The 288,358-nt window shown below is 41.8% G+C and overlaps 7 protein-coding genes, 2 long non-coding RNA genes and 1 pseudogene across 19 annotated transcripts; 8 read left to right on the top strand and 2 right to left on the bottom strand.

Moving 5' to 3' along the window:
- The first annotated feature begins 38,966 nt into the window (after positions 1-38,966).
- samsn1b (SAM domain, SH3 domain and nuclear localisation signals 1b) lies at positions 38,967-62,358 on the top strand. 4 transcript variants are annotated; one of them, XM_021618121.2, is made up of 16 exons: positions 38,967-39,093; positions 41,391-41,549; positions 43,581-43,627; positions 44,936-44,979; positions 45,259-45,339; positions 46,069-46,166; positions 47,436-47,498; positions 48,873-48,993; positions 49,209-49,618; positions 51,624-51,704; positions 55,491-55,622; positions 59,151-59,286; positions 59,913-60,070; positions 60,233-60,439; positions 60,689-60,839; positions 61,964-62,358. In XM_021618121.2, exons 1-16 carry the CDS (start codon positions 39,070-39,072, stop codon positions 62,152-62,154), a joined length of 2,103 nt encoding a protein of 700 aa, XP_021473796.1. In that variant the 5' UTR covers positions 38,967-39,069; the 3' UTR covers positions 62,155-62,358. The 4 variants fall into 4 exon arrangements, with proteins under 4 accessions (XP_021473796.1, XP_021473797.1, XP_021473798.1 ...); XM_021618123.2 differs by lacking the exon at positions 38,967-39,093 and adding an exon at positions 43,331-43,465 and having other exon boundaries at positions 41,425-41,549; XM_021618122.2 differs by lacking the exon at positions 51,624-51,704.
- Positions 62,359-64,935: 2,577 nt separating this feature from the next.
- On the bottom strand, positions 64,936-116,115 carry LOC110533678 (glycerophosphodiester phosphodiesterase domain-containing protein 5). Of its 3 annotated transcripts, none has more exons than XM_036990086.1 (16): positions 115,768-116,115; positions 78,867-79,044; positions 70,540-70,643; positions 70,245-70,338; positions 70,081-70,140; positions 69,867-69,965; positions 69,682-69,775; positions 69,344-69,489; positions 69,014-69,096; positions 68,481-68,631; positions 68,069-68,290; positions 67,802-67,947; positions 67,459-67,606; positions 66,988-67,070; positions 66,136-66,248; positions 64,936-65,883 (listed from the first exon to the last, which is right to left on the bottom strand). In XM_036990086.1, the coding sequence occupies exons 2-16, from the start codon at positions 78,984-78,986 to the stop codon at positions 65,807-65,809; spliced, it is 1,740 nt and encodes a 579-aa protein (XP_036845981.1). In that variant the 5' UTR covers positions 78,987-79,044; positions 115,768-116,115; the 3' UTR covers positions 64,936-65,806. The 3 variants fall into 3 exon arrangements, with proteins under 3 accessions (XP_036845981.1, XP_021473802.2, XP_036845982.1); XM_021618127.2 differs by having other exon boundaries at positions 115,424-115,778; XM_036990087.1 differs by lacking the exon at positions 115,768-116,115 and adding an exon at positions 79,216-79,300.
- A 7,795-nt stretch (positions 116,116-123,910) lies between these two features.
- Positions 123,911-128,517, top strand: serpinh1a (serpin peptidase inhibitor, clade H (heat shock protein 47), member 1a). Its single transcript, XM_021618128.2, has 5 exons — positions 123,911-124,169; positions 125,543-126,164; positions 126,289-126,387; positions 126,536-126,768; positions 127,076-128,517. Exons 2-5 carry the CDS (start codon positions 125,567-125,569, stop codon positions 127,376-127,378), a joined length of 1,233 nt encoding a protein of 410 aa, XP_021473803.1. The 5' UTR covers positions 123,911-124,169; positions 125,543-125,566; the 3' UTR covers positions 127,379-128,517.
- LOC110533683 lies at positions 126,036-147,057 on the bottom strand. Of its 2 annotated transcripts, none has more exons than XR_002475014.2 (3): positions 146,565-147,057; positions 141,151-141,235; positions 126,036-127,346 (listed from the first exon to the last, which is right to left on the bottom strand). It is a non-coding gene; the product is annotated as an uncharacterized LOC110533683 (long non-coding RNA). The 2 variants fall into 2 exon arrangements; XR_002475015.2 differs by having other exon boundaries at positions 141,177-141,235; positions 146,565-147,012.
- Positions 139,040-139,833, top strand: LOC110533682 (annotated as a pseudogene).
- Positions 146,012-163,695, top strand: acer3 (alkaline ceramidase 3). 3 transcript variants are annotated; one of them, XM_021618129.2, is made up of 11 exons: positions 146,012-146,336; positions 151,531-151,641; positions 154,976-155,028; positions 155,292-155,344; positions 155,724-155,805; positions 156,865-156,900; positions 157,665-157,723; positions 158,150-158,251; positions 158,620-158,724; positions 158,941-158,986; positions 161,215-163,695. In XM_021618129.2, the coding sequence occupies exons 1-11, from the start codon at positions 146,234-146,236 to the stop codon at positions 161,266-161,268; spliced, it is 804 nt and encodes a 267-aa protein (XP_021473804.2). In that variant the 5' UTR covers positions 146,012-146,233; the 3' UTR covers positions 161,269-163,695. The 3 variants fall into 3 exon arrangements, with proteins under 3 accessions (XP_021473804.2, XP_036845984.1, XP_036845985.1); XM_036990089.1 differs by lacking the exon at positions 146,012-146,336 and adding an exon at positions 149,171-149,256; XM_036990090.1 differs by lacking the exon at positions 146,012-146,336 and adding an exon at positions 154,757-154,832.
- A 23,291-nt stretch (positions 163,696-186,986) lies between these two features.
- On the top strand, positions 186,987-191,725 carry LOC100136017 (collagenase 3). The gene is made up of 10 exons (XM_021618131.2): positions 186,987-187,138; positions 187,501-187,745; positions 188,009-188,157; positions 189,499-189,627; positions 189,767-189,928; positions 190,107-190,242; positions 190,402-190,535; positions 190,828-190,987; positions 191,091-191,194; positions 191,331-191,725. The coding sequence occupies exons 1-10, from the start codon at positions 187,037-187,039 to the stop codon at positions 191,429-191,431; spliced, it is 1,422 nt and encodes a 473-aa protein (XP_021473806.1). The 5' UTR covers positions 186,987-187,036; the 3' UTR covers positions 191,432-191,725.
- A 9,361-nt stretch (positions 191,726-201,086) lies between these two features.
- Positions 201,087-217,915, top strand: acat1 (acetyl-CoA acetyltransferase 1). Its single transcript, XM_021618132.2, has 12 exons — positions 201,087-201,246; positions 201,626-201,673; positions 201,821-201,938; positions 208,951-209,046; positions 209,145-209,245; positions 209,657-209,800; positions 209,995-210,145; positions 210,325-210,420; positions 210,745-210,858; positions 216,544-216,608; positions 217,203-217,360; positions 217,491-217,915. Exons 1-12 carry the CDS (start codon positions 201,196-201,198, stop codon positions 217,609-217,611), a joined length of 1,263 nt encoding a protein of 420 aa, XP_021473807.2. The 5' UTR covers positions 201,087-201,195; the 3' UTR covers positions 217,612-217,915.
- A 17,806-nt stretch (positions 217,916-235,721) lies between these two features.
- On the top strand, positions 235,722-249,453 carry tmprss2 (transmembrane serine protease 2). Of its 3 annotated transcripts, none has more exons than XM_021618133.2 (14): positions 235,722-236,181; positions 236,332-236,382; positions 236,620-236,815; positions 237,031-237,123; positions 237,407-237,523; positions 240,472-240,601; positions 242,285-242,398; positions 242,552-242,592; positions 244,709-244,877; positions 245,208-245,380; positions 245,809-245,904; positions 246,061-246,203; positions 248,705-248,857; positions 249,066-249,453. In XM_021618133.2, exons 2-14 carry the CDS (start codon positions 236,368-236,370, stop codon positions 249,072-249,074), a joined length of 1,449 nt encoding a protein of 482 aa, XP_021473808.1. In that variant the 5' UTR covers positions 235,722-236,181; positions 236,332-236,367; the 3' UTR covers positions 249,075-249,453. The 3 variants fall into 3 exon arrangements, with proteins under 3 accessions (XP_021473808.1, XP_021473809.1, XP_036845986.1); XM_036990091.1 differs by having other exon boundaries at positions 235,957-236,181; positions 236,310-236,382; positions 249,066-249,148; XM_021618134.2 differs by lacking the exons at positions 240,472-240,601; positions 242,285-242,398; positions 242,552-242,592 and having other exon boundaries at positions 249,066-249,148.
- A 21,721-nt stretch (positions 249,454-271,174) lies between these two features.
- LOC118936922 lies at positions 271,175-273,314 on the top strand. The gene is made up of 3 exons (XR_005034352.1): positions 271,175-271,261; positions 271,888-271,909; positions 272,803-273,314. It is a non-coding gene; the product is annotated as an uncharacterized LOC118936922 (long non-coding RNA).
- Positions 273,315-288,358: the final 15,044 nt, after the last annotated feature.

Below are 288,358 nucleotides of genomic sequence, written 5' to 3' on the forward strand. Positions count from 1 at the left end.
TCTTTTGATTTTCCCATGATGTCAAGCAAAGAGGCACTGAGTTTGAAGGTAGGCCTTGAAATACATCCACAGGTACAAATCCAATTTACTCAAATTATGTCAATTAGCCTATCAGAAGCTTCTAAAGCCATGACATCATTTTCTAGAACTGTTTAAAAGCACAGTCAACTTAGTGTATGTAAACTTCTGGCCCACTGGAATTGTGATACAGTGAAATATAAGTTAAATAATCGGTCTGTAAACAATTGTTGGAAAAATGACTTGTGTCATGCACAAAGTAGATGTCCTAACCGACTTGCCAAAACTATAGTTTGTTAACAAGAAATTTGTGGAGTGGTTGAAAAACAAGTTTTAATGACTCCAACCTAAGTGTCCGTAAACTTCCGACTTCAACTGTACATACATACATAACATAACATATACAGATAAATAAATACAGAAAAAAACAGAAGTCATTTGAACCCAGTCTGGCACAAAGAGAAGATTCCTATGGGGAGACAAGCCAACACAATCTATATACACACATGCCATTTACCACATAGAAGATTCATATGGGGAGACAAGCCAACACAATCTATATACACACATGCCATTTACCACATAGAAGATTCATATGGAGAGACAAGCCTATACACAATCTATATACACACATGCCATTTACCACATAGAAGATTCATATGGGGAGACAAGCCTATACACAATCTATAGACACACATGCCATTTACCACATAGAAGATTCATATGGGGAGACAAGCCTATACACAATCTATATACACACATGCCATTTACCACATAGAAGATTCATATGGGGAGACAAGCCTATACACAATCTATATACACACATGCCATTTACCACATAGAAGATTCATATGGGGAGACAAGCCAACACAATCTATATACACACATGCCATTTACCACATAGAAGATTCATATGGGGAGACAAGCCTATACACAATCTATATACACACATGCCATTTACCACATAGAAGATTCATATGGGGAGACAAGCCAACACAATCTATATACACACATGCCATTTACCACATAGAAGATTCATATGGGGAGACAAGCCTATACACAATCTATATACACACATGCCATTTACCACATAGAAGATTCATATGGGGAGACAAGCCTATACACAATCTATATACACACATGCCATTTACCACATAGAAGATTCATATGGGGAGACAAGCCTATAGACAATCTATATACACACATGCCATTTACCACATAGAAGATTCATATGGGGAGACAAGCCTATACACAATCTATAGACACACATGCCATTTACCACATAGAAGATTCATATGGGGAGACAAGCCAACACAATCTATATACACACATGCCATTTACCACATAGAAGATTCATATGGGAGACAAGCCAATACACAATCTATATACACACATGCCATTTACCACATAGAAGATTCATATGGGGAGACAAGCCAACACAATCTATATACACACATGCCATTTACCACATAGAAGATTCATATGGGAGACAAGCCAATACACAATCTATATACACACATGCCATTTACCACATAGAAGCTACATATTTTTACAATTTAATTATAGGTAGCCCTTTTTCTTTTATTCCAGGCTTTATCTAAATATTACACAAACGGAAATACACAATGAACCAAAAAAAAATGGATTTCTCCTCATCACTCAGCTACATAATGCCAGGGTATATCGGGTATGCTTTCTGGAATAAGCGCAAGCGTATATAGTGGTATAAAGGGCAATAGAAGATACAATTAGTTTTGTTCTCTATTTCTTTGAGGTCACAATAGTTACATAATCTTTCCTCTAACAAATGCTAATCAAAATAGTGGTAACACTTTATTTGACCCTGGCTGGCATTAGAACAAAGTTGCCTAGTATTACATGGAAAACTAGTATTATTACTATGGGTATGCATGCATAGCCCAACTACTGCATGGATTGTGCCATTCATATTATTATGATTATTATGAAAGGGCAATATGACTGACCACCTACAATAAGAGTTACCATCATTTTTTACTTGAATAATAACATGTTGTCTGACCAACACAGAGGAAGGCTGGGGGCATGTCTGTAGTCTGTAGTCAAGCCATAGGTCCTCTCTCCTCTGGGTAACCCCAGCATCATAGCAAGGATAAAGGCTACCAGTGAAGCAGTATAGTGGGGCTAGTGAGGCTAGAGATGCTATAGAGGCTGGAGAGGCCACCAGTGCAGACAATCATTGACCTCTTCATTAAAGTGGACTGGGGCAGACCTCTAGGGTAAGGGCTACACTTCCAAAGTAACTCTGCGGCTCTGACCTCATTTGCAACCAGACAAGCCTATTGTAACAGCAAATATAACAATATTGATTTTGCAAGTCGCAACAGTGCTGTGCGTCTTATTGATCAGGATCAAGCACTTATCACTCTAGAGACCCAGAGTGTGCCAGTGTTAAGCGCAGGTCTCAGGTCTTAATTACGACAGTGGCCTTCGCTGGGTTCCTGCCCTAATGATGGACCAATAATACTACTGCGTTTGACCTTAGCTATTGGCTGCATGACCAATGCATGGGATCAGATTAATATCACCCTACATGCCTGACAGCTTATAGTTCAATATTTGAGTTGATATGTGTTTCTCTGTAACATTGAACTACATCTACAATTGATATACTTTGTCCATGTAGTGTGATTTAGATTGTGAGTGCTAGTGGTCAATGGTGAGAAGTTCCCTTGGCCTTGGTGTATTATCCACATACCATATACAGTAACACTATCTTACTATGGAAGCTCTATGGCACAGTCATGATTTTCTCTTCTATAATCAGGGCTCTAGACTAACTCTGTCCACTACTTTTTCAGTTGATGGCACCAACATATGATTTGGTCGCACCAATTTTTCACCGCTGTGCGACAATAATGACCTGACCTATGTCCCCATAATGTACCTGCATTCCATACAGAAACAGGCTAATAACCATATTTTAAATTAGCATGCCCTTGCAGGGCTTGACATTCATATACATTTGCCAGTGGCACATCGGACCAGTGTCAACTGAAAACTTCAATTCTTTGTTGATGGGGTGGTCCAAAATAGGAGAGAGTTGTCAAACTTTTTTTTTGCTTTGGGGAGTCTTGTGTAGTTTTTTGTTGGGCACAGAGGAGGGTAGTGCGTTTTTTCCCTGGTTTCCATTTGCTCTTTTGCATGTTTTTCTATATACCTTTTTTCATCCTAGACACATTTCCTCATCTGCTTGCATGCGCTTCCCCATTATCAAGGTTGTTTTGGTACTTCCCTTATGCGCTACACTTTTTTCGCAAGCTAACTTTTACTATACAATAGGTCAATATAGTCTACCAGTCTAACTGTCTATCCTGCCCTGTATCAAGTGGTGCAGTAGAGTGTATAAGAAGGTATATGCCGTATACCCACTTATTTTTCAGTGGGCAATGCGTATACTCCCTTCTTAATATGCGTATCAAAGTAGTGTAGTGGAGGTATTCGCCCTATCAATTAATGAGGTTGATGCAACAGATTAGAATGTTTAGCTTAAAATGTTGATAAACTATTCATGATTCACATTTTAGCCACAGCAATGTGCACACAGTGGTTGGCCTACCCTTGAATGTTCCAAAGTGCAATTTGCAGGAAAACACTGTTCTAAAATGCGCACCGCACATGCGAACAGGAGATGGGAAATATCACTTAAAAATGTAGAAAGTGTGTGTGTGTGTGTGTGTGGGGGGGGGGGGGGGGGGGGGGGGGGGTGAAGATGCACCAGCTATCATGGGTTGCTAATATGACTAAGATAATACCTTTGGCTACTAGACAATGAAAATCAGGATAAAGAAAACCAATAGAACAGGAGAACGCAGACAAGGACGTCTTTGCCACTATGTTTATATGGTGGGATTTTGGCTATAGGCTACTTTGAAGCAAGGTAAGACATGCCTCATAATATGAAGTAAAACGTCCAGGTTTTAAACAATTAAGGAACAATTAAGGAACAGGAAAAATATAGCGATGCTAATAACTGTCTTCTGGTAGATTAACTGCTTTCTCAAATACCTTCTCAATTAAATGTTAACTAGCTACAAAATAGCCCATGCCTACCTGGCAGAATGATATCATGATTATTTTCAACAATCCAGTGGCCATTTGTTTTGTAAACTCCATCTCATGTGCTACAGAAATACCACTAACCAAACAACAGTGCAAGGTGCCTGCATACCTGAATTAAATGGTAACTACACTAAGAAATATACATTTCCTATATTTTTTCCGTGGTGGTCTATTAAAGTGGTTTAAGCATAGTTATGGACTTAGAAAATCCAATTTGTTATCCAATTGGTTTATTAATACATTTTCAAATTCATAATTGGGGGGGGGGGGGGGGTCCCATAGATGTTAAACACAGGGCACCTTTCCTTTGCTGGGCGGGCCGTTTGGGCCATTTTTGGCAAGAATTGATTCACTGCCTCCACTGTCCAACATTCAGAATGACAATAGCGGTAGGTCGATCGTTTGTCCAGATCTGCAAAAGACTAACTAGCAATCATACCACACATAAAAGCATTCACAACTGCATCAATTTCCAATATGAATCCACAATAACAAATAGGAATAGCTGACAGGCAGCGTAGAGGCCTGGTGCAACATTGTGCATGAAAGAACAGCGAAGACGAGATATGCAGCTCAAAAAGCTCCCCTATTGAGCTTGTTTGGGGACAATAACACTATCCTACCTAGACTAGCCTACAACACCACAATGCTGTGCATAATTGCGTTATTGTTTTAAAGTGAGTACAAAATCCTACAATAGGCTGCAGTGAAAATGTAATTTGAATACTGGCACAAAAGCCCTGTTATTTGAATGTTTCATCACATTTGGATCAGTTGTGGGTCTAGACTAGAGTGTTGGGCCAGGAACCTAAAGGTCGCTGGTTTGAATCCCTGAGCCGGCAAGATGGAAAAATGAGCTGTTCTGTCACTGAATAAGGCAGTTAACCCCGAACAACAACTGCTCCCTGGGGGCCGATGGTGTCGATTAAGGCAGCCCCTTGCATCGCTCTGATTTAGAGGGGTTGCGTTAAATGTAAAAGACACATTGCATTCAACTGACTAGGTATCCCTTTTCCATCAACAGTTTATAAAGTCAGTCTGGCTGTATTTTTACTTATGATACTGAAGTGGCAAAGTCGATTTAGATTTTTTTAATAAACACAGGGTCACTACAGTTATTGTTATTTGTGGTCATAAACATTATTTTGAGTTCCTTCTATGAAGAGGAGGGTGTGCAAAAACATTTTAAGTACAAAGGGATTGTGATTGTGAAAATATATTTTTATGTGGGGAGGGGAGTGGATACATTTTTTAAGGCACCTTTTTATTTCACCTTTATTTAACCAGGTAGGCCAGTTGAGCACAAGTTCTCATTTACAACTGCGACCTGGCCAAGATAAAGCAAAGCAGTGCAACACAAACAACACATGGAATAAACAAACGTACAGTAAATAACACAATAGAAAGGTGTGTACCGTGTGTACAAATTAAGTAAGATTAGGCAGGTAAGGCAATAAATAGGCCATAGTGGCGAAAATAATTACAATTTAGCAATTAAACACTGGAGTGATAGATGTGCAGAAGATGAATGTGCATGGACTGGGGTGCAAAGGAGAAGAAATAAAAAAATATGGGGATGAGGTAGTTGGGTGGGCTATTTACAGATTGGCTATGTACAGGCGCAATGATCTGTAAGCTGCTCTGACAGCTGATGCTTAAAGTTAGTGAGGGAGATATGAGTCTCCAGCTTCAGTAGTTTTTGCAATTTGTTCCAGTCAGCAGAGAACTGTAAGGAAAGGCGGCTAAAGAAGGAGTTGGCTTTGGGGATGACCAGTGAAATACACCTGCTGGAGCGCGTGCTACGCGTGGGCGTTGCTATGGTGACCAGTGAGCTGAGATAAGGCGGGGCTTTACCTAGCAAAGACTTATAGATGACCTGGAGCCAGTGGGTTTGGCAACAAATATGAAGTGAGGGCCAGCCAACGAGAGCATACAGGTCGCAGTGGTGGGTAGTATATGGGGCTTTGGTGACAAAACGGATGGCATTGTGATAGACTGCATCCAATAGTTTAACCTTGAGTTGGACCAGCCCAAATAATAGTGAATCAGCAATTCAAAACGTTTGAGTTGATTTTCTGACCGATGCATGTTACATTTGGATTGGTATGGGGTCTGCCGACCGATGCAGTCATATCTTAAACATTTGAATCAGGGGCCAATGCGTATATTGGTATTGCTGTCTAATATAGTACTGTGTTACAGCGGGGGGAAATCAAATAATTTTTCTGTTTGCTAACTTAGCAAGCTATGTAACTAGCTAGGCAGCGAGCTAAACAACTACCAACCACTAACAACCATTTCTATTACTAAAAGTAGAAGAGGTTTTACCATTGGATATCTTTTGTATCTTGATTGTAAAGCCTATTAATTTTATGTCCTAGATAGGGTTGGCTACTAAACAGCAACCCTTACAAAAATGTACTGTACCATGGTACTACTATGGTACTTTCACTTATACCATGGTAGAGTTTGAATCATGGAAATGTACCATGGCTTTAGCTTTGAAGTATGATGGTACTACCATGTTACTGCCATTGCACCTAAATATTACCATGGTATTGCATCATTTATACCATGGTATAGATGTGAATCATGGAAATGTACCATGGTTTTAGCTTTGAAGTATGATGATACTGCCATGCACCTAAATAATACCATGGTATAGCTTAATTTACACTATGGTAAGTGTGGATCATGGAAATACCATGGTTTTAACCTGAATTATACATTCTACCATGGTAACGCACAATTATGATAAATGGTCAAATTATCATGTGGTAGCATCTTTATCAATTGTGCGTTACCATAGTACAATGGCGGTATAATGCATTAAATAAATAAACCCCCCAAGGTCAAAAGAGGTTGGTTGGTATTATATTGATGAATTTACAGTTGAAGTCGGAAGTTTACATACACTTAGGTTGGAGTCATTAAAAATTGTTTTGGGTCAGAAGTTTACATACACTAAGTTGACTGTTCCTTTAAACAGCTTGGAAAATTCCAGAAAATGATGTCATAGCTTTAGAAGCTTCTGATAGGCTAATTGACATAATTTGAGTCAATTGGAGGTGTACCTGTGGATGTATTTCAAAGCCTACCTTCAATCTTTGCTTGATATCATGGGGGAAATCGAAAGAAATCAGCCAATACCTCAGAAAATAAATTGTAGACCTCCACAAGTCTGGTTCATCCTTGGGAGCAATTTCCAAATGGCTGAAGGTACCACGTTCATCTGTACAAACAATAATACGCAAGTATAAACACCAGGGGACCAATGTTTGACTCCCCGTACCTGCTTCTCATCCCCGGCGTCGATCCTTACAAAATGCAGAAGCCATCATATGAAGCATCGGGGAGTGCTGACGTTCCGGTTGGTGGTGACGTCGGTTCCGGGGCCCGACACCAATGAAACCGGTGGTGCCTAAGCCAGCTCGTCGAGCTGTCACGCCCTAGCTGGCTCGAGAGGTTTCTTGCCCCATTTGGCTCGGAAGGCTGTTAGGCCTCAGCCAGATCATCAGGTTTTTATGCTCAGCCAGCTCGTCACGCCTCCGCCGGATCATTGGGCTCCCACGACTCAGCGGGATCAACAGGCCTTCATGCCTCAGCCGGCTCGCCAGGCTCTCAGGCCTCTGCCGGCTTGTTGGGGGTTCACGCCCAGCCGGCTTGTCCAGCACCCGTGCCTCGGCCGGCCCGTCAAGCTTGCCCAGGTGGGACGCCAGGTTGCACCCATAGAGGGGGGAAGGGGTACTGTCATACCTGCTCCTGCTCTTCCGAGTGCCAGGCTCCCCAGCATTGCACACTCCTGCCATCATCATTACGCACACCTGCCTTCTCGCTGTCACGAGCATCAGCAATTATCGGACTCACCTGGACTCAATCACCTCTGTCATTACCTCCCCAATATCTGTATGTTTCCCCGCTCTGTTCCCTACTTCAGCATTGATTGTCATATGTCCTTGTATACCCGTGTGCTGACGCTGTTTCTGTCCTGTTACCTGTCTGATCCTATTAAATGTTTGACTCCCCGTACCTGCTTCTCATCCCCGGCATAGGTCCTTACACAATTGTACAGGTTAAAATCTTATTTCCTGCATTTCTATACATTTTGCCATGAGATGGTTACTTTTTGTTGCCATTTTAAAGCACATTTTCTGCAATTCTACACATTTTGTCATGGGTTGCAGAGAACATTTTCCAGTTTTAAAGCTAATTTCCTGCAATTCTACACATTTTGCCATGTCTCATGTGTGTTCATGTGATATTTTAGTGACTCGAACATTACAACAAAATCAATGGGCTAAAAAAACGAGCTAAAAAATGTTAGCTGACATGGGCTAGTTGATCTGTAAATTTATGACGTGTTATAAATAAATCAAATCAAATCGTATTTGTCACATGCACCGAATACAACAGGTGTAGACCTTACAGTGAAATGCTTACTTACAAGCCCTTAACCAACATTGCAGTTTTATTAAAATTACCAAAAAAATAAAAAATTAAAGTAACAAATAATTAAAGAGCTGTAGTAAAATAACAATAGCTATACAGGGGGTACCGGTTAGTCTAGGTAATTGAGGTAATATGTACATGTAGGTAGAGTTATTAAAGTGACTACGCATAGATAATAACAGAGAGTAGCAGCAGCGTAAAGGGGGGGGGGGGGGGGGGGGGGCAGTGCAAATAGTCTGGGCAGCCATTTGATTAGCTGTTCAGGAGTCTTATGGCTTGGGGGTAGAAGCTGTTTAGAAGCCTCTTGGACCTAGATTTGGCGCTTCGGTACCGGTTGCTGTGCTGTAGCAGAGATAGCTCTCTAAGGTCTGCAATGACTGACATGACAAGAGGAAAACTGCTGATGCACTATCCAATTTTGAAACTGCACCTAGTGCATTCTACTATTACAATTTTCAGCAGTAAGTTTAAAGACAGACTGAGTTTGGGAACCACTGGTTTGGAGTCCATGAACCTTTAGCTCCCACCTCCCTATTGTGAGATGGTTATTTGCAAAGGCTGTCAATGATTTTACCAGTGGTGATTTTAGTATGTAAATCTTGGAGGGGCAAAAATAAATTAACAATACTTTAATTATTCTATAATGGTGACAAACGGTGCCCACAAACTGTTAGGGCAGACATGAAGGTGTCCCAAAAGCAGAGCTTTCATTTCAGCACCATGGAGTGAATCCGTACCACCACTACACATGGCTATCAGCAAAGCCTTGTCTGGCAGCGAAACAGTTCATTCAGCCTCATTTACTGCCTTTTTTAAAAACATAGCTGATATGACTGACTTACTTAAACACATGTGGTTACTACTGACAATTGAGATGTACAAACCATGGCATAAGGGAATGACGAGCAGATAAGAGGCAATCAGTAAATTTCAATTAAGACAATGAGCGAGCTAGGACGGACATAGTCAATATAAGCCTGAGTTCCTGACTTGGAATTCTGAGTTGGATGACTTTTCAAAATGTATTTTCCCAGCCGGGGCTAGTTTTTTTCAGAGTTCCCAGTTGTCTTGAACTCACTGAAGTCTGAGATTTCCCAGTTCCGAGTTTCCACGTGTTTTGAATGCGGCAGAAATCATGCTGGATTGACAGCAAGGCCAATGTATTCAAACTTTTCTGGCCCATGGTGTTGCATGTGAATGTTTATCCTTTTAAGCCTGGAAAGGAGACCCTTAAACCCAGACTTGGACCACACACCCACTCCACTGAATAGCAGGCTAGTTATTGCAGCGCTTGCAGTTAGCTACTGATTCCTTCCAAACCACACATTGTTGAATTTGCGATTTCCAACTTGTTTCGTAATGTTTATGTTCAATGGCCAATGAACACCGAGACGTTTTATTTATATTTTCTCTTCATATGACAAGGATTGAAAAGGATTTGCCAATAGATTGTCAACTTGATTCATGATGATGACTGCTTGTCTAGCTTGCTAGCTAAGATTTTGAAAGTATGATGTTGACATGATCAGTCCAATCAAATATGATGTGATGTAATTTTATCTGTGGCCAATGACCTTGAGCCTTCTTAAATGGGCACTAATGTAAATCTATAGCAAATATTTGTTTTGGATGACAATGAATGTAAAGAGATGTCTCAGTACCAGATGAACCGTATTATGAGAAGAGACCATCCAAATCTCATGAATACAGTATATTTATCTACATTTGAAGCCGGAAGTTTACATACACCTTAGCCAAATACATTTAAACTCAGTTTTTCACAATTCCTGACATTTAATCCTAGTAAAGCTTCCCACATTCCTCCTGACAGAGCTGGTGGAACTGAGTCAGGTTTGTAGGCCTCCTTGCTCGCACACACTTTTTCAGTTCTGCCCACAAAATTTCTACAGGATTGAGGTCAGGGCTTTGTGATGGCCACTCCAATACCTTGGCTTTGTTGTCCTTAAGCCATTTTGCCACAACTTTGGAAGTATGCTTGGGGTCATTGTCCATTTGGAAGACCCATTTGAGACCAAGCTTTAACTTTAACTGATGTCTTGAGATGTTGCTTCAATATATCCACATCATTTTCTGTCCTCATGATGCCATCTATTTTGTGAAGTGCACCAGTCCCTCCTGCAGCAAAGCACTCCTACAACATGATGCTGCCACCCCTGTGCTTCACAGTTGGGATGGTGTTCTTGGGCTTGCAAGCATCCCCCTTTTTCCTCCAAACATAACAATGGTCATTATGGCCAAAAAGTTATATTTTTGTTTCATCAGACCAGAGGACATTTCTCCAAAAAGTACAATCTTTGTCCCCATGTGCAGTTGCAAACCGTAGTCTGGCTTTTTTATGGCGGTTTAGGAGCAGTGGCTTCTTCCTTTTTGAGCAGCCTTTCAGGTTATGTCGATATAGGACTCGAATAACTGTGGATATAGATACTTAAGTACCGGTTTCCTCCAGCATCTTCACAAGGTCATTTGCTGTTGTTCTGGGATTGATTTGCACTTTTCACACCAAAGTACGTTCATCTCTAGGAACAGAACGCGCCTCCTTCCTGAGCGGTTTGATGGCTGCGTGGTCCCATGATGTTTATACTCGTGTACTATTTGTACAGATGATCGTGGTACCTTCAGGTGTTTTGATATTGCTCCCAAGGATGAATCAGACTTGTGGAGGTCTACAATTTTTTTATGAGATTTTGGCTGAATTCTTTTGATTTTCCCATGATGTCAAGCAAAGAGGCACTGAGTTTGAAGGTAGGCCTTAAAATACATCCACAGGTACACCTCCAATTGACTCAACTGATGTCAGTTACCCTATCAGGAGCTTCTAAAACCATTACATCGTTTTCTGGAATTTTCCAAGCTGTTTAAAGGCACAGTCAACTTCTGACCCACTGGAATTGTGATACAGTGAAATATAAGTGAAATAATCTGTCTGTAAACAATTGTTGGAAAAATTACTTGTGTCATGCACAAAGTAGATGTCCTAACCGACTTGCCAAAACTATAGTTTGTTAACAAGACATTTTTGGAATGGTTGAAAAACAAGTTTTAATGACTCCAACCTAAGTGTCCGTAAACTTCCGACTTCAACTGTACATACATACATAACATAACATATACAGATAAATAAATACAGAAAAAAAACAGAAGTCATTTGAACCCAGTCTGGCACAAAAAAATGATACCTATGGGTAATCTCCCATTTTACAAGCATCTCAATTTGTTTGTCTAGGAACACATCATTTGAGGTCATTTTGTGAAACAAAGCTACTGGTAGAAGCAGGATGTTGGTCATAAAGTCTAGCTGTCACACTAAGAGGGAGCATATGTAGCTCAAGGTTCTGCTGTCAATCGTTAAACCTCAGAACCATGCAGGTCAATCAATCTCTCTCTCTGCACCCCTCTCCCCCCTCTCTCTCCTCTGTCCCAGATCACTGGAGGAGAGGAGAAAAGAAATCTATGGAGTAAAGTAATCAGTGGACGGAAGAAAAAGGGAAGGCCTCAGGCCCGCTTGGCTACCTGAGTTCCATTTCACGCATCAGCAGTTGCAACACAAACACACAAAACTCTACTTGCCTGTCCTTCCATCCTAAACAACACAAGCAGCCCTGCGCAACACACCCCTGTGACCTACTCCTCCCCAGAGGAAACTCCCAGAGCACACTGCAGCACACAAGTCTACTTGCTCCACTGCCTGGTGACTGTTATTGATCTCCAGTCGAACACATCAAACACCCCGATACGACAGGCTTCTCTATAGTATACTTGTACAACGATCTCCTATAATGTCAAGAGGCTGTGGTGCTAGACAACTGCCCCTATCCTCTCCTTTCCCACTCCCCTACTGACATCATCAGCTAATGTACATGAGACAATCTATGCTGCATCTGGTCCGTGCGTACTGTTCAATAGTGAAACGTTTTTTTATGGCCCTACCGTCTGCAAAATGGTTCAGCGAGCCATTTGACGAATTAAACAAAATGGCTCCACATAAAATGTCTCATCACACTCAGTTCAATGGTCCCTGGTACATCCATGATACTATGGAGGAGTGATCTGTGTTCATTCAGTACTTTAGCGGTATATTTCTCCTCTTAGACCAGGGATGTCAAACTTATTCCATGGAGGGCCTAGTGTCTGCAGGTTTTTGTTTTTCCTTTCAATTAAGACCTAGACTACTAGGTAAGGGGAGTTCTTTACTAATTAGTGACCTTAATTAATCAATCAAGTACAAGGGAGGAGCGAAAACCCACAGACACTTGGCCCTCCGTGGAAAGAGTTTGACACGTGCCATAGAATATATCTAATTAAATCCTTTGGCTATTTAAAGTAACATTTTTGGTTTTGAGTGTATTCCTTCTTGTAGTATGTCTTACAGTACCACCATGTGACTGGTTTTATCTTTAGGTGACATGGATGGCTAGTAATGCGTGCAGGGTCACAGTGGGTGGTAGAAGGGTGACTCATGGGTGGGTATTTGTTTAACAACTGTAAAATGCAAATGACTGTATACCCTGAACCACTGTTGTACTAACAAAGGACTTGAGGGAGACGTCAGCAGTGTTTACAAGGGGCCAAGGGAGGAGGGAGGACAGATGGCTTTGGCATTAAATCTCAATTAGATGGATTTAAACACTAGATGGGTTGGGACTATCCATGGATACAACAACAACAACAACAACACACATGATCTCACCGTTAATCTTGTTTTCATATATAGTATCTAAACAGACAGTGCCAATAAAATAACATCAACTGAGTGGATACAATGCAAGAGCTGATATGACATCGAATTTGGAATGAACTTCAAAGCGACCAATGGAAACCAGGGTTAGGGTCAATTCCCTTCTAATTCAGTTAATTCAGGAAGTAGGCAAAAATATCAATGTTCCTCACTGAAGTGGAATTGACCCCAACCCTGGTGTAAACATCACATGGTAGCTTAGTCATCTAGTGACCCTCTAAACCAGCCTGTCATCACAGGTGTGACAGACAGTGCGTCTTTGATCGGGGTTGTCCGAATGTTCCTTCCTGCCTCTCTTCACATGGTCCTAATGGGGTCTATATGAGAGGGCAGGTGGACATCACAGGAAGCCCTGTCTCTCTAATCCCATGGACTGCTGTCAGGTCAGGATGGAGCTGCTGCTGCTGCTTTGATGAGCGTTTTGACCACATGGTTCCTCAGAGTCAGAGTCATCCCATTCTTCTGTGTTGTGGGACTGGGAGAGCAACGTGTTCTGTGGAGAGAGGTCGGTCGGCATCAAGGCCAACTCCCAGGGTTTGTGACGGTGGTGGTGAGATTACTCATTGGCGTCGTTTTGTTAAGGCTTTTCTCCAGCTTCAGCAGAACATGTTCCCGAGTGGCTTGCGCAGGGTCACCCTGATCCCTACTTGCCCATTCTCTCCTCCTCCTCCCTCGTTCTCCTCCTCTTCCTTCGTTCTCCTCCTCCTCGTCTCTGTGTTTTTTTGTGATGTTATCTTTTCACTCTCCTCCCACTCACTGCTGTTCCCTGAAGCTGTCTCGGGATGAACAGCTCATTGTTTTTGTCCTTGTGCTGGTTTCCAACACAGCATGCCTAGTCAGGGTGTTTAGCTGTTTCCTACACAGCCCCCTTTGAAAGGAGGACAGGTCAGCAGCAGGCCAATGCCAACTTAAAGACAATTTATCCTCTCCCAGCAACACGCAGGCTGGAGCCTAAATGTCAGTGTTCATTGTCATGCAGCCCTGTTAGCATGTGATGTATAGATCTATGCACTATGCATGATTCATCTTCTTACTGTAAATAACATCTACAAAACACCCTCCTGTTTATAGGCGAGACGTAACATAATGAAATATATGAACGCCTGAACACAGAAGGGTGTACAGCAGTTCAATTGCTTTGCTTTTCTTGTATTACTAACACAGGCAGGCAGTGAGCACAGGGTCATGACAAGATAAAACAAGTCCTCTTTTCAGCTTCATCTGTTCACATAAGTTGTGTCACATAAATTGTGTCTCCTTTTGTCTTCATTTCATTTTCATTCTTTACACAAATCAAGAAGGAATGCTTTGCAGATGGGTTGATGAAAGCAGCTCTCTCTGCTCAGTGGGGGGTGGAGGGGGGCTGAGTGATTGAGGAGAAGACATGTTGATCCTCACGAGGGCCCTAAAATGTATGTGCCCTTTTGGCGCTGCCAGGGGTGACCTTAAAAATCAGGAACTCTCGACGAAAGGCACGGCCACTGTCTCAGCACTGATCAATCTCCATCCTCAGCTCCCCCTCTGTACCATTCACACACAGATACCGCTACTCAAATAATACAATCTGTTGGTAAAGCTGGTGGCATGTCATTAATAACAGGTCATAGCAACAGTCATGGAATCTTTTGATTCAGGTTAGCAAACCTGCTGTTAGCTTGTTGGGAGCTATCTATCTAGGCTGAATTCTCCAATATCATTATGTCACCTTTGTGTGAAGGTACAGTACCAGTCAAAAGTTTGGACACACTTACTCATTCAAGGATTTTTCTTTATTTGTACATTGTAGAATGATGGTGAAGATATCAAATATCACATATGGAATCATGTAGTAACCCAAAAAGTGTTAAACAAATCAAAATAGATTTTAGATTATTCAAAGTAGCCACCCTTTGCCTTGATGACAGCTTTGCACACTCTTGGCATTCTCTCAACCAGCTTCATGAGGAATGCTTTTCCAACTGTCTTGAAGGAGTTCCCACATATGCCGAGCTGCTTTTCCTTCACTCTGCGGTCCAAATCATCCCAAACCTTCACAATTGGATTGAGGTTGGGTGATTGTGGAGGCCAGGTCATCTGATGCAGCACTCCATCACTCTCCTTCTTGGTCAAATAGCCCTTACACAGCCTGCAGGTGTGCTGTTGAAAAACAAATGATAGTCCCACTAAGCGCAAACCAGATGGGATAGTGGTTTCTTTGCAGCAATTCAACCATGAAGGCCTGATTCACATAGTCTCCTCTGAACATTTGATAATTGAGATGTGTCTGTTACTGTCTGTTACGACACGAAAGTAAGAAATCGCGATATAAAAAATGCCTTTACCTTTGATGATCTTCTTCTGTTGGCATTCCAAAAGGTCCCAGTTATATCACAAATGGTCCTTTTGTTCGATGATGTCCTTTATATCCATAAAAACTCAGTTTAGCTGGCGCGCTTCAGGCAATAATCCACCCAGGTTCCCTCCATCAAAATGCACACAAAATGAATCCCAAACGTTACTAATAAACTTTTCCAAACAAGTCAAACAACGTTTATAATCAAACCTTAGGTACCCTAATATGCAAATAAACGCTAACATTTAAGACAGAGAATTGTTATTGTCTTTACCAGAGAAAAATACCAAAGATCGCACTCTTTTCCACGTGCTTGGAAACACTACAGCCAAAATGGGAGCCACCTAAAAAAAACTACAATTTCTGGCTCATTTTTCCAAAGACCAGCCTGAAACTCTTTCTAAAGACTGCTGACATATAGTGGAAACCCTAGGAACTGCAATCTTGGAGGACTTGGCCTTATAATTAAAGTGATAGACTTGGAAAATAGAGGTAGGCTGATATGTTTTTTTTGGGATGGTTTGTCCTTGGGGTTTCGCCTACCATATCAGTTCTGTGATACTCACAGACATCACTGTAACAGTTTTAGACACTTTGGAGTGTTTTCTATCCAAATCTACCAATTATATGCATATCTTAGCTTCTGGGCCTGAGTAACAAGCAGTTTACATGGGACATGCTTTTCATCCCGACGTCAAAATACAGCCCCCTACCCCAGAGAGGTTAATACAGGACCAAGATCAAATCCTACTACACCGGCTCTGACACTCGTCGGATGTGGCAGGGCTTGCAAACTATCACGGATTACAAAGGGAAAACCAGCTGAGAGCTATCCAGTGATGGGAGCATTCTAGACGAGCTAAATACCTTCTATGCACGCATCGAGGCTAGTAACACTGAACCATGCATGAAATCACCAGTTGTTCCTGACGACTGTGTGATCACGCTTTCCGTAGACAATGTGAGTAAGATCTTTAAACAGATGAACATTCACAAGGCCGCAGGGCCAGACTGATTACCACGGCGCGTACTCGGAGTATGCGCTGACTAGCTGGCAAGTGTTTTCACTGACATTTTCAACCTCTCCCTGATCCAGTCTGTAATATCTACATGTTTCAAGCAGACCACAATAAACCCTGTGCCCAAGGAAGCCAAGGTAGCCTGTCTAAATGACTATCATCTGTAGCCATGAAATGCTTTGAAAGGCTCGTCATGGCTCACATCAACACAATCATCCCATTCACCTTGGACCCACTCCAATTCACATACCGCCCCAACAGATCCACAGATGACACAATTTATATTGCACTCCACACTGCCCTTTCCCACCTGGACAAAAGGAACACTTATGTGAAAATGCTGTTCATACTACTCAGCGTTCAACACCATAGTGCTCTCAAGCCGTCAGGAAGGCAACAACACCTCTGCCACGCTGACACTAAACATGGGTGTACCTCAGGGGTGCTTGCTTAATCCCCTCCTGTACTCCTTTTTCACCCACAACTGCTTGGCTACACACAAGTCCAACACCATCATTAAGTTTGCAGAGGGCAAGACGGTGGTAGGCCTGATCACCGACGACGATGAGACAGCCTACAGGGAGGAGGTCAGAGACCTGGCAGTGTGGTGCCAGGACAACAACCTCTCCTTCAACTTCAGCAATACATAGGAGCTGATCATGGACTACAGAAAACAGAGGGCCGAGCACGCCCCCATCCACATTGATGGGGCGTAGTGGAGCAGGTCAAGAGCTTCAAGTTTCTCTGTGTCTACATCACTAAGGAATTATCATGGTCCACACACACCAACACATTTGTGAAGAGGTCATGGCAATGCCTCTTCCGCCTCAGAATGCTGAAAAGATTCAGCATGGGCCCTCAGATCCTCAAAAAAGTTATACAGCTGCACCATTGAGAGTATCTTGACTGGCTGCATCACCGCTAGGTATGGCAACTGCTTGGCATTCGACCATAAAGCGCTAAAGAGGGGCCAAGCTCCGTGCCATCCAGGACCTCTATACCCAGCGGTGTCAGAGGAAGGCTCTAAAAATTGCACCAAGTCTGGAACCAACAGGACCCAGAACAGCTTCTTCCCCCAAGCCATAAGATTGCTAAATAGTTAGTTAACCAATTGCTACAGTATGTCACATGTCTAGTTTGTCTAGTTCTATGTTTGGCCTGATATTGTTCTCAATCAGAGGCAGGTGTTATTCATTGTCTCTGATTGGGAACCATATTTAGGTAGCCTGTTTGGTGTTGGGTTTTGTGGGTGATTGATCCTGTCTCCGTGTTTGCACCAGATAGGGCTGTTTTAGGTTTTCACGTTTCTTGTTAGTCTGTTCATGTGAAGTGCTTTATTAAAGAACCATGAATAGAAACCACGCTGCGTTTTGGTCCGCCTCTCCTTCAACTCAAGAGAACCGTTACAAGCTATCCAGACTATCTGCATTGACCCTCTTTTGAAATCATCATATGCGCTGCTGTTACTGTTTATTGTCTATCCTGTTACCTAGTCACTTTGTCCCTACCTATATGTACATATCTACATCAATTACTTCATACCCCTGCACATTGACTCAGTACTGGTACCCCGTGTAGACACTGAGTGTACAAAACATTAAGAACAAATCAAATCAAATGTTATTTGTCACATGCGCCGAATACAACAGGTGTAGTCCTTACAGTGAAATGCTTACTTACATGCCCTTAACCAACAATGCAGTTTTAAGAGAATACTAACAAAAATAGTATGAGATAAGAATAACAAATAGTTAAAGAGCAGCAGTAAATAACAATAGCGGGACTATATACAGGGGGTACCGGTACAGAGTCAATGTGCGGGGGCACTGGTGTCAAGGTAATTGAGGTAATATGTACATGTAGGTAGAGTTAGTAAAGTGACTATGAATAGATAATAACAGAGAGTAGCAGCAGCGTAGAAGAGGGGGGAGGGTTGCAATGCAGCCTGGGTATCCATTTGATTAGCTGTTCAGGAGTCTTATGGCATGGGGGTAGAAGCTGTTTAGAAGCCTCTTGGATCTAGACTTGGCGCTCCGGTACCGCTTGCCGTGCGGTAGCAGAGAGAACAATCTATGACTAGGGTGGCTGGAGCCTGACAATTTTTAGAGCCTTCCTCTGACACCGCCTGGTATAGGAGGTCCTGGATGGCAGGAAGCTTGGTGCCGGTGATGTACTGGGCCGTTCGCATTACCCTCTGTAGTGCCTTGCAGTCAGAGGCTGAGCAGTTGCCATACCAGGCAGTGATGCAGCCGTCAGGATGCTCTCGATGGTGCAGCTGTAAAACCATTAGAAGATCTGAGGACCCATGCCAAATATTTTCAGTCTCCTGAGGGGGAATAGGTTTTGTCGTGCCCTCTTCACAACTGTCTTGGTATGCTTGGACCATGTTAGTTTGTTGGTGATGTGGACGCCAAGGAACTTGAAGCTCTCAACTTGCTCCACTGCAGCCCCGTCGATGAGAATGGGGGCGTGCTCGGTCCTCCTTCTCCTGTAGTCCACAATAATCTCCTTTGTCTTGGTCACGTTGAGGGAGAGGTTGTTGTCCTGGCACCACACGGTCAGATCTCTGACCTCCTCCCTATAGGCTGTCTCATCGTTGTCGGTGATCAGATACTGTTGTGTCATTGGCAAACTTAATGATGGTGTTGGAGTTATGCCTGGCCGTGCAGTCATGAGTGAACAGGGAGTACAGTAGGGGACTGAGCACGCACCCCTGAACACCTGCTCCTTCTATGACATAGACCAGGGATCATCAACTAGATTCAGCCACGGGACAATTTTTTAGCTGAGCGATGGTCAGGGGCCCAGAACATAATTACAAATAATTTGTAGACTGCATTTGACCGCAAGAATCCCAAACAAATATAATATTTGACTAAAGCATAATAATTTCAAGCCTTGTTATATTTGAATACGATCCCGTGTCTCTCTATTATGTGTGGGAATACTTGGGAACAGATTTCCAAAATTAAAATCACTTGGAGCTGATTTCCTGGTGATTTTACAGTCTTTTACGTCCAACAATAAAATGGCCCGTGGGCCGCCAGTTGGGGAACCCTAACATAGACTGACCAGGTGAATCCAGGTGAAAGCTATGATTCCTTTTTTGATGTCACTTGTTAAATCAGTGTAGATGAAGAGAAGGAGACAGGTTAAAGAAGGTTTTTTAAGCCTTGGGATAATGGATTGGATTGTATATGTGTGCCATTCAAAGGGTGAATGGGAAAGACAACACATTTAAGTGCCTTTGAATGGGGTATGGTAGTAGGTGCCAGGTGCACCAGTTTGGTTCAAGAACTGCAACGCTGCTGTGTTTTTCATGCTCAACAGTCTCTCCTGTGTATCAAGAATGGGGCGGCAGGTAGCCTAGTGGTTAGACTTGTAACCGAAAGGCATGATCAAATCCCCGAGCTGACAAGGTAAAAATCTGTCGTTCTACCCCTGAACAAGGCAGTTAAGTCACTGTTCCTAGGCCATCATTGAAAATAAGAATTTGTTCTTAATTGACTTGCCTAGTTAAATAAAGGTGAAATAAAAAATAAGATAAAAAATGGTCCACCACTCAAGGGACATCCAGCCAACTTGACACAACTGTGGGAATCATTGGCAGGGGGGTGTCCTCAATGTTTTGTACACTCAGTGTATAAAAAACATTTATATTATATACATATTTTTCTCTCTGCATTGTTAGGTAAGTAAGCATTCACTGTTGGTCTACACCTGTAGTGTACACAAAATGTATGTGACAAATACAATTTGATTTGATTCGAATAATCATATTTTTTTCTCCCTGGCCTTGCGTTGCATTGTTACTCGATAATTACTGTGGTCCCTGGAGGATTCTCATTAGGGTGTTGACCTTGAGGAGGTTCATGCACAATTGACATTTTAACTAAAGACCGGAACACTCTTCATTCCATTCCCCAATGCACAGCTCAGGCAGGCAGGGACACACTGATCACATTGTCTGCTGTGAGCCAACTGAAGCGGAAAAGCCAGTGGAAGTCCAGGAAGCATGGATAAAAAAATCTCTGAATGTGATGAGGTGCTGCAAGGGCAAGATGTCTTAAATTACCCCCCCCCTTCCCCTCTCTTTTCCCTCAGCCCCCCTTTTACCCTGACAGTCCCAAGCACCCATCCCCTACTCATTACTCTCTCACCCCCCATATTTATAGATTTTTTAAATCTCTCAACCTGTTCCAACCCCCACCTCTATTTCTCCCCTCCTTCCACAAGTTTGTTTTTCTGTTATTGGCTTGGTGAGGAGGAACACAGTAGGTTGAGTAATTCTCCCGGTGATAATGCCTTCTGACCTTTCATTAAACCTTAAGCAAAATAAGGACTTTACCGCTCCTTATCCGCCATGACTGCCATTGGTGCATTGTGGGTCTGTGGCTGAGTGAGCCCCTGGAGTCAGGAGGGTCTGGAAGGGGGTGGCTCAGTGCTGTCACAGTGTGAAGCGTCAGGTGGTGGGGTCAGAGGCTGGGGCAAGGGCCCTGGGTGGCATACAGGCTGACAGCAGACAGACCTGCTATTTGTTGGCTGTAATACCTCTGAGCTGAGGAAGATGTCAGCCATCATCCCAACCGACGGGGCCATCACCTTTCCCCTCACTTCCACCCCCTGCGGCCTTTGGATGTGCTCTGCCTATAATGCAATAAAGATCCTCACCCTTCTATAGCAATAAAAACAAGTGACGCTTTGCACCTTATAATACAATGACCATGGCCCTTTGGATAGCAAACATGATTGGTTCACTGTACTACACCAACGTGATAAATAAACATTGGAGATGATACATACCACATCCATTGTGAATTCAAAGTCCAGAGAGCAATGAACTAACCAGTGATATTATTTCATAATCCGATTGTACAGTATGAATAGTTTGGTCAGTCAGTGCTGTGACAACTAAGATCATTAAGAGTTTCCTGTGTCATGTGGTTCCGATGGAGTGGATAGGAAGGGCTTGTCAAGTCATGACAACCAACCATATAGGCTCCACATAGAAAACAGTCAAGCAGCCAATTCATTAGACCCAACAGAACATATACAGAATATACTCTTTCACTAGCTCAGATAACTGAAAGGAGATGGTGCTGGTTGTAGAGGCTTTTCAGAGAAACCCACAGGGAAGTGATTGGTAGTAGGACTGACTGGCAAGATAGAAAGTGGCTAGCTAAAAGCATTGCTGCCTGCTCTGGAAGAGTGAGTGGCCCATGGGGGTTGGGGTAATCGACAGAGCCCGAGCAGAGGCAAGGCTGTATATACTGTATGTCACAGTCATACAAGGGAAGCAACCCCTTAATTTGAGACCCTGTTTACAAAGCCTCTTTTATGCAGCTTTTCCTAATTTACACCAGGCCAGAAGAATGAGTAATTGCTAACCAGAAAACAGGTTTATTTTGCTATCCTATTAAAACATACATGGTGACAATGACGATGTTCCTCTTCTGGAGAGAGATAAGCAGGGAGGCAGCACTACGACGACAAAGACACACATGGGTGGGACTCTCAAAATTAGAACAGGGATCACATCCGTGGCACAACAAACATCACTTTTGGAGGGAATTGGGTGCCGTACACTTGTGCCTTGTGCTCCTAATTTCCTCCCGGTCCCATAATAACAAACCCCTTTGTCAGTGATTGAGGCTTTGTAGATATTTACACGCCGGGGGAAATATGTTATTTTATTATACCAAACAATGGGGCTTAAATGGGTCACAAACCGATTATAAATCGTTTATGTTTGTTTTTTTGACTTCTTTCATTCTCTATTTTTAGACATAGTAAGGAGTTTTTAAAAAAAAACACTTATTTTATTTTATCTATGACAGAAGATACAGTGGTGAGCAATCAATAAACACTGTTTTTTAAAAATTATTCTCTAGGAACATCTCATAATATGCCATTAAAACAAAAATGTCTGCTGATCCCAAACCATTCATGGACATTCTGTGTGTGAAAGTGAGGACATTGACAGAGCATTATACACTGCTTAAAAAAATAAAGGGAACACTTAAACAACACAATTTAACTCCAAGTCAACCACACTTCTGTGAAATCAAACTGTCCACTTAGGAAGCAACACTGATTGACAATAAATTCCACATGCTGTTGTGCAAATGGAATAGACAACAGGTGGAAATCATCGGCAATTATCAAGACACCCCCAATAAAGGTGTGGTTTTGCAGGTGGTGACCACAGACCACTTCTCAGTTCCTATGCTTCCTGGCTGATGTTTTGGTCACTTTTGAATGCTGGCGGTTATTTCACTCTAGTGGTGACATGAGACGGAGTCTACAACCCACACAAGTGGCTCAGGTAGTGCAGCTCATCCAGGATGGCACATCAATGCGAGCTGTGGCAAGAAGGTTTGCTGTGTCTGTCAGCGTAGTGTCCAGAGCATGGAGGCGCTACCAGGTGACAGGCCAGTACATCAGGAGACGTGGAGGAGGCCGTAGGAGGGCAACAACCCAGCAGCAGGACCGCTACCTCCACCTTTGTGCAAGGAGGAGCAGGAAGAGCACTGCCAGAGCCCTGCAAAATGACCTCCAGCAGGCCACAAATGTGCATGTGTCTGCTCAAACGGTCAGAAACAGACTCCATGAGGGTGGTATGAGGGCCAGACGTCCACAGGTGGGGGTTGTGCTTACAGCCCAACACCGTGCAGGACGTTTGGCATTTGCCAGAGAACATCAAGATTGGCAAATTCGCCACTGGCGTCCTGTGCTCTTCACAGATGAAAGCAGGTTCACACTGAGCACATGTGACAGACGTGACAGAGTCTGGAGACGCCATGGAGAACGTTCTGCTGTCTGCAACATCCTCCAGCATGACCGGTTTGGCGGTGGGTCAGTCATGGTGTGGGGTGGCATTTCTTTGGGGGGCTGCACAGCCCTCCATGTGCTCGCCAGAGGTAGCCTGATTGCCATTAGGTACTGAGATGAGATCCTCAGACCCCTTGTGAGACCATATGCTGGTGCGGTTGGCCCTGGGTTCCTCCTAATGCAAGACAATGCTAGATGTGGCTCATGTGGCTGGAGTGTGTCAGCAGTTCCTGCAAGAGGAAGGCATTGATGCTATGGACTGGCCCGCCCGTTCCCCAGACCTGAATCCAATTGAGCACATCTGGGACATCATGTCTCGCTCCGTTGCACCACAGACCACAGAGTTGGCGGATGCTTTTGTCCAGGTCTGGGAGGAGATCCCTCAGGAGACCATCCGCCACCTCATCAGGAGCATGCCCAGGCGTTGTAGGGAGGTCATACAGGCACGTGGAGGCCACACACACTACTGAGCCTCATTTTGACTTGTTTTAAGGACATTACATCAAAGTTGGATCAGCCTGTAGTGTGGTTTTCCACTTTAATTTTGAGTGTGACTCCAAATCCAGACCTCCATGGGTTGATAAATTTGATTTCCATTGTTAATTTTTGTGTGATTTTGTTGTCAGCACATTCAACTATGTAAAGAAAAAAGTATTTAATAAGAATATTTCATTCATTCAGATCTAGGATGTGTTATTTTAGTGTTCCCTTTATTTTTTTGAGCAGTGTATTTAGCCTGGCTTACAGTGATAATTAGAAAAACATCAATACCCAGCCATTCCCCCTCCTACATGGTGATCCCAAAACAAATCCAACTTGACAGCTTGTGATAACTTTCTAGTGAGTTATAATGATGGATTTTAACGTGTCATTTTTATAAATATTAGATGTTATGCTTTTAGTTACGCACACACACACACAGAGGTATTCATTAATAAATAATGAAGGCAACAAGAACACCACTAACAGAACACTAGACACTAAGGTGCTTTGTCATCCTGAGACATTAGTAGTTTTACAGTCCTCCCAGGCCCACTGTGTGTAATTAGCCTGGCTGTCGCCACATCTCTGGGAATGAAAGGGCACCTCACGGCCCCAGGGTCATGCGGGATCAAAGGTCACAGTGGAGCCATCATGAAAACTGGTGAGCACACATCAACATGCACACACACTCAGGCATGTACACACACTGAAGCAGGCAGGCACACATTGGCACACACAAATGCAGGCATGCATTTATCTTAAATGCATGCAATGTCTTTAATGTCCTTAGGTGTCACAGTAAAATATGCAAAGCAAATAAAATAAAACGCAACACTGAACTATTTCAAAGATTTTACCGAGTTACAGTTCATATAAGGAAATCAGTCAATTTAAATAAATTCATTAGGCCCTAATCTATGGATTTCACATAACTGGGCAGGGGTGCAGCCACCCACTTAGCAGCCAGGCCCACCCACTGGGGAGCTAGGCCCAGCCAATCAGAATAAGTTTTCCCCCACAAAAGGGCTTTATTACAGACAGAAATACTCCTCAGCATCCCACCACCCCATCTCAGACAATCTCGCAGGTGAAGAAGCCGGATTTGGAGGTCCTGGGCTGGCGTGGTTACACGTGGTCTGCAGTGAGGCCGGTTGGACATACTGCCCAATTCTCTAAAACAACGTTGGAGGCAGCTTATGGTACAGAAATAAACATTCAATTCTCTGGCAATAGCTCTGGTGGACATTCCTGCAGTCAGCGTGCCAATTGCACGCTCCCTCAAAACTTGAGACATCTGAGCCATTGTGTTGAGGGACAAAACACCATTTGAAGTGGCCATTTATTGTCCCCAGCACAAGGTACACCTATGTAACGATCATACTGTTTAATCAGCTTCTTGATATACCACACCTGTCAGGTGGATGGATTATCTTGGCAAAGGAGAAATGCTCACTAACAGGTATGTAAACAAATAATAATATTTTTGTGCATATGGAAAATGTCTGGGAGTTTTTATTTCAGCTCATGAAACATTGGACCAACACTTTACATGTTGCATTTATATTTTTGTTCAGCGTACATGTAGTGAGCAGAGATATTGTGGATTTATGTCCATTTGAATGTGTTAAAATGAATTACATTTTTATGATGGTAGTAGGATAAATGTACATCAAGTTTCTGACATTTACATTTTTAGATACTAATAATAAAGGACCAAAATACCTGCAAAAAAATCTAAATTGATAAGTTGATGCAAAAATGTCATTTCAGCCTGTGGTGCCTCGCCTTAATGAAGCTAAGTATGGCTGTCCTCTCTTTTACTTCATTACTGTAAGGTTGAAGGGTGAATGTGGCCCTTAGGACAGGGTCAAGGAAATGGTAACGGGTCGACTGTGAGTGACATTTCAGATGGAAATGACATAGATTGTGCCACCCACATGCCCCGTGGCATGGCATTGAATGGAGGCAATGTCAGCCTGATCTTATTTAGCTACAAAAGCTGCTGATAAACACCCCACCCCCAATGACACACACACATACACACGCATGCATGCTTGTGTATATGCTTTAACACTTACACGCATGTACACGTGTGCACATACACACACATCTCTGACACACGTGATTGTCAACCTTATCTCACGTCAAGTGACAATTAACAAGACACGCCACCTTCCAGATGTGAATGCGCCATCCAAGCCACAGATCAGGTTCAGCTGCGAGAGGTTTTAGTGAAATACATTCAGTTGTCTCGTCGCGCTCGATGTCGCAGTACTGTTTGACATGGTAATGGCTGAAGGTCAAGCTGTCCTTGTTTGTGTAAAAAAATAGAGAACAGAAATGTGTTTGTAGAACTAGAAAGTCGAAGAAAACTGTGATCACAATGTTCAGAACAAGTGAAGGTGCTTCTTAGTGGTGCTGTCATAGTGAATATAACTATATTTCTAACAAAATGGGAACAAAACAAGCAAAACACTGAATAACAACTGTTGGGGAAGGAATTCACATCCACCTATAACCTCATAATAACAAAAGAGTACAACATCCAATTACCTTATTCATACATGGAGCAACGACCTTTAGCTGTAACATTCAAATGGTCAACTCCAATATCACTCATACCGTAAAAAGTCACCATAAATAGTTTTCCCCCTCTAACAAAAGCTTATCTTGAACTGGGGCTATGTTTGATATGGGATCTGTTCTACATAAGTCATCTGAACTACAACTCCCAAGGAGAACGGAGATCAGATATGGAGGTCAAGCATCAAGGACAGTGAAGCTATTTAAAGGTAACGTTCTCAGTCAACGCAAAACAGAACGCCAATCTATCTTCCCTGTTTGCTATATCTTCGTGCTTCTTGTTTCATCCCTCTCTCTCCTTATCCTGCTATTTTAGGCTTTCCCCTGCTCTCTCTCCCTCTACCCCCCCCCCCCCCCCCCCCCCCCCCCCCACATGCTGAAGAGGCAGCTGTGAGGAAGCAGGGTAATAAAAAGAAGAGCTAATGAAAGGTCGTAAGGGGTCAGCGTGCTCACATACCTTCACCGGACAAGGGGATGAGAGGTCAGCCATTCCAGGGAGACAAACTGTTTAACTTTTTGACTAGAGTGCGTCAAATGTTCGAAAGGTCGCAAGTAAGGGTACAGGGTCATAACCCCTGGGTTAAGATTCCGAGTGCCCTGCGGGTCAGAGATCAGAGAAGGAATGCTGTGTAATGGGGGGTTGGAAGTTTGGTCTCCATCCTCCTTTTCGACGAATGATCGAAGGCTGCAGTGTAAATGAACAGTTGTCTATCCTTGTTTTACCTCAGTCTCACCAACATCACCATTTGGGATATGATGAATTTGTAATTCGAATGAAATATTTCAATAATGTAGACAGTTCATGGGTATATTGCGAGTATCAATATACTGAAATATTTCCAAATCATAAGGAATTTTTCATTGAATTTTAAATTGAAAGGGGAATAGTAAGAAAACTCATTAAAGCTATTTTAGTTTTACATTTCAATAGCGATTTAGTTATCCCCTGAGACGTTAGTTGAAAGCTTAGTTGAGCCTGACAAAATAAAACAATATTCAAAATTCCTCCACTTAACGTCGCAACAAAAATCACACCCGACAGCTTAAAATAATTTTTATTGTGAAATGATTGACATAAACTGTTGATTTGATTCCAAACAAAAATACTTCTCTCAATACCACACGCACCAAAGTGTTTTGCAAGTGACAAGATGTGTATTACATCAGTCATAGTGAAGGTGGATTATTGCCAACAATAAGACATTAAACCCATTTCCCCCTGTGTTCTCTTGTGTTTTAACTATATCTGAGACATGTGACAGTTCAGATCTGCTGAAAAGCAGTAGGGGTAACACTGCCATCTTGAGGAGAACATTAAAAACAGACACCAACATGCAGTGTGGTGCAGAGGTACAACTCCCAGTAGAGGGCACTGCAATGGCACCTACCCAGTCCAATTCAACATGATTTCAACCCACTGCTAACAACAGCATTTAAAAATCTATTTGAAATGTAAAGTCCTTTTAGGAAATCATGCTGTATAAGAGGTGACAGCACACACACAAGTTAAGTGTGTAAGTAAAGTTACTTGGGGTAATTGATATACTTGATACACGGTTGAATTCCTAACATCATTTGCTAATTCTCCTGGCCTGCTTATTGGATCTCAACTGTAGTGAATAACTGGATAAAGCTGAAGAGACATGATACATCTGTGTGTTTCCAGTGGACTAGCCACCTCCTCCTCCTCATCCCAGCTGTCCCATTAGATTCATGAATCAAATTAGCTGCAGCAGATGAGTAACACCGATATGATCATTGGCAAAACATCAGATCAGGATTTGACCATGTACTCTAGCAAGTCTATCCATGTCAAACATACTGTACCAGGGATTAGTCTGTTTGAACCAATGGCAGCTAACTGCCGGACAGCAGCACACTGTCAGTCTGCAATGCTCAGAGTGTGGCATTATAGTAATGAATGGGTTTTAATAACTAACCTACCATATGAACTGCACTCCTCAGCTGTATACTAGCCTAATCAGTAGTCACAACAGAAAACATAGTTAATATTGGGTTTATAAATTGGATTTTCATTGCAGTACTGTTCGCTGACCAATTGATGGGTGTATTTTCTTTGTATCTGACATACTACAGTGCATTTGGAAAGTATTCAGACCCCTTAATGACAAAGCAAAAACAGGTTTTTAGAAAGTTTTGCAAATGTATTGAAAAAAAACTGAAAAATAACATTTACATAAGTATTCAGACCCTTTACTCTGTACTTTGTTGAAGGCCCTTTGGCAGCGATTACAGCCTTGAGACTTTTTGGGTATGACACTACAAGCTTGGTACATCTGTATTTGATGAGTTTCTCCCATTCTTCTGCAGATCCTCTCAAGCTCTGTCAGGTTGCATGTAGAGCGTTGCTGCAGAGCTGTTTTCAGGTCTCTCCAGAGATGTTAGATCGGGTTCAAGTCCGGGCTCTGGCTGGGCCACTCAAGGACATTCCGAGACTTACCAAAACCACTCCTGCATTGTCTTGGTTGTGTGCTTAGGGTCGTTGTCCTGTTGGAAGGTGAACCTTCGCCCCAAGTCTGAAGTCCTGAGAGCTCTGAAGCAGTTTTGTTTCATGCTCTGTTCATCTTTTCCTCAACCCTGTCTAGTCCCTGCCGCTGAAAAACATCCCCACAGCATGATGCTGCCACCACCATGCTTCACCGTAGAGATTGTGCCAGGTTTCCTCCAGATTTGACGCTTGGCATTCAGGCCAAAGTATTCAACCTTGGTTTTATCAGACCAGAGAATCCTTTAGGTGCCTTTTGGCAAACTCCAGGCGGGCTGTCATATGCCTATTACTGAGGGGTGTCTTCTGTCTAGCCACTCTACCAGAAAGACCTGATTGGTGGAGTGCTGCAGAGTTGGTTGTCCTGGAAAGTTCTCCCATTTCTACAGAGGAACTCTGGAGCTCTGTCAGAGTGATCATCGGATTTTTGGTCACCTCCCTGAAAAGGCCCTTCTCCACCGATTGCTCAGTTTGGCTGGGCGGCCAGCTCTAGGAAGAGTCTTGGTTCCAAACTTCTTCCATTTAAGAATGATGGATGCAACTATGTTCTTGGGGAGCTTCAAAGCTGCATACATTTTTTTGTACCCTTCCCCAGGTCTGTGCCTCAACACAATCCTGTCTCGGGAGCTCTACGGACAATTCTTTCAATCTCATGGCTTGGTTTTTGCTCTGACATGCACTGTCAACTGTGTGACCTTATATAGACAGGAGTGTGCCTTTCCAAAATCATGTCCAACCAATTGAATTTACCATAGGTGGACTCCAATCAAGTTGTAGAAACATCTCAAGGATGATCAATGGAAACAGGATGCAGGTGAGCTCAATTTTGAGTCTCAAAACAAAGGTTCTGAATACTTATGTAAATAAGGTATCTGTTTTTTATTTTTTATATATTTGCTAATAAAAAACTGAAATACCTTATTTACATAAGTATTCAGACCCTTTGCTATGAGACTCGAAATTGAGCTCAGCTGCATGCTGTTTCCATTGATCATCCTTGAGATGTTTCTACAACTTGTTTGGAGTCCACCTGTGGTGAATTCAGTTGATTGAAAATGATTTGGAAAGGCGCACACCTGTCTAAAAAAACTGTTTTTGCTTTTGCATTATGGGGTATTGTGTGTAGTTTTAGAATCAGGCTGTAACGTAACGTGGAAAAAGTTAAGGGTCTGAATACTTTCCGAATGCACTGTATGTACACTGAGTTAACAAAAACATTAAGAACACCTGCTCTTTCCATGACAGACTGACCAGTTGAATCCAGGTGAAAGCTATGATCCCTTATTTATGTAAATTGTTAAATCCACTTAAACCAGTGTAGATGAAGGGGAAGAGACAGGTTAAAGAAATGTTTTTAAGCCTTGACACAATTGAGAAATGGATTGTGTATGTGTGCCACTCAGAGGGTGAATGGGAAAGACAAAATACTTAAGTGCGTTTGAACGGGGTGTGGTAGTATTTGCCTGGAGCACCAGTGTGTGTTAAGAACTGCTAGGTTTTTTATGCTCAACAGTTTCTCGTGTGTATCAAGAATGGTCCACTACCCAAATCACATTCAGACAACTTGACACAACTGTGGGAAGCATTGGAGTCAACATGAGCCAGCATCACTGTGCAACGCTTTCGACATCTTGTAGAAATGTTACGATTAATCCAATAACATGATCATGTTATTATTAACATTATCATGTACCACGCAATAGACAGCATATCTTACAGTATCTTGCCGTGCAGTGAGCAAAGCTGCTGCTATGTGTGTCGGAGTGAGAGTGATGACAACGGAGTTTGAGTCTTGCTCCAGCACACTAATCTAAATCCTGCCCCCCCAGGCAGAAGGAGCCTAGCGTGAAGGCCACAACACACAGACAGACATGCAACGCTCAGCTGAAGGAGTCATACACAGCTCCAATGGATTTACAAGCGATACGGCTATCTCTCTGAACCCTGACAAATGCATGCATTTTACATGAGTGGAAAAAGGTGACATAAGGTATATAACTGCTACATCACACATTACATTAGCCCGCTTAGCTTAAGACTAGGTACTAGTTCGGTGAGCTACTGCAAGTCTCCAGGTCTCAAGCGACTTCCCAGCAAACCAAAAGTGGTTCTGTGAAAGTACTCGTTCTTTAGATGATATAAAACATTCACCTGATGTTGCAAAACTGTTTTCAAGAACACGTTTAATCTGTTCTATATTAAAACAATTTCATGATATCCAATTGGTAGTTACAGTCTTGTCCAATTGCTGAAACACCCGTACGGACTCGGGCTTCTTGACACATGCTTGCTTATCCTGGAAGCCAGCCGCAGCAATGTGTCGGAGGAAACACCATACAGCTGGTGAACGAAGTCAGCGTGCATGCGCCCAGCGCCACAAGGTAGCTAGGGCGCGATGGGACAAGAACATCCCAGCCAGCCAAACCGTCCCCTAACCAGGACGACGCTGGGCCAATTGTGCGCCGCGTCATGGGTCTCCCGGTCACGGGTGGCTGCGACAGCCCGGGATCAAACCTGGATCTGTAGTGACGCCTCTAGCACTTCAATGTAGTAGACTGCTGCGCCACTCGGGAGGCCCCTAATCTGTTATTTAAAGACTCCCAGAATGTTTCATTAGGTTGTGGGAATAATCTGGTGGGAAAATCGTGGGAACATCACAAAATAAACTGCCAAGTTGTGCAGACAATTCTACAATGTTTATTTTAGGGTGCACAAAACAGTAGCCTGATGTTACAAGAACACTTGTCATCTGTTCTTTAAAAGGTTCCAGTATGTTTCATTAAGTTGTGAGATCCGTCTGGTGAGAACATTGTGAGATATCACAAACGATATGTTCCCAGAACACAAAAACTGTCAAGTTGTGCAGATGATTCTACAATGTTTCTTTTAGGGTGCAAAAACATTCACCTGATGTTTCAAGAACGTTCCCAGAACCCATTGTGTCTGTTCTTTAAAGTTTCCCAGAACATTTAATTAGGTTGTGGGAACAGTGTGGGTACATGACAAGTGATAGTTTCCCAAAATACAAAATATGCTCAGTTTTGATGACATTCACGCAATGTTTAAGTTAGTTTGCAAAGGACATTCATATAATGTCATCCCCCTCTTCAAAGGGGGAGACACTCTAGACCCAAACTGTTATAGATCTATATCCATCCTGCCCTGCCTTTCTAAAATCTTCAAAAGCCAAGTTAATAAACAGATCACCGACCATTTCGAATCCCACCGTACCTTCTCTACTATGCAATCTGGTTTCCGAGCTGGTCATGGCTCAGCAATGCTCAAGGTCCTAAACGATATCATAACCGCCATCGATAAAAAACAGTACTGTGCAGCCATCTTCATCGACCTGGCTAAGGCTTTCGACTCTGTCAATCACTGCATTCTTATCGGCAGACTAAATAGCCTTGGCTTCTCAAATGACTGCCTCGCCTGGTTCACCAACTACTTCTCAGACAGAGTTCAGTGTGTCAAATCGGAGGACATGTTGTCCGGACCTCTGTCAGTCTCTATGGGGACGACACAGGGTTCAATTCTCGGGCCGACTCTTTTCTCTGTATAGATCAATGATGTCCCTCTTGCTGCTGGTGATTCTCTGATCCACCTCTACGCAGACGACACCATTCTGTACACATCTGGCCCTTCTTTTGACATTGTGCTAACAAACCTCCAAACGAGCTTCAACGCCACACAACACTTCTTCCGTGGCCTGCAACTGCTTTTAAATGCTAGTAAAACTAAGTGCATGCTCTTCAACCGATTGCTGACCGCACCCTCCAGTCCGACTAGCATCACTACTCTGGACGGTTCTGACTTAGAATATGTGGACAACTACAAATACCTAGGTGTCTGGCTGGACTGTAAACTCTCCTTCCAGACTTAAGCATCTCCAATCCAAAATTACATCTAGAATTGGCTTCCTACTTCGCAACAAAGGTTCCTTCACTCATGCTGCCAAACATACCCTCGTAAAACTGATTATACTACCGATCCTCTACTCAGCAAGCTGGATGTAGTCTATCATAGTGTCATCCGTTTTATCACCAAAGCCCCATATACGACCCACCACTGCAACCTGTCTGCTCTCGTTGGCTGGCCCTCACTACATATCCGTTGCCAAACCCACTGGCTCCAGGTCATCTGTATGTCTTTGCTAAGAAAAGCTCTGCCTTATCTCAGCTCAGTGGTCACCATAGCAACACCCACCCATAGCATGCGCTCCAGCAGGTATATTTCACTGGTCATCCCCAAAGCCAACACTTCCTTTGGCCGCCTTTCCTTCCAGTTCTCTGCTGCCAATGACTGGAACGAATTGCAAAAATCTCTGAAGCTGGAGTCTTATACAGTATCTCCCTCTCTTATTTTAAGCATCAGCTGTCAGAGCAGCTTACCTATCACTGTACCTATACACAGCCAATCTGTTAATAGCACACCCAACTACCTCATCCCCATATTATTACTTACCCTCTTGCTCTTTTGCACCCCAGTATCTATACTTGCACATCATTGTCTGCACATCTATCACTCAAGTATTAATGCTAAATTGAAATTATTTTCACCTCTATGGCCTATTTATTGCCTACCTCCTTACTCTTCTACATTTGCACACACTTGTTCTCAACTGGCCTACCTGGTTAAATAAAGGTGAAATAAAAAAAATACTAAATGTTGTAAAAATGTTGACAGAACACCTGGTCTAAGTTCTTTAAAGGTTCCCATAACATTTAGTTATGTTATGGGAGTTTAGGATGTTACAATAATATTATTATGATATTCACATAGGTTGCACAGAACATTCCCACAATGTTGCACAATGTTCCACAATATCCCAAATAGTCTGTATTTATGTTGTAGATAGCCTGCATTCATGTTCACGCAATATACAATTAACCTTGTCTTGGAGATCCTCAGAACATCTCAAAAACATTTAGTTAATGTTATATTTAAGTTTGACAGACTGTTACTACAACATTCTCAGCATAGAAATGTGTATCTCCATAAAGCATACTCTACCAAAAGAGAAGATGTCTTTATTTCATCCAGATTTATACATCCAGTCAGAAATGCAAATTTAGACTAACTGTAAAATGTTTTAACATTGTGTAAAAGATAGACTGTTAAAAAACACACCTAATATAATTCCAACTTTGAGACACTTGATATGGTCGCCCGTCTTATTTTTCATTATCTGAAAAGTACCTTGTAAATACAGGCCCAGAAGTATGCAGCGTATAAAGACGATGGTTGAGTGATGGTGAATAACCCACTTACCAGTATTTCCCTGGGTTAGTTATGTAGAAGGCTAAAAAAGAAGCATGGAATTCCTGATGTTACAGCCTGAATTTAAAATTGATTAAAATGTGATTTTGTGTCAAACCGCAGAACATGTGGCAAGGAAATTAACTTTTTGTCCGAAATACAAATCTTTATGCTTCGGGCAAATCCAACACAACACATCACTGAATGCCACTCTTCATATTTTCAAGCATGGTGGTGGCCGCATCATGTTATGGGTATGCTTGTGTCGTGACGTTGTATTAGTTAATGTGATGACAGTTGTTCATCGAATGATTAAAGTTGCTATTTGCGTGATTAACTGAATCAAGCAATTATTAACTCATTAACCTGGGGCACCATGGGAAAACTAGTTTTTATTGAGTTTCTATTTCCCAAATTAACTAAAGAATATCAGAATATCGATTTTACAACAGCCTCTAATTAACCAGTTGCCTCTACCAATCTCGTTCTGAACGTCGTATAGCCCGTGAATCTGCACGGACCCGGGTCTCACCAATGAGTTCGTACCACACCAATCTTAGTTGAATATTTATTTACTCAAAAGCTAAAATGATGATAAAAGATACACATAGACAAAACACATGATAGGCTATTGATTAGAACTTAGTATAACGGGCCAACACACTATGGCGCGTTACCCACAATGGGGATTTCAAAAGAGAGAGGAAAAAGAAAGTACACAAGAGAAATATACATTTGGGTGAATTTGTCAGCTATGCTATGCTAACCCTAGCCTCGCCCCAAACTGCCACTCTTATGGGTCAGAACAATAATGATGTAATTACGTGGGGATGATCTCCGAGGATTCTCTGCGTAGGCCTTCAGGCTGCTCGATGACGCACTACTCCGGCGCACCTCTCTGGTCGTCCTCCCGATGTCAGTGTCCTTTTGGCTTAAGAGTCTGTTCCCTCACCCTTTGCTCTGGAAGGGGTCTTCTGAAGACAGACAGCTCTGTACCTCAGAGCTCACAGCATAGGAATGAAACCCTTTAGATACCACGATTCGATGCGAGATAAAGGCTAGATGGTTCGACTTGAATTCACCCGCTTAGACACAGCTACTCATCCATAGCTTGGGTAGAAAAGGATTTCTTTGTCTTCAAACTTGCGGTGCATTCTGGGTTCGTTGACTTTTTAGACCTTGCTGCAGCTTGGGTCACGTAGTCTCCGCCTTTAGGGAAATTCTCTGGGCGTACCAAGTTAATGAGGCAAGGTCTAGATTTGATTCAAATCCAATTTTAGACAACTAACTTAACATTTCATCTTCCCCAAAACATTCTCTTTGATTTTGATATTTTCCATACAACGTACAATGTATAAACATCAAACATATACTAGGAAAACTCTTCACATTACAATGTTTTTGTAATAATGTAATCTATTAACCTTTAATAACAAAACAAAAATGACATACATTTTCATATTCCATCTATCGTCATGACCACCATTGTGGCTGACGGAAACCATTGTTCCAAAGTCCCTTTATTTCATGTTTAATGTTCTGAGGCTGGTTCTCCATAGTAACAGGGCAAAGGAATTTGTCTGAGGCCAAGGATTCACCAGCGGACCGAGGGGTCATAAAACCCCCCACATCTTCAGACCCTTAGATCTCTCCTCCTCTGTTGGGGTTGAGAGATAATCTGTAGGGTTGTGGTCTCCTGTAACCTGACCTGGTCAGGACAGTCATGACACTTGTCATCGGCAAGGGAGTTTTTTTAAGGATAGAAATAAACAGAATAGAGCTAAGCACAGGCAAAATCAGACAGAAAAATTCACCTTTCAGCAGGACAATAACATAAAACACAAGGCCAAATATACACTGAAGTTGCTTACCAAGACGAAATGTAATGTTCCTGAATGGCCTAGTTACAGTTTTGACTTAAATAGGCTTGAAAATCTATGGAGAAACTTGAAAATGGCTGTCTAGCAATGATTAGCAAACAACTTGACATAGCTTGAAGAATTTTTTCAAGAATAATGTGAAAATATTGTAAAATCCAGGTGTGCAAAGCTCTTAGAGACTTACTGTACCCAGAAAGACTCACAGCTGTAATCACTGCCAAAGGTGATTCTAACATGTATTGACTCAGGGGTGTTAATACCAATGTAGATGAGATATTTCTGTATTTCATTTTCAATACGTTTGCAAAAATGTATAAAAACATGTTTTCACTTTGTCATTATCGGGTATTGTGTGGAGATGGGTGAGAGAGAAAAACATATTTAATCCATTTCTAATTCAGGCTGTAACACAACAATATCTGGAAAAGGTCAACGGGTATGAATACTTTCTGAAGGCACTGTAGTTTAATGTGCTGGGAACCTTTAAAGAACTCAGAAAGGCTGTTCTATCAAAATTATTGCAACATCAAAGGAATGTTTTGTGCATCCTGATTGTGAATGTTTCTGAATGTCATTCCAAGGATATTTCATTTAAGAGATAAAACAAATCAAATAAAAATGTTCATTATCAAACACATTATTGGTATGTTTTTGTGATGTTATCATCCAAATGTTAGAACAAAACCCTATCTAGAACTTAATGGGAATCTTAGCTAATGTTCTGGGAATGTTCCCGTTTTGCTGGGTTATCATACATATACAGTGAGTGTACAAAATATTAAGGACACCATCCTAATATTGAGTTGCACCCCCCTTTTTTCCATCAGGACAGCCTCAATTCGTTGGGGCATGAACTCTACTAGGTGTTGAAAGCATTCTACAGGGAAGCTGGCCTACAGTATGTTGACTCCGTTGCTTCCCACAGTTGTGTCAAGTTGGCTGAATGTCCTTTGGATGGTGGACCATTCTTGATACACACGGGAAACTGTTGAGCTTGAAAAATGCAGCAGCGCTGCAGTTCTTGACACAAACCGGGGAGCCTGGAGCCTACTACCTCACCCTGTTCAAAGGCTCTTAAATCTTTTGTCTTGCCCATTCACCTTCTGAATGGCACATATACACAATCCATGTCTCAAGGCTTAGAAATCCTTCTTTAACCCATCTCTTCCCCTTCATCTACACTGATTGAAGCGGATTTAACAAGTGACATCAATAAGGGATCATAGCTTTCACCTGGATTCACCTGGTCAGCCTATGTCAAGGAAATAGCAGGTGTCCTTAATGTTTGGTACACTCAGTGTATGTGTTATCAGTGCTGACAGCAAGACATGTTGTTTTAAATATTTCAGACCTAATTCTGTTGCAGTGACCCTGTCATAGCCAGATGGAAAATGGTGTTAATGTCTGGATTAAAGACAAAGGGGTGAGTGATGAGTAGATGAGAGTAGATGCCCTGTAAACAAATACAGCAGACAACATATACTGTACACCAATTCCCTTGCCTGAGAAGACAGTGACTTGAGGCAGATATGGACAAGAGAATAGGAGGGACGCGGAACAGAAATTCAATACACATGTGCCCAAGAATAGAGAAATGTGCTGAAGTTGTTAGTGATGGAGTAGAAGTACAGTAGAGGACAGGGAGAGGAAGGATTCACAGAGGATTAACCCTGCGCCTCACATCAATAATAATAAAAATAATGTTATTTTTCTGAGGGCAATCCTCTACGGAACCTCTGCTTAGAGTAAATGGGCCATACAGCCTAGTGAAAACAGATATATATATATATATATATATATGTGTCATATCTGTCCTTGGAATGGAGAAATAATATCACTTTAATGCTGACAATTCTATTTAGAGATTGACAGGATTTGTTTAAGAAAGATGTGGACAGTTTATCTGTTTATCTGGGTGGATTGAAAATGGTGGTATCATATCTTATGTGTTTAGTCTTTTGTGTTGTCGTTTCGTTTTATATTCAGAGTAGTGCATGACATGTCTGCTGTGTGTGTCTGCTAACATTGTCCACTATAACTATTGAACAACTGAAATCTAAACATGAAGAATTAACATCAGGGTTTATAAGAGATTATACAAAAGATGGTTTTAATGTCTGGGTTTGCCCAGTCGCATACACATACCAATTAACTTTACATGTAAAAAATGTTTAGCATGTTTAGCAGGCCTGCAATGTTTGGGTGGGGAAAATATTTTCTTGATTATTTAAATGTTTTGTGCCCTCAAGAAGTGTATAATATTGCAACAAATGTAAATACTGTATTTTTTCTATAAATTGTAAAATGTAATTTATGAATAAAATACCTTTGCTAAGTGTTCACTCAGGAATATTAGAATTGTTTTAATTGGCAAAAGTAACCATCTTAACACCTTCACTTATATCACTAAAGCCTGACTAAAAGATCACAACCCCCCTCAAGTCAAAATCCCAGTAATGACAAAAACATCCCATAACAAAAGCGGCGTGAGCTGCAGCACTGTTTGTTGTGTGCAGTTAGCCAGCCTGAGCCAGCGCCTGCCTGCTGAGAGTGTGATTATGGGTGGCCTGCCTGGTCCAGGCCGGCCTGCCTGTTTGTGAGGGCTGTCTTGGACAGTAATGGTTCACTGCTTCTATTGGATTATGAGAGGGATTTTAAACTGGTACTAAGCCGCAGGGCTGTAGACAGCCTGCGGAGCGCAGGAGCTGTGTGTTTGGGCATGTGTATATAGGGGTGTGTGTTTGTGGGTGTGTGTGTGCATGTGTGTGTTCTGGATTCCCCAGCAGTCAGCTTGTCTCTACTGTTTTCCATTGTCTGTGGCCAGAGGTGGAGAGAGGCACAGCATCTGAAATATGAACCTATTCTGCTTCTCTCTGGTAAGACACACGCTTGCTTTAATGAACCTTCTCTTCCTTGTATTTTGTATGATTTTTTTGGTGTCTCAAAAACTCTTACATCTCAGACAGGGTTGTGGATGTTTACTTCCTGAATTGAATGAATTCAAATGGAATTGACCACATCGCCAGGACAGACTGTCTTGTCTCAGCGTTCCCTGTCCAGTCCCTCTCATAATCTGGCAGATTGCTCAGTCAGGGAAAGGATAGGTAGCACAGAGATGTTATTGCTGTTGACAGGGATCTGACATGGACTCTCTCAGAAGGAGACATAAAGGAGATTGAGCTTTCAGTTGTACTATGCTTTAGAAAGTTATCAAAAGACATTTGTGTATTGTAGTTGTTGGTCACGTCTGGTTTTAGAGCTGACAGATCATTTTAATAGGAGGATTAAATGTTCTGAATTGATGAAGCGGCAAATGTTTTATTAATTGGTCCTAAAATACAATGTTTCTTTGACAAAGTAGGTTTCTCTTCAAATACATACTTTTATAGAGGTTGACAAAGAGTCAAGAACTTAACATTTCCTTTGTAATGTAACTTGAACTTTGAAGAAAAGTTTAAAATAGTATTATTTGAATACTGTTGACATAGGGGGGTTATGAAAGTGGTTAGGACACAGTTAGAGAGTCCATTTCCCCCATACACATCCTGGATGAGTCTCCAAAAACTGGTTAGCAACCTGTGACAATAGCCCACATTTAAGAAAAAGAAAAAAGCGTGACTTGTTTTTATAGAATGGACATTAGATGTCAAATTTAAAATACCTTTAAAAATAAGAAAAAGTTCATGTTTTTTGCATAAATATTTTTAGCCTGTTTGGGATTACTGGGTGAATGTGGTCGACATGGAGCTCCATAGAACAGATCGCGGCTCACTAGGTTATGTAGAGAGGAACATGTCCTATTCATGGATTAGGCCAAAGTAATCACCCCAGAGTCAACATTTAATCCCCCATGCTCACTGTGTAAAGTGTCAATGCAGCTACTTCATTTGTTGTTGGCATGTTATGTACACTTCAGGTCTGACTGTAACCTAAGGTAGGATTTAAGACACAGGTAACTAGGTTGGTTTAGCACACCATAGGGATTCATAACAGACTTTAGGGGTTTCCGAGACTAACCAACCCCGAATATGAATACAAAAATTATAGTACTAGAGCAGTGCTCAAACACACTCAAGGGTCAAAGGTCAGAAGGACCGTGTCTTACTGTGTGTCATACTATAATCAGATGTATTTTATCAAGTCTCCTAACCTGACCTGGCTAACCGCATTCCCCCTGATTGGAAGAATCCAGCATGTCATTCCTATCTAAATAACACGTATAGAACTTGCAACTAGACAGTGAACTTGGCGAAATGGTGTGTTAAGATCAGAACTAAAAAGTGTGGCACTGCAACTTAAAGATTTGACTGTTTTCGTCATCATCATGCTTATGACAACCACAGTAACAAGTCACGGAACTTGGCAACGCGTGAATTTTGACCATTGAGTATATAAACAATACCCTATGGAATAGTCTACTGAGAACATAAAGCAGGGGTTCTCAAACTGGGGTCCGCCGAGGTACTGCAGGGGGTCTGCGGCCAGATCTCAAAATATACAAAATATAAAAATAAATAAAATAATGAACATTATATATTTTTTTACATTAATATCACTAACAACAGATATAACGAATTCTGGGCAAGGGATCTGTGGAAAAAAAATTAGAGGGTGTAAGACAATACAATACAATACAACATAATGAAATATAATTAATCTATAATGTATCTTCGTAACCCTGTGCAACATGGGCCTGGGAGGCTCACAGGGATATTGGTATCCATAGTACTCCATTATACATTTTTCAACTTAATACTTCTTGTGTTACCCCAAACAGTTTAATTTACTTTCTGTTTTACATAAATACACTGTAATTTAAGCTTTAAAATGGCAAAATGATCTCCCTGTCTCATGGCAAAATGTGTAGAATCGCAGGATATAATCTTTAAATATGAAACAACAAAAAGTCTCTCTGCAAAATCTCTCTCTGATGCAAAGAGGTGGGCCTTTAAAATATTACTTCCCAAGGCCCGAATCTTGGTTTGTTCGGTCATGCACTGCCGAAGTCAAGGTAAACCTATGAGGGGGTCCATGATGAATTTGCTATCACAAAAGACGTCCTCGACTCCCAAAAGTTTAAGAATCCCTGCTGTAAACCACAGCATTCAGTGTGTTTATACTGTTTTATGTCTTTCCTGTCCCTGATCATGTTGCTCTCTTTCCTCTGGTCTAGGAGGGCTCGACGGACAGCCTGTATGAGCCTGCTCTCAACAAACACCCAGTCATCCAAGAACACAGTTGTAGAGTTCCCAGTCGACACAACAGCCGACATAGCAGCCCTGCTCTGAGGGACAGGGCTAAGTGGAGAGGCTCAGATCCATGTATACCCACAGTGAGTTCTACCAAATATTTAACAAAATATCAATACACTAACTAATGTACTCCCTAACCCTAGAAAATTGTTGCACATCAACACTGTTGCAGTTTCTAGATTGAGCATATATACAGTGCCTTGCGAAAGTATTCGGCACCCTTGAACTTTGCGACCTTTTGCCAGATATAAAGATATAAAACTGTATTTTTTTGTGAAGAATCAACAACAAGTGGGACACAATCATGAAGTGGAACGACATTTATTGGATATTTCAAACTTTTTTAACAAATCAAAAACTGAAAAATTGGGCGTGCAAAATTATTCAGCCCCTTTACTTTCAGTGCAGCAAACTCTCTCCAGAAGTTCAGTGAGGATCTCTGAATGATCCAATGTTGACCTAAATGACTAATGATGATAAATACAATCCACCTGTGTGTAATCAAGTCTCCATATAAATGCACCTGCACTGTGATAGTCTCAGAGGTCCGTCAAAAGCGCAGAGAGCATCATGAAGAACAAGGAACACACCAGGCAGGCCCGAGATACTGTTGTGAAGAAGTTTAAAGCCGGATTTGGATACAAAAAGATTTCCCAAGCTTTAAACATCCCAAGGAGCACTGTGCAAGCGATAATGTTGAAATGGAAGGAGTATCAGACCACTGCAAATCTACCAAGACCTGGCCGTCCCTCTAAACTTTCAGCTCATACAAGGAGAAGACTGATCAGAGATGCAGCCAAGAGGCCCATGATCACTCTGGATGAACTGCAGAGATCTACAGCTGAGGTGGGAGACTCTGTCCATAGGACAACAATCAGTCGTATATTGCACAAATCTGGCCTTTATGGAAGAGTGGCAAGAAAAAAGATATCCATTCTTAAAGATATCCATAAAAAGTGCCGTTTAAAGTTTGCCACAAGCCACCTGGGAGACACACCAAACATGTGGAAGAAGGTGCTCTGGTCAGATGAAACCAAAATTGAACTTTTTGGCAATAATGCAAAACGTTATGTTTGGCGTAAAAGCAACACAGCTCATCACCCTGAACATACCATCCACCCTGTCAAACATGGTGGTGGCATCATGGTTTGGGCCTGCTTTTCTTCAGCAGGGACAGGGAAGATGGTTAAAATTGATGGGAAGATGGATGGAGCCAAATACAGGACCATTCTGGAAGAAAACCTGATGGAGTCTGCAAAAGACCTGAGACTGGGACGGAGATTTGTCTTCCAACAAGACAATGATCCAAAACATAAAGCAAAATCTACAATGGAATGGTTCAAAAATAAACATATCCAGGTGTTAGAATGGCCAAGTCAAAGTCCAGACCCGAATCCAATCGAGAATCTGTGGAAAGAACTGAAAACTGCTGTTCACAAATGCTCTCCATCCAACCTCACTGAGCTCGAGCTGTTTTGCAAGGAGGAATGGGAAAAAATTTCAGTCTCTCAATGTGCAATCTGATAGAGACATACCCCAAGCGACTTACAGCTGTAATCGCAGCAAAAGGTACAAAGTATTAACTTGAGGGGGCTGAATAATTTTGCACGCCCAATTTTTCAGTTTTTGATTTGTTAAAAAAGTTTGAAATATCCAATAAATGTCGTTCCACTTCATGATTGTGTCCCACTTGTTGTTGATTCTTCACAAAAAAATACAGTTTTATATCTTTATGTTTGAAGCCTGAAATGTGGCAAAAGGTCGCAAAGTTCAAGGGGGCCGAATACTTTCGCAAGGCACTGTAGATAATCTATAGGTGACTATCCAGATAAAGCAGGACCTAAAGTAGACCTCATATCAGGCCAACAGCTTCCAACACACTGACGTTAGTCTCCAACAATAACAAACCAGTCAGACATTGCTGGTGACCTGTGACTGCAATCTGCTGCTGAAACTTCAGGTCATTGGATGGGTGCCTGAAGACCAACTTTTCTGTGTAAGCCTATATCAATCTCTAAGTTTAATCAGGGTATTTGGAGATGGCCTACTTGTGCAATACATTATGTGTGCCAGTTCAATGCAGTGTTACATTACATTTATTTTCTTCCCAGGAGCTGTCCGAGGCTCACAAATCCCATTTGAAAAAGAAGAAGAGAAGGTATGGAAGTTTGTATTGTTTACGGCTTTCAGTCAATAAATGCTTTGGTTAAAGAACGAGTGAGGGGTTTAGTTAACCCCTGAAATGGATACTAAGGGGTGCTGCTTACTGTATACCTCCAGGAGATGATGAGTTAATCAGGAGTTCTCAGCAGGTCCACCGTTAATGTTCCTGTCCTTTCATGGTGGCCTTCACTCTCTAAGCCTCCAGGGAGCTGTCTGTTTGGACCTTGGTCCATTGCTCAAGTCCATTAGAGGGCACCTATTCCATAATTTTCTCATCGGAACAAGGCCATAGTTCATAGTCTGGTTTGACCGAGGATTGGATTTTTTTTAAATGACCCAATAGAGGTTGAAGTTCAAGGGTGTTCCTAGGGATGTAATGTAATGTTAATTCAAGCAGAAACGCACTGAAAGCTGAAGACTTTTTCTATATATTTGACAAATTACAAGCAGTCTACCTGATCTCCTTCACTTAATTCTACTGTAGTAAACAATTAAAGATTGAACTCTTTTCTTAAAGATGTACTTCTCTCCAAAGATCCACAAACAAATTGGCAAGCCCAGTCCATTTACTGACGTAGGTGGAACATAAAACATGTTTACAGTTGTAAACATGGAGCCTATAGCTAGCCTGTGGTTGTGTTTAACTCTGATATTAGATCAATGGTGTGTATTAGGTGTTAAGGTGCAATTTCACGAGAGTTGGGTGGGATTAGGATTAGATTAATTGGGATAAGAGTTGGGATATATAATATTCTTTCTCGTTTACATTTATTGCATGTACTCACCTATTGTAAGTCTAAAATGTAAGATAAAATATTTCACAGAATGTTGTTGGAAATACAGTACCTTGGATTTGGATTTCCCAGAATTTTTATTTAGGCTAGTGGTTTACAGAATGACACAGACCCAAACTGTTAAAAAAAAATGCTATTGCATGCAAGGAGATGGGTCAAAATGTAGAATTGTACTGTGGAAATGACTTGTGTAATTTTTGATTGCGAGTGAATCAAACAGTTGTGTTATGACAAATCTTATCAAGCACTTCATTGTTGTTGAAAGATAAAATCCAGTTAGTATTGTGTGTTTCATGTGTTCATATTGCAACCACAGCACCAGACTTCTCCTGAGGTGTTGTTAGAGCCATAATATGTCATCATCATAGACCGTTAGTGACATTTAACTAATATGGTTAAACAACAACATTCTGACAAAATGTCTGCGTATTGAGTGAATGCTCTGCTGGAGACAACTTGTAGAGACAACCTCAACATTGACCAGAATCTATTTTCATTTGTCATTTCAGATCACATGTACCAACAACGTCAACATCGGACAATGAAGCCATAGGTTAGTACAACAAAAATGATTGCAATACACTGACGTACTCAGACATGTTTGAGTGAGCGTAAAATCACAGGCTTCTTACTAACTTTGCTTTGATCCTGCTCTCCAATTTATTTGGAGCTGTGTAGTGTGCACCCAATGCTGCACTCAGTATTAGTAACCTACTTGGCCGTAGTAACCTACTGGCTTCTGTACTCTATTTGATTTCACTTGGCTCCCTCTTAGCCTTGCAGCCACTAATATAGTGGCCTCTGTTTTCTTCCCCTGACCCCTCTATTGCAGATAAGACAGACACTAATGTCTACTGGCAGTCACTCAGAGAGAAGCAAGATTTTGTTCACATCAAGAATAATCACAAAGAAGGTAAACGGCCAGAAACATATGTCAGCCAAAGAACATAAACCCCATGTTTCATTTAGGGTATGCTTGCTAAGGCCCGAGAAAGACACTATGTGTGTGAGACAGACTTGTAGGATTTAGTTAATGATGACAGATACAGACAGACCTACTGATGCTCCCCATGCTTTTCCAAAGTCAGTGAGGAAGGAAAAAACCTATCGCAGTGTTTTATGATGAGGGATTATGTTGAATGGGACAGCTGAATGAGAGCAATGAGAGGGTGTCTGTTGGCTGTAAAAAAACTAACTGAGGCTGAGACAAATGGCCCAGACGGTTTCCTTTGGATTCTGGTTCATGAGGCATAGTTACAGTAGGTAACCCTACACCTGCAAATCTCCAACCAAACAAGTCAAGATTGTGGTGTGTGTGTGTGTGTGTGTGTGTGTGTGTGTGTGTGTGTGTGTGTGTGTGTGTGTGTGTGTGGGGGGGGGGGTGTGTGTGGGTGTCTGTTGGCTGTAAAAAACTAACTGAGGCTGAGACAAATGGCCCAGACGGTTTCCTTTGGATTCTGGTTCATGAGGCATAGTTACAGTAGGTAACCCTACACCTGCAAATCTACAACCAAACAAGTCAAGATTGTGGTGTGTGTGTGTGTGTGCGTGTGTGTGTGTGTGTGTGTGTGTGGTACTGACAACAACCTACTGAGTACCAGAAAAGTGGTCTAACCTTGCATTCTTGCCTGTGGTTCCTCAGAGATGGGTCAAGGTCCTTGTCAGAGAAGCGTGCTGGCGGTAGAGGACAGAGTGGAACAGCTGAACTCTGAAAGAAGAGAAAAAGAGCCCACAACTCAGGTAATACTATACATATCATCATCATCATCATCCTCATCATCATCATCATCAACCTCATCAACTGTTTGACAAAAGATCAATTGTAGGCTAGCACGATACCACAAATTCGATTAGAGATATTGGATTTTACTTTTCAAATGACAAAGGCAACTGGATAAACACTTTTCCCCTGAAATGAGCAGCATTGGCTTAATTTACCCAAACAGGTGAGCTCAAATCACCTGGCCTTGCTCATTTCATCAGTGAGGGATATATGGTACACATGCAATATTCTCTAAAAGTCACATTTTGAATTTCCGACAGGCTTTTTCTTCCCTCTAATGCCCTCCCAATCACACATAAATCTCTAAAACATATTGGCCTTGTTTTTCACTTTCTGTTTGAGATATAATCACTTCCTGATTGAAATGCTCGATCATTTTACTAATGAATTCCCCAGACACAGCTTTTTGGTTGTGTAAACATTTTGAGTAATCTTGAAATACAGAGAAAGCAACCTACAGTCCCTCGATAATTAGCACCGTAGCCTACATTAGGCCTACTACAGCTGCAAATATTTAAGGACTTGGTGATGGTTGTGGTGAAGTCCACCCTAGGCTCCTATCCTCTTACCACAAATGTGTTCTTTGTCTCCCGCCAATTCGGGTGCATTAATTGTTTTATTAAAGGTGAATTATCTGTTTATCAATTCCTGCGATTGCCGCTAAATTTACCGTTAATCCCCGCCATTTCTCAATAATCTAGAACGATAGTGTTCGGATAACTTATTATTATTCACGGAATGTATTATCAGTAGGCCCATCACATTCATTTATTTATTCTCATTCTTGGAGCGGACCCGTTTCCAGAGCTCACAAACCACGATACACTTGTGAGAAATACGTTTTGGAATATTTCATTTCATTTAAGACTTTTCTGTCAATTTCCAATTTTATTTGGAGAGCTCCTTGTTTGTTTGCATGTGTCTGGTTCCTCCATCCTGCCAAAATGTTCAGTGATCACACATAGAAATACACACGCATGTCACGTTTGGGAGTCAGTAGGTCTATTGTGAGTTGAGATACATTTGGGAATAGAGATCAATTTGTGAACAGTCATGAAATAGTATGATTAAGTCTGATTTAGATGAATTTACCAACGTAATGCATGATATATAAATAGCCTTTTATGTAGTGCCATGTTGAACATTAGGCCTAACCCTGGTTTTCACTAAAAGCATTGAGGATATAAGTAACTCATTAAACTTGTATTGTTATTTTGTTTGTGCAGGGGGTGAACTTCGAGGCCTGGAACCCAAACTATGAGCCCCCTGACAGCCATCAGCAGAACATGGTGAGTGTTATTGTCAGCAGGGGCAGCCAGAGACCTCGTGCCCATTGAATGGTGTATGGTGGTGTACTGATGGTGTACCTTAATACATTTTCAGTATTTATCTGAAAGATATACACAATAAATACAATAAATACTCTCTTGTTTCATGCAGTGCTAAATACTGACCGTATGCTACAATAGACGACACAGTAATTGTAGATTGAGAGAAGAACAATGCACTATGGCATTAGCACAATCTCCTGTGGGACAAGCAGGCAGCAATCACTTTAGCAGCACAGTGATAATTATTAGTAATGCAGTGCAGATGGCAGAGCATGGATATGGTAATCCCTCACCCACATGGCCCCTGAGCTGCACACAGATCGGTCTCTCTGTGTTAGTGTGTTTGTCTGGATGTGGCACGCGGATCGGTCTGTGTGTGTTAGTGTGTTAGTCTGGATGTGGCACGCGGATCCTTGTCTGTGTCAGGACATGTGCCTTTATGTTTGTTTGTGAGACCAGAAAGGATGTAGCAAGCCCTCTCTGTGCTTCTTTCTCTACATATAGTATACCCAGCAAACCGGCAAGGGGAATGTGAGCACACATGGGTTATTACATGTTGTGTCCGTTTATATGGTTCTTCTGTATTTGGTTCTATCTATTTGAGATTTTGGCACAAAAACCATTGCTGTAGCTGGCATATGTGTATTTATTGGGCTCCCGAGTGGCGCAGCGGTCTAAGGCATTGCGTCTCAGTGCTAGAGGCGTCACTACAGACACCCTGGTTCGAATCCAGGCTGTATCACAACCGGCTGTGATTGGGAGTCCCATTGGGTTGCGCACAATTGGCCCAGCGTCGTCAGGGTTTGGTCGGTGTAGGCTGTCATTGTAAATAAGAATTTGTTCTTAAAACTGACTTGCCTAGTTAAATAAAGGTTACATTTAAAAAAAATATTGAGTGAAATGTACCTTTGCATTTTATTTTGGTGAGGTTTAAAAATGTCCGGTCCATCCATTCCCTCATCCCGCCAGTTGAATTACAACTAATAGATCAACCAACGTCCTCAGGTCTCTGGGAAGGCACCATGTGGTACAGTTAGACCTACTGCTCTGCTGGCCAGGATTGTCAGGGTGGTTGGGGTGAGGAAGAGGTAGGCTGTGAACTGAGGGTAGGAGACGTCAGGTGTGTGTCTGTGGCGGCGGCCATATCACAGACACTCTTCCACTTTAATCTTCATGCTGACTCTATAACCAGTGCAAAACTAAAGACAAATACAAATAAGACAACTTGACATGCCATGTTTTTTTCACTTGACAACTTGAGAGTACTAGGCATTACATAATGCACACTGATATTATGGACACTGATAGCCTACTCATATTATTCTGCTGCAGACTGGGGATGCTGAGGCTGACATGGCTGAATCTAAGGGAAAGCTGAAGAGGTTCCAGAGGCTAGTGAAAGTGAAGAAGGGAAGCCAGATGGGACTAGATGATGGAAAGACTGACAGCAATTGTGAGTTCTAATGGATGCACCTTGGCTCCAAATTCAAAGACAGAGCTGCCTGCCTGCTTGAAACACAACAAATCCTATGAATACAAAACCCTAGAATAATAGGGGCAATTCTCATTAACAATTGAAAGCTGATGATTTTATTGTTCTTTAAAGAATAAATGACGTATCTATGAATGAATAGGACTAAAAAGTCCTTTATTTCTCTTCTTGTCCAGGTCACTTGGCAGACTCTGTGTTCAGTAACGACAGTCCCGTCATCACCTGCATCGGGCTGGGGAAGAAGACAGAGAAGAAGTCCTCGAAGGCTGACCCACCATCGCCACAGAAGCAGCAGACTAAGGAGGCCAATGGGAAAGCTGTGGAAGGACCTTGGAGCACTGGGGTTCACGACCACCACTGGGGCCTCACAGAATTCCCTCCACCCTGGGATGTCCCCTACCACACCTGTCACCGGCCCCCAGGCGAGCCCCGGAACTATGGCTTTGACTTCACCCTGCCCCGAGCAACAGCTTGGGACCACTTTGAGAGTCTGGTCCAGGAACTGGACAGCAAACAGGCGCCGCCAGTGTTCTCACACCAACGGGTCATCCGCTCGATCACAGATCTGGACATCTCAGAATCCACGGTAAGATACGGTTCACTTAAAGGAGCTTACATACAGGTCTGACAGAGGTATTGTGGGAAGCTGTGGGACTGGTGTTTCCCAAATGATTGCTTTGTAGGGAACACTTCCCCCTACACAGGCAAATTTCTATTTGGTATTCATTTAACAATGAACAAGCTTATTAAGGTAATAGAACGGAAACTGCAATATACAGGCTTTGTGGTAATTCACCCCTTCCTGTGCTCACCAGTCGCTTGGTCACTTCCTCATAATTCATTTTACTGGTTACAGTGAACTATCAAAACAACTATAAAGACAACAGTTTGTGACATAGTCTGAAAAGTCTTTCAACCTTAAAAAAATTGCAATTATGGCAAAAAAATGAATTACTCACATTATTACAACCCCAATCAAGCAGTCATCAATGAGGCTTTCTGGGTGCACTGAGGATTATTCAGTGTCTGTAGCTTGTTGACCAGACTTTCCACCTCCCACCTAAAAGTACAACACATGCATGTCTTTCATCACAGATAAACAGACTGTGTAGAGACAGTCACATCCTGGCTGCCTTAGAGGAAATGTAGCTGCTCTGCACAACTGTTGCAGTACAGTAGGTTGTTGATATGATGATTGGTTAAATAAGCAACAGCACAGTTGTTTTTTATCAACAACAAAAAAACTGACCAGCAGTTATTCAGATTCAGCACTATGCTTCAGAGGAAACCGTCAAATGTCTCAAACAACGACACGAAGAGCAAGACAAAACCTAAGGTGAGATGATTTAAAAGTCCGTTTTTTTTTTGTATAAAATGTGCTTTTCGATTTGCTGTTGTAATAACAAAAAACAACGTTTTATATGGCTGAGCATTTTGTTTAAACATTTTTGAACTTAAAGTACTTGTTGTAATTTAAAAGGAAAAGTTTTAAAACATATTTGCCAAACATTAGGCTGTATTACAGCGGTAACTCAGGATATTGAAAATTAAGATTCACTCAAAAGTTTGAGTTCATTATAAAAGCAATACTAGCATTTGTTGCTCTTGCTATTTGACCATTATTTCTGTTAGAAATCATTAGCTTTCCCCAGTAGGTGACAGTGACTGCAGCCGGCCAAGGTTCACGGTTCACTAACGGTCAGATGATCATTGCGGGGCCACGAGCCAGGGTTTAATGTAACAGATGTTGGATGAGAGCCTCAGAATGACCACAAAAACTAATCTAATGGGCCGCCAGTGAACAACGGACCATTGCTTTTCACACAGTCACATTTTTTATGACGTTTATGCAGATTATTATCTTTCAATTAGCATAGTGCAGATGAGCAGATGACAGGTTTAAGGGCGAACAGCAGGATGTACTAGAATAATAAAATCCATAACAATAACGCTATTATATAACAGGAATACAACACACACAAAAAATTGTAGCACAAGAATGACATGAAATATTATAATATTCAATGTATTACATTGGATTTAGTATAAGAGATTTACATTACATCACTTTACGGCAAACAGCCGACCATAACTGATACAAACTCCATTAGCTGTAGTGAAGCTGAACACCACTCAATACTCATCCATTACCATACAGAAGTACTCATAATACTCATGATATCAATAGTAGTAGTAGTACAAAACAACAATACTACAAAGACAAGGTTTGGTTCGGTAGCTTTAGAAAATACATCTGTAGAGTTCAAACTGAACCTGCAGTTATATCATCAAATCCAATCTTAGTCAAATGCAACATAAGACACAATAAGTACAAAAAAGATTAAGAGAAATCTCATAAAATGCCTTAATGGAGCCTGGTGGTAATACAGACAGTACTATGTAAATACATGACCAGAGGAAAAGCCAGGTTAGATGTATGGTTTACAAGGTATAGGCCTACTACAGACATTACTTGTTTGTATTGTGCTGCTTTGAGTTCAACATAAACACGACAGCCAGACAACATGTGTCCTGCTGTTACCATCTCAAACACGTTTTAATCTGTAAAGTTAATCTCTCATCTCACCCAGCGCTCCACCAGCTTTGGCCGATTTGACTCACTCAGACACCAACCAGCCCCAGTGAAGCCAGAGGAAAATGGAGGTGCTTTGGTATGTGAAGCATCTGTCTGATTTTGTCAGCTACTTCAACAAGTAATTCCTTATAAGTGATACTGTAAACTTTCTTCATTGTTTCTAGGGATGTGACGGTCATGGAATTTTGGATGACGGTTATTTGTCAGCCAAATGACCGTGGTCACCGTTATAGCCGTTTGAATAGCAAAAAAAATGAACAAATACATTTTCTCCTCTCCTCCACTCATGACCTATCTATGGCATGTGCTGCCATAGAAATAGAATGACTAGAACGGTCATCCCCATTCAAGTCAATGATGGCATAATGGATGGACTGGGGGCCATTGCAAGCGTACCCATAGCAGAGATAATTTTGAGAAGAGGGGAATCTCACTCGAATCGTATTAACACCCATTGTGTACGTTTCCCATATGTCGTCAATGGGCCACACAGTGTATTATGGGTGATTCTGGGACAGGGAGATCACTCCTTCAAGAATGGGAGTCAATTGGACGCTAAACTAAAAAAAACAGCATTAGCATGAATTACTTGAACAAGAAGTACAACATTACAAATCTTTTCCAAGATGTGAGATAATTAACTTATTCTCTGTAATATCGTACAGCTTTGAAATCATGACATTGCGTACTTTCGAAGAAAATAGGCAGGTTTCTCAACTCATTCCCACAACATGAACGCGATTGGTCGACAGTCTGTTGGGTGGGGCGTTTATACGTGTCTACATTCATTGGCCACTGGGATTCATATCTTCGCCTTTCTAAGTATCTCTGCCCATAGGAACAAAGCAGTAAGTCATAGCAGGAAGTGAACCCATCAATATGTGCAATGACTTTTTTTTATTAAACTCAACTGACATTACTTAGGTGATAATGCCCGAAAAGCCGGTGTTTGGTGGATATATTGGCACGGGTGTTGGCAAACCGTGCCAATATATCCATCAAACACCGGCTACAATGAGTTATATCAACATATCCAAATAATGATTCACATATTTTCATAAAAAACATTATTTTGATTAATTTATTCATACTATTTCATCCTCCCACAAGACATAGTCCCGACATAAATCTAAGGTTGCTACCCAAGCCGACTGGTCGTTCGTTCTATTGGTTCGGTTGACAGAGTAGATAAGTATTTTTGTTCTGTATCTATGGACGCGACCCAGTTGTTCAGTCTTTTTGTTTTGTAGATATAGACGTGACCCAGTCGTTCAGTCTTTTTGTTTTGTATATATAAACGTGACCCAGTCTTCAGTCTTTTTGTTTTGTATATATAGACGTGACCCAGTTGTTCAGTCTTTTTGTTTTGTATATATAGACGTGACCCAGTCGTTCAGTCTTTTTGTTTTGTATATATAGACGTGACCCAGTTGTTCAGTCTTTTTGTTTTGTATATATAGACGTGACCCAGTCGTTCAGTCTTTTTGTTTTGTATATATAGACGTGACCCAGTCGTTCAGTCTTTTTGTTTTGTATATATAAACGTGACCCAGTCTTCAGTCTTTTTGTTTTGTATATATAGACGTGACCCAGTCGTTCAGTCTTTTTGTTTTGTATATATAGACGTGACCCAGTCTTCAGTCTTTTTGTTTTGTATATATAGACGTGACCCAGGACGTGACCCAGTCGTTCAGTCTTTTTGTTTTGTATATATAGACGTGACCCAGGACGTGACCCAGTCGTTCAGTCTTTTTGTTTTGTATATATAGACGTGACCCAGTCGTTCAGTCTTTTTGTTTTGTATATATAGACGTGACCCAGGACGTGACCCAGTCGTTCAGTCTTTTTGTTTTGTATATATAGACGTGACCCAGGACGTGACCCAGTCGTTCAGTCTTTTTGTTTTGTATATATAGACGTGACCCAGGACGTGACCCAGTCGTTCAGTCTTTTTGTTTTGTATATATAGACGTGACCCAGGACGTGACCCAGTCGTTCAGTCTTTTTGTTTTGTATATATAGACGTGACCCAGTCGTTCAGTCTTTTTGTTTTGTATATATAGACGTGACCCAGGACGTGACCCAGTCGTTCAGTCTTTTTGTTTTGTATATATAGACGTGACCCAGTCGTTCAGTCTTTTTGTTTTGTATATATAGACGTGACCCAGTCGTTCGTTCTGAATGTTCCATTGCCACACTGGCTGGTAACATTCTTATCCCTTGCTAGCTAGGTAGCCAACTACGGCTAACTTACAGTCATGTCAAAAAGTGCATCCAGAATAACAGCAAAGTAGCTGCATTTGTGTTTGTTTAAACTGTTTTCTAGTGACATTTATTTGGATACAGCCACAAAAATGAGGTAATAATGCGCGATTTCGCCTGCATAGAAAATGTGCTCTCTCATCAAGACACTGTTGTTCAGAAGAGCTAGCCAACAAACACAGCTAACACAATCACTTCAAACTGAAGCTGGAAAGACTGCAAACCAGCTGCATTTCATTTAGTTTCACCTGTTTTCTATTGACATTTATTTTTATATATCCATAAAAATTATGCCAGCTGATTCATGAGTTCGACTAGCTGAGAAAAGCTGTCCTACTGTCTGTCTCGTCCCAAACTCCCTACACCTTCATTACTATGGGACAGCTGAAGATCGAATTTCAAAATGTAAACAATGTTGCATGTTGAGGCATACAGCAAGGTTAATACAAATCTCCCTGTTGAAAACCAAATGCTAGTCTAAAATAAATGGGAGATAATGTCTAGATGCTTTTTATAGTGGAGATCGAGTTTATAAATTGCCTGGCAGGGTTGATGAGACAGTGAATTGCGCAGTGAGATGGAACAGAGTAAATGGGCATTTTAATGTCATAGCTGGTGGTAAGTTGTGGAATATTTTTTTAAACAATCATCATCCAGGATTAGATCCACCCGTTGTATAATAAAAATACATTCCATTGCATGAGCCACATAAATTAATTGAACATTCCAGTTGTTGTTACATGTGGTCAGCCACTGCGAGGACGATCAGCTGTCCATCCTGTCTCCCTGTAGCGCTGTTTTAGGCGCCTCACAGTACGAAACATTGCAATTTATTGCCCTGGCCACATCTGCAGTCGTCATGCCTCCTTGCAGCATGCCTAAGGTACGTTCACGCAAATGAGCAGGGACCCTGGGCATCTTTCTATTGGTGTTTTTCAGAGTCAGTAGAAAGGCCTCTTTAGTGTCCTAAGTTTTCATAACTGTGACAATGAAGATCTGTAAAGTTATTTGGATTTTTCCAAATTATCTTTGAGAGACAGGGTCCTGAAAAATGGGCATTTCTTTTTTTTGCTGAGTTTACATTACCATGGAAATTATAGCATCACAATACCAGGCAGCCATTGCGAATGTAACCATGAGTTTACCAGTCAAATTCCAATCCCATTCTATTCATTCTATTTCCATGGGTGCTGCTGCTGAAGTGAAGGGGGCTTTGCCTAGGCAACCAAAGACTTGTTTGCTACAACACCTTGCTTTTGTCAGCAAGGAGCAACAAAGTTTTATCGCATTGTAAAGAGTTCATGTTACCGCAGAAACAGATTCAACCACATGAATGCCTGGCCGTCCTGTCTTCAGATTGTTCCACAAAAAAAACTATGGTTTCAAATGGTTATGACATCTGTTTTTGGAGGGGGGGTTGATTGGTCTTCATCCATAATCGGCGGTTACACAGTACGGTTATTGTCCCAGCCCTAATTGTTTCAACATTAGTAGATTTGTATTTATTTTTCCTTTATTTCATCTTTTTAAATTATGTTGCTGTATCGTAGTTTAAGCATTTCAACTATGTAACAACAAGTGTATGTTGATATGTGTGCAGTCTGCAGAGGGGGAGCAGGTTAATAGTGACCAGACCAGATCAGGAGGTATAGGCAAGAAGATGAAGGCCATCTCACTGACGATGAGGAAGAGGATGGGCAGGCAGTACGCTAAAGCCCTGTCAGAGGAAATGGTGAGTGAGACGAAGCACGTTGTGGCAAACAGATCAACTGTGTTTTCTTTTCTTTATTTTTTAGTTTGAATAATTTTAAGCAGAATAGGTACCTTCTGTAGAAAACAACCCCAGAGCCCCTCTCTTGTTATTTTCAGTTTTTTACCTGTTGTTTCTTGGTGACGGGGGGAAGTATTGAGTAGCTTGGATGAATAAGGTGCCCAGAGTAAACTGCCTGCTACTCTGTCCCAGATGCTAATATATGCATATTATTAGTAGTATTGGATAGAAAACACTCTGAAGATTCTAAAACTGTTTGAATGATGTCTGTGAGTATAACAGAACTCATATGGCAGGCAAAAACCTGAGAAAAATCCAACCAGGAAGTATAGGTTTCTGTAAAAATGGCTGTATGTTTTTCTGTGACTTGGTGGTGACCTAACATAATCGTTTGTGGTGCTTTCGCTGTAAAGCCTTTTTGAAATCAGACACTGTGGCTGGATTAACGAGAATTGTATCTTTAAAATGGTGGAAAATACTTGTATGCTTGAGGAATGGTAATTCTGAGATTGTTGTTTTGAATTTGGCGCCATGCACTTTCACTGGCTGTTGGTGAGGTGGGACGCTACCGTCCCACAAATCCCAGAGAGGTTAAATCACTGCTTTCACCCAAACTATAGAATTGATTAAAAATAATTGGAAATGGTCAAAAACGTCTCTTATTCAAATATTTGTACCTCTGTCCCAAATGTCCCAATATGTTGCTTACAGCCTGTTTGAATTCAGTGAGTACCTGTCACGTTCTGACCTTAGTTCCTTTGTTTTGTCTTTGTTTTAGTATGGTCAGTGCGTGAGTTGGGGTGGGCAGTCTGTTCTTTTTTCTATAATTTGTGATTTCTGTGTTTGATTAAGAACCATACCAGGCAAGAGGCAGCTGTCAATCGTTGTCCCTGATTGAGAACCATACTTAGGTAGCCTGGTTTCACCTTTGAGTTGTGAGTGATTATTTTCTGTTCAGTGTTTTTTATATTCACCGTCCAGGACTGTTTCGTTTCTTACTCGTTAATTTGTTTTGTGTTCATGATAATAAATGATCAATATGGACACTTACCACGCTGCGCATTAGTCCTCCTCTTCTTCCACCAACAATGGCCGTTACAGTACTACTTATTTTCACCGGTGGCTTACCTATTTGTCCACAGGAAGCTTTTCTCTAACCAAAACACCAGATGACAGCCTCTAATATAATATTAGTCCCAAGGCTCAATCCCTCTGTTCGTCATGTGACCTTGTATTGAAACATTTACTTTTTTAAAGATATTGCATTATTAGAGTGCGATCTGAATGCCACTAATATTACCATTCACTTTGTACTTTCACTAGTCTCCATATCTGTTTCCTTCAACTAGGATCCTTTCTTCCCAATAGGAAGACCATCCCAATCACTACTGCTAATACACACAGATCTCAGAAATATTTATATTTTACCCCTATTGTAAGGTTTAAAAACAAAACAAACTTTACAATTTCTCCAAAATTATAAAATACATTGGCCAATAGAGAAGGAGAGAAGAGAACTGGGCTGGCACTGTCTATCAGTCCACCGTAGATAGCATACTCTGTCCATAATATGTCTGGCACCTGAGACAGGATAGACTGGGCCTTAAATTTAGTTAAGGTAACATCTATTAAAACAAAATCAATATTGCACTTCAATTTTTACATTGCAATTATCATTGTACAGTTTTTCTATACATTGCAAACAAAACCGACAACCCCCCCAACCTCAACTGTATTTTTTGACATTCAGTGTACCACAGACCTCTGATAAAAGCCAAACAAGTGAAATGAAAGTTTAACTAAAAGAAAGCTGATGTTTTAACATCTTGAAACTAGAGGGCACTATTTTTATTTTTGGAAAAATAACGTTCCCAAAGTAAACCGCCTATTTCTCAGGACCAGATGCTAGAATATGCATAAAGCTTAGGATAGAAAACACTCTGTTTCCAAAACTGTCAAAATATTGTCAATTAAAAGTAAAAAATAAAGCCTAAGAAAAATCCAATCAGGAAGTGACTCATGTTTTGAAACCGTTGTGTTCCTATGCACCCCTATTGGCCACTGAAAGGGATATCAACCAGATTCCCTTTTCTACGTATTCCCTGAGGTGTCTACAGCATTGTGACGTAGTTTCACGCCTTTATGTTGAAGAATGAGCGTAAACGACTACATTGCGTAAGTGGCCAGCTGAGGGCTCTCAGAGTGATTATTGCGTAAAAGACAGAGTCAGTCATTTTTCCTCTCGCTCCTACTGAAAGCCAATTGTCCCGGTTGATATATTATCAATAGATATTTGAAAAACACCTTGAGGATTGATTATAAAAAACGTTTGCCATGTTTCTGTCGATATTATGGATATAATTTGTCGTGACCGCTATTTCCGGTGGATTTCTGAACATAACGTGACAAACAAATGGAGTAATTTTGGGTATAAAAATAATCTTTATGGAACAAAAGGAACATTTGCTGTCTAACTGGGAGTCTCGTCATTGAAAACATCCGAAGATCATCAAAGGTAAACGGTTAATTTGATTGCTTTTCTGATTTTCGTGACCAAGCTTCCTGCTGCTAGCTGGACATAATGCTATGCTAGGCTATCGATAAACTTACACAAACGCTGGTCTTGCTTTGGCTGTAAAGCATAATTTCAAAATCTGAGATGACAAGGTGATTAACAAAAGGCTAAGCTGTGTTTCACTATATTTCACTTGTGATTTCATGAATATGAATATTTTCTAGTAATATTTTTTGACCATTGCGCTATGCTAATTAGTGTGTGTAGTTGATGACAATTCTCCCAGATCCGGGATGGGTAGTTCCAATTAATGCAGAGGTATAGGCTGGTATGTAGGAAATGTACAGTAAGACCAAGTCCACATAAATTAACAATATAAAACCAACAGAACAGGAACCTTGGAAGTGAATAGTATAGAATGATAATACAGTGATCACAGAGTGGTAATAGAATACAGTGCATGGCTCCTCAGGAAGTAAAGAAAGGAGGACTATAAATTATGACGAACAAGTTAGGCTTTTAGTCCAGTGACCAACATGTCCAAACACTGGTCAGTACAGGACAAAGACTCATTAACACGTCACCTGGTAACCAACGAAGCTAAAAAGACACAACCCTTCTCTCACAAAGAGAACAAGGGAGGTACAGTCAGAGTAGGTATAGGGGGATTACACACAGCTCCTGCCTATGTCAAGTCTCAGTTATAAATGGCAAGGCAGCTCTGTGTGGATTAAGGACTCAGAGAGAGAGGAGAGAAGCTCCTCTGTGTTCTTGCACAAACTGCCTGGGATACTGAGCCGTTTTGGCACACGGAAGATCTTAGAACCCTGCCCCCACCCAGCCCTCTGATTAGTTTAGCTTTCTCCTTTCCTTCCTCCTCAACCGCCATGCTGTGAGAGGAGATGAGGAGTGGCGAAGGAGGGCAAGAAGAAAATTAAAAAACATGACCTGTTCTGTTGCTTTTTTACTGGTAGTGCGACGAGACGGAGAGAGATGAAGAAGGAGAAGGGGATGTTGTTTACGGCGTCCATTCATTTCCAAAAGGACACAGAAAGTCCAGTCACTCTCTGGAAAGCCTCTACAGTCTCAATAGTGGACAAAGCTCCTCCAGTAAGCACACAGCCAACACCTTACTGGATTAAACAAGTTCTCTCTTTACTAATGCAATTTTAGTTTAATCTGCAGTTGATTAAAATCAAGTGTGTAGTCTCATCTGCTAAGGCATGTTGTTGGACCTTGATTTACCCAACAAAGGATGCCTGACAAACATAATCACAGTCAGAAGTCTAAACTGTCCATATTTAATTCACCGCCATAACCATCATACTGTAACTTAATATTATAATTGTTAAGTAGACTACTGTTAGACCAGCATCAATCATAGGAGGCTGCTGAGGGGAGGACGGCTCATAATAATGGCCGGAACGGTGCGAATGGAATGGCATCAAACAACTGACAAACATGTGTTTAATGGATTTGATACCATTCCCCTAATTCCGCTCCAGCTATTACCACAGGCCTGTCCTCCACAATTAAGGTGCCACCAACCTCCTGTGGCATCAACACTCATGAATAGACATCGCATTAAGGAGTAAAAAAACTACCTCACTCTGTAGCATGATGTATGACAACACCTACAATGCTCACCGTAACACATTCGGCCCTGTGTTTGTAAAGGTTGTTTTGAAGCTAACATGATGTCTGTCTCCTACCAATCCAACTGTGCTGCGCCCTAGGTGGGGTTACCAGTGGATCAGACGGCTCCAGTAACAGAGACAGTCTGAGGCTGGATGAGGAGCTGCCCCTTTCCTACACAGGCCAGTTCTGTGGCAGAGCCCGGGTCCACACTGACTTTGTCCCCAGTCCCTACGATACTGAATCACTCAAACTTAAGGTAACCTACCTGACTGAACCACCTGACTGAATTGTCAAACATGTCCTTCAGCACATCCTCGTGGATTTTTAAGCAGTTGAGATAGAGCCAATGTCTTGCAAAGTAGCTTGTGTAGACCTAATACATGCTTTGCTCATGTAAAATGCCAATTTCTTCTTTCAGGTAGGGGATGTGATTGAGATCATCAGCAAGCCTCCTATGGGGATATGGACAGGCATGCTGAACAACAAGGTGGGAAACTTTAAGTTCATCTACGTAGACCTCATAGTAGAGAAGGTTCCTGAACCGCCTCAGAAGATGACACACAGGAGGAGCAGGAGACCCCGCCCCAAAACGCTACAGGAACTCCTAGAGCGCCTCAATTTGGAGGTAAACTGTCTCTCTCGCTCTCTCCTTGTCTCTCTCACACTCTTCTCTGTCTCTTTCCTCAAACCTGCTGTCACAAACAATCGCTCTCAAAAAAACTTGTTTCCTGCATTCTTAAAAAAAACTATAAATTGCATCTTTAGAGAACCATACATTTCTGATGTCAACACAGTGATGACAGACAGGATTGAGATGTTTTTATTGTAACATGATGGCTTGCTTACCCATTGGTATTGTTTCTCTGTGTTGTAGGAGTATGCCTCCTCCCTGCTCCTTAATGGGTACCAGACAGTAGATGACCTGAGAGAGCTGAAGGAGCAGCATCTGGTGGAACTCAATGTGACTGATTCTGAACACAGACATCGTCTGATGGCTGCCGTCGAGTGCCTCCAAGAACCCCAAAGTGAGTCAGGGCAGTCTTTTCCCTACTTTGATTTCCAGATGGGATGCAAAGGCACTCAAGACAACACCTGGGCCTTCTGGCATCAACATTGCCAATTTAAACAGATAACAATCCATACTCTTAGGTGAGGTGCTCCAGAGCTGCTAGTTCTGACAAAAACTGTAGGTGGGGAGGAGATCATAATTCCCTCTAAGCATATGTTCTGTATTTAGATTGCCAAAGGTCTGGTTTTAGATATCAAGCAGATAAGGAAGGGTATACCGTCAGCGGAGGAAGTGCTGTATCAGGGCCGTGGTATCAGGGACACAGATAAAGAGGCTAATGATAACTGGATAGCCAGCACTTACAGCACAGAGAACACAATAGGACAGTTACCACACATAGTTCAATACAGTCACAACCAATCATTCAGGACAGTTACCACACACGGTTCAAAAGAGTTACAATAAACAATTCAGGACAGTTACAGCAAACAGCTCACAAAAGTTACCAATCACAGTTTAAAACCATTATAACAATACTGATAAATTGGCAAACTGTCTATTATAACAAAGTAATATCACCGCAAGAAGTGAACTTGCAAGAAGTGTGAACTTACACACAGTGTGTGTGTAAATTACAGGATATCAGCCATCTTGTCCTGGCCATAGCTAGATAAAGAAGATGTCTTACACTGCTAATACCTTTAGAGTCAGTTGCTAGAAGGACATGAAAGGAAAGGCTGAGTGGTAGTCAAGAAACATAACATTGAGTGATGCAAGACAAGACAAGCTACTAACAGGAAATGTAATTTTCAGAAGCAACTGTGGTTTGGGTGTTGCACCAGCCCATATATCTTGTTTTTCATTCTTATGCGAATACTTTGGATCTTTTGAACTTAATAACCTTTAGCTGCAGTAACCAAAAGTAACAAGGTCTCAGACTCAGAGATTCAACAGCCTACATTCAAATTAAAACATACCAGCTGCAATAGGCATAATATTTCAGTGCTTGAGAGAAAAAGGAAACTATGAAAAAAGTTATTTCTGCAACTCTGATATTGTGGGAACATGTCAGATTTGTGGACATAAAATTTAAATAGACCACTATAAGCTCTCTAAGCGCCCATGTCTGTTCCATTCCAGGTGATGGTCAGAAGGAGGGAGAGTCAAACAAGGAAGCCAAGTCCCCAACTGAGAGTATTAAAGCTGACCTGAACTGCCCCAGAGACTCTGGCTGCTACATGCCTTCTGACTGCTCAGACAACAGCAAGGAGGAGACAGACATCCACGTGCCAGCAGCACTGAACCATCATCCTCCCATGGCTCAGACCTAACCGCCACCAGCAGATACACACTCCTCAGGGCCTTTCAGAAAAATGATCGATGTGGATCCATGCAACAATTGTCTCATGCGAAATGCCCTTTACGTAGGACAAGAGCACTCCTCTTTGCTTTCACACTGCATTCAATATCAGTAGCCTATGTGGCTGGCATTGCAGTTATGCATTAACCCACTATTTGCACATAATTTCAACCCCAAAAAATCTGTGATGATGGTGAATCAACCTTTAACATACATCCAATGACAATGTTGATTTCACGTTAAATTCACATTAGTTGACAACTCAACCAAATGTAAATCAAAACTAGATGTTGAACTGATGTCTGTGCCCAGTGGCTATCTACTGTACACCAAAGGCAGAACAGTCATTTCCTGAGTTGGCTTGGGTGCTGGTTTGTAATTGTTGATGATGTATCCCAAGCCTTTACAGTTATTCCTCAAGTCTCGTGAGTCATCCTGTCATAGGACCTGTGAAATCATTGCAGTAGGCTAGGCTTTGTTTTTAGCACAATGTGCAATGTCAACATTACGGTGTGTGGGTGTACAGTACATTTTCAGAGGTGCATGTGGAAGAGGGAGATATTAAATGAGGGTTTAAAGCATTTTTCTACTGTATCTCAGATTTATGGTATTATTAAACATTTTGTTAAAGTTTTGAGAGTTAGCAGCTTACTGACAGTTTGTTGAAAGCTCTCCTTTATTCTAGCAATTGTTTTACCAATGTACCAATGAAACGCAATATTTTTCCAAAAATAAAGTATTATAATTTTCTGCAGCTGTTAAATCATTTCTGGTGAGAATGGCACATGGGGATACATTGTTTTTCTTCTGAATTTTCATCAGGAAGAACAACCAGCAGAGGTACGGCCTACAATTGGTTGGTAAAAATGATTCATAATACAGTAATTTATTAACATTTGCATAGGCATGAAATAAGCACACTGGATACATTTACATTCTTTATTTAAGCAAGTCGCTGATTTCAGATGGAAATCTGAGAGGAACATCACTCCACCCTTACTTCAGAGCAGGAGTCCACATGGTGGAAGTGTTGTCCAAATCCTTCATTAACACCATATATCCTGGATTGGGCCTAATCCAACACAGGCCTATTTATTCCTAAATGTATAATCCTAAACTGAACAGATTTGACCATTCTGTTGTTAGCAGTGTGCCATTTATAATGAATGGAGAAATGTTTATAATAGCACAATCAGGACTATTAAGGAACAGCTCTGTGAAACACTGCAATTTAAAAATATACTTGTTTTGCCAACTCACACAACTATGGGGTTTAATATCGACTAGAAACACTTTAAAAATGACAGTAAGTACATTTGCACAGAGGTAAAAAAAAAATATATATATATCCATAGTGTATGATGTACAACTACACAGTCATGTTTCCCCAAGATAAGGGGACATCTATTGCTTTATTTCCACATATGATCCACATATACTGTAGTTCAAGTCAAAAGATCTGAAACACCTACTCATTCAAGGGTTTTTCTTTATTTTGACTATTTTCTACATTGTAGAATAGTGAAGTCATCAAAACTATGAAATAACACACATGGAAACATGTAGTAACCAAAAAAAGTGTTAAATAAACATTTTATATTATAGATTCTTCAAAGTAGCCACCCTTTGCCTTGATGACAGCTTTGCACACGCTTGGCATTCTCTCAACCAGCTTCACCTGGAATGCTTTTCCAACAGTCTTGAAGGAGTTCCCACATATGCTGAGCACTTTTGCTTCACTCTGGAGTCCAACTCTTCCCAAACCATCTCAATTGGGTCGAGGTCGGGGGATTGTGGAGGCCAGATCATCTGATGTAGCACTCCATCACTCTCCTTCTTGGTCAAATAGCCCTTACACAACTTGGAGGTGTGTTTGGTCATTGTCCTGTTGAAAAACAAATAATAGTCCCACTAAGTGCAAACCAGATGGGATAGTGTATCACTGCAGAATGCTGTGGTAGCCATGCTGGTTAAGTGTGCCTTGAAGTCTAAATAAATCATTGACAGCGTCACCAGCAAAGCACCATCCCACCTCCTCCTCAATGCTTTACGGTGGGAACCACACATGCAGAGATTATCCGTTCACCTACTTTGCGTCTCACAAAGACAGAGCAAGTCTCTTCTTATTGGTGTCCTTTAGTTGTGATTTCTTTGCAGCAATTCGACCATGAATGCCTATTTCACGCAGTCTCCTCTGAACAGTTGATGTTGAGATGTGTCTGTTACTTTAAATCTGTGAAGCACTCATTTGGTCTGCAATTTTTGAGACTGGTAACTCTAATGAACTTATCCTCTGCAGCAGATGTCATGATGGGAGCCAGTCATCATAGCGCTTGATGGTTTTTGAGACTGCACTTGAAGAAACTTTCAAAGTTCTTGAAATTTTCCGGATTGACTGACGTTCATGTCTTACAGTAATAATGGATTGTCATTTCTCTTTGCTTATTTGAGCTGTTCTTGGTATAATATGGACTTGGTCTTTTACCAAATAGGGCTGGCTATCTTACGTATACCACCCCTACCTTGTCACAACACAACTGATTGGCTAAAACCCATTAAGGAAAGAAAGAAATTCCACAAATTAATTTTTAACCAGGCACACCTGTTAATTGAAATGCATTCTAATTGACTACCTCAGGAAGCTGGTTGAGAGAATGCCAAGAGTGTGCAAAGCGGTCAAGGAAAAGGGTGGTTACTTTGAAGAATCTCAAATGTATAATATATTTGATCTGTTTAACACTTTTTTGGTTACTACATGATTCCATATGTGTTATTTAATAGTTTTGATTATTCTACAATGTAGAAAATAGTAAAAATAAAGAAAAAACCTGGAATGAGTACTGTAGGTGTGTCCAAACTTTTGACTGGTACTATTCCTGAAATACTATTTATAGGAGTTGTGTCATATAACAATATAAGTACTGAAACACACTGCCGCTGCAACAGACTCTTCTTGTAACATAGCAGGAAACTAGTTTACAAAAAGGCAGCCACGTGAAGAGATAAGGATATAATAACTTCAACCTAAAGCAAACCAATCATGGCATGACAAAATAGGCAGAGAAAATATGATTGCAACATGGACTATGTTGACTATTGAATTCCCTTCATGTTCATACCTGTAAAACCACAATGCAAGAACAGTGTACATTCCCAATGATGCTAAATGTCCTTCACACATCGATAGGAGAGGACACACACTACTCCTCATGAGAGTGAATTCAGTCTTATAATAGCATACTATTTAGAACACCAAACCATGACAATCCTCTCAGAGGGAAAAGAAAATCATTGAAAAACAGTCATATTTTTAAAAAATGTACAGTTGAGAAGAAAAAACATCCCATGATCCTGCTTGAAATACAACTTTTAAAAAGGTCACTCCAGCAAGTAGATCAACAGTCTTCAAAACATTGAACATTCACAACTTTTAGAAGTTCAAAGTTCTAACATGTTGGCGGAAACATCTACGTTTAAAGTAGCAGCCATTGTGATTCTGTCTGTTGCAGTCTCCGTGTGATGCCGTCATAAGTGTAGTTAGCACAACCAGCTCAAACAGGTACAGAGACAATTCATCTGTAGTGTGTATTGTCCTGGCCATTCTCCAGGTATACAGACACAGCTCACTTGTACTGCCCAATGTCATAGCCATTCTCTGGATATAAATGTTCATCTGTATTGGTTACTCCATTGCTTACCTCTAAAAAAGGAGAAAAAAAAAAAGAAGAGTTCAACTTTGACCCTCACTCTTTTCCATTCTTGATTTGGTTCAGTGGGTTAGTTAGTTAGTTGAAGAATAGTGCTGGCAACATCAGGGTTGTGGGGTTGATACATGAATGGACTACATACTGATTATACTGTATGTTTCCGTGTCAACTTCCAACAGTTCTGTCAGTTGCTTTGGATAAAAGTGTCTGCTAAATGCCTATATTATATTTGATTTATTACGGACCTGAGAATATGAGTTTCTCCTTCATGATGTTGACGTCTCGGCTGGGCCGGCGTGTCACAGCACTCAGCATGATCTGCTCTGGGTTGTAGTTCTGCATGCCACTCATCCTCCATCTGACAGGGCGACACCGCACAGTCAGAGACACATTTAGAGTCAATATAAGCATAGTCAAATGATGAATCCATATTGATGAATACATATCTAAAAGAAACAGTGTACACTGAGTACAACCGTTAGAGCTTCAGGCACAATTAAAGCACAAGGACAGAAAACAACAAAGCAACATGGGAGTCACCCCAGTTACCTGATCAAGTGATAGCTGACAGACGCCAGAGTGCAGCAGAGAAACGTAGCATGCAGATCAGGCAGAACAAAATCAGTCAGAACAGATCAGGCAGAACAGAGGACAAATAGGGAAGAACAAGAGAGAGGAGGGAATGAAAGAGGACATAAGAAAAAAATATGATATGGACAAACAGAAGGAGAGAAATTGCCAGATGAGGAGGAGAAGAGAGAGACAGGGCAGTGAAAGGGAAAGAGCAGAAGCGTCAGTTCAGAAGCAGAAGGCTACGCAACACAAAGTTCAGAACACACAGACCTTTACATTTACACAACAGTCCTAAGAAACACTTAGTACATCAGACTAGACAATGGAGCAGAGCAGACATATCACCGAAGTGTGTACATCCAGCTTTCATCAGGGATCAGTGTAGTAGAGAACTCTGCATTGTTATTGCAATACTCTGGAAATACTCAAAAGTGTGAGGGTGAGGGCTATGCTGCAAATACACAACCATTCACAGCTAAATGAAAGGAGATTCAGTTTGATCGTAATGGAAAATGGGTACTTACTTTTGAAAGATGAATATTCCTGTAACTATGGCGATGGAGACAAGATCTGAGGTGATCCAGACTAAGCAGTATTCATACGGGCTCTGGAAACAAGAACAGCTGTTCAGAACCAACATCCACCACTAGATCGCAGCATCACCACAAATATACTGTACCTCTCATCATGATGAACATGCGATGACGATCAGAACATGAATGAAACTACTTGAGTTTTAAGTCCTAGTCTCGAGCTGTGTCGTTGGGTCTGCTGCTGTGTCCCCATACCTCACTTCGCTCTTACCCAGCTATTCTGCTGTTCCCTAGTCACTATCTGTACTCTCCCCTGCGGTCCCCAGCCTCTGTACTGTAGCAGTTAAAAGGGGTACCCAGTCATAGAAAATTGACTGTTACACTCATGGGTATCTTCCATACGTCTATACTGTACCAAAAGTGTAGTTAATGCAATGAAGTGGTGTAGACGGAGATTCTTACCATGAGCCAGATGGGGTAGGGCACCTTGCGGAGGACCTGGGGGGCGTCGGAGGAGACAGAAGGCACTCCGCTGCACCACAGCACTGAATAGAGCCACGGCTCATTCACCGGGTACACCATCACACTCATGTTGTTCACCAGGAAGTCCCTACAAAGATAAATAGTTATTGGACATGCTAGCCTGTGAGTAACCGTAACGCAGGGTGAGGTTAGGGTTAGGGATTAAGATAAGATTCTAGGACTTTTTAGATTACATGTTTGGACCTCCCAGATAACATTTTGGACAATCCCAGCAGGTGAATGGTTAGGGTTAGAGTTTGAGAGTAACAGTAGTATGTCTTACTGAATGTCCTTGTTACTGGCCTGTGAGTAGCGCAGGGTGAGGCTGCTGATGCCCCTGTGTCTGACCTCCTCCCCTGACAGTTTCTCTAAGGAGGTCTGCTGCAGCCCCCTGACACGGCCCCTGTCTGTGTCCGGAGTCCACGTCACCTAAAAAACCACAGGGCACAAGACACAGGGTAAGAGTCTGGACCTGCTTTTTGATTTACACATCTCTACCAATGTTGCTAAGGACTCAGTGACAGATAGATACACAGAAAGTCCTCCTCACCCTCTTCTGTGATATCCCAGACCTCTGGACGGCCCACAGGGTGTCCATGATCCAGGTCTTGTAGTGTGGGTGTTCTGGGGGAGGTCTCTGGAGGTTTAACAGGGCTGAGCGGTTGGCTCTGGCTGTCAGGCGGAGCATCTCTACCAGGCTACACACTGTCAGGTTCCCCATTCGGTTCCGTTCCCTCCCTGTCAGAGACCCAACCGTCCAGTAGGGGTCGCTCTGGAGAGAGAGGGAAGAGAGGTGTTTTATTTGATGAAGTGATGCAAAGTGGAGTGAAAAAATATACTTGGTGTGGGGAGAGGGAAGGGTAGACTAGAGAAGGGGAGAGACTGAGAAAGAGCAATACAAGGAGGGAGAGAGACATATACCCAGTGAGAGGGAGAGAGAGACAGATGGGGGAGAGAGGTACCTCCAAAAACCACTGCCCCGCATTTAGAGAGCGAATCTCTGTCCAATTGAAGAGAGAGGCGTCCTCGTGCTGTTTGTCTGGAAAGACCTTGGCGATGTTAGTGGTCCTTCTCAGGGTGCGGTCTCGCATCAGGAAGGGCACCCCGTCCAGACTGTAGAGGACAGTTGGGACCACAGACTGACATCACTGAACCAGTAACATTTATGTCACTGCTTTCATAAATAAAATAAAGAGGTTCTGTGGCAATGGGAGTACTAAAATGGGCCTGTAATAACAGGCTATAATGCACTAGTGAAAAGGAATGGATGTGAGATTAAAATTGTCTTAAAACAAGTTGACTATGTCAAAGGCAGGGTCAGAACGGGGGTGTTTAGATTTTCTCCATAACCTTTTACACGCTGTGAATGTTGCTATGGCTTCATTACAGAAAGGCCCACCTGCCGTTACCGGTCTACTGTAGAGAACTCATTACTCCTAACATTAAGGTGGTAGGGTGGGGTTAGGTTATAGGCTGGTAGAGTATGGTTGGGTACCTGACGGAGACGTCGGCCTCCAGGGAGCTGACCCCCTGTTGCAGGGCCTTGTTGAAGGACATCAGGGTGTTCTCTGGAGCCAGCTACAGCACAGGACACACACACACAGGGGGACAGACAGAGAGACAGGAGGTACAATGGGTTATCATGGGTTGTTAGAATTTGATGGCAGTCATTTGAGCTAGAGGTGGAAAGGCAAATTATTTCAGCTTTAAAGAAATAGGAAATAGGTTAGCAGCCGACTGACTACATGTGGAGATTCCTTAGGATCTACATGAAGCGGCTAGAGAGTAGGAGGCAAGAAGATTCTGTAGGGAGACACAGACTCACCATTGGAGCCCCCCGTCTTCCAATGACATCAGGTCGAGGTTTGAGGCTGTTCCTGTCCATGATACAGGGTGAGGTGATGGCAAGGGGAACCATGTAGAGGACCAGCAGGACACTTAGGTAGACAAGCAACACAATCATGTGGAACTCTGGGAAGGAGGAAGACCATAGAGTGAGGACATTAGGTCCCAGATTTCTGACTGCTGCTGCAATCATTGTTCATTATCAAAAATCTTTATGGTTATAATGATAATAATCATGAAGTAATGTAATAATGTATACTATTGGTATCCTGATTAGAGTTACAGTGAAAGCCAATCAAAATCCAACCCAATACTTACTGGTTCTCCCTGCACGGATCACATGTCCAGCGACCAGCCAACCCAGCGCTGTGACAGCAGCCAGAGCTCCTATGTGCAGGAAAGGACCTGTGAACTGAATTACAACACAGAAAGACAGGAGTTTTATAACCTTGTTCACCCACACACACACACGCACAGAGAAACCAACAAAGAGAGATGTAGACCTGTAGCGATATAAGAATGATGTCCCATTCGTCCCCCCACACATCACTGATGGAGACCACACCACTGACAGTGGTGATCAAGGCAGCCAACACACCAATCTGTGGGGACCAACATATCAACAGTTTGATTTGTTCTACACATTCCTATGCAGGGCTAACAGTAACATGGTATTCATTTCCTCATCAGTAGGTCAGAGTTCATTTAAAGGCCTACCTTGTGGATCCAGTAGAGGTTCAGCTGCTGTCCCAGTGAAATATGACAGAGTGCTAAAACCTGGATATGAACAGAGCCACAATCAGGTTAGATCTTACTGAACCTGCAGCAACAACATGTGTTTTACTGTGTGTACAGGCATTTAACCAAAACATGAAACTTACCATTAAAAATGTTATGTAACTAAAGCCAACTGCGGTGGTTGCAAGAATGGGGACAGTGCCGTCCTTCCATTCCCCAGAACGGTTGTATAGTAACCTGAGAAAGAGAGACAGAGGGTGGGGAAGTTGAGCCAGTGTCTTGATAAGAGGACCAGCCCTGATAGGACATATTGAAATACGCACACATTAAATTACTAATTGAAAGCTGCTCAAAAAGACAGAGACTGCTTCTGGGGGACAGAAACAATGGTGCAAACTCAGCTCACAGCCACTCTGGTAAGGACTAACTTGCACTCACCAGTTGAATTGGTTGTAGTCATTGTGGGCCTCCAACCAGAAGTAAGCCCAGAAGAGGAGCAGGGAGAAGGTGCTGCACAAGATGATGAACCATGCACATTCCCACTGGTGAACACACAACAGAATTAAGAAGACATGTACTTTCTATAACACTTTTAACATAACGTTCCACAACTTTCAGCTTAAACAATCACACAATGAGTAAAACAAGCCTAAAACAAATCACATCTTAAAACGAAACTGTATAAAAATATTTTTTTTATGAATTTCCCCTTGGTAACCCCTGATTGGTAACATAACTTCCACCTTTCATCTGTCCTCTGGCATGACTGGCTTGAAAGTTTGGTCAGATTACCAGGCACTTCCCCCATAGTAATTGACTGGATTGAGGGGGGTAAAACAGGTCAGGGGCGCATGCAGAAAGGGAACAAGGTTGCGAAAGAGAAAATTTCCCAATTATAATTATTTTATTGAGGGGAAATGTGGTTCTCTCACCTAGCTATCTTAAGATGAATGCACTAACTGTAAGTCACAAATGACTAAAATGTAAATAAGTAATTCTAAAGAATATGGAATAATGTCAGCTGTATTCATGACATCTCTATCTGCCACGTTTTACAACGTTTGCGTACTGAATGTGGCCCAGGTCAGACCACAGCCAGGTGTAGTTGACCAGTAGTCAGCTTTACATCTCATGATGGCCAGACTAGTGCTGCACCTCATCCACATCTCCTACAGTCTATTATTAGAGGCCTGGCGATAATGTGTAGACGCGTGGTAGTTAAGAGGGGAATACCACATTAACACTTACACTGCACTCAGAGGAAAGGCTAGGAATCTCAGAGGCCTCACCTTTTTTTAAATTTATTTTTATTTCACCTTTATTTAACCAGGTAGGCTAGTTGAGAACAAGTTCTCATTTACAACTGCGACCTGGCCAATATAAAGCATAGCAGTTTGAACAGACAACAGAGTTACACATGGAGTAAACAATTAACAAGTCAATAACACAGTAGAAAAAAAAGAAAGAAAAATAGAGTCTATATACATTGTGTGCAAAAGGCATTAGGAGGTAGGCAAATAATTACAATTTAGCAGATTAACACTGGAGTGATAAATGATCAGATGGTCATGTGCAGGTAGAGATACTGGTGTGCAAAAGAGCAGAAAAGTAAATAAATAAAAACAGTATGAGACGAGGTAGGTAAATTGGGTGGGCTATTTACCAATGGACTATGTACAGCTGCAGCGATTGGTTAGCTGCTCAGATAGCAGATGTTTAAAGTTGGTGAGGGAGATAAGTCTCCAACTTCAGCGATTTTTGCATTTCGTTCCAGTCACAGGCAGCAGAGAACTGGAAGGAAAGGCGGCCAAATGGGGTGTTGGCTTTAGGGATGATCAGTGAGATACACCTGCTGGAGCGCGTGCTACGGGTGGGTGTTGCCATCGTGACCAGTGAACTGAGATAAGGCGGAGCTTTACTTAGCATGGACTTGTAGATGACCTGGAGCCAGTGGGTCTGGCGACGAATATGTAGCGAAGGCCAGCCGACTAGAGCATACAGGTCGCAGTGGTGGGTGGTATAAGGTGCTTTAGTAACATACCACATTAACACTTACACTGCACTCAGAGGAAAGGCTAGGAATCTCATCAGTGAGGCCTCACCTTCTATGGTTAGAGTTAATGCACAGGGGAGAATGGGAGAGTAGAGTGCTGGTGTTTAAATGATGTCTGGTTTCTGAGGTAACCGCCACACTACTTCTGTTGAGACAGTCAATTACCTGGTCTCACACAATACTTCACAGCCGTGACAAGTGTGTGTGTGTGTGTGTGTGTGTGTGTACAGTGCTGTGAAAAAGTATTTGCCCACTACATAGGTTTCTCTACTGTTGTATATTTTTTATATTGAACATTATCAGATCTCCAACCAAAACCTAATATTAGATAAAGGGAACCTGAGTGAACAAATAACAATGATTATACTTATTTAATTTATTTCATAAATAAAGTTACCCAATGCCCCTGTGTGAAAAAGTAATTGCCACCTGACACACCTGTTTGTTGTGCCACCTTTAACAGCAATGACTCCAATCAAACGCTTCCCGTAGTTGTGGATCAGTCTCTCACATCGCTGTGGAGGAATTTTGGCCCACTCTTGCATGCAGAACTTCTTTAACTCAGCAACATTTGTGGGTTTTCAAGCATGAACTGCTGGTTTCAAGTCCTGCCACAACATCTCCATTGGGATTAGGTCTGGACTTTGACTAGGTTATTCCAAAACTTCACATTATTGCTTTTTAACCATGTTCATGTTGACTTGATTGTGTGTTTTGGATCATTGTCTTGCTGCATGACCCAGCTGCGCTTCAGCTTCAGCTCACAGACAGATGGCCTGACATTCTCCTGCACAATTCTCTGATACAGAGCGTAATACACGATTTCTTCTATTAAGTTTAGATCATCCAGGTGCTTACAGGTGCTTTTTTGGCAAACTTCAGTCAACGTTTGGATGAGATGGGTCCAATTATGTCTAGCGAAAACCAAACATTGGATTCCAAAGTAAGAAACTCATACCAACGGTGAAGCATGGTGGTGATAGTGTGATGGTTTGCTACCTCAGGACCTGGGTGACTTGCCTTAATAGAAGGAACCGTCTGTGAGCTGAAGCGCAGCTGGGTCATGCGGCAAGACAATGATCCAAATCACACAATCAAGTCTACATGAAAATGGCTAAAAAGCATCACATTTGAAGTTTTGGAATGACCTAGTCAAAGTCCAGATATAATCCCAATTGAGATGTTGCAGTTCATGCATGCAAGTGGGCCAACATTTCTCCACAGTGATGAGAGACTGATCAACAACTACAGGAAACATTTGGTTGCAGTCATTGCAGCTTAAGGTGGCAGAACCCGTTATTGAGTTGTCGTGTCTTTACTATCATTAAATTGAAGACTTAGTTTTTTATCTAAGATTCCTGTAATTAGTATTATGCGATTAAACTGAATAATCATGTAACTGTAATTAACTAGGAAGTCGGGGCACCAAGGAAAGTATTCAGATTACAAAGTTATAATTTCCCAATATAACCTTTCAGATATTTTCATATCTGATCAGTAGTCTTCTGATTAATTATTTATTTGTTTTACCTCACGTTAGTCTCATTCCAAACGCCGTACATTTTTGGTTATCTGCACGAACCCAGTCTTCACTATGAGTCATCCATACATCAATTGTCTTAAGTCATTTATTTATTACTAAGTAATTCACAGAAATGCATAAACAAACAAACACTGTAAATGTGGTTACATGAAATGATAGGAAAATGTGCCCTAGTGGGCTGAACCGGCATGGCGGCTTGTTAGACAAAAGGGGAAATGGAGGAGGGGGGGGGGGGTCCAAAAAGTCACTACAGAGTGAGAATTATAACAATTAAAATACTAATCCTTTACATATGAACGCTTACTCATTCGGGAACAATTGCAATCAATATATATATATTTACGCTCAGTGTGTTATCTTGATCGCTGGTGAAAAGTTTGTGTCTTTCGTAGAATTGTCCGTCTCTCTCCCTCTCGGTCTTGGTTAGACGGGGTAGTTCAAAGTGACATTCGTTATAGAATGGATGTTTCGGCGGTTGTCGTTCTTTGCATTCAATGATACCGAATTCCTAGCTGCAGACTAGTAATGAATATCAAAGACTTGTTCTCATTCTGTCGGTATCGACAGTCTAAGAGTTTAACCACGTGGTATGGTTAAAATATTCAGCAATGGTCTACAACCTTTGTCCTCCCCTAATGGAGAAAAACATGGTCTGCTGATAATTTCTCAAAGTTGGGTTTTATTCGGAATGGCAGAAAAGGGCTGTCCCAGGATGTCTGACCCTAACTGGGCTCAGGGGCAGTCCTCTGATTTAGTTAACTCCAATTCCCTTTTTGAGTTTTCCTTTATTAAACAGTCCAAAATCATATTACACAATTTTACAAACAGTATCATACTCACTCATTCATCTTATACAACAATTAGATGTAAACCTTATATCTGGGGCTATTATATAAACATGATATAATATATATATACATAAGCGTTATGGTAAAGTGGCCACACCGTCTCCCATGGGCTTCCCAAGTTGTGACAAACGGACCAGTTTGTAGCTGGATTCTTCACCGATCTTTTACACTTTCTCCGGAACATGAAATTTGTTCGTACCTCAAGTTCTGTGAGGTGGAAGGATTTCCTTTGTCTCCATGAAAAACGACTCTATAACTGTGTGTCCATGAGGTCTTCTCAGGAATTCACGACCTCTGACCACAGCAGCCTAGCTGAAGGAGGCAGGGGGGGGGGGGGGCAGGGAGAGGGGGATGGGGTTGCTATACTCAAAGAGGCCAACGTCATGACAGAGTGTAAGGGGGCAATTCATTTTTCACATAGGGGAATTGGGTGTTGCATAACTTTGTTAATTAAATAAATAAAATCAGTACAGTTGTTATTTGTAAACTCAGGTTCCCTTTATCTAATATTTTGGTGGAAGATCTGATAACATTCAGCATAAGTAAAAATATGCAAAAATGTAGAAAATCAGTAAGGGGGCAAACACTTTTTCATGGCACTAAAAGGAGTAAAGTTAGACTCTGGACCTAATGTGACAAATAGAAGTAATAGAAAAGTGACATGGGGAAGGGGCTCTGACAATGTCAGGTTTTATTTAATTGATTTAAGGTCGACTTACGCTGAGGTGAAAGTGCATAGGTGTTTTATTTTCGATTCCTTTAATTCAGGAAGTTAGCTAGTGCTGGGAGACAACCAAGGATAATAATATTTTCTGCACCTTTTCCAGACAACACATTACAGTGGGTGATCATACCTCTCACACCTTTAAAACCCAAGGGAGTAGAAATATCCACACAGTAGTTCCTGAAAACAATGAAGTCCAGTCAGTGACCCCAGCCTGGTTCTTCTCCCTGAGCTCCATAGACCATCTGTGGTTACTGGTTTATCAATAGAGGGATGATGGGGCTCAGAGATAACTCTTTATTTTTACTGAAAACACTCCCCCACTGGACAAACACTAAGTGCACATTAGCACATTTTACAGTTTCTCAACTCTGGTCCGTAGGTACCCCCAGTCATATTGGGCAAACAGGTAGCATCCCTATGCAGAGTCGAAATGAATCATTTTGCAGGCATCTTTTCACCTTTCCAGGTGTAGTCTTTTTTTGCCAATATGTGAGATACACCAACCAGCCCAGTGCACAGCCAGTCACAGTGGAAGTCATTTTACAGTATAGTAGGGCCATTTCAGACACAACCATAACCAACCACACTATCGATGATACAGTAAGTCAGTCTTTAGCACAGTGTCATTGTCACCAAGCTGATGACGTCTAATCCTGACGTCCTTCTAATCCCATCACTTCCTCCTCCAGACTGTGCCTTGGCTTCATTCTCCTTCCCTCTCTAACGTCTTCACAGCCTGCTAATTATAACCCTGATAGACAGTGCTGCCCTACCACACTGTTTCATCTATTGAGAAGGACATTGATTCATCACAATGAAGTAGCTAAATCAGAGAAACCTTATGACTGCCTACCATTTCCGGCAAACCTCCTCAGACAGACGTGTACATCTCACTTCTGTATGATACAGTACTATGCACACTTATTATCCTATGGATTTTGCCATATCAGGTGCATGGTACTACATGAAAATACGCACATAAAAACAGGACAAATATAATTTGTGTCTCAATGACAACTGATGGAGCTATGAATTCAACTCCAGCTAGAAATGTAACTTGTTCAGCATGGGCTGCTTTATGGTTTGCTAATCTTGAGCGAAAGCGTTTCTAGGTCATTAATTACAAAGTTCTCTATGAGCTTGAAGAGCAGGACAGAGGTAACCTGTTTCTGAGAAATAACAACCTACTACTCAAAGTAATACCACTAAGTAACAGAAGAAAAAGCGATGATATACAAACACAGGAGGGTCAACTCAGGCCTGGGAATCACAGTAGCACTCTCTCAATGGTCAAGAATTAACTCTAATAATAAGAGTCGGAGAGATAGGTATTGTAAGAGAGTTGCATTTAGTATGTGTAGGGATGAACATGTGATTCTCATTGATGTGTATTTGGATGATATGAATGTCTGTGTGCATGAGTATGCATCGTGTGTGCGTGTGAGTGAGTGCTTTGTAAATGGAGAGAGGGAAAGCAGGTGTGCAGCTGTGTGTTTGTATTTTTCCTCTTGGTCAGCAGCTCATTACTGCCCCGCTCACACATTCCCTACTAACTGGCCTAATTTATGGACAACATACTGGGTTTTTGTAGTCCAATGACAAGTTAAGAACAGCAGGAGCGGCTCTGATACTCCAGTCTGCATCACACACAGCTGGGAGTCTGGGTAGAAGCATTATATTAAAAACACCCCCATTTACTTCTACAACAAGCTTATGGCTACCAAGGCCTGCCACAAACCTAATACTTTACAATGAGCAAAGTGTTACATACCACTATTTACAGAAAATGTCATTTGAGTTACATTTAATAATATTACATTTTTTAAAGTATGCTATTGGATAAATTTAACAATTTAACAAGGACGGTAGCTATAATAAATCTTTCCTGAAAGGTTGAATGCATTGAACTCAGACTTTTGCTTTTGGTAAATACTTACTTGCTTGCTTGCCTGCCTGTCTGTCACTTTTTTCGTGTATGTAGAGGTTTTAGAAAATTTCTGGGCCTCCAGAACAGAATCAGACAAATAGAAAACGTTTAAATTATTCCTGAGGTGTGATAAGGTTTCAATGCAGGATGGGCAGAATTATGTTCTGCTAGCCCTTTAAAATGAGTTGAGTTATATAGTACACACTGACCTCTATAGCAATGCACACTACTCACTCTACACTCTGCCCCTTTCTAGACAAGAAAATACAGTACATGCTAACATTTTACAGAAAGCTGACAGGTATAACACTTTATTACTTGTTATAAGCACCTATGAACTATAATGTCTTATTATAAGGCTTATAATATGTTATTTCTCTCCAGGAAGCATATATCTAAGGTAGGGTTCATTCAGGCAGGTTCTTGCCTGGCAGGCTGACTGATATTGTTGTGCTCCATCTCACACGTGTCAGGCTACTGTATCTAAGTCCCCAAAACAATTTCACTGTTCTTTCCCTGCAGGTGATATGGCTCCTGGCTTTGTTTTGCTTACAAACAAGCCTCACTATCAGTTTTGGAAATTCATCTGTCACCCGTGGTCTGGACAAGGCAGTTCTTCAATTAACAGACTTCTGTTGTGTAGTGACATTTTTACTACTGTTGCCAAAGCCCCTCACTGTTCCTAGCCCTACACTGCCCAAATACCTACTTTCATGCCAGTGGCCTAAAATAAAAGCTAAGCAAAGTTTTGTAAAACTGTTCACTGAGAGCAAGGCTAGTTTCATCATTTAGGTCAACACAGCTGCTGACGTTTGCCAAGCTTTTCATTGCTTACACTAAAATCTCTAAGTAGCCGGACCATAACAACACAACGTCAGACGGTAACCAGTTCATGAAAGATCGTTCTGGTTTAAACAGTGATTCCACTTTGGTACTTGGAGCTAAATCAGGTGCTGCAGTAGTGCTAATGACAGCCTAATAAACAGGCTAGCCGACTTTTGTTCTACATCCTGTACAGGGTCACACACACACACAAACTGTGGTTGTGAAGGTGTATCAATCCCTATATCGGTAACTCATCATTATCATTGATGATTTGCGGTCTCATGCTGCTCAGTAAATGTCCGATGAGGAGATCCAAAGCGTTTTCCTATTGAGCTCAAGCCTAGTTATTAACGCAAGCTATATTAACGCAGGCTTTCCAGCCATACATCATTAGCACAGATCCCCTGTTTTGGCCTCAGTCCATGTGGGTAAATAGATATTATGTCTTACAGTCATTCAGTACGGGTTATAGATGTTTTACTCCTTAAAGGGGCATCAGTTTGTCTCAGTTTGATTAGGTGAGTGAAAGGGCATCAGTTCCTTTGGAATTTGATACTGAGGCCTATCTTTCCCCAGTCTGTGTCACACGGCGATGAGAGGAGACAAGACGACAGGTCTCTCTGTACATCACTCCCTTTAATAATAAGTCATTTGACTGATTGAGAACAAGAGTGGTCTTCCGTAACAAGTCCAGGCATGTTGTCAGCATGTGCAATTAAAGGTCAGGACAATCTAACTCTCAGATATTCCATTGATTGGTATGAGAAGAGGACATACCAATACACCCATAATTTGTCCACAACAGAACATCTTGTGACATTTGCAAAAGTCTTCTCGCTCACCTTGGAGCTGTTGTCATGGGAACGCTGGTAGCGTTTCCAGCGGCAGCCATAGATCCCAGTGAGGAAGGACAAACACAGCTGCTTCTCATAGACCTGCTGCAAGGGTTGGTGCTTCACCATGCTCCTTCAGCCTCGGCTCGCCACCGGTCCGCTAGCATCCCACACTGAACAGGGAACACTGCAGGGAAAAAAAGACAGGAGTCAGAAACATATTGAAGATAATTCAAGACTGGATAAATAATTTTTAGAGGAGAAAGTAGAAGGAAAATGTGAAAATATTATAACTTGAAGGAAGATAGGCCAAAAGGAATTTGTTGTCAGAGTGTTTATGTAGAAGACCATTTATTACCATTTATTACATTTTCCAGTTACTCAACATGGTGCTTTTCATTAACTGAACTCCATGGTGATCGTTGTGAGGAACAACAGGAACCCTATAAAACCTGCATGAATACTGTGACTTAGTCATGTAAGGGGTAGTCGGGTTGTGGATCAGTGGATTGGTTGCGCTCTGCTAGGGTTGGGCGGTATCCTGATTTTCATACCGTTCCTGTACCATACTGGGTATACAGTATATATCGCCCCTTGTGTGCACTGACGGTAATACTGTATACCCATTATGGTACAGGAACGAGACATATACATACACACACACACACACACACACACACACAGCATATGGAAAGTACTCAGATCCTTCATGTTTTCCACATTTGTTTTCCACATTACAGCCTTCTAAAATGTATTAAATAATTTTTTCCCTCATCAATCTAGACACAATACCCCATAATGATGATGCAAAAACTGTTTAAAATATTTTTGCAAATGTATTAAAAATAAAAAAGGGAAATATCACATTTACATAAGTATTCAGACCCTCTACTCAGTACTTTGTTGAAGCACCTTTGGCAGAGTTTACAGCCTCGAGTATTCTTGGATATGACGCTACAAGCTTGGAACACCTGTATTTGGAGAGTTCCTCCCATTCTTCTCTGCAGATCCTCTCAAGCCTTTTCAGGTTGGATGGGGAGTGTCGCTGGACAGCTATTTTCAGGTCTCTCCAGAGATGTTTGATCGGGTTGAAGTCCAGGCTCTGGCTGGGCCACTCAAGGACGTTCAGAAACTTGTCCCAAAGCCACTCCTGCATTGTCTTGGCTGTTTGTTAAGGGTCATTGTCCTGTAATCTCCCAGTCCCTGCCTCTGAAAAACATCCCCACAGCATGATGATGCCACCCCCATGCTTCACTCTAGGGATGGTGCCAGGTTTCCTCCAGGTGTGACGGTTGGCATTCAGGCCAAAGAGTTCAATCACTGTGTTCTTGGGGACCTTTAATGCTGCAGAAATGCTTTGGTACCCTTCCCCAGATCTGTGCCTCGACACAATCCTGTCTCGGAGCTCTATGGACCATTCCGTCGATGGCTTGGTTTTTGCTCCTTATAGAGACAGGTGTGTGCCTTTCAAAATCATGTCCAAATAAATTGGATTTACCACAGGTGGACTACAAGTTGTAGAGACATCAAGGATAATCAACGCAAACAGGATGCACCTGAGCTCAATTTCGAGTCTGATAGCAAAGGGTCTGCCTACTTATTTAGGTATTAGGTAGGCAAATATTTCTATTTGCAAAAATGTCTGAAAACATATTTTCGCTTTGTCATTATGGAGTATTGTGTGTAGATTAATTAGAAAAATGTTTAGGGGTCTGAATACTTTCCGAATGCACTGTATATATATTTATCACTCTAATTTTGGGGGTTGGGGTCCCAACAAATGCAAAAAAATTACTAGAAAATTCCCATAGCGGACACTAGCTAAATGGTAAGAAGCGCAAGCAAACATAAACAAATTGCAAGGACAGACAACCCAGCTCAAAGTTATACAAATATCTTGAAAGGCTACTCACAGTTTGCTGCACGCACAAAACAAATATTAGACAGCAGGGATGTTGATCCAGGAGGGGATTGATTGTATGTTATAACCAAGAAGCTTAATATTGCCATCTAGCCACTTAGCTAGCAAGTTAGAAAACCAAATACCTAGCTGAAATACACCGGTATAGGGCATATACGGTATATCGCCCAAGACTTCACTTGGCAACCAAGCACACATCAGCACATTTCACAACAGCCTGTTAAAATAACAGTATACCCGAGAAAGAGGACCAGCAGGTCCAGCTCCCAATCACTTCATCCTTCCCAAAATATTGGTTGTCTTGGTTGTGTTTAAAACGGTCCTCTTGGAAAGCTGTCGCGGTCATCCCCCTCTTCAAAAAGGGGGAGACACTCTCGACCCAAACTGCTACAGACCTATATCTATTCTACCCTGCCTTTCTAAGGTCTTTGAAAGCCAAGATAAAAAAAAAAAACAGATCAGCGACCATTTCGATTGCCACCGTACCTTCTCCGCTATGCAATCTGGTTTCCGAGCTGGTCATGGGTGCACCTCAGCCACGCTCAAGGCCTGAAACAATATCATAACCGCCATCGATAAGAGACAATACTGTGCAGCTGTATTCAACCTGGCCAAGGCTTTCGACTCTGTCAATCGCCACATTTTTATAGGCAGACTCAACAGCCTTGGTTTCTCAAATGACTGCCTCGTCTGGTTCACCAACTACTTCTCAGACAGAGCTTAGTGTGTCAAATCCGGACCTCTGGCAGTCTCTATGGGGGTGCCACATGGTTCAATTCTCGGGCCGACTCTTTTCTCTGTATATATCAATGATGTTGCTCTTGCCGCTGCTGATTCTCTTATCCACCTCTACGCAGACAACACCATTCTGTATACTTCTAGCCCTTTTTGGACACTGTGTTAACTAACCTCCAGACGAGCTTCAATGCCATACAACTCTCCTTACGTGGCCTCCAACTGCTCTTAAATGCAAGTAAAACTAAATGCATTCTATTCAACCGATCGCTGCCCGCACCTGCCTGTCCATCCACCATCACTACTCTGGACGGTTCTGACTATGTGGACAACTACCTAGGTGTCTGGTTAGACTGTAAATTCTCCTTCCAGACTAACATTAAACATCTCCAATCCAAAATGAAATCTAGAATCGGCTTTCTATTTCGCAACAAAGCATCCTTCACTCATGCTGCCACACATACCCTCGTAAAACTGACCATACTATTGATCCTCGACTTCGGCGATGCCATTTACAAAATAGCCTCCAACACCCTACTCAAAAAATTGGAGGCAGTCTAACACAGTGCCATCCGTTTTGTCACCAAAGCCCCATATACTACCGACCACTGCGACCTGTACACTCGTTGGCTGGCCCTCGCTTCATACTCATCGCCAAACCCACTGGCTCCAGGTCTACAAGTCTCTGCTAGGTAAAGCCCCGACTTATCTCAGCTCATTGGTCACCATAGCAGCACGCGCTACAGCAGGTATCTCTCACTGGTCACCCCCAAAGCCAATTCTTCCTTTGGCCGCCTCTCCTTCCAGTTCTCTGCTGCCAATGACTGGAACAAACTGCAAAAATCACTAAAGCTGGAGACTCATCTCCCTCACTAGCTTTAAGCACCAGATGTCAGAGCAGCTCATACATCACTGCACCTGTACATAGCACATCTGTAAATAGCCCATCCAACTACCTCATCCCCATACTGTATTTATTTATCCTTTGCACCCCAGTATCTGTACTTGCACATTCATCTTCTGCACATTCTACCATTCCAGTGTTTAATTGCTATATTGTAATTACTTCGCCACTATTGACCTATTTATTGCGTGACCTCCCTTATCCTACCTCATTTGCACATGCTGTATATAGACTTTTCTACTGTATTATTGATTGTATGTTTGTGTTAATTCAATGTATACCTCTGTGTCGACTGCTTTGCTTTATCTAGGCCAGGTCGCAGTTGCAAATGAGAACTTGTTCTCAACTAGCCTACCTGGTTAAATAAAGGTGCAATAAAATGAAAAAATGAAGAGTTCTTTCACACCCCTCTGGAGAAGATGGAAACATTTCTTCAAATTTTAAACACTTCTGTTCTGGAGTCAATGACTGTCCTTCGTTTGTTGTATTACTCTTTGGTTCAACATTTTCATCTTGACAGTCATTTAAACAGCAGTATACAACATTACCTTTGAAAGTGGCTCAATGCAACTACTGTAGTATGAACCTTTCTCATGGCTTCATATTACATACACACAACAAAAAAGGGTCAATTGTCTGAGTCGATTTTGTGAACTAGTGACCTTTAGTTATCTTTCTAGCTGCAGTTGGACGCACAGCCAAATTAGCCTAGAAGCCACAGACTAGAAGTATTAAACTGTAACCAGAGCACACCTCCAGGAGTTAGTAGTTACAGTACACAAACACCACTCAAACATTTATGAGCAACAAACAAATAAGAAACTGGAGAGGTCCCCTGACATAGCAGAGATGGCAGGTAAAACATACTCACACGATGAATATAAAGCTGGGTAAAGCAGCCTAGTCCCATAGTAAATGAGTGAACAATTTCAAGTTTCAGCCTTCCCATCAATTATTATTAACTCGGCACCCAGAACCAAATTAGCTGAGGCTGTCACAAGAGGCTACGCCAAACCCCATGTGATACACTTTCCAACACTCAATAAAAGTATTGATTACTTCTAAAACAGAACATGATTGCACTTTTGGTCCATTATATCTTCTAGGTGGTGAAATAAAACCAGTCTCACAGCTGGAGATTGCATGTGGCTGGCTAACACAGATACAATTTGTGTGTGACCATCTGGTTGTCTGGGAACCCTAACAACAAACTACAGTATGAACACTTCCAACATTAGTGATATCATCCACACAACGTATTAAATCAAATCAAATCAAATTTTATTTGTCACATACACATGGTTAGCAGATGTTAATGCGAGTGTAGCGAAATGCTTGTGCTTCTAGTTCCGACAATGCAGTAATAACAAGTAATCTAACTAACAATTCCAAAACTACTGTCTTGTACACAGTGTAAGGGGATAAAGAATATGTACATAAGGATATATGAATGAGTGATGGTACAGAGCAGTATAGGCAAGATACAGTAGATGGTATCAGGTACAGTATGTACAAATGAGATGAGTATGTAAACAAAGTGGCATAGTATAGCATAAAGTGGCTAGTGATACATGTATTACATAAGGATACCGTCGATGATATAGAGTACAGTATATACGTATGCATATGAGATGAATAATGTAGGGTAAGTAACATTTATATAAGGTAGCATTGTTTAAAGTGGCTAGTGATATATTTACATCATTTCCCATCAATTCCCATTATTAAAGTGGCTGGAGTTGAGTCAGTGTCAGTGTGTTGGCAGCAGCCACTCAGTGTTAGTGGTGGCTGTTTAACAGTCTGATGGCCTTGAGATAGAAGCTGTTTTTCAGTCTCTCGGTCCCAGCTTTGATGCACCTGTACTGACCTCGCCTTCTGGATGATAGCGGGGTGAACAGGCAGTGGCTCGGGTGGTTGATGTCCTTGATGATCTTTATGGCCTTCCTGTGACATCGGGTGGTGTAGGTGTCCTGGAGGGCAGGTAGTTTGCCCCCGGTGATGCGTTGTGCAGACCTCACTACCCTCTGGAGAGCCTTACGGTTGAGGGCGGTGCAGTTGCCATACCAGGCGGTGATACAGCCCGCCAGGATGCTCTCGATTGTGCATCTGTAGAAGTTTGTGAGTGCTTTTGGTGACAAGCCGAATTTCTTCAGCCTCCTGAGGTTGAAGAGGCGCTGCTGCGCCTTCTTCACGATGCTGTCTGTGTGAGTGGACCAATTCAGTTTGTCTGTGATGTGTATGCCGAGGAACTTAAAACTTGCTACCCTCTCCACTACTGTTCCATCGATGTGGATAGGGGGGTGTTCCCTCTGCTGTTTCCTGAAGTCCACAATCATCTCCTTAGTTTTGTTGACGTTGAGTGTGAGGTTGTTTTCCTGACACCACACTCCGAGGGCCCTCACCTCCTCCCTGTAGGCCGTCTCATCGTTGTTGGTAATCAAGCCTACCACTGTTGTGTCGTCCGCAAACTTGATGATTGAGTTGGAGGCGTGCGTGGCCACGCAGTCGTGGGTGAACAGGGAGTACAGGAGAGGGCTCAGAACGCAACCTTGTGGGGCCCCAGTGTTGAGGATCAGCGGGGAGGAGATGTTGTTGCCTACCCTCACCACCTGGGGGCGGCCCGTCAGGAAGTCCAGTACCCAGTTGCACAGGGCGGGGTCGAGACCCAGGGTCTCGAGCTTGATGACGAGCTTGGAGGGTACTATGGTGTTGAATGCCGAGCTGTAGTCGATGAACAGCATTCTCACATAGGTATTCCTCTTGTCCAGATGGGTTAGGGCAGTGTGCAGTGTGGTTGAGATTGCATCGTCTGTGGACCTATTTGGGCGGTAAGCAAATTGGAGTGGGTCTAGGGTGTCAGGTAGGGTGGAGGTGATATGGTCCTTGACTAGTCTCTCAAAGCACTTCATGATGACGGATGTGAGTGCTACGGGGCGGTAGTCATTTAGCTCAGTTACCTTAGCTTTCTTGGGAACAGGAACAATGGTGGCCCTCTTGAAGCATGTGGGAACAGCAGACTGGTATAGGGATTGATTGAATATGTCCGTAAACACACCGGCCAGCTGGTCTGCGCATGCTCTGAGGGCGCGGCTGGGGATGCCATCTGGGCCTGCAGCCTTGCGAGGGTTAACACGTTTAAATGTCTTACTCACCTCGGCTGCAGTGAAGGAGAGACCGCATGTTTTCGTTGCAGGCCGTGTCAGTGGCACTGTATTGTCCTCAAAGCGGGCAAAAAAGTTATTTAGTCTGCCTGGGAGCAAGACATCCTGGTCCGTGACTGGGCTGGGTTTCTTCCTGTAGTCCGTGATTGACTGTAGACCCTGCCACATGCCTCTTGTGTCTGAGCCGTTGAATTGAGATTCTACTTTGTCTCTGTACTGGCGCTTAGCTTGTTTGATAGCCTTGCGGAGGGAATAGCTGCACTGTTTGTATTCGGTCATGTTACCAGACACCTTGCCCTGATTAAAAGCAGTGGTTCGCGCTTTCAGTTTCACACGAATGCTGCCATCAATCCACGGTTTCTGGTTAGGGAATGTTTTAATCGTTGCTATGGGAACGACATCTTCAACGCACGTTCTAATGAACTCGCACACCGAATCAGCGTATTCGTCAATGTTGTTATCTGACGCAATACGAAACATCTCCCAGTCCACGTGATGGAAGCAGTCTTGGAGTGTGGAGTCAGCTTGGTCGGACCAGCGTTGGACAGACCTCAGCGTGGGGGTCTCTTGTTTTAGTTTCTGTCTGTAGGCAGGGATCAACAAAATGGAGTCGTGGTCAGCTTTTCCGAAAGGGGGGCGGGGCAGGGCCTTATATGCGTCGCGGAAGTTAGAGTAACAATGGTCCAAGGTCTTTCCTCCCCTGGTTGCGCAATCGATATGCTGATAAAATTTGGGGAGTCTTGTTTTCAGATTAGCCTTGTTAAAATCCCCAGCTACAATGAATGCAGCCTCCGGATAAATTGTTTCCAGTTTGCAGAGAGTTAAATAAAGTTCGTTCAGAGCCATCGATGTGTCTGCTTGGGGGGGGATATATACGGCTGTGATTATAATCGAAGAGAATTCTCTTGGTAGATAATGCGGTCTACATTTGATTGTGAGGAATTCTAAATCAGGTGAACAGAAGGATTTGAGTTCCTGTATGTTTCTTTCATCGCACCATGTCACGTTAGTCATAAGGCATACGCCCCCGCCCCTCTTTTTACCAGAAAGATGTTTTTTCCTGTCTGCGCGATGCGTGGAGAAACCTGTTGGCTGCACCGCTTCGGAAAGCGTCTCTCCAGTAAGCCACGTTTCCGTGAAGCAAAGGACGTTACAGTCTCTGATGTCCCTCTGGAATGCTACCCTTGCTCGGATTTCATCAACCTTGTTGTCAAGAGACTGGACATTGGCAAGAAGAATGCTAGGGAGTGGTGCGCGCTGTGCCCGTCTCCGGAGTCTGACCAGAAGACCGCCTCGTTTCCCTCTCTTTCGGAGTCGTTTTTTTGGGTCGCTGCATAGGATCCACTCCGTTGTCCTGTTTGTAAGGCAGAACACAGGATCCGCGTCGCGAAAAACATATTCTTGGTCGTACTGATGGTGAGTTGATGCTGATCTTATATTCAGTAGTTCTTCTCGACTGTATGTAATGAAACCTAAGATGACCTGGGGTACTAATGTAAGAAATAACACGTAAAAAAAAATAATAAAAAAAAAATAAAAAAAAAATAAATAAAATAAAGGCAGAGAAGCTACATTGTCGAGTTGTCACATCATTCAATAAGAAAAAAAAACTATAGTGAAACTAAAATGTTAAATGAGTGGTTCACTATTTTACATATTTCCTCACCCTGAAAGTAGTCTATGGGCCAGGGGAAACTGCAATCCATGGTTCAGTTGTCTTTAAAACAGCCATTAGAAAACATTAGCTAACTTTAGCCACTGCTAGCTAAAAATCTGGTGATCGGGTCATGTGATCATGTTACAAAAAAATGAAAAATGAAGTCCAAATTGCCTCAAATCAGTCCAAACCAACTCCATATTTGGTTTGATAGTACTTAAGTGATTCAGAAATAAATAAATAAAATGTGCTCACATGCCCCCATCACTTCCATAGATTTTTAGCAAACAGTGGCTAAAGTTAGTTAACCCGAGGTTTTGTGTTGAAGTCAATATACCCAGAAGAGGATGGAAAATAGCTGTCCTCTAGATACACCATGGTGCTACCCCAGAGATTGCTGTTGAGGCTACTGTAGACCTTCATTGCAAAACTGTGTTTTAAGCAGTTATTTGGTCACATCTGAATATAGTTTTATCTAAAACCTTAATGTTTCAATATTTTTTTTAAATGAAATTCACTGAGTAGGATGGTCCTTCCCTTCCTCCTCTGAGGAGCCTGGTATGGTCGGTGTCGATACTTTTCTGGTTATCGCCGCAACTCTAAACATCAGCGACATCCTCTTAGTTTCTCGACCTCAAGCTGAAAATCAATCCTACATGAGAACTAACGTTATCAATCATTGCCAACAGCTACATTTCCACTATCTCCTCTACTCTGTTGATTTACCATGCCAGCCTAAAATGAGATAAGCACGGAAATATTGATTGGTCTTTTTAATCACACCAGCGGACCGGGTGAGCGTCAGTGAATGGCTGTCACATGAGGACATAGAACAGTGACAAGAGCCCATTTCCTGGGAAATCTTCCCAGACAAAGAGAGCAGTACATTTTCCCCTGATCCTTATCTCCTAACAGACAGTTTCTCAGAACGGAGAAACAGAGAGAGCGTGAGATTGAAGATGTGAGAGGCTGGAAGGTGCACGCGCTTAGAAAAGGTGCTATCTAGAACCTAAAAGACTTCTTCAGCTGTCCCCATAGGTCCTGTGTTGCTCAAATGGAAGAGCATGGCACTTGCAATGCCAGGGTTGTGGATTTGATTCCCACGGAGGACCAGCACAAACTAATACTGTAAGATAATCTGAAAAAGATAAATGACTAAATGACTAGAATGTAAAATGAGAAACCTTTTTGGTTCCAGGTAGAACCTTTTTGGGTTACATGTAGAAACCTTTCCACAGAGGACAGCCAAAATACCCTTTTGTAACCTTTTTTTTCTTTCGATGAGTGTAGCTGTATGGTCTGTTCTCAGCTCAGTGAAGTTTGATTACAGCTACTGTACCAGGTCCACTGTTTCCATTTTATTTATTTTCTGGCTGTTTTAGATGTTACTTTGGAATGAATACATGTCACATACCAGTTAAAAATATATATAAATATACAGTGGGGCAAAAAAGTATTTAGTCAGCCACCAATTGTGCAAGTTCTCCCACTTAAAAAGATGAGAGAGGCCTGTAATTTTCATCATAGGTACACTTCAACTATGACAGACAAAATGAGAAAAAAAATCCAGAAAATAACATTGTACGATTTTCAATTAATTTATTTGCAAATTATGGTGGAAAATAAGTATTTGGTCAATAACAAAAGTTTATCTCAATACTTTGTTATATACCCTTTGTTGGCAATGACAGAGGTCAAACGTTTTCTGTAAGTCTTCACAAGGTTTTCACACACTGTTGCTGGTATTTTGGCCCATTCCTCCATGCAGATCTCCTCTAGAGCAGTGGTGTTTTGGGGCTGTTGCTGGGCAACACGGACTTTCAACTCCCTCCAAAGATTTTCTATGGGGTTGAGATCTGGAGACTGGCCAGGCCACTCCAGGACCTTGAAATGCTTCTTACGAAGCCACTCCTTCGTTGCCCGGGCGGTGTGTTTGGGATCATTGTCATGCTGAAAGACCCAGCCACGTTTCATCTTCAATGCCCTTGCTGATGGAAGGAGGTTTTCACTCAAAATCTCACGATACATGGCCCCATTCATTATTTCCTTTACACGGATCAGTCGTCCTGGTCCCTTTGCAGAAAAACAGCCCCAAAGCACCTCCATGGTTGGTTGCTGATAATGGGCCTCTGTACGCCTATGTAGATATTCCATAAAGAAATGGTCGTTTCCAGCTACAATAGTCATTTACAACATTAACAATGTCTACACTGTATTTCTGATCAATATGATGTTATTTTAAATGGACAAAGTGAATTCTTTTTTCAAACAAGGACATTTCTAAGTGACCCCAAACTTTTAAACCATAGTGTCGTTAGAAAAAAGGCACATTTAGAGAGCCTCCAAAGAGGATGAAAATGTTGATCTAAAAAAAATATTAAAACAGAACACCTGGAGATTATTATTCCCAACTACAAAACACTATTCCTTTTTTTAGAATTAGAAAAGTTATTCAATAATTATTTCCAAAAATGCACTCAACAATTTACTGGATTCAGTAAAGTGATATGGGATTTTTTTCTGGTATCATGTTTTAACCTGTTAGAGCTCTAGGGGCGCTATTTCATTTTTGGATAAAAAACGTTCCCGTTTTAAGCGCGATATTTTGTCACGAAAAGATGCTCGACTATGCATATTCTTGACAGTTTTGGAAAGAAAACACTCTGAAGTTTCAGAATCTGCAAAGATTTTGTCTGTAAGTGCCCCAGAACTCATTCTACAGGCGAAACCAAGATGATGCATCAACCAGGAATTGGCAGAATTTCTGAAGCTCTGTTTTCCATTGTCTCCTTATATGGCTGTGATTGCGCAAGGAATGAGCCTACACTTTCTGTCGTTCGCCCAAGGTCTTAGCAGCATTGTGACGTATTTGTAGGCATATCATTGGAAGATTGACCATAAGAGACTACATTTTCCAAGTGTCCGCCTGGTGTCCTGCGTCGAATTCGGTGCGCAATTGCCAGCTGCTTCTACTTTACCATTTGATTCAGGGGAGAAAGCATGTGTCCAAGAACGATGTATCAATGAAGAGATATGTGAAAAACACCTTGATGATTGATTCTAAACAACGTTTGCCATGTTTTCAGTCGATATTATGGAGTTAATTTGGAAAAAAGTTCGCGTTTTGAGGACTGAATTTTCGGATTTTTTTTGGTAGCCAAATGTGATGTATAAAACAGAGCTATTTCTAATACACAAGGAATCTTTTTGGAAAAACTGAGCATCTGCTATCTAACTGAGAGTATCCTCATTGAAAACATCAGAAGTTCTTCAAAGGTAAATGATTTTATTTGAAGGCTTTTATGTTTTTGTTAATGTTGCGTGCTGGATGCTAACGCTAATGCTAACGCTAAATGCTAACGCGAAATGCTAACGCTAGCTAGCTACTTTTACACAAATGATTGTTTTCCTATGGTTGAGAAGCATATTTTGAAAATCTGAGATGACAGTGTTGTTTACAAAAGGCTAAGCTTGAGAGATGGCATATTTATTTCATTTCATTTGCGATTTTCATAAATAGTTAACGTTGTGTTATGCTAATGAGCTTGCTGATAGATTTACACAATCCTGGATACAGGGGTTTTTTCATAGCTAAACGTGACGCAGAAAACGGAGCGATTTGTCCTAAACAAATAATCTTTCAGGAAAAACTGAACATTTGCTATCTGAGAGTCTCCTCATTGAAAACATCTGAAGTTCTTCAAAGGTAAATGATTTTATTTGAATGCTTTTCTGTTTTTTTGTGTAAATGTTGCCAGCTGAATGCTAATGCTAAATGCTACGTTAGCCATCAATACTGTTACACAAATGCTTGTTTTGCAATGGTTGAGAAGCATATTTTGAAAATCTGAGATGACAGTGTTGTTAACAAAAGGCTAAGCTTGAGAGCTAGCATATTTATTTCATTTCATTTGCGATTTTCATGAATAGTTAACGTTGCGTTATGGTAATGAGCTTGAGTCTGTATTCACGATCCCGGATCCGGGATGGGGAGATCAGAAAGGTTAATACACCAATAAAAAAATACACTTAGCGATAGAGTTTAGAGAATGAACAGAGTGCATCTTCTGGACATGAAATGTATTATACGTAAAAACATTTTTAAAAACCTTTACCATTACAAATGTATACATACAGGACAGAGAAAAGCAGAGTCCTGATATCATTTGGGACAACTTTAAGGCGTACATTAGAGGGATGATAATATCATACTCTGCACAAATTTAATCTGATTTAGTGATTTCTTTTTCTTTCATTTTAAAATCTCTTAGAAAAAGCACAGAAAAAATCTTTACAAGGTAAAAAGAACATTCGGGAACTTAACAGTACGATCTTACAATATTTTACTTTTGAAGAAAGCCTACAACTACAGGTTAACTCAAATAAAGCATACTACTTAATGGCATTCACCTCGTAAACATCTCACAGCTCTCACAAAACAAATATGCTAAACCAGTTATAATTTCTTAAGTTAAAGATACAAGTGGTAATTAGAAACAATAATGTGATTAATGACCATTTTAAAAGCTTCTATGAAAATGTATATAAATCAGAATTAAAAACAGTTGAATGGATCCTATAGCCTTCTTAGACTCAACAACCGAAGCACTTAACAACGGACAACAAAACATTCACTAAAAACAGATCATCCAAGAAAAAAATATTAGATACTGTTAAAACATTAGCACAGAGAAAAGCACCAGGAATGGATGGCTTTCCCATAGAATTTTATTCAACATTCTGGGCCAAAGTAACCCCCTATTTACACACATATCACGCAATTCAGTACTTCCTAGTACCACGTATCAAACAATTATTTCAGTTAAATTAAAATCAGGAATGTCTGGAGAGGCCCTGCTGATTATAGACCCATAAGTTGAATACATTCTGACAATAAAATAATAACAAAGCTTATAAGCAATAGAAATGACAAAAGTTTGACTAGACTTGATACATATCAAACAGGGTTTATTAAAAATAGACACTTACAAACAAATACAAGAGCATGTTTCAGTTTAATACAATACACAACAAAAACAAGATATAGATTTATCAATAATAGCTGTTGATGACGAAAAGGGTTTTGACCGTCTTGAATGGCCTTTCCTATTCAAAACTTTGAACTTTCCAGCTGAAATAATAAAAGTAATAAAAAATATTGTATAAAGCAAAAATATACACAAATAATACTTTATCTGATTGATTTGCTTTGGAAAGGGGCAGAAGAAAGGGATGTCCTCGTTCCCCCCACCTGTTTGTACTAGCAATTGAACCGCTTGCAGAAAGAATTAGACAGGACCCAAACGTAACACGTATCAGTATTGGTAAACATGAATATAAACTAAACGTATTTGCAGAGGAACTCCTGATATACCTGACCAATATTGAAAACTCAATGACTCCTTAGCTAAAGATATTTTCAGAATTAAAAAAAAATCTCAGGATATAAAAGTAATGTGAAAAAAAGAAAGTAATAACTCACTATCTACAGCAATCCTTTAATGGGACCACAAAAATATTAAATACTTAAGATGCTAAATAAGTAACAACAAATATATAAAGAAAACTGAATTCCATTACGCAACAATTTTATAGCAGATCTAATTCAATTCAATAATCTTCCCATAAACCTTACAAGTAGAATAAACCTCTTTATAAATGGCATGGCGGCCAAAGTTTTAATTTTCGGTAATACCAATTACCTCTCCGAAGACATTATTTTAAAAAGTATACTCGGTCATAACAGACTTTATATGGGGAAATAAAATTACTAGAATAAAAATGAAAGTTATACATCTTCCTAAGACTGAGGGTGGTTTTAAACTTCCAGAATTGGAATTGCATCAACTCGCTACCTAAGGCTTTTACTTGCGACATACACTGATTATACAAAACATTAAGGACACATCTTTCCATGACATAGCCTGACCAGCTGAATCCAGCTGTCAAAACTACTTCAATCAGTGTAGATGAATGGGAGGAGACAGGTTAAAGGATGTTTAAGCCTTGAAACAATTGATACATGGATTATTTGTGTGTGAAATTCCGACTGTGAATGGGCAAGACGAAATATTGAAGTGCATTTGAACGGGGTATTGTTGTAGGTGCCAGGCGCAACATTTTGTGTCAAGTACTGCAACACTTCTGGGTTTTTCACGTTAAACAGTTTTCCGTGTGCATCAAGAATGGTCCACCAGCCAACTTCACACAACTGTGGGAAGCATTAGAGTCAACATATGCCAGCACCCCTGTGGAACACTTGACACCTTGTAGCATTCATGCCTGAACTAATTGATGCTGTCTGAAGGCAAAAGCGGGGGTGCAACTCAATATTAGGAAAGTCCTAATGTTTGATATACTTAGTGTATAGTTAAATGCACTAAAGAGGAACAATGGGTACATATTGAAGATTCTTTAGCTCATTCCCAGAATCTTTTCATGTGTATTTTCAAAGGATAAATCGAAAAACATTAACAACTGCATAGTTAAGAACACTATAACAATATGGAAGAAAATGAAACAAATTCAACAAGAACCAATATCACTTCCTAAAAACACAACCTTATCGAACAATCCTAGGATAGCTTTTCAGAATTCACTGATAAATTGGTCCACATGGAAAACTAAAGGCATAGAAACCATAAATTACTTGGCAACCGGAAATACACTTCTGGGCCCTTTATAACACTTGCCTGGTTGTTTGTCAGTAACCCAGACAGCTTTTAGGTCCATTGCTTAGATGTAGATAATAAGCTTATTCTAAACCCGTCTTCCCCATAGAAACCCCATGCAACATCAAAGTTCATCATAAATACCTCCCAAACACACATCTCTGGCCTACCATAACCACAATAGTCCTTGTAATTACTTTCCTCGGCACAATTTTTCAGCTAACATATTTAGTAGGCACATTTTTACTAACGTATTTTGTTATTTTCATATTGAATTCCAGGAAGTTGATTAATGCGTGCCGCGAGTCAAGACCTAGGTCGGGACTTCCGAGGTGGGCGTGGTTGAAGGATGTAAACAATCCTTTTCTGTTCTCACTCCCTGACAGTATTTGCTGCCATCATCTAATTTAATTAGAGTAAAGAATGTCAGATCGAGAACAGAGGAAATTGGAGACGTGCCTTATTTTCAGAATAGTACTCGTGCCATATCGGTTTGTGACGGATTATACTGGAGGCTGAGTTATTCCATTTGCAGCTGACCAAGAGAAATTAGCTAGAGAGAGACCAGAAGAAGAAATGAGCCAGAAAGACAGGAGCGAGCAGATGTTGAGGAAACAGGCTTTTCCCAGAACGCACGGTGACTGGTGGTGCAGTTGCGGGAGATGCCTACCTCTACCAACAGACAGAGAATGTCTCAGCTGTCAATAATGGAGGAGGTAGAAAATCAGACTGACAATGCAGTAGAAGATGGCATGTGTGTAATTAAACACTCCGAGTTCTTGTCTCACATCAATCCTGGTGTTCTGGAACCTTTCTTTAGAATGCCCAGGATCAACTGGAAACATTGTGCCACACCTGACAGTCTAAATGGAAAGCTCTCTGAAGCATAAGTGTTTGGGCTAATATTACTCACAGGCAATATTACCTCTAAGATGGGTGCGTGTGGGCGCCACCCAGAAGAACTATCAGCACGCGCAGAGAAGCACGAGACTGAACTTCACTCAACTTTCTAGTTTTCCCCTTAACACTATTTTTTTCCATCTACTGTGGGAATTGTGATCGAATCAACACAATATCAGCCACTTTTAGTGCAACATAATTTAAAAAATGAACTATGCAAGAAATGTTATTGTGGGCAGGGCGCAATGGAGTAGGATTCTATTGCATTGACAGGCATGACTCAGGCCCATACTCTACACAAACATAACCAATCAGAGCTGCAGTATCGCTATCGGCAAATAGACCATTGTCATGTATGGATCTGTGCCAATCACTTTGAACTGGACTGTGTTTACAGCATGAGTGGTCGCGAGTAGATGCGCTTGTTTTGAGATCAAAGCAAGAAGGACAAGTGGATTAAAAGGTTAATGTCAATCCCTACAAGTTTTTGTTAAAAGTCTCATGGAATGTAGGCCTACATTGAACCCCACACATTTGCAGCTACTGTAGGCTGAATTATAGAACAGCTATTTCAATGTTATAATGTTATGGGATACATTTTCTCCATTGTTTTTTATGGTAGACCACTTACACTATGATCAAATAACTGGAACTTAAAGTGGGTACAGCCTCAGTGTTCACAAGTAAACACGCACCAGTAGTTGCACAGAATTTTCACAACATTCAAGTTTGCGCTCAGCAGACCTGAAATTTTCTCAGTGCAGAAACATTTTTGGGGGAACATTGCTCAGAGGATATTTATATCAAATCAAATTTTATTTGTCACATACACATGGTTAGCAGATGTTAATGCGAGTGTAGCGAAATGCTTGTGCTTCTAGTTCCGACAATGCAGTAATAACCAACAAGTAATCTAACTAACAATTCCAAAACTACTGTCTTGTACACAGTGTAAGGGGATAAAGAATATGTACATAAGGATATATGAATGAGTGATGGTACAGAGCAGCATAGGCAAGATACAGTAGATGGTATCGGGTACAGTATGTACAAATGAGATGAGTATGTAAACAAAGTGGCATAGTATAGTATAAAGTGGCTAGTGATACATGTATTACATAAGGATACCGTCGATGATATAGAGTACAGTATATACGTATGCATATGAGATGAATAATGTAGGGTAAGTAACATTTATATAAGGTAGCATTGTTTAAAGTGGCTAGTGATATATTTACATCATTTCCCATCAATTCCCATTATTAAAGTGGCTGGAGTTGAGTCAGTGTCAGTGTGTTGGCAGCAGCCACTCAGTGTTAGTGGTGGCTGTTTAACAGTCTGATGGCCTTGAGATAGAAGCTGTTTTTCAGTCTCTCGGTCCCAGCTTTGATGCACCTGTACTGACCTCGCCTTCTGGATGATAGCGGGGTGAACAGGCAGTGGCTCGGGTGGTTGATGTCCTTGATGATCTTTATGGCCTTCCTGTGACATCGGGTGGTGTAGGTGTCCTGGAGGGCAGGTAGTTTGCCCCCGGTGATGCGTTGTGCAGACCTCACTACCCTCTGGAGAGCCTTACGGTTGAGGGCGGTGCAGTTGCCATACCAGGCGGTGATACAGCCCGCCAGGATGCTCTCGATTGTGCATCTGTAGAAGTTTGTGAGTGCTTTTGGTGACAAGCCGAATTTCTTCAGCCTCCTGAGGTTGAAGAGGCGCTGCTGCGCCTTCTTCACGATGCTGTCTGTGTGAGTGGACCAATTCAGTTTGTCTGTGATGTGTATGCCGAGGAACTTAAAACTTGCTACCCTCTCCACTACTGTTCCATCGATGTGGATAGGGGGGTGTTCCCTCTGCTGTTTCCTGAAGTCCACAATCATCTCCTTAGTTTTGTTGACGGTGAGTGTGAGGTTATTTTCCTGACACCACACTCCGAGGGCCCTCACCTCCTCCCTGTAGGCCGTCTCATCGTTGTTGGTAATCAAGCCTACCACTGTTGTGTCGTCCGCAAACTTGATGATTGAGTTGGAGGCGTGCGTGGCCACGCAGTCGTGGGTGAACAGGGAGTACAGGAGAGGGCTCAGAACGCACCCTTGTGGGGCCCCAGTGTTGAGGATCAGCGGGGAGGAGATGTTGTTGCCTACCCTCACCACCTGGGGGCGGCCCGTCAGGAAGTCCAGTACCCAGTTGCACAGGGCGGGGTCGAGACCCAGGGTCTCGAGCTTGATGACGAGCTTGGAGGGTACTATGGTATTGAATGCCGAGCTGTAGTCGATGAACAGCATTCTCACATAGGTATTCCTCTTGTCCAGATGGGTTAGGGCAGTGTGCAGTGTGGTTGAGATTGCATCGTCTGTGGACCTATTTGGGCGGTAAGCAAATTGGAGTGGGTCTAGGGTGTCAGGTAGGGTGGAGGTGATATGGTCCTTGACTAGTCTCTCAAAGCACTTCATGATGACGGATGTGAGTGCTACGGGGCGGTAGTCATTTAGCTCAGTTACCTTAGCTTTCTTGGGAACAGGAACAATGGTGGCCCTCTTGAAGCATGTGGGAACAGCAGACTGGTATAGGGATTGATTGAATATGTCCGTAAACACACCGGCCAGCTGGTCTGCGCATGCTCTGAGGGCGCGGCTGGGGATGCCATCTGGGCCTGCAGCCTTGCGAGGGTTAACACGTTTAAATGTCTTACTCACCTCGGCTGCAGTGAAGGAGAGACCGCATGTTTTCGTTGCAGGCCGTGTCAGTGGCACTGTATTGTCCTCAAAGCGGGCAAAAAAAGTTATTTAGTCTGCCTGGGAGCAAGACATCCTGGTCCGTGACTGGGCTGGATTTCTTCCTGTAGTCCGTGATTGACTGTAGACCCTGCCACATGCCTCTTGTGTCTGAGCCGTTGAATTGAGATTCTACTTTGTCTCTGTACTGGCGCTTAGCTTGTTTGATAGCCTTGCGGAGGGAATAGCTGCACTGTTTGTATTCGGTCATGTTACCAGACACCTTGCCCTGATTAAAAGCAGTGGTTCGCGCTTTCAGTTTCACACGAATGCTGCCATCAATCCACGGTTTCTGGTTAGGGAATGTTTTAATCGTTGCTATGGGAACGACATCTTCAACGCACGTTCTAATGAACTCGCACACCGAATCAGCGTATTCGTCAATGTTGTTATCTGACGCAATACGAAACATCTCCCAGTCCACGTGATGGAAGCAGTCTTGGAGTGTGGAGTCAGCTTGGTCGGACCAGCGTTGGACAGACCTCAGCGTGGGGGTCTCTTGTTTTAGTTTCTGTCTGTAGGCAGGGATCAACAAAATGGAGTCGTGGTCAGCTTTTCCGAAAGGGGGGCGGGGCAGGGCCTTATATGCGTCGCGGAAGTTAGAGTAACAATGGTCCAAGGTCTTTCCTCCCCTGGTTGCGCAATCGATATGCTGATAAAATTTGGGGAGTCTTGTTTTCAGATTAGCCTTGTTAAAATCCCCAGCTACAATGAATGCAGCCTCCGGATAAATTGTTTCCAGTTTGCAGAGAGTTAAATAAAGTTCGTTCAGAGCCATCGATGTGTCTGCTTGGGGGGGGATATATACGGCTGTGATTATAATCGAAGAGAATTCTCTTGGTAGATAATGCGGTCTACATTTGATTGTGAGGAATTCTAAATCAGGTGAACAGAAGGATTTGAGTTCCTGTATGTTTCTTTCATCACACCATGTCACGTTGGCCATGAGGCATACGCCCCCGCCCCTCTTCTTACCAGAAAGATGTTTGTTTCTGTCTGCGCGATGTGTGGAGAAACCCGTTGGCTGCACCGCTTCGGATAGCGTCTCTCCAGTGAGCCATGTTTCAGTGAAGCAAAGGACGTTACAGTCTCTGATGTCCCTCTGGAATGCTACCCTTGCTCGGATTTCATCAACCTTGTTGTCAAGAGACTGGACATTGGCAAGAAGAATGCTAGGGAGTGGTGCGCGCTGTGCCCGTCTCCGGAGTCTGACCAGAAGACCGCCTCGTTTCCCTCTCTTTCGGAGTCGTTTTTTTGGGTCGCTGCATAGGATCCACTCCGTTGTCCTGTTTGTAAGGCAGAACACAGGATCCGCGTCGCGAAAAACATATTCTTGGTCGTACTGATGGTGAGTTGATGCTGATCTTATATTCAGTAGTTCTTCTCGACTGTATGTAATGAAACCTAAGATGACCTGGGGTACTAATGTAAGAAATAACACGTAAAAAAACAAAAAACTGCATAGTTTCCTAGGAACGCGAAGCGAGGCGGCCATCTGTCGGCGCCGGAAGTCAGTACTCTAATAAAAATAATAAAAAATAGCCTACCTAATGACACTCTTCCAACTGTATTTTTGATTATCCTGCCTACACCCCATAATTTATCTGGCTACTGTAGTCCCCTTCAAGTTTGTCTGACAATGATGACATGCTGGTTTGATGCGCATCATAGAAATAGAATGTATAGGATGCACACTTCACAATATGGGTCTACATAAACAATAATTTATATTACCAAACAGTGTAAGAAGTATAAAGTCATGTGTGCTTGTAGAGAAGAAAATGTTACTTGCAATTGCCAGTCTAGCTTTTATACCAATAATATCCTAATTAGCCTGTAAACCCAAACAAAAGAGAAAGAAAAACAGCTGACCACTAAAACCCTTTGAACAATGAGTTGGCTATACTGTACATTCTGTACAGACAAAGAGAGACAGCAATAGTATTGTGGCATGTAGCCTATCAGTTAGAATTTTGGGCCAGTACCTGTATGATTGCTGGTTCAAATTTCTAGCCGATATAGGCAGATTTTTCACTATGTGCCCATGAGCAAGGCATTTAATCCTAACTGTTCCTGTTAGTTGCTCTGGATAAGAGCATCTGCTAAATTACCTAAATGTATGTGCCATCATCAATACGGCTTATAAATGAACATGATTAATGATCCCTGAGCCTGTTATATTTTATGTTGTAGGCCTAGGCCTATTTATTTTCTTGATTGTTGTACATAACATTGTCATGTATTTATTTTCTGTCTCTCTAGAGACAATACAGACCGGTCTCTTATCGGATCACCCTGGAGTGGATGCTGAGGGGAGAACATCTAGGTCAAGGTCAACGACGGATACTCCCAGCCTCTGTGGTGGCATCCAATGAATTACATCCAACCACCCTGACCCCAACAGCCTCTTCATTGGATTCCAGGAAGTTGAGGAATTTTTCAAGAAATAACATTGTAGTTCAATAATTATTTATAAACAATTTAATGTTAATATAAAACAACAATTACAGTTACTATGCCATTCACGCCGTCACTCAGACGAGGGATTTACAAACATGTTCCTGGGGAGCAGCCGTCTTGTAGGTTTTCACTCCAACAGGTGATGTTGATTAGGGTTGGGTTGAAAAACTATAGGACAGTAGCACTCTAGCTAGAAAGTTTGAGAACCGTGGGGTTATGTAAAACAAAGGGAGGATCCCAATTTGCATCCTCTCTCCTTCTCAAAACACATTGAATGAGAAAGCCAGAGGACCTCTGGCTTTCTCATCCAATGTGTTTTGAGAAAGAGATGAGGAGAGGACGTGAGGATTATGCAGTTGAGAACTTCAAACAGAATCCTACTCATGACTCCATGTGCTGGCTCATGCCTGGGAGGCAGCTCGGTTCCAAATGGAGTAAAACACACCTATCTGGGCGCCCAAGCCAGATTAGTTGAATCCTTTCATTGAATAGAACGGGTGTTCTCATTCAAGACAATGATGGCATAATGGGTGGACTGCTGACCTTTGCGACTGTACCCATATGAGCAAACCAGGAAGTAAAAGCAGAACATGTACAGTGGGGCAAAAAAGTATTTAGTCAGCCACCAATTGTGAAAGTTCTCCCACTTAAAAAGATGAGGCCTGTAATTTTCATCATAGGTACACTTCAACTATGACAGACAAAATGAGGAAAAAAAAAATCCAGAAATTCACATTGTAGGATTTTTTATGAATTTGTTTGCAAATTATGGTGGAAAATAAGTATTTGGTCACCTACAAACAAGCAAGATTTCTGGCTCTCACAGACCTGTAACTTCTTCTTTAAGAGGCTCCTCTGTCCTCCACTCATTACCTGTATTAATGGCACCTGTTTGAACTTATCAGTATAAACGACACCTGTCCACAACCTCAAACAGTCACACTCCAAACTCCACTATGGCCAAGACCAAAGAGTTGTCAAAGGACACCAGAAGCAAAATTGTAGACCTGCACCAGGCTGGGAAGACTGAATCTGCAATAGGTAAGCAGCTTGGTTTGAAGAAATCAACTGTGGGAGCAATTATTAGGAAATGGAAGACATACAAGACCACTGATAATCTCCCTCGATCTGGGGCTCCATGCAAGATCTCACCCCGTGGGGTCAAAATGATCACAAGAACGGTGAGCAAAAATCCCAGAACCACACGAGGGGACCTAGTGAATGACCAGCAGAGAGCTGGGACCAAAGTAACAAAGCCTACCACCAGTAACACACTACGCCGCCAGGGACTCAAATCCTGCAGTGCCAGACGTGTCCCCCTGCTTAAGCCAGTACATGTCCAGGCCCGTCTGAAGTTTGCTAGGGAGCATTTGGATGATCCAGAAGAAGATTGGGAGAATGTCATATGGTCAGATGAAACCAAAATATAACTTTTTGGTAAACAAACACAACGAGTTGAGGACAAAGAACACCATACCTACTCTGAAGCATGGGGGTGGAAACATCATGCTTTGGGGCTGTTTTTCTGCAAAGGAACCAGGACGACTGATCCGTGTAAAGGAAAGAATGAATGGGGCCATGTATCGTGAGATTTTGAGTGAAAACCTCCTTCCATCAGCAAGGGCATTGAAGATGAAACGTGGCTGGGTCTTTCAGCATGACAATGATCCCAAACACACCGCCCGGGCAACGAAGGAGTGGCTTCGTAAGAAGCATTTTAAGGTCCTGGAGTGGCCTAGCCAGTCTCCAGATCTCAACCCCATAGAAAATCTTTGGAGGGAGTTGAAAGCATGTTGCCCAGCAATAGCCCCAAAACATCACTGCTCTAGAGGAGATCTGCATGGAGGAATGGGCCAAAATACCAGCAACAGTGTGTGAAAACCTTGTGAAGACTTACAGAAAACGTTTGACCTCTGTCATTGCCAACAAAGGGTATATAACAAAGTATTGAGAAACTTTTGTTATTGACCAAATACTTATTTTCCACCATATTTGCAAATAAATTAATTGAAAATCCTACAATGTGATTTTCTGGATTTTTTTTCTCATTTTGTCTGTCATAGTTGAAGAGTACCTATGATGAAATTTACAGGCCTCATCTTTTTAAGTGGGAGAACTTTCACAGTTGGTGGCGGATAAAGCACTAAATAAACTTCAGTTAGTGCTATAAAATTTGATCATATTACTCCAGTGCTAGCCTCCCTACACTGGCTTCCTGTCAAGGCAAGGGCTGATTTCAAGGTTTTACTGCTAACCTACAATCACTTGTGAATGATATATTACCACTTTTGAGTGACCTTTTGAAATCATAGTCGCACACCTCATGTAGCCTAGCCCATAGGCCTATATGTTTTGATAAGGTTTGCAATCACAACTAAAATGGCCAAAAGAAATCTTGAAAATCACATAAATCCGCTTTTCGTCACACCCTGATCGGTTTCATCTGTCTTGTGCTTGTCTCCACCCCCTACAAGGAGTCTCCTATTCTTCCCCATTATCACCTGTGTATTTATACCTGCATTTTCTCTTTGTCTTTTGCCAGTTCATCTTGTTTTGTGAGGTCTTACAAGCGTATTTCTCATTTATCCAGTTATTGTTTTCTAGTCTTCCCGGTTCTGACTTTTCTGCCTGTCCTGACCCTGAGCCTGCCTGCCATTCTGTCCCTGATTGACTCTGCCATGGATTACAAACTTTTGCCTGCCCTCGACCTGCCCTTTGTATAATAAATATTCTAAGAACCGAACTACCCGTCTCCAGTGTCTGCATCTGGTTCATATCCTGAGTTGTTATAGTACGAACTGGCCATGACTGACCCAGCAGACTCGGACAAGCTCCACAACACTGTCTCCCTCCAAGGAGCCACCATTGGAAGACACGAGGAGTTACGGCATAACCTTGTGGAGGGACTCCATATCTTGGCGGAACGCCATGACCATGCCTTCCATGCATTTGTGGAACAATTCTGCGGACTATCTACTAGGCAGCAAGCCACAACGGTAACCTTCCAGACTCCCAGTAACCCCTCTACCAGCGGTGCTTCTCTCCAGCCTACCCCAGTTTGCCGAGAATCCCGCTTACCTCCTCCAGGAGCACTATGCTGGGGATCCTGGAACCTGCTGGTCGTTTCTCTCCCAGTGCTGCCTCATCTTCGAGCTATAGCAATCTTTTTTTGCTTTGGATCATTCGAAGATAGCGTATCTTATAACGCTGATGCCCGGGAGGGTGCTCGCCTGGGCTAGGGTGGTGTGGGAGCAACAATTCACCGTTTGCCTTAGTCTGGAGGATTTCATGACAGAGGTAAGCTGTGGGCCATACAGGGAGTCTCCCATCTCCTATTACTCGCATTCCTCTCTAAACCTCTCCTTGTGTCTTTGTGGAGAAGAAGGACAAGAAGAAGAAGGACTCTGCGCCCGTGTATTGACTACAGGGGGCTTAATGACGTCACGGTAAAGAAACATTACCCTTTTACCACTCTTCTCCTCGGCTTTCGAGCCTCTCCAGGGGGTGACCAGTGACCATTTTCTCGAAGTTGGACCTTCGGAACGCCTACCATCTGGTTCGGATACGGGAAGGAGACGATTGGAAGACAGTCTAACACGGCTAGTGGGCACTATGAGTACCTAGTTATGCCATTCGGACTGACCAATGCTCCCGCAGTGTTCCATGACCTGGTCAATGATGTGCTCCATGACATGTTGAAACGGTTTGTGTACGTCTACCTCGATGACATCCTTATCTTTTCCAGTTCGGCTCAAGAGCATGTTCTCCACATCCGACAAGTCCTCCAGCGCCTCCTGGAGAACCAGCTGTTTGTTAAAGCTGAAAATGTGAATTCCATCGCTCCACTCTCTTTTCTGGGATACATCATCGCTGCAGGGGATATTCAGATGGATCTTAACAAGGTGAGCGCGGTGGTGGAGTGACCCCAAGCCACCTCCAGAGTGTAGCTTCAAAGCTTCTTGGGGTTTGCTCTTTACTGCCGCTACAGCACCCTGGCTTCCCCCCCTCTCTGCACTCACCTCACTCAAGGTTTTGTTCACGTGGTCCGCAGCTGCTGATCAAGCGTTTTCAGATCTCAAGCATCGATTCACCACAGTCCTCATCTTAATCCATCCGGACCCGTCCCGTCAGTTCGTGGTGCAGGTCGACACCTCGGACGTTGGAGTGGGGGCCGTCCTTTCCCAGCGTTCTGTCCAGGATCAAAAGCTGCATCCCTGACCCTTCCTCTCCCATTGTCTTAATCCCGCTGAGAAGAAGAACTACGACGTGGGAAATTGGGAACTTCTTGAGGTCAAGATGGGGCTGGAGGAGTGGAGACACTGGCTAGAAGGGGCAGAACATCCATTCTTAGTGTGGACCGACCAAAAGAATCTGGAATATCCCCGCACCACCAAGCGCCTCCACTCAAGGCAGGCTCATTGGGCTCGGTTATTCACTCATTTTAATTTGACCATCTCCTACTGCCCTGGGCTCATTCCTCTAACCTCACCTGCCATCTCGGCTACCAACCCCGGACCCTGGCTTTCCTCCAACAATGGTTTTGGTGCCCCACCAAGTTACCCTCAGCCAAGGAGACGGCTTAGCTCATGGTCCAGCACATTTTCCAGATCCATGGACTTCCGGGTGAAATGGTCCTCAGTTCTCATTCCGATTCTGGGAGGCGCTCTGCACCCTCATTGGGTCATCGGCCAGCCTGTCCTCCGGGTTTCATCCCCAATCTAACGGCCAGTCGGGGCAAGCCAATCAAGACGACTCTTTGTTGCCTCGTCTCAAATTGTATTATAAACCAATAGGAGAATGGTTAAATTAGCATCAGTTTGACTTTGTTGCATTTAGGCGGTCTCATGTCTCATTCGGGGATCTGAGACCCCCCTGGGCTCCCCGTAATTCGCACTCTGGTGACCATGGTCATTTGGCTGACCAATAACTGTCATGTGTGTCATCATCATAACCAGATGTTATGCGTGTCATCATCATGCGTGTCATCATCATAACCAGATGTGACTGACCTAGCGGACTATGCTAATAAGACTAACCTAGCAATGAGGACTAGCAGATAGTAGTTCTTTGGACTGCATGTTAATAAGAGTTATTAAACATAACAAAACCGGATAACTCACTGCCTCGTCTCCATCCTGATACATGACCTTTACATTCCTACTATCATGTCCTCTTTAGAGGTTACATCTCTATCCCAGGCCATATACCATATTCCACCTCTCTCTGGGGACATATTGTTTGTAAATCACTGGCGACCTAAATTCATATAACAAGACTCAGAGAAAGAAATGCTTGAGCATCAGATTATGCAGATCCGCATCAGTCCAATCGCTGTTCATTCATTGTTTGACTTGTATGGGAACACCCCAGCCCAGGGGAAATACTTCCTGGAGACCTAGCCCAGAGTGGCCCACTATGCTGGGGGGAGCTGGGCCGTGGGCAACCTGCCAGAGTCCACATCCCGGGACGGGACCTCAGGAGAGGGTCACGCAGGGCTGCTCAGCATTCCATCACAAGGGAAAGATTTTACCCAGGTCAGGTCACCCCCCTATTGACACACTGTGGCTTTTCAGAACAAGAAATCTGATGACAGGCTAAATATTTGACTCTGTTAGGCTGTTCCATTCAAATGAATAGTTGAACACAAAAGTAAAGGCCTTACTTTTTCTTCTGAATAGGAGTCAAATAGACAGAAGGACATAGAGGGATGAAGTGTCAGCTGAAAAACACTCATACCCTACAATCAATCAAACTGCCTTAAACAGAAACTAAAGTTATTTTTAGCATCAAGTACAAGCACTCCTTAGGGTTTAACATATCAAACTGCCAATGGTTGATGCAGTTAACTGGGAAAAAAACCTATAACAAAGCCTTTCAAGCTATTTGGAATGTAACATTGACCCTGGGCAGGAAAAAATCTCTGCTAGTAAGACTTTGGATGCCTTTAAAGGATCGCTGCTGGGAGTTTCATAACTGGCACCTTTCTGTAGCTACCCACTGGGCACACACTCGTTGAATCAACGTTGTTTCCACGACATTTCCACAACTACCTAAGAAGACTCTGGTTCTCTCTCTGGGTGTTTCTCTTCCTTTACAATCGGTTTTAGAATTAGCTTCTCAGACAATGTTTTAGAACCATCCCCTCAAACGATATCAGTATTTTATAAACGGCCTCTAAAACGATAGCGGTTTGCTAGAATTGGCCTCAAGCAATAGTACCAGTCGGTATTCACGCAATAATTCCCCCCCCATTGTAAAAAAAGAGGTAACTTCGTCATTAATTTTACACAGAAATAACAAAAAAAAATGCAGAAAAGCTGCTGTGTACATGTAGCCAGGTAAATAATCCCGACCTACGGTTTGCAATGCTCCCACTTAGGGAAATAGAGCTTGCAAGAAGAGCCCTTAGGCTTCAGGCTATTCGATGTGGGAGAGTGGGAAATGTGGGGACTCGGTGTCCAAGTAGGCTACACGAAGCTGCGTGTGTGGAAAACATTTCATCACAGGTAAGATATTTAACTTGTTTAGTACAGTCTGTTTGTAACTCCACTCACTACTTGTAGCTGTATAGTCTGTTTGTTGGTGTTGTTGGTCTTGGCCCACTTAAAGTGGAACTGGCAGCATTTTAGCAACATGAAATCTTATAAAACCTGTTCATATACACCCCCAGGAAGAATATTACACTTTTTAACCTTTTCATATGTGAGTTCCAAATATCTCTAACGATCGCCCCAGCGGGAGTTGTTTTATGTACGTGATGTCAGAATGCATTCACTGTTCCAAAATGTGATTGTTACGCAACAGGACAGTTAATTAGCAGGCAGTGCGTGTTACCTATAGGCTGTTTCAACATGTCAATTTCAAATTATTTTCTAACAAGTTGTATTTTCTAACAACAGTTTGAATTGAGGTGTGTTTTGCCTCATTAATTCACATACAAGTAGCCAATTTCAGTGTTGCGGACAATTTATGTTTGAGGCTTTCCCTCTTCGAGGACAGCCCTTACCGATTTTGTCCACACATCAAGTATGCAGACTTGCACGAACTGGCACATTTTCTGGCTGGTGCTCACTTTGCCACCATTGTTGTTTTCCTTACAAATAATAACTGTGTGCTTTTCTATCGAAGTGCCTTATTTTCTCTATATCATGCGGTCTGTAGCATGAATTATGTATGTATGTATGCATGTATGTATGATAATATATTTAGTTTTATTCACGTTTTCAATTACTTGTGACAATTATTACATAGATTGTAACGGACACCTATGATGTATGTAAAATACTTTTTTGAAGGTTGTACTGATCATAATGAGCTAATGCTAAGCTATTTGCCAGCTATGTGTGGCGCCATGTTTGCTGACATTATACAATGGATTTTGGGTGTCACGTAAAAGTCTGTCAGACCAAAGATGTTATAATGATGTGAAGGACTGGTTCACTCATCTTTCAGGTAAACTTCCCGGAAATGAATTAAGGGAAGTGAATGATTGTAGACGACACAGCCCCTTCGACACACGTACTGCAAACAGACAACTCATCTCGTGTCCTCTTATTATCTTTGGTTAACGCAAAAAACAAGCGTGCACAAACCCATTGTTGGATTACTTTCGATTTCAAGAAAGTGTTTTACTCAATTATTTAGATCAATGTTGAGCTCAACCGTAATGTGACGAATTATAAATAGTAATTGCCATTAACTAATTCATATTGTGTTTTCTGTCAGCTAAGCGTTATCTAAATATCACCGCTAGTGTTATGTCAATATTTCTTCAGTTAGCGCTAGGACTAATGTAGCTTACATTTTCCGGTTTGGATGACTGTGTATGCTGTTGGTACTTCTGTGAATGTCTGAACATGGCATCCAAAAATAAACTTCTCATATTCAGGACATAATTTTATAAAAGGACTGTGTTTGTGCAAAATGTTTCTGTGAAAAAAACAGTGTGGCTAGCTCAAAAGCTGACTGTCCAGTTTCGATTGACGCAATAATCTAAATAAGTGTTCTAATGCTGCAGGGACCACTGTAGAATGATCACTCTTTTGTTGGGATTTACAACCTGATAGCAATATTTTTTGGACTACCAAGAAATGTATTGGTGAATTATATTAATCATGCATTGAACTGCATCCCTCTATTCTACCAACAATGCCTTAGTGTACACCATGGAATGTTGAGTCAAATATAACCTATTTTTAAAACCTTTTATAAAGTTGTATTTTTTTTAGCATAAACTGGGATTTTTATCTTTTTGACTGATATTATGATTGCCAATATGAAACAGACAAAGTAATTAAAACGCTGGCAGTTCCACTTTAATGTTCTGGTCTAGCATTTTCTTAAACAGGGGCACGAGGGAAGCCCTACAATATTACATTTTTCTAAGTAGTGAGAATGCTAGGCAGCAGCCGATGTTGAAAATAATCTTTAGACATGTTGTACTTTTCTTCAATGTAGTTTTGCAACTGACTAAAACTAGCAGAAAACACAAAAATTGCGCTTGAAAAAGGTCAAGCTTTTGCAGTGAGCCACCTGGGTAACCTAGGTAACCACATATTGTTTTCCCCACAGCTGGGCAGTGTCACTATGCTCTAATACAGACGGGGTCTATAGCAGTTTTCTAGAATGGGCCTCTGACGACAGCAGTGTTCTAGAATTGTCCTCTCAGACGACAGCACATTACAAAGTTGCCTGTGTCATTAGAATCATCAGCCCATAGTTATTCATAGAATAATCCACTGAGTTTCAGCCATGGATATGTCTAAAATTAGCCCTTTATATCGGTCAGTGTCACTTATTTCCAAGCTCCTCCATTATTCATTCATTCCCTCATGAAAAATATATCACACATGAATTATTCATCCCTGGATCTCTCATTCAGTATATTCACTGCCCCACAATAGGGTTTGAGCAATGTTCTCATTAGCTACTCATCAAAGGGATGGTAGGACATAACACATTTACTATTGCCCTCATCGTGAAAACAAGGCTTCAGACATGACCCATACATGTCAAATCAATCATCACCGAGGTGGCTGGTGCCAGAAATAGCCTTTGCTGACACCGTGTTATGTACCTGACTTTATCAGATGGTGGGAGGATGTGACTTTTAATGGCTTAATGAGATGTTCCTCAGTAGCAAAGCTGTATAACCTCTTGGCCAGCATTTGATAATTTATGCAGTCTCCCAAGTAGCGGCCTAATCATTCATTCATTAATGATGATTCAGACCTGACAGATGACGTATGTTGGGAAAAGCAGAACACAACAGAGTCTGGAAAGTGTTGTTACAAATGCAGTGACTATATAATATCTCTACCAGAATATCAAATGCAAAAAGACTGACAATTTCATTTAACAGAGACCTTAGAGTTACTATGACTGAGATGTTACAACTGCCCTGGTGCATTTGGCTGCTGTGATAACTTAAGAGCTCATCCCAACCTTCTCTCTAAACTTGAATATATTACTGACCAACACACAAGACAAAGATAGGAAGAGATCCACATCACAATATTGTTGGCCAACACCTGCTCAAAAGATTTCAGACAGTGTATAACCTTCTAGAAGGTAAAACTGTCAAAACAGGCCTATATTTTTATTGTATTCAAATACCAAGCTAGATGGTTGCATTCATGTCTTTACTGGCTATTTCTTCATTTGGCCTTTCATTTATATATTTGGTTATAGATCAGGAGACGGGGAACATTTTGCATGAAGTTGCCCTTCTGCAATCTGTAACTATATTGCACAGTGAGTCACATGATTCTAGCTTATCCCGGATTAAACATATTGAGAGTGTTACAACTATCCTGTGTTAGAACCACATCAGCTGTAAATACTCAGCTGTAGGCCTAAACTGTACTTTCAGACAAGGTGTATAAAACTAAACTAGATTTGAAGCAACTGGGCCAGTCCTTTTTGCATTAGTTACTAGTACAGTTACTGTGTGGTTATTTGGTAATTATGCAAGTGAATACAATTTAACTAGGTATCAGTGCAACTTCATGTATAGTGAGACATTAGGTAGGTACAGTATGATGATGGTGATGAAATATTGTGAATTCTTATACATTTCAAATCATTTTTAAACAGTGCAGGTCTGGTCAGCCACTGTGGGCTAGCTGACCTAGGACAATTAACATGTTTTAAATAAATTAGGGGACATCGGGATGGTTCTAACACAGGATAGTTGTAACACTCAATATGTTTAATCAGGGACAAGCTAGAATCATATGACTCACTGTGCACATGGTCAGTTTAGTCCTCAACGCTCATCTGAAGAAGCAAGACCCTGTGATAAACTGCAGATTTTAATGACATTAATCTGATTGAGGTAAGAAATACATTTTTTTTCACCAAATTTGTTTTTGCGCTGGCATCACCTGCTTTGTCGTTAGATTCACCAAACTGTGATCAGGTTTATAACCAGCGTGTGTAGACGTAGTTGATGTAAGTTAACAATGCTAAAGTTTGAACATGTAAATAAATTGAAGATAGCTAATGGCTGCAAGGGTCAGCATTAGTTGTGATGCGCCTAAGGAGGTCTGGATGCTGGGAATTAAATTGATGGACCCACCAAGCCCGTACCCAGGGACTACCATACCACTGTCACAACAGTGAGTCTGATTGAGTGAACATGTCCAACATTTCCTCTCACAGACACAAAAAACACGTGTTTTTGGAACACTTCACATGTGACACAGTGCTTTTAACAGTGTTTTCATCTTACATATTTGACTACATTGTGTATGTACAGTTTAAGTCGGAAGTTTACATAAACCTTGGCCAAAAACGTTTAAACTCACTTTTCACAATTGCTGACATTTATTCCTAGTACAAAAATGCCTGTCTTAGGTCAGTTAGGATCACCACTTTCTTCAACTTGCAAGCCTCCCCCTTTTTCCTCCAAACATATCGTTATGGCAAAACAGTTCTATTTTTGTTTCATCAGACCAGAGGATATTTCTCCAAAAAGTATGATCTTTGTTCCCAATGTGCAGTTGCAAACCGTAGTCTGGCTTTTTTTTAATGGCGGTTTTGTAGCAGTGGCTTCTTCCTTGCTGAGCGGCCTTTCAGGTTATGTCGATACAGGACTCGTTTTACTGTGGATATAGATACATTTGTACCCGTTTCCTCCAGCATCTTCACAAGGTCCTTTGCTGTTGTTCTGGGATTGATTTGCACTTTTCGCACCAAAGTACGTTCATCTCTAGGAGACAGAACGCGTCTCCTTCCTGAGCGGTATGACGGCTGTGTGGTCCCATGGTGTTCATACTTGCGTGCTATTGTTTGTACAGATGAAGATGGTACCTTCAGGCGTTTGGAAATTGCTCCCAAGGATGAACCAGGTCTTGACTAATTTCTTTTGATTTCCCCATGATGTCAAGCAAGGTTTGAAGGTAGGCCTTGAAATACATCCACCGGTACACCTCCAATTGACTAAAATTATGTAATTTAGCCTATCAGAAGCTTCTAAAGCCATGGCAATTTTCTGGATTTTCAAAGCTGTTTAAAACGTCTTAGAGCTGCAATCCCGTTAATGGGATGATATGACAACAGCCAGTGAAAGTGCAGGGTGCCAAATTCAAACAGAAATCTCATAATTAAAATTCCTCAAACATACATGTATTGTATACCTTTTTAAAAGGTAATCTTGTTGTTAATCCCACCACAGTGTCCGATTTCAAATAGGCTTTACAGCGTAAGCACCACAAACGATTATGTTAGGTGACCACCAACTCACAGAAAAACCCAGCCATTTTTCCAGCCAAAGAGAGTAGTCACAAAAAGCACAAATAGAGATAAAATGAATCACTAACCTTTGATGATCTTCATCAGATGACACTCATAGGACTTCATGTTACACAATACATGTATGTTTTGTTTGATAAAGTTCCTATTTACATAAAAAAAACTGAGTTTACATTGGCGCGTACGTTCACTAGTTCCAAAAACATCCAGTGATTTTGTATAGCCACATCAATTCAACAGAAATACTCATCATAAATGTAGATGAAAATACAAGTTATACACATGGAATTATAGGTATACATCTCCTTAATGCAACCGCTGTGTCAGATTTCCAAAAAACTTTACGGAAAAAGCAAACCATGCAAAAATCTGAGACAGCGCTCAGAAAATAAATATAATTATCCGCCATGTTGGAGTCAACAGAAATCACATTATAAATATTCCCTTACCTTTGATGATCTTCATCAGAATTTACTCCCAGGAATCCTAGTTCCACAATAAATGCTTGATTTATTTGATAATGTCCATTATTTATGTCCAAGTAACTACTTTTGTTAGCACGTTTAGTACACAAATCCAAACGCTCGTGCAGGTCCAGCCGAACATCGGACGAAAACTTCAAAAAGTTATATTACAGGTCGAAGAAACTTTTCAAACTAAGTATAGAATCCATCTTTAGGGTGTTGTTATCATAAATCTTCAATAAAGTTCCAACCGGATAATTATTTTGTGTGTAGAGAAGCCATGGAACGCAGGTCGCTATCATGTGAATTGCGCGTGACCAACCCTTGGCTCTCTGCCAGACACCTGGCTCATTCAGCTCCCATTCAGTCCCACAACACAGTAGAAGCCTCATTCAAGTTTCTAAAGACGGTTGACATCGAGTGGAAGGCCTAGGAAGTGCAACTTCATCCATATCCCACTGTGAATTCAATAGGGGCTGGGTTGGAAGTCGACCAACCTCAGATTTCTTACTTCCTGTTTGGATTTCTTCTCAGGTTTTTGCCTGCCATATGAGTTCTGTTATACTCACATCATTCAAACAGTTTTAGAAACTTCAGAGTGTTTTCTATCCAATACTACTAATAATATGCATATATTAGCAACTGGGACTGAGGAGCAGGCCGTTGACTCTGGACACCTCTGGGCACCTTTCATTCAAGCTACTCAATACTGCCCCTGCAGCCATAAGAGGTTTTAAAGGAACAGTTAACAGTGTATGTAAACTTCTGACCCACTGGCATTGTGATACAGTGAATTAAGTGAAATAATCTGTCTAAACAATTGTTGGAAAAATGACTTGTGTCATGCACACAGTAGATGTCCTAACAGACTTGCCAAAACTATAGACCCGATGCCAAATTAACTGTAAGTTACTGAAGAGTTGTCCAGTGTTTTCTGTTTTTCTATATTTTGTAGAGCGGTTAAAAAACAAGTTAACGACTCCAACCTAAGTGTATGTAAACTTCCGACTTCAACTGTATATTTATACAGTAATTATTATTTAATGTGTCATCATCTGGGATTTGAACTCACAACTTCTTGGTTGCCGGCATTATGATATTTCTGCTATGCCACCACACCTGTATTCCTGCACTTGTTAAATATACGCTTTAAGAAAAACTATGATATTGTATTTCTCATAATGATTCAGGAGTAACATTGAAACAACATACAGAATACCCTCAAATTGCTGAAATATGTCAATTAAATCAACGATGAGAGAAAAGTCAGATTAACTGATAACTAAAAGAGCACTGCAGATGGCACTCTCAATGCCTATAATAAATCTATGCACAGAATGTGTAGGGGAATGCTACAGACATTATTGCTCAGCAGAAAGATCAGCACACCTAAAATCCAGAAAGTGGGAGTCCAAATCCCAGGTGGGGTTATATTTGAGATGGAACAGCATACCACTTACTTTAAAACCACCATACCATTACTTTACTTATAATGGTTTGGGACTATCTGGGACCATTACATAACATTTGTGTGCTTAATCTACGTCACTTTTGTTTTCAGCAGACTTCGCAATGGGCTTTGAACGGGGCACCTGGCTCACTTCCGGGAGGCAGCCCAGTTCCAAAATGAATGCAATCACTTTTTACCTGGTGTAACAATGTCTCTTCCGTCCCTCTCCTCGCCCCAACCTGGGCTCGAACCAAGGACCCTCTGAACACATCAACAACTGCCTCCCACAAAGCATTGTTACCCATCACTCCACCCATCACTCCACAAAAGCTGCAGCCCTTGCAGAGCAAGGGAAACAACTACTTCAAGGTCTCAGAGTGAGTGATGTCACCAATTGAAACGCTATTAGCGCGCACCCCGCTAACTAACTAGCCATTTCACCCCCCTTTCATGCAGCACCCAGTGATCCGAGTCAACAGCATCAATGTAACAGTTCTGCTTCTGTCCCTCTCCAACCTGGGCTCGAACCAGGGACCCTCTGAACACATCAGCAAAACCACTGGGCAGATAGGATAGTGGTTAGAGCGTTGGGCCAGTAACAGAAAGGTTGCTGAATCGAATCCCTGAACTGACGAGGTGAAAATCTGTTGTTCTGCCCCTGAGCAAGGCAGTTACCCCACTGTCCCCTGAGTGCCAAAGACATGGATGTCAATTAAGGCAGCCCCCCATACTTCTTTGATTCAGAGGGGTTGGGTTAAATGTGGAAGACACATTTCAGTTGAATGCATTCAGTTATACAACTGACTAGGTATCCCACAAAGCATTGTTATCTATTGCTCCACAAAAGCCACGGCCCTTGCAGAGCAAGGGAAACAATTACGTCAAGATCTCAGAGGGAATGACGTCACCGATTGAAAAACTATTAGCGTGCACTCCGCTAACTAGCTAGCCATTTCACACCTGTTACACTGGGGCAACCTGTGTCAGATAATCAAATCCCTTCAATATCTAATGTGAAGTGTTCCAAAAACACATTTTCATATGTGAAATGTTACATGAAGTGTTCCAAAAACATGTTTTCATATGTGAAACGTTACATGAACTGTTCGAAAAACATGTTTTCACGTGATCACATTAACTTCACATAAAATCACATGTCATCACACAAGATCACACGTGTTCACATGTGGAATTCATTTGTTTTTTTCCCATAAGGGACACCACAAACATTCAATTGTTTAGTCCAGATGTTGTAGTTTAGAAGGGCCAGTTAATGGAACGTAAAAATAATAAACATTTTATTAATTCGGCTGTTCTCATGTTCTCAATAAAAGCTATCAATATGTCGTTGAATGTCGTGATTTATGCATTTATTCAAACTGTTACATTTCCCCAAGCTCTGTTTCAACTGACCCGAAGGCGGGGTAATGTTTCCACAGAGCCACAATTTATCTGTTTTATTTAGAGAGATAATACCTATACCCATGTGTGGCAGACAGATGGAAGCTGTTCCTATCACGTTGAATGCAGTAGCTCAAACAATCTATGAGAAATTGACAAAAATGTCAGAAGTGTTACAGCCATCACCGGGTCTCCCCCACAGTACAGTCTGACCAGTCTACAGTCTGGTCATCAATGTCTCATTAGGACTCATGAAATGATCGCTGGTAAACAAGGCAAGCCACACAGTAGGCTGTGATATTGGTCGGTTTAACACTCACCTTCCCTCCACGACTGCGTATCTTCTCCAAAGCAAAAGTTATAAAACTAGGTAGCCTATTAGATATATCGGTCATAGCCATATTCCCGTGATAGTACACCGATACTTGTCCCCTCGTTGAAGTTATTGCGGGTTCGTCCGAATTCAAATAATTCGCTAAACTTTGTGGTTGCGCGAGAATTAGGTTTCGGGTTTTGTCGGCAAACCATCGAATGACAAAATATGACATTTAGGGTACATAAACTACAGTCGTGGGCGCACCGAGAATGCTCATTTCCAATGACAATGTCCGAAGTGAATTTTCATTGGAATTCTAACAAAATAACTCACAGGATTGTGACTCACCGAAGGTTTACACACTTCTCAGAAAAGGATAGAACCTTAATCCGTCCTACACGGTGTGGGTGGAGCTGCAGTGAACACACTTTGCTCTGAGAGACCTGTTACGAAAAGGCTATGTATCCTCTGCCCGGCACTAATTCAGGGTATGGGCTTTAGAAACTAGCAGCCTGGTATCATAGGTTAGACGTAACATAGTACACATAAACCAGGGACTGTCAAATTATACTGGACAAAAATATAAATGCAACATGTAAAGTGTGGTCCCATGTTTCATGGGCTTAAAGAAAATATCCCAGACATTTCCATACACACAAAAAGCTTATTTATCTCAAAGGTTGTGCAAAAATGTGTGTACATCCCTGTTAGTGGGCATTTCTTCTTTGCCAAGATAATCCATCAACCTGACAGGTGTGGCATATCAAGAAGCTGATTAAACAGCATGATCATTACATAGGTGCACCTTGTGATGAGGACAATAAAAGGCCACTCTAAAATGTGCAGTTTCGTCACACAACATAATGCCACAGTTGTCTCAAGTTTAGAGGGAGCGTGCAATTGGCATGATGACTGCAGAAATGTCAACCATTGAATATTCATTTCTCTACCATAAGCTGCCTCTAATGTAATTTTAGAGAATTTGGCAGTATGTCCAATCAGCCTCACAACTGCAGACCACGTGTAACCACGCCAGTCTAGGACCTCCACATCCGGCTTCTTTACCTGCGGGAACATGCGACCAGCCACCCAGACAGCTGATGAAACTGAGGAGTATTTCTGTCTGTAATAAAGCATTTTTGTGGGGAAAAACATATTCTTATTGGCTGGGTCAGGCTTCCAAGTGGTGGGCCTATGCCCTCCCAGGCCCACCCCTGTCTGCGCCCCTGCCCAGTCATGTGAAATCCATATATTATGGCCTAATGAATTTATTTCAATTGACTGATTTCCTTATATGAACTGTACCTCAGCCAAATCTTTGAAATTGTTGCATGTTGCGTTCATATGTATGTTCAATATAGTATGATATGTTATGTTAGGTATGGTTATATAAGACAGTAGGTTACTTACTTCAGGATAAAAACGAAAGTAGGGCCTAAAGGTTGTGTGTTCGAATCTCATCATGGAATTTAGCATTTTAGCTAATTAGCAATTAATTAATTACAATTAATTACTACTTGTTAGCTAACCCTTCCCCTAACCTTAACCCTTTAACCTAACGCCTAACCTTAACCCAAAACCCTTAGCCTAGCTAGCCACCTAGCCACCTGGCTAACGTTAGCCTCAACAAATTGGAATTCATAAAATATGATACATTTAGCTAAATCATAACATCTTGTATGATTGTAATTTGTAACATATTTTTAAGAATTGCAATTCACAACATACCATACAAATTGGAATGCATACCATATCATACACAATATGGACATCCAGAAATTAATACATATCAAATTAAAATGTAACTTATCATACTAATTGGAGTGTAATGGATTTACATTCACTATGTTATGTCTACCCCTGATCTAGGTTGCAGCTAGTGACTGACAATGAGCATCTGATATATGATCAGATTAATCAGAATAAGGCCCACACATTGGATAGGTAAATAAAAGTGCACAATGTATAGGACATTTTCCATTTTCCAAAGGACTCAATTACTGAATGATCAATTATTTTCCATAGGTTCCCTGGATAATCGTCCTAAATCATTACGGCTGGTCATTTTTACAGGGTGAATTTGGTATTGATGCTTGAATTAATTTTTTATTTAACTAGGCAAGTTATTTAAGAACTATTTTTTATTTACAATGATGGCCTACCCCGGCCAAACTCGGATGACGCTGGCCCAATTGTGTGTCACCCTATGGGACTCGCAATCATGGCTGGACGTGTGATAGTTTGGATTTGAACTAGGGACTGTAGTGACACCTCTTGCACTAAGATGCAGTGCCTTAGTGCTGCGATACTCGGGAGCCCTAATTGACATGTCCTGCACTATTTCATAATTTCCATCACTTAACATTTCAACTGTTCTCCTTGATGATGTCTATGGTACCTCCAAGAATCAGGATGGCTGCCCTTCGCAGGTGCCATCTAGCACCAACCCCTGTTACAGCTCTGAGGCAGTGAGCCAACACCAGGCACAGGGAGGGAGTGACATCCAGCAGGAGATTTATTCCAGGCCTAACGGCCACAGATTAAACCCCTGGTTTGGGAGATGTTTGTGTCAGGTACCTCTAAACTTGTGTAACTGACAAGTGGAGTAAATTTACTTAATCTTGTAACAGAAGTTGGTGAGCAAAGAAGGTTAGGTGGGTCTACACACTTTCTGTGTCTCTCTGTTTCTGAGAGCACTATTCTGTAGATTAACTGCACTGATTTATAAGGGGGTTTAGAAGGAGTTTATACTGTTAATACATTTATTGATTGTTTTCTAACTGTTTATTACAGATTTATAAACTATGGTTGAAATTGTGTGACTGTCACTGGAAAAAAACAACATATATCTCAATCCTAGTCAAGAGAGTTACAGAGCTTGTGGCTGCATGAATAATTCCCCAGCACTTGGCAGACCCTGGTGGTGAATCATCATCATCTCCTGTATTCATTTGATGATTTTCATCCACCAGAGGAAGCTATTGCCTTCTGTATCTCACACAGCTAACTTGAGGGCCTCTCTTTACATTTGTCCAGTTCCAAATGTAAACTAGTCCCTAATAGACACACCGTCTGAAAGGACTGTCTACGTGAGTAAGCAATATGATGAAAATTACACCTATAATTTATGTCTGATACTAATTGTCTACACAAACTCCATTCGTCAGTGTAGTGGTCTTCAATCATCATTCAAAATACCTACTGTGTGTGCAGGATTTTGCTGTAGCCCAGCAATAACACACCTGATTCCTCTAATAATATCAACTAACCCCTTGATTAGAATCAGATATGTTAGTACTGGGATGGAACAAAATCCTGCTCAGTGGGTCTTCAGGGACATGATTGAAGAACACTGCATAAATGGGATCGGAATGAACTATATCAAAATATCTCTAAACCCTTTCACGCCTTCCAGACAGGCACTAAACTACTGTACCAGAGTTTGTACAGTAAATCACATATTTGAGTAGGTTTGGCCATAGTTGGTGATATTAAAACAGCTGAAGGTTGCATCAGCATGCAGGGCAACCTTACTGAGGTCTTACATCATAAGAAGATCAGGCAACATTCCATTACTAACAGAAGAATACCCCCACACTGTGACCTGCTTCCTCACAGCAGAGAGCTCAGATTTGAGACAAAAGTTAAGGTTTGCTGAAAAATAGTTTACAGCTGAAGAATAAGGTGTCTCTTGGGGATGCTCTTCTGCTTCAATACATGAGAACTGTGAGCTATATTAACATATGGAAGTTGCCATTCTCAAAATAGAGGATTTACAAAAAAATGTTTTACTCATCCTCTAAACCAGAGTATCCAAAACTTGGTCTCTTGGGCAAAAGGCTAAATGTGCACCCAGGTGGGGCCCCAGGACAGAGTTTTGGATACTCTGGTTTAGAGCATGAGTAAAAAAATGTTTGTCAATTCTCTGATTCAAATAACCAACTCATCATCAAGCTTTGATTATTTTAATCAGCGCGGTAGCATTAGGGCAAAAACCCAAACATGCACCCCTGTGAGGCCCCAGGACCGAGTTTGGGAAACCCTGCTCTAAACTGATGGTTCTTTTAAAGATAAAATAACTGATGGTTCTCTCAAACAAAAAAGTACTTTATTTGATACACAAAACATGAAAAAAAACCTCCCTTATTAATGAGTTAATTTAATTTAGTAAGTGCAGCTAAGGTGCTGAAACCTGTTTTCGCTTGAATGCTTATTTTCCCCCCTCCATGATCTGTGTCTCCACTCCTATGCTACGTGTTATTTCTGGATGTGGAAACAAGGCAGGCCATCACAGGAAGCTGTACAACATGGAGACGGATGCACATCCTGTTCCCCTGCCCCTTTTCCCTACTGTATGTTGATGGGATTCCCATGCTGCTATTGTTGCTATTTTTACATGCATCTTGCAATAATTTGCAGGCAGTAACCAAAGTGAGCTATGAAGTTCTATGTGAAGGTTTATTCAATCCAGTCATCCAATAATGATAGAGAACATTGTGTTTGCCTTTGTCTATAAGATCTTAGTTGGAGACTGCACTTTATAGCCCTTTATATACTGTACACAGCCTTACCACAATGAAAGCAATAACGGACTGGTCTGTAAGAATGTGTAGAAATGTGTGCAAAAACCACAAGATGTTATCAACCATTACAGTATGTAAAGAGGGTCTCTTCCATCAAGTTCAACAACTGAGACATAAACTGAACAAGTTCCACAGACATGTGACTAACAGAAATTGAATAATGTGTCCCTGAATAAAGGAGGGGGTCCAAATCAAAAGTAAGTCAGTATCTGGAGTGGACACCAGCTGCATTAAGTACTGCAGTGCAACTTCTCCTCATGGACTGCACCAGATTTGCCAGTTCTTTCTGTGAGATGTTACCCCACTCTTCCACCAAGGCACCTGCAAGTTCCCAGACATTTCTGGGGGGAATGGCCCAAGCCCTCACCCTCCGATTCAACAGGTCCCAGGCGTGCTCAATGGGATTGAGATCCGGGCTCTTCGCTGGCCATGGCAGAACACTGACATTCCTGTCTTGCAAGAAATCACGCACAGAACGAGCAGTATGGCTGGTGGCATTGTCATGCTGGAGGGTCATGTCAGGATGAGCCTGCAGGAAGGGTACCACATGAGGGAGGAGGATGTCTTCCCTGTAACGCACAGCGTTGAGATTGTCTGCAATAACAACAAGCTCAGTCCGATGATGCTGTGACACACCACCTCAGACCATGACGAACCCTCCACCTCCAAATGGATCCCGCTCCAGAGTACAGGCCTCGGTGTAACGCTCTTTCTTTCGACGATAAATGCGAATCCGACCATTACCCCTGATGAGACAAAACCGCGACTCGTCAATGAAGAGCACTTTTTGTCAGTCCTGTCTGATCCAGCGATGGTGGGTTTGTGCCAATAGGCAACGTTGTTTCCGGTGATGTCTGGTGAGGACTTGCCTTACAACAGGCCTACAAGCCCTCAGTCCAGCCTCTCTCAGCCTATTGCGGACAGTCTGAGCACTGATGGAGGGATTGTGCGTTCCTGGTGTAACTCGAGCAGTTGTTGTTGCCATCCTGTACCTGCCCAACAGGTGTGAGGTTTGGATGCACCGATCCTATGCAGGTGTTGTTACATGTGGTCTGCCACTGCGAGGATGATCAGCTGTCCGTCCTGTCTCCCTGTAGCGCTGTCTTAGATGTCTCACAGTACGGACATTGCAATTAATTGCCCTGGTCACATCTGCAGTCCTCATGCGTCCTTTCAGCATGGCTAAGGCACGTTCACGTAGATGAGCAGGGACCCTGGGTATCTTTCTTTTGGTGTTTTTCATAGTCAGTAGAAAGGCCTCTTTAGTGTCCTAAATTTTCATAACTGTGACCTTAATTGCTTACCGTCTGTAAGCTGTTAGTGTTTTAACGACCGTCCCACAGGTACAGTGCCTTGCGAAAGTATTCGGCCCCCTTGAACTTTGCGACCTTTTGCCACATTTCAGGCTTCAAACAAAGATATAAAACTGTATTTTTTTGTGAAGAATCAACAACAAGTGGAACACAATCATGAAGTGGAACGACATTTATTGGATATTTCAAACTTTTTTAACAAATCAAAAACTGAAAAATTGTCCGTGCAAAATTATTCAGCCCCTTTACTTTCAGTGCAGCAAACTCTCTCCAGAAGTTCAGTGAGGATCTCTGAATGATCCAATGTTGACCTAAATGACTAATGATGATAAATACAATCCACCTGTGTGTAATCAAGTCTCCATATAAATGCATCTGCACTGTGATAGTCTCAGAGGTCCGTTAAAAGCGCAGAGAGCATCATGAAGAACAAGGAACACACCAGGCAGGTCCGAGATACTGTTGTGAAGAAGTTTAAAGCCGGATTTGGATACAAAAAGATTTCCCTAGCTTTAAACATCCCAAGGAGCACTGTGCAAGCGATAATATTGAAATGGAAGGAGTATCAGACCACTGCAAATCTACCAAGACCTGGCCGTCCCTCTAAACTTTCAGCTCATACAAGGAGAAGACTGATCAGAGATGCAGCCAAGAGGCCCATGATCACTCTGGATGAACTGCAGAGATCTACAGCTGAGGTGGGAGACTCTGTCCATAGGACAACCATCAGTCGTATATTGCACAAATCTGGCCTTTATGGAAGAGTGGCAAGAAGAAAGCCATTTCTTAAAGATATCCATAAAAAGTGTTGTTTAAAGTTTGCCACAAGCCACCTGGGAGACACACCAAACATGTGGAAGAAGGTGCTCTGGTCAGATGAAACCAAAATTGAACTTTTTGGCAACAATGCAAAACGTTATGTTTGGCGTAAAAGCAACACAGCTGAACACACCATCCCCACTGTCAAACATGGTGGTGGCAGCATCATGGTTTGGGCCTGCTTTTCTTCAGCAGGGACAGGGAAGATGGTTAAAATTGATGGGAAGATGGATGGAGCCAAATACAGGACCATTCTGGAAGAAAACCTGATGGTGTCTGCAAAAGACCTGAGACTGGGACGGAGATTTGTCTTCCAACAAGACAATGATCCAAAACATAAAGCAAAATCTACAATGGAATGGTTCAAAAATAAACATATCCAGGTGTTAGAATGGCCAAGTCAAAGTCCAGACCTGAATCCAATTGAGAATGTGTATAAAGAACTGAAAACTGCTGTTCACAAATGCTCTCCATCCAACCTCACTGAGCTCGAGCTGTTTTCCAAGGAGGAATGGGAAAAAATGTCAGTCTCTCGATGTGCAAAACTGATAGAGACATACCCCCAGCGACTTACAGCTGTAATCGCAGCAAAAGGTGGCGCTACAAAGTATTAACTTAAGGGGGCTGAATAATTTTGCACGCCCAATTTTTCAGTTTTTGATTTGTTAAAAAAGTTTGAAATATCCAATAAATGTCGTTCCACTTCATGATTGTGTCCCACTTGTTGATGATTCTTCACAAAAAAATACAGTTTTATATCTTTATGTTTGAAGCCTGAAATCTGGCAAAAGGTCGCAAAGTTCAAGGGGGCCGAATACTTTCGCAAGGCACTGTACATGTTCACTAATTGTTTATGGTTCATTGAACAAGCATGGGAAACCGTGTTTAAACCCTTTACAATGAAGATCTGTGAAGATATTTGGACTTTTACGAATGATCTTTGAAAGACAGGGTCCTGAAAAAGGGACGTTTCTTTGTTTGCTGAGTTTAGTACAAAAGCACTAAACATGTAGCTGAAAGCTATGCTTTTCATGTTGAGGTTGAAGATATGGTGTGGGGTTACTTTTTTCATCCTCAAACCAATGTTGGCTCTATGTAAGTAGTTCAGTAATCTAAACATCAACAGAACATGCTTCTTATACATAGCCTTTTCACTCTAGCAGTGCTGAGGCGTAGCCAATGTAATATGACCTAATTTCTAATATGATGTCACAAATTCCTTGGCACCAAACACTGGGCTACTGTGGCATGTTGAGTGATTTCCTAAACTTTATTGCTGCTCAGTAGAAACACTACTATGTTTGAGAGTACCTAAATGGGTGCTTTTTAGACAAGGAATAATTGGATATACTGCATGTCCACAGAGGAAAAAATTGTGCCCATTTTTGGGAAAAGAGAATCAAACTATGTGCCGTTAGACACCAGGGCATTTTAACAATTTGGCATGGCCCAGCATTGAATGGACACATCCCCCTCCTGCATCCCACGCTACAAGCCTCGCAAATCAGACAGACACAGCCGCAAACGTGGCACTGGGAGGAAGAGGTGGACAGTAAAACCTTCGCAACTAGAAAGTAAACTTTACTAAATCATAACAATTATAATACCGAAGTACTTTCTACACCCTAAAAATGATTATTCTTCAGCCTTCAGCCTTGCAGTAGGGCTATGGTAAATCATGTTGCATGGTCTAAAACTGTGTACAGTATATTAAATAAGTATAATTTCAGAATACAGAACTATGAACTTTACAGAAACTCTGCCAGATGTCTGTCGACAGTGTGAATGAGCACTCAGTGTGTCTCAGGCTTTAGGACCTGGAGGGGGAAAGTCCCTCTGCATAGCTGCTCCACAGTAATGGATACAGTGGGAGGGTCCAGCTCAGCTCACTGTGCATGGAAAATCACTGCACCTCATTGAAATACTTATTTTCCCAACTTCCAGAAATTCATTTCCCACGGTTTATAGACCAGCTGAAGATCTGTCCGTGTGGAAGCTGAGAGAGATACTAGAGTAAAACTGCTGAAAGAGCCTGGTAAGTTAAAGGGGGATGAGATGAGAGTGAGAGTGGGGGAGGGATATTCACTGAACTGTGTTAACTGAAGGAAAATGTCTGACCAGGAATGTGAAAAGTCCCTCCATTTTGGGCTTAGGGTTATAAAATGCCTTTAGAGAATGTAGTGCTGCATTAGAATACAGCTTCACGTTGAGCATGTTGTAGGCCAGTTGAATGGAAAAGATGCATGTGAAAAGTTGACAGGCTAAAACATACTTCTTCCTCCATCTTCAGTGTTCACGCTTAGTTAATGGATCACATAACAGTGAAAATGTTGTGATGATCAATTAAAAGTGATTATCATTTGAGTGGCAATGCTGCTTTGAATTGTGCCTTGTCTGTAGAGTAGGCCTATCTTATTAGTAACGGCCCCACCCAGCAACAGACTATCTGTGCTCTGATCTAACGCACAGTTTGCTCTGCCATGGGGCATCTCTCTTTACATGGTGGTAGAGAGTGTCGAGACTCGAGAAAGCATCCGATCGATTACGCAGAGGTAAATGAGCTGTGTAATTTATAAACATACTGTATGTTCAGACAGATATTAATGATGATGATGATGTAAACTTGAATATCCCTCCTCCTATAGACTCTCTCACACTGTGGCAGTGCTGATTGGTCTGTTTTTTGAAATGATAGATATAATGCAAATTGAGAATGTATTGAAATCATCTGTACTTCCAACAAAACTTTGAAAACATCACATCCCTATAGCACAGACATGACAGCCTGAGTAAGCTGAAAGATCCAACCTTCTGTTAAGACAGTGAAACATTTGAAACCTCGCACCTACTTAAAAGGTCACTCATTCCAGGCCTCAGAGGATGCATACAATCCTTTTGTTTAGATTCTGCAGTTAAATCTGACCCTGTTGAGCACTTGTCTGTGTAGTCTTCCTGTAGGGCAACACTCCTTCGAGTAGCAAGATAACAAAAAAGTGATTGGTCCACCAGATGAAGCGAGAGCTTGATTGAAACAGCTGCAGTATAAACGTGGCTCTTGAGTCTTGCCTTGAACTTGGCATGGGCAAACCTGCTCTCAGATTCTCCACCAATGAATTACATTACAGACCGCATACTGAAAGCTTAGTATACCACACAGCATGTCTATTCTGCATCATTCAGGATGAATAAAGGACGAGTGGTATTCCACGTGAATCTCAGCAACAGGTTGGAGAAGTGGGTTATCTCCTTAACTCGTGCTATGACTGGCGAGAGTAAGGAGAGAAGTCCTACAAAGGTTTTCTGTTCTCAAAATCCAGGGCAAATTTCATTTAATTTTCCTCTGACACTAAAGATTTGAGACTCTGTTGCTCTGTAATTGCTCTGATGCTCTATCATGTCCCCTCTCAGGTCTTTAATGATCGTTCTGACACTATGTGTGTGACTAACCTGGTAGCCATGGCCCTACTGGCCACCGCAGCCTCCGCTGCTACTGCCACCTTGGCAGACAAGGTCCTAAGTAACCACGCCACCCTGCTGGCCAACAACAGCGCCAGCCTGGCCTTTAGCCTCTACCAGAACATGGTCAAGGAGAAGGACCTGGAGAACATCCTCATCTCCCCCGTGGTTGTGGCCTCTTCCCTGGGCCTGGTGGCCCTCGGGGGCAAGGCCTCCACCGCCTCCCAGGTAAAGACCGTGCTGAGTGCCGACAAGGTGAAGGACGAGCAGCTTCACGCCGGCCTGGCCGAGCTCCTAGAGGAGGTCAGCAACTCCAAGACCCGCAACGTCACCTGGAAGATCAGCAACCGCATCTACAGCCCCAGCTCGGTCAACTTCGCAGATGCCTTTGTCAAGAGCAGCAAGAAGCACTACAACTATGACCACACTAAGATCAACTTTAAGGACAAGAAGAGCGCTGTGAAGTCCATCAACGATTGGGCGGCCAAGTCCACCGACGGCAAGCTGCCCGAGGTCACCAAGGATGTGGAGAGGACCGATGGGGCCATGATCATCAACGCCATGTTCTTCAAACGTGAGTTTGATCTTACAAAGCACCAGCACTTAGGAGATACTCTTCTCTCTTTTGCCTTGTTTTTTCATCCATTCACATATTTACTAATTTACAGTCAATTGTATTTTACTTTCAATCTGAACAGCCCATTGGGATGAACAGTTCCACCAAAAGATGGTGGACAACCGTGGCTTCCTGGTGTCCCGCTCTCACACTGTTGGTGTACCCATGATGCACCGCACAGGTTAATCAATTACAACATGTCCCTCAACATAATATTAAACAGTATATTTAAACTGAACTGGGGTGTTTTAATTTCAGTTTGAAGGAAGATGTAAAGAAAAGCTCTAGAAATGTCTCTGAGTCTGTACTCATACTGGTTGTACCTGCAGGTCTCTATGGTTTCCACGAGGATACAGTGAATAAGCTTTTAATCCTGAGCATACCCCTGGCCCATAAAAAATCCAGCCTGGTGTTCTTCATGCCCTACCACGTGGAGTCCCTGGAGAGGCTGGAGAAGCTGCTGACCTGCAAGCAGCTGGATGACTGGATGGGCAAGCTGAAGGAGACGGCTGTGGCTGTGTCTCTGCCCAAAGTCAGCATGGAAGTCAGCCACAACATCCAGGTACTGGAAAAACCTAGACATGGCACAAGTCATTGGTGAAAACCACATTTATTAAATGTTTATGAGATGCAAGTTTGAATAACATGTTAGTATACACTAACTATACAGTACACATCCCCGATGCTCTTAGGTGGCTGAACTCCTTTACAACTCTCTCTCTCTCTCTCTCTCTCTCTCACACACACACACACACACACACACACACACACACACACACACACACACACACACACACACACACACACACACACACACACACACACACACACACACACACACACACACACACACACACACACACACACAGAAACACCTTGGGGAGCTGGGTCTGACAGAGGCTGTGGATAAGACCAAGGCGGACCTGTCCAACATCTCTGGGAAGAAGGACCTGTACCTATCCAACGTCTTCCATGCCTCTGCCATGGAGTGGGACACTGATGGGAACCCCATCAATACCAGCATCTTTGGCACCGATAAACTGAAAAACCCTAAGTTGTTCTACGCTGACCACCCCTTCATTTTCCTTGTGAAGGACACCAAGACCAACTCCATCCTCTTCCTCGGTAGACTGGTCCGACCTAAGGGCGAGAAGATGAGAGATGAATTATAACAACTTTGAGTCTTAGGTGAAGTGTTTTTGTATGCACAGGCATTTGTGTGTGTGTGTATGTGTTTGTATTTTCCTATGCAAAAGAGAGGAGGGAGAAAATGAATTGTACATTTTATAACTCAAGAGTACATTCCCATTTCATCATCTATGTGCCAACATTCATGCCTGTTTTTCACAATGCATGATTCAGAAATATATTTTTGTGTATTTTGTCCTGTGTTGTAAGAAACAAAGCATCATGTACTCCAAAAAAACATTAACTTCACCTTAACATGGTATCATCATCAAGCCTGCAATCCAAACTGAATAGAAAGCGATATTCGGTTTGGATTCCAGGCTAGTTAGTAATCACCATCACCACGTGGCATGTTTGAGTATTTTAATTAAGGGCAGATCACAGGATGGATACTTACATTAAGTATGATCTCCCAGACTATCGCCTTAAATATAAAATCAGTGTTACTCTCAGGGTTTCCTCTCCTGTCTGTCTGTCAGTCTGGGATCCCAACTGAATGCACGCTCTGTTTCACTATTGTTTCACTTTACTTTGAATTCCAGACTATTTGTTTCTACCAGTTTACTTGAGATTAAGTCAACATCAAATGACTATTGTCGGGGTATTCATACTCTTTATTAAAAATAACTAATTGTGTGATAATCTCATTCAAATGTGCTGAGCAAGTAAACTGTTTCTGTTTTCTTTACAGGTTTTGCTATGATTACCGTGTACCCGTCACCAAATATCACATTTTTAGTTTGTGAAATTCGTGTGGGTTCCAATATCTTTAATGTAAAAAAAATGTTTTTTAATTCACAAGCCTTTTCACAATCTTACTACATGGTGCTAGCCTATTGTTCACTCCCCCAAAGCACATGAATCTATGACCCAGGGGACGCGCCTCTATTTGGCTTTTTACTGATCCGCACTGAAAGCACTGCTCTGTACTCTTTAGCTAACTAACCTCTGAGTGAAAGAAAGAAAGGTGATATCTGTGGAAGACTTTTGATTAATCAGCCTAGCCCTGTCTCAACACTGTCACGTTTTGCCACAAAAAAAATATGCTTTTTTGGAACAATGGAATGGTATGAGATAGTTAGAAGTTTTCTCTTTTTTCCAATAAAATGGTAAAACAAAAGAATGTTGTAATGTGACTTGGTTCGAGGGCGAACTTATGGTGACAACTAGGATGGAATGGCAGGGTTTGTGAGGTCAAGTGCAGGAGCTAATAGGAGTTTCCAACTGATCGGCCAAAAGGAATTACAGCTATACGACTTTAGAAAATTCACAAGGTTCTGCTACCAAAGGAAATTAATATCTTTCAAAAATGTTATGCTGAAACACCATCTACTGTATGTATTGTGAGTGGCTTTGCATAACAGTGCATGTCATACTCTCCAGTGCCACATCTCCAAACCGTGACAACCTATGCAGATGTCTATAGCAGCTACTATGTCCAGATCATAGCCTTATATAATTATTGGTCAGATGGAGTGGGATGCCATAGGCAAAGAAGCCCACAGGATTCCCACCCTGGGCCGATTGAGTGTTATGGGACCATTCACATATCCAAGTTAGGTTTGCATCCCAGCAGCATACCACCCTGCATCCCACTGCTGGCTTGCTTCTGAAGCTAAGCAGGGTTGGTCCTGGTCAGTCCCTGGATGGGAGACCAGATGCTGCTGGAAGTGGTGTTGGAGGGCCAGTAGGAAGCACTCTTTTGCTCGTCTAAAAAATATCCCAATGCCACAGGGCAGTGATTGGGGACACTGCCCTGTGTATGGTGCTGTCTTTCAGATGGGATGTTAAACAGGTTTCCTGACTCTCTGAGGTCATTAAAGATCCCATGGCACTTATTGTAAGAGTAGGGGTGTTAACCCTGGTGTCCTGGCTAAATTCCCAAGCTGTCCTTTATTCCATCATGGTCACCTAATCATCCCCAGCTTACAATTGGCTTATTCATCCCTGTAACTATTCCCCAGGTTGTTGCTGAGAATGTGTTCTCAGTCAACTTACCTTGTGAAATAAAACATCCTGTGGCTCTCTTTAAGATGATCAGGTCAGACAGTTGTTGGGATTCAATGATTTGCTCCTACACCTGTGTATTAACTTGAAATATGTTGCTACTGTAGTAATTCATTACTGAGTTATTAAATAGGTATAAGAGCAAGTGTTTTCTAGTTGGTCAAAGGAGTAAACTGAAATCTACAGTAAGTCTAAGTGTTTTATAATTCTAATAGGCTCCATGCATGCCTATCTGTAATCATGTGGCACTGGGGATCATTTAGGCATCTCTCTCCATCTATTGGCTTACAATGTAGGCAAACAAAATGTAACATCCCATGGGCTCAATGGGCTTACTATTTCTCCCTTAGATCAAGAATAAGTATTGTTTTGCTTACATTTATATATTTTTAAATGCGGATAAAATGTATCCAGCTTGCATTTTTTTCATACAAATTCAAATGATGAAAAATACTTTTGACATCTTCACTTATTAAATAGTTGGTTCTCATATGAAAACATATAACATATAAATAGCTATAATGCAATTACGATCACACATCAATCTCATGATTTTCAGGGCCTGGACTTATTTATAGTTCATTTCTGTGTGTTGTAGAGCGTTGGTCCCACAGGCTGGCTTTTGCATTAATGCACCATGGCACAAGGCCACGAAACTCTGCTCCAAAGTAATATGACAAAAAAAGATCTGAAAAGACAGAGGGTTGAAGCTAGACAGTACGGGTACACTGCTTGAGTCACAGTGGTTACACGGAAGGGACTGGAGAAATGTTATGGAAGGGGGATACTTAGTCAGTTGCACAACTGAATGCATTCAACCGAAATGTGTCTTCTGGATTTAACCCAACCCCTCTGAATCAGAGAGGTGCGGAGAGGGGGCTGCCTTAATCGGCATTCAAGTTATTGGCGCCCAGGGAGAAGTTGTTGACGTTTAATCAATCATATTCAATCAAATTTATTTATTTATTTTTACATCAGCAGATGTCACAAAGTGCTATACAGAAAAACAGCCTAAAACCCAAAAGAGCAAGCAATGCAGATGTAGAAGCACGGTGGCTAGGAAAAACTCCCAAGAAAGGCAGGAAACTAAGAAGAAAACTAGAGAGGAACCAGGCTCTGAGGGGTGGCCAGTCGTCTTCTGGGTGGAGATTATAAGAGTACATGGCCATTAAGGCCAGATTGTTCTTCAAGATGTTCAAACATTCATAGATGACCAGCAGGGTCAAATAATAATTGCAGTGGTTGTAGAGGGTGAAACAGGTCAGTACCTCAGGAGTAAATGTCCCTTTTCATTTCCGAGCATTCAGAGAGAGTCAAAAACAGCAGGTCCGGCACAAGGTAGCACTTCCGGTGAACAGGTGTGGGTTCCATAGCCGCAGGCAGAAGAGTTGAAACTGGAGCAGCAGCACGATAAGGTGGACTGGGGACAGCCAGGAGTCATCAGGCCAGGTAGTTCTGAGGCATGGTCCTAGGGCCCACAAAGATCTCCTCCACCACACGAGCCCGAGGGGGCGCAAAACAGGACAGGAAGATCACGTCAGTGACTCAACCCACTCAAGGGACCTACCCTTCCTAGGAAAGCATGGAAGACCACTAGTAAGCCAGTGACTCAGTCCCCGTAATAGGGTCAGAGGTAGAGAAGCCCAATGGAGAGAGGGGAGCCGGCCAGGCAGAGACAGCAAGGGCGGTTCGTATCTCCAGTGCCTTGCCGTTGACCTTCGCACCCCTGGGCCAGACTACACTCAATCATACTGAAGAGATGAGTCTTCAGTAAAGACTTAAAAGGTCTCTCACATAGATAGGCAGACCATTCCATAAAAATGTAGCTCTATAGGAGAAAGCCCTGCCTCCAGCTGTTTGCTTAGAAATTCTAGGGACAATTAGGAGGCCTGGGTCTTGTATGTGTTGGTATGTATGGTAGGTCCAAATTGGAAAGAAAGGTAAGAGCAAGCCCATGCTTTGTAGGTTAGCAGTAAAACATTGAAATCAGCCCTAGCCTTAAAAGGAAGCCAGTATAGCGAGGCTAGCACTGGAGTAATATGATAAAAAATGTTTGGTTCTAGTCAAGATTCTAGCAGCCGTGTTTAGCACTAACTGAAGTTTATTTTGTGCTTTATCCGGGTAGCCGGAAAGTAGAGCATTGCAGTAATCAACAAGTGACAAAAGCAAGGATGAGCTTTCCTGCAACATTTTTGGACAAAAAGCTTCAGATTTTTGCAATGTTACGAAGATGGAAAAAAACTGTCCTTGAAATATTCCTGATATGTTCGTCAAAAGAGAGATCAGGGTCCAGAGTAACGCCAAGGTCCTTCACAGTTTTATTTGAGATGACTGTACCACCATCAAGATTAATTGTCAGATGCAACAGCAGATTTCTTTGTTTCTTGGGACCTAGAACTAGCATCTCTATTTAGTCCGAGTTTAAAAGTAAAACATTTGCCGCCATCCACTTCCTTATCTGGAACACAGGCTTCCAGGGTAGGCAATTTTGGGGCTTCACCATGTCGAAATGTACAGCTGTGTGTCATCCGCATAGCAGTGAAAGTTGACATTGTGTTTCTGGATGACATCACCAAGAGGTAGAATATATAGTGAAAACAATAGTGGTACTAAAACAGAACCTTGAGGAACACTGACACTTACTATTGATTTGTCAGAGGACAAACCATCCACAGATCTAAACCAGGCAAGAATGTGTCCATGTAGACCAATTAGGGTTTCCAATCTCTCCAAAAGAAAGTGAGGATCGATGGTGTAAAAAGCAGCACTAAGATCTAGGATCACGAGGACAGATGCAGAGCCTTGGTCTGACAACATTAAAACGTCATTAACCACCTTCACGAGTGCAGTGTTATGATGGGGTCTAAAACTAGACTGAAGCATTTCGTATACATTATTTGTCTTCAGGAAGGCAGTGAGTTGCTGCGCAAAAACTTTTTAAATACATTTGTAGAGGATATAGGATCAAGGTTTGGCTTTTTCAAAAGAGGCCTTATTACTGCCACTTTTAGTGAGTTTGGTACACACCAGGAGGACAGGGAGCCATTTATTATTTTCAACATACAGTGGGGAGAACAAGTATTTGATACACTGCCGATTTTGCAGGTTTTCCTACTTACAAAGCATGTAGAGGTCTGTAATTTTTTATCATAGGTACACTTCAACTGTGAGTGACGGAATCTACAACAAAAATCCAGAAAATCGCATTGTATGATTTTTAAGTAATTAATGTGCATTTTATTGCATGACATAAGTACTTGGTCACCTACCTACCAGTAAGAATTCCAGCTCTCACAGACCTGTTAGATTTTCTTTAAGAAGCCCTCCTGTTCTCCACTCATTACCTGTATAAACTGCACCTGTTTGAACTCGTTACCTGTATAAAAGACACCTGTCCACACACTCAATCAAACAGACTCCAACCTCTCCACAATGGCCAAGACCAGAGAGCTGTGTAAGGACATCAGAGCTAAAATTGTAGACCTGCACAAGGCTGGGATGGGCTACAGGACAATAGGCAAGCAGCTTGGTGAGAAGGCAACAACTGTTGGCGCAATTATTAGAAAATGGAAGAAGTTCAAGATGACGTCAATCACCCTCGGTCTGGGGCTCCATGCAAGATCTCACCTCGTGGGGCATCAATGATCATGAGGAAGGTGAGGGATCAGCCCAGAACTACACGGCAGGACCTGGACAATGACCTGAAGAGAGCTGGGACCACAGTCTCAAAGAAAACCATTAGTAACACACTACGCCGTCATGGATTAAAATCCTGCAGCGCACGCAAGGTCCCCCTGCTCAAGCCAGCGCATGTCCAGGCCCGTCTGAAGTTTGCCAATGACCATCTGGATGATCCAGAGGAGGAATGGGAGAAGGTCATGTGGTCTGATGAGACAAAAATAGAGCTTTTTGGTCTAAACTCCACTCGCCGTGTTTGGAGGAAGAAGAAGGATGAGTAAAAACCCCAAGAACACCATCCCAACCGTGAAGCATGGAGGTGGAAACATTCTTTGGGGATGCTTTTCTGCAAAGGGGACAGGACAACTGCACCGTATTGAGGGGAGGATGGTTGGGGCCATGTATCGCGAGATCTTGGCCAACAACCTCCTTCCCTCAGTAAGAGCATTGAAGATGGGTCGTGGCTGGGTCTTCCAGCATGACAACGACCCGAAACACACAGCCAGGGCAACTAAGGAGTGGCTCCTTAAGAAGCATCTCAAGGTCCTGGAGTGGCCTAGGCAGTCTCCAGACCTGAACCCAATAGAAAATCTTTGGAGGGAGCTGAAAGTCCGTATTGCCCAAAATTCCTGCTGCAGTGTGTGCAAACCTGGTCAAGAACTACAGGAAACGTATGATCTCTGTAATTGCAAACAAAGGTTTCTGTACCAAATATTAAGTTCTGCATTTCTGATGTATCAAATACTTATGTCATGCAATAAAATGCAAATTAATTACTTAAAAATCATACAATGTGATTTTCTGGATTTTTGTTTTAGATTCCGTCTCTCACAGTTGAAGTGTACCTATGATAAAAATGACAGACCTCTACATGCTTTGTAAATAGGAAAACCTGCAAAATCAGCAGTGTATCAAATACTTGTTCTCCCCATTGTAGGAGGGCCAAGCACAGGAAGTAGGCCATGACTATTTTCATAAATGAATGTGTCAAGAGATACAGCATTTAAAAACTTCAGTGTCTCCATCAATCCTAGGTCCTGGCAGTTCTGTTCAGACTCTGAGCTTTGGAGAAATATGCAGATTCATAGAGGAGTCTGTAATTTGCTTTCTAATGATAGTGATCTTTTCGTCAAAGAAGTTCATGAATTCATCACTGCTTAAGTGAAAGCCATCCTTTCTCGGGGAATGCCTATTTTTAGTTAGCTTTACGATAGTATCAAAAATAAAATGTGGATTGTTCTTGTTCTCCTCAATTAGGTTGGAAAAATAGGATGATCGAGCAGCATTCGGAAGATTTCCAAGCTAGTCGGAAGATTTCCAGTTTGGTGGAGTGCCCTTTCCGTTACAATTTTCTGGAAGCTTGCTTCAGGTCTTGGGTATTTTCTGTATACCAGGGAACTAATTTCTTGTGAAATGTTTTTTGTTTTTAGGGGTGCAACTGCATCTAGGGTATTACACAAGGTTAAATTGATCCTCAGTTAGGTGGTTAACAGATTTTTTTACTCTGACATACTTGGGTAGGCAGAGGGAGTCTGGAAGGGCATCTAGGAATCTTTGGGTTGTCCAAGACTTTATAGCACTGCTTTTGATGATCCTTGTTTGGGGTCTGAGAAGATTATTTGTTGCGATTGCAAACATAATAAAATGGTGGTCCGATAGCCCAGGATTATGAGGAAAAACATTTAGATCGACAATATGTATTCCATGGGACAAAACTAGATCCAGCAGACTGTGGCAATGAGTAGGTCCGGAGACATGTTGGATAAAACCTCCTTAGTCGATGATGGCTTCGTTAACTGCCTTGCTCAAGGGCTGAACTGCAGATTTATTTCCACCTTGCCGGCTAAGGAATTCGAACCAGTGACCTTTCGATTACTGACCCAATGCTCACCTGTCATTTTCGTGCAGATGGGGGAAGCAGACAAAGTAGCAAACTGTTAGCAATAGTTTTTAAAACTGCGATTGCAACGGGATTTATCAAAAGCTATCGGCTGAAAAAGTGCAACAAACGTTGTACAATTTGGCAAATAACCCAGAGAATGTGTCCAGAACTTGTCAAAAGTCAGTTAACATGTAGCACTTCTAACTCTATGTTCGGTCTATGGAGTTACATTTTTGTTATGTCTTTTTGTTGGCTTTTGAAACATTGTTAACGCAGCATTCCTTAAAGTATGGGTTGCGACCCAAAGTGGGTGAGGGACCTGTTAATGGTGGGTCGCGACGTAAATGTCTAATTACTTCATTAATTACTGTAATTGATTTGGCCAAGTGCAACTGCGCTCTCCGTTCAGTGCGCTCTCTGCTTATCAGCGGTCTCTGCTCAGTTTGGCAGCTGCGTGAGTGGGAGAGGTAGAGGGAGATAGATGCCCGTGGTGCTTCGCCGTTCACCGGATCATTTTTCTGTAGTTTTCTTGAAGATCACTCCGCGACCCACACGTTGCAGCGCTATCGTTCAAGCCACTGACTTGTTATTACCACTCGCCATCACTAACTGCTGTCATCAAAAGGCCTCAAGCTAGCCACAAGTTCTGACTGAGCTCAATCGTGATGAAAAGCAAATAGAACGATTACTCTCTCTCTTGGTTTCATACAAACTTCGAGAAATAACGATGAGCGCCCACAATATGTTTTGTGTGGGGAAGTGCTTAGTAGGGTAGTGCATAGTAATGAGTCTCTCAAAACTAACAAATTAATAAAACGACACGTCCTGACCACACATCCAGGCACAACATGACGGTAAACCCAGGGAGTTCTTTAAGAACAGGGCAGAATGCTTCAGGAAACAGTGCTACGAAAGTAGAAAAGTCAACTAGCAATGCATTGTTGTCATTTTAGAACAGATGATGATAAGCAGAAATAAGGGAGTACTATCTCTCATAGTAGTAGATGTGAGTTTCTCTTTCAAACAATTCCCTGGCCTTGTAACGTTACACAGCAAATAGCTAACATTAGCCAAAGCAACCCCAAGAAACAGTACAGATGAAGATGAAAAATGATCAGGCCTACTATAAATTTTACTGTAGAAATTATTGTTGAAAACAAGTCTAGGTTGGAACTGTTGTTGTTACAACTAATATGTTTTATTCTGAACTGGAATAAACTGATTGAAGCAAGATGATTTTTGAGACAAACACAGTTTGTCAGTTCTAGGTTGCTAATCTGCAGCTTTAAGGGGTCTCCTGCCTGACTGAGAAAGCAGTAGATGTTCTGATCCAGTTTGCACCACATACCTAATGCAAATCAGGGTTCTCAAGTACAGTGTTAATGCTGACCATGACCTCAGTGTTGCACTGTCAGAAACTGAGTCCAGAATAGACATGCTTGTTGAAAACTTCAACCAGTTACACACCTCTCATTAGGACTATGTATGTGTGTTTTCTGGTCTGTGATGTGATCAATCACTTTATTCCAGTTCAGAATAAAAAAGGTATTTTAAGAGCCACAGTTCCAACCTAGACGTTCAACAATAATTTATACAGTAAGATGTACAGTAGGCCAGATTTTTTTTAATCTGTATTGTTACTTTTTTAGTTATTTTTTTTATTTCACCTTTATTTAACCAGGTAGGCCAGTTGAGAGCAAGTTCTCATTTACAATTGCGACCTGGCCAAGATAAAGCTAAGCAGTGTGACAAAAACAACACAGAGTTACACATGAGATAAACAATCATACAGTCAATAACACAATAGAATTAAGAAAGGAGGTTGTTGGGTGTTGCTATGGTGACCAGTGAGCTGCGATAAGGCTGAGCGTTACCTAGCAAGGACTTACAGATGACCTGGAGCCAGTGGGTTTGGCGACGAATATGAAGCGAGGGCCAGCCAACGAGAGCATACAGGTCGCAGTGGTGGGTAGTATATGGGTCTTTGGTTACAAAACAGGTGACACTGATAGATTGCATCCAATTTGCTGGAGGCTATTTTGTAAATGACATCACCGAAGTCAAGGATCGGTAGGATAGTCAGTTTTACGAGGGTATGTTTGGCAGCATGAGTGAAGGAGGCTTTGTTGGGAAATAGGAAGCTGATTCTAGATTTAATTTGGGATTGGAGATGCTTAATGTGAGTCTGGAAGGAGAGTTTACAGTTTAACCAGACACCTAGGTATTTATAGTTGTCCACATATTCTAAGTCAGAACCGTCCAGAGTAGTGATGCTGGGCGGGCAAGCGGGTGCAGGCAGCGATCGGTTGAAGAGCATGCATTTCGTTTTACTAGCATTTAAGCAGTTGGAGGCCACGGAAGGAGTGTTGTATGGCTTTGAAGCTCGTTTGGAGGTTTGTTAACACAGAAGGGCCAGATGTATACAGAATACTTTGGGTTGCACGATCAAAAAGCCTGTGCGTGTGTGTTCTGTTATACATCTGTGTGATGTGATTAATCCTTTATTCCAGTTCAGAATGAAATTATTTATTGAATTTTAACAGCAACAGTTCCAACCGAGCCAGATATGTAAGAGTGTTTTTAATGGGGAAAAATAAACATGAAAATAAATTCATGGGTATTTCATTGTTATTTGTTTTTGTCTATATTGCATTTTTTTTTAAGGTATAATGGCAATGAAATGTATTTTCAAATAATTTATACCCTTCAAAGTCAAAGATAAGGTTGCGCTTAAAATTAGTGAACAAAGATACTGTGTCCATTTCCTAAATAAAACCAAAATGCAGTTATTGTCTTAGTCATGCTGGCAACAAATCTGTCCCCCCAACATTTAGAACAACACCCTCCTGTTTTATGTTCTCTCTAGCAATTTCACTGCCAAGTGTGGTTTAAGGTTTCCAAGTAGGAATATTCTATTGAAAGAGAAAAGGAAAAAGGCATTTAGACCTATGTGTGTACTACTACAATAGTTTGAGTGTACCAACTTTTTTGATCTAATATGTCACCAAATAATACACAAAATAATGCTAATGCAAAAGTAATGCTAATGCAAAAATACTAGGTGAATTTAGGAACAGCTCATTCATGTTCCAGAGTTCAGATAGCTTCCAGAGTTCAGTTGGCTTATAGTATATGGAAGATTTCAGTGAATAAGCTGTGCTTTGTACAGCCACACCTGGTGCCCCATGCTGCCCCATGGGCAGGTATTTCACCATGACGCCACAGAGCTTGCACACACACACACACACTGCACAGCTGATCCCTTCCAGGAACAGAGACTGGGACAGGTGTGACCTCTCCGGTTGACATGATGAGACATCTGAGCAGTGTGATGTTCTCTAGAGCACAGGGCCACAAGAATGACACATGTCTAATGTGCTTTGTATTCACACTGCCCTTGCCTTTGAATGAGGACTCAACTCTTTTGCCAGTTCACTGGGTTTTTACAAAGTGCAGGACAAGCGATTCAATTAGAATGCGTTATCGGACAGCTAGATATACCTATGTTAAAATATGAGACACAATACTTGTAATCAGAAGATACTATTAACATTTACATTTGATTGTTAACAGAATACATAGAAACATAATAACTTCAGAATAAATAATGCTGTAATTGAAAATTGTACACCCAAAAGTAGGCTACTGCCCCTTTAAGAGCTAGAATAGATTTTGTACCCTATGTTGTAAATCTCTCCAAATATGTTTTCTTCTCACACTATCAATAAACCGTTTATGAAGCTCTCTTAAGCTATAGATCACATATGGCAAACAAATAATCTGAACTAAAAACTCCATACATTTTGGAATTTCTGTGTATCCTTGACAATCGCTAATCAATATCTAGAAACAGCACGCATTTTTTTCAGGGAACCTGCACATCATCAACTTCTCTCTTTTGTAGCATCAATGTGAGGGTTTATGGCAGGGGAAATGGTGTTGCGGTAGTCAAGTGTGGTACGGGAATAATAACAAGCGAACCTGGGGAGCTAAAAAAGGGAACCGACCGTGGAATTCAAGCGAACTGAACTCAGACCACATCTTTGAGATTGTCTCAGTTTGTTTTTTTCCTCTTTTGAGGGGTCTGAGTTCCATTTGGAGTGTTCACACTGCACAAAAAAGTAAGCGAACTGGACTGAGTTCAAACAATTAACTGAAACGCTTGAAAACAACCTAAGATACATTGACAGCCAATTGTGCGTCGCCCCATGAACCTTACGACAGAGCCTGGGCGCGAACCCAGAGTCTCTGATGGCACAGCTGGCGCTGCAGTACAGCGCCCTTAACCACTGCGCCACCCGGGAGGCCAGGGTTTGGTTCTTGCTCATCCTTCACTACGTGGCTGCAGCGACAGACTGCCACCCGGGCTGTCTCTGTGAAGTGGAGAGCTTCAGTCTGTTCGACAGCTTCAGCCTAACCAGGGTGGACCGTAGTGGGGTGGGCCGAGGTCATGGTCTGGTGGTCCCCATTTCCATCCCTCTGGATTCCTTCCCTGGACCTGTCCTCCAGCGCCATCCACACGTCTCTGGGCCAGGGTACACCACCCTGGTCAGCCTGGACCTCAGCAACAACCTCCTCTCCAGACTCAACAGCAGCACCTTCTTTAGGCTGCGCTACCTGGAGACCATGGACCTGAGCCACAACACCCTGGAGGAGCTGGCCCCGGGCTGCTTCTCTGGCCTGCCCCTGGCTGATGTGGACCTGAGCAGCAACCAAGATCTCAGCTTGTCCAACAACCTGCTGACCACGGTCATGACTAGGGATCCACAGGTGCTGAGCCCTCCTAACATCCAGATCCTCAATCTGGCAAAGAACCTTTTGAGGGCCATGCCCAAGCTGTAGGGCCTTCCACTGAGGATTATGAGCCTATGATTATGGCCCAGATTCACAAAACACTTCTTATGCAAAAAGTTAAGCAACTTCTTAAGAAAAAAAAAAAGTTCATAAGATAGTTAGTAAGTGCAATTCCTCAACAATCTTAAGATTTCATAATTTTCTTTGGAACTTTTTAAATATCTTCTTACAAATCTTCTTAAAATGTTTGTTGCTAGGCAACCGTTTTAGCTAGTTATCTAGCAAGCAATGGCAATCATGCTACCATATTTCTTACTGAGATTACTGTAAATAATCAATACTAAAACTTTCAGATTAAGTTTGTGTGAATTAAACATAAACTAACACAATAAAATAACGATGCTATATACAGGGGGTGCCAATGCCAAGTCAATGTGTAGGGGAACTGGTTTGTTGAGGTCATTTGTACATGTAGGTAGGGGTAAAGTGACTATGCATAGATAATAAACAGCGAGTAGCAGCAGTGCAAAAATAAAGGGGGGGCTGTGGTGTCAATGTAAATAGGCCTGATGGCCATTTGATTAATTGTTCAGTAGTCTTATGGCTTGGGGGTAAAAGCTGTTGAGGAGACTTTTGGGCCTAGACTTGGCGCTCTGGTACTGCTTGCCGTGCGGGAGCAGAGAGAACAGTCTATGAATTGGGTGACTGGAGTCTTTGACTATTTTTTGGGCCTTCCTCTGACACCACCTAGTATATAGGTCCTGGATAGCACAAAGCTTGGCTCTAGTGATGTACTGGGCCGTACGCACTACCCTCTGTAGCGCCTTACGGTCAGAGGCAGAGAATGTTGCCATACCAGGTTGGTGATGCAACCGGTCAGGATGCTTTTGATGGTGCAGCTGAATAACTTTTTGAGGATTTGGGGACCCATGCCAAATCTTTTCAGTCTCCTGAGGGGGAAAATGTGTTGTTGTGCTTCATGATTGTCTTGGTGTGTTTGGACCATGATAGTTTGTTGGTGATGTGGACACCAAGGAACTTGAAACTCTCGACCCGCTCCACTACAGCCCCGTCGTTGTTAATGGGGGTGTGTTCGGCCCTCCTTTCCCTGTAGCCCACGATCATCTCCTTTGCCTTGCTCACGTTGAGGGAGAGGTTGTTGTCCTGGCTCCACACTGCCAGGCCTCTTACGTCCTCCCATCATTGTTGGTGATCAGGCCTACCACTGTTGTGTCATCAAACTTAATGATGGTGTTGGAGTCGTGCTTGGCCACGCAGTCGTGGGTGAACAGGGAGTACAGGAGGGGACTAAGCATGCACCCCTGAGTGTCCCCAGTGTTGAGAACTGAACTAAACTTGCAGAGAGTTATGTCAAGAATGCTGTAGAAGGCTTACCATTCATCAGATGTTGGTTGACTTACTTTTCTCAAGTTCAAGATGGTCCATCTTAATACCATCTTGTTAACATCATGATGAAGATCTAGAAGGACAAGACAGAAATTATTACCTGCATTTTATGCAGATGAGTTGTACCAAGTTTTCAATCCCTCTCCTATTTTTCAGTGTACCTATAAACTGGTATTTCTGGCTAGTATGTCACAGCTTCCTGAGTCCTCTATTTGTACTGGTCATCTAAACCTTTGTAAGGAACAAAGCAGTATAGGCTATATTTCCCAATAAATGAATAGAATACACTTAAAGGGGCAATCTGCAGTTCAATCAATAACAAATCATCGCCCAGCCACTGTTTTGGTAAAAGGATACGTGATGGGGCTGGAGAAATGTAACCATTTTCAAATTCATAGACAGAGCTATGGATGCAAGGACTGACCATCGATGATATCAAAATGATAGTTTGAACCATGTTTTAAGACTATATAGTGTTTGTTTACAATTAGGCCTGTATTGTTAACGAACAATAGAGTAAAACATGCCTATATTTTCGGTTCTGATGGGGAACGACAGTTGAACTAAGCTCATGGGGCACTTTAAAGTGTCAAAAATGATTATGGTATATAAATCACCCGTTTTTTAAAAATGTATTTAATTACATGGTTTAAAGTTAATTACACAGTAATAACATGAATGAATTAAAAGCACAATCATTGTTGTACCATTTGCCAGGATGAGAACCCGAAAGTGGCCTATACCACTGATACATTTAAGAAAACACTGTTGTGAATATCGGTATGCTTCTGCGGTAACCTGCCCAAGCAAACCTCACCTGTACCAGGTTGGTTGTAAACCAATGATGTGTATAAACCCTAGAGTGCTTATGCTATGTAATGGCCAATGAGAGACTTCATAGCCACCGGCCACCATATTGGTACTCCTCAGTAGGAGCAGTCCGCCATAGGAATGAATGGAATTCTACAGTATTTCAATCAAATGTATTTAGGTGTTTTTGTTGTTGTTGTAGTGGGGACAGTAAGGTATTCTTACTATTCCCCAAAAATATATACAGTACCAGTCAAAAGTTTGGACACACCTACTCGTTCAAGGGTTTTTCTTTATTTTTACTATTTTCTAAATTGTAGAATAATAGTGAAGGTATCAAAACTATGAAATAACACATATGGAATCATGTAGTAACAAAAACAAGTGTTACACAAACAAAAATAAATTTTAGACTCTTCAAAATAGCCATCCTTTGCCTTGATGACAGCTTTGCACACTCATGGCATTCTCTCAACCAGTTTCACCTGGAATGATTTTCCAACAGTCTTGAAGGAGTTCCCACATATGCTGGATGGCTGCTTTTCTATCAATCTGCGGTCCAACTCATCCCAAACCATCACAATTGGGTTGAGGTCGGATGATTGTGGAGGCCAGGTCATCTGATGCAGCACTCCATCACTCTCCTTCTTGGTCAAATAGCCCTTACACAGTCTGGAGGTGTCTTTTTGGTCATTGTCCCGCAAAAAAAAAAAAATGATAGTCCCGCTAAGCTTAAACCAGATGGGAGGGCATATCACTGCAGAATGCTGTGGTAGCCATACTGGTTAAGTATGCCTTGAATTCTAAATAAATCACAAACAGTATCAACAGCAAAGCACCCCCACACCATCACAACCCTCCTCCATGCTTCACGGTGGAAACCACGCATGGAGATCATCCGTTCACATGCTCTGCATCTCACAAAGACACGTCGGTTGGAACTGAAAATCTCAAATTTGGACTCATCAGACCAAAGGAAAGATTTCCACCAGTCTAATGTCCATTGCTTGTGTTTATTGGCCCAAGCAAGTCTCTTCTTATTGGTATCCTTTAGTATTGGTTTCTTTGTAGCAATTCGACCATGAAGGCCTGATTCACGCAGTCTCCTCTGAACACTTGATGTTGAGATGTCTGTCGGTTTTCCTTTCCTGTGACGGTCCTCATGAGAGCCAGTTTCAATATAGCGTTAGAAGGTTTTTGCGACTGCACTTGACTAAACATTCAAAGTTCTTGAAATGTTCCATATTGAGTGACCTCCATGTCTTTAAGTAATGATGGACTGTCATTTCTCTTTGCTTATTTGAGCTGTTCTTGCCATAATATGGACTTGGTATTTTACCAAATAGGGCTATCTACTGTACACCACTCCTATAGACTGAGGCCTATACCCGGAAGTGAGGCTGACCGTGACCCTAAACTTCCCCATGAAGGCTCTCCATACCCGTGATGTGACTTGGGGGCCTCGAAGCAGACTCTGTCCTTCGAAAGACCAGAATGTCCGAAGCCCTGCTGGAACAGTGCTTCAGCGACCTAGAGTGCAGTCGGGAGACCAGAGAGAGGGATCCCTTATCACCGTGGGAACGTAGATGCGCTCAGGAGGACAGGTAGTGGGTGCGGGTTCCCTCTCCAGAGCCTGGCGAATGTCCACATCTACGTCCTAGACCACAGGGGCTAAGACTCTAGGGGATGGGAAAGCAGGTTCTCCCGGCATTCAGGTGACCAGTCCGTGATACTCATCCTTGACCAAGAGATGTTGGGGTTGTGGCGTTGGAACCTTGGGAGGCTGATCTTGTGAGCTGGTGCACTAATGATGAAGACGGGAATGTTTTCCTGATGAATGGACTCCACGGTTAGGGTGAGTGGTGTGGTGATGTGTGTGATGATTCCTGATCCTAGTGGCCAATTATCAAGGCCTTGAAACAGAGAGCAGAGCGGGTATGAGGTGATGTTCAGAGAGGAGGCAAGGGTCTGATCAATAACGTTCCCCGCCACACCGGAATCCACTGCTTGTAGGTAAGCATTTCACTGTAAGGTGCATGTCACAAATAACATTTGATTTGATGTATTAACCAAAAAATTGTTAAACAAATCAAAATGTATTTTATATTTGAGACTTTTCAAAGTAGCCACCCAATGCCTTGATGACAACTTTGCACACTCTTGGCCAATCAGAGTGGATCCCAAGTTGGGACGTACCGGACAATGCTGAAGCTGGTGCCCCCCTTGACCACAATAGGGACAGAGCCCCAGCTGTTTCCGTCTGCGTCACTCAGGCGCGGGGAGGCGTGTGACCCCAACCTCCATGGGTTCAGGGTCTGATACAGAGTGGTCACTGAGGGAGGGAGAGAAGCGATGAGGGTACCGATGTTCCCGAAGTAGGTTATCCAGGCGGATGGCCATCACGTTCAAGGAGAGGTTGACGTCTCTACATGCCAGTTCCGTCTGGACCTCCTCGTACAGTCCTCTACTGAATAGCATATGGAGCCCCGGCTCATTCCATCCGCTGGATGCTGCTATTGTCCGGAAGGTGAGCGTGAACTCGGCAGCGGCCTGGTAATCCTGCCGCAGTTGGAATAGGCGCTCACCCCCCTCTCTGCCCTCCGGTGGATGATCGAAGATACCTCTGAACAGAGCCATGAACTCTTAATACGAAGCCAGTTCCTCCTCTCCTCTCTCCCAGACGGTCGTAGAGTCAGCAGAGAAATAACCGTGGCAACTTTGGACCTCTCGTGGTGGGGAGTAGGAATCCACGGCATTTCGATGGGGTTCTGTCATATTTATCCGGGAGGGATAAACGGGCATCGCTGACCTGGGCGGACTGCTGAATGGACTGGTGTGCTGGCTCGCTGGGTCTGCCGGTTGGCAGAGTATCCTCCACTAGTTGAAGGCAACGCCTCTCGGATATGTTCGAGATGTTGAAGACTGCGAAGAACCTCTTCCATAGCCTTCTCCAGTTGTGCCAGCTGGTCATGGTGTTGACAAAGTAGGTATCCCTGTTCGTCGACTGTCTGGGAGATATCCTGATTTCCTGCTGCTTCCATTTGTCAAGGCAGTATTTTGTAAAGGAGATGCTGGGAGTCAAAAAGTGCAGGGGGTGAGTTTAATAATACAATAAACATAGATCGATACAAAACAAGAGTAGCGTCTGGACATGAAACACATAACTAATACTGCCAGGGAATGAAAGGGATTGACAGATATAGGGGAGGTATTCAGTGAAGTGATATAGTCCAGGTGAGTCTCATAATGAGGCGCAGGTGCGCATAACGATGGTGCCAGGTGTGCGTAATGATGGTAGTCAGAGCCAGGGATTAGTAAACCTGCGACATTGAGTGCTGGAGAGGGGGAGCGGGAGTAGACGTGACACCTACCTTATGACAACACAACTGATTGGCTCAAATGCATTAAGAAGGAAAGTAATTCCACAAATTAACTTTTAACAAGGCACACCTGTTAAATTAAATGCATTCCAGGTGACTACCTCATGAAGCTGGTTGAGAGAATGCCAAGAGTGTGCAAAGTTGTCATCAAGGCAAAGGGTGGCTACTTTGAAAAGTCTCAAATATAAAATACATTTTGATTTGTTTAACAATTTTTGGGTTACTACATCAAATCAAATGTTATTTGTGACATGCACCTTATAGTGAAATGCTTACTTACAAGCCCTTAACCAACAATGCAGTTTTAAGAAAAATGCCTCCTAAGTAAAAAATAAAGTAGATAAGTAAAAAATAAGAAATAAAATAATTAAAGAGCAGCAATAAAATAACAATAGCGAGGCTATATACAGGGGGTACCGGTATATGATTCCATGTGTTATTTCATAGTTTATGTCTTCACTATTATTCTACAATGTAGAAAATAGTAAAAATAAAGAAAAACACTGGAAAGGGTAGGTGTGTCCAAACTTTTGACTTACTGTATATATTTTACTATAGTGTACCAAAATGGCGGCGCAGTGGCTTCAAAACAGCGCCCCCTGTCAGTCATCTAGGGTTAATACATACAATTGGTTGTAACTGAGGGGATGGAGGGCGCCTTTCGGTCATAATTAGTTAGTACTAAAGATGCTGCACTCCTCCTTAACTCACACACACACAAAAACCATTCCTTCCTCCCTCGCTCTGTAAGTGTATACTTGTCAGACGTCATGATACGTCATCAGAAGTGTCCACTTCATTTGAGGGCTGAGGGGATAGGGTGTGTCTTTTAAGTGTTTGGACTGCAAGCCACACAAAACTGCCCGATCGTTTTTTCCATCATGGCTCCATCCGCAGACAGGCTGGGATACTGGGGGCGGCCAACCTCAACGCTAGATTGGTGTGAGGATAATTATGTCGTCTCTTTCTACATCGCAGAATTCTGTAAGTACAGCTGACACCATGCTTATTGCAAAACTAGTAATAGAAAACAAAAATGAATGCAATAAATACGGATGTGGCTCGGTGCGGAAAGCCGTCTCAGAAATAGCGTAAACATTATGCCTGGTGGTGCCATTCCCGTACGCTCGCGCCAGAAGGCTAGATCATGCCTGTTATTTCTACATTTAAATACAGCTTTGATGTTTTTAATACCGGTAAGGTAGAAGTTACCATTAGTGTCGTCACCTCGACCGTGCTTCTTGCCTAGGCGGATGCCAGACCCGCCAATGAGTCACAACTTCACTTGCACCTGCAGCAGCACCGCGCTCTTTCAAGTAGGCCTAACTGTTTACAAGTATGCTACTGTAATAGGCTATCTACACCGCACATTAAAAAGTCGCTTTGCGCATGTGTACAATGAAATGCGCCACAAGATGGCTTCAGCATATAGGCTCTCTCGGCGGCAGGTAGCCGAGTGGGCCAGTATCCGAAAGTTTGCTGGATCGAATCCCAGAGCTGACAGAGCTACCACTTCACCAAATCTTTCCCAAACATGACTTTTCTGGCCCTCTTATTTTCAACTCTTCAGCTTTTCTCTTATTGAATTAAACTCCGACATTTTCCCTTTTGCCTCTGTGGAGTGACGTAAACTTGTTCTGCCCGCTCCCAAAAACATTTGGCGATAGGCGTGAAGACTATTTGGCCTGCATACAGTTTGACCCTAAACCTTAGGCTTACGCACTAATGCCAGACAGCCTAAAATAATGAAAGAAAAACCTCAATGTAGCCAATAGATATAAATTGCACAAGAAATGTACATTTCTGGATTTTTTTAATGTACCTTTTTCTCTTTATTCAACCTGACCGCCGCAACACACGCTCTTCATCCAAACAATTTTGAATGACACTAAACCCGTCAGCCCAACGGATATAACTGGGGGGGACTGCGGGTTATGAGTCAACCCACGCATCACTAATTCACACCCCTAGACTTTTTCCGTATTTTGTTGTTACAGCCTGAATTTAAAATTGATTAAATGAGGTTGTTTTTTCACTGGCCTACACACAATAATCCACAATGTCAAAGTAGAGTTATGTTTTTTGATTTTGTTCTACAAATGCAACAAAAAAAATGAAAAGCTGAAATGTCTTGAATCAAAACAAAAAAAAGTACTGTATTCAACCCCTTTGTTATGGCAAGCTTAAACAAGTTCAGGAGTAAAAATGTGCTTAACAAGTCACATAATACGTTGCATGGACACAATAATAGTGTTTAACATGATTTTTGACTGACTACCTCATGTCTGTACCCCACACATACAAGTATCTGTAAGGTCCCTCAGTCGAGCAGTGAATTTCAAACACAGATTCAACCACAATGAACAGGGAGGTTTTCCAATGTCTTTCAAAGTAGGACACCTATTGGTAGATGTGTGAACATGAAAAAGCAGACATTGCATATCCCTTTGCGCATGGTGAAGGTTGGAGGGTGTATCAATACACCCAGTCACTACAAAGATACAGGCGTCCTTCCTAACACAGTCACCAGAGAGGAAGGAAACTGCTCAGGGATTTCCCCATGAGGCCAATGGTGACTTTAAAACAGTTAGTGTTTAATGGCTGTGATAGGAAAAAAATGTGGATGGATAAACAACATTGTAGTTACTCCACAATACTAACCTAATTGACAGAGTGTAAAGGACAGAATACAAATATTCCAAAACATGCATCCTGCAAGAAAGAAATAAAGTAATACTGCAAAAGATGTGGAAAAGCAATTCACTTTTAGTCCTGAATACAAAGTGCTATGTTTGGGGAAAATACAACACATTATTGAGTACCACTCTCCATATTTTCAAGCAGAGTGGTGGCTGCATCAAGTTATTGGTATGCTTGTAATCGTTAAGGACTGGTGAGTTTTTCAGGATAACAAAGGAATGGAGCTAAGCACAGGCAAAACCCTAGAGGAAAACCTGGTTCAGTCTGCTTTCCACCAGACGCTGGGATATTAATTCACCTTTCAGCACGACAATAACCTAAAACAAGGCCAAAATCTACACTGGATTTGCTTACCAAGAAGACAGTGACATTTCCTGAGTGGCTATGTTACGGTTTTGACTTTAATCGACTTGAAAATATATGGCAAGACCTGAAAAATGTTTGTCTAGTAATGATCAACAACCAATTTGACAAAGCTTGAAGAGTTTTGAAAAGAACAATGGGTAAATGTTGCGCAATCCAAGTATGGAAAGCAAGACTTAGAGACAACCAGAGACTTATAGCTGTAATCACTGCCAATTGTGATTCTAACATGTATTGACTCAAGAGGTTTGAATACTTATTTAATGAAGAAATATTAGTGTTTTGTACAAATTAAAATCAAACTTTAGAATTTTTCTTCCACTTTGACAGAGTAGTTTGTGTAGATTGTTGACAAATAAAGACAATTAAATACATTTTAATCCTACTTTGTAACACAACAAAATGTGAAAAAAAGTCAAGCTATGTGAATACTTTCTGAAGGCACTGTAGGAATGATTGGAATTCTACAATATTTAAGTAAAATGTTTCAAGGACAAAAGTACATGTATTTAAGCATTTTTGTTGTAGTGTGGACATTAGCAATAGTACTTCAAAAATATATATACTTTAAGGAAAATGTTTTTGTATATTTCAAAAATGCATTTTTATAGCTTCTAAAATATGTTTTACAATTGGTGGGGGAGTACCAAGATGGAGGCCCTATAGCTTCAAAACAGCGTCCCCTGCTAGTCATCTAGTGTTAATATAAACCATTGTTTCAACCACACCACACAACCACACTCGCATGTTGAACGAGCATCTGCGTAGCCAATCGCTAAAATAAACTCTGGGTGAAAATTCTACAAAGAACTAGCTAAAAAGAGGACCATATGCATGTCAGGTAAAATAACACCCCAATGTTCATCTCCCAGGACAAACTAGCTAGAAACAGCTAGCTAGCTAATGTCTATAAATGTTTCATGTGCGTTTCGACCTGCCCCCAAATTGATGTAGTTGGTTCACAATTGATTTTGATATTTTAATCTGCGTATCATGATCGCGTCTGGTGTGGATGGACAAAATCAACATCCATGCGATGGCGCACACGGACTCACGTGCGGGGCTGGTTTAGTCAGCATGTTACACAGGCACCGCAACATTTTTCTATTCATGATAATTATCTTTAACACTAAGAGCTTCATTCCATTGCAAGATAAAAACCTGCAACTCAGCATTCGTAATTTGCTTTTGGATACCCTTTTGAATGATATGAGTGATAAATGATTGTGAGTGCAGCGGTAAAACTCCTTCTATGCTAGTTCTATCTCACTCGATTTACGAGGGGGTCCTTGGTGAATTTGCTATTACAAAAGAGATCCCTGGCCCCAAAAAGTTTGAGAAACTCTGCCCTACAGGCTTTCTGAGAATCCAACGCCCACTGTCCTGTTATGGCAAAACTCCATGATAATACAGTTAGTTGGCTTTATTATGTTTTTAATGATGACAATTTTCAAACTGCCAAGTGGGTCAGAATTAGCTGTGTTTAACTACTGCTCTTTTAGTTTTCTCTCGCTATCTCTGACTCACCCATGACCCACATTACTCTGACCCAACACTCGTCTTCTCTCCTTGACCTTGGAAAGGTGAAAACACTAGATTAAATGACTATTCACATGCATAATATGAAGGAAACATTTTTTTAAATTAAAAAGCATCTAACCTAGAACTAATACTCTAACAGAACACTTGCTCTTACGTAGCTTTTATAAATGTGTCACTGATACTCCACACGACCAGTAGAGTTTGAAGCAATGGTTGGTTTGACTCTTAAATTGGGTCCCAAGTTGTAGAATAAAAGGCCTGGAATGTGCAACGTCCAATACATCTAATGTGGAATACAGACCAAGAGGTAACCACCATTTTTTTTACCCTCATTGTGTGGCATACATGTGCTATATCTCAGTTTTCAGAACCTCAGCAGAGCTGAATAATAGTAGCGCTGCTTGCAGCATCGAGGGAGGTCAGAATACATTCAACAGGAGATTCTCCTCACGTTTGCTTAAAGTTAAACTAATGAAAACGTTAAACAGGAAAGTTCTTGGCATTGTACTGACTACAGCACCTTGGGGAATGGCTAATGCTATTTGACCTGAAGTCAGTCAGCCTAATGTACAACACAACTTACTAATGTAGGGCACCAGCCTAATGTTAAACATAAATATTGTGCAACAGACATCAAATATTCCTTAGTCTTGTACATATATTTGTAAGAATATGATTTCAAGAATCCTTTACTTTTGTATCCAGCAGCTAAGCAAGCAACAAATACAGTACAGCAGTGTAGCAGTGTTAACTGAACAACGAACTGAGTTAGCCCTCAGAGCTCTTGCCTCTTGCATATAAGCCCCAACTTGAAACAACATTCTAATCATTAGCATCGTTAATCATCAACCATCACTTGGTGTTGTGAAATCTTCAAATTAAATATGTTACCTTTATTTAACCGGGCAAGTGAATTTAAGAACCAATTCTTATTTACAATGATGGCAAGAGGCAAAATGCCTCCTGTGGGGACGGAGGCTGGGATAGAAAAAAACTATGGAAGACAAAACGGGCAACACAGACAGAAGACACTGGCGACTGCACAAATACAACAGCAAACAAACCGTGGATGTGTGTGTGTGCAGGCATGTTTGTTTGTGGTGCGTGTGAAGTAAAACAACATGCTTCGTTACATAAGCAACTAGTGACATCTAGTAACATCTAGTAACAACTACATGTCTTAACAACCTGTTCATCTATTTGTCCTTTGACCTCATCCAGGGACACCAGGTCCTATATTTTTAGGTTGGCTTGGAGGAGATTCCAAGACCAGGGGGCTGAGAAATTAAAGGACCATGCTTTTATGCATTTTCCTTTCGAGCCAGAAGACAGCATAGATAAAATGGCAGTTTTCCTAAAATGGCCTTATAAATAAAAACTCATTTCACCAGTCTAAATCTTACTGATTTTATAAATTTATAAACACTATTCTTTCTCTAGTTTTCCATCTGCTAAGAGACACACTATTAGAAATTCTATCAGACATCAAATGATTGTGGTTGTTTGCTATCATACACTACACGTTGTCTTGTCTTCCTCTGACAGTTGCTCAGTTTGTTATCTTGTTGTACAGGGAACACTGTCAGCAACCTCATTATGATCCTGCCTCCCATCTACGGTGCCATCCAGACGTATAAAGACGGCCTAGAGTTCCGCTACGTCTACTCTTTTCTGGGACTGGCAGGTAGGTGCTCCATACACATCAGGAACTATTAGTATGATTTACTAATATTTTATAATACAAATGAGTTTATTTCCTAAATGCTATACCCATTTTTCCCCATGTGTTTTTTCATCAGAAATCGTTGCCTATGGGTACATTTTAAATATGTATTTTTATTTTTACGCTATACATTATATCCATTGTTTAGCTGGAATGGAATGCTCGATCCGGTATGCTGAGTATACAAAACATTAAGATCACCTGCTCTCTCCATGACATAGACTGACCAGGTGAATCCAGGTGAAAGCTATGATCCCTTATTAATGTCACTTATTAAATCCACGTCAATCAGTGTAGAGGAAGGGGAGGAGACGGGTTGAATAATTATATTTAAAGCTTGAGACAACTGAGACATGGATTGTGTATGTGTGCCATTCAGAGTGTGAATGGACAAGACAAAAAAATGCAAGTGCCTTTGAATGGGATATGGTAGTAGGTACCAGATACACCGGTTTTATTAAGAACTGCAACGCTGCTGGGTTTGAAACGCTCAAAAGTTTCCCGTGTCTATCAAGAATGGTCCACCACCCAAAGAACATCCAGCCAACTTGACACAACTGTGGGAAGCGTTTGAGTCAACATGGGCAAGCATCCTTGTGGAACGATTTCGACACCTTGTAGAGTCAATGCCCTGATGAATTTAGGCTGTTCTGAGGGCAAAAATGTACAGTACTAGTCAAAAGTTTGGAAACATACTCATTACAGGGTTTTTCTTTATTTTTACTGTTTTCTACATTGCAGAATACTAGTGAAGACCTTAACTATGAAATAACACATATGGAATCATGTAGTAACCAAAAAAGTGTTAAACAAAAATATATTTGAGATTCTTCAAAGCCACCTTTCGCCTTGACAGCTTTGCACACTCTTGACATTTTCTCAACCAGCTTCATGAGGTAGTCACCTGGAATCCATTTCAATTAACAGGTGTGCGTTGTTAAAAGTAAAATAGTGGAATGTCTTTCCTTAATGCGTTTGAGATAGCCCTATTTGGTAAAATAGTCCATATTATGGCAAAAACAGCTCAAATAAGAAAAGAGAAATGACAGTCCATCATTACTTTAAGACATGAAGGTCAGTCAATACAGAACATTTCAAGAACGTTAAGTTTCTTCAAGTGCAGTCGCAAAACCCATCAAGTGCTATGATGAAACTTTCTCTCATGAGGACTGCCACAGGAAAGGAAGACCCAGAGTTACCTCTGCTGCAGAGGATAAGTTCATTAGAGTTAACTGCACCTCAGATTGCAGCCCAAATAAATTCTTCACAGAGTTTTTAAGTAACAGACATATTTCAACATCAACTGTTCAGAGGAGACTGCATGAGAGAGACATCTCCCTCAACGTCAACAAAACGAAAGAGCTGATCGTGGACTACTGGAGACAGCAGAGAGAACACTCCTCCATCCACATCGATGGAACTGCAGTGGAGTGGGTCAAAAGCTTCAAGTTATTCCGCGTGCACATCACTGAGGACCTAAAATAGTCCCTCCACACCGACAGAGTGGTGAAGAAAGCACAACAACAGGGCTCTACGCTGACCTTTTTTACAAGGAGCATATGTGTGCATAAGTTGGAAAATGTAGGCGCACACAAAGAAATGTAGGATTTCAATGAAAAATATGAGGTAATAAAGCTAGAATCCTTCATTCTTCTAGGGGCACTGGTGCGCCTAAATAAAAATTCCAGTTCGCACAGAAAAATATTTAGGCCATTTGCGAGTAATATGGTTGCCCTGTAGAGCCCCGAACAGACCCTTTTCGACCTCAGAAATGTTTCAGCCCCTAAGACCCTCACAAATGTCTACAGATTCACTTTTGAGAGCATTCGGTCTGACTGTATTACTGCCTGGTACGGCAACTGCACTGTCCACAACCGCAAGACTCTCCAGAGGGTGGTGCGGTCAGCCCAACGCATCACTGGGGGCACACTGCCTGTCCTCCAGGACATCTATAGCACCCGGTGTCACAGGAAGGCCAAGAAGATCAAGGACCTCAGCCACCCGTGCCACGGCCTATTCACCCCGCTACCAGGCATAGACAGTACATGTGCATCAAAGCTGGGACCGAGAGACTGATCGAAGCTGTTTATCTCCAGGCCATCACACTGTTAAACAGTCATCACTAGTCGGCCTCCGCCTGGTAACCTGCCCTGAACCTTACACTGTCACTAGTTTGTTACCACCTGGTACTCTACCCTGCACCATAGACTTGCTGCCCTATGCACCTAGAGTCATTGAACACTGGTCTACTTGAATGTTTTCATACTATTTTACCCACTGAGTGTACCAAACATAAGGAACACCTTCCTAATATTGAGTTGCACCTCCCCCTCTTCCCTCAGAACAACCTCAATTTGCCTGGGCATAGACTCTACAAGGTGTCCACAGGGATGCTGGCCAATGTTGACTCCACTGCTTCCCACAGTTGGCTGGATGTCCTTTGGGTGATTGACCATTCTTGATACAAGCGGGAAACTGTTGAGTGTGAAAAACCCAGCAGAGTTGCAGCTCTTGACACAAACCTGTGCACCTATTTCCATACCCCATTAAAAGGCACTTAAATGTTTTGTCTTGCCCATTCACCATCTGAATGGCACATATACACAATCCATGTTTCCATTGTCTCAATGTTTAAAAATCCTTTAACCTGTCTCCTCCCCTTCATCTACACTGATTGAAGTGGATTTAACAAGTGACATAAATTAGGGATGATAGCTTTCACCTGGATTCATCTGGTCAGCCTATGTCATGGAAAAAGCAGGTGTTCTTAATTTTTTGTATACTAAGTGTTCAGTATGTATATACTGTATTCTAGTCATGGCTCATCTTATATAACTACTGTTGTATACACATGTTCTATTAATATACTGTCTATACATTCCATTTATTTTATATATTGCTCGCTCTGATAATATTATTTTCCTTAATTTTTTGATTGTGTGTATTGTTATTGTATTGGTAGATATTAATGTACTGTTGGTGCTAGAAACATAAGCATTTCGCTGCACCTGCAATAAAATCTGCAAATCTGTGCAAACGACCAATACATTTTTATTTGATTTACTTGTACATTAAGCTGCCTCATACTCCAGAAACAGGAGATGGGCTCCTGCTCCTATGAGCCGTTCCTGCTCGTACAAGCCAAGGCTTGTGTAAGGCTACTTACAGTACTTACTCCTACTTAATAGTATTTTAAAAGGACATCATCAAGATGCCTTTCTGTTTATTTGAGTGAATGGTTTGAATGTCTGTGCTTCCTGCTGCTTGTTTGATGTGATCTCTTCTTCTGTTCCAGCTGTTGGCATCGGTTCCTGGTGCTTCCATATGACGCTGCAATATGAGATGCAGGTGAGCTGACTTTTAGTATCTAAAAATAAATTGTGATTCGTCAGCACACTGTATGCATCCACCATTGAAGAGTTGTGTTCTCATAATCACATGGACCTTTTCAGCTGTTAAGGACATAAAAAATTATACCTCATCATTTCCTGAAGAATGCACATGCGGTTCGGTCAGACACTGGAGTCAACAGAAAACAATAGTCCTGTCTTGGCTCGTGCCGACCATCCCATTATACATCACTCTCTGTCTCTGCTGTCTGACCCCCACAGTTGCTGGATGAGCTGCCAATGATCTACAGCACCTGTGTCTTTGTCTACTGTCTGTAAGTACCCAACATAATGGATTTACACTCTTCAGCTTTCACAGTGCCAATGCCATTGAGCAGGTCAGGTCAAAAGCTCACTGAAAGTAATTTGAGGGCAATATAAAATGTAATGTGATACATGAAAAGTGAATCCAACCCTCCAATTGATCCACCCTAAGAAAGCACATATTATGTCTCTCTCGTGGTTGTAGATGCCATGTAACTGAGCTGATGTCTATGGATTCAGCGGCACTTAGAGTTCCTCCATTTCAACTGGGGCATCTTTCATCATCTTGCTCTCCATCCTTCTCAAAAGCCTTACTGTATACAGTATGTCTATAATTACAAATATGTGTTTCATGAGAGGAATGATAATTTAATTCATTTTTTGTTACAGATATGAATGCTTCAAGCAAGAAAACACTCTGAGTTTATTTCCTATCACATTGTTATTGTTCTTCAGTGTCTCAGTCAGTGTGGTGAGTGTCTCATAAATCCCACAGTCAGGTCAAAAATTATTGGTGCCCTTGATACAAATTATATTATTCTAATGCATTTGCTCAGACATATATATATATATATATATATATATATATATATACCACTACAGCTGTAGGATCTTAATTTGATCACTATTTTATTGCTGAGAATTTTCGTGCACCGCAGGAAATGCAAAAGTGTAGTGGATTCAAGGTTTAAAAAGGCTTCTAAAGTTTGTAATTTCCACTTTAAAATGGCAGACTTGATTTGCCCTACTGAAAGATGTATCAACCCCTCCAACATTTTTTCATTAGTTATAATCCACATAATAATTCATATTTCCTGTTGCTGCAGTATTATTTTCCTACTGTACCAAACTGGCTCATATTTAAGATCCTACATCTATACCACTATTAGGGCAACAATTCAGTTTAAAACCACTGGAACAGTGGTAAACTTTCCTGGTATTGGATGAAAGTGTATCTTGTCCCCACGTACAGTAAGGAAGACGGTTCGGGAGGCAAAGGGCCAAAGCTGGAGAATTACAGATTTTTTTTTTCATGTATCTTCCGGTGACCAAGTTTACTCCACCTCCATGCTCTCTGGAAGGGGTGCCAGAAAAAATACTTTATTGAGAGCGAACAACAAATGTAAGCGCCTGGAGTTTGCTAAAATGCATTGGCACTTGGATTGGAACTGGTGTTGTGGTCAAATAACATGAAAATAGAGCTCTTTGGCCACGCACACCAGTGGTGGGTTTAGCATCGAAAGAAAGATGCAAATGCAGATTATTTTCGATTTTTATTTTTTGCTTGTTGAACAAAATCTTTCTCTGAGCAATTGTATTAGTATTAAATAATAGAATTTAAAAAATGTGCATACAAAATACTGAGCTATTTGTATTATTTATTTTATAAAGTTTTTTTCCCTCTTCTTTACCAAGGGTGCCAATAATTTTGGACCTGACTGTAACTGTTGTGTCCATTTTCATTCCATTACTGTATGTCAATAATTAATGTCACTATCTGCATTCTCTTTTTTCTCTTTTTTTTCCCCAGGTGTATTTACAATGGAAAGAGCCAGTATTTCACCAGGTAAGAGAGAGTACATTTGCACTCTTCAGTGAGCATGCTCTTTGTTTGGTATTAGGTTTCACTGTTTCATTAGTAAATATTGCCCCTGGCTAAAAGTGGAAACAGCCAGACATGAGGTCCTGTTAGATTGCTATTGTGGCATGTCACTTCAGATGTCTCTGTGCAGTTTTATTCAGCAATGCAATATATTTCAGCGTTGTCACTTGTCGTACAACATGTCATACACCACCTATTTGACTAATCTTATATGCCCAGGTTACACTTATATAAACTCCTCCCTAGCATACCACCACAATAGCCAGTGTTGCTGTGGATATTGAGAGTCTAGAGAAGTGTCTGTGTTGCTCGACAACAACGGAAACAAAGTGACAAAGCAGCCTTTGTTTACACTTCAGAGCCCCCTCTGCTTAACCTACTGCTCCATGGTGGCACACGTTTAGTCATAAACATGCCCTCGAAGGTCTGTTTTGGAGGACGTTATAGTGTCAGCATATTGTTTCAACTAGTTAGTGTTTCACACCAAGCTGATGCATGTAGTTTGATTTGCTACTCATTTAGATACAACACACGAACTGTGACCATCCATTTATACGTCTCATCAACCATCACAAAAGAGCAGTCTGAAAACGTGTGCATTATACACCTCATACTTAATTGCACCTTTGTTCTAGTGAAAACACCAGAATTTGGCTACTTTAAAATATGACACAGATCTGAATTTGGTTGCTTTTCAAAACTAAAGATTCTTCTTTTTGTGTTCTTAGGTCATGTATGGTGCGCTTGTAGCCTGCTTGGTGATGCGTTCTCTCTTCATAGTTACATGGTATGTGGCAATGTCGTAGCATCATGGCTCAGTAGTTTGGGAAACTAACTGATAACTAAGAGGTCAACAGTACATTTGTTGTCCTTACAAAGTTTGAATTGTATAATAGCCCCTCACCATTGGATACTGCTATTATGCTGATATTTGTGGTTCTGGATGACAACGTTTTCAGAAACCACAGTACGAAGTAGGGCAGAGGAGGCTGGTGGGAGGAGCTCATTGTAATGCTCATTGTAATGGCTGAAATAGAACGGAGTCAAACGTGGTTTCCATATGTTTGATGCGTTTGATACCGTTCCATTGATTCCATTCCACCCATCACAATGAACCTGTCCTCCCATAGCTCATCCCACCAGCCTCCTCTGAAGTAGGGCTATGTTATAACATTGTTTATACATCTCATATGATTTTGTATTTTAACTGCAGGGTCTACCCCTGGCTCAAACCTATGTGTTACATCTCCCTGAGTGTCTTCCTGCTGGGGTTCCTGTTGTGGAACATTGATAATCTGGCATGTGACTCACTCAGGTAAATATACAAACAATTTGCACATGCTGACATCAGAATATGGTCATCCATTTCCCTAGATGTAGGATCTCAATGTTGAAGGAGAACTTTCCTGCAATGCAATTTTTTTTTTTAACTTGGCCTGTATTTGAGGTTTAAAAAGACTTCTGAAGTTTGTAATTTCCACTTTAAAATTTCAGACTTGAATTTCCTTTAACATTTTTAATCAATCTCTACAAAAAATGGCCAATATTTATAATCCACATAATAACGACTATTTCCTGTTGCTGCAGGATTATTTAGCTGCTGTAGCAAACTGTCTCAAATTAAGATTCTACGTTTGTAGACAGAATCAAATGTAAAACTCTCTACTCCTCACTCTCCTTTAGATCCACCAGACAGAGATTGCCCCCTGTTGTTGGGGCGGTGACACAGTTCCATGCCTGGTGGCACATCCTCACAGGCCTGGGCTCCTACCTACACATACTCTTCAGGTAAACTATCCACTGAACCGTCTATATTCTATAGGTCTTATAAAGCTTCTACTATGTTTGTTTGCTCATTGTATTTGTTCCCACTAAAATTGATTTATTCTGCATGAAGAACATAATTAGATTAAGAACAGACTGGTATCTTGAGTAGGGATATGGTCAGATGATTTCTACAAGAATGTGTTACTGAAAAATGTAGTATGTTCTGTTGTCATGTAGCCTCCAGATACGGTCAATCTACCTCAAACACAGACCAAAAGTAAAGGTAAGCGTGCTCTCATCCTCCCAGTTCTTCAACACATCCCAGTTCTATGCTTGTGTATACAGATGTAGGCTCTACAAGTTTTACTTGCGACAGGGTGACCAAATCAAGACCCCACACCTAGAGAGCGTGAGGTTTTGAGCAGAAGATGACTCTGCTATCTCCCCTCTTCAGTGTGTTGTTGTTAAGTTGTCCTGTACAGTCCAACAATATTTATACTGAACATTCCTCTTTAAGTAGATTATTGGTGTTGGGAATAGAAAATATAGTTGAGTATGTGTAGTGTGACATTCAATCAGTCATAACTAAGTTCTATGGTATGCATTTATGGACTGAGGGTAATGATAAGGACATTTTTGGGGATGCAATTTCTATACAATAGCTATCTTCATATACATAACGGCTGCATGCAGGGATGTACAGTGCCTTGCGAAAGTATTCGGCCCCCTTGAACTTTGCGACCTTTTGCCACATTTCAGGCTTCAAACATAAAGATATAAAACTGTATTTTTTTGTGAAGAATCAACAAGTGGGACACAATCATGAAGTGGAACGACATTTATTGGATATTTCAAACTTTTTTAACAAATCAAAAACTGAAAAATTGTCCGTGCAAAATTATTCAGCCCCTTTACTTTCAGTGCAGCAAACTCTCTCCAGAAGTTCAGTGAGGATCTCTGAATGATCCAATGTTGACCTAAATGACTAATGATGATAAATACAATCCACCTGTGTGTAATCAAGTCTCCGTATAAATGCACCTGCACTGTGATAGTCTCAGAGGTCCGTTAAAAGCGCAGAGAGCATCATGAAGAACAAGGAACACACCAGGCAGGTCCGAGATACTGTTGTGAAGAAGTTTAAAGCCGGATTTGGATACAAAAAGATTTCCCAAGCTTTAAACATCCCAAGGAGCACTGTGCAAGCGATAATATTGAAATGGAAGGAGTATCAGACCACTGCAAATCTACCAAGACCTGGCCGTCCCTCTAAACTTTCAGCTCATACAAGGAGAAGACTGATCAGAGATGCAGCCAAGAGGACCATGATCACTCTGGATGAACTGCAGAGATCTACAGCTGAGGTGGGAGACTCTGTCCATAGGACAACAATCAGTCGTATATTGCACAAATCTGGCCTTTATGGAAGAGTGGCAAGAAGAAAGCCATTTCTTAAAGATATCCACAAAAGTGTCGTTTAAAGTTTGCCACAAGCCACCTGGGAGACACACCAAACATGTGGAAGAAGGTGCTCTGGTCAGATGAAACCAAAATTGAACTTTTTGGCAACAATGCAAAACGTTATGTTTGGCGTAAAAGCAACACAGCTCATCACCCTGAACACACCATCCCCACTGTCAAACATGGTGGTGGCAGCATCATGGTTTGGGCCTGCTTTTCTTCAGCAGGGACAGGGAAGATGGTTAAAATTGATGGGAAGATGGATGGAGCCAAATACAGGACCATTCTGGAAAAAAACCTGATGGAGTCTGCAAAAGACCTGAGACTGGGACGGAGATTTGTCTTCCAACAAGACAATGATCCAAAACATAAAGCAAAATCTACAATGGAATGGTTAAAAAATAAACATATCCAGGTGTTAGAATGGCCAAGTGAAAGTCCAGACCTGAATCCAATCGAGAATCTGTGGAAATAACTGAAAACTGCTGTTCACAAATGCTCTCCATCCAACCTCACTGCGCTCGAGCTGTTTTGCAAGGAGGAATGGGAAAAAATGTCAGTCTCTCGATGTGCAAAACTGATAGAGACATACCCCAAGCGACTTACAGCTGTAATCGCAGCAAAAGGTGGCGCTACAAAGTATTAACTTAAGGGGGCTGAATAATTTTGCACGCCCAATTTTTCAGTTTTTGATTTGTTAAAAAAGTTTGAAATATCCAATAAATGTCGTTCCACTTCATGATTGTGTCCCACTTGTTGTTGATTCTTCACAAAGAAATACAGTTTTATATCTTTATGTTTGAAGCCTGAAATGTCGCAAAGTTCAAGGGGGCCAAATACTTTCGCAAGGCACTGTATGTATGCCTGCCCACTGTTGGGCAGAGGCCCCCTCCATCCTTCTCTAATACTCATCATACCTGAAGATCATTCAGAATCAGAACTGCCTTCAGGTTATGATACACAAGAGGTTTTTCAAATTAAGATCCTACATCTGTATGGCACCATAATATCAACAATAACCTAACACTTGTCCACAATGTGTTCAATCAGTTTATATGTGGAGTGTGGCCCATGTTGCACATGGAGGCTCAGAAGACAAGCTGAGTGGCTGGAGACCATGAAGGAGGGTGACTACCATACAACAGGCATCAGCAAAGGGACCTGACCTGCTAGTCTGCCAACTCCCCCTCTGCTGTCTCTGGGACACATACTGTACACCCCACTACCAGAGGTCTGGCAGGTCACCCCCCAACCTACCACTCCAGGGACCCTTTTGTTTCACACTGTGTGGATTTGCCAAGTACAGCATAGCGTTGAGAGTTGATATGGAATGATTTTTCTCTTTCATCGATCACAATCGGATTTTCATGGTGATGTTGTAGTGTTTTTGTTTTTAAGTTCTCAAACATTTTGAATGCATTAATGTACATACTTTCCTGTATGTCGATGCATATATGATATGTAGCTGCCCTGCCCGAACATGGATATTTTCTGGAATAAGATTAGGAAAAAAGACAAAAGTCATAAGAACACATCTAAATTATATTAGTGTATGTATTATAACATTCAATATGATACTTTAGCATATTCACAAACCATAATAATGTCAGATGGTCAGGTTGAGCTGGCTGTATTTTTCATTGGTTATGTTTAGACCCGGGAACTGGTTTATACTACCCTATTTTTTTCAATATAAATGAGCAGGCGCTCTTATCCAGAGAGACTTAAGCCTTCCGCATGCTTTGGTTCGGCTGATGCTTAGCCGAACAAGTGTTCATATACTCCCTTAAAAGACCTTCGCTTGAGCCTCCCGAGTGGCGCAGAGGTCTAAGGCAGTGCTAGCTGTGCCACTAGAGATCCTGTTTTGAGTACAGGCTCTGTCGCTGCTGGCCACGACCGGGAGACCCATGGGGCGGTGCACAATTGGCCCAGCGTTGTCTGGGTTAGGGGAGGGTTTGGCCGGCTGGGATGTCCTTGTCCCATCACGCTCTAGCGACTCCTGTGGTGGGCCGGGCACATGCACGCTGACACGGTTGCCAGGTGTACAGTGTTTCCTCCGACACATTGGTGCGGCTGGCTTCCGGGTTAAGTGGGCATTGTGTCAAGAAACAGAGCGGCTTGGCTGGGTCGTGTTTCGGAGGACACACTGCTCTCGACCTTCGCCTCTCCCGAGTCTGTATGGGAGTTGCAGTGATGAGACAAGACTGTAACTATCAATTGGGGAGAAAAAGAGATTTGAAAAAAATGAAGATCTTTAAAAAAATAAATGCCCTTCGCTTGAAAAAAGCAGCAATTACTACTGTTTGTCCATATTGAAACTCCGTAGCCAGTAAACACATTCTCAAAATAGTCCAAAATTAATGATAACTCAAGAAATGTTTCATTAATTTTGACATTTTTTCTGAGGAGATCTTAGTTGCTCAACTTTACATCTAAAATGTTTGGTGCAGTATTTCTCAAGTGAAATAATTAGCATGAAAACGATTAATCTCTAGTTGAGTGACAGCAAACATGAAGCATTAACAATGACAGCATTGTAGAATCCCTACTGTTGACCAATCACCGACGAAGAAGCGTAAAGTTTGGTTACCAACTTTGGCTACCGACTTTGGCTTCCATCTAAAAATGTTTGTGTGCACGAACAGCCCAAAAAAACCTTGCCAAAGACCAAAACAAAGAAAAAAATCATAACTGTTTCGGATGGGAAGCCTGCAGACACCGTTACAGTTAGTGCATTCATCTTGAGATACCTAGGTCAGACAACCGCATATCACAGTCATAGTAAGTACATTTTTCCTCAAAGAAGTTATCAGCAAATGTCAGTGCTAGTAGGAAAACACAAGTGCATAAGCATGAATTAAATGTCTTATTTAAGATACTTTTTGAAGAGGTAGTGTTTCAGACATTTTGGGAAAATTGGCAGGGACTCTGCTGTCCTGACATTAGGGGGAAGCTTGTTCCATCATTGGGGTGCCAGAACAGAAGAGTTTTAGGGGTGGGAGGCCCAAGACACCAGAGGTGGCAGAGGTTCCCTTCTCTAAGGGAATCTGGTCTAGATGATACAGTGTGTGCTGGTTACAGACAGGACTGAAACAGAGATGGCAGGGAAAGGTATAATAAATCAGTTATATTGACTACAGTCATATGTCCTTTGCAACGTCTTGGTAACACAGGAACACTCTTTGACTTCAATGACATGTAATGTATGCCAAGACTGCAGCTGCATTATACTTGTTGTTTAGATATTTTTACATTTACATGTCCATGTGTTTTATGATTTACTTCATTAATATTAACAAATCGACAGGAGATTATACAAGTTAAGGATTGTTCCATTTCAAAAAATACAGTCACGTTGTCATAGTGGAAATTTCAAGGATACAGGGTAATTATTTTCATGTGTATGTATTTTTATTTGCCAACGCAAAAGATCATGAAGAAAGTTTACCTGAAATAAAGATATCTGCACAAGCCTTGGTGTTGCTGCCAAAAGGAGGAATGAGAAAATAGTGTTTTGACTGACCACTGAAACATTTCTGACCACTGTTCTACAGACTGGATCATCTGGACATGTATGTTTTCAGATGGATTTGCCATTTAATATCCATTATTTAACTATCTAGGAATGAATACAGGTGTCTGCATGTCTGCAATTAAATAATTATCATTGTCCTGTATTACCACACACACATATTTGCTTCAAGGATGAGACCTCTGAACCTGTTTGTATCTACTGTACCAGTCTGTTCGTGCACTGCAGTTCTAGTGATGGATTCCAACACGCTCTCATTCCTTATGGCCACTAGATGGCAAGGATTGCCATATTTCAGTTTGAGGCTAGATGTACATTTACCAAAGGATCCTGTTCTGTGAAACCCTGGATAAATGCTGTAATTTACAATGCCGTATTCTGGGGATTTGTCTATGTGAAACTTTGTGTGAATTTGATCTTAAATGTAATGTACTTACAGTACCAGTCAAACGTTTGGACACTTACTCATTCAAGGGATTTTTCTTTATTTTTACTGTTTTCTACATTGTACAATCACAGTGAAGACAAAACTATGAAATAACACAGAATCATGTACTGTAGTAAACAAAGACGTGTTAAACAAAAATGTATGAGATTCTTCAAAGTAGCCACCCATGCCTTGATGACAGCTTTGCACACTCTCTCCAGCTTCATGAGGAATGCTTTTCCAACTTGAAGGAGTTCCCACACACGCCGAACACTTGTTGGCTGCTTTTCCTTCACTCTGCAGTCCGACTCTTCCCAAACCATCTCAATTGGGTCGAGGTCGGGGGATTGTGGAGGCCAGATCATCTGATGTAGCACTCCATCATTCTCCTTCTAGGTCAAATATCCCTTACACAGCCTGGAGGTGTGTTTTGGGTCATTGTCCTGTTGAAAAACAAATGATCGTCCCTCTAAGCCTAAAACAGTTGAGATGGTGTATCGCTTCAGAATGCTGTGGTAGCCATGCTGGTTAAGTGTGCCTTGAATTCTAAATAAATCCCTGACAGTGTCACCAGCAAAGCAACCCATACCATGCTTGTGTTTCTTGGCCCAAGCAAATCTCTTCTTCTTATTGGTGTCCTTTAGTAATGATTTCTTTGAGGTAATTCAACCATGAAGGCATGATTCACGCAGTCTCCTCTGAACAGTTGATGTTGAGATGTGTTTGTTACTCTGTGAAGTGCAGCCAATTTCTGAGTCTGGTAACTGTAATGAACTTATCCTCTGCAGCAGAGGTAACTGGGTCTTTCCAACTTGCGGAATTTCCTATGATTCAGTGCCCTCGAAATAATAATGCTCACCGCGCGCACGACTTTCTGCATCACATTCTGTAAGTCTAGCCACAAGTGCTTCCTGATGAATGATAAATTGAAAAGTAACAAATTCGGGAATATGCTGTCTTCCTCATCAGGCCTATAAGTACCTTCTCCTTCCCTCACGTGTTTGGGGTCGCGTCAGTGCACAGAGATGCCAGATTTAACTAGTCAATATTATTATCAGCAAAAAATGTAACAAGGGCTTTCAGAATATCCTCTCCTCATGTTTGTCTCTGAAGGGGCAGTAAACATAAAAGTTCCTCTCTGAACAACTCGTTTTGAGGGAAGTGGACCCAAACACATCATTAGGCAATGTCACTTACATCAGTGCTTTCGTCAAGCACGATGCTAAAACACAGCGCTACAGATACAGTGGGGCAAAAAAGTATTTAGTCAGCCACCAATTGTGCAAGTTCTCCCACTTAAAAAGATGAGAGGCCTGTAATTTTCATAATGGGTACACTTCAACTATGACAGACTAAATGAGAAAAAAAATCCAGAAAATCACATTGTAGGATTTTTAATTTATTTAATTTGTAAATTATGGTGGAAAATAAGTATTTGGTCAATAACAAAAGTTTATCTCAATACTTTGTTATATACCTTTTGTTTGCAATGACAGAGGTCAAACGTTTTCTGTAAGTCTTCACAAGGTTTTCACACACTTGCTGGTATTTTGGGCCATTCCTCCATGCAGATCTCCTCTAGAGCAGTAATGTCTATGGGGTTGAGATCTGGAGACTGGCTAGGCCACTCCAGGACCTTGAAATGCTACTTACGAAGCCACTCCTTCGTTGCCCGGGCAGTGTGTTTGGGATCATTGTCATGCTGAAAGACCCACAGGCCTCTCTCATCTTTTTAAGTGGGAGAACTTGCACAATTGGTGGCTGACTAAATACTTTTTCTCCCCATTGTATCTCTGCTGCAGAGGATACGTTCATTAGACTTAATTACACCTCAGATTACAGCCCAAATAAATGCTTCACATAGTTCAAGTAACAGACACATCTCAACATCAACTATTCAGAGGAGACTGCGTGAATCAGGCCTTCATGGTCGAATTGCTGCAAAGAAACCACCATTAAAGGACACCAATAAAAAGAAGATACTTGCTTGGGCCAAGAAACACGAGCAATGGACATTAGACCGGTGGAAATCTGTCCTTTGGTCTGTTGAGTCCAAATGTTATATTTTTGGTTCCAACCGCCTTGTCTTTGTGAGACGCAAAGTAGGTGAACGGATGATCTCCGCATGTGTGGTTCCTACCGTTAAGAATGGAAAAGAGGTGTGATTGTGTGGGGGTGCTTTGCTGGTGACACTGTCGGTGATTTTTTAGAATTCAAGGCACATTTAACCAGCATGGCTACCACAGCATTCTGCAGCGATACACCATCCCATCTGGTTTGCACTTAGTGGGACTATCATTACGAGAGGACATCAATGCATTATGTGCTAGTCTCGAATTCAGCCAACAGGAAAAGGAAAGAGAGCACGGCGCTGAAAGGTACTGTAGACTCTATTCATAGCAAGGTGGAGGTGGTGCAAAGGGAGAACAAACAACTTAAAGAAACATTGCTTGATGTACAGTGTCGATCAATGCGGGAACAATCTAATATTCTCAGGGATACTGGAGAATGACAACAGCAGAGGCTGTGAGGACACAGTCCGAGACTTTATGTCAACTCAACTAAAACTGCCCACTGATGTTGTGCGTAATGCCACTTTCTCCAGAGTCCATAGAATAGGTAAGGCCTCTGAAAATAGACCACGGGATATTATTTCATGTTTTGATAAATTTAAGCAAAAGGAAATGACGAAGAACATGGGCAGAGAACTCAGAAACACTGATTTTGGAATGAATGATCACTTCCCCACCGAGATCAATGAAAGGAGAAAAAAACTATATCCCATCATGAAGGAAAAGCGTTGCCTGAATCAACGAGTTTCCATGGTGATGGATAAACTTTCTATCAACAGGCAATTGTGTCAGGACTCTAGAATAACTTTCTGGTTATTTGAATTCAATGTTTAAAACTGAGTTTGTGTGTTGTAGTGTATCATGACAACTTCAACTATAACGAATACATGCTATATTGATCTTCACTTGATAAGGAAAGGGCTGCATATAGCTCAGGTTAATGTATGTAGCCTTCCTAACAAAATACATGAGGTTTTTAACTTGGTCAACATAAATAATATTCATATTTTGGCTTTGACCGAAACGCATTTAGATGCATCTGTAAATGATGGGCAAATTAACATTCAATGATATAGTCTACTGAGAAGGGACAGGAATAGGAATGGTGGGGGTGTTGCACTGTATATTCAGAATCATATACATTTTAAGAGGAGGGATGACCTTAATGTAGGTCAAATAGAGGCACTATGGGCTCAAGTACATCTGCCTCACCAGGCAGCCATATTGGTAGGATGTGTGTATAGACCTCCTAGCTCTACGGTGTCCTATCTGGATGACTTATGTACTGGGTTTGACCAGGCCACAGATAGCAACAGAAATGTATTTAACTTGGGTGATTTTAATATAAATTGGAAGGATCACAATCATTCGAATATAACTAAATTGATGAGATATGCTAAGAACTATGGTTTGAAACAAATGGTTAATGATACTACTAGATCTTCAATTAAGTTGGGTCATTGTTTAGACACATGCATTGATCTGATTTTCTGTAATATACCATTGCAATGCTTAAAAGCCAGATTAATGCCAGTGGGCTGGACAGACCATAATATTGAAACCATAACCATGAACACCAAGGTTCCAAATAAACCCCCTAGGATTGTGGTCAAAATCAATTTTAAAACATTTAACCATGAGTTATTTCTAAATGATTTGGCTGCTGTACCCTGGGAGCTCATTTATCTAGAGGATGATTTAAATCACGCTACAGAATGTTTTATTGATTTGCTCACTGAGGTAATGGACCACCATCAAGAGTACAGTTGGTGCTCGTCCATCTCCATGGATTGATGATGAACTGGGTGAGGCTTTTTCTCAAAGAAATATGGCAGAAGTCTTAGCAGCCAAGTCAAAATTAGAAATTGATTATAGAATTATAGAACATTGCGTAATTGTGCAGTTAAATTGAATCGAAAGAAAACATTTTTATTTTACAACAATGTTTTTATTGATTGTAAAAATGATTCTAAAAAGGTATGGAACACAGTTAAGGGCTTACTTGGTACAACTATCTCATCATGCCCATCTAGTATGGAGGTTGACAGGAGAATAATAACAAAACCAGTTGATATTACCATTCATCTTGCAGATTTTTTTACACAGAAAATTAAATTACTGAGCAACAATGTAGACATACATTCTTCCAAACAAGCTATTGTCCAATGGATTGATGATCATATTATGAGCAATAAGATCTGATCTTTTAGTCTACAAACGGTGTCAGTGGAGGAGGTGTTTGCTTCGCTGTGCTGCTCCCCAGATTGCAGTTCCACTGAGATACATATTTAATTGGTCACTGGAAAAGGGGATGTTTGCAAATGTATGGAAGCATGTGAAACTGTGTCCTATTCCGAAAGACAGCAAAAAAAACATTACTCCTGCCAACAGTCGACCAAATAGTCTACTCCCTGCACTTAGTAAGATATTGGAGGGTATTGTGAGTAGACAAATGTGAGAGAACATGGAAAAGAATGATCTGATTACAGCCAATCAGCATGCTTATCGCAAAAACCATTCCACTACCACTGCATTGGTTGACATGACTGACCAGTGGCTCAATGCCATGGATAATGGCAAATTTGTAGGTGTACTATTTTTAGATTTCAGTGCAGCATTTTATTTAGTGGATCATGAAATAATTTTGACAAAATTAATGCATTATGGTTTTAAGGGGGTAGCATTGCATTGGGTACAGCCTTATTTAACTGACAGGAAACAGTCCATCTATATCAATGGTTAATTTTCTTCCCATAATGTGTTAAACTGTGGAATACCGCATGGTAGCTGACTTGGTCCACTTCTTTATTTAATATGTACCAACGACCTTCCATATGCCTTGGTTGAAACTCAATCTACTATATTTGCAGATGATACTACAATTTATGCAGCAAGACAATCGGTTCAACAGGTACAGCATGCATTACAAGGAGATTTGGAGAATATCAGGAAGTGGGTTTGCCAAAACAAACTTGTTTTAAACACCAAGAAAATCAAAGTTATGTTGGTCTGTTCAACTAGGAAAAGGCAAAAACAGCATGGGATACAATTAAGTATGGGAGGAGTACAAATTGAAGAAGTGGCGGAAACCAAACTATTGGGAGTGCAGCTAGACAACTGCTTATCATGGTCGTCTCAAATAACTAATCTATGTCAAATAATTATTAAAACAGCATGCATAATCAGAAGGATAGCTAAATATTTAACAGGAAAAACTATTCAGCAAATAACACAAGCATTAATTGAGAGGCAGGTGAACTACTGTTCGGTGGTCTGGGGAAATGCATCATCTAGGGAAGTTAGGAGGCTGCAGAATGCACAGAATAAAGCAGCAAGGATTGTTTTAAGGTGGAGATACGGTTCTTCTGATGCAGTCATGTGCAGTGTTCTTGGTTGGTCATCAATCGACAAGGTAATTGAAAAAAATATGCTTATTTTATTTTATAATATACATCATTTAAAACGGCCAAGTTCTATTCACAATGGTATTCAGTTGGTAAGAGACAGACATTCCGTAAATACTAGGAATAGATTGTCCACCATCTATGCGTGATCCAGACAGAAAAGCGAAATAGGCAAATTAACATTTTGATTTAGAACAATACAGAAATTGAATAAATTAACTGAACAAACTAGAAACCTTTCAATATATAAATGTAAACGTTATTTTAAAATAATTTAAATATAGTATATAGAAATGTTGTGGGACTATAGTAGATGAAGAATCAATATTTTTTAGATTTAATATTTATTAGGTCATTATGCTAGTATATTATGTATGTTTGTAATAGTGTGTTTGTTATATGTGAAAGTGTGTTTGTATTATAAATTGTATTTTAATGTTTAAGGACTCTTGGAAGATTAGTCCAAATGGGGACTAAAATAGATCCAAATAAAATCAAATAAAATCATTAGTTTTTCAACAGGACAATGACCCAAAACACACCTGCAGGCTGTGTAAGGGCTATTTGACCAAGAAGGAGAGTGATGGTGCTGCATCAGATGAGCTGGCCTCCACAATCACCCGACCTCAACCCAATTGAGATGGTTAGGGATGAGTTGGACCGCAGAGTGAAGGAAAAGAGGCCAACAAGTGCTCAGCATATGTGGACATACACGACTGTTGGAAAAGCATTCCTTATAAAGCTGGTTGAGAGAATGCCAAGAGTGTGCAAAGCTGTCACCAAGGCAAAGGGTGGCTACTTTGAAGAATCTAAAATATGAAATATATTTTGATTTGTTTAATGCTTTCTTGGTTACTGCATGATTCAACATGTGTTATTTATTTCATAGTTTTGATGTCTTTACTATTATTATACAATGTAAAAATAAAGAAAAACCCATGAATGAGTAGATGTGTCCAAACTTTTGACTGGTACTGTATGTTATCATTATGGGGCATAATTCTAACTAGTCAAACATACAGGTCACCAAAAAGAAAGGAGGACCAAGGCACTCTTCATATAATTAAAATGCCTTTATTTGTATGGCACGTTCAATAGAAACAAAGTTTAAAAATCTGACGCGTTTCGGCTGCATGGCCTTCGTCAGGGAGTACAAAGAAATAATACAATGTCCTCTTTTGAACAGCTTTTCCAATTAGCTCTAATTTGAAGAGGGAGTGGTTACAAAATTGATTGGACACACCTGGTAAGCAATACTATACACATTAAAAAGTTAAATAGTGTAGCTATGTTATCAAAAAACCTTAAGGTTAGAACTACCTTTCTAGGCGTTCTGATACTTGTAGCTTGGAGTTTAATTTTTTGATAACACAGCTACAGTATTTAACTTTTTAATGTGTATAGTATTGCTTACTGGAAATGAACATCATTCAATATGTACTAAAGATACATTTGTGAGATTTGATCTTTCTTGAGTCAGTAGCCTATTTTTCAGAGCTTTATTGAGAGAAGTGCTGAATAATTTGCAGTTCACAGGCTAGGTGTAAATACATCATGCTGCTTGGTTAGCAAGTGTCACTTCCTCCTGATTTAGTTCCCATCAAGGCTTGAACCCAGGACTTCTGCCTTTCTAACACACATGACTGCCCTCCTGAAGCATCTTACCAGTTGGCACCATGTGAAAAGCTAGTAATTTGCTGGCGCAAATGGGGACACTTCAGGCTGAGTAGTAGCCTAAGTGCTGCATTGGCAAGGTTGAGTCACTGAATCCTATTGGTGTATGTAGGAGTATAACGATCTGGCTCTTGTGTTCACATGAGAACATGAAACCACAAAGTTCTTTGGAATTCCCACAGAGCAAGACACTATTGCCCAAGGTAAACAAAGAGTGTGTGTTTGTTACGAGTATGCGTTATTCAAGAGTCATCCAAAACACTTGATGCAATCCAAAACTTTACAATTACTATTTTCTTTGAGTCACCATGCCCTTAGTCTAATCAGACAAGTCTGAAACTTGCACTGGGTGACAAAAAAATGTTTTGTTGTGGAATATTTTCCTGCATAGCAGGAAATGCAAACTTGTAATGTGTATAGGTTTAAACAGGCTTCTAAAGTTTGTAATTTCCACTTTAAAATGTCAGAATTGATTTGCCCAAACGTAGCAACACCTACAAAAAATGTTCAATTAATTATATAATCCACATAATAATTCACATTTCCTGTTGGTGCAGGAAACTGTCTCAAATTAAGATCTCTCATCTGTACCTGTAAATGTTTGGTAGATGTATAGGGTTATATGGAAGTGTTTACAGTACAGACTAGACTAGAGACAAGTCAGGACAAAGCTGTTCCACCAAAGAATGACAACACAGCTGATCTGCCCCAGCTCCTTCTCGTCTAATCAACAAGCTGTTCAACACTAATTTCAATGAGATTTTCCCATGTTTTGTGTATCTCAGTTTTGTCCCTGTTTTTAGTTGAGCAAGTACCAATGCACATCTGTAGAAGGTGTATACCTGTGTGTAAAAAAAGGGAAAACACCTCAGTGAAGTTTTCATTAGTGGTGACTAATCTGAAAAAGTCCCTGAGACATTTTTCCTGTTCCTGTTAACACTCCCTGCTCTGAGACGGTAGTATCACTGGGCAGAGCTCTACCTGTGCACATGGTGTTTCAGTTAATATTTAATCTAAGGATCAGCTAAAAACAACATTGTGGAGCTAGAATAGGTTCACTCACATATAAACCTGGGACATACTGTACATTCATTTACATATTGTTATATTACTGTCTCTGCTGCTTGTTCTAAGGTTCACATTCGTTCCTGTCCTCACTTGCAACATAGATTTATATTAATGCTACAGATACCTGGAGCAGTTATAGGGCCATTTGCTGTAAAATGTATTCCACCACTGGGAGAGAAGAACAGAGTTGAAGTAACATTTACCAACTGCAACAGACATCCCATAGCAGCCTAAACATGCCAGCTGCTTCGCTCAGTGTTGTTTGTTTCTTATGAAGTCACATGTTTTGTTCCAAGTATTTATTCGTTATATGTTGCACGAAATGTGCAGTATCTTGTGCTTGAAATTACATTTGTGCAACGCAGGCGCATATCTATAGGGGAGGCATGTTCGGTGGGAAGCAATGGATCTGTTCCATCAGGCGATGCCTCCCCATTAAACCAGGCCTTCCCTCTTTCTAGCATCATAGGCATTGTGTAGGTACACAGTGCTACTGTAGGCTATGTCACAGTCTGCAGAGCAGCCACAGATCCACTTGTTGTGTCTTTAGGGGTTACTATCGCAAGCTTATTGCATGCCAAGAGCTCAGCCAACATTTTATTGGGTGTAATGAATGCATAATGAAGGCCATTAGCAAAGAATAAGACCCAGCGTTTCCTGTTTCACATTGATTCAGCTTTACAACAAGACAGACAACTAGCTATCAGTTTGTTTTAGTGGCCACAGGCTCTTTGCTTGGCTGTCATCCGTCTGAGCTGATTTTCTAGGAAAGCGTGAGTAAGACAGTGGTGAACCAGTCGTTTATTGAGAACTTGCAAAGTAGGGACTGAGTCATGTCTGGAATACCTTGATTGTTCAAATAGTTAATTGCTTTGATAAATATATTAATAATGGTAAGGTTGATAGGTTTATTTTGAATTGTACACCATTTCAGAATACAGTAGGTCTACGTAAGTAAGTAAATAAAATATTTGATTTTGTGTGAATTTACTGGTAATTGAGATACAATATTACAGCTAAGCAGCATTAAGCAGTCTCACAAAGGCATAGGGCTGTTGTAATATCTGTCAGTCTAAGTAGGGGGAAGCGTTTGTTTGTGACTGAATCGTGTGGATCTGCTAATGTTATGGCCTCTTGTCTGAGGCAGCCATGTTGCAAGCCAACTGACATTTACTCCTGAAGTGCTGACCTGTTGCACCCTCGACAACCACTGTAATTATTATTATTTGACCCTACTGGTCCTCTATGAACATTTGAACATCTTGGCCATGTTCTGTTATAATCTCCATAGGACTGGCCACCCCTCATAGCCTGGTTCCTCTCTAGGTTTCTTCCTAGGTTCTGGCTTTTTAGGGAGTTGTTCCTAGCCACCATGCTTCTACACCTGTGTTGCTTGCTGTTTGGGGTTTTAGGTTGGGTTTTTATACAGCACTTTGTGAGATCAGCTGATGTAAGAAGGGCTTTATAAATACACTTGATTGAAATTTGATTGAAAGGATCTGCAGAGGTGGTTGCGCTGTGAGACCTGGGTGCCATACTCGAGCCTGGACGGACAAAGCAGTTAAGGGCTGTTGTTCCCTTAAGCAAGGCACTTTAAACCTAAGTGCTCCAGGGGCGCTGTTTGGCAACAGGCTCCCAGCCTGTGACGTGTGTGTTATGTCAGGTTGGGTACTGTCTGTGACAGTATAGTCATCCTCACTATACTGGTAAGAGTCTGATGATTGTAAGACTGTAAAATTGGTATCTGACAACAACCTTACACTCTAAAAATAAAGATATTTTAGGGGTTCTTCAAATTGAAACTGTGTTGGAACCTCTAAGTTCTTCGAATAATCATTATTATTACTATTAATAACACAATATTTTTGTTTAGTGGCAAAGCAGAATTTAAAAATCTAAATATGAGGTAAACTCCGAGCAGAGCTCCAAGTTCAATCAGTATATCCTCTGGTGTGTTAATGTGTTGATATCCTTCATATCCATAGCCAGAATGATTTTGCAGTGCATGGTGAACTAAAAGGTTTCCAGTTATATTCATCAGAGGTGTAGGGAGGGTGAAGTCTGTGAATACAAAAATAATAATTAATAATTATACAAATGATTAACAAAACATGCACACGGCAGTATTCATACCATCGGTTTTGGGGTAAATGTGAAGGAAAAAAGTGGTTGGCTTTTGACAACGGTTTTCATACACATACCTTGTCCATAATGTAGAGACCTCTGGGATCTTCATTGTAGAGGTCAGGGAGAAGGAAGATGGCTGCTGTGACTGAGTCCTATAAGGTTTTAGAGAAACCATGAATAAATGATAGCCTACATGTGATCTGCATAACATTATGTGACAAACCAATACCAATTGTACATACCTTTGTGTGCCTCATCAGTATACGTGCAGACACAGACACACACAAATAAGTGGGCAGTTCAGTCACCTGCGCCCAATGCAGCTATAGCCTTCAACATATTCTTACCTCTTTGTTGATTAACATCCCATTGAATTGTGTCCATTTTCTGTTTTAGAAAGAATTTTAAAAGCCACAGCTATTTGCACAAATATGAAAAGATAGATGGTATCATCATAAAACAATATCAATGTAGATCAGATAAGGGAGAAACCTTACCTTTAATTGAGGAGATCTTAAAAATGTTCAGCTAAGTGCCTGCACCTGCTGTTTTCTCAAATTCAAATCCACATGTTTCAGTTGGGCAGTTAGGTTCCTGCAAGAACCCCCAAGAACTGAGGTTCCTCGATGAATCCCACCTTCTATGGTGTTCTTGGAAGTACCTTTTAGAGTGTGTCGTCTAACAGGCCATCTAATCCAGCTCTTTCAGATCAGTGAGAGAAGGTGAGATGTAGAGGTTATTTTAAATACACAGTAGCAGCAGCTCCTATAATGTGTGCAATGTCAACACTACTTGTTCAATAAAGAGCAGCACTACAGCACTAGTAAGAGACTTACTGCCTCTTGGGGCTATCTTTGTTCACCTGAAAAACAAAGATACAAAACTGGGATTGAAATTAGATATTTTTTGGCCAATGACTTAGCTGCCTTACAAGTCTCAGAAATGTCTTGACATTGCCTGAAACATAGACAATAAAACAATCCCTCTATTTTGTTTTCCTGTTTTTCTGCACAGTATACCTATAGCATGTAAAACTGTCTAGAAAGGCTGATCAGACTTTCAAAGTTTTTCATGTGATTTTCCACCATATAGCTATTTCAAACTACTACCATGGTCCATTAGCCAACATTTCCTGCTACAAAATGCAGGATATGACTTCATCCCTAGGACGTAGGAACACTGATTCTATCATTCCATACCGTCCCTCATCATAATTGGGACATTTTCTGAGTCATCCTCAGGGTACAAGGTCAGATTGTATTAACAGCTGAAAAAGCAGACACATGTGGGGGGATATGTAGAGACATGTCCAAAGTGATTATGTGATTTTGACATGTGCGTACGTTTGTAAAAGTGTTTGCTTAGTCATTGCAAACGTTGTCATGCTCTGTCTCATTAACTGGAAACTATAGAGCAGATCTAGAGCTAATATTAAAACTGTATAAAACTTGACATGAAGATTATGAAGCCTTCAGAAATACCCTCGTTAAGCCTACACAGATTGTTAATAAAGAGTTTATGACAAAATGACATATTATATATTACCATAACCATCTCTACCCATCATGGCCTTATTTACATCAACATTTATTGTGTTCCACAAGTCTAGTCATACATCAACCAATAGATTCTGGCAAATACAGCAGCAGCCAATTGGCTGCTATTGTACTAGACTCTGATATGGGAATGTATACTGTTCTGTATCTGCGGGCTAAAGCCTAATCTCACTCCCAATCTTAGTTTTTACCCCATTATTATCCTGATAGCATACTTTCACAATGCTGCATACCTCTCTGTATGCTCATCCACAGATAACCACTTGTTAACATGTGGGTAGGTAAACCAATCATTTTGTGGTACCTTCACGACACCTGGAACTGTCATGCCTGCTCCCGCTCCCCTCTCTGACACTGGAGGGCGTCAGGCTGTCCATCATTACGCACATCTGTCACTATCGTTACTCACATCTGCGCTTCATTGAACTGACCTGGACTCCATCACTTTATTGATTGCCTCCTCTTTATCTGTCTATTCCTCAGTTTGATCCCCGTGTCAGCATTAATGTCGTTACGTTTCCCTTGTCCAGACGCTGTCCGTGTTTTGCTTCATGTCTGTTATTTATTAAATATTCACTCTCTGTACTTGCTTCTCTCCCAGCGTCTGTCCTCACACAAACATAATTCACAGTATGATCTAGGTGGTCCCCTACTCCATACACTGTAGACACAGCACTGGAAAAGATGATAACCAAGAACGAGAGCAATAGGCCTCGCCTCTGCAGAGTTTGAGTCGGTGGGACATCGTAAGGCAGGGGGACAACCTGGTTGACCGTCCAGGCTCTGATGCAGCCCTGCCTGATATGAACTTTTCCCCTCTGACCCCCAGGTCGATCCCCAGACAAAGACCCAGGGCGACCCCTGAGAGGACCATCAGATACTGACCTGGAGTTTGCGGAGGTATTTATGAGAGGAGGGATAGGCTGTTACCCCTGGTAAGACAAGCCTCTTAGACTTACTATTGCATTTTAGAGTGCTGCTACTAATGAGAGGTCAAGTTTGAGATGGTTTAATTGGCAGGCTTTTAGAGGCTCCTACAAAGGCAGTGAGTGCAGCCTTGCTCAGGTGTGTTGCTGGTTCTACTGTTTGAACAAGCGCTATTCTTTAATAGGTTGACCCTATTATTTCAGAGGTGATCTTGTGAATGACTGGGCTGTAGTGGAGCGGGTCGAGAGTTTCAAGCTCCTTTGTGTCCACATCCCTAAACAAACTATCATGGTCCAAACACACCAAGACAGGAGTGAAGAGTGCATGACAACACCTTTTCCCCGTCAGGAGACTGAAAAGATTTGGCATGGGTCCCCAGCTGCACCATTGAGAGCATCCTGATTGGTTGCATCAGCGCCAGGTATGGAAACTGCTTGGCATCCGACCGTAAGGCGCTACAGAGGGTAGTGTGTGCAGCCCAGTACATCACTGGGGCCAAGCTTCCTGCCATCCAGGACCTATATACTAGGCAGTGTCAGTGGGAGGCCCAAAAAATTGTCAAAGACTCCAGTCACCCAAGTCATAGACTGTTCTCTCTGCTTCCGCATGGCAAGAGGTACTGGAGCGCCAAGTCTAGGTCCAAAAGGCTCCTGCTACACGCTGTTTATTATCTATGCATAGTCACTTTACCCCTACCTACATGTACAAATTACCTCGACTAACCTGTACCCCCGCACATTGGCTCGGTACCAGTACCCCCTGTATATAGCTTCATTATTGTTAATTTATTGTGTTACTTTTTATTACATTTTTTACTTTAGTTTATTTAGTAAATATTTTCTTAACTCTATTTCTTGAACTGCATTGTTGGTTAAGCGCTTGTAAGTATTTCACGGTTGTATTTGGCGTATGTGATAAATAGCATTTGATTGTACTCGATACCATCTACTGCATCTTGCCTATGCCGCTCTGTACCATCACTCATTCATATATCTTTATGTACATATTCTTTATCCCTTTACACTTGTTTGTATAAGGTAGTAGTTTTGGAATTGTTAGCTAGATTACTCGTTGGTTATTACTGCATTGTCGGAACTAGAAGCACAAGCATTCCGCTACACTCGCATTAACATCTGCTAACCATGTGGATGTGACAAATACATTTGATTTGATTCAAACATATAACAAGGTGTGTTATGCTTCATTATGTTTAGTTTCATTACATTTTTTACATCTGTGTCTTTGATTACAGTGGGAGCTGTGTACAGGTATCGTAACTGAACCTACTTATTTTATTTTTTTTTATTTCACCTTTATTTAACCAGGTAGGCTAGTTGAGAACAAGTTCTCATTTGCAACTGCGACCTGGCCAAGATAAGGCATAGCAGTGTGAACAGACAACACAGAGTTACACATGGAGTAAACAATTAACAAGTCAATAACACAGTAGAAAAAAGGGGAGTCTATATATACATTGTGTGCAAAAGGCATGAGAAGGTAGGCAAATAATTACAATTATGCAGATTAACACTGGAGTGATAAATGATCAGATGGTTATGTAAAGGTAGAGATATTGGTGTGCAAAAGAGCAGAAAAATAAATAAATAAAAACAGTATGGGGATGAGGTAGGTGAAAATGGGTGGGCTATTTACCAATAGACTATGTACAGCTGCAGCGATCGGTTAGCTGCTCAGATAGCAGATGTTTGAAGTTGGTGAGGGAGATAAAAGTCTCCAACTTCAGCGATTTTTGCAATTCGTTCCAATCACAGGCAGCAGAGAACTGGAACGAAAGGCGGCCAAATGAGGTGTTGGCTTTAGGGATGATCAGTGAGATACACCTGCTGGAGCGCGTGCTACGGATGGGTGTTGCCATCGTAACCAGTGAACTGAGATAAGGCGGAGCTTTACCTAGCATGGACTTGTAGATGACCTGGAGCCAGTGGGTCTGGCGACGAATATGTAGCGAGGGCCAGCCGACTAGAGCATACAAGTCGCAGTGGTGGGTGGTATAAGGTGCTTTAGTGACAAAACGGATGGCACTGTGATAAACTGCATCCAGTTTGCTGAGTAGAGTGTTGGAAGCAATTTTGTAGATGACATCGCCGAAGTCGAGGATCGGTAGGATAGTCAGTTTTACTAGGGTAAGTTTGGCGGCGTGAGTGAAGGAGGCTTTGTTGCGGAATAGAAAGCCGACTCTTGATTTGATTTTCGATTGGAGATGTTTGATATGGGTCTGGAAGGAGAGTTTAGAGTCTAGCCAGACACCTAGGTACTTATAGATGTCCACATATTCAAGGTCGGAACCATCCAGGGTGGTGATGCTGGTCAGGCGTGCGGGTGCAGGCAGCGAACGGTTGAAAAGCATGCATTTGGTTTTACTAGCGTTTAAGAGCAGTTGGAGGCCACGGAAGGAGTGCTGTATGGCATTGAAGCTCGTTTGGAGGTTAGATAGCACAGTGTCCAAGGACGGGCCGGAAGTATATAGAATGGTGTCGTCTGCGTAGAGGTGGATCAGGGAATCGCCCGCAGCATGAGAAACATCGTTGATATATACAGAGAAAAGAGTCGGCCCGAGAATTGAACCCTGTGGCACCCCCATAGAGACTGCCAGAGGACCGGACAGCATGCCCTCCGATTTGACACACTGAACTCTGTCTGCAAAGTAATTGGTGAACCAGGCAAGGCAGTCATCCGAAAAACCGAGGCTACTGAGTCTGCCAATAAGAATACGGTGATTGACAGAGTCGAAAGCCTTGGCAAGGTCTATGAAGACGGCTGCACAGTACTGTCTTTTATCGATGGCGGTTATGATATCGTTTAGTACCTTGAGCGTGGCTGAGGTACACCCGTGACCGGCTCGGAAACCAGATTGCACAGCGGAGAAGGTACGGTGGGATTCAAGATGGTCAGTGATCTGTTTGTTGACTTGGCTTTCGAAGACCTTAGATAGGCAGGGCAGGATGGATATTGGTCTGTAACAGTTTGGGTCCAGGGTGTCGCCCCCTTTGAAGAGGGGGATGACTGCGGCAGCTTTCCAATCCTTGGGGATCTCAGACGATATGAAAGAGAGGTTGAACAGGCTGGTAATAGGGGTTGCGACAATGGCGGCGGATAGTTTCAGGAATAGAGGGTCCAGATTGTCAAGCCCAGCTGATTTGTACGGGTCCAGGTTTTGCAGCTCTTTCAGAACATCTGCTATCTGGATTTGGGTAAAGGAGAGAACAACCACAACTACAAGCTTACAGTCAAACTGCCTGACCATTCATTTAGATGTTAAGTCCCCTATATACGGGACTTTGAGTGGTTCTGGATCGGTTCCGACTGATATTTTAGCTCTCTCAACATGAAAAGATAGTAAATAATTTCACAGATTTGAAACAAGACCGCTTTCTCTTGGTCACAGACGGACAAAATGAATTAAAGCTGAAGTAACGCATCTACAAACATTTGATTGGTGTCTCTGAGCCACTCAGTGGGTGTTGTCAATTATATGAAATGCTACCAATATTGTGTAGTAAATCATTTAACATCTGATTGTTACTCTATTTAGAAAGCATGACAGTCTTTTCAAGCCCTATTCCACCACTTTTGTTGAATAGGAAAAAAAGTATATATGATATTTCATATTTTCATAACATTTTTACTATGTACTTGAGCTTGTATCCTCAAAAGTGAATGCACATCAGCGATTTCTATATATTTTCTAACCAGAATGGGGAGTTTCAGAGCTACGAGTGAGAAGCGCTACAGGTGAGAACAGAAACCCTGAGCTACAGGTGAGAACAGCTACCCTGAGCTACAGGTGAGAACAGCAACCCTGAGCTACAGGTGAGAACAGCAACCCTGAGCTACAGGTGAGAACAGCAACCCTGAGCTACAGGTGAGAACAGAAACCCTGAGCTACAGGTGAGAACAGAAACCCTGAGCTACAGGTGAGAACAGAAACCCTGAGCTACAGGTGAGAACAGCAACCCGGAGCTACAGGTGAGAACAGAAACCCTGAGCTACAGGTGAGAACAGAAACCCTGAGCTACAGGTGAGAACAGAAACCCTGAGCTACAGGTGAGAACAGAAACCCTGAGCTACTGGTGAGAACAGCAACCCTGAGCTACAGGTGAGAACAGAAACCCTGAGCTACAGGTGAGAACAGCAACCCTGAGCTACAGGTGAGAACAGAAACCCTGAGCTACAGGTGAGAACAGCAACCCTGAGCTACAGGTGAGAACAGCAACCCTGAGCTACACGTGAGAACAGCAACCCTGAGCTACAGGTGAGAACAGAAACCCTGAGCTACAGGTGAGAACAGAAACCCTGAGCTACAGGTGAGAACAGCAACCCTGAGCTACAGTGCCTTCCAGCTCTGTAAAAAAAACGGTTCCCTCCCCTCACCCCGAGGATCTCCAGCTAACGTCTAGCCATGAGGTCCTCGCAGATCAGGAGAGCCTTCAGAGGGGCCTTGAAGATCTGAGCGAAGGTCATCCCCAGCCGGTTCCACCGGAGGAGCAGAAGGGACTCTGACATCGTCATCGCCTTCCACAGTGAAGGTGAGCTCTCTCTAGGGAGGCCAGCAGTGTGCCGTCTGTACATACAGTGTGCCGTCTGTACATACAGTACACTATGGTATGTTTTCCTGGACACAGATTAAGCCTAGTCCTGGACTAAACAGCAAGTTATTCTTTGTTCTGGACTAGGCTTAGTCTCTGTCCTCAAAGCCCCTACATGTCTGATCCTGTCCTAGAGTCATGCATTGAATGCAACTACATTGCCTTAAGAAAGTATTCATACCCTTTGACTTATTCCACATTTTGTTAAGTTACAGCCTGAATTCAAAATGGATAAAAAAAAAAATAATCACACCCTTCTACACACAATACCCCATAATGACGAAGTGAAAACATGTTTTTAGACATTTTTTCAAACATTTTGAAAATAAAATACAGAAATATCTCATTAACATAAGTATTCACATCCCTGACTCAATAGTTTGCAGAAGCACCTTTGGCGGCGATTACAGCTGTGAGTATTTTTGGGTAAGTCTCTAAGATCTTTACACACCTGGATTGTACAATATTTGCATATTATTCTTTTTAAATCTTCAAGCTCTGTCAAGTTGATTGTTCATCAATGCTAGACAGTCATTTTGAAGTATTGCCATAGATTTTCAAGCCGATTTAAGTCAAAACGGTAACTAGGCCACTCAGGAATATTCAATGTCATCTTGGTAAGCAACTCAAGTGTAGATTTGGCCTTGTGTTTTAGGTTATTGCCCTGCTGAAAGGTGAATTCGTATCCCAGTGTCTGTTGGAAAGCAGACTGAAACAGGTTTTCATCTAGGATTTTGGACTATGTACAGCTGCAGCGAAAGGTTAGCAGCTCAGATAGCTGATGTTTAAAGTTGATTTCTTTGCCACATTTTGTGCAGTTATTATTTAAAAGCCTTGTTGCAAACAGGATGCACGCTTTGGTAATATATTTTCTTCTGTACAGGCTTCCTTCTTTTCACTCTGTAATTTAGGTTAATATTGTGGGGTAAGTACAATGTTGTTGATCCATCCTCAGTTTTCTCTTATCTCTTACTCTTCTTTGCGAGGCATTGAAAAACCTACCTGGTCTTTTATGGTTAAATCTGTGCTTGAAATTCACTACTCCATTGAGGGACCTTACAGATAATTGTATGTGTGAGGTACAGAGATGGGGTAGTCATTTAAAATTACATTAACCACTATTATTGAACACTGAATGAATCCATTTAACTTATTATGCCATTTGTTAAGCACATGTATACTCCTGAAGTTATTCAGGCATGCCATAACAAAGGGGTTGAATACTTATAGACTCAAGACATTTCAGCTTTACATTTTTTATTCATTTCAAAAATCTTCTACAAACACATTTCCACTTTGACATTATTGGGTATTGTGTGTAAATCAGTGACACCAAATCTAAATGTAATCAATTTTAAATTCAGGCTGTAACACAACAAAATGTGGAAAATGTAAAGGGGTGTTGTCACGTTCTGACCTTTATTTCTTTTGTTTTGTCTTTATTTAGTATGGTCAGGGCGCGAGTTGGGGTGGGCAGTCTATGTTTGTTTTTCTATGTTGGTTTTTGTGTTCAGCCTAATATGGTTCTCAATCAGAGGCAGGTGTCGTTAGTTGTCTCTGATTGAGAATCATACTTAGGTAGCCTGGGTTTCACTATTGGTTTGTGGGTGTTTGTTTCCGTGTGAGTGTTTGTCGCCACACGGTACTGTTTCGGTTTTCATCACATCGTTTATTGTTTTGTATTTCAGTGTTCAGTTTGTTTTTAATAAATTGTCATGAACACTTACCATGCTGCATCTTGGTCCGATCCTTACTCCTCTTCAGACGAAGAGGAAATTTGCCGTTACAGGTGTGAATACTTTCTGAAGGCACAATACTGTATATAAATGTGGGGTGTGTGAGGAATTTTGTTAAGAAGTTTGAGTTCTAGACCATAAGCATGGCTCTCCTTTTGATGGAAATTCAGAAAGTATTCAGACCCCTTTACTTTTTTCACATTTTGTTACAGTACAGCCTTATTCTAAAATGGATTAAACAGATTTCCCCCCTCATCAATCTACACCCAGTTACCCATAATGACAAAGCAAAAACTGATTTTTAGAAATGTCTGCAAATAAAATAAAATGAAATATCATATTTACATAAATATTCAGACCCTTTACTCAGTACTTTGTTGAAGCACCTTTGGCAGCGATTAGTCTCGAGTCTTCATGGGTATGACGCTACAAGCTTTGCACACCTGTATTTGGGGAGTTTCTCCCATTCTTCTCTGCAGATCCTCAAGCTCTGTCAGGTAGGATGGAGAGCGTCGCTGCACAGCTATTTTCAGGTCTCTCCAGAGATGTTCGATCGGGCTCAAGTATGGGCTCTGGATGGGCCACTCAAGGACATTCAGAGACATGTCCTGAAGACATTTCTGTATTGTCTTGGCTGTGTGCTTAGGATCGTTGTCCTGTTGGAAGGGGAACCTTCCAGTCTGAGGTGCTCTGGAGCAGGTTTTCATCAAGGATCTCTTTGTACTTTGCTCTGTTCATCTTTCTCTCGATCCTGACTAGTTTCCCAGTCCCTGCTGCTGAATAACATCCCCACAGCTTGATGCTGCCACCACCATGCTTCACCGTAGGGATGGTGGCAGTTTTCCTCCAGACGTGATGCTTGGCATTCAGGCCAAAGAGTTCAGTCTTGGTTTCATCAGACCAGAAAGGCTTCTTAACAACTTCTACCCCCAAACCATAAGACTGATGAACAGCTAATTAAATGGCTACCCTGACTATTTTTAATGACCCCCCCTGTTTATTATCTATTCTTAGTCACTTTACCCCTACTTACATGTACATTACATCAATTAACTAGACTAGCCTATACCCCCGCACATTGACTCGGTACCGGTACCCCCTGTATACAGCCCCGTTATTATTATTTTATTGTTGCTCTTTTATTTTTTTACTTTAGTTTTCTTAGTAAATATTAATAACTCTTATTTTCCTTAACTGCATGGTTGGTTAATTCAGCACACTTCGAGCAGAGTTTGTTGAATGAACAAACTTTAACACATTAGCTCAAATTCTTGTCCATTTGAAGTCCACTCAATTCACAGAATAATGCTGATTAAGCAATTGGTTAACTTGGCTTTTTTACAGAGTACTGTGTATCATAACCTGAGGGCAGTTCTGATTCTGAATGATCTTCAGGTAGAATGTCATCACACTCCACATACTCAATTATCTTTTCTATTCCCAACATAATTCATCTACTTCTTCAAGGGGAATGTTAAGTAGAAATATGACCCCAAACTCAAACATGTCACTGCCACAGGGCCTGCCAATGGGTTGTAGGAGTGTACAGGACAATTTAACAACAACACACTGAAGAGGGGAGATAGCAAAGTCATCTTCTGCTCAAAATCTCACGCTCTCCCTTAACCCCAGAGACGCTTGTCCAAATTAGGGAAGACTCAATAGAGGAACCGAGTCAGATGCATGAAAGAGATGTGGCATTTTGATCTGGAAACAACCACAACAAGTTGGTTTACATCATTACATAGACTCTGCAATGCCTTATTACAGAATCCCACAACTTTTAGCGATGAAACATTCTGTACGCAGGATAGCTATTGAAATGCTTGGTTGAATTGACAGTATGCTGCCCGCTCAGGGAAGTGAAGAAAGGTGTTGCATGGTTATTTGATGTGACACAACCTGATAATGATGAAATGATATAATAAATAAAGTGTAATGCTATAAAAAGTCTAATCAGGGTTAAACCAGATTACAAGAAGTCTAATAAAAAGTGGCACTATAAACAGTGGCACTTGCCTCACCAGGAGCATTTGTTTTGTTTTGTTTTTTAGGAAATGAGCAACCAGTGTCATGGTTAAAAAACACAGTACATACTGCTGTTCTATCACACATGCAATGATGTCTGTGTGAAAAAAACATTGTTTGAAGTAACATCTTGTAACAACAATGTTATTGTAATATTGCAAACGGATGTGTCAGTTTCACCGCTATGGATTACAGTTCAAGGTTGACTAATGCTATTGACTATCGCAATTACCTGAGACCATTGAGTCATACAGTACAGTATGTGGGAAGGATAGTTCCTCTTGTTGCCCCATGTTGGAAGATTGCTGACTGAAACATAAGGAGTATTTCTTCACAGCTGGATTGTGTACCAGGTAACAATGAATGAAATCCAACTGTGTTAAAATTACCTTGGGTGTTGACAGCCTAAGTGTCAATGTAACTTCATTATTTCATAGTTATGCTCCTGTAAGTTAGCTAAACTGCTCTAGACTATTTGAATCCTTATTTAAATGATTCACTGCATGTTTCTTTGCTGTAGGTAGTTGGCAGCATAACCCATAGTGACAGGACTGATGAGTAAAGGTTGGCATGCTACTAATTGAGAGTAGGCTACTATGAATCTGTGGGGTTGCCCTGGCGATGCCAACTTAGCGTGACTCTGTCTGTCTGACTGTCCTAAGCACTGCTTATTTAAAACCATTACCTTCACTTTACATACTCCATGGTCATAATCAGTTGTTCAGTTCATTATTGATGTATCTATGTAAATTACAATAATGTATCTATTACACATATATTACACTAGAGGCCCAGAGGCTAGAGAAGAGGACCAGTAGCCGGAAGGTTTGAATCCCAGGCCGGGCATTAAAAATGAACTGACAACCAGAATGCACCTGGTATTAGATCTCCTCCTTAACCTCTTTAACCCAACCATAGTGCCAGAGGCACTGCACTGCAGCTGACCCTGTGCTACTCCCAAAGTATGGTATTTTTCCACTTCTGATGGACTATAGTGCTACAGGTGGACTTTTCTTGATTGATGGGCATCATGGGTCGTTGCACTAAAGTAGTTTGGGGCCGGTGTCTGTGAAATGGGACAGCAGCCAACTAGCCAAGTCCATGGGCTGCATCGGTTTCCTCTCTCTTTCTTTTTAATAACCAAATATTATATTGACTTTTGTTTTGATAAATCAATGTCATATCACTCTTTTACACTTGACTTAATATGATGGAAATAATCATTCCCTCCTATACATGCAATAACACATTTTTCTGAGAGAGTGGTACATTCTATAATACTAAGTACACAAAGTGTTTTTCGCAATAACTTAGTAATTTAGAATGTGAAATACACAATAGATTGATGTCAGCAAGTAAGACAAATATAAATCAATATACCAATTATTTAGAGGATATGACTATTGATAACACATTTATTTTAAGCTTGTTGAGCTTTATTTCTGTGTCTGAATACAGTTTTGTGGGTATTTTTTTCTTCCAATTTATAGTACATTACAGTACATTGTGAAAAGTAATTACGATTAAGGCAGTGTTTTTGTCTGTCATAATGTATTTGGTGTCTGTCATCACCTTGATTTCCTTCCTCTTGTTTGATGAGGGTTTTACCAGTGATGACTCACTGACATTGCTCAACTCTACGGGCTTTGAGCGTATATAAGACGTCTCCTGGCCACAAACCACACAAAGAAGACACTCTTGAGGAAGAAGCATCATGAAGACTTTCAATCTGTGCTTACTACTAATCAACCTGGCAATAGTGGTTCACTCTTTGCCAATCTCGCCACCTAGTGAAGAAGATGAAGCCCTTGCAGAGGTATGCTTCTTGTCACATCTTTTGCTAGAAGGGCCTATATTGGGTTTTACAACTGAAGTGATTGTGATGGAACAGATGTGTACATGTAACTTCATATGGCTTGGTCAGTTTGTTATTGTAAAAGAGAATGTTGATAATAAAAATACATTGGACTTAGTTGTGTTGAACTATTGATGTGCAAGAACTATTGAAATACTTGCTTAGTTAGATACTATACTCATAACACAGTAAAGTCATTGTTTATTTTAACACTTGTTGTGTGAGCCTTGTACACATACCATATGATATTATATTCATAACTGTAGTAAAGGTCACCATAATGTACTATCATATTAATATCATGCTTGCTGTGTTTTCTGTAGACGTACCTGAAGAGGTTTTTTAACCTGACAGAGGAGACGGGTCCTGCGTTCAAACGGGGGCCCAGCCAGCGGAGCAGGAAGGTCAGCGAGATGCAAAGTTTCTTTGGCCTCAAGGTGACAGGAACCTTGGACGCTGAGACTGTGACGATGATGAAGAAGCCACGCTGTGGGGTACCTGATGTCCAACTCAGCCGCTTCACCACCTTCGACAATCGCAAGTGGCAGACCAACCAGGTTACCTACAGGTGAGAGGAGTGAGAAAGACTCATTAGACCATGGTGAATTTATGCTAAGAAAAAATAAGGCTTGTCATGTTAACATTTAGTTATGTGCGTTTATTAATCAGGTGGTCTTTAAACTTTGACAAAAACATAAAGGCAAGTATCCACTTAGTGTGGATAATAATGTTTTTGTATTTGCAAACATCAAGTTATGTACAGAGACAGTGATGATAGCCCTTTGAGGAATGTTTTTCTAATGTTGACTGTTGGTGTATTGTGTTCTTCAGGATTGAGAACTACACCCCTGACATGACTGTGGCTGAGGTGGACAACTCCATAGAGAGAGCACTGCAGGTGTGGGCCAAGGTCTCCCCCCTGAGGTTTACCCGCATCTACAGTGGCATCGCTGACATCATGATCTCATTCGGCACCAGAAGTAAGAAACTTTTATCCTACCTAACACAATGAAACAGAAAAATACTGTGAAACGTTTATTGTACATTATGATGCATTGTGGGAACATTTTGTGGGTAGGGAAGGAAATGCTATATTTCGAGTGGTACTGTAATTACATTGCACAGAATACAGTACCAGACCGTATTTTTGGAGTGTCGAAAGCCTTTTGTCCACTCGTGAGTAAATGGCATTGTTGTCTGGCTGATTAACATATTTTGAGGTGTGCCTTGTAAGAGTCTATATTTGTTGCACCCATTAGTGAGAATGCTGTACCAATTTAACTGGTATGTGGTAATAGTGCCCCATCAATTTACAATGTATAGGGGACAGATTGGAGTGGCAGCAAGTCTTAAACCTTTAATTGTCAACCTCAAATTACCTGGCAGCCAACCTGCTGGCACCAACCCCATGTAATTACAGCAAAACACAAACCTTACCTCCCCTAATTGAATATCATTCATTCATCCATTGCAGTATTGTACTGTGTGTAATTACACAGTACATGCTTTGATACTGTATTTATATTACAGGTGGTATATTGCAATATGAAATACTGTAACTTACTAACCACTTGCTGCTTGTGAGTTACTGTCATATTCAGAGCAACCCCTTTACAGTGTACTATAATTAGCTAATAAGCTGATGTACCAAAATGTCATACTGTAGATGTTCACAAAGAATGTATCCATTTAAAAAGGGAACATAAAGTACTGTATGTACTGTACAGTGCTTTGTTTTGAAAGACAGACGGTCACTTCAAAGGCTCTCAGGATGTTTTTGTATAGCAGAGTTAGAAATGGAGGGATGCAGGGAGATACCTGTAGACGATCCACTGTTTACATTCCTCCTGTCAGAGTGTAGTACAGGTATAGACCTATTCAGGGGCACCCTCCGCTACATGCCACTTACATAACCAACATCACCATCACTCACAAACACAGACATCCACAATGGTCTCGGTGGCATTCTGCTGCACTTTAATCTCTTTTACATGGTTTGATGTGCTGACAGAATGGAGAGACACCTAAATACCACTTACATGACCATCACCACCACTCGTAATCTTAAACACATACATCCACAGTAGCATCAATATCATGTCACTGCTTGTCCCTCGCTGTAATCAGTATTTACAGTTTGATGAGTTGAAGGGGTGTTATTAGAGCCACTCTGCCTTATTTCACCCTCTGAGGTTTTTACCAAGTGTATCGGTTTTAAGAAACTAACATTCTATATAAATCATTTGAATATAAATGTTTATACAGTATGCACTTGTCCTTATCTCTGATGGCTCAAATGATGATTTCTCCTGTCTGTGTAGATCATGGTGATTCTTACCCCTTCGATGGCCCTGATGGCACCCTGGCCCATGCCTTCTCCCCCGGTGCTGACATTGGAGGAGATGCTCATTTTGACGATGACGAGTCCTTCAGCTTCAGCTCAACCAGAGGTGAGACCCTCTATCACAACAATATGTGGAACATGACTTCATTTACGCTGTTTCAATTGTAGGACAGTCCTGAGTGACATGTCATGATAATTGCCACAAAAGAGTAGAAGATCTGTAATTATGTATTGTCATCATAAAGGGTACAACCTGTTCTTGGTGGCTGCCCATGAGTTTGGCCATTCCCTCGGTCTCAGCCACTCCACCGACCCTGGAGCACTGATGTACCCAGTGTACAGCTACACAGACCCCAGCACCTTCTCTCTGCCCCGCGATGACGTCAACGGTATCCAGCACATCTATGGTCAGTATTCAATTATCTTTTCTCTTTCTGCCCAGTTTGCTTCAGCTTTATATTGCTAAATTCCACTTTGTTTGCTTTTGACTGATCAACAAAAAGGCTCAGGCCAAATCATTTATATAATTGATCTCCAAGTCATTTTATACTGGAACTTGAATTAATGAGTATCTGTGTCCTCCAGGTCCAAACACAGATGTGAACCCCAAACCAGACAAGCCAGATCCTACACCCCCTTCCACCCCTAATGCCTGTGACCCCACCCTAGTTTTGGATGCTGTCACCACTCTACGTGGGGAGAAGATGTTCTTCAAGGGCAGGTACAGCAAATCATGTAGCCTAGATCAAATGTTCAGTGACTTATGGTAACCTACAGCTCAAAAAAAGTCAATGAATGACACGGTTTCCCAGGAAAACAGGTTGCCTGTTCATCTGTAATCAAGAGCTTTAACGTCCTGATGTCTTCCCTCCATCCTCAGGTTCTTCTGGCGTAGCTACTCTCAGAGCAGCAAACCACAACAGAGCCTCATCAAGAACTACTGGCCCGAACTCCCCGACAACATCAATGCTGCTTACGAGAGCCAGCTATCTGACAGAGTGTTCCTCTTCAAAGGTATGGCAGAGTCACCAAATGCCTCAAATTAGCCCTGGTATGGCTGTAGTCTCCATAACTTGTCTAGAGACATATCAGAGCTAGCCTCATACACTACAGTGGCTTGCGAAAATATTCACCCCCCTGGGAATTTTTCCTATTTTGTTGCATTACTATTCACCCCCCCCAAAGTCAATACTTTGTAGAGCCACCTTTTGCAGCAATTACAGCTGCAAGTCTCTATAAGCTGGCACTATGGCTGTAATGAATACTGTGTGAATATGTCTCAGCAATACATTCTCTGTCCCTGCAGATAGTCAGGTCTGGGCTCTCTACGGATATGACATCGTCCCCGGTTATCCCAGAAACCTGAAGAGCTTGGGCCTGCCCAGTACCGTGAATAAAGTTGACGCCGCCCTGTACGATGAAGATTCTCGCAAGACCTTGTTCTTCGTTGATGACAACTACTACAGGTTAGTGGAGTCTGTTTAATCATTACAAGTTATTGCATTTTTATTCATTTTTCTATGTACTGTGTATTGCCATTAGATGTCACTAATATTTCTGTTACCGTAGTTACGACGAGGCAATGAAAAGGATGGACAAAGGTTTCCCCAAGCGTGTGGATGAAGGGTTCCCAGGCATGACAAGCAAAGTGACTGCAGCCTTCCAAGTCCGAGGTGAGTGTGATACAGCATCTAAACACATTACAAGCCAAGCATATGGAAATGAACAATGACGTGGAAAAAATGTTGATTCAACCAGTATGTGCCCAGTAGGATGTCTCTAACCTCTCTACCCTATATGGTTTTACAGGCTTTACCTACCTCTATAGTGGCTCCTATATGTTTGAGTACAGCATGAGGACCAGGAGACAGTTACGCGTGCTAAGAAACAACTACTTCCTGCCCTGTTAGAACATCAACACTCATGAGCCGTTTAAAGTAGTAGCCATGAACAACAATGAATGCAGCCAAATATTTTTTTATAATATATAATATAGTTGTTGTAACTTTGAGATTTTAAAGATTTGTTTTCTAATAAATATTTTTGTCACATGTCTATTTAAATATCTATTCATGCATCTCAATTATTTGATATGTTTCTTGATTAAATTGTAACCTAAATAATCTGAAAACATGAATGTATTGAATGAAGGCCAAACAAGTTTTTACACTTGTCATATTCAAATAAATTCCAAGTTATTGAGATTTTTTTTGCCTTTTACTATGGTGTACTTATGGTGGAAACATTATGGAGAAAAGATGCGTATTTGATCCATTGCTTCAAATGACATTACCAAACAATTCACTTAAACAAATATACAACCCACAGAGGGTCCTACTAATCACCCAAAACAACTGCAAACAACTACAGAACAGGTGTCCCAAACAACCCGCAACAACCACAAACAGATACAACAAACAACCCAAAACATCCACAAGCTACCACAAACAGATAACGCAAACAACCCAAACCCAAACAACCACAAACAGGTACCACAATTAACCACAAAAACAGGTAACCAAAAGAACCCTCAAAAAACACAAACAGGTACCCAAAAGAACCCAAAGGTACCCTGCCCCCAAATAATGAGAAGCATCCAGCTGCAGAGTATGCATGCTGAGGCCACCTGTTATGAACGAAACCTCAAAGTGCATTGTCTGGCGTATTTTTGCGTCTCAGTTGGTATGTGTTCACTAGCTCTGGTCCAAGGCATAGCTAGTAGCTTGCTATGGTCCCCACTCGCTCTGGTCCAGGGCATAGCTAGTAGTGCTGGTCCGCTACTAGCTAGTGTGGACCAGAGCTAAACCAGAGTTAATGTGGATCAGAGCTACTAGCTACTAGCTATACACTGGACCAGAGCAAGTTAGTGCGAACCAGAGCTAGACTAGAGTTAATGTGGACCAGAGTTCATGTGGACCAGAGCTAGTTATTTACTAGCTACGCCCTGGACCAGAGCTAGTGCGGACCAGCGCTACTACCTATGCCCTAGACCAGAGCTAGTGTGGACCAGTACTAGCAAGCTACTAGCTATGCCCTGGACCAGAGCTAGTAACATATTATAGCTCTGGTCCAGGGCATTAGAGCACTGCACAAATACCAACTCAGACGCAAAAATATCATCTGAGACGCAAGCGCATGCTCTTTGAGGTTTGCAGACCTGGTGGCCTCAGGGTACATAATCTGCAGTTTGATGCTTCTTGTTGGTTGGGGTACTTTTGGGTTCTTTTTGGTACCTGTTTGGGGTACTTCAGGGTTATTTTGGGTACCCGTTTCTGGTTGTTTAGTGATTAGTAGGACCCCCAATGGTACATGAAATTGAAATTGAATTATTTAGGGAAATCATATGGTGAGACTTAGATCTGGTCTGCCTAGACTGCTAGATATTTTGTTATTTTCACGGTAAAATATAGATGAGAACATTTCGAAGAACCGCTCTGCCATATAAAGCAATGATCCTCTTGTAATGAAATACAAAGGCCAATGAGTATTATGGTCCAAACACACAAAGAAAGTTGTGAAGAGGGCACGACAATGCCTTTTCCCCCTCAGGAGACTCAAAAGATTTGGCATGGGTCCCCAGATCCTCAAAAAGTTCCACAGCTGTACCATCGAGAGCATCCAGACCGGTTGCATCACCGCCTGGTATGGCAACTGCTTGGTATCTGACCGTAAGGAGCTACAGAGGGGAGTGCGTAAAGCCCAGTACATCACTGGGCCCAAGCTTCCTGCCATCCAGGACCTACATATATACTAGGCGGTGTCAGAGAAAGGCCCAAAAAATTGTCAAAGACTCCAGTCACCCAAGCCATAGACTGTTCTCTCTGCTACCCCATGGTAAGCGGTACCGAAGAGCTAAGTCTAGGTCCAAAAGGCTTCTTAACAGCTTCTACCCCCAATCACATGGCCACCCGGACTATTTACATTGACCCCCCCCCCACCCTTTGTTTTTACATGCTACTCGCTGTTTATTATCTATGCATAGTCCCTTTACCCCTACCTATATGTACAAATTTCTCGACTAACCTGTATCCCCGCACAAATACTCAGTATCGGTACCCCCTGTATATAGCCTCGTTATTGTTATGTTGTTTTGCTTTAGTTTATTTAGCAAATATTTTCTTAACAATTTTTCTTAAAACTGCATTGTTGGTTAAGGGTTTGTAAGTAAGCATTTCACAGTAAGGTCTACACATGTACATGTGACAAATAACATTTTACTTGATTTGAGCAATGGAAAGAAACCATGAGCTAGCATGACAGTCCCCAGGCTACATGAGAAAATGACACACATTTGGCAAATATTCTGGTTTGCTTGATCTAACCCCCAGTATAGTCCAGTGACACAGGAGAAAATGATATGTTATGACACATCAAAAACAGGTAATCAGTTGTCACATCAGTATGAGCCATGCTAACGATACACAAAGAGGCTAGTCTCCTCTCGTGACAGGTGCAAGCTAGGAGTCAAGATCCTCCCCTCTTGCCAATTAAGTTTTTACAATTGCCTAATCCCCTGTTTCTGCTCTTTGAGCTACAATTAAACACATACATGGACGTTACAGTAGGTCAACATCAGTTTAACTAGTTTCTCCCGTAAGAAAATATTCCACAGTGATTAATAAAAATGTTGTATATGTCTGAACGCTTGCTTGGATTGAATTAATCAGCCACTTTAAATAATAAGTGAATAATAGTCTAAATAATAGAGTTCCTCTCAATCCTTTTCCTATGTTTTAAGTGGTCAGCTTCAGTGTACATCCAGTAGCTTATGTTAGAAGCTGTCTGCAAACTTTCTGTATTCTGCATCAGGACGTCCGTACATAGCAATAATTATGGTAATGCATCCTTAGTCCCTAACACCACCATGCTTCACCGTAGGGATGGTGGCAGGTTTTCTCCAGACGTGATGCTTGGTGTTCAGGCAAAATAGTTCAATCCTGGTTTCATTAGACCAGAGAATCTTGTTTCTCATGGTCTGAGAGTCCTTTAGATGCATTTTGGCAAAGTCCAAGCAGGCTGCCATGTGCCTTTTACTGAGGAGGGGCTTCCGTCTGGCCACTCTACCATAAATGCCTGATTGGTGGAGTGCTGCAGAGATGGTTGTCTTTCTGGAAGGTTCTCCCATCTCCACAGAGGAACTCTGGAGCTCAGAGTCAGAGTGACCTTCGGGTTCTTGGTTACCTCCCTGACCAAGGCTATTTTCCCCCAATTGCACAGTTTGGCCGGACAGCCAGCTCTAGGAAGTTGTTAATGTCTAGGAGCAACAACGGCTGAGTGGGGAAGTGGAAGGCCACACAAGCTCGCACAACAGGACCGCCGAGTGCTGAAGCGCAACACTACTGAGTTCCAAACTGCCTCTGGAGGCAACGTCAGCACAATAACTGTTCTTTCTGAGCTTCATGAAATGGGTTTCCATGGCCGAGCAGCTGCATACAAGTCTAAGATCACCATGCGCAATTCCAAGCGTCAGCTGGAGAGGGGTAAAGCTCGCTGCCATTGGACTCTGGAACAGTGGACAAACCTTGGCGGATGCCAGGAAAACGCTACCTGCCCCAATCCATAGTGCCAACTGTAAAGTTTAGTGGATGAGGAATAATGGTCTGGGGGCTGTTTTCATGGTTCAGGCTAGGCACCTTGAAGGGAAAACGCTACGGAATACAATGTCATTGTAGACAATTCTATGCTTCCAACTTTGTGGCAACAGTTTGGGGAAGGCCCTTTCCTATTTCAGCATGACAATGCCCCCGTGCACAAAGCGAGGTCCATACAGAAATGGTTTCTCGAGATCGGTGTGGAAGAAGTTGACTGGCCTGCAGAGAGCACTGTCCTCAACCCCACAGAACACCTTTGAGATGAATTAGAACGCGAATGTTCCAACATCTAGTGGAAAGCCTTCCCAGAAGATTGGAGGCAGTTTTAGCAGCAAAGGGGGGACCAACTCCATATTAATAATGCCCATGATTTTAGAATTAGATTTTTGATGAGCAGGTGTCCACATACTTTTGGTGATGTAGTGTATTTCATCTGCGTTGTTTACAGCAAATTAAGCATAGAGGGCAGAACAAGCAAGGAGGTAGGCAAAGGCAAGCACGAGCTAGCGAGATCCTATTAGTGTGTTGTAGCATGTATTTGATATTTCCGTTAGGGAAACTCAATTCGACCTTGGAATCCTCCTAAACATCACAATTTTGTACAAATTTGGCAAAGCATCAAGTCTATAAATCTTAGTGCACTGTGTCCATAAAAGATTCCAGTTTAGGGAAGAGAAAAATGTATTGAGATCAGATGTTTCATCGATAAGAAAATTAGCAGAACATTGGCCCAGTTTCACCTAGTTCCATCCTCTCCCACTAACCGTGACTGGACTTCCTCTCACTACCATATTTAGTGATAAGAAAACGTTCTTCTTCTTATTCGATAGGCTTTAACGGCGGTTGGCATCCAATGTTAATGGTGCAATACTGCCACCAGCGTGACGGGTTATTGAATAAGAAACTAAAAAAACAAAAGGGGGAAAACATCATTATACAAAATACAAAATTAAAACACGTCAACTAACAAAACTCACCGCACTTCTTCAATCACAGTCCACTCCAAAGTACATCCCTACACAAGCTCAGTGGCCTGCAATGGCGGGAACATTCACTGACAGGGGGCATAAAAAAATGGTGCTGATAGATAGGGCAGCCGTGCTTCAAGCCCCTATGCAACTTTGCAGTCTTTTGTTGTCTTATGTGTTATTTCTTACATTATTAGCCCAGAAAAAAATTTGTGTTATTACACACAGCCGGGAAGAACTTTTGGATATCAGAGCGACGTTAAGTCACCAGCATTACCAGCATTACGACGAGGAATATGACTTTCCCGAATCGGATCCTACGTTTGTTTCCCCTAGGGCAATTGAACTGATCCCAGAGGCTGATCCTAAACACCGTCGGTGGAGAAGAGGTATTCGGAGGGGACTTCTTGTCCGACTCAGGAGGCACGCACACCACCCACTGCTTACGAGTATATTATTCGCTAATGTTCAGTCTCTGGATAATAAAGTTGATGAGCTCAGGGCGAGGATTTTCTTCCAGAGAGATATCAGGGATGGTAACATACTCTGTTTCACAGAAACATACTCTGTTTCACAGAAACATTCGACCACTGCTACTCCAAATCCCGGGATGCCTACAAGTCCTTACCGCGGCCTCCCTTCAGCAAATATGATTACGACTACATTTTGCTCTTCCCTGCCTATAGGCAGAAACTCAAACAGGAAGTACCCGTGCTAAGGACTATTCAATTCTGGTCTGACCAATCGGAATCCAAGCTTCAAGGTTGTGTTGATCATACAGACTGGGATATGTTCTGGGTAGCCTCCGAGAATAACATTGATGAATACACTGATACGGTGATACGGTGATACGGAGTATATCAGGAAGTGTATAGGGGATGTCGTACCCAATGTGACTATTAAAACCTACTCTAACCAGAAACCGCGGATAGATGGCAGCATTCGCGCAAAACTGAAAGCGCGAACCAAGCATTTAACATGGCAAGGTGACTGGGAATATGGCCAAATACAAACAGTGTAGTTATTCCTTCCGTAAGGTAATAAAACGTCAGTATAGAAACAAAGTGGAGTCACAATTCAACAGCTCAGACACAAGACATAAGTGGCAGGGTCTACAGACAATCATGGACTACAAAGAGAAAACCGTCCACGTTGTGGAAACCGATGTTTTGCTTCCGGACAAGCTAAACACCTTCACCCGCCTTGAGGATAACACAGTGCCACCGATGCGGCCCGCTATCAAGTACTGTGGGCTCTCCTTCTCTGTGGCCGACATGAGTAAATCATTTAAGCGTGTTAACCCTCGCAAGGCTGCCAGCCCAGACGACATCCTGAGCCGCGTCCTCAGAGCATGTGCAGACCAGCTAGCTGGAGTGTTTACGGACATATTTAATCTCTCCCTATCCCAGTCTGCTGTCCCCACATGCTTCAAGATTGCCACCATTATGCCTGTACCCAGGAAAGCAAAGGAAACTCAACTAAATGACTATCGCCCCGTAGCACACTGCCTCAACCCCTGGTCCTGGGTCTCAACCCTGCCCTGTGCAACTGGGTCCTGGACTTCCTAATGGGGAGCCCCCAGATGGTGAAGATAAGAAACATCTCCACTTTGCTGATCCTCAACACTGGGGCCCCACAATGGTGTGTGCTCAGCCACCTCTTGTACTCCCTGTTCACCCATGACTGCATGGCCATGCACGCCTCCAACTCAATCATCAAGCTTGCAGACGACACAACAGTAGTAGGCTTGACTACCAACAATGACGAGATAGCCTACAGGGAGGAGGTGAGGGCTCTCGGATTGTAGTGTCAGGAAAATAACATCTCACTCAATGTCAACAAAACAAAGGAGATGATTGTGGACTTCAGGAAACAGCAGAGAGAGCACCCCTCTATCCAAATCGGAAGGACAGCAGTGGAGAAGGTGGAAAGTTTTAAGTTCCTCGGTGTACACATCACAGACTGAAATGGTCCACTCACACAGAAAGTGTGGTCAACCTCAGGAGGCTGAAGAAATGTGTATTGGCCTCTAAGACCCTCACATGTTTTTACAGATGCACAATTGAGAGCATCCTGTTGGGCTGTATCACCGCATGGTACGGCAGTAACACAAGTGTGTGTGGAAGGGCGGTAATACTAGTGTGTTTGGATGGGGGATAATACTAGTGTGTGGAGGGGGGGGGGGGGGGGGTAACGCGTGTGTGTCAAGGGGGGTTAACACTAGTGTGTTTGGGGAGGGGAAAACACTAGTATGTGTGGGGGCTGGGGTAACACTAGTGTCTGTGGACAGGTGTAACACTAGAGTGTGTGGGGGGTGTAACACTAGTGTGTGTGGAGGGGGTGTGAAACTAGTGTGATTGGAGGGGGGATGACACTAGTGTGTGTGGAGGGGTAACACTAGTGTGTGTGAAGGGGTGGGTAACACTAGTGTGTGTGAAGGGGTGGGTAACACTAGTGTGTGTGGAGGGGGGTCTGGTAAATAGCAAGATGACCTCGGGATGCAGTGTAAGTCCTGGCTGGTAGCCTCTTAGATGAGAGAGGGCCTCGCAGCTCATCTTCCTCAGGTTCATGATGGCTTCGTGGGCAGTGTGGGCTGAGGTGGGTGGTGACAGGCATATCTTGGCAAGACGCACAGACTCTTCTTCGGGGCGATACGCCCACAACCGCAGAGCTCTCCAGAGGGCAGTGCAGTCTGCCCAAAACATCACCAGGGGCAAACTACCTGCCCTCCAGGACACCTACAGCACCCGATGTCACAGGAAGGCCAAAAAGATCATCAAGGACAACAACCACCCGAGCCACTGCCTGTTCACCCAGCTATCATCCATAAGGCGAGGTCAGTACAGGTACATCAAAGCTGGGACCGAGAGACTAAAAAACAGCTTCTATCTCAAGGTCATCAGACTGTTAACCAGCCATCACTAGCACATTAGAGGCTGCTGCCCTATATACATAGACTTGAACCACTTTCCACTTTAACATTGGAACACTAGTCACTTTAATAATGTTTACATATTTTGCATAACTCATCTCATATGTATATACTGTATTCTATTCTGTTCTACAGTATCTTAGTCTATGCCGCTCTGACATTGCTTGTCCAAGTATTTATATATTCTTAATTCCATTCCTTTACTTTAGATCTGTGTGTATTGTGTGTATTGTTGTGAAAATGTTAGATATTACTTGTTAGATATTTCACTACACTCGCAATAACATCTGCTAAACATGTGTATGTGACCAATAAAATTTGATTGGATTTTGACAGGATTTCTGCCATTTATCTGGGTTGCCCTGTCTTTCTAAAGTCTTTGAAAGCCAAGTTAGTAAACAGATCACTGACCATTTTGAATCCCACCATACCTTCTCCGCTGTGCAATCCAGTTTCCGAGCTGGTCATGGGTGCACCTCAGCCACGCTCAAGGTATTAAACGATATCATAACCGCCATCGATAAAAGACAGTACTGTGCAGCCGTCTTCATCGACCTGGCCAAGGCTTTCGACTCTGTCAATCACCACATTCTTGTCGGCAGACTCATTAGCCTTGGTTTCTCAAATTATTGCCTCGCCTGGTTCACCAACTACTTCTCAGATCGAGTTCAGTGTGTCAAATCGGAGAGCCTGTTGTCCCAACCTCTGGCAGTCTCTATGGGGGTACCACAGGGTTCAATTCAATTCTAGGGCCAACTCTTTTCTCTGTATATGTCAATGATGTCGCTCTTGCTGCGGATGATTCCCTGTTCCACCATTCCGTATACATCTGGCCCGTCCTTGGACACTGTGTTAACAAACCTCCAACCGAGCTTCAATGCCATACAACTCTCCTTCCGTGGCCTACAACTGATCTTAAACGCTAGTAAAACTAAATGCATGCTTTTCAACTGATCGCTGCCCGCACCCGCCCGCCCGACTAGCATCACTACTCTGGACGGTTCTGACTATGTGGACAACTACAAATACCTAGGTGTCTGGCTAGACTGTAAACTCTCCTTCCAGACTCATATTAAACATCTCCAATCCAAAATTAAAGCTTCCTATTTTGCAACAAAGCCTTCTTCACTCATGCCGCCAAACATACCCTCATAAAACTGATCCTTGACTTCGGCGATGTTATTTACAAAATAGCCTCCAACACTTTACTCAGCAAACTGGATGCAGTCTATCACAGTGCCATCAAAGCCCCATATACCACCCACCACTGCGACTTGTATGCTCTCGTCAGCTGGCCCTCGCTACATATTCGGCGCCAGACCCACTGGCTCCAGGTCATCTATAAGTATTTGCTAGGTAAAGCTCCGCCTTATCTCAGCTCACTGGTCATGATAACAACACCCACCCATAGCATGCGCTCCAGCAGTTATATCTCACTGGTCACCCCCCTTAGCCAACACCTCCTTTTGTCGCCTTTCCGTACAGTTCTCTGCTGCCATTGACTGGAACGAATTGCAAAAATCACTGAAGTTGGAGACATATCTCCCTGACTAACTTTAAGCATCGGCTATCTGAACAGCTAACTGATCGCTGCAGCTGTACACAGCCCATCTGTAAATAGCCCATTCAACTACCTACCTCATCCCCATATTGTTTTTATTTACTTTTTTTCTCTATAGCACACTAGTATTTCTACTTGCACGTCATCATCTGCACATCTATCACTCCAGTGTTAATTTGCTAAATTGTAATTACTTCGCCACTATGGCCTATTTATTGCCTTACCTCCTCACGCCATTTGCACACACTGTATATATATATACTTTTTTCTATTGTGTTATTGACTGTAGGCTTGTTTATTCCATGTGTAACTCTGTGTTGTTGTTTGTGTCGCACTGCTTTGCTTTATCTTGGCCAGGTCGCAGTTGTAAATGAGAACTTGTTTTCAACTGGCCTACCTGGTTAAATAAAGGTGAATTTTTTTTTTGCCCTTTTGTCTGTGGTAGATTCCTTTAGATAACTACAAGTTGTGAATCGTTTTTACTACAATGACCACAATGCGCACTGACGTTTTGCAAACACACCTCTCGTTCTGATTGGTCCATTGGGTTGGCGCTGTACTAGTCGGCTGAAGGTGAAATAGGTCCAACTTTGCGAACAAACCTCCGTTGCAGTTCAACATTATGTCATCAAGTGGACTTTTAACCATGCGTTCTCAAATTTGCAAGCGTTTGGTAAGTGGGGGTGACCAAAATCAATGTGGGCACTTCAAACGGGAAGCATTCCTTCTCATTTTTATCGGCCGCATGCACATGCTAGCTATTGTTGTTTTGACAGCCGGTTACGATAGAAAAGGCCTGCCTTGTAAACTTCGCTATCTATCTGATATAGTTAACTAGCCACAGCAATCCCTGTAATGTGTTAGCTTGCTATATATTGTTAGTTGACTCCTAGAAATATATTGCTCTATCTACACCTCAATAATAGCAGTAGTAGCTAATCAGATTGCTAGCTGGGTGAATGTGGCATAACGTTGTCGTCCCCCCTCACACACTGACCGTTACAAAACAGTACCTAGCTGCTAATAGGTATATCCCTCCTCTGCCCTTGCAGGCTCACAAGTACCTGTCAAGGACATATTCAACTCGCCCTTATTTAAATGTGAGTAAGTGACTGAAATGTTTTGGAACATAATTTACCCTTTTCAGGATCTTTGCAGCTAACTTGACACATTGAACTGACTGAGTGAAAGTGAGAATGTAGTAAGCTACTCAAGGGTTTTTGCCAAACTTTGATGGGTCATTTCAGGAAGTGGTCATCGTCAGTGCCGTCCGCACCCCGATGGGGTCCTTCAGAGGGAGCCTGGCAGCCGTACCGGCCACCAAACTGGGCTCCATCGCCATCAAAGGAGCCATTGAGAAAGCAGGTATGGATGTGATATGAAGACTTTACGTAATTCCATTCATTCACAGTAAAATGATTGACAATTAGATGCATGTTTTGACACCGCAGTAGTGCTGAGCGATTAGTGCTTTTTGAGGTCGATTTGATTGTTAAAAAATAATAATGGTTTTTGGTTTTGATATATTTTTTTTAAAGATATGCATTATGTAGGTTGTGTGCTGTGACACATACTAAAATGGTTAACAAAAGTCCATTGATGGTAGTGACTGCCCATTATTGCTTGTTGCTTGCTAGCCCTCATTATTGCTTATTGCTTGCTAGCCCTCATTTATTCACATTACTTTAATACAATATTTAGGTTGTGTATATTACATTTGTTTTGTTTGATGACTTTATTATTTAATTCCAAGTCATCTTCTCATCTCTATAGAGTTGCTGTCTGACAAAATCACAATTTTAGTTCTTAAAAGTAAATAATGCATACTTTTATCACTGCTGAATACCAATTATCAATCACTTAGATCATGTATTTTCTGGTAGAGATACCTTGCGAAGCAACTGCTCTCTATCCCTTAATCGCACATTCTTCTGTCTCTTTTACGTAGCAGGTGTAAAAGTAACATAGACCGGATAAGTAGTTGTACAATAGATTATGGTCATTGTCGTTAATTGTCAAGTTTTCTGCACAAAAGTATTGTAGAATATCAAATCAAATTTATTTATATAGCCCTTCGTACATCAGCTGATATCTCAAAGTGCTGTACAGAAACCCAGCCTAAAACCCCAAACAGCAAGCAATGCAGGGGTAGAAGCACGGTGGCTAGGAAAAACTCACTAGAAAGGCCAAAACCTAGAAAGAGACCTAGAGAGGAACCAGACTATGAGGGGTGGCCAGTCCTCTTCTGGCTGTGCCGGGTGGAGATTATAACAGAACATGGCCAAGATGTTCAAATGTTCATAAATGACCAGCATGGTCAAATAATAATAATCACAGGCAGAACAGTTGAAACTGGAGCAGCAGCACGGCCAGGTGAACTGGGGACAGCAAGGAGTCATCATGCCCGGTAGTCCCGAGGCATGGTCCTAGGGCTCAGGTCCTCTGAGAGAGAGAAAGAGAGATTTAGAGAGAGCATACTTAAATTCACACAGGACACCGGATAAGACAGGAGAAGTACTCCAGATATAACAAACTGACCCTAGACCCCCGACACATAAACTACTGCAGCATAAATACTGGAGGCTGAGACAGGAGGGGTCAGGAGACACAATATTAGCCTGTTGGAAACTACAACTCCCTACTACATCGCATATTTCGGGCTTGATCTGATTTATTTCTCTTACTATTGTAAAATACATTGTGTCCATAAAATGTATATAGTATGTATAAGCTGGAGGTAGAAGCCTAAGTGTTGTCCGTTTACTCCAAATAGGGGAGGGGCGGTAGGGTTGGTGGAAAATGATATATTTTAAATGTATCTATCCTATCTACAGTGCATTCGGAGAGTAGTCAGACCCCTTGACTTTTTCCTTATTTTGTTACTTTACAGCCTTATTCTAAAATGGATTCAATAGTTTTTCACTCAATCTACACACAATACCCCATAATGACAAAGCAAAAAAAAAATGTTTAGAAACCTTTGCGCCGTTCATCTTTCCCTCGATCCTGACTAGTCTCCCAGTTCCTGCCGCTGAACAACATCCCCACAGCCTGATGCTGCCACCACCGTGCTTCATTGGAGGGATGGTGCCAGGTTTCCTCCAGACGTGACGCTTGGCATTCAGGCAATAGAGTTAAATCTTGGTTTCATCAGATAGAGAATCTTGTTTCTCATGGTCTGAGAGTCCTTTAGGTGCCTTTTGGCAAACTCCAAGCGGGATGTCATGTGCCTTTTACTGAGGATTGCTTCTGTCTGGCCACTCTACCATAAAAGCCTGATTGGTCAAGGGGTCTGAGTACTTCCCAAATGAACTGTATAGTGTGTGTGTGCCTCTGGGATAAAGTCTATCATGCTGGCTGCACAGAGTCTGATGTGTGTGTATATACACTACTGTTCAAAAGTTTTGGGTCACTTAGAAATGTCCTTGCTTTTGAAAGAAAATCACTTATTTTTGTCCATTAAAATAACATCAAATTGATCAAAAATACTGTGTAGACATTGTTAATAAAAAAAAAATTCATGGAATATCTACGTAGTCTTATAGGCCCATTAGGCCCATTATCAGCAACCATCACTCCTGTGTTCCAATGGCACGTTGTGTTAGCTAATCCAAGTTTATCATTTTAAAAGGCTAACTGATCATTAGAAAACCCTTTTGCAATTATGTTAGCACAGCTGAAAATTGTTGTTCTGATTAAAGAACCAATAACACTAACCTTTAGACTAGTTGAGTATCTGTAGCATCACATTTTATTAGTCATGTGAAATGCTTACGAGCCCCTAACCAACAATGCAGTATAAAAAATAAATACGAATAAGAAATAAAAGTAACAAGTAATTAAAGAGCAGCAGGTAAATAACAATAGCGAGACTATACGGGTGGTACCGGGTCAATGTGCGGGTGCACTGATTAGTTGTCATTATATGTACATGTGGGTAGAGTTATTAAAGCTTTATCTTGGCCAGGTCGCAGTTGTAAATGAAAACTTGTTCTCAACTAGCTTACCTGGTTAAATAAAGGTTAAATAATATTTTTATTTTATTTTTTAAAGTGACTATGCTGATAACAGCAGAGTAGCAGTGGTGTTAAAGAGTGGGGCAATGCAAATAGTCTGGGTAGCCATTTGATTAGGTGTTCAGCAGTCTTATGGCTTGTGGGTAGAAGCTGTTTAGAAGCCTCTTGGACATAGATTTGGTGCTCCGGTTCTGCTTGCCGTGCGATAGCAGAGAAAACAGTCTATGACTAGGGTGGCTGGAGTCTTTGACAATTTTTAGGGCCTTCCTCTGACACCGCCTGGTATAGAGGTCCTGGATGGCAGGGAGCTTGGCCCCAGTGATGTACTGAGGCAGAGCAGTTGCCATACCAGGTTCAGCTGTAGAACCTTTTGCGGATCTGAGGACCCATGCCAAATCTTTTCAGTCTCCTGAGGGGGAATAGGTTTTGTCGTCTCCTCTTCACGACTGTCTTGGTGTGGTTGGACCATGTTTAGTTTGTTGGTGATGTGGACATTAAGGAACTTAAAGCTCTCAACCTGCTCCACTGCAGCCCCGTCGACGATAATGTGGGCGTGCTCGGTCCTCTTTTTCCTGTAGTCCACAATCATCTCCTTTGTCTTGATCACGTTGAGGGGGAGGTTGTTGTCCTGGCACCACACGGCCAGGTCTCTGGCCTCCCTATAGCCTGTCTTGTCGGTGATCAGGCCAACCACTGTTGTCATCTGCAAATGTAATGATAGTGTTGGAGTCGTGCCTGGCCGTGCAGTCATGAGTGAACAGGGAGTACAGGAGGGGACTAAGCACGCACCCCTGAGGGGCCCCAGTTTTGAGGATCAGCGTGGCGGCTGCGCTGTTACCTACCCTTACCACCTGGGGGCGGCCTGTCAGGAAGTCCAGGATCCAGTTGCAGAGGGAGGTGTTTAGTCCCAGGGTCCTTAGCTTATTGATGAGCTTTGAGGGCACTATGGTGTTGAACGATGAGCTGTAGTCAATGAATAGCATTCTCACTTAGGTGTTCCTTTTGTCCAGGTGGGAAAGGGCAGTGTGGAGTACAATAGAGATTGCATCATCTGTGGATCTGTTGGGGCAGTATGCAAATTGGAGTGGGTCTAGGGTTTCTGGGATAATGGTGTTGATGTGAGCCATGACCATCCTTTCAAAGCACTTCATGGCTATGAATGTTTACCTGTTCAAAGGTCTTACTCACATCGACACAGTCTTCCGGAACTGCTGGTGCTCTCATGCATGTTCCAGTGCATTTTACCTCGACGCGAGCATAGAAGTAGTTTTGCTCGTCTGGTAGGCTTGTGTCACTGGGGAGCTCTCGCTTTGCTTGTTTGATGGTTTGTCGGCGGGCATAGAGGGATTTCTTATAAGCTTCCGGGTTAGAGTCCCGCTCCTTGAAAGCGGCAGCTCTAGCCTTTAGCTCAGTGTGGATGCTCCCTGTAATCCATAGCTTCTGGTTGGGGTATGAACGTACGCTCACTGTGGGGACGACGTCATCGATGCACTTATTGATGAAGTCCATGACCTGATGTGGTGTCCTCCTCAATGCCATCGGAGGAATCCCGGAACATATTCCAGTCTGTGCTAGCAAAATAGTCCTGTAGTTTAGCATCTTCTTTATTTGTCCACTTTTTTTTTATTGATCTAGTCAGTGGTGCTTCCTGCTTTTGTTTTTGCTTGTAAGCAGGAATCAGTAGGATTGAATTATGGTCAGATTTGTGTTAGGAGAATTATGTTCTCATGTTCATTAACCAATTAAATTAAACTACTCAGTCTGCTATATCAGTATTTGTAGGATACTGATAGAAATGAAAGCAGACAGAGGCCCAGCCTACTATAGTCAAACGTTTATTAACGGAACGTTCTGGCGTACACAGTACAAAGACGTTAATTTTATAGTGACACACATACTTCCACACAAAACATTAGGTATCCGACGCCCACACTGTCCTGCTACCCAGCCGACAGAGATTAGGGGAGTCAGGGAGAATAACTTATTTCCGCCCTCCCCCAAGATAGGGAGACCCTGGGAAGTTCTCAGTGCCCCAGTAAAGGTCGACCCCGAATCTTGCTCAGACAGTCTGTTATCACGATACTAGGCATATTGTCTCCAAAACATTAATTCTGACCAAAAACTACACTCCCGGATATATAATTCTACTGACTAAACCCACACACAGCATTAAAATAATCCAATGATTCTAATCAATTTCATACAATCATATGGTTTCAGAGTTATGGTTTCCGAGTGTAATATTCTAATCATTTATTAAAACATATCCCATTAACAATTTGCCAAGTGGAGGGAGAGTTTTGTGTGTGAAGGTGGTCCAGAGTTTAAAAAAAAAAAAAAATCCTCTGGTGGCACATTTTAACATGCTTTACCAAAGAAATTTGGTAAAACAGATTTAAGTTTCCCTGCGTTAAAGTCCCCGGCTACTAGGAGTGCCGCCTCAGGGTAGAGGTTTTCTTGTTTGCTTATGGCGGAATACAGCTTATTCAATGCTGTCTTTGTGCCAGCCTCTGACTGTGGTGGTATGTAAACTGCTATGAAAAATACAGATAAACTCTCTCGGTAGGTAGTGTGGTTTACAGCTTATCATGAGATACCCTACCTCAGGCGAGCAATAGCGCAAGACTTCCTTAGATATCGTGCACCAGCTGTTTACAAAAGTACATAGCCCGCCGCCCCTTGTCTTACCAGACGCCGCTGTTCTATCCTGCCGGTACAGCGTATAACCAGCCAGCTGTGTGTTGATAGTGTCCTCTTTCAACCACGACTCCATGAAGGATAAGATATTACAGTTTTGAATGTCCCGTTGGTAGTTTAATCTTGCGTGTAGGTAATCTATTTTATTCTCCAAAGATTGCCCTTTTGCTAGCAGAATGGAAGGAAGTGGGGGTTTATTGGATCGCCTTCAAATCAGCATTAGTGGGTTCGATTACAGGCTCAAAATGGCCAGAATCAGACCTTTCTTCTGAAACTCGTCAGTCTGTTCTCGTTCTGAAAGATTAAGGCTATTCCATGCGAGAAATTGCCAAGAACCTGAAGATCTCGTGCAACGCAGTGTACTACTCCCTTCACAGCGCAAACCGGCTCTAACCAGAATAGAAAGAGGAGTGGGAGGCCCCGGTGCACAACTGAGCAAGAGGACAAGTACATTAGTGTCTAGTTTGAGAAACAGACGCCTCCCAAGTCCTCAACTGGCAGCTTCATTAAATAGTACCTGCAAAACACCAGTCTGAACATCAACAGTGAAGAGGCGAATCCGGGATGCTGGCCTTCCAGGCAGAGTTGCAAAGAAAAAGCCATATCTCAGACTGGCCAATAAAAAGAAAAGATTAAGATGGGCAAAAGAGCACACACTGGACAGAGGATCTCTGCCTATAAGGTCAGCATCCCTGAGTCCCCTCTTCATTGTTGACGTTGAGACTGGTGTTTTGCGTGTACTATTTAATGAAACTGCCAGATGAGGACTTGGGAGGCGTCTGTTTCTCAAACTAGACACACTAATGTACTTGTCGTCTTGCTCAATTGTTGCACCGGGGCCTCCCACTCTTTCTATTCTGGTTAGGGCCAGTTTGCGCTGTTCTGTGAAGGGAGTAGTACACAGAGTTGTATGAGATCTTCAGTTTCCTGGCAATTTCTCGCTTGGAATAGCCTTCATTTCTCAGAACAAGAATATACTGACAAGTTTCAGAATATTTGTTTTTTTTTTCTGTCCATTTTGATCCTGTAATCGAACCCACAAATGCTGACGCTTCAGATACTCAACTTGCCTAAAGAAGGCCAGTTTTAGTGCTTCTTCAATCAGAACAACAGTTTTCAGCTGTGCTAACATAATTGCAAAAGGGTTTTCTAATGATCAATCGTCCTTTTAAAAATGCTAAACTTAGATTAGCTAACACAACGTACCATTGGAACACAGGAGTGATGGTTGGTGATAATGGGCTTCTGTACGCCTATGTAGATATTCTATTAAAAATCAGCTGTTTCCAGCTACAATAGTCATTTACAACATTGAGAATGTCTACACTGTATTTCTGATCAATTTTATGTTATTTTAATTGACAATTTTTTTTTTTTTTTCTTTAAAAAACAAGGACATGTCTACGTGACCCCCAAACTTTTGAATGGTAGTATATATGACACTCACATGATTTATCTCTAGAGAAACTTCTCAATGTGCGCATTGAGCTCACAAAAAAACGAACAAACATGGAATTCAAATAATTGAACTGACTTAATCGCTAGGCAGTATACAGCACAGTTAGGCTAGTAAAATATTGTACATTTCATCTGAAAGGAGGTGTCAACTGCACAGTCAATTTGTTTTATCTGTAAGGGTATGTATATTGTGTGATGGTGGCCAGGTATTCCAGTTGAGGAGGTGAAGGAGGTCTACATGGGAAATGTACTGCAGGCTGGGGAAGGACAGGCCCCTACAAGACAGGCCCTTCTTGGTGCAGGTATGTTTAGAAACACACACATATATATATATATACACACACACACACAAACACCACATTATCAGGTGTGCTAATCGACTGCTACTTACCCCCCCCAGGGCTGTCCCTCTCCACTCCAGCAACAACAATCAACAAAGTCTGTGCCTCTGGAATGAAGTCTATCATGCTGGCTGCCCAGAGTCTGATGTGTGGACACCAGGTACAGTAACATAACAGCTCACTGTGTTACCATACCATGACTTGACACCAGACTTAGCTGCTATTACCCCTGCTCTGATCATCTGCAATATCACTGTGTTACTCAGTTTGCCAAAACATTATGGTAGGTATGCCCATATGAGGTCATGGAAGAACACTGGATTTTACTACATAGAGAAGAATAAAACCCTAGTGGCATTGCACTCACAGAATACAGATGTGCGGTGAAGGTCATTGTGACCTAAATATAACCATGTCATTAATCTTTATCTAATAAGCCCATTATTTTTCGATGGAAAGGGTTGCATCATGTAACATAGGAATAATCTCCTAAAAAGTGTTCAGGTTTTTGCAGAGAAACAAATCTGGTTGCTTTCATTTTTGTTTCTCCCACTAACTCTGACTGTGTCAGGATGTGATGGTGGCAGGCGGTATGGAGAGTATGTCCAATGTCCCCTATGTGATGACTAGGGACACTCCATCCTACGGAGGCGTGAGGATGGAGGACCTCATCGTAAAGGACGGCCTCACTGACGTCTACAACAAATTCCACATGGTATTTTATCACTGTATTAAATATTTAAATAGAGCAAATGTTCTCTATAGGAGTGTATGTGTTGGTGGTGTTGCTGGCCGCTGTCCGGACATTATTATTTCCATTAATTTGGAGACAGAGTAAGCAATGGTTAGTAGTTGAGTTCTTGACTTTTGAAGAGGATATAATGTGTTTTAATGGAATTTAATGTGTAGGGAAACTGTGCAGAAAACACAGCCAAGAACAGCCAGATCAGCAGGGAGGAGCAGGATGCCTATGCCATCAGCTCATACAGCCGCAGCAAAGCAGCATATGAATCAGGAGTGCTTGCGAAAGAGATTGTCCCCGTTAGCATCCCCCAGAGAGGTAAAGGATGGTATCCTATAACATATAACCTCAATAACTAATGTGTAACTAAATAAACTAAACCAAACCATGTTACCTAATGTGTAACTAAATAAACTAAACCATGATACCATGTTTATCCATAGGTGTATTATCAGTGGTCAGATGCATGTAGCTGACACAATGTTGTTCCTCTGCAGGCAAGCCTGATGTGGTAGTGTCAGAGGATGAGGAGTGGAGGCGTGTGGACTTCAGCAAAGTCCCCAAACTAAGAGCGGTGTTCCAGAAGGAGAATGGTAAGCACCCTAGTCCAAGTTGATAGGCCTCTGAACTGGTGTCTGCTGCATGTTTGCTTATATATTACTGAGTAGGAGGGCATCTGAGCTTACAGAAAGCCAAAAATAGATGTCTGTTTTTTCAACTCTTGGTTCGATATCCTTTTTTCATGGTAGCCCAAGATAATCCATGATAATGGGCATAAAGAAAACGTCTTCAGAAGTAAAACTACTGTGAACGGTGTTTGCATAAGGACCGAGACAGACTCAAACATTCACTGATGTGCTTGAGACAAACCTCTGTGTGCAGATTAAGTTGATTCTGATTGGTGATTTGGATTCCAGGCACGGTTACTGCAGCCAATGCCAGCACGCTGAACGACGGGGCCGCCGCTCTGGTTCTCATGACGGTCGACGCAGCAAAGAGACTCGGCGTCACCCCATTGGCCAGGATCGTCTGTAAGACACCACCCCCCACGTGGCCCAGTACCAGACTGTAGTTACATGATGCTATGGCACATAGTGTCTTTGTAGAGATAACAATCTAGGGGGATTCCCAGGAACATCATGAACTTTCACCTTAAACCTCTTAGAGCTACCCCCTACTTTTTTCAATTTCCGCCTGAAGACATACCCAAATCTAACTGCCTGTAGCTCAGGCACAGAACCAAGGATATGCATATTCTTGGTACCATTTGAAAGAAAACACTCTGAAGTTTGTGTAAATGTGAATTGAATGTAGGAGAATATAACACAATAGATCTGGTTTAGATAATACAATGAAAAAAAAACATACGTTTTTTATTTTTATTGTTGTATCATCATCTTTAAAATGAACAAGATAAAACAAACATTCAGATAGGATGATGGGGACAATTTCAGTGAAAAACATAAGAGGGCAATAGTACTTGTGCAAAGTTTCAGAATGATAACTTCCAAAATGAGTGTGCTACATGACATTTATCATGAAGTCACCCAGGTGTCCCACACAAGTAGTCCAAATGTGGCCAAATTGGTGAATTTATAAATTTTGAATTGAATAACTATATACAAAATACCAAAATGGTATTCTAACCCCCCCCCCCCCCCCCCCCCCCCCCCAAAAAAGAAGAAAACAAAAAACATTTACAAAATAACACTTTCAATATTTGGAAGACCCTCAGTCCTCTACAATATTGTGCTGATGCCAGGTGCCATAGCACATCCATGCCTGCAGAAATACATTTGGGCAGATGAACACCACTTGTGGCAGGAGCTGGATGAACCAGCTTGAGTGGGGGATGAACACATTGGCACTGGGGGCTCCCATTCGGAATTCAGTGTCACTGTGAAAGAAAATGTTCAGTTAGAATAGTTTCACATATGAGCCCTGTATGAACAGGTATAATAAACAGATATGTATGGAGTACAGGGAACATAAGGTTGAATATATTATTATAGACCTGCTAGATCTACAGTCTCATATTATGACATTTCACCTAGATCTACTGTCTCATAATATAATAGACAGACCAGCTAGATCTGTCTTTATTATATTACAACAGACCAGCTGTATATACTGTCTCCATTTCACTTTGGCCATTGTTGTGGGCCTGCCCTCCCCCCAACAGCCTCAAATAGGCTATTTAATTTCACAAATAATATTTTATATTATTAATTTCAAACAACGGCATTAGCATGAGGAGAACTTACCAGTCCAAAACGATGTCCTCTCTGTTCAAAAAATATTCCTCCATTTGGGAATCGCTAAATGAATCGTCCTCCAACAATCTGTCTAACTTTCTCGATCAATTTCTTCTAAAATTGTGTGTACATCTGTATATCTAAGATGTAGCTTTCCCTGACTTAGTCGCCATACTGATTGATATATAAACAGTTGGAGATGCGCTTTACCAAAACAATTCTGTGCGTAACATGCGTGGCTCCTTCCGGTATGAATCTTTAATGGCGAATGAACTGCTTTACACCGGAGTTTACTACATGGGTTGGTCTTCCAACACATAAACATTACATATTGCCATTTACCTCAGCTCATTGGCTATCTACCCAGCTAGATTTCAAGACGATCAGTGGTCATTGGGTTAAAATACAGTCAATCAACGAAACAGCGGGCAATTCATTGTGCGGGCATTCATTGTGTAACAATGAGCATTAGGATTGCAAACAGAGGAAGATTGTCAAAGGTAAACAATTTATTTTATTGCAGTTTGTGATTTTGTTACGCCTGTGCTGGTTGAAATAGTTGTTTTTTACGGGGCTCTATCCTCAGATAATCGCATCATATTCTTTCGCAGTAAATCCTTTTTTAAATCTGACAACGCAGTTGGATTAGCAAGATTGTAGGCTTTCGAAACATGTGAGACACTTGTATTTTCATGAATGTTTAATATGACTATTTATGTAGCGAGAGAGGTTAACGGTGCAATATGCAGAAATCGCTCTGGTTGATAAAATTCTAATAGTTCACCTGATTTCATTTTGTGATAAAACAAACAAGTTTAGTGTAGAGAATCATTGTGCCATCAAAACCGCAGTGAAATATATTTTCATTAACCAAAAATGTTGTACAATGCATTCGGCAAGTATTCAGACCCATTGACTTTCTCCACATTTTGTTACATTAGACTTATTCTAAAATGTATCAATAATTTTTTTCCCTCATCAATCTACACACAATAACCCATAATGACAAAGCAAAAACAGGTTTTTAGAAATGTTTGCAAATGTATTAAAAATAAAAAAAACATGTACCTTATTTACAAAATTATTCAGACCCTTTTCTATGACACTGGACGTTGAGCTTAGGTGCATGCTGTTTAAATTGATCATCCTTGAGATTTCAACAACTTGATTGGAGTCCACCTGTGGTAAATTAAATTGATTGGACATGATTTGGAAAGGCACACACCGTCTTTATAAGGTCCCACATTTGACATTGCATGTCAGAGCAGACACCTAGCGATTAGGGAAGGAATTGTCTGTAGAGCTCCGAGACAGGATTGTGTCGAGGCACAGATCTGTGAAAGGCTACCAAAACATTTCAGCATCATTGAAGGTCCCCAAGAACACAGTGGCCTCATCATTCTTAAATGGAAGAACTTTAAACAACCAAGACTCTTCCTAGAGCTGGCCCCCAGCCAAACTGCGCAATAGAGGGAGAAGGGCCTTGGTCAGGGAGGTGACCAAGAACCCGTTGGTCACTCTTGACACAGCTCCAGAGTTCCTCTGTGGAGATGGAAGAACCTTCCAGAAGGATAACCATCTCTGCAGCGCTCCACAAATCAGGCCTTTATGGTAGAGTGGCCACACGGAAGCAACTCTCAGTAAAAGGCACATGACAGCCTGCTTGCGTTTTGCCAAAAGACTCCTAAAGGACTCAGACCATGAGAAACAAGATTCTTTGGTCTGATGAAACTAAGATTGATCTCTTTGGCCTGAATGCCAAGTGTAACGTTCGGAGGAAACCTGGCACCATCCCTACGGTGAAGCATGGTGGTGGCAGCGTCATGCTGTGGTGATGTTTTTCAGTGGCAGGGACTGGGAGACTAGTCAGGATCGAGGGAAAGCTGAATGGAGCAAAGTACAGAGATCCTTGATGACAACCTGCTCAGGATCTCAGACGGGGGTGAAGGTTCACCTTCCAAAAGGACAACGACCTTAAGCACCCAGCCAAGACAACGCAGGAGTGACTTCGGGACAAGTCACTGAATGTCCTTGAGTGGCCCAGCCAGAGCCTGGACTATCATCTCTGGAGAGACCTGAAAATGGCTGTGCAGCGATGCTCCCCATCCAACCTGACAGAGCTTGACAGAGCATGAGAGGATCTGCAGATAAGAATGAGAGAAACTCCCCAAATACCAGGGTGTGTCAAGCTTGTAGCGTCATACCCAAGAAAAATTGAGGCTGTAATTGCTGCCAAACGTGCTTCAGCAAAGTACTGAGTAAAGGGTCTGAATACTTAAAAATTATGGGGTATTGTGTGTAAATTGAGGGGAAACAGCAATTTCATCCATTTTAGATTAAGGATGTAAAGTAACAATGTGGATAAAGTGAAGGGGTCTGAATACTTTCCGAATGCTATAAGGTCAAAGATGAAAGTAAACTTCTTTTTTTTCTTTTTAAATGACACTAAAAGGGAACATTGTTACATCCAATGCCTGTTTGCCTGATACTGATGCCACGTAAGTGCCTCTACACGCGTATACACTCTGTTTCGGGGAGGACTGTGGAGGGGTCTTGGATGGTTGAGGGGCAGCTCTCAGGGGAGCTTTGATGGTTGCTGGCCTGGGGGTTGGGAGCTTAGGCCGGTGGCTGAGAGGTCGCTGGTTCGGGTTGTTAGGGTTCGTTCCTTACGTCCTTCTTTGTCAATCATTGGTGAAATTAGCATTATTATTATTATCTTTAATTAAATAATTCCAAAACCTTTATTAATGCAATTGCAGACAGAAGTTGACAAACAGGAACACGCATGCATGTTTCTGAGTAATTTCTGCATCAAACAAAAGGTCTCAAGTTGTTTTATAAAACCGAAGTCCCGCGTTAGTGTTGTCACTGACTACGTCATTACATTTTTACTCCTGAGACCAAAACCCTGCATCCACAGCTGTACAAACATAGAGTTTCAGTGTTTATCTAAAAGCTAGGCAATAATTGTCCCCTCCCCAAAGTTTGATTTATTGTGGAACGTCTGAGTAGTCTCTTATCGCCCACACTCCCCTGCAGAGTTCTGTCTCAGTCACACATTTCTAAGATGGGTTTTCTTTATAAAAGAGAGAAAGAAAGAGCAAACAACTTGGTCCACAGTTGTTTGCTCTTTCTTTCTCTCATAAAGAAGACCCATCTTAGAAATGTGTGACTGAGACAACTCTGCAGGGGAGTGTGGAAGATAAGAGACTACTCAGACGTTCCACAATAAATCAATTTTATATCTATCTATCTATCTATCTATCTATCTATAGTCTAGGACCCTATAAATGTAAGGAGGGAGGGGTCTGATAACACCTCCCCTTCTATTAATATAACATAAGCATAATCAATTATTCTAATACATCAAACATTTGTACAGCCCCAAATCATGACCGCTAGGTGAATCCTGACAGGGTCCCCGATTTGACTTGGTGGGAGATCTGTCCATGTGCTCTTGGGCGGGGTGCTTGACCCTGGTTGCTCCTGTGGGTAGTTCTGGATGGGAGTGTATGCTAGATGACCGACTAATGTAAATGTTGAGTGACTTCATTGCACTGTTTATTTATTTATTTTTAAATCAATAAATTAAAGCATAGAAATGGCGCACATAGAACAGATCTACCGCTTCTTAGACTTGCTTTCAATGAGTGGCAGATCACATTTCAATGTGAATTTGGTCCGGTCGCCCAAAAAGTTACATATTGCAGCTTTTAATAACACATTAAAAATCTGCTATTCATTTTACAATTCAGGTTAAAGTGATACGTTTTATAAAGAGCAGTATTTCCCCTTTATGCATTTAGCCACTGCGCACTGCCGCTGCTAAATTGTGGCCGCCACTGTGGGATGGTTAAAATGTTTTCAGTGTAAACTTACACAATTAAAACCAGATATAAATTATGTAGGAAAGATAATAGCAATATATTTTTTTGGGGGGGATGTTCTTATAAACATAAATTAAAAACTAGCCAGTAAAGGAGAATGTAAAATTCAAAAAATGGCATGGCATGGGGCCTCCCAATTTTTATTTTATGTTTTGAGTCACTCCAGTAGTCTAAGAACAAGGCATGCCATGGCAAAATGTGTATAATTCCAGGAAATTTGCAAACAACTAAATGTTTTCTTTCCTGCCAAGAGGGCCTCTAAAACCGTGCCATTGGCCATACCCACTACCATGCCCCCCCCCAAATGTCAATCACATACCAGTAATTTTTAGAATGCCGCGTGATGCTGCTAATCAGTTGTTACCGCAGCTAGCTGGTCCAGCTGTTGTCTCTACAACGTCCTGTATTACGATTGAGTCTCATTAGCGATGTTGACCACAATAGCAAAAACATTAGTAATATAAAACTTCTTCACGTATCTGAAACGTGTGTTTTTTGGATTATGATCAAGTTGCAAAGTTATGGCTTAAATATTACATGTTGCTCATTTAAATAAAATGTCTTCATTTTCCAGCTTTTGCAGATGCAGCTACCGCTCCCATTGATTTCCCCATCGCTCCTGCCTTTGCTGTACCAAAGGTGAGTCTGAGTGTTAATGGGAAATCTCTAAATGTTTAAACTCCCTATTCATCTCCAGCACTACCCCCAATATCAACATATGTGAAAATACAGCATTTTTATGTTTTGTAGTACAAATACATTTTTACCCAGTCGTAGGCAATGCCTACTCATCATTGGTTGAAGTCACATGATGCATACCTGATGATGCCATTGGAAAATTGTATCTTCCTTTATCTTTTTGACTACAAAACATAGAAACATGCCGTTTTCTCATACAGTATGTTAATGTTGGGGGTAGTGCTGGAGAACTATATAAATTAAATTTGTATTTTATTTTTTATGTCCCTTTAACAAAATGACTGCTGTAGTGGTTGTTTCAAGTGTCTTGTGGGTCTCATCACTGTACCTTTTTAGATAATATGGGTTATCAGAGATCGGGACAGTAACATGACTCATGAATATAGCTTCTCACGGTGAAAAAAGCATCTGTCTTTGTTAAATTTAATTGAATGACAGCACATATTTGCTGTAAATGATCACGTATTCTCAGTCAACCTCTGTAAAATAAGTGTGAAATTTAAATAAATAAATGTACATTTTTATGGTCCTCAGGTCCTGGCAGCTGCAGGGCTAAAGAAGGAGGACATTGCCATGTGGGAGATCAACGAAGCCTTCAGTGTTGTGGTTCTGGCCAACGTGAAGATGTTGGACATCGACCCCAGCAAAGTCAATGTCAATGGAGGAGCTGTCTCCCTGGGACACCCTATTGGGTAAGCAGCATTGCCAGAGAGTGCTATGCCAAAAAAATCCTGATGATGAACAAATAAAAGCCTGATAGTAAGGGAGGGAAAAGCCAAATCTTTGTGATGCTTACTTTCTGTCATTCTGTCAACCTCTCAGGATGTCGGGGGCGAGAATCGTGGGACACATGGTACATGCTCTGAAGTCTGGCCAGTATGGCCTGGCTGGGATCTGCAATGGTGGTGGTGGAGCCTCCTCTATCATCATCCAGAAGTTATAGGAATCTTTTCTCTTCCCCTTAAAGGTTATTAACAGACAAGCATATAAACTGCCTGAACTGAGCTGTTAAAACACTTTTGGATGTACTTGTCATGTTTTAGACTATGCCTTATCACTCTCGATAATATGTCTGAAATGAACAACCTCCAGTCTGGCAGCCTTACTGGTCACCTCACGTACTGAGCTAATATTATAACTCCCATGTTTAAGTCACTCCTGTTGAATGTTTGTTGCAAGAGGCAATTTTATATTTAACTTTTCGACTGTAAAGATTAATAAATAGTTTATGAAAAAAGAGCCTTCTATCTTTGGTTTCTTGTCTTCATTGTTATACATAACCGATCCTTACTGTAAATGTGTAGCCACTAAACAATGACCGTTTTGGTTGAAAGAGCTTTTCATGATAAGATGAATCGTGTCAAAACATAGCGGTTTATATCATATGTCATGGTAATATGATTTACAATTAGATGCACACATTTTCTGAGGCCAACCCAAGAACACTTGGAGAGATGTCCAGGCAGAAATGACAGAGCTGCCTCAACTTGAAAAACATCCCCTGAACCGATTGAGAACATTCTTCAATGGCATATGCTCCTTATAGGAAGTGTCACGTAAGTGGATACATGTTTATGTTTTAAATACATGTTTATGTTTTTGAATAAGACAAAAAATGGTTGTCTGTCTGCCTATAATAGTCAGAGGCCTTGGCCACAGATTAAAGTACAGTGCTTTCGGGAAGTATTCAGACCCCTTCACTTTTTCCCACACTGTTACATTACAGCCTTCTTCTAAAATGGATAAAACATGTTCCCCTCAATCTACACACAATACCCTATAATGGCAAAGCAAAAAGAGGTTTACACATTTTTGCAAATGTATTAAATATAAAAAACGATCGCATTTACATAAGTATTCAGACCCTTTACTCAGTACTTTGTTGATTCACCTTTGGCAGCGATTTCAGCCTTGATTCTTCTTGGGGATGACGCTACAATCTTAGCACACCTGTATTTTGGGAGTTTCTCCCATTTTTTGCAGATCCTCTCAAGCTCTGTCAGGTTGGATGTAGAACATCACTGCACAGTTATGTTCTAGGCTGGGCCTCTCAAGGACATTCAGAGACTTGTCCCGAAGCCACGCATGCGTTGTCTTGTGCGTAGGGTTGTCCTGTTGGAAGGTGAACCGTTGCCCCAGTCTGAGGTCCTGAGCGCTCTGCAGCTGATTGGTGGAGTGCTGCAGAGATGGTTGTCCTTCTGGAAGGTTTTCCCATCTCCACAGAGGAGCTCTGACAGTCACCATCGGGTTCTTGGTCACCTCCCTCCCTTCTCTCCCGATTGCTCAGTTTAACTGGGTGGCCAGCTCCAGGAAGAGTCTTGGTTCCAAACGTCTTCCATTTAAGAATGATAGGGGCCACTGTGTTCTTGGAGACATTCAATGCTGCAGGAAGTTTTTGGTACCCTGCCCCAGATCTGTGCTTTTACACAATCCTCTCTCTGTGCTTTATTGATAATTCCTTTGACCTCAGGGCTTGGTTTTTGTTCTGACATGCACTGTCAACTGTGGGACATTATATAGACAGGTGTGTGCCTTTCCAAATCATGTTCAATTCAATCGAATTTACCACAGGGGGACTCCCAAGTTGTAGAAACATCTCAAGGATGATCAATGGTGTCCAAGATGGCGTAGCAGTCGGACGTGTGTTTGTCTTGTCCTGTGTTAATTAGTCTGTAAATAGTATTTTAGTTGTTTTTGTATATATTTTAATCTCACTTTCCATCTATGAACTAAATATTACTTCCTGCAACCCGCCTCAACCAATGTGATACGGATGTGCTTTTTTAATATACCTTAACTGGAAACTCCATCAGAAGCTAGCCAGCAAACTAGCTACTAGTCATTGTTTGCCACTACTAGTGGTCTTCACCTTTTAGCTTGGACACTAGCCAGCTTTAGCTCGGACAATTACCTGCCAGTCTGCACAGCATGATATCTACTCAGAGCATATCAGACTGCTTTTCTCCACCACATCACCGGATTCCTGCCGCAAGCTCTGGACCATTACACCGGATCATTGCAGCTAGCTAGCTGCAACCGAGTGGCTACTGTTGGCTAACGCCTCGGTCCCGAAGCAAGCACCAGTTAGCCTTCAGCTCTCCCGGCCGGCCGACGGAGTATACCAGCAAATTCTTGGGCTACAATACCTCTTTTGCCACCTTTTATTGTTGGCACGGAGCCCCGCCGATCCATCATGACTGGTCTGCAGATGTAATTGTCCAATGCGGTTTCAACAGGCCTTTCTGTTGCGATGTCGCCGAAGACCCATCTGCTAGCCCCGGCCCACTAGCTTTCTGAACGTCGTGACTCCCGCTCGCCCATTACAGTAGCGACTACCGACTTTTATTTCACTGCAGTCCTGCTCAACATGCCCACCCCCCACGCATGCGGAGACCTCACCTGGCTTAACTGGTACCTCCAGAGACGTAACCTCTCTTCGTCACTCAATGCCTAGGTTTACCTCCACTGTACTCACATCCTACCATACCCTTGTCTGTACATTATGCCCTGAATCTATTCTACCACGCCCAGAAATCTGCTCCCTTTATTCTGTTCCCAACGCGCTAGACAACCAGTTCTTAACCCAGGCCCTGTAGCCCCCAGTTCTACACCTATTCCCCAGTCGCTCTCATTTGTTGACTTCTGTAACCGTAAAAGCCTTGGTTTCATGCATGTTAACATCAAAAGCTTCCTCCCTATGTTTTATTCACTGCTTTAGCACACTCCACCAACCCTGATGTCCTAGCCTTGTCTGAATCCTGGCTTAGGAAGGCCACCAAAAATGCTGAAATTTCCATCCCTAACTACAACATTTTCCGTCAAGATAGAACTGCCAAAGGGGGCGGTGTTGCAATCCACTGCAGAGAGAGCCTGCAGAGTTGTCTCTTACTATCCAGGTCTGTGCCCAAACAGTTCGAGCTTCTACTTTTAAAAACCTTTCCAGAAATAAGTCTCTCACTGTTGCCGCTTGTTATAGACCCCCCTCAGCCCCCAGCTGTGCCCTGGACACCATATGTGAATTGATTGCCCCCCATCTAGGGGGAGTTTGTACTGTTAGGTGACCTAAACTAGGACATGCTTAACACCCTGGCCATCCTACAATCTAAGCTAAATGCCCTCAATCTCACACAAATTATCAAGGAACCTACCAAGTACAACCCTAAATCCGTAAACATGGGCTCCCTCATAGATATAATCCTGACCAACTTGCCCTCCAAATACACCTCTGCTGTCTTCAATAATTTCCTGCGTCCGTAATGGGTCTGCGGTCAAACAACCACCCCTCATCACTGTCAAATGCTCCCTAAAATACTTCAGCGAGGATGGCTTTCTAAAGGACCAGGCCCGGGTATCCTAGAAGGATATTGACCTCATGGTTCTTTAAAAGTGCTTTCCTCACCATCTTAAATAAGCATGCCCCATTCAAAAAAGGTTGAACTAAGAACAGATGTAGCCCCTGGTTGACTCCTGACTTGACTGCCCTTGACCAGCACAAAAACATCCTGTGGTGTACTGCATTAGCATTGAATAGCCCTTGCGATATGCAACTTTTCAGGGAAGTGAGGAATCAGTATTCACAGACGGTTAGGAAAGCAAAGGCTAGCTTTTTCAAACAGAAATGTTCATCCTTTAGCACTAATTCCAGGTGTCTTTTATACTGATAACAAGTTCAAACAGGTGCCATTAATACAGGTAACGAGTGGAGGACAGAGGAGCCTCTTAAAGAAGAAGTTACAGGTCTGTGAGAGCCAGAAATCTTGCTTGTTTGTAGGTGACCAAATACTTATTTTCCACCATAATTTGCAAATAAATTCATTAACAATCTCTCATTTTGTCTGTCATAGTGTACCTATTATGAAAATTACAGGCCTCATCTTTTTAAGTGGGAGAACTTGCACAATTGGTGGCTGACTAAATACTTTTTTGCCCCACTATCTTTATTATAAATATTTCTTGTTATCCGAATACAACCTAATAGAAATCAATACATGCATTTAAACTGACTTTTCTAGGCCTACATCAGAATCATAACTCTTCTTATCAGGATTTTCTTTACAATCTTCAAAGAAACAGTCTAACATCAAAACAAGAAACAACCTAAAATCTCTAAACATCAAAAATGGTCTCATCTAACATAGGTTCCTCGTATGTGAAGGATCCGGATTCATTTACTAGGTCTGGGGCCATGTATTCATCATTCCACTTGTCAGAGCTTGGAATTGGTCCGTACCTCACCATCTGTTTTGTCATCGATTTCTCCAGAGTCCTGTAAATGAGTCCTCGTAAGCACAGAATCAGACAACAGCTGCACAAAACTAACACTGCCACACAGGTGAAGGTAGCCCACAATAGTGATCATGACATTTTTTCATTTTCCAAACATACTGTCAACTCAATTAGTCAGAAGTATCCACCCCAGAGTTTCCTGCCAACACTTGAGCTAGGGTGGTTAAACCAGCCAGGGCTTTGGTCACTGATCCACCCGGAGCACGCAGACCCCTCCTTTTTCTGCCAATAACATATCTAATGCGATTCTATTCTGCCAAGCCATCAGGCTGGTCGCTTCGGTCTGTTCTGCCAATCCTTTTATTGCATCTCTGATATAATTGATGAAGCGCTGTTGATTTATAATAAATATAATTGATCCAGTCCACATTCTTATTGAGAGTGGACCACCAGAAAATACCTGACCACAATCCTGCTAGGATCTGATTTCTTGCTTTGAACTTGTCTGGTACCCCCCGTGGATCCCCAATGTTATCAATATATACTCTCTCGTCAAAAGACCCAGGTTTGGCCAACTCCATGTCATGGTGTTGAATGAGTGTGAAAGGCATTCCCAAATGCACGAGAGCGCATCGGCCTGTCCAATCTGTAGGTAAATTTGTCCATAACATCATTCCCCCACACAACCACCATGTCAGCCCTGGGCCACATTATCTACTGAAATCCCCAGAGCTCAACCAGCCTGTCAGATCACTCATAGTCTCATCAGTAGTAACATTCTCTGTCCTATTGCAGGTACTAACTTCCCCTACGTATTTCCCATAAGTACTGGACCGGGCCAAACAGTAATAGTCTCCCCCTGCCACTGAAGGGAGGAAGCCTAGATTTAAGGGGAACCTGTGGGTATAAATAGTGCAAATCAGTGCAACTGTCATTATCTGGCTTTCCTGCTTTCAAGAACAGCTTTACCATACAGGCCATTCCCCTAGGTGAATTAATTCCATTGAGTGGAAAAGGGATGGTTGTTAACTGAGGTTTAGCTGTGGCACAGGCATAGCATTCTTCTTTGGCTACTGATCTGGCCGTATATTGAATCCATTCTAACCAGAGGTTGGAATCCCTTAACCCAGTCTCCACCTCAATCACTTCCTTAAAGTTTTTTGTCTGAACTATTTACACCGGTCCTTGGCCCTGGATGATTACACTAGGAATACCCGTTGTGTTAGGGAGACTGATTGAACTCTGGCTGACCATAGTACCCTTAACAGCTCTTACCTCTGCCACCTGGAATGGTGCCATAGTATCGGTTGAAAATTGATCAAAACCAATCTTTACAGTTTTAATGGTAATTCTTACCTTTATACAATACCTCCCCTGCTCAGGAACACAATCAGAAACTCCCACCTTTACTAAACTCCATCTGTTCCATATTGAGTGTGTGGGTTTACATAGCCACCCCTCTGTGTGAGCTATGACTTGATTCCATGAATTACACAGTGATTTACACAAATACCTTCCCTAGAGACCCATTGTTCTAGACTGCCAAGGAGTGAAGGACCCCAGTTGGTCTACATAGAACTCAACTGAGATATCCTTCCCCAACTCCACTCTCACTTCCTTACTAGCCAGTTTCAGTGACCTCTTGAGATGCTTTGGTAATATCAATTTCCCCTAGTCTACCATATGAGTCCAGTTACCCTCTTTGGCCTTCTCGGGGGGTTCATGGTGTATCAGGAATATGGCTCCCACAATCAGACAACTCAAGACGGCCAGCACACCTGTTAAGCCCCACCCTCTCCCAGAAAACATATCACCAGCCAGAGGCCAAGCCATACTTTCACTTCTATGAACGCTCACAGCGGGGAAAGGTCGGGTATAAGGGAATCTTCAGTAGAGAGTTAACCTCCGAACCCTGTTGGTTATGGTTCTGCTCCTACCCCTTTGATTGTTCGACAGTGTCAGTGTGTCTTACCCTCTTACAATGTGTGATATGCACCCAGGTAGCTCGTTCAGTTATCCTCACCGCGAAGGCAGTCACCAGGAGTACTTGGTATGGCCCCTCCCACCGTGGCTGTTTCCAGTCTTTTTTTTTGAGTGATTGGATCCAGACCCAGTCTCCCGGTTGAATCTTGTGTGCAACCTCCTTCTGTAGTTATCCTGTTGGGCATAGAACCTTTGACATACGGGTTTGGTTAATGAACAACCTCATGTGTTCCACCATACTGCTTTCTACTTCTTCATCTGCTTGCTCCAATCGTCCTAATTGGATCATTCTATAGGGTCTACCAAAAACCTTCTCAAATGGAGACAGTCCCTCCCTATCAGGGGTTATCCTAATAGTCATTAACACTATGGGCAAGCATTTTACCCAGTTCATTCCGGTACTTACGTGTGTTTTCCTTAATCTATTCTTTACCGATTGATTCATGCGCTCGATAAGGCCCACGCTCTGCGGATGATAAGAACAGTGTTTCTTCGTATTTATATTCAATTTCTGACCTATACAGTCTGTGTGAATTCACGGTCATACCTAGAGAATGCCAGAACAGTGTCAATTACCTGATTAGAAAAATGGGACCCGTTGTGGCTATAAATAGTTTTTGGCTGTCCAAATCGCGGGATAATCTCCTGACATAATGCTCTAGCCTCTGCATCTGCTGAGGATGTAAGAAACGCCTCTATCCATTTAGTGTATTTATCAATAATTGTTAAACACCACTTCTTACTTTCGCTTTTAGTTAATTCAATGAAGTCCATTTCCAACTGTTGGAATGGGTACTTAGCCGCAGGGTATTCACCCTGTAGTGCCCTCACTTTACCTTGGTGATTACTCTGTGCCCATATAGCACAACGTGAACAAAAGTTTTTAAAATAGTTATTCCATATGCTACGAAGTGTTGTCTACTTAAACCTATCATACCCCCTGTTGATACATGGCTATGCCCATGTAACAATATAGCAACATATTTAAATAGTGACTTAGGTAAAATAGGTAGTTCCCCTTGTGTCAGATTCCTCCTTTATCAACGGCTCCCATTTTGACCCATCTAGCAATTTCCTTAATGGGGGCTCTAAGCTGACTTTCCCTCAGTATCTCTGTGTCAATATTAACTTCCTCCTTTAAGTGCGAGTCTGTGTGTGAGTGTGGTTTTCCCCCCGCTCTCTTCGCTTCCTCATCTGCCCGTCTATTACCAATACTGACGCTGTCCATGCCTTTAGTATGTGCCTCGCATTTACAAATGGCTATTTTTTTTGGTAGTAAAACTGCCTCTAGTAAATTCAAGATTAGCTGCGCATGGGTAATGGGTTTACCCGCTGTGGTAACCATGCCCCTGTTTCTCCACTGAGCTGCAAATACATGAACAGTATTAAAAGCATAAGCACTATCAGTATGTATCGTAATGCATTTACCCTTTCCCAATCCACAAGCCCTGGCAAGGGCAACAATTTCAGCTTGTTGAGCAGAGTAATTCTTTGGTAAAGCTTCAGCTTCAAGCACCTCAGTGAGAGTCACTACTGCATAACCCGTAGCATTTGAGCGATCTGGGTTCTTTCTGGAAGAACCATCAACAAACATAGTTATTTCAGCATCTGGCAAAGGCAGATCAGTTAGATCTGGTCTGGGGAGAACTACTTTCTCCGTCTCTGCTACACAGTCATGGGGACACCCATCGGTGGCTATAGGAATTAGAGTGGAGGGGTTCAAGGTAGTACATCGCTCAATTGTGAGATTTGGCATATTTTAACAGAATGATCATACAAGACAAGTGTCTAGCTGGCGACATGTATGCCATTTTATGTTCCAATAAGATTGAGACAGCATGTGGTACCCTCAAAGTCAAATCATGGTAAAGTACTACAGAGGCTGAGTCCTCCACAGCCCGTGCTGCAGCCACCACTGACTGTAAACACAGGGACATTGCTTGCGCCACCTCATCAAGACGGGAGGAATAATTGGCCACCGGCTCTATCTTCCCTCCGTGTCTCTGAGTCAACACTGATGTCATGAACCCCTCCCTGCAACTCCACAGTCTGTGTGAATTCACGGTCATACCTAGAGAATGCCAGAACAGTGTCAGATATCAATAGCTGTTTAATAGCCACAAACTGTTTATCTGCCTTACCATAAATCAAATCACTAAGTAACCCATTATGCAATGCAAAGTGTGGGACCCACGCCCTACAATAGTTAATCATTCCCAAGAAACATCATTTGCTTCTTATTAAGTGGTTTGGGTGCTTCTAGAATGGCTGTCTTTCTGGTTGAATTTAGTGTTCTCCCTTCCTGAGTTATGGTGTGTTCTAAATAGATAACCTGTTCCTGCCAGAGATGTAACTTCGTCTTATTAACTTTGTGACCTTGGTCTGCTAGAAAGAGGAACAGAGCAAGAGTATCTGTGACAACTATCTGTGACAACAGAATATCATCAACATATATCAATATTTGGCTCTCCTGGGGAGGGTCTAATTTTCCAAGATTCCTAGTAATTGCCTGACTATAGCTAGTAGGACTTTATAAAGAACCTTGAGGTAAACGGCTATACGTCCATTTTTCGCTTAAAAAGGTGAACCCAAACCACCCCTGGCTGTCTGGGTGTATCAGAATACTAAAGAAAGCATTGGCAAGGTCTATCACTGTAAAGTAAGCATTCTCAGACTTCAGTTGGTTTAACAGAGTGTGCGGATCTGGTACACAAGGTGTTCTGGGTATCACACTGTTATTGACCCCCTGTAGGTCCATTACCATTCTCCAGTCAGTGCCTTCTTTACTGGAAAAAGAGGTGAGTTAAAGAACGCTTCACCCCCTGGTATGATAACTTCATGCTATAAATTCACAGACAACACAAAGATTCATTGATGTCCTTCTAGACTCCCTCTGTCTACCCAAGGACGCCAGAGGACAAAAATCAGTTAACCACCTAACTGAGGAACTCAATTTAACCGTGTGCAATACCTTAGATGCAGTTGCACCACTAAAAATTGTAAACATTTCTCATAAGAAACTAGCTCCCTGGTATACAGAAAATACACTAGCTCTGAAGCAAGCTTCCAGAAAATTGGAACGGAAATGGCGCCACACCAAACTGGAAGTCTTCCGACTAGCTTGGAAAGACAGTACCGTACAGTATCGAAGTGCCCTTACTGCTGCTCGATTATCCTATTTATCCAACTTAATTGAGGAAAATAAGAACAATCCGAAATTCCTTTTTGATACTGTCGCAAAGCTAACTAAAAAGCAGCATTCCCCAAGAGAGGATGGCTTTCACTTCAGCAGTAATAAATTCATGAACTTCTTTGAGGAAAAGATCATGATTATTAGAAAGCAAATTACGGACTCCGTAAATCTGTGTATTCCTTCAAAGCTCAGTTGTCCTGAGTCTGCACAACTCTGCCAGGACCTAGGATCAAGAGAGACACTCGGGTGTTTTAGTACTATATCTCTTGACACAATGATGAAAATAATCATGGCCTCTAAACCTTCAAGCTGCATACTGAACCCTATTCCAACTAAACTACTGAAAGAGCTGCTTCCTGTGCTGGGCCCTCCTATGTTGAACATAATAAACGGCTCTTGAGTGGGTTGAGTCACTGATGTGATCTTCCTGTCTGGGTTGGCGCCCCCCCTTGGGTTGTGCCGTGGCGGAGATCTTTGTGGGCTATACTCGGCCTTGTCTCAGGATGGTAAGTTGGTGGTTGGAGATATCCCTCTAGTGGTGTGGGGGCTGTGCTTTGGCAAAGTGGGTGGGGTTATATCCTTCCTGTTTGACCCTGTCCGGGGGTGTCATCCGATGGGGCCACAGTGTCTCCTGACCCCTCCTGTCTCAGCCTCCAGTATTTATGCTGCAGTAGTTTGTGTCGGGGGGCTAGGGTCAGTTTGTTATATCTGGAGTACTTCTCCTGTCCTATCTGGTGTCCTGTGTGAATTTAAGTATGCACTCTCTAATTCTCTCTTTCTCTCTTTCTTTCTCTCTCTCGGAGGACCTGAGCCCTAGGACCATGCCTCAGGACTACCTGGCACGATGACTCCTTGCTGTCCCCAGTCCACCTGGCCGTGCTGCTGCTCCAGTTTCAACTGTTCTGCCTGTGATTATTATTACTTGACCATGCTGGTCATTTATGAACATTTGAACATCTTGGCCATGTTCTGTTATAATCTCCACCCGGCACAGCCAGAAGAGGACTGGCCACCCCACATTGCCTGGTCCCTCTCTAGGTTTCTTCATAGGTTTCGGCCTTTCTAGGGAGTTTTTCCTAGCCACCGTGCTTCTACACCTGCATTGCTTGCTGTTTGGGGTTTTAGGCTGGGTTTCTGTACAGCACTTTGAGATATCAGCTGATGTATGAAGGGCTATATAAATACATTTGATTTGATAACCCCTCCCTTTCTTAGCTGTTCAAAAGTGGGTGTTATTCCTTTAATCGCTTCTGGCTTTAATTGGTATTGCTTTTGGTAAGGTCTTTAATTTGATTTTGGAACAACTTGCACCGGAGTTACTCCTTTAATTAATCCTACATCCGCGGGACCCTGAGACCACAGATACTCGGGTATTCCCTTTAAATCTTCTTCCTGTTCTTCTGTCAACAGGTACTCTGCTTCTCAGAAATCCCCTCCACTCTCACTCATGTGCACTGTGGGTGTACAGTTAGCTCTCCAGTTCAGTTTGCGTCTGTATCTGTCTGTGGATGGGCTATGTTGCAAACCTCTCTCCCCCGTTACCCAGTCTGTTAGCCTTTTCCCATTTGTCACCCAATATCCCATATCCTTCCACTGCCCAGAGGGCTCTTTAGCTAGGGACACATGGGGGCTCCATTTTTCTCTGTAAAGAGCCTGGATATGAGTAGGCAGTTCCACGTCCACCGCTGCATCAGTAGTCATAGTGAACCCATTTCAGACCAATGGTTTGTTCAGTGGTTTTTAGAAGTGCCTCCTCATATACCAGGTTGGGGCCGGGGTGTCTGTTATACCACTAGTAATACAGCTCCCCTTCCCCACAGATTACCATGTTATTTTTAACAACCTGGGCTTTCATACCTTTGCCTGTCGGTGTTATGGCAATATTCAAGAGTTTCATTACATATCTCCCCAACAGATTTACAGGAAACAATTTTGATATGAGTACTGGGATCGTCGCCTCCCCCTCAGTCATTTCATGTCTGAGGGTTATGGGAGTCGAGAGTCTTTCTACACAATGGTGGCCGGACGCAGAACGAACAAAAAAAAATTCCCCCGAAGATTGAATCCCTTTTGGTGCATCCTCACTGCATATAGCAGTCCTACATGCCCCCGTATCATACAGAAATGTGATTATTTTTCCCATGACTGTAAGTGTCAAAAATGGTTTCTCTTGAGCGAGAGCCAGGTCTACTGTTGCTAATTCAAACACCTCAGTTTCAGAGTCCATCTTATCCAACATATCATATCTAAATTGTCACAATAGTCACTGTCATTTTCGCTGTCCAGTACACTAACTCCTTCCTGACTATCTTAGCGGTATCAGTCTCTAGTCAGGATTCATCATCGTCGCTGCCTGAGTCAGGTTTCGGGCGCCTCTCCCCCCCCCCCCCCCCCCCCCCCCCCCCTTTTCCTGTGGTTTCTGTTTACAATCGCTGTGATTATGTCCCTTTTTAACGCAATGTACACAAGGTGCTTTATATTCTCTGGCGTGATGTCCTTTTTTGTTACAATTAAAACATACTCTCTCTCCCTTTCTCCCTTCCCCTGACTTCCCCTTTCTGTCTGTCCAAGTCCTGTTCTCCCTGTCCTTATCTCCAGTAGCTCTGTCTTCTTGTACTGCCATTAAGAACTCATCCTTCCTATTCTCCCTTTTTCTTTTTTCTGTCTGTCCGTGCTGTTCATGATGGACAGCATATCTTTTTATCTCCGCTAGGGTTGCCAACCCCCATCCCACTAAGTTTATTTTTACCTCCTTACTGATTTCAATGCACATTCCGGTTAAAAAGGCCATTTTTAATTGCTGATGATAAGGGGTATTTTGATCACCCCCGGGGGCTGGTTCTGGCGTACCACTATTGGCATTAAATACATATTTTAAACGTTCTAGGTACTGACTGTCTCACTTTCTCCCTGTCTACATTCAGTTACCTTAGAGAAGTCGACGTGTCGGTGGTAATATTCCGTTAAGTTAGCGCATAATTCTGTAACTTTTGCTCTGAATGGTTTCCCAACTCCAGCGCTCCACTGTATAACGTTCCCATCATTCCCCATTGGTACCCAGGCCCCGCACGCAGCAAACCAATCTTTCCCACAATGGTTCTAACTGCTCTTTCCACTTCCCCTGCGTTTAGCCTGAAACTGGACTCAAATCTCTCTCGAAGCCTGCCATCCCTGTCTTTGGGTGGGGGATTCCTTCTACTGCTTTTTCTACATCTCTCTGCGTCCTGGGCCTGTAGACCCGAACAATAGGTTCATGATCACCCTCCCCAGCCTGGGGGTTGGGTAATTATATTAGGGGATACTGATCCTCTCTCTCTGCACTGACTTCTTCCCCATTATAATTCTGGAAATCTCTCCTAGGCATCGTTCTATTTTTTTCTCCTATATCTGAGGTTTTTCTGATTCGCCCTGATCGGTTCTGATTTGGTGAATGTGTATGATATTTTCCCCTCCCCGATCTATCTATCTCCTTCGCTGCCTGAGCCTCTATCCATGCCCTTTCCAACTCCACCTTTCTCAATGATGCCCTAACCCGTTCCTGCTCCCTCTCCATGTCTTCCTGTCCCTCTGGCCTCACACAATCCGCTCCCAAATCATAAGCTGGGGGAGGCCCAGGTCGGAGAGGCAATTGCACTCTTCTTTGAGCCACCACCACCTCATCGTCGGGATTACCTCGGTATGATTGGTCTACTAGAGAAGGATATAGTTTTTGACCCCCTCCCCCGCCCAATTGGTTAACTTTTTCAGCTGTGGGAGCGGAGGGCAGCATTTCTTGGGGGTCTTTCTTTTTCCTATCCCCTTCTACTCTTTTCCTGGCTTCCGAAAGCCAGACTCTAGCTGTGTACAACCTCTGTTTATTCAGCTTTTTCACATCATTACCACACTCCTTATGTATTTGTTTTGTAAGTAATTCTAGCTTTTCCACATCCAGATGCCCATCGAATCCATACTTCTTTCTCCATTTTGGACAGAATTCAATGTTCCTTTTATCTTTAAGTTCCATATAGCGCTGATCTCCCGTTAATTCCGGGACCTCCTTTGAGGATTTACTACCCATGTTTGATAAATCCTTGCCATTGCTAGTAGTTATGGTATTTATCACTATTTATGTGTATGTCTTTATATGATCTATGCAGGTGTTGTTTATTGTTACCTGGTTACTATAGTTATGTTCTCCTGTCTGACTATGTGTGTGTCTCTTTAATGTTTACCATCTATGTGTGTGGATCTCTATATGTGTTTCTCCTTTCTGGAACCTTTTGTCTATAGATTTGGCTTTTATCCCACCTCTAGATTAGGTTTCCCTCTCCTCCTGTTTGGATATTAATTTATTTCAGCATTAAATAGGTTTAAGTTATCCTGCTCGCATAGAATTACCTTCTTTCTCACCAAGCCTAGTTTATATCCTCACCTATTTTAGTATATCTACCGCTACTTTTCATAGTCAGACTACTTCCCATATACAGATAGACTACTTAGGTTAGGACTTTATTTAGGTATGTCTTTTGAATTAATGGCTGTCCTATTTGTACAAAATGACCGTCCTGTTCTAACAACACCTACTATATCCTCAAGGTCCTAAACGATATCTTAACCGTCATCGATAAAAAAACATTACTGTGCAGCTGTATTCATTGATCTGGCCAAGGCTTTCGACTCTGTCAATCACCACATCCTCATCGGCAGACTCGACAGCCTTGGTTTCTCAAATGATTGCCTCGCCTGGTTCACCAACTACTTCTCTGATAAAGTTCAGTGTGTCAAATCGGAGGGTCTGTTGTCCAGACCTCTGGCTTTCCTTCCAGTTCTCTGCTGCCAATGAATGGAACGAATTGCAAAAGTCACTGAAGATGGAGACTTATATCTCCCTCACTCACTATAAGCATCAGCTGTCAGAGCAGCTTACCGATCACTGCACCTGTACACAGCGCATCTGTAAATAGCCCACCCAACTACCTCATCCCCATATTGTTATAATTTTTTGTTGTTGCTCTTTTGCACCCCAGGATCTCTACTTGCACATCATCATCTGCACATCTATCACTCCAAGGTTAGTGTTGAAATAATTACAATTTAGCATTATGGCCTGTTTATTGCCTTACCACCCAAATCTTACTGCATTTGCACACTTACGTGTCTATCCCATGTGTAACTCTGTGTTGTTTTTGTCGCACTGCTTTGCTTTATCTTGGTCAGGTCGCATTGGTAAATAAGAACTTGTTCTCAACTGGCCTACCTGGTTAAATAAAGGTGAAATATAATAAATATAATGGAAACAGGAATATAAATATAATGGAAACAGGAATTACCTGAGGTCAATTTCTGGTCTCATAGCAAAGGGTCTGAATACTTATGTCATTAAGGTATTTCTGTTTTTTATTTGAAATTTGAAAAAATGTCTAAACCTGTTTTCACTTTGTCATTATGGGATATTGTGTGTAGATTGAGGAAAAATATGATTCCACTTTAGAATAAGGTTAACGTAACAAAATGTTGAAAAAGTGAAGGGGTCTGAATACTTTCCGAATGCACTGTAAGTATTGTAGTTCTCTTTGGCTTAGCCTTCTGAACACAGGCAGTGATTGGTGAGGGTATAGGCCTATGGCTTTTTAAATGTGCAATTTTAAAGAACATTTCTGTTGTCAGTATTACACTGTTTGTTGTGACAAATATGATTTTATCGTAGTCAACTCTCAACACCAGTAAATATGTATGTATGTATGTATGGATGGATGGATGATGACAACTACTATAACATATGGCCACCTTTCCCTCCAAGTAATCGTAGGAAAATCTGCCTGTTGCTATCAAGATTGCCTTGAAAGCCCATCTTCTCGCATTCCAACAGTTGATTTAGAGACCAGATTTGGTAGGATGGAAGTGAGACGTAGCCCAGTGTTTCTTTTTGAGATTTCCATGCATAGCCATCATATCATAAGGAACTTAGGAACTGACTTGTCAGTAAAAAAAAATCCTTCATTACCTCAGTCCCTCTCATCTATGGTTATATTACATAAAACAACCAGTTGACTTACCTGAGAGAAGAAAGCTAAATTTCAGCCCACCAATGGCAAAGAACAGTCAAGTGGTTCTGTCCCATTAGGCCCATAGTAAATCATCTTCTATCCAGGCAGTGAACAGTCATATGGCATGTTAAATATTGACTGGGCACTTAGTGTGTCAAAGTCCTGAGGCCATAAAGTTTGTGTGGAGACATTTCAAGGGCCTGTTATGTGTCAATATCCTCTCAAAGACATGGTCATAATGCATTGCCTGTTGATTAACTGCAAAGAAGAAAGACGACATGGGCAGAGAACCAGGGGTTCTTGTTTAGACATTAATAACAATTTGCCATCTTCACTTCATTCTATTGATTGCATTTAAGTCATCTAAAGGAGTACATTATATTATCTACACAAAAGTAAGTGGACACCCCTTCAAATTATTGGCTTTGGCTATTTCAGCCACACCTGTTGCTGGCAGGTGTATAAAATCAAGCACACAGCCATGCAATCTCCATAGACAAACATTAGCAGTAGAATCAGTCAGTTCATCAAAGTTCTGCCCTACTAGAGCTGCCCCGGCCAACTGTAACTGCTGTTATGGTGAAGTGGAAACATCTAGGAGCAACAACGGCTCAGCCGCGAAGTGATAGGCCACACAACTCACAGAACAGAACCGCCAAGTGCTTTAGCGTGTAAAAATCGTCTGTCCTCTGTTGCAACACTCACTACAGAGTTCCGAACTGTCAGCACAATAACTGTTCGTCGGGAGCTTCATGAAATGGGTTTCCATGGCCAAGCACCGCACACAAGCCTAAGATCACCATGCGCAATGCCAAGCGTCGGCTGGAGTGGTGTAAAGCTCGCCTCCATTGGAAACGCGTTCTCTGCAAAAGCTTCAGCATCTGGCAGTCAAATCAAATCAAATGTATTTATATAGCCCTTCGTACATCAGCTGATATCTCAAAGTGCTGTACAGAAACCCAGCCTAAAACCCCAAACAGCAAGCAATGCAGGTGTAGAAGCATGGTGGCTAGGAAAAACTCCCTAGAAAGGCCAAAACCTAGGAAGAAACCTAGAGAGGAACCAGGCTATGTGGGGTGGCCAGTCCTCTTCTGGCTGTGCCGGGTGGAGATTATAACAGAACATGGCTAAGATGTTCAAATGTTCATAAATGACCAGCATGGTCGAATAATAATAAGGCAGAACAGTTTAAACTGGAGCAGCAGCACGGTCAGGTGGACTGGGGACAGCAAGGAGTCATCATGTCAGGGGCATCCTGGGGCATGGTCCTAGGACTCCGAGAGAGAGAAAGAACGAGAGAAGGAGAGAATTAGAGAACTTACACTTAGATTCACACAGGACACCGAATAGGACAGGAGAAGTACTCCAGATATAACAAACTGACCCTAGCCCCCCGACACATAAACTACTGCAGCATAAATACTGGAGGCTGAGACAGGATGAGTCAGGAGACACAGTCCGATTGACAAATCTGGGTTTGGCGGATGCCAGGAGAACGCTACCTGCCCAAATGCATAGCACCAACCGTAAAATTTGGTGGATGAGGAATAATGGTCTGGGGCTGTTATCATGATCCAGGCCCCTTAGTTCCAGTGAAGGGAAATATTAACATTACAACCTACAATGACATTGTAGACGATTCTGTACTTCCAACTGTGTGGCAACAGTTTAGGGAAGGCCCTTTCCTGTTTCAGCATGACAATGCCCCCGTGCTCAAAGAAAGGTCCATACAGAAATGTTTTGTCGAGATCGGTGTGGAAGAACTTTACTGCACAGAGCCCTGACCTCAACCCCATCGAACACCTTTGGGATGAATTGGAACAATGTAATGTAATAAACTTACTTGTAGATTAAAAATCTAGATATACTAAACATGTATGTGATTAAACATTTTGTATAACCTTTCTTCTTCCCTGGCCATTTACAATGATAAACAGTATTGTAAGTGAATTGGAGCAGGTTTGTGGGTGGAAGATTCTGGCTATTCAACCTACAAAATCTACAAAAACAAACAATATACAGTAGGCTACTGCCCAGTTAAATATTTTTGCGTACCGTACATTATCCTCCACAATGATGTTTATTTTTAAAGGTTGGTCATTGTGTCTTCAAGTGTGCAGGTTTTTTGGATGGTTGACTAGTTATTCTTCCCGCATGACCTGGCAGAGATGATCACTAGGGTGTTAGGGAGATTGCCATGCAATAACAGTCCAAACAGAAAAACCTTTCATTAAAACATAGTTATAAAATGTATCTGTTTTCACAGACATTTTATACTTCCTTCCCTTTTGTTAGCCACATTACCGTATACTGTGTTTCAATCTCACAGAATTGATCATAATGCAAATTCTACTCCTAAAAGCAGATGTGCATAAACATTACATTTTAGTATTGTCACAACAAAATTCCTTGTAAAGATGTTTAACAGAAGTAAGCTGTTTTGTTTTAGGAAGGTAAAGTGCCATGTAGGCTAATCATTGCATGTAAAGTAATGATTACACTTTTTGCAATTCAGTATTTTAACTCCTATTCTCAGCAAAATTGTTGTCAACATGTATTTATTTCCTGAGTTTTCATATAGATCTCCTCATTTAGCAAGTACATTTACACACCCATAATTTGCCTTAGTGGGAAGATGCTGCCAGCAATGGACAATATATAAACAAGATACATAGACATCATATAGAACATACAATATCAGAACAGTAACCATTAAACTCTGGAGTATAGGCTGATTGCAGTGGGAATATACAGAGGGGATATATCTATAAGCTGAGGGAGGGATACTGCCATGGCAAATATATACAGTGTTGTGCATAGTGCAGTATAGTGTAGATTAGTATCTGAAGTCATTGATGACAAGGTGCAGTATTCGGTCTAGGCCTAGACCAGGAAATCACAATGTTATTTATGTTAGTGTTATAGCTTAAATAATTGAACCACCCTTCAAGTCATGCTGTGCGCACAAGCTAAGGTGTGGTCATGGCTGTTCATTACCAGGAGCAAAGGGAGAAATGGCCTGAGGGAGAGAAAAAAGAAAGGACACCGAATCAGTATTTGAAAGCAACAGTTGAACTAATCCAAGGTAAGTCTGGAAAACAGTACCTGAAATGAATCTGCTTTCAAAAAAACAGTCATACAAGGCTTTGCTGTACATTTGTATACATTTTTTTTTTGTTAATAAATATTAAACTGTGGCTAAAATGTTTTTAGAAGTTACTTCAAACTTTTTCAGATTTGATCTTATCAGTACGCTGAATGTGGTGTCGACATGAACAATAACCAGGTAACTTCAGTTGTATATCTCTGATTTGATTTTTGTTTTCTCTTTGGGAAATGGGCAGCCACGTACATTGTTCATACCAGTCATTGATGTTTTGTGGTGATTACAATACTGGTGTAATGTACCATGGACTATGTTCAACATACCATGGAAAAACCACTCCAACTTATCAAATACTTTATGGATTTCCATCATTGTAGTTAAACGGAAAACCATTATCCTTCTCTCCGCTTTCTCCAGACACCAGGTCCCCAGTATGTGAACCGTGGGTTTCAACAAGGGGAGGGAAGACCCCCTCCTTACGCCTCTGCCCCAAAGATGCACAATGTCCCCCCCTCTATTTGTCCTCAGTACGCTCCCCAGTACGCTCCCAAGACCATCAATACCCACCACACGGTCACCCCTGGACTACCACACCCAGTCCCAGAACAAAAAGGTACAGTATTTACCTTTCTACTGATATTCCTCTGTTGATAAACATCAGATGCCACACTTAAATGCAAAACAATCCTTGCCATGATTACATGCTTCCAGGGTGACACACAGATGTTAAGAGGGGCTAATGGTTGAGAGTCCTTTCATGGTAAAAAGTAGAGCAAAAAGTGTTATTGTTTGTATGTTGAGTGTTATTTTGTTTCTGCTCTCTTTCAGCGGTGAAGAAATGTCACTGTAAATGTATTGTGGCATCTATCCTCAGTGTCTTAGTTTTCCTTGGGGCAACAGGAGCGTTGGTTTGGTATTTCCGTACGTACAGAACACAGAATCCTCATACAGTAACTGTTTCTTAATTGATGCTTTGGTTGACATAAGCTGACATTAATATTAATAATGTTGAAATGATCAATGTTTTCTATGTCACTGCTTGCTACACAGTGTAAAAAGACTAGTTGACATTGTAATTAGAGGCTAAGGAAAATTACCATGTAGTTCTTATTCAGTAATTTAAAAGGACAGCAAGCGTAACCTTATAGTCATGGTCTCGTGTGTGTGTGTGTGTGTGTATGTGTGTGTGTGTGTGTGTGTCCAGTGTCCAGCCAGTGTGTGTTGGGGAGGTCCTGTAGGCAGGGTTGTGTGTATCTGAGTGCATCCAAATGGTGTGATGGCATCAGAGACTGTCCAGGAGGAGAGGACGAGACACAGTGCCGTAAGTCTCCACTCAATCATTTTTGGTTTATCATTACAGTAGACTGTTGATCCCTCAGATCTTAAGGCATTATTCTTTTAGTTGTTCCAAATGTCAGAAACGTTTGGTTCTAAATTTGACAGGAACTACAGTGCCTTGCGAAAGTATTCGGCCCCCTTGAACTTTGCGACCTTTTGCCACATTTCAGGCTTCAAACATAAATATATAAAACTGTGTTTTTTTGTGAAGAATCAACAACAAGTGGTGCACAATCATGAAGTGGAACGACATTTATTGGATATTTCAAACTTTTTTAACAAATCAAAAACTGAAAAATTGGGTGTGCAACCCCAAAGTCCTGAGTCAAGATGTAGATCACAGTAGGATACCAGTCTAAAGCCTGTGTGGCTCAGTTGGTAGAGCATGGTGCTTGCAACGCCAGGGTTGTGGGTTTAATTTCTCTCTTAATTAATTGCACATTTTTATTCATGTTTGTCTTGATTTTATATTTGCATAGAAGCGAGTTGTTTTGAATCTTTCTCACCTTTTATAGTTTTATTTGTTAACCCTCATATTACCAACATATTTTACATACGGATATGGATTACCAACCAACATATCAACTTAATTATTATTAAAACATAATTAGACATGTAAATAATGATATCTGAAAAGAAATAAATACAACAGACTGTTATTTTAGCAAAATAAAAGTTAATACAAAAAGCCATATCTCAGACTGGCCAATAAAAAGAAAAGATTAAGATGGGCAAAAGAGCACAGACACTGGACAGAGAAATGGCTTTTTCTTTGCAACTCTGCCTGGAAGGCCAGCATCCCGGAGTCGCCTCTTCACTGTTGACGTTGAGACTGATGTTTTGTGTGTACTATTTAATGAAGCTGCCAGTTGAGGACTTGTGAGGCATCTGTCCTGTTAATATCATGTCTCCAGAGAAACCTGGATTCAAATATATATATATATATACAGTGGGGCAAAAAAGTATTTAGTCAACCACCAATTGTGCATATTCTCCCACTTAAAAAGATGAGAGAGGCCTGTAATTTTCATCATAGGTACACTTCAACTATGACAGACAAAATGAGAAAAAAAATCCAGAAGATTTTTTATGAATTTATTTGCAAATTATGGTGGAAAATAAGTATTTGGTCAATAACAAAGTTTATCTCAATACTTTGTTATATACCCTTTGTTGGCAATGGCAGAGGTCAAACGTTTTTTGTAAGTCTTCACAAGGTTTTCACACATTGTTGCTGGTATTTTGGCCCATTCCTCCATGCAGATCTCCTCTAGAGCAGTGATGTTTTGGGGCTGTTGCTGGGCAACACGGACTTTCAACTCCCTCCAAAGATTTTCTGTGGGGTTGAGATCTGGAGACTGGCTAGGCCACTCCAGGACCTTGAAATGCTTCTTACGAAGCCACTCCTTCGTTGCCCGGGCGGTGTGTTTGGGATCATGTCATGCTGAAAGACCCAGCCACATTTCAACTTCAATGCCCTTGCTGATGGAAGGAGGTTTTCACTCAAAATCTCACGATACATTGCCCCATTCATTCTTTCCTTTACAAGGATCAGTCGTCCTGGTCCCTTTGCAGAAAAACAGCCCCAAAGCATGATGTTTCCACCCCCATGCTTCACAGTAGGTATGGTGTTCTTTGGATGCAACTCAGCATTCTTTGTCCTCCAAACACTACGAGTTGAGTTTTTATCAAAAAGTTTTAAGACCATATGACATTCTCCCAATCTTCTTGTGGATCATCCAAATGCTCTCTAGCAAACTTCAGACGGGCCTGGCTTAAGCAGGGGGACACGTCAGGCACTGCAGGATTTGAGTCCCTGGCGGCATAGTGTGTTACTGATGGTAGACTTTGTTACTTTGGTCCCAGCTCTCTGCAGGTCATTCACTAGGTCCCCCCGTGTGGTTCTGGGATTTTTGCTCACCGTTCTTGTGATAATTTTGACCCCATGGGGTGAGATCTTGCGTGGAGCCCCAGATCGAGGGAGATTATCAGTGGTCAGTTATCACTTCCATTTCCTAATAATTGCTCCCACAGTTGATTTCTTTAAACCGAGCTGTTTACCTATTGCAGATTCAGTCTTCCCAGCCTGGTGCAGGTCTACAATTTTGTTTCTGGTGTCCTTTGACAGCTCTTTGGTCTTGGCCATAGTGGAGTTTGGTGTGTGACTGTTTGAGGTTGTGGACAGGTGTCTTTTTTATACTGATAACAAGTTCAAACAGGTGCCATTAATACAGGTAACGAGTGGAGGACAGAGGAGCCTCTTAAAGAAGAAGTTACAGTTCTGTGAGAGCCAGAAATCTTGCATGTTTGTAGGTGACCAAATACTTATTTTCCACCATAATTTGCAAATAAATTCATTAAAAATCCTACAACGTGATTTTCTGGATTTTCTTTTCTCATTTTGTCCGTCATAGTTGAAGTGTACTTATGATGAAAATTACAGGCCTCTCTCATCTTTTTAAGTGGGAGAACTTGCACAATTGGTGGCTGATTAAATACTTTTTTGCCCCACTGTATATATATTTTTAACGTTTGTCCTAGATTAATTACTTTTCGTAGAATACACACCAGCACAGCTCTCTATGTAGATTCAGAGCCTATCGGAGTTCTGTATTGCAGTTCTGTCAAGTATTTATACTATTGGCAGACTTTGTATACTATTGTAAGATTTTTGTATTTATTGTAGGCGGAATTGGGTGTTTTTGTCTGTAGTCAAAAACTACCCCAGTTGGTAGAATGAGGGTTAAGCACCTTGAAATGCATTTTTTTTTTTTATAAATGTGCTTAAGTTTGATTTGATGCTGTGTCTAGGAACACTCTGTTAGAATTCAGGTAGCTATGTTTTTTTTATATGATTTGTGCCCAAACCCCATCCCACCCAATTTGAACACTATTCGTCAATCAATTGTAATATCTACTTTCTTCTACCAGTGCGCCTCTATGGGTCTGGTTCTGTGCTGCAGAGTTACTCATCAGACAGTCAGACGTGGAAGCCAGTGTGTGCTGATGACTGGAATGACAACTTTGGCAGGGCCACCTGTAAAAAGATGGGATACAGCAGGTGGGCCACCATGAGAAATAGGTTCACATACGTGTCATAGAGTATCTGTAATTGTAACTGTAATCACAGTTCCCACTGTGACTATTAAAACCTACCCAAACCAGAAACCGTGGATAGATGACAGCGTTCACCCAAAACTGAAAGTGCAAGCCACCGCATTTAACCATGGTAAGGTGACTGGAAATATGGTTGAATACAAACAGAGGTTATTCCCTCCGTAAGGCAATCAAACAGGCAAAATGTCAGTACAGAGACAAAGTAGAGTCGAAATTAAACAACTCAGACAAAAGACGTTTGTGGCAGGGTCTGCAGACAATCACAGACAACAAAGGGAAAACCAGCTACGTCGCCCCGTCGCACTCACTTCTGTCCTCATGAAGTGCTTTGAGAGGCTAGTTAAGGATCATATTACTTCTACCTTACCTGACACCCTAGATCCACTTCAATAGATCCACAGACAATGCCATCACAATGCACACTGCCCTATACTGTCTGGACAAGAAGAAAACCTCTTTAAGAATCCTGTTCATTGACTACAGCTCAGCCTTCAACCCCATAGTACCCTCCAAGCTCACCGTTAAGCTCCGGGGCCCTGGGTCTGAACCCAGAAAAAGTGCCTCTTCAAACTCAGGATGCTGAAGTAATTTGGCTTGGCTCGTAAGACCCTAACAAACTTTTACAGATGCACAATTGAGAGCATCCTGTCCGGCTGTATCACCACCTGGTATGGCAACTGCACCACCCGCAACCGCAGGGCTCTCCAGAGGGTGGTGCGGTCTGCTCTCTAGGACACCTACAGCACCCGATGTCACAGGAAGGCCAAAAAGATCATCAAGGAAAACAACCACCTGAGCCACGGCCTGTTCACCCCGCTATCATCCAGAAGGCGAGGTCAGTACAGGTGCATCAAAGCTGCGACCAAGAGACTGAAAAACAACTTCTATCTCAAGGCCATCAGACTGTTAACTAGCCATCACTAGCCAGCTACAACCTTGTTACTCAACCCTGCATCTTAGAGGCTACCACCCTATAAACATACACAAGGAACCACTGACCACTTTAATAATGGAACACTGGTCACTTTAATAATGGAACCACTGACCACTTTAATAATGGAACACTGGTCACTTTAATAATGGAACCACTGACCACTTTAATAATGGAACAATGGTCACTTTAATAATGGAACACTGGTCACTTTAATAATGGAACACTGGTCACTTTAATAATGGAACACTGGTCACTTTAATAATGGAACACTGGTCACTTTAATAATGGAACACTGGTCACTTTAATAATGGAACACTGGCCACTTCAATAATGGAACACTGGTCACTTTAATAATGTTTACATACTGCTTTACTCATCTCATATGTATATACTGTATTCAATTCTACTGTATTTTACTCAATGCCACTCTGACATTGCTCATCCTAATATTTATAAACTCCATTCTTTTACTTTTAGATGTGTGTGTATTGTTGTCTATTGTTAGATACTACTGCACTGTTGGAGCTAGGAACACAAGCATTTTGCTACACCCGCAATAACATCTGCTAAATATATGTCGGTGACCAATACGATTTGATTTGGTAAACTCTGTACCGTACATACAGTATAATGTGCATTACATAAGGGCTATTTAAGGGGCATGTACTGACCAGGTCTATCTCTGCTTCCAAGTGGGTCCTACGTTCGGTCCTCACAAAGAAACCCAGGCTCCTTGGCTTCCGAGGGCTATTTGAAGCTGTCTAGCTTTGACCCCCAATCCCTTCTACAGAGGCAGCTAACTGGAAGGTGAGTTTAACATGAATGCACTCTCTTATTCAATCAAAACAAACAAAATGTTGTCTATACAGATTTTTGTTGAGTGGTGAACAATACATACAAAATGGAGTTCAAGTACAGAATTGCTTCCATAAACTTTTGTGACGTCACTTCTGCCTGCAGTCCCTACTGCTCAGCACAAGCAGTCTCCCTGCAGTGTATTGGTAAGCCATTACTTTTCCCTTCCACTAATTCTCAGTACAGGCTCAGATTACCTTCAGGTTAGAGATTATAGAAACACATTCAGGGGAACAAATCTCAAGTCACATGATCACTGTTACATTTACATCTGTTATTGCTAGGCAGGAAATTAAGTGATGCGGGGGCCATAAACTGTTCCTTCTCCATTAATGTGACCTGACCTTCCTCACTAAACCACATCTCTCCACCCTTATCAATGCCTGGTACGTGATTGCCCTTCCTTTACTCAAAACATTCCCCGTACAGATAACCATTAACTTCTGGTGTACAAACTAGACTATGGCACTCAATATTTCAAGGTGATAATTTACAACATTAGAACTCATCATCATTCAGCAGACTCTCCAGAGTCACTTACAGTAGTGAGTGCAAACACCCCCCCCGGGAATCAAACTCACAACGCTGGTGTTGCAAGCACCGTGCTCTACCAACTGAGCCACATGGGACCGTGTTTAGACTGGTTTACTACTGTGATCTATATCTTGACTAGGGACGTTGGCAATGGCGGTCAGTGGCGTTTAAGATTAGGGAGGATTATGTTTTTTTCATGAGCATGGCCTTATTTCTATTACAGCATGTAAAATGACTCTCATTCATATTACATTCACTCAGTTCAGTGATAATTCAGTGATCGGTTTACATGATACTCAAATTTTCCCTATACCCATCATGAGGTTGCTACAATCTAGCCTATGAATGAAAGTTTACAATGTAGGTGCACACAGGTCGAGAGACAAATTTGAGGTGACAGACAGTGACATATGGACTCTTGCTTGCATCTATCTGATATAGGGTGTAATCATTAGTCCAACAGTTGCAAACAAGAGTTTCTATTGGTCTAATTCAGGTCTGTTTATCCCCATTTTGTTCAGTTTGCTTCCGTTTAAGAAACGTTTTTCAACAGAATTGGCGGATTGAACACATCCCTGATCACGTGTAAACACAGTTCACTGTCATGGCAGCCATGTCCTATGCACTCTCCTTCTCTCACCACTTGCCTTTGCTTGTGGAGCGAAACACATCAGTTGTATGTGACCAGGCGAAATAAAATTTCCAAGCCAAACCGCTACACACAGCCTACATCGTTGTCACCACATTAGCTAAAGTAACGTCATAGTCAGCATAGCTAATAGAACTAACAAGTTAGTAAACCCGCTGCAATCATGCAGTAACGTTACAGTGTACAGTCAGTAAGTAGTTACAACGGCTGACCCCGGTGGCAATAAATGAGTAATACCAAAAGCTTACCTTGACTTGGAAGAGTTCCAGTGTTGTATTGGAAAGTCATAGCCAGCTAGCTAACATAGCATACCTCTGTTTGAGCAGGGTGTTTCAGTAGGCTAAACTAGTTAGCTGCATTTGCTAGCTAAGTAAGTGAAACTGAACATCTCTCTCGCTCTATTTCTCTCTTGCTTCTCCTTCATTTTGGAAGAAAATAATTTGTTCAAAACTATTAAACTATTGTCTTATCTCTCTTTAAGTCAACTACTCACCACATTTTATACACTGTAGTGCTAGTTATAGCTATTTATTTCAGTATTAGATTAATTCTCTGATCCTTTGATTGGGGGACAACATATCAGTTTATGCTGCAAGAGCTCTGATTGGCTGGCGGACATCCTCCAGAAGTTGTCATAATTGCTGTATAAATCTATGGAAGGGGGGTGAGAACCATGAGCCTCCTAGGTTTTGAACTGAATTCAATGTACCCAGAGGAGATGGTGCTACCCTACAGAGTGCTGTTGAGGCTACTGTAGACCTTCTTCGAAAAATAGTGTGTTTAAATCAGTTATTTGGTGACGTGATTATATTTAGTGTAGTTTTATCTAAAAATGATACATTTTTAAATGTTTTACAATTAAACAATTTATGAAATTCACTGAAGAGGATGGTCCTCCTCTGAGGAGCCTCCACCAGACTTTGGGGTTGGCTATGGAAACATAGGGATGCTATATCATTTCTACATAATACATAGCCAGATATAAACCCTGTTGTGTTCATCTTGAGCCAGACTGGCCATGCAGCTCTCTTTGCCCTACAAAGTTAGTCTTTGAAATGTGTGTGTTGGATTGCTTCCAGACTGTGGTGTCAGTATAGCAGCTCCTTGGAGCCGAATCGTAGGGGGGGATATAGCAGTGAGCGGTGCCTGGCCATGGCAGGTCAGTCTGCACGCCAGGGGCCAGCACCTGTGTGGAGGCTCCATCATCAGCCCTGAGTGGATCCTCACTGCTGCCCACTGCGTAGAAACGTGAGTTTAACTGCAACTTATTTAAAGGGAATAAAAACATGTTTAATTAGCCATTTCAATTTTAAAAGCATACGTTTCACACCAAACATCATCTGTTCCTCTCAAAGAAGTCTTCGGCAATGAAGCAGAGGAGGATGGATCTCCTAAAAATGTTACAATATAATAAAAACAAACAAAATAAAAAAACATACAACTATTCAAAGCATCCTTGTGAATAAAACAACACTATACAATAGCATGATTGTGTGGTGGCAGCATGACAACCATGAAAAAGCAAAGATCACCTGAGGACATACTGTTGTCTGTTTTCTCTCTCATTGTGTATGGTAGGCTATCAAGGCCCAGTCAGTGGACGGTGTATGCTGGCTATCTGGCCTTGACCCAGATGGATTTTGCCACTGGGAATTCAGTGGGACACATAATCTCTCATGAAAAGTACGACAAGCAGACTAGTGATAATGACATCGCTCTCATGAAACTCAGCACACCCCTCACTATGTCAAGTAAGTCTGTGTTCCATTTCAGACATTTGAAAAAGCATGATCCAATAGAAAATCCCTTTTAGGGTTTGGAAAAAGAAGAGTATCATAAAGTGACTAGGCATAAAGTGACTAGGCAACGGGATAGATTATCAATAGTAACAGCAGTGTATGTGTTGAGTCCAAAGAGTTAGTGCAAAAAGGGTCAATGCAGATAGTCTGGGTAGCTATTGGTTAAATCTTTAACTAAATATGTAGCAGTCTTATGGTTTGGGGGTAGAAGCTGTACAGGGTCCCTGGTGGTTCCAGACTTTGTGCATCGGTGCCATGAGGTAGAAGAGAGTACAGTCTATGACTTGGGTGGCTGGAGTCTTTGACATTTTTTAGGGCCTTCCTATGACACCACCTGGTGTCGCAACCTTCTGATTGCCAACTATGGTGTTATGTTGCAGATACGGTGAGACCAGTCTGTCTGCCCAATGTCGGCGTGAATCTGACTCCCCAGCGAGAAGCCTGGATCTCTGGATGGGGGTCCATTAGGAGTGGTGGTAAGACATCTCTTATTACAGGACCAATGACTGTCATTATTAAACACAAGTCAAAGGTTTTATGATTGATGTTATAAGATTTAAAGAATATAATGAATTTGTTGTAATGAAGCCGTATGATTGACTTATGATTGCTAATCGTTTTTATGGCTCCAGGGTCGTCGTCGGGAAACCTGCGTCAGGCCCAGATCACCATGTACAGCAGAGAGACATGTAATGCATCGTTGGTGTATAATGGACTTGTAACCGCCTCTATGATCTGTGCTGGGACACTGGCAGGAGGAGTGGACTCATGTCAGGTCAGATTCACACATAGAACCAACATACATGTGCAGCACATACTGTAGGCTATCTAATCCTTGTTTAGGGGAAGGTTTTTGTGGTTTTTTACTTACTGCATGTATTCTTTATTATTTGATTGAATGTTTTGTTGGATTAGTTGTTTTCTGATTGTGTTATTGTAACCGGTGTGAAATGGCTAGCTAGTTGGTGGGGTGCGTGCTAATAGCGTTTCAATCGGTGACGTCACTTGCTCTGAGACCTTGAAGTAGTGTATATGAAGTATACTCATGTTTTTGAAGGTACAATGCAATCGGAAAGTATTCAGACCCCTTCACTTTTTCCACATTTTGTTACGTTACAGCCTTATTCTAAAATGAATTCAATTGTTTTTTCCCTTCATCAATCTACACACAATACCCCAAAATGAGAAAGCAAAAACAAGTTTTTAGATATTTTAGCAAATTTATATAAAGAAATATAATCATAATCAAATGTACATACGTTTTCAGACCGTTTACTTTGCTGAAGCACCTTTGGCAGCGATTACAGCCTCGAATCTTCTTGGGTATGACACTACAAGCTTGGCACACCTCTATTTGAGCAGTTCCTCTCAAACGCTGTCAGGTTAGATGGGGAGCGTCGCTGCACAGCTATTTTCAGGTCTCTCCAGAGTCCGGTCTCTGGCTGGGCCACTCAAGGACATCCAGATACTTGTACCGAAGCCACTCCTGCGTTGTCTTGGCTGTGTAGTTAGGGTCATTGTCCTGTTGGAAGGTGAACCGTCGCCCCAGTCTGAGTTCCTGAGCATTCTGGATCAGGTTTTCATCAAGGATCTCTCTGTACTTTGCTCCATTCATCTTTCCCTCGATCCTGACTAGTCTCCCAGTCCCTACTGCTGAAAAACATCCCCACAGCAGGATGCTGCCACCACCATGCTTCACAGTACATATGATGTCAGGTTTCCTCCAGGCGTGACACTTGGCATTCAGGCCTTTAGGTCCTTTAGGTGCTTTTTTGGCAAACTCCAAGCAGGCTGTCATGTGCCTTTTCCTGAGGAGGGACTTCCGTCTGGCCACTCTACCATGAAAGCCTGATTTGGTGGAGTGCTGCAGAGATGGTTGTCCTTCTGGAAGGTTTTCCAATCTCCACAGAGGTACTCTGGAGCTCTGTCAGAGTGACCATCGGGTTCTTGGTCAGCTCTCGGAAGAGTCTTCTTCCATTTAAGAATGATGGAGGCCACTGTGTTCTTGGGGACCTTCAATGTTGCTGAAATGTTTAGGTATCCTTCACCAGATCTGTGCCTCGACACAATCCTGTCACGGAGCTCTACGGACAATTCCTTCGACCTCATGGCTTGGTTTTTGCTCTGACATGCACTGTCAACTGTGGGACCTTATAAAGACAGGTGTTTGCCTTTTGAAATCATGTCAAATCAATTGAATTTACCACAGACTCCAATCAAGTTGTACAAACATCTCAAGGATGATCAATGGAAACAGGAAACAGGAGTCTCATATTAAAGGGTCATATGTAAATAATAGTTATGCAAATAAGGTTTCTGTTTCTAAAAACCTGTTTTCGCTTTGCCATTATGGGGTATTGTGTGTAGATTGATGAGGATGTTTTGCATTTTTTATACATTTTAGAATAAGGCTGTAAAGTAACAAAATGTGGAAAAAGTGAAGTGGTCTGAATACTTTTGTTTTATTTTGTATTTATTTATTTAACATTTTATTCAACAAGGCAAGTCAGTTAAGAACACATTTTTATATACAATGATGGCCTACCAAAAGGCCTCCTGCGGGGACGGGGGCTAGAATTAAAAATAAAAATATAGGACATAACACACATCACGACAAGAGAGACACCACAACACTACATAAAGGGAGACCTAAGAATGGCAGCAACACATGACAACATAGTATGGTAGCAGCACCACATAACAACAACATGGTAGCAACACAATATGGTAGCAGCACAAAACATGGTACAAACACTATTGGGCACAGACAACAGCACAAAGGCAGGAAGGTAGAGACAACATCACGCAAAGCAGCCACAACTGTAAGCAAGAGTGTCCATGATTGAGTCTTTGAATGAAGAGATGGAGATAAAACTGTCCAGTTTGAGTGTTTCTTTGCAGCTCGTTCCAGTCGCTAGCTGCAGTGAACTGAAAACAAGAGTGACCCAGGAATGTGTGTGCTTTGGGGACCTTTAACAGAATGTGACTGGCAGAACGGTTGTTGTATGTGGAGGATGAGGGCTGCAGTAGGATTATCAGTTAGTGAGCGCTAAGAGGGTTTTATAAATAAGCATCAACCAGTGGGTCTTGCGACTGGTATACAGAGATGACCAGTTTACAGAGTAGTATAGAGTGCAGTGATGTGTCCTATAAGGAGTATTGGTGGCAAATCTGATGAAGTTGACTGTACATTCCAAATGCACCATGTTAAAGTTATGGTCCCATTTTGTAATGCTAACATAGGAGGGGTAGCGGGTAACTTCTTGTGTCTTGCAGGGGGACAGTGGAGGACCAATGGTGGCCAAGGAGGGTTCAGTATGGTGGCTGGTAGGGGACACTAGCTGGGGTATAGGTTGTGCCCTGAAGAACAAACCAGGAATCTATGGCAATGTCACCCACTTCCTCCCCTGGATATATGAACAAATGCAGGTAGGTACTAACAGTAGGACAATGATAACAGAAAGTGAATTATTGTAAGAAAAGATAGGCAAAGAGGATATATACATTTATTTTTATTTTTTTACATTAAAAAAAAATGTAAATCATTGAGTCACCAATCAGTGCAGCATATATAGGACCAATAAAATTAAGATTATTACTTTAAAACATGTTTTATACATTTTGAATTTCCTTGCAGAAGAATTGATGGAGATGCCAATGAAGACGCACACTGTTGCTTATCAAATTCACCTGTCTGAAATAAAGCTTTTGAATACATTACATGTACACTGCTTTCAGATATTTTTTGTGCCTGTTGACTTCTAATATTTAAGTTTTCAGGGAATATCTATTTGACATTTTTTTATTAAGATATTTTTATCATGTTGAGGAAAGGTATGCAGGAATTGTTATTTTGAAAGGGAATACTGTACTCTGCATACTTGCACACACATAAATCCATGTTTTGGTCATACCTTTTTTGTTTTACATGATCAGAGCCTTTTCTCATTTTTATGAACCTGTGTATGATAATATAAAGTATTAATTGACACAAAATAAAGTGTTATGTTTTTATGTACATAAAATATTTTTGCAGTGTTTATTAATTAAAACAAATGTGTTAGAGTGAGTCAGACACTGATACATGTACACTTGCACATTGAATTTGAGCCAGTGTTGTGATAAGGTAGGGATGGTATACAGAAGACAGCCCTATTTGGTAAAAGGCTATATTATGGCAAGAACAGCTCAAATAAGCAAAGAGAAATGACAGTCCATCATTACTTTCAGACATGAAGGTCAGTCAATCTGGAAAATTTCAAGAACTTTGAAAGTTTCTTCAAGTGCAGTCACAAAAACCATTGAGCGCTATGATGAAACTGGCTCTCATGAGGCCCGCCACAGGAATGGAAGACCCAGAGTTACGTTCATTGGAGTTAACTGCATCTCAGATTGCAGCACAAATAAATGCTTCATGGTTGAAGTAACAGACACATCTCCATATCAACTGTTCAGGGGAGACTGCGTGAATCAGGCCTTCGTGATCGAATTGCTGCAAAGAAACCACTACTAAAGGACACCAATAATAAGAAGAGACTTGTTTGCCAGGAAACACGAGCAATGGACATTAGACCAGTGGAAATCTGTCCTTTGGTCTGATGAGTCCAAATTTGAGATTTTTGGTTCCAACCGCCGTGTCTTTGTGAGACGCAGAGTAGGTGGACGGATGATCTCTGCATGTGTGGTTCCCAACATGGAGCATGGGGGAGGAGGTGTGGAGGTGTGGGGGTGCTTTGCTGGTGACACTGTCAGGGATTTATTTAGAATTCAAGTTACACTTAACCAGCATGGCTACCACAGCATTCTGCAGCGATACGCCATCCCATCTGGTTCGCGCTTAGAGGGACTATCATTTGTTTTTCAACACGACAATGACCCAAAACACACCTGCAGGCTGTGTAAATGCAATTTGGCCAATAAGGAGATTGATTGAGTGCTGCATAAGATGAGCTGGCCTCCACAATCACCTAACCTCAACCCAGTTGAGATGGTTTAGGATGAGTTGGACCGCAGAGTGAAGGAAAAGCAGTCAACAAGTGCTAAGGATATGTGGGAACTCCTTCAAGACTGTTGAAAAAGCATTCCTCATGAAGCTGGTTGATAGAATGCCAAGAGTGTGCAAACCTGTCATCAAGGTAAAGGGTGGCTACTTTGAATAATCTAAAATAATATATTTTGATTTGTTTAACACTTTTTTGGTTACTACATGATTTCATATGTGTTATTTCATAGTTTTGATGTCTTCACTACTATTTTACAATGTAGAAAATAGTAAAAATAAATAAAAACCCTTGAATGAGAAAGTGTGTCCAAACTTTTGACTGGTGCTCTGTATCATGGACATTCATTTCAAATAATCATGAAAATGCTTTCCAACACTTCTGTCTACAGTATCTGCCCCTCTTCTGGCAAGGCTCCAAATTTGTCATTATGAAATATTCTTGGGTCATCCTGCATAATCTGGAACAACCCAACAGCAAAACGTGATCTTAATCTGATCACCCTGTTGTTGCAGGACATTTCCTATTGGAAATTTAAAAAAGCTTCTTAAATTTGTAATTTCCACTTAAAAGTTTCAGACTTGATTTGCCCTAACTTGTATCAACCCCTACAAAAGTGTCCATTAATTATAATCCACACAATAATCACATTTCCTGTTGCGGAATTATTATTATTATTATATTATTTTCCTGCCTTGAGAAACTGGTCAAATTAAGATTCAACGTCTGGTTTACATGACATACTTACAGCACAACAATGGCCATTTGACTTTTAAAGTCTAAGTGTGTGAGTCTACACTATTTATCAGCAGTGGAAAATGGACCAACCAACAATGAGTTCAATTATGGCTTTACCTTCTCCCTATTGATGTTGTCAGGAAAAGTGACACCTTTGTCACTCAAGAAGTGTAGTAGGCGCTACCTCTATTTCCTTCTTTGCCTCTGGACTAAACCTGTTTCAAATAGGAAAAATAAAAACCTTGTGTGAACGTCTTGGAGTTAGATACTGTAAGTATATAAGTAAATGATCTGCTGTAAACATGGTGCATACGTGGTGTCACTGTAGAGCATCAGACATAATATAAAGCACGTGTGATTTTCAAATACCTTAGGCGACATACAATACCTACCTGGAGGTTGACATTCTTAGTTCCATGCAACTTAAGTTCATACAGTTGTGGTCTTCATGTTCACAAAATGTTCTGTCAACATACTGTAATGCTCACGTACTTCTCATTTGTAAAATACGTCAACAAATGTTGCCATCAGCACAAAGGAGACGTTTGGAATATTGTGCATGAAGTTGACCAATGCCGCTGAGTTATCCAGGCCTATATGTTCCAGGCAGAGGCAGGACAAGCAGTGAATACCCATGTTGACAAGTATGTTGGTTATTAATGATCAACACCCAAACACTGACCCTGCCCCCCTCATGTGTGCTACACAAGGTGTCCTCATCATAATGTGTTCCACATCCCACAAGGGGGCCGTCGTAAGCCAACAGGGCTCCGTAGTTAATGTGTGGTGAACCATAATGGAGGACGGTTTATGCTTGGTAACGTACATGCTTCAGATCAGGAAGTCTGGCCTGCCCCTTTCCATTCTTAGATCTGTTGTTTTTTACATCCCTTATCCCCTCTTAAGTTACAATGCAGTAGGGGCTGTGTGTTTATTGTGTCACGTGACTCTCATGATGGTTAGATGAGATCTTTCATAACGTGATAATCATCATAGTAATACAACCACAGAGAATAGAAATGATCCATTTCATAGATGATATCCGTGATTTTTGAAAAATGTTGCACAATTCTGATTAGTCAGATTGGCCTAGGAGTATCTTTTCGCCCAACATCAAATGCAGCTGTATCTATCTTTTTAGGATCTCTGTGTTAGTATGAAATATGTTCACCTCTAAAGTTACAATAAAGATCTCATAAGCTGACAATCTGGACAATCCTTACCATTGACAGTAACAATATTCACCCCCTTGCCGATATTGCGATCCCCAATAATACTGCTGGAAAATAATATATTATATTGTTAATGAGTTCATTTACATGTAAATCAATAAAAATCCAAACTTCTGGTTAGAATTATCAGTCTTACACTATATAAACTATTCATAAATGTATTATACACAAATAAATAAAAATGATAAGCAGAGGCATGCAAATGTTTATATCTGTGATTAATGAGGGAGATGTGGGAATTACATTTCCTGGAGCTGTTTCTGTATGAGACAAACATGACTACTTCCTTGTGTAATTGTGCCCCAAGATTCAGACTGAGAGTGACTCAGCAGAGTTCTGTGATCCCTCCCTCTCAGACCGTTGTTTTCAAGGTTTTTTAGTTCACCTATTGAAGGGTGAAACTCCTGAATGTGTTTCTTAGGAAACTATTTAAGGATATTCTGTACCATTTATTTTATTTGTATGCTTATTAATATGACAAGGAAAACACAGCAGGGATTGGACCATTACAAAGCCTGGTTGTTTCTTAATACAGTTGTACTTTTTACTATAGAGGTCATAAGTGAAAACTGACATTTCATCTTCAAAACAGACTCATGAGTGGCCACAATCTTGAACGCAAAGCTTCCTGGGAGGAATGGAGACAGGCTGTAACACATCTGGCTTGCTGTGACTTTAAAAAGTAACATAATTATTTTAGGTAACAACAGTTGGAGTCGGAAGTTTACTTGCACCTTAGCCAAATACGTTTAAACTCGGTTTTTCACAATTCCTGACATTTAATCCTTCATCACGTTCTCTGTGGGTCAGAAGTTGACAATTAGTATTTGGTAGCATTGCCTTTAAATTGTTTAACTTGGGTCAAACATTTTGGGTAGCCTTCCACAAGCTTCCCACAATAAGTTGGGTGAATTTTTGGCCCATTCCTATTGACAGAGCTGGTGTAACTGAGTTGGGTTTGTGCTCGCACACGCTTTTACAGTTCTGCCCACAAATGTTCTATGGGATTGAAGTCAGGGCTTTGTGATGGCCACTCCAATACCTTAACTTTGTTGTCCTTAAGTCATTTTGCCACAACTTTGGAAGTATGCTTGGGATCATTATCTATTTGGAAGACCCATTTGTGACCAAGCTTTAACTTCCTGACTGATGTCTTGAGATGTTGCTTCAATATATCCACATCATTTTCATTCCTTATGATGCCATCTAGCTAGTGAAGTGCACCAGTCCCTCCTGCAGCATGATGCTGCCACCCCCGTGCTTCACAGTTGGGATGGTGTTCTTCGGCTTGCAAGCCTCCCCCTTTTTCCTCCAAACATAATGATGGTCATGATGGCCAAACAGTTCTGTTTTTGTTTTAACAGACCAGAGGACATTTCTCCAAAAAGTACAATCTTTGTCCCCATGTGCAGTTGCAAACCATAGTCTGGCTTTTGTATGGCGGTTTTGGAACAGTGGCTTCTTCCTTGCTGAGCGGCCTTTCAGGTTATGTCGATATAGGACTCATTTTACTGTGGAAATAGATGCTTTTGTACCTGTTTCCTCCAGCATCTTCACAAGGTCCTTTGCTGTTGTTGTTCTGGGATTGATTTGCACTTTTCGCACCAAAGTATGTTCATCTCTAAGAGACAGAACACGTCTCCTTCCTTAGCAGTAGGAAGGCTGCGTGGTCCCATGGTGTTTATACTTGCGTACTATTGTTTGTACAGATGAACGTGGTACCTTCAGGCATTTGGAAATTGCTCCCAAGGATGAACCAGACTTGTGGAGGTCTGCAATTTTTTTCTGAGGTCCTGAGAGGCCCTGAGTTTGAAGGTATGCATTGAAATACATCCACAGGTGCACCCCAAATTGACTCAAATTATGTAAATCAGCCTATCAGAAGCTTCTAAAGCCATGACATAATTTTCTGGAATTTTCCAAACTGTTTAAAGGCACAGTCAACTTAGTGTATGTAAACTTCTGACCCACTGGAATTGTGATACAGTGAATTATAAGTGAAATAATCTGTCTGTAAGCAATTGTTGGAAAAATTACTTAAAAGTCCTAACCAACTTGCCAAAACTATAGTTTGTTAACAAGAAATTTGTGTAGTGGTTGAAAAACGAGTTTTAACGACTCCAACCTAAGTGTATGTAAACTTCCGACTTCAGCTGTATAACTACATACACTACATTCATCTGATGTCTTCCAGGGCCGGCACTGCTTTGACCTGGCTCGTTCTGTTCTCTTTCTATTCTAGGGAAAAGGTGGCACCAAAGTACCAGGCAAGACCACAGAAGATTTGCGGACTGTACACTGACACAAACCAGGCAACTGCCATAATTGACAATCATGGTTATGCTAGAGTAGGAAAGTTAATTTAAAAAACGAAATACATTTGATGTTCAGATGGTCTTAAAAAATGCAGATGAACATCAGATGAACATTCAGAAAAGACAATGTCTCATAGTAATGTTGTGTGCAGCTCTATGATCAGGTCCCCCCTGTCCATATAATCATTTTTATTATGATCAGCACCTACCCTGAGACGCTTTATGAGGGCCCTGGAGGATAGGATAAAATGTCAATAAATACTGTATAGGCCTATTAGCCCATCTTACCTCAGGGTGGTGCTCCAACATCTATACTAAGAAACATTTGATTTTGCTGTGCATACCACCTAGTCAACCCTCAAGCCCTATATTGTGTTCTGCTGACCTAAATATTTCTAGCTCTCCCTTCTCTCTTTTCCACTCCGCTCTCTCCGTCTTCTCCTTTCTCTCCCCTTTTCCTCTCTCTCCTCTCTCTCCTCTCCCTCCTCCTCCCTCTCCTCTCTCCCCTCTCTCTGCTGATTCACAGCTCATTGAGCCTGGCTTGCTAATTGGCAGATGCTCAGTCACAGAGGCTGCATCTGCTACCTGTTTGTACCAATTAACAGGCCCATGACACAGCACTGACACCTCTTCAATGGCTTAACAGATGCTGCAATTAGGCACTAATTTGAATGGCCGCCTGTTTAGCATGAGGGCCCTTGTTGGCGCTGCATCATCCAAGCCAGGGGACCACCCGCTTGCCTTTCATCTATGTGCTGTTTTTGATGCCTCTCTCTCTTAAACGAGGCACGGGAAGGCATGGAAGGGAAACCCTGGTGTGTTGACAAACAAACACTCAGCGATGGGCTAGATTAGCCCTCTACATATTTCATAATCGTAAGTGGTCACTGGTTAAGTTAGATGGGTATACAGTACATTCGGATGGGTAGAGAAATGGAAAAGGTCAAAGTAGTTATGTGCCATCTGTTTTCTTTGGTCCCCATTGGCCTCTATACAGTGCATTACTGTAACATGGCCATCTATGGGAAGGTCACAGGACCAGTCTTCCATGGCCATGCATTCTCACCAGTCTTCCATGGCCTGCATTCTCACCAGTCTTCCATGGCCTGCATTCTCACCAGTCTTCCATGGCCTGCATTCTCACCAGTCTTCCATGGCCACGCATTCTCACCAGTCTTCCATGGCCTGCATTCTCACCAGTCTTCCATGGCCTGCATTCTCACCAGTCTTCCATGGCCACGCATTCTCACCAGTCTTCCATGGCCACGCATTCTCACCAGTCTTCCATGGCCACGCATTCTCACCAATGCATTTATTTCAATTGACTGATTTCCTTATATGAACTTTAACTCAGTAACATCTTTGAAATTGTTGCATTTTGCATTTATAGTTTTGTTCAGTATAGATGTATGCCGACTTGCAGTTCAATGAAGGTGCATGCATTTTAAGAAAGAAATACAAATGCAAGGGAAATGTAAATAAAAGTCCAAGAAATTGTCTCATCAGTCAAACATATTATTTAAACATTATTATTCATTAAATTAACCATGTTTATTTATCCATTAAATTCAAGTTCTCAAACAATCATCTAAAACAGATTATAATTTGTGATTACAGCACATTTTCACTTTCTATCATTTATAACAACAAGTTATATAGGATAATGGTTGCCTGTTTTGAAACCACCTCAGTAGAAAGAGAATAATGTTGACATTGAGTATGAAACACCCTGGCTGAGATGAGTACTAACAAAATTACAACACTGTACACAGGGCTATATACTAATCTTGAGTAAAATATTCAGAGGAGATTTAAGTAAAGAGTGGCTCATGGGTGTGATTCTGCCCCAGTTCTCAACACCACTTTGTGTGTGTGTCATTTAGTCTAGAGGATATGGTCAAACCAACGTACATTCCTCCACAGCCAATGAGGAGACAGCGCTTGTTACTGGGCAGTTATGGGTTTATTTTTTTCTCCTTTTCTTTTATGAGGTCGATGTCACGCGTCAAGCCTCATAGGGTCCCAGAGCAGCGTGAGTTTTTACCACACACAAGAGTCCTGCAGTTGTGATGAGCATCAGCACTCACTGGTTTTGCAGGTCAACCAGTATTGAGCTATGGGTGCAGCTCAGCTACCACCACACAGCCTTGTATGCAGTAGTTTAAGACAACGTACACATCTCTAAGGTCACACTATACCCGTGTATTGGTAAGGTGGTCATCACTGGAGTTTTTTATTAAAAGGGAATTATTGTTTTATTTTACACAATTGTATGGTCTATTGATATATGCTTTAGTGACTTTGTCCAATGAAAAGTGGCTGAATTTGAAAAAGAAGACAAAAAAGCAAAAAGACAATGTCTGATCTTGTTGTCTTCACTGCAGTATATTTGGAGAAAAGAAAAGGCATCCCTGCTTCCCTCATTTGATTTAGTCTCTTCGTTTCCTTTTCTTTTGCAGTCCCACTCGTGACCAGGGGAGGGCACTTTTCTGCATTGACATACAGTAGAAGGACTCTTCTTTACATTAGAGAGCACACGCACTGTCATGATTGTCTTTACTGGGCCAGTGAATCTTAATCTTCAGGAACTCCATAAAGTGTTAGATGACGTGGTTACTCCGTCTAAGAACAATATCAACAATAATAACAAAAACAACTGTCATCGCATAAGAAAATGTAAACAACAATGGAATTAGACGTTAATGGCCCCCCACTTCCCAAGCAAATCAACACATGAAGCTTTCCCCTTTCTAAAGAAACTTCAGATTTTTTATTGAGATGAAGGAATAGTGAATTATAAAAATTTGGAGACCTTGGTTAATATTTGACTACTGGTATTTATTTCCCCAGTGCACTCTTTTAGCTGGTCAATGTGATGCTGTCCACAGTTTTAATATTTAGGTCAGTGTGGCCCCCTCAGGGCCTGACAAACCACTTTCTCCAAAGAGTCACAGTGATTGACACATTCTCTGATGGCAAGTGAAGTCCTTGGCTTCTCAGGCTTTGAATTCTTGATGAGTAACATGGTATAAAATACTACACAGGAGACGGTTGTTGCTACTTTTCAATCATATTGTGTTTTACGTAAAGGGCAATTCCACCACTTTTCAACCTCATATTCATCATCTCCAGCATCAAACCAGCCTCTACATATGTGAAAACAGCGCATTTCTATGATCTATGTGTTAAAAAAGATAAGGTAAAGGTAAAAAAAATAGAATTCTCTGTGACATCACAGGGTAGGTCTAAAAGGGAAAAAACGGTGACCTGGAACAAGTTTCTAGCCCAAGGGAGGGTATTTTCTTGCTCCCCATGTCATGTCACCGTGAATCTCATAGCATTTGAAAATCGCTATTTTTTAAAAACGTTTTCAGTTTTGATGAAGTCATTGGGTAGAACTATATATTTGTTTCTACAAAATATAGAAATGCGCCGTTTTCACATATGTTGCCACTGGTATTGTGCTGGAGATAATGACAATGAGGTTGAAAAGAGTTGCCCAATAAGATTTTTTAAAGATTCCATCAGTTGAAGTGTTTCAGCCTTCAACCACAAAATGGATACGCGGAACTTGACCGTGAACAGAAATAATTTTTCCTCTAATATCTTTTGAATCTTTCCTCCACAAACGTTAATCCGTCAGTTCCTCCAATCCCACAAACACACAGATGTCCCAGTCAGGCAGTTTTGACCGTCGGCAGCATTGAGCCGTGATGTTGTCCACCTGTTGTCCCCTGCCTGCCTCGCGCCACTGCACAGCGTTTCACCATCACCACACCACACCACACCATGCAATGTAGTCATAATCAACAGCCTGGCAAAAAACAGCATTACCAGGACATCCACTAAGCATATAATACCTGTCTTAGACCGTGGGCATCTGTTGGCATTTCCACACGATATTGGATGCAGAGTAATTACAGGCTAGGGGAAGAGGAGGAGGAGAGGGACAGACTGGGATTAAGGAGGAGAGGGAGGAGGAGAGGTATGGGCTGACAACACGCTCCTCCTGTCGTAAAGCTTGTTTCCTCTGGCCCTTTGCTCTGTTGGACTCTAGATGGCCATTCCAGGTCAGACCTCCCTCGGTGGTGCTCCTCCGACCTCTTTGGTGCGGTCTACATGCAGTCATCATCACCATGGTCTCTCTCTCTCTCTCTCTCTCTCTCTCTGCGTATGAGTGGTAAGGTAACTGACTGCAGACGAAAGTCAAGGAGTGAAGTTGGGGGAGGTGCATCTGTGACAGCCGAAAGTCTGCCGTTAATGTGGTTTTCCAACAGCAAGGCTCAGATCAACATAGCAGTGTTGCCATTATAACCCCATATCACACACACTCAAAAACTGAAATCAAATGTGTGTACATTGTATAGTGAGAGAGACTTAAATATCACATTCATTTGTATCCACTGTCGCGGCAAAGTTGGTTCCTGTTTCAGTCATCTTCGAATATGTGAATATGTGGACAACTACAAATACCTAGCTGTCTGGCTAGACTGTAAACTCTCCTTCCAGACTCACATTAAACATTTCCAATCCAAAATGTAATCTAGAATCGGCTTCCTATTTTGCAAACAAAGCCTCCTCCACTCACGTCGCCAAACATACCCTCGTAAAACTGACTATCCTACAGATCCTCGACTTCGGCGATGTCATTTACAAAATAGCTTCCAATCAAATCAAATCAAATCACATGTATTTATATAGCCCTTCTTACATCAGCTGATATCTCAAAGTGCTGTACAGAAACCCAGCCTAAAACCCCAAACAGCAAGCAATGCAGGTGTAGAAGCACGGTGGCTAGGAAAAACTCCCTAGAAAGTTCCTCTCTAGGAATTAAACCTAGAGAGGAACCAGGCTATGAGGGGTGGCCAGTCCTCTTCTGGCTGTGCCGGGTGGAGATTATAACAGAACATGGCCAGGATGTTCAAATGTTCATAAATGACCAGCATGGTCAAATAATAATAGTCACAGTAGTTGTCGAGGGTGCAGCAAGTCAGCACCTCAGGAGTAAATGTCAGTTGGCTTTTCATAGCCAATCATTAAGAGTATCTCTACCGCTCCTGCTGTCTCTAGAGAGTTGAAAACAGCAGGTCTGGGACAGGTAGCACGTCCGGTGAACAGGTCAGGGTTCCATAGCCGCAGGCAGAAGCAGCAGCACGGCCAGGTGGACTGGGGAGAGCAAGGAGTCATCATGCCAGGTAGTCCTGAGGCATGGTCCAAGGGCTCAGGTCCTCCGAGAGAGAGAAAGAAAGAGAGAAAGAGAGAATTAGAGAGTGCATACTTAAATTCACACAGGACACCGGATAAGACAGGAGAAGTACTCCAGATATAACAAACTGACCCTAGCCCCCGACACATAAACTACTGCAGCATAAATACTGGAGGCTGAGCCAGGAGGGGTCAGGAGACACTGTGGCCTCATCCGATGATACCCCCGGACATGGCCAAACAGGAAGGATATAATCCCACCCACTTTGCCAAAGCACAGCCCCCACACCACTAGAGGGATATCTTCAACCACCAACTTACCATCCTGAGACAAGGCAGAACATAGCCCACAAAGATCTCCCCCACTGCACAACCCAAGGGGGGGGGGTCTACTCCGCAAACTTGATGCAGTCTATTACAGTGCCATCCGTTTTGTCACCAAAGCCCCTTATACCACCCACCACTGCAACCTGTGTGCTCTAGTCAGCTGGCCCTCGCTACGTATTCATCACCAGACCCACTGGCTCCAGGTCATCTGTAAGTCTATGCTAGGTAAAAGCTCCGCCTTATCTCAGCTCACTGGTCATGATAACAACACCCACCCGTAGCACGCGCTCCACCAGGTATATCTCACTGGTCATCCCCAAAGCCAACACCTCCTTTGGCTGCCTTTCCTTACTGTTCTCTGCTGCCAATGACTGGAATGAATTGCAAAAATCGCTGAAGCTGGAGACTTATATTTCCCTCACTAACTTTAAACATCAGCTAACCGATCGCTGCAGCTGTACATAGCCCATCTGTAAATAGCCCACCCAATCTACCTACCTCATCCCCATGTTTTTGGGATCTTCTCATCTATCACTCCAGTGTTAATTTGTTAACTGGTGTTAACCAGTGTTAATTTGCTAAATTGTAATTACTCCGCTACTATGGCCATTTGCACACACTGTATATAGACTTTCTTTTTTATCTATTGTGTTATTGACTATAACTTGGTTTATTCCATGTGTAACTCTGTGTTGTTGTTTGTGTCACACTGTTTTGCTTTATCTTGGCCAGGTCGCAGTTGTAAATGAGAACTTGTTCTCAACTAGCCTACCTGGCTAAATACAGGTGAAATAAAAATTTAAAAAAAATCTTTGGTCACGTTCGTGTTGGTCAAACAAAAACACCCCAATGATTGATTGGCAATAGAGCCTCCCACAATGCAGGCAATGGCTGTAGGATGAAGTTGGTGAAGAGCAACTACAGAAAAAACTTGTAGTCGATTGCAGTCAAGTTCATGACCTTTGATCACCAGATTTTTGTCAAGTTCATGCAGTCGACAAGTTGGACATTTTTATCCCCATAATGCAACACACCTTGAAAGGTGGTGACCAACGATGGTCACCGACTTCAAAAAAGAGATCTGCTTGAACCCTCTCTCTCTTTCGGTCTCTCTGCAGGCCTTAAAGTTATTTATAAGAGATCATACAAAATGTTTTTTTCAGGACTCTTTTGTTGAATTATTTTGTTCTGATGTATATACGGAGGATAATCCAGATGCAGTACTTGGAGTATTTGTAAAATTATTCTAGCCAATTGTTGACAAACATTCACCTTTTAAGAAACTAACTGTGACAACTGTTAGAGCCCCCTGGATCAGTGACGAATTGAACATTTGTATGGTTCAAAGAAATTATGCAAAAAAAGGTGGAAACAAGTCAGGCTGCTCAGCTTATTGGTGACATACTGTCAATTGAGACATTTGGTGACTAAACTTAACAACAAAAAAGTAAAATTTATATTTTAAAAAACTATGGAAAAATACTTTGGAGCACCTTAAATGATATTATGGGCATAAAACCCATTTAAATCCCATCATTCATTGAAGTTGAGGAGTCATTTATAACAACACTTTGACATAGCCAATCATTTCAGTGACTATTTCACTGGTGAAGTGGACAAACTGAGAAATGAAATGACAACATTGAACAGTGAACCATCATAATTGTGTATCGAAAATCTAAAAATGAAAGAGAAGAATTGCTACTTTGAATTTGGTCAAGTTGGTGTTGAAGAGGTGGAAAAATTATTGTTTTCCATCAATAATGATAAGCCACCAGGTATAAACCTAGATATTAAACTTCTGAGAATGGTAGCAGACTGTATTGCCACCCCTATTTGCCATGTCTTTAACCAAACCCTAAGGGAGTGTGTGTGTCCACAGGCGTGGAAGGAAGTCATTCCACTACCTAAAAATAGCAAAGCATGCTTTGCTGGCTTTAACAGCCAACCAATCAGTTTGCTGCCAGTTGTATTGGTCGCGTACTCACATTTTGCAGATGTTATCGCAGGTGCAGCGAAATGCTTATTTTTCTAGCTCCAACAGTGCCATAATACCGAACAATACACACAAATTCCCCAAAGTAAAATGAAAGAAATCAAGACATTTCAGAATGAGCAATGTCAGAGTCTGGAATATAAATATACACTGAGTGTACAAAACATAAGGAACACCTTCCTAATATTGAGTTGCACCCCTTTTCCCCACAGAACAGCCTCAATTCATCTGGGCTTGGACTCTACAAGGTGTCAAAAGCATTCCACAGGGATGCTGGCCCATGTTGACTCCAATGCTTCCCGCAGTTGTGTCAAGTTGGCTGGATGTTCTTTGGGTGGTGGACCATTCTTGATACACAAAGGAAACTGTTGGGCATAAAAAAATCCAGCAGCATTTCAGTTCTTAACACATTCAAACACCTACTACCATACCCCGTTCAAAAGCACTTAAACATTTTGTCTTGCCCATTTACCCTCTGAATGGCATACATACACAATCCACGTCTCAATTGTCTTAAGGCTTAAAAATCCTTCTTTAACCTGTCTTCTCCCCTTCATCTACACCAGTGGTACTCATTACGAGGCCCACAGGCCAAATTTGCAGCTCACTGTGATTTTCCTATTTTCCTTTCATAATACATAGCAATGATACAATTTCAATTCAATGTGTTTAATGCAGGCCTGAATCACTTCATTGAATATATATATTGTGCCCTGGACGGCAGATAGATGGCAGTATAGCGCAGCTGTTGAACAGAAAGGCAGAATTAGAACGTTTTCTGAAATAGAACGCAACTGCTCAGCAACACATATCAGTTTGCTACTAGCTCATTTTGTAGTCTGGTCGACATGGATCGATTTATTGTAAAAAAGAAACGTAAATCTATCGAGAATGATAATGAGGGGAAGAGCTGGAGAACAACTTGACAACTTTGAACAAACAACCACCGGAGAATCAAGAAGATGGCGGCGGAGAAATGCAGCTAGCTAACGTGGCTTCGGTGGCCAAGAGAAGGATCCGGTCGAATCAAGAAGAACACAGAAAGTTCCAAAATAAATGGACAGACAAGTATTTTTTTGTACTGCATGATTGGACTAGCTCACTTTGTCTAATTTTCCAGAAAGCAGTCAATTGTTTTAAACAAGCAAATTTAGAGCGACATTTCCAGTCACACCATGCCCACTTTGACAAAACATATCTGCCACAAAGCAACCTCAGAAACAAAAAAATAGCACAACTCAAAGGACACCATAATTTGCAAATAAATTCATTAAAAGTCCTACAATGTGATTTTCTGGATTTTTTTTCTCATTTTGTCTGTCATAGTTGAAGTGTACCTATGATGAAAATTACAGGCCTCTCTCATCTTTTTAAGTGGGAGAACTTGCACAATTGGTGGCTGACTAAATACTTTTTTGCCCCACTGTATCTGTAGCGCTGTGTTTTAGCATCGTGCTTGATGAAAGCACTGATGTAAGTGACATTGCCTAATTATGTGTTTGGGTCCACTTTTTTGGGGGGTCCACTTTTAACTTTTATGTTTACTGCCCCTTCAGAGACAAACATGAGGAGAGGATATTCTGAAAGCCCTTGTTACATTTTTTGCTGATAATAATATTGACTAGTTAAATCTGGCATCTCTGTGCACTGACGCGACCCCAAACACGCGAGGGAAGCAGAAGGTACTTATAGGCCTGATGAGAAAGAGAGCATATTCCCGAATTTGTTACGTTTCAATTTATCATTCATCAGGAAGCACTTGTGGCTAGACTTACAGAATGTGATGAAGCAAGTCGTGCGCGTGGTGAGCATTATTATTGCGAGGGCATTGAATCACCGGCAATTCCGCAAGTTGCTGAAGGAATACCAGACAGAATACGGCGACTTGATATTTCACAATGAGGTGAGATGGCTGTCTCGTGGCAGAGTTTTGTAAAAATGTCTCTCTCTCCTCCCTCAAATCTGTGAATGTGTTGCAAACAAAGGGAGAGAGGAGCCAGAGATGGATGATCCACAGTGGATATTAAAGCTGGCATTTTTTAACTGACATCACCTGCCACCTGAACACGGTGAATCTCCAGCTCCAAGGGAAAGATAAAACTCCAGGAAAAATGCTGCGTGTGGTCACAGCATTTCAAAAATAAATCACCACACTGTTCATACCTGACAGACAGTTTGTCCATTTCCCAAAACTCAGAGCACTCACCACATCCAACCCAGACATACTGCAACATTTTAGCTATGATGCATTTGTGTGTGTGTTGGAAGAGTTGGAGTTTGAGTCAAGATTCAAGGATATCATTGTTAAGGGAATTTTTTTATCAATGATGACTAATTATGTATACATTTCAATCAGGACTGACTAATCAGAATACTATTATGTTACTGTATATGTAAGAATTTTCTTTTTAATCCTAGTACTGAATATAATGTGTGTAAATATAATCAAGAATTAGAACAATGACTGTCTGTACCATGGTAGAAATGAATGAACTTATAGCCAGTCTGGCTAGAAGGCTTATCTACCTACACAAGCTGACCTTGGCTCGGTCATATATTATATTAATAGGGAGAGACATGTGAGAACCATACAGCCATTGTACTAGAGCGGAGATGACACGGGCTAGTACTGAAACTAATGACGTCATTTTCAGTTTATAACCTGTGGTAAAATGTGTAATGGGCAGTACTCTCGTGAATAAAAGCTGCTGATTGACTTTAAGACTGGGCTCTGTCCATTTTACACAAACAGGAGTCATACACATTCTTATGAATTGACAGAGTGTTTAATTTGAATTAGGTATTAAAACAGAGGAATTTAATTCCTGCAACAATCATGGAGTACAAGGAGTTTTTCAACTTCATTGAGAATCCCTTTCATGTGCCAGTGTCATCTCTGACCCCAGTCATTGCAGCCCTCTGTCCTGACCGTGCTGGAACAGAGAGTGAGATAGTGGAGCTGCAGGCAAATGACACATTGCAAGGTGAACTAAGATCAGGTGTTACCCATTTCTGAAGCCTTGTGTAAGACACAGAGTATCCACTTCTGAAGCAGTGTGTGCAAAAGGTGACTTCATTATTTATCAGCACTTATTCGTGTGAAGCAACATTTTCAACAATGAACATTGTGAAACAAAAACAGAGAAACAGACTAGCCACCTGAGCAATGGCCTGTTAGCCCCATTACCATCTAGGAGGTGGAGACAGTACAGGTGCATCAAAGCTGGGACCGAGAGACTGATAAACAGCTTCTCTCTCCAGGTCATTAGACTGTTAAATATTCACAACTAGCCAACCTCCGCCCGGTACCCTGCTATGAACTTAGTCAGTGTTATTAGCCGGCCAGCACCCGGTACTCTACCCTGCACCTTAGAGACTGCTGCCATATGTGCATAGTCATTCAACACTTTAATCATGTTTACATACTGTTTCACCCACTTCATATGTATATACTGCATTCTAGTCAAGTCTCATCCTATGTAACTACTGCTGTACACACCCTTTCTATTCACATACTGTCCATACTGTCTATACACACCATCATATACATCTACACTAAGTGTACAAACCATTAGGAACAGCTCTTTCCATGACATAGACTGACCAAGTGAATCGAGGTGGAGCTATGATACCTTATTGATGTCACTTCTTCAAATCAAATCAAACTTTATTTGTCACCTGCACCGAATACAACAAGTGTAGACCTTACTGTGAAATGCTTACAGCCCTTAACCAACAGTGGAGTTCAGGAGTTAAGAAAATATTTACCAAATAAACTAAAGTAAAAAAGTATAAAAAGTAACTCAATAACATAACAATACCGGGGCTATAATCCACTTAAATCAGTGTAGATCAGTGTTAATCACTATGTTTTGTAAGGAGGCCACTTTGGGTTGAGACAATCATTCAGAGGGCCGCACAGATCTTTAATTTGTTGTACTTTGTCTTCCAATATTATCAATTATCAATTGAGAGGAAATTCAGAGCAGTAGAGCACATGCAATTGATTTGATGTACAGCACATCACAAACATATACACATGCACATCAAATAGGCTACATCACATGTATAAGACCCATATTAAGGGTTACATCAGAAGTTGGATGAGCAAAAATGTTCCTTCTGCTCCTTGACTTAATTAATTCTAAATGTATAGTCTGTTGTTGCTATCCTTGTGAGGAAATCCAGGTATGCATTGTTCAGGGGGTCCTTGATGATCTTCTTGGCCTTCCTGTGACACATGGGTAGTGTAGATGTCCTGGAGGACAGGCAGTGTGCCCCCAGTGATGTGATGGGCTGACCACACCACCCTCTGGAGAGACCTGCAGTTGCGGACGGGGCAGTTGCCGTGATACAGCCTGACAGGATGCGCTCAGTTATGCATCTGTAGAAGTTTGTGAGTCTTAGGGGCCAAGCCCAATTTCTTCAGCCTCCTGAGATTGAAGAGGTGCTGTTGTGCCTTCTTCACCACACTGTCTGTGTGAAGGGACCATTTCAGGTTGTCAGTGATGTGCAAGCAGTGGTGGAAAAAATACTAAATTGTCATACTTGAGTAAAAGTATACATACCTTAATAAAAAATGACAAGTAAAAAAAAAAAAGTACAAGTGAAAGTCACCCAGTAAAATACTACTTGAGTAAAAGTCTAAAAGTATTTGATTTTAAATATACTTAAGTATCAAATGTAAAAGTATAAATCATTGCAAATTCCTTATATTACAGAAACCAGAAGGCAGAATTATTTTGTTATTTTATTTACTGATAGCTAGGGTAAACACTCCAACACTCAGATATAATTTACAAACTAAGCATTTGTGTTTAGTGAGTCCATCAGATCAGAGACCGTAGGGATGACCAGAGATGATCTCTTGATAAGTGCGCGATTTGGACCATTTTCCTGTCCTGCCAAGCATTCAAAATGTGATGTGTACTTTTGGGTGTCAGGGAAAATGTATGGAGTAAAAAGTACATTATTTTCTTTAGGAATGTAGTGAAGTAAAAGTTGTCAAATATATAAATAGTAAAGTAAAGTACAGATACTGAAAAAAACTACTTAATGGCAAGGCGATCCCCTAGGAGAACTCCCCCCCCCCATTCAGCTGAAAAGGTGGCGCAGGGAATTCAAAAATATTCTTTAGAAATATTTTACTTTCACACATTAACAAGTCCAATACAGCAAATGAAAGATAAACATCTTGTTCATCTACCCATCATGTCCGAATTTTTAAATGTTTTACAGCGAAAACACAACATATATTTATGTTAGACCACCACCAAATTTTAAAAAACACAGCCATTTTTCCCAGCCAAAGATAGTCACAAAAGCAGGATTAGAGATAAAATGAATCACTAACCTTTTGAAAATCTTCATCAGATGACACTCATATAACATGTTACACAATACATTTATGTTTTGTTCGATAATATGCATATTTATATCCACAAATCTCGGTTTACATTGACACCATGTTCAGAAATGCCTCCAAAATATCCGGAGGAATTCTAGAAAGCTACGCCAGATAACAGAAATACTCATCATACAGTGCCTTGCGAAAGTATTCGGCCCCCTTGAACTTTGCGACCTTTTGCCACATTTCAGGCTTCAAACATAAAGATATAAAACTGTATTTTTTTGTGAAGAATCAACAACAATCATGAAGTGGAACGACATTTATTGGATATTTCAAACTTTTTTAACAAATCAAAAACTGAAAAATTGGGCGTGCAAAATTATTCAGCCCCTTTACTTTCAGTGCAGCAAACTCTCTACAGAAGTTCAGTGAGGATCTCTGAATGATCCAATGTTGACCTAAATGACTAATGATGATAAATACAATCCACCTGTGTGTAATCAAGTCTCCGTATAAATGCACCTGCACTGTGATAGTCTCAGAGGTCCGTTAAAAGCGCAGAGAGCATCATGAAGAACAAGGAACACACCAGGCAGGTCCGAGATACTGTTGTGAAGAAGTTTAAAGCTGGATTTGGATACAAAAAGATTTCCCAAGATTTAAACATCCCAAGGAGCACTGTGCAAGCGATAATATTGAAATGGAAGGAGTATCAGACCACTGCAAATCTACCAAGACCTGGCCGTCCCTCTAAACTTTCAGCTCATACAAGGAGAAGACTGATCAGAGATGCAGCCAAGAGGCCCATGATCACTCTGGATGAACTGCAGAGATCTACAGCTGAGGTGGGAGACTCTGTCCATAGGACAACAATCAGTCGTATATTGCACAAATCTGGCCTTTATGGAAGAGTGGCAAGAAAGCCATTTCTTAAAGATATCCATAAAAAGTGTTGTTTAAAGTTTGCCACAAGCCACCTGGGAGACACACCAAACATGTGGAAGAAGGTGCTCTGGTCAGATGAAACCAAAATTGAACTTTTTGGCAACAATGCAAAACGTTATGTGTGGCGTAAAAGCAACACAGCTGAACACACCATCCCCACTGTCAAACATGGTGGTGGCAGCATCATGGTTTGGGCCTGCTTTTCTTCAGCAGGGACAGGGAACATGGTTAAAATTGATGGGAAGATGGATGGAGCCAAATACAGGACCATTCTGGAAGAAAACCTGACGGAGTCTGCAAAAGACCTGAGACTGGGATGGAGATTTGTCTTCCAACAAGACAATGATCCAAAACATAAAGCAAAATCTACAATGGAATGGTTCAAAAATAAACATATCCAGGTGTTAGAATGGCCAAGTCAAAGTCCAGACCTGAATCCAATCGAGAATCTGTGGAAAGAACTGAAAACTGCTGTTCACAAATGCTCTCCATCCAACCTCACTGAGCTCGAGCTGTTTTGCAAGGAGGAATGGGAAAAAATGTCATTGTCTCGATGTGCAAAACTGATAGAGACATACCCCAAGCGACTTACAGCTGTAATCGCAGCAAAAGGTGGCGCTACAAAGTATTAACTTAAGGGGGCTGAATAATTTTGCACGCCCAATTTTTCAGTTTTTGATTTGTTAACAAAGTTTGAAATATCCAATAAATGTCGTTCCACTTCATGATTGTGTCCCACTTGTTGTTGATTCTTAACAAAAAAATACCGTTTTATATCTTTATGTTTGAAGCCTGAAATGTGGCAAAAGGTCGCAAAGTTCAAGGGGGCCGAATACTTTTGCAAGGCACTGTAAAATTTGACTAAAGATACATGTTCTACATATAATTAAAGATACACTGGTTCTTAATGCAACCGCTGTGTCAGATTTTTTTTTTTTACCATGCAATAATCTGAGACAGCGCTCAAGACGTAAATATATTTCTCCGCCATGTTGAAGTCAACAGAAATACGAAATTACATCATAAATATTCCCTTACCTTTGATGATCTTTCATCAGAATGCAGTGCAATGAGTCCTAGTTCCACAACAAATCGTTGTTTTGTTCCATAATGTCCAATACTAGTGTCCAATTAGTTGCATTTGCTAGCACTTTCAGCTCACGTGCCCAAAAGCTGATGCTGGTCCAGAAGAACTCGGACGAAAACTTAAAAAATATATATTCCAGGTTGAATAAAATGGTCAAATTAAGTAGAGAATCAATCTTCAGGATGTTATTTTCATATATATCCAATAACGTTCCAACCGGATCATACATTTTCATCTGCAGCCAAATGGAACGATGGAACGTTGATAGTTTGTATTGTTAGATTACAGTGCAGCAATTGATGTTATTGATCATCATTTGTTATTGAAAAAACGAACTTGTGATGGCTTTACATCACCTGCCTTCAGGATAGTTGGAGGGTTACTTATCCAATAGAATCCAGAGAGTGTTCTTCAATGGAAGCCTCTAACATCAGATATGTGCAGTGCGGCATCCCTCAGGGCAGTTGCCTTGGACTGTTACTCTTCTCTATTTTTACAAATGATTTGCCACTTGTCCTCTGTAGACAGGTGATTGCACACTATACACATCCGCACCTACAGCCAGTGTGCTCACTGAGACTCTTAGCAAGGAGTTGCAGTCAGTGTCAGAATGGGGAACTAACAATAAATCGGTCTTAAATACATCTAAAAAAAGGCATTTTATTTGGTTCAAAGCATTCTCTTAGACCTAAACCTCAACTGGAGTTGTGCATATATGGCGTGATAATTATGGGGTATTGTGTGTTGATGGTGTTTTTTACATGTTTTAATCCATTTTGAATTCAGGCTGTAACACAAAATAATGTGCAATAAGTCAAGGAGTATTAATACTTTCTGAAGGCACTGTATAATGGTCAAGACATATTGACAAGGGTTTTGTGAAGATGGGGAGAGTTTTTGTCCCATCTGGATTACTGTCTGGTAACATAGTTGCAGCAAAGAAAGACCTAGCAAAGCTGCAGCTGCCTCAGAACAAAGTAGCACACCTTGCGCTTAACTACACACACATAACTAACATCAACAACATGCATGATAGTCTTTCATGGTTGAGGTTTGAGGAGAACCTGACTACTTCTCTTGTATTCTTTTTAAGAAACATTCGTGTTGAAAATGCCTAACCACTTGTAAAATATATTTGCATACACTTCAAACAGACATACATACCCCACCGGTCATGTCACTATAGGTTTTTTCACTCTACCCAAACCAAAAACAGATTTAATGCGTCGCTCAGTTATGTATAGAGCCATGTCATCATGGAATGAGTTGCCACCAGATGCTACTTGTAATCACAGCACCTCTCCTCTTTCTAAAGATCTAATTGAACTGTACTGTATAAGATTATTTATATGTATTGTTACAGATACAGGTATCCTGTGTGTGTATTTCTTTTCTCTCCTTCTCCCCTCACAGGTGGCAATCATCATTCCCCAATCAGTCAACATGCAGTCATCAATCAGAAGACACACCTCCTCATTTTCCCTTACCCTATCACATTTCCTTTCCCTTGGTTTAAAAACCCAATCCGTTGTTTTCTCTGTAGCTCGATCTCTTTGTGTCTCAATATCGCTCTCTCTCTCTCGGCCTCTGGATTGAGCGCTTTTGTTTTAGCACCTCCATATCACTTTGTCCCCACCTGTGAGTATTGTGTTTGATGGTGGGAAAAGGGGGAACCAAGACAAGTTGCTCATGGGCATACACTACCCGTAGGACTGCTTAGTCTGAGAACACTAGTTAGAACTGGGTGGACTACCCACTGTATTTTTGGTTAGTTAGCTGTATGGAAGTAGGCTAGTCTAGCTTAGGGGTATTTTTGGATATTTGTTTGACGGTAGTAGTTGTCTGTGGTTATTTCGTTCTCACCGTTACTTTGTCACTATCACACTATGCATTAGTTATGTTACGGGTCTCGATACCATCGTCCGTCCCCCCCCCCCCCCCCCCCAGACTGCCGAGCCAAATAGCTGAATAATGTATAAATTGTATTTTTGTTGTCTCTTGGTGTCTTTTCAACATATAACTCTAATTGAATTTTTCTTATGAATTTTGATGTAATATCTTATTTTCTTGTCTATAACTGTTCTCTACTTTGTCATGCATTAAGTTGTATGTGGACCCCAGGAAGACTATCTGCGGCATGTGCAGTGGCTAATGGGGGTCCTGAAACTAAATTCTTTCTCTCTCCCTCCCTCTCCCTTTCCCCCTGCTCTGACTGTCCTAAATAACCTTACCCATCTTTGGGTTTACGGACTCGTCTTGAGAAGCCTCCACCTCCTGCAGAGATAGGTAAGGGTATCTCAGCTGATTGGGTCAAAAACACACACACACATACAGTTGAAGTCGGAAGTTTACATGCACCTTAGCCAAATACATTTTAAACTCAGTTTTTCACAATTCCTGACATTTAATCCTAGTACAAGAATCCCTGACTTAGGTCAGTTAGGATCACCCCTTTATTTGAAGAATGTGAAATGTCAGCATAATAGTAGAGAATTATTTATTTCAGCCTTTCTTTCATCACATATTGTTCCAAATCAGTTATTCATGGGCTTTTTAGTTAAGGAATTTGATTATGGTTGACTTAAAATGAAGTTTGTCAGCCAATCTGGGAAAATTTAATCTAGTCTGTTTTGGTAACATTACAGTTAATGCAGCGATAATAAACTCAGGCTTATCTTCATCTAAGTAATTTGATTCCCGTTATTGATTTGTTTATTGACACAATTACTATTGGTACTTTTGTGGAGAACAATCTACTGGAAAGCCTCTCTGGGAGTCATTCTCATGGAGAGTGTCACATTGCCATTGTTTCTGCCGGAATTATGAGTAGATGCTTAGTTCTTAAACTAGGGGACTAGATACAGTGGGAAGAACAAGTATTTGATACACTGCCGATTTTGCAGGTTTTCCTACTTACAAAGCATGTAGAGGTCTAATTTTTATCATAGGTACACTTCAACTGTGAGAGAGACTCTAAAACAAAAATCCAGGAAATCACATTGTATGATTTTTAATTACTTAAAAAATCATACAATGTGATTTTCTGGATTTTTGTTTTAGATTCCGTCTCTCACAGTTGAAGTGTACCTATGATAAAAATGACAGACCTCTACATGCTTTGTAAGTAGGAAACACTGCTGATTTTGCAGGTTATCAAATACTTTTTCTCCCCACTGTAGATAGACACTATGCTTTCCCCTACTGTACCTGCCTGCCTTCACCGCCTGTCCCCTGACGCGCCTCGCACACATCCTGAGCAATCTGCGCCCACTGACCTGGCTGACTGTCAGCCCTGAGGAGATGGAGTGCCCGGCTTCATGTGGCGGGATGAGGGATGCACGGCCATCCTAACATCTGTGTGCCCTGTGGGAACTACGAGGCAGCACTTTGCAGGAAAGTCAGACTAGTGGTGTGATACCCTGAGCCCCAGTAAGGATACACTGACAGAAAGGGTAGAATAGCACTTAGCACAACAAATTGTTCAGGGTGCTGCTCTCTGCTCTGGAGACCTATTGTTGGATAAAATCATATTTGTTTTCTTTCAAATGTTTAGCTGTGCTTGATTGGGTTTGTTTGGCACTGTCACACCCTGATCTGTTTCACCTGTCCTTGTGATTGTCTCCACCCCCTCCAGGTGTCGCTGATTTTCCCCAGTGTATTTATTCCTCTGTTTCCTGTCTCTCTGTGCCAGTTCGTCTTGTACGTTTCCAAGTCAACCAGCGTTTTCCCATTTCTCCTGCTTTTTGCGTTTCTCCTTTTTCTAGACCTCCCGGTTTTGACCCTTGCCTGTTTCTGGACTATGTACCCGCCTGACTGACCATTCTGCCTGCCTCTACCACAAGCCTATCTGCCACTCTGTACTTCCTGGACTCTGATCTGGTTTTGACCTTTTGCCTGTCCACAACCATTCTCTTGCCTACTCCTTTTGGATTAATAAAAATTGTAAGACTCCAACCATCTGACTCCTGTGTCTGCATCTGGGTCTGGCCTTGTGTCATGATAGACACAATGGAACCAATGGAATAGTCCGAAGCGCAAAACCCTGCCTACAGTATCTGGCAAGCTCAATTGAATGCTCTAATTATTTGAAAGGGAACAAATAGTATTTTAACCCATGTCTGGTTCTCTGAGGCTACTGTAAGACACCAGGGTAGGTCTCAGGCATAATACTCAGATCCACAGGTAAGATATACCAGCAACAAATATGACATTTAGACAGAGGTGGAAAGAACTAAAATATCCTAATCTAGTAGAAGTGCTGTTACTATAATGACATTTTACTCAAATAGAAGTGCAACTACAGGTGTAAAAAAAAAAAAAGAAGTAGCTCACTTAAAGTAACGTTGGTACTTTCAAAATAAAAATTGACCTTGATAATTAACTAATTTCCCTAAGGTTACCTGGACTTTGACATGATCTTTTTCATGCAATAAATAGAAAGGAAGAGAAATATTCACTCACTCAATGCCAAATGAAGAGTGACAGGGCACACTGGACATGCCTAAAGGATTTGATGTCAAATTAGCTCTAGAGGCAACGACTTAATCTCATGTACTGTAAATGCAAAGCTTTGAGACCCCCTGAAATAGAAAGGGGGATAAACTGAAGGCTATGTGTACAGAGTACACTAGGATATGTTGTGTTCCTTCAGGAAAAAAACAAAGGAATTCTGTTTTAACTCCTCTCTAAACTTGCCGTTTAGTTTCAGCTGGAGCAGATTTTCAAAGTGAAACAAGTCTATCCTGGCTCGCTTTGCAGTAAAGACCAGTCCAGCACAGCTAAAACAAAATGCTTACAGGCAGCAGAGGCAGGTGGGCCTGTGTTCAGTTTGAGACAGCTTCTTTATGTATGGAAAGGATTGAAGCATGTCAATCTTGTCTGATACACAGGCAAGGTACCCATCCAGCTCCCCTGTACCTTGTGACCTTTTGGGCATCAGTGATAAATCATATTTAATGGCTGAAGAACATATGCACATCCAGGTATTTTTTGCAGGTGCTGGAGTTATAAGTGAATTCCTGAAAAATAAAAAGGAACACTCCGCACGCTGCTGCTCATGCTCCCAGGTGATTTTATTTTAATGTTTCTACCATTAGGTCTTCAAGCATCCATTATCCCAGATAGGGGTGGAAGGTCCTATATATAAGGGCAGTTCTCAGTGACATTACTTCTTGAAACAGAGTAAGCCACCTCAATATTTCTAGCCTTAGGTGATGTCTCTCTAGGTGCTGATCCGTTGTCAGTATTGTGGAATAATTCTAAATGTTAAGGTAAGATTTGAATGGGAGAACGCTGATCCGAGAGCAGCTCTCCCTTCCTTTCAATCCTGTCAGTATCAACACATGCCTCAACGACGCACGTAGCGAACATTCTCTCTGCGTGGTGTTTTGGGAAACGCAAGTTACATCTTCGGCAACTGTAGGTAAGATGCATCGCTGACCCCTGTAGGTCTTAGCTTAATAGATATTGCGATCTAAGGGCTAACAATTATTTTGGAAGATGGATATAAAATCTGTTATTTAGCCATTTGATATAGAATTTTAGGACTCCTGTAGGTATAAAAGCAATCATTTAAAAAATTGTATGATAAAATATTGAATTTGGCCTTTACTGCTATAGTAACGATGGAAATCAACAACTGACTGTTTTCACCTGATTCTTTCTTGTAAGCATTTTCCCATTCTGGACTATGAGATCAAATCAAATTTTATTGGTCCCATGCATATATTTAGCAGATGTTATTGGAGGTATGGCAAAATGCTTGTGTTCCTAGCTCCAACAGTGCATTAGTATCTAACAATTCACAACAATACACACATCTAAAAGTAAAATAATGGATAATTATAATAATGAATAAATATATAAATATTAGGACGAGCAATGTTGGAGTGGCACTGACTAGAATAAAGTAGAATACTGTATATACATATGAAATTAGTAAAACAGTATGTAAACATTAAAGTGACCAGTGATTCCAAGTCTATGTACATAGGGCAGCAGCCTCTAGGGTACAGTGTTGAGTAATCGGGTGGTAGCCGGTTAGTGACAGTGACTAAGTTCAGGGCAGGGTAGTGGGTGGAGGCCGACTAGTGATGGCTATTTAACAGTCTCATGGCCTTGAGATAGAAGCTGTTTTTCAGTCTCTCTGTCCCAGTGTTGACCGCATCATCCTCTGGAGAGCCCTGCATTTGCGGTTGGTGCAGTTGCCATACCAGGTGATGATACACCCTGAGAGGATGCTCTCAATGGTGCATCTGTAAAGGTTTGTGAAGGTCTTAGGGGCCAAGCTGAATTTTTCCAGCCTCCTAAGATTGAAGAGGAGCTGGTGTGCCTTTTTCAACACACTGTCTGTGTGGGTGGACCATTTCAGAGTGTCAGTGATGTGTACACAGAGGAACTTGAAGCTTTTCACCTTCTCCTCTGCAGTCCAGTCGATGTGGATGGGGGCGTGCTCCCTTTGCTTTCTACTGAAGTCCACAATCAGTTCCTTCGTTTTGTTGACATTAAGGGAGAGGCCCCTCACCTGTCTCGTCATTGTTGGTAATCAGGCCTCCTACTGTTGTGTTGTTTGCAAACTTGATGATTGAGTTGGAGGCGTGCATGGCCATGCAGTCATGGGTGAGTACAGGAGGTGACATACCCTTGTGGGGCCCTTGTGTTGAGGATCAGTGTAGTGGAGGTGTTATTTCATGTTATTTCATACATTCACCACCTGGGGGCGGCCCGTCAGGATATCCAGGACCCAGTTGTACAGGGTGGTGTTCAGACCCAGGGCCCCGAGCTTAATGATGAGCATGGAGGGTACCATGGTGTTGAAGGCTGAGCTATAGTCAATGAACATCATTCTTACATAGGTATTCCTCTTTTCCTGATGGGATAGGGCAGTGTGCAGTGCGTTGGTGATTGCATTGTCTGTGGATCCATTGGGGCTGTATGCAAATTGAAGGGGATCTAGGGTGTCAGGTAGGGTGGAGGTGATTTGATCCTTAACTAGCCTCTCAAAGCACTTCATGATGACAGACGTGAGTGCTACAGGGAAATAGTAATTTAGTCCAGTTACCAAGGGTATTACGTGAGACACACCCAGTATTTTAACGTAAGCTAGCTACCTAGCTACTTCTGTACTTGTGTCAACACAAGCACTATTATGGAAACACAACAACTAGCTAGGTAGCTAGCTAGGCCTAAATGATAGAAATCCCCATGAAGTAATAACACAAAAGACGTCCAGTAGAATTTATGTATCCAAAAAAGCTAATAGCATTTAAAACTTACTTTCTCTCTCACTTTGTTTCTTTTGCAGCAATCTTTCATGTCTGGATTTTGCACACCGACCTTCCTCTCAACCCCCTTCTTTGAGCACTGTTACATGATGTCAATGCACATTTGAGGTCATCGTTATTCCGAGCGTGTTTCGCAGATGGGTAGATCTTGACACGATGGCTTAATTCCTGGGATAAATAAATAATTGCACCAATGCATCCCATTCAAAAGTGAGAATGTTCCTCAACAGTGAAACCCTTGCAAGGTTACATAATGGAATAAGAGGTTGTCTTAGGACCATTTTAAATGCATTTATAAACCATTATTCAATCAAGCTTAGTAGGCTTACAATTTGGCAAGCACGAATGAATATCTCACAATTTTAATCATAATTGTTTATTAATGTGCCTAAAAATATTTCATTGATGGGTAAAGTAATTGTCCCATTATCAAATGGCCCATTCAGTGATTTTACAATATAAACTATTTATTTGACGTGAACCTTTGTGAACCCACTCCAGATCTTTATTGCAGAGTTGTGTCAATGAGGTGTTCTGGTTTCAATTGACTAACACTTATCAACTGGTTTGTACAGGCTGAAATATGGTGCGTTGGGATGCTATCGGAAACTTTTACATTAGTTACAAGCATTCGTGGTTACTCCTGTGTAATAAAAAAAATGCAATTACCAACATTTACCTGTTGTTAAAGTGTAACTATGAGTTATTACAATTAATTCCAATACTTTTTACAGTGTAATTACAGTGTATTTGGAAAGTATTCAGACCTCTTCCTTTTTCCACATTGTGTTACATTACAGCCGTATTCTAAAATGGATGAAATGAAAAATCTACACACAATACTCCATAATGACAAAGCGAAAACAGGTTTTTAGACATTTTTGCCAATGTATAAATAAATAAATAAAAAATAACAAATATTTACACAGGTATTCAGACCCTTTGCTATGAGACTTGAAATTGAGCTTAGGTGCATCCTGTTTCCATTGATCATCCTTGAAATGTTTTTACAACTTGATTGGAGTCCATCTGTGGTAAATTCTATTTGTTGGACATGATTTGGAAAGGCACACACCTCTCTACAGTATATACAGTGCCTTCGGAAAGTATTCAGACCTTATTCTAAAATGGATTAAATTGTTTTTTTTTCCCTCATCAATCTACACCGAATGCCCATAATGACAAAGCAAAGGTTTTTAGAATTTTTAACAAATGTATTAAAAATAAACAACTGAAATATTACATTAACATAAATATTCAGACCCTTTACTCAGAACTTTTTTGAAGCACCTTTGACAGTGATTACAGCATCGAGTCTTTTTGAGTCTGACTGTATTTGGGGAGTTTCTCCAATTCTTCTCTGCAAATCCTTTCAAGCTCTGTCAGATTGGATGGGGAGCGTTGCTGCACAGCTATTTTCAGGTCTCTCCAGAGATGTTCGATTGGGTTCAGGTCCGGGTTCTGGCTGGGCCACTCAAGGACATTCAGAGACTTGTCTCGAAGCCACTCCTGCGTAGTCTTGGCTGTGTGCTTAGGGTCATTGTTCTGTTGGAAGGTGAACCTTCAGCCCAGTCTGAGGTCCTGAGCCCTCTGGAGCAGGTTTTCATCAAGGATATCTCTGTACTTTGCTCCATTCATCTTGCCATCGATCCTGACTAGTTTCTCAGTACCTGCCACTGAAAAACATCCCCACAGCATCAGGCTGTCACTGTCACGCCCTGACCTTAGAGATCCTTTTTATGTCTCTATTTTGGTTTGGTCAGGGCGTGAGTTGGGGTGGACATTCCATGTTTTGTGTTCTATGTTTTCTATTTCTGTGTGTTTGGCCGGGTGTGGTTCTCAATCAGAGGCAGCTGTCTATCGTTGTCTCTGATTGAGAATCATACTTAGGTAGCCTTCTCCTACCTGTGTTTTGTGGGTAGTTCTTTTCTGTTTTGTGTGTCTGGCTCAGACAGAACTGTTTCGTTTGTTCCGCTTTGTTGTTTTTTGTTCTAGTGTTCAGTTTTATTAAAAATCAGGTTACAGTCACCACCATGCTTCACCATAGGGATGGTGCCAGGTTTCCTCCAGGCGTGACACTTGGCATTCAGGCAAAATAGTTAAATCTTGGTTTTATCAGACCAGAGAATCTTGTTTTTCATGGTCTGAGAGTCCTTTAGGTGCCTTTTGGCCAACTCCAAGCAGGCTGTCATGTGCCTTTTGCTGAGGAGTGGCTTCGGTCTGGCTGCTCTACTATAAAGACCTGATTGGTGGAGTGCTGCAGAGATGGTTGTCTTTCTGGAAGGTTCTCCCATCTCCACAGAGGAACTCTGAAGCTCTCTCAGAATGACCATCGGGTTCCTGGTCACCTCCCTGACCAAGGCCTTTCTCCCCCGATTGCTCAGTTTGGCCGGGTGGCGAGCTCTAGTAAGCTTTGGTAGTTCCAAACTTCTTCCATTTAAGAATGATGGAGGCCGCTGTGTTTTTGTGGATCTTCAACGCTGCAGACATTTTTTGGTACACTTCCCCAGATCTGTGCCTCAACACAATCTGGTCTCGGCGCTCTATGGACAATTCCTTCAAACTCCTTTAGGTGCCTTTTGGCAAACTCCAAGTGGACTGTCATGTGCCTTTTACTGAGTAGTTGCTTCCGTATGGATGCTCTACCATAAAGACCTGGAGTGCTGCAGAGAAGGTTCTCCCATCTCCACAGAGGAACTCTGGAGCTCTGTCATAGTGATCATTGGGTTCTTGCTCACCTCCCTGACCAAGGCCTTTCTCCCCGATTTTGAAATGTTTTAAATTTTATTTCACCTTTATTTAATCAGGTAAGCTAGTTGAGAACAAGTTCTCATTTACAAGTGCGACCTGGCCAAGATAAAGCAAAGCAGTTAGACACATACAACAACACAAAGTTACACATGGAATAAACAAACATACATTCAATAATACAGTAGAAAGAAGTCTATACATAGTGTGTGCAGATGAGGTAGGAGAAGGGAGGTAAGGCAATAAATAGGCCATGGTGGTGAAGTAATTACAATATAGCAATTAAACACTGGAATGGTAGATGTGCAGAAGATGAATGTGCAAGTAGAGATACTTGGGTGCAAAGAAGCGAGATAAATACATAATTATGGGGATGAGGTAGTTGGATGGGATATTTACATATGTGGTATGTACAGGTGCAGTTATCTGAGAGCTGCTCTGACAGCTGGTGCTTAAAGTTAGTGAGGGAGATATGAGTCTCCAGCGTCAGTGATTTTTGCAGTTCAGTCCAGTCATTGGCAGCAGAGAACTGGAAGGAGAGGCGGCCAAAGGAAGAATTGGCTTTGGGGGTGACCAGTGAGATATACCTGCTGGAGCGAGTGCTACGGGTGGGTGCTGCTATGGTGACCAGTGAGCTGAGATAAGGCGGGGCTTTACCTAGCAGAGACTTGTAGAAGACCTTGAGCCAGTGGGTTTGATGGCGAGTATGAAGCAAGGGCCAGCCAACGAGAGCATACAGGTCGCAGTGGTGGGTAGTATATGGGGCTTTGGTGACAAAACGGATGGCACTGTGATAGACTGCATCCAATTTGTTGAGAAGAGTGTTGGAGACTATTTTGTAAATGACATCGCCGAAGTCAAGGATAAGTAGGATGGTCAGTTTTAAGAGGGTATGTTTGGCAGCATGAGTGAAGGATTCTTGGTTGTGAAATAGGAAGCCGATTCTAGATGTAATCTTGGATTGGAGATGTGAGTCTGGAAGGAGAGTTTACAGTCTAACCAGACACCTAGGCATTTGTAGATGTCCACATATTCTAAGTCAGAACCGTCCAGAGTGGTGATGCTGGACGGGCGGGCAGGTGCGTGCAGAGATCGGTTGAATAGCATGCATTTAGTTTTACTTGCATTTAAGAGCAGTTGGAGGCCACGGAAGGACAATTGTATGGCATTGAAGCTCGTCTGGAGGTTAGTTAACACAGTGTCCAAAGAAGGGCCAGAGGTGTACATAATGGTGTTGTCTGAGTAGAGGTGGATCAAAGAATCACCAGCACGAAGAGCGACATCATTGATATATACAGAGAAGAGAGTCGGCCCGAGAATAGAACCCTGTGGCATCCCCATAGAGACAGCCAGAGGTCCGGACAACAGTCCCTCTGATTTGACACACTGAACTCTATCAGAGAAGTAGTTGGTGAACTAGACAAGGCAATCATTTGAGAAACCAAGGCTGTTGAGTCGGCCAAAAAGATTGTGGTGATTGACAGAGTCGAAAGCCTTGGCCAGGTTGATGAAGATGGCTGCACAGTAATGTCTCTTATCAATGGCGGTTATGATATCGTTTAGGACCTTGAGCATGGCTAAGGTGCACCCATGACCAGCTCTGAAACCAGATTGCATAGCGGAGAAGGTACGTTGGGATTCAAAATGGTCGGTAATCTGTTTGTTAACTTGGCTTTAGAGACCTTTAAATGGCAGGGTAGGATAGATATAGGTCTATAGCAGTTTGGGTCTAGAGTGTCTCCCCCTTTGAAGAGGGGGATGACTGCGGCAGCTTTCCACTCTTTGGGAATCTCAGACGATTTGAAAGAGAGGTTGAACAGGCTAATACTAGGGGTTGCAACAATTTCGGCAGGAAATTTTAGAAATAGAGGGTACAGATTCTCTAGCCCGGCTGATTTCTAGATGTCCAGATTTTGCAGCTCTTTCAGAACATCAGCTATCTGGATTTGGGTGAAGGAGAGATGGGAGGCTTGGGTGAGTTGCTGTGGGGGGTGCAGGGCTGTTGATCAGGGTAGGGGTAGCCAGGTGGACAGCATGGCCAGCTGTAGAAAAATGCTTCAATTATAGTGGATTTATCGGTGGTGACAGGGTTTCCTAGCCTGTGAGCAGCTGGGAGGAGGTGCTCTTATTCTCCATGGACTTTACAGTGTCCCAGAACTTTTTTTGAGTTTGTGCTACAGGATGAACATTTCTGCTTGAAAAAGCTAGCCTTAGCTTTCCTAATTGCCTGTGTATACTGGTCCCCACTTCCCTGATAATTGCATATCACGGGGGCTATTCGATGCTAATGCAGAACACCACAGGATGTTTTTGTGCTGGTCAAGGGAAGTCAGGTCTGGAGAGAACCAAGTACCTGTACCTGGTTCGGCATTTTTTGAACGGGGCATGCTTATTAAAGATGGTGAGGAAGGCACTTTTAAAGAATAACCAGGCATCCTCTACTGATGGGATGAGGTCAATATCCTTCCAGGATACCCGGGCCAGGTTGATTTTCAAAGGCCTGCGCGCTGAAGTCTTTTAAGGAGCGTTTGACAAGTGATTAGGAGTGGTCGTTTGACCGCAGACCCATTACGGATGCAGGCAATGAGGCAGTGATCACTGAGATCTTAGTTGAAAACAGCAGAGGTGTATTTGGAGGGCAAGTTGGTTGATATCTATGAGGGTGCCCGTGTTTACGGATTTGTGTTGTACCTGCTGGGTTCATTAATGATTTGTGTGAGATTGAAGGCATCAATTTTAGATTGTAGGATGGCCGTAGTTTTAAGCATGTCCCAGTTTAGATCACTTAGGAGCACGAGCTCTGGAGATAGATGGGGGGCAATATATGGGGGGCAACACATCACATATGGTGTCCAGGGCACAGCTGGGGGCAGTGTGGTCTTTAGCAAGCGGCAACGGTGAGAGACTTGTTTCTGGAAAGGTGGATTTTTAAAAGTAGAAGCTCGAATTGTTTGGGCACTGTATAGTAAGACAGAACTCTGCAGGCTATCTCTGCAGTAGATTGCAACTCCGCCCCCTTTGGCAATTCTATCTTATCGGAAGATGTTATAGTTAGGGATGGAAATTTCAGGGTTTTTGGTGGTCTTACTAATCCAGGATTCAGACACGACTAGGACATCCGGGTTGGCAGAGTGTGCTAAAGCAGTGAATAAAACAAACTTAGGGAGGAGGCTTCTAATGCATGAAACCAAGGCTTTTACAGTTATAGAAGTCAACAAATGAGAGCACCTGGAGAGTAGGGGTGGAGCAAGGCACTGCAGGGCCTGGATTAACCTCTACATCACCAGAGGAACAGAGGAGGAGTGGGAGAAGGGTACGGCTAAAGGCTATCAGTACGTTCGGGAACAGAGAGTAAAAGGGGAGCGATAGAATAGATTGCTCAGTTTGGCCGTGTGGCCAGCTCTAGGAAGAGTCTTGGTGGTTGATGAGGGAAATAAACTATTTAATCTATTTTAGAATAAGGCTGTAACGTAACAAAATGTGGAAAAAGTCAACAGGTCTGAATTCTTTCCAAATGCACTGTACAAATGTAATTACATTGTAATAAGGACACTTTCAAATGAAATGTTACCAAACCTTTTCTCTATTTCATGACACTTCTCTCTAACTAAGTTATTTTTGCCTTTTTGAAAATCTTCTGATCATCATCATTTGGTTTGTGTGCACAGCTTGATTTGATTGGCCTGTTTTGAACTTGATGCAAGATTTTCTTTTTTTGATTGGTCACTGACTAAACAACAATAAAAACAAATCTGGGTCCAAGGGGCTCCCGCCCTCAAACTTTCTGTGCCATCATGATTTACTATCTTGGATAGCCTACAAAGCTGTACTCTGTAACAGATGGTTTTAGAAAGGTAGCAAAGTAAAGCACTTAATTCAAAACATACTTAAGTAAAATTTCGGACTTAGATAAACACTAAGTACTCGGAAAAGCTACTCAATTACAGTAATGAGACTATTTGTAATTTGTTAGTTCCACCCCTGCATTTAGGGCCACCGATAGTGTGGATTTGCAATACAATGAATCAAACCGTGTCACCCCATATGAAGGGCCTTTAAAAAAATAATTTGATAGATTAATACAGTATGTCTTTAATATGACAAGCACATGACATCACACTCCACATCAGGGAATAAGTGACCAATCTAAATGTCATACTCTCTCTCAATCCCACAGCAAGGGCTTTTTTGAAACGCATTATTATTTTCAGCATATCAGATCCTTCCAAAGCTTGATGTCCAAATAGGCTGAAAATCCTACAGTGTATTCAAAGTCAGTATGGTCCTACCTCCCTTTTCTCTCACTCTCTCTCTGTGTGTGTGTGTGTGTGTGTGTGTGTGTGTGTGTGTGTGTGTGTGTGTGTGTGTGTGTGTGTGTGTGTGTGTGTGTGTGGAGGAAGGGTGGCCTCTCATGGCTGATGTGTCCATCCCTGAATGTTGTTCCCCAACAGCCACCCTGCCGACTGCTTGTTACAGTCTGTGACTTGTGTCAGATAGCCCATCATTACCACCACTGCCCCTCACATACGTACACTCATGCACAGACAGACACACACACACACACAAAATCATGTGCACACCATAGAAATAGAATGAATAGAAGTCAATGATGGCTGAATGGGTGTACTGGCATTTTGAGAATACCCATTGGAGCAGAACAGGAAGTAAAAACAGGAAGTGAAAGCAGGAAGTGTACACATCAATCTCTGCTGTGTCAACTGACATAGCAAAAAAATACATTTGATTGAATGAGCCACATCAGTTGTCATAATTTGAATGATCTTTGTACACTACCATGTAAATTATTGCATCACAGTACCAGAGAGAGACTACAAGGCAGAGAAGGAATTTAGTAAAATAAATACTAGGCCTTCATACATTTTTATGACCACATCGATAAGGTCAGCCATGTGCTGTAGTTACTAAGCAACGCTGCTGCCACCCGGTGTTGGACAATTGCAAATTGGAGAAGTCAAACTCAAACATATGTATTGCAGCTGGTAGTATGACAGCACAGTGGGTACACCACGTCATTTCAACGTGGAGAATTGGGTAATATTTAGTAGATACATTGATCAATGAGATTCCAACATCTTTTCACCCACTCAAAAACACAGCCAAAACTTTGTTGAATTCCCAATATGTTATTACTATGCTTTCAACCATCTAAAAGCACAACCAAATTCCAATGGAAAATCCAAGTCAGATTTTTGGTTTAATTGTCACCTGAATGTGTTATCACTGCACTTTCAACCATTTAAAACAGGGACTGGCAACTTTGACGAGGATGGGGCGATAAAAAAGATGAACTCATCATGAGGGGCCGCAATGATTTACAGGTCTACATACCCACATCCATACCAACACATGCACTCAGAGCCGGCCCTAGCCTTTTGGGGGCCCTACGTAAAATTTGGTTGTGAGCAAAACATTTTAGCGGCCCTCCTCTTGACAGCGTAGAGAACATTTTTCAGTTTTAAAGCAAGTCTGCTGCAATTCTGCACATTTGCCATGGAGCGGAGAGAATATAATGCAAATGTTTAACTAATTTCATGCAGTTCTATGCATTAATTTGGCAGGTAGCCAGGTGGTTAAGAGCATTGGGCCAACACCAAAAGGTCACTGGTTCAAACCCCAAGGTGGAAAAATCTGCCCTTGAACAAGGCAGTGAACCCACAGCAACTGCTCCACATGTGCCAATGATGTGGATGTCAATTAAGGCAGCCCCCTGCACCTCTTCTGCATTGGGTTAAATGCAGAAGACACATTTCAGTTGAATGCATTCAAATGTGCATCTGGCTAGGTATCCTCCACTCCCTTACAAAAATGTACCATGGTACTTCCACTTATATTGTCCTGGGTAGCTCAGTTGATAGAGCATAGATCAAATCAAATGTTATTGGTCATATACACATATTTAGCCGATTATTATTGTGGGTGTAGAGAAATGCTTGTGTTCCTAGCTCCAACAGTGCAGTAGAATCTAACAATACACAAATCTAAAAGTAAAAGAATGTAATTAAGAAATATATAAATATTAGCACTTGCAATGTCGGAGTGGCATTTACTAAATACAGTAGAATTGAATACAGTATATACATATGAGATGAGTAAAGCAATATGTAAACATTATTAAAGTGACTAGTGTTCGATTATTAAAGTTGCCAGTGATTCCACTACTGGTCAAAAGTTTTAGAACACCTACTCATTCAAGGGTTTTTCTTTTCTTTTACTATTTTCTACATTCTACAATAATAGTGAAGACATCCAAACAATTAAATAACACATTTGGAATAATGTAGTAACCAAAAAATAATCAAAATATATTTTAAATTTGAGATTCTTCAAATAGCCAACCTTTGCCTTGATGACAGCTTTGCACACTCTTGGCATTCTCTCAACCTCCTTCATTAGGTAGTCACCTGGAATGCATTTCAATTAACAGGTGTACCTTCCTAATATGTTGATTTCCTTCTTAATACATTTGAGCAATGGACATTAGTCAGTTGAAAATCTGTCCTTAGATCTGACGAGTCCAAATTTGAGATTTTTGGTTCCAACAGCCGTGTCTTTCTGAGACGCCGAGTAGGTGAACGGATGATCTCCCCATATGTGGCTCTCCCCGTGAAGCATGGAGGAGGAGGTTTGATGGTGTGGGGGTGGTTTTCTGGTGACACTGTCTGTGATTTTTTATTTTTATTCAAGGCACTCTTAACCAGCATTGGACCACAGAGTGAAGCAAAAGCAAAAGCAAGTGCTCAGCCTATGTGGGAACTCCTTCAAGACTGTTGGAAAAACATTCCTCATGAAGCTGGTTGAGAGAATGCCAAGAGTGTGCAAAGCTGTCTTCAAGGCAAAGGGGGGCTTCTTTAAATAATCTAAAATATATTTTGATTTGTTTAACACTTTTTTGGTTACTACATGATTCCATTTGTGTTATCCATAGTTTTGATGTCTTCACTATTATTCTACAATGTAGAAAATAGTAAAACATAAAGAAAAATGTTGAATGAGTAGGTGTGTCCAAACTTTTGACTGGTATTGTACATGTCGGTTATTTTGCTCTAGGAAGCCCACAGGTCTCACAAGACTCATCTGAAGGTCCCCTGGTACCAGTTGAAAAAAATGTATGTAAATATACAGTGCATTCAGAAAGGGATTCAGACCCCTTGACTTTTTCCACATCCAGAGGAAAGGGTGCCTCCTACTGGCCCTTCAACACCACTTCCAGCAGCATCTGGTCTCCCATCCAGGACCAACCCTGCTGAGCTTCAGAAGCAAGCCAGCAGTGGGATGCAGGGTGGTATGCTGCTGGATGTACTATCAGATAAGAATGATCAGTCACACAACACAATCAATCACAATATAGAAATAAAAATAGAATGCCCCGGGTATAGAGTGCACTTTTAAAACTCAGTCACTGCTCTGTTCAACTTAGCAAGCTTGCAAGCAAACGTTGACACGTTGGCGCTCAATGAATGTTGATAAAAGATGAATGATTCAGGAAATGAATGGAAAACCAATGTTAATCACGGTACTATAGCGAACCCCTTGAAACAATAATTCTAAGGCCAATGCCTATCTGTAATCCATTGGGAAAAATGCCCTGCATGCAATAGAAAATATGTCCAGCGTCATAAAAGAAGTCCTCTGCTCGTCTCGGAACAAAGCCATCCTCTACAGCTCCTGATCTGACGAAGCCAGGATAGCTCCGGTTGCAACGTTGGTTAATCCTCCACACAGCAGTCGAATTCAGGTCATTTCCATAGATCGATATTTAACTAGACTTTCTCTAGACTTACAGTATAAGAGGTAAGTATGATTTAGCAAGTCGCTTAGTCTACCCCCTCCTTTTTCGAACATTCTGTTAAAAATCGCGCAACATTTCAGCGTCCTGCTACTCATGCCAGGAATATAGTATATGCATATGATTAGTATGTGTGGATAGAAAACACCCTGAAGTTTCTAAAACTGGTTAAATCACGGCTGTGACTATAACAGAGCGTGTGTTTCATCGAAAAGCGCAAGAAAAACTGGTCACTGAAAACTGAAAAAAATATCCATGCGCCACTTGCATGAATTGTTTAAGGGACACCAAATTAAATGGGGCCGAGATTGCAATTCCTACGGCTTCCACACGATGTCGTCAGTCTTGTCAATTTCCTGTGAGTTATTTCTTGGTCAAACAAAGGAGAGAGATTCCATTCCATCCGGTCTCCGACAGGACGTCTTGGAAGAGAGATTTCCCGAACATGATTTGAAGACGTGGAGCTGTTGAATACACATCGCCCCGTGTTCAATTTGATAGATTATTAACGTTTACTAATACCTAAAGTTGGATTACAAAAGTATTTCGAAGTGTTTTGTGAAAGTTTATCGTCGACTTTTTTAATTTAAAAAAATGACGCTGCGTTTTGAAACTGTGTTTTTTTCTGAATCACACAGTTTCCATAGATTGATATTTTGGGTATATATGGACCGATTTAATCGAAAAAAATACCCAATAGTGATGTTTATGGGGCATATAGGAGTGCCAACAAAGAAGCTCGTCAAAGGTAATGAATGTTTTATATCTGCTATTTGTGTAGCGCCGGCTGCGCTAATTCTTTTGTTTACGTCGCCTTCAGGTATTTTGGGGTGTTGCATGCTATCAGAGAATAGCTTCTCATGCTTTTGCCGAAAAGCATTTTAAAAATCTGACTTG

Source organism: Oncorhynchus mykiss, chromosome 10 (assembly GCF_013265735.2).
Source record: "Oncorhynchus mykiss isolate Arlee chromosome 10, USDA_OmykA_1.1, whole genome shotgun sequence".
Taxonomy (NCBI): Eukaryota; Metazoa; Chordata; class Actinopteri; order Salmoniformes; family Salmonidae; genus Oncorhynchus; species Oncorhynchus mykiss.

Excerpts from the sequence above, each read along its gene's own strand:
- samsn1b (XM_021618121.2), top strand. The coding sequence starts at position 39,070 with ATGAACCTATTCTGCTTCTCTCTG. Across the intron at positions 51,705-55,490 it reads AGGAAAATGGAGGTGCTTTG|TCTGCAGAGGGGGAGCAGGT; the intron begins GTATGTGAAGCA and ends ATATGTGTGCAG. Across the intron at positions 60,440-60,688 it reads TAGAGCGCCTCAATTTGGAG|GAGTATGCCTCCTCCCTGCT; the intron begins GTAAACTGTCTC and ends TCTGTGTTGTAG.
- LOC110533678 (XM_036990086.1), bottom strand. The coding sequence starts at position 78,986 with ATGGTGAAGCACCAACCCTTGCAGCAGGTCTATGAGAAGCAGCTGTGT. Across the intron at positions 70,644-78,866 it reads CCCATGACAACAGCTCCAAG|TGGGAATGTGCATGGTTCAT; the intron begins GTGAGCGAGAAG and ends TGTGTTCACCAG. Across the intron at positions 67,071-67,458 it reads CCTACCCCATCTGGCTCATG|AGCCCGTATGAATACTGCTT; the intron begins GTAAGAATCTCC and ends TCTTGTTTCCAG.
- serpinh1a (XM_021618128.2), top strand. The coding sequence starts at position 125,567 with ATGTGTGTGACTAACCTGGTAGCCATGGCCCTACTGGCCACCGCAGCC. Across the intron at positions 126,388-126,535 it reads ACCCATGATGCACCGCACAG|GTCTCTATGGTTTCCACGAG; the intron begins GTTAATCAATTA and ends TTGTACCTGCAG. Across the intron at positions 126,769-127,075 it reads AAGTCAGCCACAACATCCAG|AAACACCTTGGGGAGCTGGG; the intron begins GTACTGGAAAAA and ends ACACACACACAG.
- acer3 (XM_021618129.2), top strand. The coding sequence starts at position 146,234 with ATGGCTCCATCCGCAGACAGGCTGGGATACTGGGGGCGGCCAACCTCA. Across the intron at positions 146,337-151,530 it reads TTTCTACATCGCAGAATTCT|GGAACACTGTCAGCAACCTC; the intron begins GTAAGTACAGCT and ends CTTGTTGTACAG. Across the intron at positions 151,642-154,975 it reads CTCTTTTCTGGGACTGGCAG|CTGTTGGCATCGGTTCCTGG; the intron begins GTAGGTGCTCCA and ends CTTCTGTTCCAG.
- LOC100136017 (XM_021618131.2), top strand. The coding sequence starts at position 187,037 with ATGAAGACTTTCAATCTGTGCTTACTACTAATCAACCTGGCAATAGTG. Across the intron at positions 187,746-188,008 it reads ACCAACCAGGTTACCTACAG|GATTGAGAACTACACCCCTG; the intron begins GTGAGAGGAGTG and ends TGTGTTCTTCAG. Across the intron at positions 191,195-191,330 it reads TGCAGCCTTCCAAGTCCGAG|GCTTTACCTACCTCTATAGT; the intron begins GTGAGTGTGATA and ends ATGGTTTTACAG.
- acat1 (XM_021618132.2), top strand. The coding sequence starts at position 201,196 with ATGTCATCAAGTGGACTTTTAACCATGCGTTCTCAAATTTGCAAGCGT. Across the intron at positions 209,047-209,144 it reads ACAGGCCCTTCTTGGTGCAG|GGCTGTCCCTCTCCACTCCA; the intron begins GTATGTTTAGAA and ends TACCCCCCCCAG. Across the intron at positions 209,246-209,656 it reads GTCTGATGTGTGGACACCAG|GATGTGATGGTGGCAGGCGG; the intron begins GTACAGTAACAT and ends TGACTGTGTCAG.
- tmprss2 (XM_021618133.2), top strand. Across the intron at positions 236,816-237,030 it reads CCCAGTCCCAGAACAAAAAG|CGGTGAAGAAATGTCACTGT; the intron begins GTACAGTATTTA and ends GCTCTCTTTCAG. Across the intron at positions 246,204-248,704 it reads GAGGAGTGGACTCATGTCAG|GGGGACAGTGGAGGACCAAT; the intron begins GTCAGATTCACA and ends TGTGTCTTGCAG.